General features: G+C 42.5%; 1 protein-coding gene and 2 long non-coding RNA genes across 15 annotated transcripts; 2 read left to right on the top strand and 1 right to left on the bottom strand.

Moving 5' to 3' along the window:
- Positions 1 to 50,344: 50,344 nt before the first annotated feature.
- On the bottom strand, positions 50,345 to 203,127 carry PRKCQ (protein kinase C theta). Of its 13 annotated transcripts, none has more exons than XM_051821575.2 (20): positions 202,988 to 203,127; positions 144,062 to 144,188; positions 136,898 to 137,097; positions 134,306 to 134,366; positions 122,973 to 123,135; positions 121,803 to 121,834; positions 121,621 to 121,706; positions 116,123 to 116,252; positions 112,943 to 113,052; positions 112,048 to 112,089; positions 111,733 to 111,850; positions 110,328 to 110,488; positions 106,265 to 106,438; positions 103,631 to 103,771; positions 82,268 to 82,359; positions 80,208 to 80,270; positions 72,497 to 72,635; positions 63,242 to 63,430; positions 53,738 to 53,866; positions 50,345 to 51,610 (listed from the first exon to the last, which is right to left on the bottom strand). In XM_051821575.2, the coding sequence occupies exons 2-20, from the start codon at positions 144,177 to 144,179 to the stop codon at positions 51,455 to 51,457; spliced, it is 2,304 nt and encodes a 767-aa protein (XP_051677535.1). In that variant the 5' UTR covers positions 144,180 to 144,188; positions 202,988 to 203,127; the 3' UTR covers positions 50,345 to 51,454. The 13 variants fall into 13 exon arrangements, with proteins under 13 accessions (XP_051677535.1, XP_051677537.1, XP_051677536.1 ...); XM_051821577.2 differs by having other exon boundaries at positions 202,833 to 203,021; XM_051821576.2 differs by lacking the exon at positions 202,988 to 203,127 and adding an exon at positions 144,364 to 144,571.
- LOC138845011 (uncharacterized) lies at positions 81,732 to 82,913 on the top strand. Its single transcript, XR_011381582.1, has 2 exons — positions 81,732 to 81,854; positions 82,535 to 82,913. It is a non-coding gene; the product is annotated as an uncharacterized lncRNA (long non-coding RNA).
- LOC103350888 (uncharacterized) lies at positions 114,727 to 128,505 on the top strand. Its single transcript, XR_518732.4, has 3 exons — positions 114,727 to 114,821; positions 124,495 to 124,578; positions 128,370 to 128,505. It is a non-coding gene; the product is annotated as an uncharacterized lncRNA (long non-coding RNA).
- Positions 203,128 to 277,251: the final 74,124 nt, after the last annotated feature.

The raw sequence follows: 277,251 nt of genomic DNA, 5'->3' as shown, positions 1-277,251 counted from the left end.
AGAAAAATGGAATTAAAAATATTTGGGTCTGGTGTTGTGGCACAGCAGGTTAAGCTGCCACTTGTGACACCAGCATCCCATATTGGAGTGCCAATTTAAGTCCCGATTGGTCAGTTGGTCTACTTCCAGTCCAGCTTCCTGATAATGCCCCTGGGGGCAACAGAGCTGGCCCAAGCCGTTGGGCTTCTGGCTCTTGGCTTTGGCCTGGCCCAGACCTGCCTGTTGTGGCCATTTGGAGAATGAACCAGTAGATGGAAGAGACACCTCTCCCCCGCGCATGCACATTCTCTCTCTCGCTCTTCCTTTCAAATAAATAAATACATAAATAGCTGTAAAAAGGACAATATTCATTTTGCATGAATGTGTGAAAACATCTTGTTTAGTTTTTATTATTTGGGGGCCTCTCTAGTATGTTGGATCTTCTTTTCCTGTCTTTTGTATTTTAAATTTTCTGTTGCACTCTTATCATTTTTCTTTGATAGTTTCCTTCTCTGCAGGTTTGTTTATGACATCGGCTGTGATTCACTCTTGCGTACCTTGCAGTTTAGACCACTTCTAAAGTGACTTTCAAGTGTTTTCTAAGTTTTGAGTTTATCTAATTCTGTCGCGTTTTCATGTCTTCTGTGATTTTTCTTAATGTCTTTTCTGTGTTTTGAAATAGTGGGTTATAATTTTCTTGAATTCTGTAGGCATACCTTTTTGGCATATTTTCATTGTAAGGAAGCTGTTCTGCTCCCTTAGTCATAGTCTTTTTCCATTTTCATTTCAATGTGAAATAAGTTGTTCTGAACTTGTATTAGGGGAAGGTGGTTCTAAATACTTTTTCTAGATTTTTGCTCTACAGTTCCTTCTTATGCCATTTTTGTTCAAAGTGTCAGATATGACCTCGTAAATCTGTATTTTTTTCTACTTTTTTCCCATTTCTGACTGACTCTAATAGTGCTTGATACCTTACTTCTAGCATTTCTGCACAATATAAGGCTTTATCCTGGAAATGGGCTTTAGCTGCTTAATTTTGAACATTCATAGGACACAATATGCTGTAGCACTATAAGTCTTTACCATGAATTCATGAACCACCATGAGTCATTTACAAATAGGAATGTGTAAAACCCAATGCAGTTTCAATTGCTATTCTCCAGTTGGCCCTTTGTGCTTTACGTTGAGCATATTGGTTATTTTATCCTCCTGCACTCACTTCCAATGGATACGCTCTTGTGTCCCGTTTTCTCCTACAGAGATGTCAGTGCCAGTTGGGATTGCAGCTCTTGGAGATTTGTCCTCACCTCCTCAAATTTTGGGATTCACAGGATTCTGGATCACTCAGTTTTGTTGTATATGTAGTTCTAGAGTGTTTTGTTCCGCAGATTTAAAAACTTGTTACTGATATGATCTTCTAGCTCAAAACAATCTTTGATTTTCTTCTATAAAAAGAGAGAAAAGTACATTTGCTAAAGGCACTATATATTTTCCAAAGTCCAAGCCCAGAGCTAAAAGCAATTTTAAAAATCCTTTCTAGTAGAGGAACTTTTTTGATGTATGTAACACTAGACACCAGAATCAGCAGCAATACCCTCTTCAAACGCAGGGTCCTTAACATAGTAAGACTGCTGAGGTTGTACAAGGGAATTCCACAGGTAGAACTTGCAGCTGATCCTGATAATTAATTATGTTCCTTGGGACTGATAATTTTATTACAAAGATAAGGGCAGTATTAAGTCGAACAAAATGTTGATATTGTCTAACTTCCTAGCATAGTCTTAACCACTAGACAAAACACCTGTGCCTATCAGCTATATTTTATTATCCAATAAAAATGAGTTACATTTATTACTTCCTTTTCTTCATTAATCCAAGCAAATATTCACATCTAGTTTTGATAATTATGATGTGGTATTTGGGCGCTACAATTATTCTAAGTAGTAGTTCTGACATAGTTTAAAGGCATGCTTTTGAAATAAGTATAGATTTATACTAGTCTGCACTAGTGTTATTGGCTGGATGCTGTGATTGGGGGAGGCCAGTTTATTCTTAATCGACTACTGGGAAAAACAACTGAAGTAGTTGTTCTTTTTTTTTTTTCCATGTTGAATAACTTTCATTTTGTGTTTCTGGAGGTGATTCCGTTGTGATTAGCATTGTGATTAGACTACATTGGATTGCTAGACTAGTCCCATTCAAATTAATGTTTCAGATTAGGGCTTTAATTAATTGCATGTATTGCTTATTTTAGGGTCACATCCCAGGTAGAAAATGTGACCTCTGATCTCTTGTGACGTGTTTGGTTTTGAAATTTCTGAGTTCTCCTGGAATTCCCCTTGTTGCTACAGATACATATAGACCTAAACTGTAAGTTCTCTTTGTATGTAGGTTGCCATTGAAGTTACAACTAAGTATGGATTCTTTGTTTGTTTGTTACAACTTAACTTCGTGAAAGCCAATTTTTATCTACTTCAGTATCCAGTTCTTCGTGTTTTGACAATTTCATGCTGTTGTTTTACCACAATCAAGGTACAGAATAATTTGATTACCCTCAGAAATTACCTTGTGCTCTAACAAACTTTGCTGTGTTTTCCTTCCCTGAAGTTTTGCCTTTTCCATGTAAATGGAATCACATCACATACACATGGCCTTTGGAGTCTTGCTTCTTCCTCTTCACCTAGGCATGTAACACTGATTAATTTCTTCCTTTTTACTACTGCTGAATAATATTCCATAGTATGGATGTATTAAGGTTTGTTTATTTCTTTAGCACCTGAAAGCTATTGGGCTGTTTCTAGTTTTAAAAAATTATAGGTGAAGCCACTGTAAACATTTACACAGAAGGTTTTTCTGTGCATAATTTTTTTCTTGATAAATATGTAGGAATGAGGTTGCCAGGCTGTTTGGTAAGTGTGTGTTATAAGAAGCTGTTTTCCAGAGTCTAAATCTTTTTTCTCCGTGATTAGTGACAGTCTCCTGATTTTGGCAGCAGCGTGGCACCAGGCAGACAGACCCTGTCTCATCTGTTACTCTCTTTTAACAGTAGAAGATACTGGCTACCAAATGTCAGATGTGGTTACTGTGGAAGTCACTCGGTATAATCCACCTTTTTAGGTAAGTGTCTGTCAGTAGGTTAAATCATGCCATGGTCGTAACACATTGGGTTTTTTTCTACCCACTGCAGAGTCATATTCTTTGAGAGATTGATCTATAGGCTTAGCACTATTTTGAATAGTTTGTTTTCAAACTTTTTCTCTTTTTACTGCCTTAAACGTTTTCCTTTTTTCAACCTTAACTCTTTCTCATCTCTCTTGAAGATGAGAATGGAAGCCATCAGCAGCCAGCATACCATATGGGTGCTGATTCGAATCCAGGTTGCCTCACTTCCAATCTAGCTCATGGCTAATGTACCTGGGAAAGTGGCAGAAGATGGCCCAAGTTCTTGGGACCCTGCCACCCATGTAGGAATCTCTGATGAAATTTCTTTTTATTATTTTGGCAGGTAGAGTTATAGACAGTGAGAGAGAGACAGAGAGAAAAGTCTTCGTTCTGCTGGTTACTGCCCAAATGGCCGCTACAGCCGGTGCTGTGCTGATCTGAAGCCAGGAGCCAGGTTTTTATTCCTGGTCTCCCATGCGATTGCAGGGGTCCAAGCACCTGGGCCATACTCCACTGCCTTCCCGAGCCACAGCAGAGAGTTGGACTGGAAGAGGAGCAACTGGGACTAGAACCCGGTGCCCATATGGGATGCCAGTGCCACAGGTGGAGGATTAACCAAGTGAGCCATGGTGCCGGCCCCTAATGAAGTTTGTGATTCCTGCCTTTGGCCTGGCCCAGCCCAGCCTGTTGCAGTCATTTGGGAAGTAAACCAATAGATGAAACATTGATCTCTCTCTCTGTCTCTCCATCTTCCTCTGTAATTCTGCCATTCAAATGAACACATCTTTAAAACAAAACATTATCAATTTAAAGACAAACCTGCTATCACTTGAATTTCTAGTGCCACCTGCATTTGTATTGACAGGGCCAGAACAAGTGATTTTGCTGTGCTTATGCAGCATGCATTCCAGATGTTTCCCACTTTATGAAAAGATAAGCTCTCTAATTTTAAGCTTATTAGTGGCAATTAAATGTACTGTTCGGTGGGGCTGGTACTATGGCATATCAGGTTAAGCATTCACCTGTGGCACCGGCATCCCTTATGGGCACCGGTTCGAATCTAAGCTGCTCTGCATCTGATCCAGCTCTCTGCCATGGCTTGGAAAAGCAGTGGAAGATGGCCAAATTCCATAGGAAGATGGCCCCTAAACCCACATGGGAGACCCAGAAAAAGCTCCTGGCTCCTGGATCCAGATTGGCCCAGTTCTGGCTGTGGAGGACATTTTGGGAGTGAAATCAGTGGATGGAAGACCTCTCTTTCTCTCTCTCCCTTTCTCTGTAACTCTGCCTCTTAAGCAAACAAACAAACCTTTAAAAAATACTGTTTAGTATAGTTACTAACAGTCATAAACTTTTTTTTTTTGGACAGGCAGAGTAGATAGTGAGAGAGAGAGAGAGAGAGAGAGAGAGAAAGGTCTTCCTTTTTGCCATTGGTTCACCTTCCAATGGCCGCCACGGCTGGCACACTGCGGCTGGCGCACCGCGCTGATCCCAAGGCAGGAGCCAGGTGCTTCTCCTGGTCTCCCATGGGGTTCAGGACCCAAGCACTTGGGCCATCCTCCACTGCACTCCCTGGCCACAGCAGAGAGCTGGCCTGGAAGAGGGGCAACCGAGACAGAATCCGGCACCCCGACCGGGACTAGAACCTGGTGTGCCGGCGCCGCAAGGCGGAGGATTAGCCTAGTGAGCTGCGGCGCCGGCTCAAGTCATAAACTTTTTCAAACTAAGTATTTTCTGATTTCATCAAATTCTTTTTTTTTTTTTTTGAAGATTTATTTATTTGAAAGGCATATTTACTGAGAGAGACAGAGGAAGAGAGATTTCCCCAAAAGGGTTCACTCCCCAAATGGCTGCTACCAGCCAGAGCTAGGCTGGTCCACAGCCAGGGGCCAGAAGTTTCTTTCAGGTCTCCCACATGGGTGCAGGGGCTCAAGCACCATCTTCCGCTGTTTTCCCAGTCCATTAGCAGGAAATTGGATCCAAGTGGAGCAGCCAGGACTCAAATCAGTGCCCATAAAGAATGTCCATGCTACAGATGGCAGTTTAACCTGCTATGCCACAGCGAAATTCTAATTCTTTTTTTTCTTTGAAAGATTTATTTATTTGAAAGAGTTACAGAGAGAGGTAGAGACAGATAGACTAATTCTTAATATGAGTTTTTAAGCTGCATCCTGAAGAGTCTTTTATTTTTTTCATTTCAAATGAAAATAAACTTTGTATATGTTATCTGATTAAGCACGAAAAACAAGCTCAGTTCAGTGTTACAAAAATTTTTCAAGCAGTGCATAGAGGTACAAAGAGAACAATTTGGGGCCGGCACCGCGGCTCACTAGGCTAATCCTCCGCCTTGCGGCGCCGGCACACCAGGTTCTAGTCCCAGTCGGGGCGCCGGATTCTGTCCTGGTTGCCCCTCTTACAGGCCAGCTCTCTGCTGTGGCCCGGGAGTGCAGTGGAGGATAGCCCAAGTTCTTGGGCCCTGCACCCCATGGGAGACCAGGAGAAGCACCTGGCATCTGCCATCGCGGTGGCCATTGGAGGGTGAACCAACGGCAAAAGGAAGACCTTTCTCTCTGTCTCTCTCACTATCCACTCTGCCTGTCAAAAAAAAAAAAAAATTGGGAGTAAAAAAACTTAGTATCCCACTTTTAGTGTTTTAAGAGCTATTTTTTTTAATGACAAATCATTTACCATTTTAAGCACTATGTTAATATTATCATTTAGGAGGCCGGCACTGTGGTGTAATATGTTAAGCTTCCTTCTGTAGCGCTGGCACCCTCTGTGTGCACCAGTTCAAGTCCCAGCTGCTCCTCTTCCAATACAGCACTCTGCTAATAAGCCTGGGAAAGCAGTGGAAGATGATGACCCAAGGGGCTTGGGCCCCAACACCTGTGTGGAAGACCCAGCTGAAGCTCTTGGCTCCTGGCTTCACATCAGTCCAGTTCCAGCCATTGCAGCCATCTGGGGAGTTGGGGAGTGAACCAGCAGATGGAAAACCTCACTGTCTCCCGTACTTTCCTTTCAAATAAAAGTAAATCTTAGGGGACTGGTGCTGTGGTGTAGCCAGTAAAGCCGCTGCCTGCTGTGTCGGCATTCTATGTGGCTGCTGGTTTGAGTCCCAGCTGCATCACTTCTATTCCAGCTCTCTGCTGTGGCCTGGGAAAGCAGTAGAAGATTACTCAAGTCCGTGGGCCCCTGCACCCACTTGGGAGACCAGGAAGAAACTCCTAGCTCCTGGCTTTGGATCGGCACAGCTCCAGCCATTGTGGCCATTTGTGGAGTGTACCAGTGAATGGAAGACCTCTCTCTCTCTCTCTCTCTGCCTCTCTCCTTCTCTGTCTGTGTAACTCTTTCAAATAAATAAATGGATAAATCTTTACATGAATAAATAAATCTTAGGATAAAAAGATTTCCCAGTTTTAAAATAATTAATATAATGAATTAATGCTTTCATTTTCCCCTTTTGTTATAGAGAGGGAGAGGCAGAGGCACAGAGAGAAAGAGCCAAGTTTTCCATCAGCTAGTTCACTCCCTAAATGGCCCTAACAGCCAGGGCTAGGCAAGGCTTAAGGCAGGATCCAGGAGTTTCTTCAGGTATCCCCTATGGGTACAGGGGCCCAAACACTCACAGGTACATTAGCAGAGAGCTGTATTGGGGGTGGAGCAGCTGGTACTTGAACCAGCACCCATATGGGATGCCGATGTCACAGGCAGCAGCTTTACCCACTATGCCACAATGCCAGCCCCTAGTTATGATCCTTTTTTATACTGATTTATTTATTTGTGTTTGAGAGGCAGAGGGAGAGAAGTGGGGAGAGGTCTTTCACCTGCTGGTTCACTCCCTAAGAGGCTGAAATGGCCGGTGCTGAGCCAATCCAAATCAGGGGTCAGGAGCTTCTTCCAGGTCTGCGACATGGGTGCAGGAGTCCAAGAACTTGGGTGAACTTAATACTGCTTTCCTAGTTGCATTAGCAGAGAACTGGATGGGAAGAGGAGTGGCCAGAACCCAAATTGGCACCCATATGGGATGCTAGCACTGCAGTCAGTAGCTTTACCCACTACACCATAGTGCTGGCCCCTCTACTTATGATTTTTTAAAAAGGTTTATTTATTTATTTGAAACACAGAGTTACAGAGAGGCAGAGGCATGGAAGGAAAATATCTCAACATAATAAATGCTATATCTGAAAAACCCACAATTAGCATCAAGTTGAACAGGGAAATGTTTAAAGTGTTTCCCCTACGATCTGGAACCATACAAGGATGTGCACTATTACCACTCTTCTTCAATATAGTTTTGGAACATTTAGCTAGAGGAATTAGGCAAAAGAAAGAAACATTGAGACATACAAATAGGAAAGAAGGAAATTATCCTTGTTTGAAGATAACAACATTCTATATATAGAGAAACCTAAACATTTTCTCAAGACTAGAGACCTTTAGAACTGAAAAATGAATTCAGTAAAGCTGCAAGATACAAAACCAACACACCAAAATCAGTAATATTTTCATACACCAATAACAAACTTGCTGAGAAAGAAATTACGGCTATCACAGCTATCAAAAAATACCTTGGAAAAAATACAGCTAAAGAATGTGAAAGACCTCTACAATGAAGATTACAAAACACTGATGAAAGAAATTTAAGAAAATACAAAAAAATGGATTGGAAATATACACAAAAAATTTATGTTCATGGCTTGAAAGAATACATATTTTTAAAGATTTATTTATTTTATTTCAAAGTTAGAGTTACACAGAGAGAGGAAGAGAGGCAGAGAAAGAGAGAGAGAGATATCTTCCATCTGCTGGTTCACTTCCCAGTTGGCTGCAATGGCCGGAGCTGCATTGATCTGAAGCCAGGAGCAAGGAGCTTCTTTCTGGTCTCCCACTTGGGTGCAGGGGCCCAAGGACTTGGGCCATCTTCTACTACTTTCCCAGCCATAGCAGAGAGCTGGATTGGAAGTGGAGCAGCTGGGACTCGAACCAACACCCATATGGGATGTTGGCACAGCAGGCAGTGGCTTTACCTTCTACACCAAAGTGCTGGCCCCTCAAAGCAATTTTTACATTCAACACAATATCCATCAAAAATACCAGTTATATTCTTCACAGAACTAGTAAAAATCATCTTAGAATTCATAAGAAAGCACAAAGACCATGAATAGTCAAAATATATTGAACAGAAAGAACAATACCAGATTTCAAGACATACCACAGAGCTATTATAACCAAAACAGCCTGGCACAGGCATAAAATCAGACTTACAGACCAATTGAACAAAATAGAAATCCCAGAAATGAACCCAAGTATCTATAACTAACTTATCTTTGACAAAATCATTGGAGAAAGGACAGTCTTTTCAATAAATGGTGGTGAAAAAACTATACATTCACATGTAAAAGATTGAAACTTGACCCTCTACCTCTCAAACTATGCAAACATCAACTCAAAATTGATCAAACATCTAAATATAAGACCTGAAGCTATGAAACCACTAAAAGAAATAGAGGAAACACTTTAAGATATTGGTATAAGAAAGATTTTTTCTAGATAACACCCTGGAAGCACCGATACAAAAAAATAAGCAAAAATAGACAAACATGATTATATTCAACTAAGAAACTCTGCACACAAAATAAATAACCAATGGAGAGGAGAAAATATTTGCAAACTATGTATCTGACAAAGGATTAATACCTAGCATACATAAAAAATTCAAAAAACTCAACAACAAAAAACTGAACAACTCAATTAAGAAATGGCAAAGGATCTGGGTAGATGTTTTTCAACAGAAGAAATGCAGATTCCCAGGAAATGTGTGGAACAATGATCAGTATCACTGGCCATCAGGGAAATACAAATCAAGATATCATCGCACTCCAAAAGACACATGGTAAGAAATGCTGGATGAGGTTGAAGTCATGACATAATGGGTTAAGCCATTGCTTGAGAGGCCAGCATCCCATATGGGCACAGTTTGAGTCCTGGCTGCTTTACTTCCAATCCAGCTCCCTGCTAATGTGCCTGGGAGAAGATGGGCATAGCATTTGGGCTCCTGCCACCCACATCAGAGACCCAGATGAAACTCCTGGCTCCTGGCTTCAGTCTGGCCCAGTGCTGGCTGTTGTGGCCATCTTGGGAGAGTGAACATGCAGACTGAAGATCTCTGTCTTTTTCTCTGTCTCTTTCTCTCTCTCTGTAACTCTGACTTTCAAAATAAAGAACTAAATCTTTAAAAAAAAGAAGAAAATTTGGAGAGGATGTGGAGAAAAGGAAAGCTTAATATGCTGTTGATGTGCATACAATTCAGAGCACTCATTCTGAGGAACAGAATGGAGGCTCCTTAAAAAACTTAAAATAAACCCACCACATGTCTAAGTTATTTCACTTCTGGATATATATCCCAAGGACATGAAATCAACATATAACTTCCAAGTTCACAGCAGCTCTCCTCACAATGCCTAAGGTATAGAATCAATCCAAGAGTCTATCAATGGATGAATGGATAAAGAAAATGTGTTATATACACACCGTGGAATATTATCCCTCCTTGAAAAAAGAAATCCTGATATTTGCAGCAAAATGCATAGAGTCAGAGGTCATTATGTTAAATGAAATAAGCCAGACACAGAAAAATACACATACTGCATGTCCTCTCTCATATGTGGAAGTTAAAAAGCTATTGCTGATCTGAATTGACAATAGGGATTTCTAGAGGCTGAGAAGGGTGAGGGGAGGGATGTGGGAGTCTGGATAATGGGCACCAAAATGTAGTTGGAGGGAAGCAATGGTTTCTGCTGTTCCACAGCACAGTGGGGTGACTTCAGTTCTCAAAACTGTATTATATTCTGTGTAAATAACTGGAGGAGAGGAGCTGTAGGCTCCAAACACAAAGATAAGGAAATGGAGAGTAGGATTGCCTGGTCTAATCATTTTATGCTGTGTATATGTGTTGAAATGTTGCACCACACTCCATAAGAGTGTACAACGATTATGAGACAGTCCAAATTTTTTGAAAGTAGAAATATAAATGAATTTGAGTCCTGCTGTTGGAGGCAGTCATGGCTACTCTCTGTCTACCATCCTTGGAGTAGATATAACTTATGGTTCCTTTGGAAACATCTTCACTCTAACTGGTGTTTACTCCAAATCAGTAAGACCAACTGAACTTAATTCAGGAAACAACCTGCATGGAAGAATGTACAGATATTTCTGTCAAACATGGTTATAAAGCCTTCTGGTACTTGAAAAACTGGCTGTCACAATCAATAGAATTCTGTTTTCTTCATTCCATGAGGATTCTTCATAAATTGTGAAATATAAAGAATTTAAAGAAATCTAAGTGTGCATAGATTTAGAAGCCTTTTTTTAAACTTTTATTAAATGAATATAAATTTCCAAAGTACAGCTTATGGATTACAATGGCTTCCCCCCCATAACTTCCCTCCCACCCACAACCCTCCCCTTTCCCGCTCCTTCTCCCCTTCCATTCACATCAAGATTCATTTTCAATTCTCTTTATATACAGAAGATCAGTTTAGCATATATTAAGTAAAGATTTCAACAGTTTGCACCCACACAGAAACATAAAGTGAAAAAATACTGCTTGAGTACTAGTTATAGCATTAAATCACAATGTACAGAACATTAAGGACAGATATCCTACATGAGGAGTAAGTGCACAGTGACTCCTGTTGTTGACTTAACAAATTGACACTCTTGTTTATGGCATCAGTAATCACCCTAGGCTCTTGTCATGAGTTGCCAAGGCTATGGAGGCCTTTTGAGTTCACCGACTCTAATCATATTTAGACAAGGTCGTAGTCAAAGTGGAGGTTCTCTCCTCCCTTCAGAGAAAGGTACCTCCTTCTTTGAAGACCTGTTCTTTCCACTGGGATCTCACTCACGGAGATCTTTCATTTAGTTTTTCTTTCTTTCTTTCTTTTTTTTTTTTTTTTTTTGCCAAAATGTCTTGGCTTTCCATACCTGAAATACTCTCATGGGCTTTTCAGCCAGATCCGCATGCCTTTAGGGCTGATTCTGAGGCCAGAGTGCTGTTTAGGACATTTGCCATTCTATGGGTTTGCTGTGTATCTCACTTCCCATGTTGGATCGTTCTCTCCCTTTTTTATTCTATCAGCTAGTATTTGCAGACACTAGTCTTGTTTCTGTGATCCCTTTGGCTCTTAGTCCTATCATTATGATCAATTGTGAACAGAAATTGATCACTTGGACTAGTGAGATGGCATTGGTACATGCCACCTTGATGGGATTGAATTGGAATCCCCTGGTATGTTTCTAACTCTACCATTTGGGGCAAGTCAGCTTGAGCATGTCCCAAATTGTACATCTCCTCCCTCTCTTATTCCCACTCTTATATTTAACAGCGATCACTTTTCAGTTAAGTTTCAACACTTGAGAATAACTGTGTATTGATTACAGTATTCAACCAAAAGTGTTAAGTAGAACAAACAAAAAAAATAAGAGGTATAACATATTAAGTTGTTCATCAACAGTCAGGGCAAAGGCTGATCAAGTCACTGTTTCTCATAGTGTTCATTTCACTTTAACGGGTTTCCTTTTTGGTGCTCAGTTAGTTGTCACCGATCAGGGAGAACATATGGTATTTGTCCCTTTGGGACTGGCTTATTTCACTCAGCATAATGTTTTCCAAATTCCTAACAGGGATCACTTTTCAGGTAAAATTTAATCACCTAAGAATAATTGTGTGTTAATTACAGAGTTCAACCAATAGTACTAGAACAAAACAAAGAGAAAATACTAAAATGGATAAAGTATTACATTGTACATCAACCGTCAGGACAAGAGCTGATCAAGTCACTGTTTCTCATAGTGTCCATTTCACTTCAACAAGTTTCGCCTTTGGTGCTTAGTTAGTTGTCCCCGATCAGGGAGAACATGATATTTGTCCCTTTGGGACTGGCTTAATTCACTTAGCATGGTTTCCAAATTCCTCCATCTTGTTGCAAATGACCGGGTTTCATTGTTTTTGACTGCTGTATAGAGTACATGTCCCATAATTTCTTTATCCAGTCTACTGTTGATGGGCATTTGGGTTGATTCCAGGTCTTAGCTATTGTGAATTGAGCTGCAATAAACATTAATGTGCAGACAGCTTGTTTGTTTGCCAATTTCATTTCCTTTGGGTAAATTCCAAGGAGTGGGATGGCTGGGTTGAATGGTAGGGTTATCTTCAGGTTTCTGAGGAATCTCCAGACTGACTTCCATAGTGGCTTTACCAGCTTGCATTCCCACCAACAGTGGGTTAGTGTCCCTTTTTCCCCACATCCTCTCCAGCATCTATTGTTGGTACATTTCTGAATGTGAGCGATTCTAACCGGGGTGAGGTGAAACCTCATTGTGGTTTTGATTTGCATTTCCCTGATGGCTAGTGATCCTGAACATTTTTTCATGTGCCTGTTGGCCATTTGGATTTCCTCTTTTGAAAAATGTCTATTGAGGTCCTTGGCCCATCTTTTAAGTGGGTTGTTTGTTTTGGTGTTGTGGAGTGTCTTGATTTTTTTTTGTAGATTCTGGTTATCAACCCTTTATCTGTTGTATAGTTTGCAAATATTTTTTCCCATTCTTTCAGTTCCCTCTTCACTTTCCTGACTGTTTCTTTTGAAGTACAGAAACTGCTCAATTTGATGCAATTCCAAATGTTAATTTTGGCTTTGACTGCCTGTGCTTCTGGGGTATATTCCAAGAAGTTTTTGCTGGTACCTATATCTTGCAGGGTTTTTCCAATGCCTCTAATAATTTGATGGTGTCGGGTCGTAGATTTAAGTCTTTAATCCATGTTGAGTGAATTTTTGTGTAAGGTGATGTGGGGAGCAACTCGGACTAGACTAAGTTACTGGAATTAAGACTTGTTCTATGCATCTGCTCTCCCACAATATGGCGCTGAAAGGGAGTAAACAACTTCTACGCAGCTGCCTCTCGCCAGCTTGACTGATGAGCTGCAGGAGCTGATCTTGCTCCTGATTGGAGGAGAGCAGCGTGCTCAGCGTGTGGGTAGCAGAGTTGGGATTGGTGGAAGAGGACTATAAAGGAGGAGAGAGACAACATTCACCAGGAACATCTGGATAACATCTGAGCAGCCCCTGAGAGAGCCGGCCGGCGGTGTGCCACTCCCCCGCGGAAGTGGGGCAAGTGGCAGGGGGAGCCGCCCCTCCACGGAGGTGGAGGGATCGGCAGCCAACCCGGGAAGGACCAGCAGCAAACCTGGGAAGGGCTGAGCAGACAAAAGAACAGCGCAGGGTCTAGTGTCGTTCCTCCACGAAGAGGGGGAGCGACAGGTGAAAGGTAGGGGTCTTGCTTCATGATTCTGCACGTGGAAATCCAATTTTCCCAGCACCATTTATTGAATAGACTGTTCTTACTCCAGGGATTGGTTTTGGATCCTTGATCAAATATGAGTTGGCTGTAGATGTTTGAATTGATTTCTGGTGTTTCTATTCTGTTCCATTGGTCTACCCATCTGTTTCTGTACCAGTACCATGCTGTTTTGATAACAACCGCCCTGTAGTATGTCCTGAAATCTGGTATTGTGATGCCTCCAGCTTTGTCTGTTGTACAAGATTGCTTTAGCTATTTGAGGTCTCCTGTGTCTCCATATGAATTTTAGCATCATTGTTTCCAGATCTGCGAAGAAGGTCTCTGGTATCTTGATTGGTATTGCATTGAATGTATAAATTGCTTTTGGGAGAATGGACATTTTGATGATATTGATTCTTCCAATACATGAGCATGGAGGATTTGTCCATTTTTTGGTATCCTCTTCTATTTCTTTCGTTAAGGTTTTGTAATTTTCATTGTAGAGATTTTTAAGGTCCTTGGTTAAGTTTATTCCAAGGTATTTGATTGTTTTTGTAGCTATTGTGAATGGCATCAATCTTAAAAGTTCTTCCTCCGCCGTGGCATTGCCTGTGTATACAAAGGCTGTTGATTTTTGTGCATTGATTTTATATCCTGCTACTTTGCCAAACTCTTCTATGAGTTCCAATAGTCTCTTAGTAGAGTTCTTTGGGTCCCCTAAGTAAAGGATCATATCATCTGCAAAGAGGGATAGTTTGAGTTCTTCCTTCCCAATTTGTATCCCTTTAATTTCTTTTTCTTGCCTAATAGCTCTGGCTAGAACTTCCAGAACTATATTGAATAGCAGTGGTGAGAGTGAGTTCTCTCGCCCCCCCCTCAGATTTTCAGTCTCAGTTCGTTAGCTCCACACTTTCACTAGGTGTTAACCTCCTGTTATTTCTCTACACCAGAGTAAGGTTTTTCTGCTTGGCTAATGAGGGGCGCCACTTTACATACGCAAAATGGCGCCTGCCCTTTGCCTTGCTCGGCTTTGTAAGGTGAGTGGAGAGAGAGGCTAATGTCCATGCCGGTTCCCCTTGTTTATTCGATTTTTTTCTCTCCACCAGTCAGCCTGGTGAACTTTCCCCAGTGGGGCTTCGGGCCTTGTTCCCTGTAGGCTCTTTCTGCCTTTCCCCACCAATGTCTCGGGTTACCAAAGTTTTTCTCTCACCTCCCCTTCCAGTGCTGGTGCGCAGACTCTGCGGCTCGGCTCCCGCAGCTCGGCTTCCACTCCGTGGGTGACCTTGCTCTCACTGTAGGTCCTCTTGTCACATCCACTAGATCTGGAAGAGTTTCCTCTGCAATTTTTTCCTGATCCTTTTCCTGAGGCTACCGTAACTCTACTTTTATTAAACTATCTTTCCCGGACTATCGGTGCGTGCCCTCACTATTCCGCCTTCTTGGCTCTAGAATCTTTATTTAAATTAAGTAAGGCAAACACATTTAGTTCCTAGGCAACTCTTGGTGTTATAAATTTCCCAGCTTTGGTGTTGTATTGGTGGAAACATACTTGGTTTCTTTAAGAAATGTCTTATTATAGTAACCATATCAAAGAGTAGATAAAAGGGCAAGTGTTGTTGCACAGTGAGTTACACCAGGCGTGGAGACATCAATATTTACATTTAAGTGCCACTTTGAGTTCTGGCTATTCTGCTTCTGATCCAGTTTCTTGCTAATGCACCTTGGAAGGTAGCAGAAGATGGCCCAAGTACTTGGGCTCCTACCGCCCATATGGGAGACCAAGATGGAGTTCCTGGCTCCTGGTTTTGGCCTGGCCCAAACTTGACTTTTTTTTTAAGGGAATTTTTAAAGTGTTTATTGGTGGGGGAAACCTGATAGACTGAAGGGAGGGGCGAAGAAGGAAAGAGAGATGAGAGAGAGATCAAGAGACAGAGAGAAAGACAGCAAGAGAGGGAGAGAGCAAGAGAGAGATCAAGAAACAGAGAGAGAGAGAGCCACATATTCAGGAACAGGTCCTCTTACAACTTTGCCAGAGGGGGCAGGCAGGGAAGTAGGAGCATCAAATCCCATTAGGCAGGGGGTGGAGCTTACACTGGTGGTTGTGCCATGTGGTCACCTGGCTTCCAGCCATGGCAGTGGGGGATAAAGCCTAGGATGGTGTCGGGGTGTGGATCACGCCATAGATAAGATCGTGCCATTTTATTAACATTCCCCCCTTTTGTTTTTTATAAAGCAAGAGTTGTATGAGATTACATTAACCCCCAAATCCAGGAGGGGTGGAGGGATGATGATCTGTTTTTAGAGCTGCTTCCTGATGACATAGGGTGATGAGTTACTCTCTGCTGGCATGGGGCGATGTCTTAAGCCACTGTCTCCTGGGTAGGGAGCCGAGTATATCCTTGTAGTAGCATTTGGTTGACTGCCTGCTTAGTGAAGGCCTTGGTTCGTTCCATTATCACTTCCTGTAAACACTTAAACAGACATGGTAGTATAAAAGACATGGTGAGAGTAGCAACCAATGATCCTAAGAGTGGCATTAACCAAGTAACGAGAGGATTTCACAGAGGAGAGGAAATGGGAGGGAGGTCTCTGGACCCTTCTGAAGACTGTCTGATGGATGTGATTTAAAGCTGATCCCAACCAAGAAAGGGAGAAAAGACCACTTGTCTCTTGCGGGTAGAGGAATTTGTCTGTGGAGAAAATCCTGAACAATCATACAAAGTTAAGTGGGGGAGAGGACCATCAGTACACACAAGTAGGGAACAAGAATATGTATCCCCAAGTGGAATGGTGCAGTTGTAGGGTACAATCAAGCTCAACTTTAGTAGTCAATGCCCAAGTATTTTCCAAAGCAACTGTTGCAATACACACTTCTATCAGCAGTGAATTGGAGAGGTGAAGTTGGTGCAGCTTCTCTTCTTTGTATAATTCTTGCAATTTTGTCTATCTGGTGGATGTATAATGGTACTTCATGGTGTCTTTCCTTATCACAGTAACAGAAAAGGGTCAAGGGAAGTTTGCCATGAAAGTTTAAAAAAATATATTTTTTTATTTGTAAGGCAGAGCTGTTGTGGGGGGGGATATCTTCCATTCTCTAGTTCACTCCCCATTTGGCTGCAACAGCCTGGGCTGGGCTAGGCCAAGGCCAGGAGCCAGAAGCTTCTTCCTGGTCTTCCTTGTGGGTGCAGAATCTGTCACTTGGGCCATCTTCCACTGCTTTTCCAGGTGCATAAGCTGGGAGTGGGATTGGAAGTGGAGCAGCTGGGACTTGAAACCATGCCTGTATGGGATGCTGGTATCTTAGGCTGTTTCTTATCCTGCTGTGCTTCAATGCTGGCCATGGCTGTGAAGGTTTTAAATTATATAGGATATTTAAGGAAAGGATGACCTCATCTAACATTAGCTGCTCCGAGAGGACTGTGGAAGAATGAACTGAATCCAGATGTGTGCTGCTCCTTGGAACCTCCCAGAACAGAGTTACTGTTGGTGTTGTCCTCCCCTACTGGTTGACTTAGTTATTCCTTTTTCATTTTACACATTCTTCCTGGAATTTCCAATTGAAATTTCATTTTCAGTTATTTATGAAATAATCTTCAAAATCACAATGTTCATAACTGTAATATATTCTCCATGTAGGTTAAATGTGAGTAACCTCTTAGTAGGGTAAATTACAGCTTGGAGGAGGTATTACAGCATAAATGTTGATATACCGCAAAGCCATCATTTTCATGCAAGGAAAAATAACAGTAGAATTAAGGCACCAAACCAAGATGAAGTCTCCTAGTTCATGAAATTACTCCAATAGCAAAATTACAAGTCTTGTAATATAGAAAGGTTCATCAATTATGCTTCTGATGAAATATGTTAAAGGGCTGGCTGATGCCTTGACAACCAAAATTTAAGAGACCTTGTTTAACTTTGGGCTGACCTCCATTAGAAGAAGTCTGGCAAAAGCTCATAAACTGTGTGAGAAAATATTGTGGGGACAGTGTAAGTCAGCTCTTTAATACTTTTTGGTACTCACTGCTGAATGAATGTCTTTATGCACTTGCTGTTCAATCAATAGCCATTACTTATTACTGACAAGAAATATTTTGATTCACTGGATGAAGTGAGATGCTGTTAGCCAGCTGTTCTCAGACCTTTCTTATTTTCTGCTTTGCTCTGATGATCTCTTGGCTGATTTTGAGATGATTTGCAATTTGCTCTTCTTAAGGAGCATTTGTGGGATCATCTCAAGTGTTCCTTCCTTGGCAGCATATGTGCTTTTAAAATGATATAAATCCTGAAATTAAATGAACAAAGCTCCTAAGTTGAAATTGCCAGTGGCAGAGATCATGCTACCATATGTCTGGAATTCTCCTTCATGGTAGCTAAGCAGAGCTGGTGTGAAAATACCTTTCCTTTCAGTGCCTGCTGCCTTTTTGAGAGGAAAACTAGGGAAGAGAGCTAGGCTTTATTTCTAGGTCATCAGCTGCCAAGATCAACCCAAAATAACTTCACAACCCAGGCTTTCAGAAGTGGTGGTGTTTGGAAATGCACAGAGGAAACCTGGTTGTCAAAATGACCCAGGAGCAGTGGTGGCAGTGGGTGTTATTGAAATTTAGTACTTTGGAGGCATGGAGGCAAAGTTTCTTACAATGAACAGGGCAGTTCTAACCAGCCAAGGACAGTCACTTCCACAAAGCCGATTATCCCTATTGAGAAGCATGAGGAATAGACAATTAGCTCAATAGATGATGACAACTAATATTCAATATATGTATGATAGAGTAATATATGACAAAGATACAATTTTAGCTCAGTAGATAAAGGGCAAAATAGCCACTCAATAGCAGTATTGAATCTGTTGTTTATATTTTTAAAAATAGGTAACATTGGATCCCTCCCTCAGATCACATATTAAAGATGTTCCCAACTGATTACATTGCAGCTTCCTAACCCTAGTATAGTGTAAGTGGGTTACAAGTGACTTAAGTTATTGATCTCTCAACAGAGCGCTGGGCACAGCCTGGTATTGTCAGAATCCCTAGTCTGGTTTCTGTTTGCCATAATCATTCATAAGTACAAATATGGATTCTAGATTTTAGTATAAAGATTATAATTGTCTATGTGTTTCATTATTCTTTTTTTAAAAAATATTTATTTATTAATTTGAAAGGTAGACTGACAGAGAGGAAGAGACAGAGAGAAAGATCTTCCATCTGCTGGTTCACTCCCCAAATGGCCACAATAGCCAGGTCTGAGCCAGGTGGAAGCCAGGAGCCAAGAACTCCATCCTGGAGTAATTTTGCTATTGGAGTAATTTCACTCCATGGTTGGTAGGGGCCCAATTACTTGGACCATCTTCTGCTGCCTTCCCAGACATATTAACAAGAACCTGGATTAGAAGTGGAGCAACTGGGACTTGAACTGGCGCTCTGATATGCTTTTTGTTGCAAGCAGTGGTTTAACCCACTGCAGTACAATGTTTGACCCTCAATCACTCTTAAAAGGTTAGGTTGGGGTAGGCACTTAGCCTGGTGGCTAAGATACTGGTTAACACACCCACATCCCATGTTGGAGCTCCTGGGTTCTGTTCCTTGTTCTGTCTCCTGACTCCAGTTGCCTGCTAATGCAGATCCTTGGAGCTCAAATAATTGAGCTCTTTTAACCTTTGTGGGAGATCTAAATTGAGTTCCTGGCTCCTGGCTTCAACCCTAGCTCAGCTCTAGCTGTTGCAGGTATTTGCGTTGTGAACCAGTGAATGGGAGATCTCTCTCACATTCTCCATCTCTGTCTCTGTTTCTTTGCCTTTCAAATTAAACCAAACAACTCTAAAAGGGTTAGACTCAAGTTAAGAAATAGAGGCAAATTAAATATAAATATTGAAACTTCCACACACACATTGGGGGACACTTGAAGAAATATCTAAATAAAGTGTTTTTTAAAATGTTTGAGCAGTTCACTGATGATCAAGCTGGATTAACAAGGACTGAATTTACCCTTCTACCAGAAACAACAAAAACTCAATAACAACAACAACAACAAGAAAATAACTGCTCCCCAGATCCTGGACTTCAAGTCTGAAAGGGATCCAGAGATCCCCAAGAGAGGGGAAGCCGATGAGGTGAGTCCTAAGTTAGGACCACTTTATTACCTGGAGAAAGGTTTGAGATAGTGGTGAATGGAGGCCACGCCTAAGTAGACAAAGTTTCCCTGAATTCAGTAGATGGAACTGTGGGTCCAGGGAACCTAGGCAGATTTTGCAGAACAGCATATCAGAGTGGGGAGGGTAGCATGTGTGAGAACTCCTGAGATCTGCAGAGGGTCTTCCCTAGATCGGCAGAGGTCTGCAGAGGGTCTTACATAGTGGGGGAAAATGACCCTTAGCCTAAAAACTTTTCTGGCCTTGTCTAGCAAAGCTGAGAGTAAGATCTTAAAGGATACATTTTTTTTTTTTTTTTTGACAGGCAGAGTGGACAGTGAGAGAGACAGAGGGAAAGGTCTTCCTTTGCCGTTGGTTCACCCTCCAAGGGCCGCTGCGGCCGGCGCACCGCGCTGATCCGATGGCAGGAGCCAGGAGCCAGGTGCTTTTCCTGGTCTCCCATGGGGTGCAGGGCCCAAGCACCTGGGCCATCCTCCACTGCAGTCCCTGGCCACAGCAGAGAGCTGGCCTGGAAGAGGGGCAACCGGGACAGAATCCGGCGCCCCGACCGGGACTAGAACCCGGTGTGCCGGCGCCGCTAGGCGGAGGATTAGCCTAGTGAGCCGCGGCGCTGGCCCAAGGATAAATTTTTTTAAAGATGTATTTATTTATTTGAAAGTCAGAGTTACACACAGAGAGAAGGGGAGAGAGAGAGAGAAAGAGAGAGAGAGAGAAATCTTCCATCTGCTGGTTCCCTCCCCAATTGTCACCAATGGCCAGAGCTGGGCTGGTCCAAAGCCAGGAGCCAAGAGCTTCTTCTGGGTCTCGCACTCAGGTGCAGGGGCCCAAGGACTTGGGCCATCTTGTACTGCTTTCCCAGCCCATAGCAGAAAGCTGGATCGGAAGTGGAGCAGCTGGGACTCGAACTGGCACCCATATGGGATGGCACGGCAGGCAGCAGCTTTACCTGCTGCACCACAGCACAGGATCAGCTTCTGAGTAACTTTGCCACATCACAGAATAAAGCTCGGAAGCATTTTAGAGATTACAAAAATGTCAAGCCTTCCAAAAAGAAAAATTTGTAATATATGATATTCAATAAAACAATTATCAGGCACACAAAGAAACGGAAATAAGTCCCATAATGACAAGAAAAAATATTGCTAAAGCAAATAGCAAAATAGCTAAAGCAAAATAACAGATAACCCATCTGTGGACAAAGATACTAAATGCATTGTTATGTAACTGTGTTCCATAAAGACGGAAACATAGTGGTAGAAGATATCCAAGAAGAATGAGCCATCAAAGAAGGAGGTACCTTTCTCTGAAGGGAGGAGAGAACTTCCACTTTGATTATGGCCTTGTCTAAATAAGTTCGGAGTTTGTGAACTCAAGAGGCTTCCATAGCCTTGGCAGCTCATGACAAGAGCCTCGGGTGATTACTGACATCATAAATAAGAATGTCAATTATTAAATCAATAACAGGAGTCACTGTGCACTTGCTCCCCATGTAGGATCTCTGTCCTTAATGTGTTGTACTATGGAAATTAATGGTCAAGATAGTCTTCAAACAGTACTTTATACTTTGTGTGTCTGTGTGGGTGCAATCTTTTGAAATCTTTACTTTAGTATATACTAAGTTGATCTTCTTTATAAAGATAATTAAAAATGAATCTTAGTGAAGAATGGGATGTGAGAGGGAGTAGGAGATGGGATGGTTTGTGGGTGGGAGGATGGTTATGTACTTTATTTTCAAAATTTATATTTATTAAATAAAAGTTGTCTTAAAAAAAAAAGAAGCTATCCAAGACAAAACCCTGGCACAAGCATGAAAAAGAAAGGAAAAGCAAGAAAACAAACACACAGCCATGAACTAAGTGATGACTTTAAGTGGAAAAGCACATGTGCTTCAGAGGAAGAAGAGATAGAAAATATATTTAAAGAAATAATGGCCCCAGTTTCTTTTTTTCATTAAAGATGTATTTTATTTACTTGAAAGGCAGAGTTACAGAGAGAGATGGAGAAAGAGAGAGAGAGAGAGAGAGAGAGAGGTCTTCCATCCTCTGGTTCACTCCCCAAATGGCTACAACAGCCAGGGCTGGGCCAGGCCGAAGCCAGGAAGCAAGAGCACCAACCAAGTCTTTCACATGGGTGCAGGGGCCCAAGCGCTTGGACATCCTCTGCTGTTTTCCCAGGTGCATTAGCAGGGAGCTGTATAGGAAATGGAGCAACTGGGACTCGAACCGGCACCCATTTGGGATGCTGGCACTGCAGAGCAGTTTAACCTGTTATGCCACAAAACTGGCCCTAATGGACCCCCAATTTCTAAGTATGGTGGAAACTGCAAACTCACAGATTCAAGCTCCGTGAACCCCAAGAACAAGAAACATGAAGGAAACTGTGTTAAGTCAAATAATATTCAATTTTCTTAAAAATTTTTTTTTTATTTGACAGGTAGAGTTATAGACAGTGAGAGAGAGAGACAGAGAGAAAGGTCTTCCTTCAGTTGGTTCACTCCCCAAATGGCCGCCATGGCCGGCGTGCTGTGCCAATCCGAAGCCAGGAGCCAGGAGCTTCTTCCTGGTCTCCCATGTGGGTGCAGGGGCCCAAGCACTTGGGCCATCCTCCACTGCCTTCCTGGGCCACAGCAGAGAGCTGGACTGGAAGAGGGGCAACTGGGACTTGTACCATTGCCCATATGGGATGCCAGCACCACAGGCGGAGGATTAACCAAGTGAGCCACAGGGGCAGCTCAATTTTCTTAAACTCAGCGGTAAGGAGAAAATCTTATACTCAAGAAAACATGTATATACACACATGTCCTAAAAATGCGTAAGAAACTCTAATGCATCCCTGAGCCCCAGGTTAAGGACTTTCTAATCTAAATAGTCAAATTTCTTTTTAATGAAAGAAGGTGGAAGCCAGGACAAGCTCATGGGTAGACAGAGGCAGCAACTCATTTCCTACAGCAGTTTGGTTACTACTACTCACAGAATTCCCTTCTTCCGAGAATCCTAGGACTGTATGATTTCATGTATTATTCTGGGACTGGTGATGTTATGCATGGGGCTCAGGTGTTGACAATTGTTTCTAATGTTTTCCTTTTTGGAAAAAGGGTTAGGCCAGTTGGCAATTAGGAGTCAGATATTCACTATATTTGTATTCCTTGATGTGGCTAACTAGGCATACAATGAGTATAAAAAAATACAGGTGATTCTTATTTGTACTCCAGTCTGAGATTCGGCCATTTTGGAACTGGCCCTATTAGGATGCATTTTCCTCTCCACACATGGAGCATCAGAAATACAAACCCCATTATTCTTGGAGCAAATACAATTTTAGGACACTAGAGGGCTCCACCTTACCGTATAACAAACTGCTTTTCCAAGGAAACTTTGGAACGTGCCATCGCCAGGGCAACAGCAATTGGGTGTCTGGTCCCTGCAGGGCAGGAAGGGAGGTAGCTGGGGAGGGAGGATGCCTGTGGAGGATTCAAAGTGGGCAGATTCCAGTTGCTGCTGGGTGCATGTCATCTGCAGGTGTTTCAAAATTCTGACCGAAATCTGAGTAGGTTTTGCTGGACTTAGATTTTCCACTTGTTTTTCAGATTTCTATCTTTGGTTAGACAACCAAAGGTTTTTTAAAGCCTGCAGCACTGGAAAACAAAACAACAAAACAGAAAAATATGTGTGATGATAACTACATGTATGTGTATAATTTTGTGTGTAAATTTTTTTCCCTTTTTTCTTATGTATTTCTTACTTTTTTTTTTTTTTTTTAAGATAATGTATTTGAAAGAGTTATAGAGTGGGAGAGAAAGGTCTTCCATCCACTGGTTTACTCCCCAGATGGCTGCAATGGCTGGAGCTAAACCAATCTGAAGTCAGGAGCCAGGAGCTTCTTCGGGTCTCCCACATGGGTGCAGGGCCCAGACACTTGGGTCATCTTTCACTGCTTTCCCAGGCTATAAGCAGAAAGCTAGATTGGAAGTGGAGCAGCCTGGACTCGAACCATCAGCTGTATGGCATGCTGGCACTGCAGGCGGAGGCTTAGCCCACTATACTACAGTGCTGGCCCCTAAAAAAATTTCTTTTAAATTTATTTGAAAGCAAAAGAGGACAAGAGAGAGAGAGAGAGAGAGAGAGAGAGAGAGAAACTAGTTTTCCATCCACTGATTTACTCCCCAAATCACCAATAGCCTGTGTTGGGCCAGGCTGAAGACAGGAGCCTGCAACTCAACCCATGTCTCCCACATGGGTGTCAGGGACACAAGTATTTAAAGCATCACCTGCTGCCTCCCAGGGTGCATTAGCAGGAAGTTGGATCAGAAGTGAAGGATTTGGGACTTGAACCAGCTCCCCCATATGGGATGCAGTCATTCCAAGTGGTGATGTAACACACTGTATCACAATACCCACCTCATTTCAAAATGTTCTGTTTTCTTGGTGAGATGTCCTTCACCTCTCAGGTGGGACTCCCTGGGGCAGGCATTGTTCCCGCCCTCAAAGGGTACGTCCCTGAGACTGACAGCCGAGCTACAGAGCAGCAACTCTGGGGTTGGGGATAATTGGTCCAGTCCCAAATATTGTTGGTCCTGTTCACGAGTACTGCCCCATTAAAGGACAAACTCAGGAGGGAAGTGTCCCTGGCCAGTGACCCAGTGACGACTGGCAGGGCCAGCAGAGTCGTTAGGCAGGAGGTTGTGGTTTCAGCTGAGCTTGGGGAGTGGGTGGCTTTGGGGTTGTTTCTAAGATGTACAGATCCTTTGGGTTGGTAGGAGAGAATGAATGAATGTCCTGGGGCAACAATACATGCCAGGTACTAGGGAAGAATGCCAGTCTGCTGATACTGAAAGCTGTGCGGCGTGCTTTGTAATAATTTAGTTAGTCCCCTCCCTACCTCTTCTCTCTCTCTTGTGCACACCCCAGAGAAACACCTGGGCCTCTTAGGGGTTTCTTAGGATACACAGACAGACAAGGAAGTCACGGTCCGATGGATGTCACTGAGGGAACCAGTTCCCCCAGAGGCTGAAGTCCTTGGCCTGCCTTCTAGTTGGGGGCAGCTCCCTACCCCTTTAGGATGTCTTCATGAGTGAGTCAGGGTGAGTTTGGTGAGTTAGAGGCCCCCCACCCCCACCCCAAGACTGCAAACTTCCCTAGCAGGCTTGGGAACACTCGAGACTTGAGGTTGTAGAGGAACGCTGGTTGCTCACAAGAGGCTGGTTCTCGGCTGGACTTGAGGGGTTCCCATTCAGGTGACAAGGTTCTCTATCTCTGCTTCTAGGATTGGTCCCTACCCCCGCCTTCTGTTAATTCACCAGTTTAGCTGTCTTGTGATCTCTGCCTGATGCCTGCTCTGTCATTCTGCTAGTTTCTGTCTCTGCCTAAAATTCCCCAAGACAGAATCTGGAGCCGCCATTCAGTAATTCTCTCAGCACCTGTTGGGCAAAGCACCACAAAGCCATTTCATGCACGGGCTCTGCACATGGACCGATGATCGCATTGAGTTATTCATGCACAGTCAGATTTACGCATTCACCAACCATTTATGATTGCTGTGCACCTGTCAGGGTGGGCACATGGGTGTTAAAGGGCGTGGTCCCCTACACATAAAAACTCTTTCACAAATGCTGTGATATGAAGAACAGCATCATCTCGGCTTCAACACACATTTGTGTGTAAAAAAAAAAACCAATTCTTAGAGCAAAACAAAGGAAAATAAAAACACTATGTTTTCTTGCCTGCTGTGCCTTAAAACCTGCTCTGTGGGGGCTAATTCTTTCAACTTTTGGATGAAATCTTATGAGAATCATGACTCCTGACTACATTAAAGTGTCCTTCAGGCATTGTAGCGCAGCAGGTTAAGCTGCCGCCTGTGACACTGGCATCCCATGTAAGCACTGGTTCGAGTCATGGCTGCTCCAATTCTGATCCAGTTTCCTGCTAATGTGTCTGGGAAAGCAACAGAAGATGGCCCAAGCGTTTGGGCCCCTGCACCTATGTAGGAGACCCGGAAGAAGCTCTTGGCTCCTGGCTTTGGCCTGGCTCAGGCCCAGCTGTTGCAGTCATTTGGGAGCAAACCAGTAGATGGAAGACTTTTCTCTCTGTGTGTCTCTCTCCCTCTCTCTGTTAACTCTGCCTTTCAAATAAATAAGTGAATCTGAGAAAAATGTCCTTCAGTTTTTCTATGCAGCCTTGTTTCATCAATTTAAATGTTCAGCACATTGGAATAATCCAAAACCTGTTTCAAGTGAATCTCCCCTCATCTGGCTCACGTGCACTGCCTATAGTGGGAAGGAGAAGCAGCCAGTTTGCTCATGTTTCTCAAGCCCCCAATTTGTGGTTTCTGCCTCCATCCCTCCCTCAAGTTGGAAGAGAGGAGGTAAAGAGGGAAGGGGCAGTTGGAGGAGCGTTTGGACTAGATTTGGACTGTTGTGAATGGATTTTTGGCATTTTCTGGGTGTGGTAGGTGATTAAAGTCAATGCTGACTATTACAGGGGTCCTGGATAGTCTGTGGGTCCACTCACATGCTCTGAAGGCTGAGCTCTCCACTTGCAGTGTTTTTGTTTGTTTGCTTGTTTGTTTTTTGATTTAGGCAAAGGCATCTATTCTGCTCTCACTGGTGGTTTACAATTCCTTACTCTGTCCCCAGGCATGGCCTTGCAAGACAGGATCCCAGCTCCCCTGGGGAGTACCCTTTCAATGGGTACTCCATGCATTTTATACATGGCAACATGCCTTTTTTTTGACAGGCAGAGTTAGACAATGGGAGAGAGAGAGACAGAGAGAAAGGTCTTCCTTCTGTTGGTTCGCTCCCCAAATGCTTGCCACGGCCGGTGCGCTGTGCCAATCCAAAGCCAGGAGCCAGGAGCTTCCTCCTGGTCTCCCATGAGGGTGCAGGGCCCAAGCACTTGGGCCATCCTCCACTGCCTTCCTGGGCCACAGCAGAGAGCTGGACTGGAAGAGGAGCAACTGGGACAGAATCCGGCGCCCCGACTGGGACTAGAACCCGGAGTGTTGGCCCTGCAGGCGGAGGATTAGCCAAGTGAATCATGCCACCAGCCAGTGACATGCCTCTTCTGTCTATATGTGCAGCAGTAGTAAAGGATCTGTTAGAAGAACCACTTTTCAGTCCATATCTCCCATAAAGAAGCAATGATCTCTTTTTCTAAGACCTTTGGGCCGCAAATGAAAGTTTCCATTTCCATTGGCAAGCTCAAGTCTAGACAAAAAGTAACAACAGAGAATGGGATGAAGATGGTGGTGAGTGCAACAGCATCCATTAGGCTGTTTCCCTGCCTGGTTGCCCTTAAGTGGAGCAAGTGAGCCGGGTGTCACCTTAAACTGGGGGACTCCATCGGAAACGTCTTAGTCAGTGACAATCATGTCACAAAACCAGTGACCCAGTGCAGCTGGAATCCCATGCTCTGGCACGAAGCAAGATCTGATGTTAAGAATTATAAGTTCAGGGGCCGGCGCTGTGGCGCAGTAGGTTAATCCTCCGCCTGCGGCACCTGAATCCCATATGGGTGCCGGGTTCTAGTCCTGGCTGCTCCTCTTCCAATCCCGCTCTCTGTTATGACCTGGGAAAGCAGCAGAAGATGACCCAAGTCCTTGGGCCCCTGAACCCATGTGGGAGATCAAGAAGAAGCTCCTGGCTCCTGGCTTCGGATCGGTGCAGCTCCGGCTGTTATGGCCATTTGGGGAGTGAACCAGCAGATGGAAAACCTCTCTCTCTCTAACTCTGTCTTTCAAATAAATAAAATAAATCTTTAAAAAAAGAATTATAAGTTAAGGTGTGCACTTGTCAACTTCCTGAAATAAGTCACTATCTCTCTGAGCCTCAGTTTCCTAAAAAACAGGTATATCAGTAGGCAAATTCCGAGGGCTCCTGTAAGAGTAGAAAGAGGTGTGTAAGTACTCTGTGCACTCTAAACTATGATGCAAATATTAACACTGTTATACATCCAACAAATCCTCTACCTAGTTTCTTAAAAAACCAATCATGAATTAGGTATGTTTTGAGTACAGTATGGGAGAAGGTATAGAAAGTTGCATGGGCTATTTCTAAGAGCTACAGTCTTCATTTCTGTTTGTCCTCTAAGGGGACCTCTGGGCAGCAGGAGGACGTGGAGTGCCTGGGCAATGGTATGTGGGGCCTAGAATGAGGGGGAGGAGGGCTGAAGGGAAAAGAGGAGTCCCCAGGTTGGCCCCAGGTCTGCAAATAGTGGAAGCAGTGAGACCTGTGCGTGTGGAAAGTATTGCTCACTGACTTTTGGCGTCTCGGGATTTTGATTCAGAGTAGCAGCAGACAGCACTGGAGCTGGCAGGGATCTTAGATATCATCTTTGCTGACCCCCTTCTTTTGAGGCCCCAGAGGCTGAACTAACATGTTTAAGGTTTCACAGAGAATTCAAAGCAGAAAGGGCTGTCCTTCCTGCAGGCTGTCCACTCCAGGCCCGCGGTTGACTTTCTTCCTCTTTCAAGGAGGTGAACTTGGTAAATCGCCACAGCATTTTCCTTTGAAGCGAAGGGAGGACGGTTTTCCCTCTCTCCATCATGAGAGATCTGTGTTCTTAGTCGTATTTTCAGAAAAAAAGGCCCCCACACCTGGCCAGATGCTTCAGAAGACAGGGAGCTGTCTTTACCCCATCAGATGAGCATTTGGTTTTGGCTCCGGTGGCACACGTTTACTTTATAAAACACAATATAACCTCAATATTATCTTGATGGCTTTGTAGCACACTTTCAGGTGGACAGCTTGCTTTTCTTATTGCCTTAATGTTACATGAATCCACAAGGCCTTTGGCCTCTTATGGTTTTTTATTTTTTGCTGTAGGAATTCAGTTGCACAGGCATTTACTATTGTGCCCAGCCTGGGATGGCTCTTCTTTTTTTTAAAAAAGATTTATTTATTTATTTGAAAGGTAGAAGAATTGGGTGTGGTGGGAGAGAGAGAGAGAGAGAGAGAGAGAGAGAAGGAGGAAGGAGGGAGAGAGAGAGAGAAGAGATCTGTCTTCTGATTCACTCCTGAAATGGTTGCAACAGCAAGCAAAGCCAGGAGCCTGGAACTCCATTCAGGTTTTCCATGTGGGTGGAAGGAGCCCAAATACTTGAGCCATCATATACTGCCTTTCCAGTTGCATTATCAGGAGGCTGGTTTGGAAGTGGAGCAGCTGAGACTCCAAATGGCAATGTGATACGGGATGCTGGTATCACAAATGACAGCTAAACCCATTGAGCAACATGCCAGTCCCTAGTTTACTCTTCTTTCTTTCTTTCTTTCTTTCTTTCTTTCTTTCTTTCTTTCTTTCTTTCTTTCTTTCTTTCTTTCTTTCTTTTAAAGAAGATTTATTTTATTTATTCGAAAGGCAGAGTTACAAAGAGAGAGAGAGTTTCCATCTGCTGGTTCACTCCCCAAATGGCTGCAACAGCCAAAGATGGGCCAGAGCAAAGCCAGGAGCCAAGAGCTTCTTCTGGATCTCCCACATGGGTACAGGAGCCCAAGCGCTTGGGCCATCTTCTGCTGATTTCCCAGGTGCATTAGCAGGGAGCTAGATTGGAAGTGGAACAGCCAGGACTCGAACCTGTGCAGGCAGCTTTACCCACTACACCACAATACTGACTATGACCACAACCTGACTAGGCCACAACGCCCTGCTTGAATCACTTTTCTAGTTTTGATCCCTAAGGCAAAATTGCATACAGTGTCATTTCTCACTTCACCATCCTGGCTGAGGAGGGAGAAGAATCTAAGCCAGGAAGATGCCAATGTTTTCCAGTGTCTTTTTTCCTATTCTACAATGAAACTTCAGCTCAAAAATCTATCCCTAACTAGACTTCCTCATTCCTTCCAGTTTGATGATCTGTTGCTTTGTCTTGGCAAAGTATTTGACCTTTAATTAAGCTTATTTCCTTCTTTGTAACATCATACATGGTTTGAAGTGGAAAGGCCATGTACTAGGCCTTGTTTTAAATGCAGTGTCAAAAGTATTTCCAGGGGCCAGCACCATGGTGTAGTGGGCAAAGCCTCCACCTGCAGTGCTGGCATCCAATACGGGCGCCAGTTTGAGTCCCGGCTGCTCCACGTCCAGTCCAGCTCTCTGCTGTGGCCGGGGAAAGCAGTGGAAGTTGGCCCAAGTGCCTGAACCCCTGCACCCGTATGGGAGACCCAGAGAAAAGTCTTGACTCCTGGCTTCTGATTGGTGCAGCTCCAGCTGTTACAGCCATCTGGAGAGTGAACCAGCAGATGGAAGACCTCTCTCTCTCTCTCTCTCTCTCTCTCTCTACCTCAGTCTCTCTGTAACTCTGACTTTCAAATAAAATAAATAAATCTTTTTAAAAAAGTATTTCTGGTGGTATGATAAGCTCAGGGGGTATAAATGATTCATGGAAAACGTATCTTGTGACCCACAATCCTATCACGTATCGAGTATGTTTCATCCTCTAGACATGAGTGACAGAAAATTGAAATTACATAGGAAAAAGAATTATTGAATAGCAAAATAAAGAGAAATTGGATGGTGGACTTCTAGGGGCAAAACCAACGTCAGCATGAAAGCAATACTTAGGTCACCCTCCTATAATTTTATGAACTGATTCTGGTGAAAATAATTCAAATATACAGATAATATAGTGGTTAAGAGGCTGCCTGGGATACACGCTTCCCATACTGGAGTGCCTATCAGAGCCTTGGCTCTGCTTCTGACTGCAGAAGCATGTTAATGCACACCCTAAGAGGCAGCAGATGGTGGCTCAAGTGGTTGGATCCCTGCAGTCCACATGACTTGGATTTAGTTCCATGCTCCTTGCTTTAGCCTCACAGAGGCATTTGGAAAGAGAAAAAGCAGATGGAAGGTCACTCAGTCTGTTTGTCTTTGTCTCGCTGCTTTTCAAATGAGAAATAGAAATAAATTTATAAAATATGTAGATAATGTAAATCCTCCATGCACATCGTGCCATCCCCAAATCCTTTCTTCCTTAGGGGTAACCGCTGTTATTTGTCTAGAGTCTACCCACCCAGGTTTTTCTTCATTTAGTGGTACATATTCATAGAAAATTATTTTATTTTTTGTGTGTTCATACTGCAGTCTAGATAATTTCTTCTGATCTATCTTCTATTTCACTAATCACTTTTTCCTGTGACTAAGGTATTGTTAAAATCATCCATTGATCTTACTTTGATTTTTTTCCTATAATTTTCATATTTTTTAAAGATTTTTTTTTATTTTACTTGAAAAGCAGAGTCACAGAGAGAGAGGGAGAAAGAGAGAGAGAGAGAGAGAGAGAGAGAGAGAGAGAGAGAGAAATCTTCCATCAGCTGGTTCACTCCTCAGATGGCTGGCCAGGGTGGAACAGATTGAAGCCAGGGGCTTCTTCTGGGTCTCCCACGCAGGTGCAGGGGCCCAAGCACTTGGGCCATCTTCTGCTGCTTTCCCAGGCCATAGCAGAGAGTTGGATAGGAAGTGGAGCAGCTGGGACACAAACTGGCACCCTTATGTGATGCCAGTGTCACAGGCAGAGTCTTAGCCCACTATGCCATAGCGCTGGCCCCGACTTCTGAACTTTCTAGGATGATATTTTACTTCTGGATCATAGCATTAAGATGATCCAGTTTAAATAATTTTACTGGATTAAATAAATTAAATTGACATGAACATTTTTTTCCATGGGTGTGCTCTACTTGTAGATTTTGGAATGAAGATTATTATAGCTTCATAAAATTGAGTTTGGAAGTTTCCCATCTTTCTCCATTCTGGGGTAATTTGTATAACATGTATATGTTTCTTAAATGTTAAACAAAATTTGTACATAAAAACAGTCAGATTTGATTATCTTTGTTAACTAGTAGAGATTTTTCACTACTTTCCCTGTTTTTCTCAAGTTCTTTTTAATATTAGGATTTTTTTTTTGACTTTTAGCGGTGGTAACATCATAGACCATAAAATTTAACATATTAACCATTTTTAAATGTATGGATTAGTGTTAAGTATATTCATATTGTTGTGCAATGATCTCCATGGAGTAAGTCCAGAACTTTTTCATCTAGCAAAACTGATACCCATTCAGCCATAACTCCCATTTCCCTCTTCCCTAATTCCTGTGGGAACCACCATTCTACTTTACGTTTATGAATTTGAGTACACTAAATGCTTCACATAGCTGGACTCATACAATACGTGTCTTTTTGTGACTCGGTTTATTTCACTTAGTATAATGTTCTTAAGGCTCATTCATATTGTAGCATATATTATAATTTCCTTCCTTCCTTTTTTTTTTTTTTTTTTTTTTTTTGACAGGCAGAGTTAGACAGTGGGGGAGAGAGACAGAGAGAAAGGTCTTCCTTTTTGCGCTGGTTCACCCCTCAAATGGCTGCTGCGGCTGGCATGGTGCGCTGATCGGAAGCCAGGAGCTGGGCGCCTCCTCCTGGTCTCCCATGTGGGTGCAGGGCCCAAGCACTTGGGCCATCCTCTACTGCCCTCCCGGGCCACAGCAGAGAGCTGGACTGGAAGAGGAGCAACCGGGATAGAATCTGGCACCCCAACGGGGACTAGAACCCGGGGTGCCGGCGCCGCAGGCAGAGGATTAGCCTAGTGAGCTGTGGCGCCGGCCTATAATTTCCTTCTTTTAAAGAGGCAAAATAATATTTTGTTAAATGTATGTATCATATTTGTTTATTAATTCCTCCATAAATGGACACTTGAGTTGCTTCCACATTTTTGGTTTTGTGAAAAATGCTGCTATGAATATGAGTGAACAAACACCTTCCTAAGACCTTGCTATCATTTTTTTAAAGATGCTGAGAAGTGGAATTGATGTACCGTATGGTAATTCTCTATTTAATTTTTTGAGGAAACACCACATTATTTTCCACAATGACTGCATCGTTTTACATTTTCACCAAGAGTGCACAAGCACTGCCATTTCTCCACCTCCTTGCCAACAATTGTTATTTTCTGTGTTTTTTTTTAATAACTATTTTAATAGATATGAGGTGATGTCTCTGTGTGATTTTGATTTTTGAAGAAATATCTAGTCGGTCTCTGCCCATTAAAAGTATCTCACAGATGTTAATAATGTTATCCTTATTGCTATTCATTTCTAAATACTTATAAATTCCATTTTGATTTCTTCTTTAATTCAAAGGTATTTAAACATCTGCTTTAAACTCTCACATACAATTTTATTGCTCTCCTCCAGATGTTACTTTATAATTGCTGTCAGCAAGTGCAGCCTTGTAACTTAGTATGTGTTGATATTTTTGTTTCTTAGATTTTGAGATTAAGGATGATTCACACCTACTGAAAATTTACCATATTCCATAATTAAGTATTTTCCATATGTTAAATCACTTAATCTTCATTAAACCTTGGGAGGTGTGGTACACTTACCCTTGGAAAGAGTATATTCAATGATCACTGACTAACTAATGATTACTATTAGTTCAATCTTGTTAATCGTTGTTCGAATCTCTGATATCCTTACTTATTTTCTCTACTTTCTTAATTTTTGAGAGGGGCATTTTGATGCTTCTCACTATGGTGGTAGACTTATCTGTTTTCTTGCATTCTTATCAGTCTTGTTTTCTATATGCATGAAAAATCTTTATATTTGCATGTGTGAGCAGGTTTCAAGGAAAATTTGAATTGTGCAAAAAGTAGGCATGGATTTCTATTTTTTGCACCCAAATAAACTTGCTCTAGGTTGTTGTCACATGTATAAACAAGGCACTTTGACACACTAAGCAGGTTGAAAAGAGGCCTTATCACAGCAACAGGAATTCTATGAACATTGAAACAAGAGCAAACAACAAGTTATGCTAAGATTCAGGGGAGGACTGATAAAATCATTGTCCCTTGTGAAAAGTTGTGGGTATAGTACCCCCAAAGAAACCAGCAGTTTACAAATGAATAACTTATTTTATGAATGTTTCAGATGTTGCCTTCGCTGACTGATCATCTCATCAATTTGTGAGTAAAAATTGAATCTTGCTTGTATCATAATTTGAAAGGCCCAGTAATTAACAGTAGAAGCAATAGCCCACACCACAGACATCTCCATTGCCTCACTAACACAGTTCTGACTGAAAAACTCAAGCAGAGTGAACTTTCTTCTTCTTCTTCATCTTTTTTTTGACAGGCAGAGTGGACAGTGATAGAGAGAGACAGAGAGAAAGGTCTTCCTTTTTATCCATTGGTTCACCCCCCTGCCGTGGCCACTGCAGCCGACGCACCATGCTGATCCGAAGCCTGAAGCCAGGAGCCTCTCCTGGTCTCCCATGCGGGTGCAGGGCCCACGGACTTGGGCCATCCTCCACTGCACTCCCGGGCCACAGCAGAGAGCTGGACTGGAAGAGGAGCAACCGGGACATTATCCAGCGCCCCAACCGGGACTAGAACCCGGGGTGCCAGCGTTTCAGGCGGAGGATTAGCCTATTGAGCTGTGGCGCTGGCCTTTTTTTTTTTTTTAAGATTTATTTATTTATTTGAAAGAGTTACACAGAGAGAGGAGAGGCAGAGAGAGAGAGAGAGAGAGAGAGAGAGAGAGGTCTCCCATCCGATGGTCCACTCCCCAGTTGGCTGCAATGGCTGGAGCTGTGCTGATCCGAAGCCAGGAGCCAAGAGCTTCTACCTGGTCTCCCATGTGGCTGCAGGGGCCCGAGGACTTGGCCATCTTCTACTGCTTGCTCAGGCCATAGCAGAGAGCTGGATCGGAAGTGGAGCAGCCGGGTCTTGAACCTGTGCCCATATGGGATGCTGGTGCTTCAGGCCATGGCATTAACCCACTGCACCACAGCGCCAGCCCCCAAACTTTCTTCTTGATAAGTGCCAAAACTATTGTGCCTGGATCAGCTTTCCACAAGCAGAGAGCATTCATTGATGACTGTTCAAGCTCCTGAAGCATTTCTTTGATAAATTGTGACAGGAGATGAGCCACCCCTTTACCAGTATCATCCAGAAGACAAAGCACAAAGTGATGGCTACCAAGAGGTAGAAGCAGTGCCCTCAAAGCAAAACTGGACTGGTTGAGAACAAAGGATATGCAAGCATTTTTTTTTTCCTTTTTGGATGCTCAAGGCTTTTTTCTTACTGACTTTCTAGAGAGCCAGAGAATGATAATGTCAGCTTCTTGGGAGAATGTTTTAAGAAAGTTAGTCAACCTTAGCAAACAAATGCTCCACACTTGCCCAAAGGGTCCTTCTCTCCCCTGACAAAACTCCTGCTCATTCCTCAAATAAGGACGATTTTGCAGGAGCTTCAGTGGGAAATCGCTAGCATCCAGCTTACAGTCTTGGTTTGGCTCCTCTCTCCTGTCTGCTTTTTGTTTCCTATTTTTAAAAAATCTTTAAAGGGCACCCATTTTTCTTCAGTTAATCTAAACAATACTGCATTGACAAGACTAAATCCCTAAGATCCCCAATTTTTCAGGAATTTACCAAATAGTTGGTTTCATTGCTTTCTGTTTCTTTTTTCAGATTTTATTTATTTATTTGAGAGGCAGAGTTACAGACAGTGAGAAGGAGAGACAGAGAGAAAGGTCTTCCATTCTCTGGTTCACTCCCCAAATAGCCGCAATGGCCGAAGCTGGGCTGATCCAAAGGCAGGAGCCAGGAGCTTCTTCTGGGTCTCCCATGCAGGTGTAGGGGCCCAAGTACTTGGGCCATCTTCTACTGGTTTCCCAGGCCATAGCAGAGAGCTGTATTGGAAGTGCAGCAGCCAGGACTCGAACCAGTGCCCATATAGATGGCTGGCACTGCAGGTGGAGGATTAAGCTACTGTGCCACAGTGCCATCCCGAATCGTTGCTTTCAAAAGTACCTTTAACTTGCTGGAACTTGAGAAAGTTTATGCTTATGTCTTACTTTTATTTTTAATTTCATTTTCCATCAACTTTTAAGCATTCTCTCATATTTCGGTTGGAAGTCTTTGTTTCATTTCTATTTTACCTGATACTAATAGTACCATACTTGAGATTTTCCTTTCTTTTTTTCCCTTCCTCTTGACAAAGAACCTCTTCTTGACAAAACTTCCAGCCAGGCCTCTCTCAATTGTTTTTCTGACTAGGCCTTAACTTAGGAATTTCATTTCCATCTTTGCATCATTCTGTTTTGACAAAAATTCTGTTAGGTAGGTTTAGCTGGACTCTGCCTTCCTGGTATCTGATAGTCCTTGATATTGGACCAAATTCCTCATGCGATGTCTGATCATCCTGTTCAGTCACCAGCAGAACTCTTACCCTGATGTCTGCTCAGTGGTATTTCCCCTGCTGATTACCACCCTACTCCTTGGTTATTCATCCCCAGTTGTCCGCATTGTGTTTGGAATTGAACCCACTTCTATATTCTGAGGTCTCTTTTCACCTATTGCCATTCCGGAATAGACTCTGTTTTATCACCTTAACTGATGTCAGGGTCTGGTTTACTCATTCTAGCTCTTCCTTCTTTTCTCCTGTCCTTTCACTTCTTCTTCCTCTACTTTTCTTTCCTTTTACATTTGCCTAGTACATCCTTTCTTAGTTCATTATCAACATTTCTTGTGATTTTGTTTTAGGTCTACTCCTCCTACATGGCATAGGGCCTGGTTGTTTTTTCTCTCCTTTCAATCTGCCTGAGACTCTGTTTTATTAGAAAAGTTTACCTCATTGGCATAAATTGTGATTAGTGCTATGCTTGATTCTATTCTTCCCTTTTATTGTATTTACATTTACTATGCATTTGTAACTGTTTTCTTAGATTTTCTTTCTTCTATTTCCCTTTCTAACTGTTTGGGAGTGAAGTAGACCATTTTTAATATTGTAGCTGTCACCAAATTTACATTAAAAGAAAACTTTTAAATATGATGTATTTTCTAGCTCTTTCTCCAAATTTAGCCAAATAATTATTGTTCCTTATTTCTTTCCAGTTTCCTGGAACATAAATACTTTTACTGTCAACTCTCAGGCTACCTCACTATTCATTCTCATTAAGATCATTTTTTCCCCTACTGATGAATAATGAGAAAATTGCAAAGGCTGCTGCTTTGCCTTCATGAAGGCTAATTGATCCCATGAGTGAACATGTCTTTGGGTTGAAAGAGCCTATTGACATTTCCAGTATCTTACAAATCTCAAGTATTTTGCTATGCTGACTTCTTTAATAAAGTCAGTGGGCCTTTCTCAAGCCAACAAATACTCTTTCCAGATTCCTGAATTTTCCATTTGTTTTTCTTCTACAGATTGTCTCTGTCAGAGTTTGTGAAGAGGATCAAGAATCTCAAATCTCATTCTGGATAATGCTTGCCCCAAGATCTGGGGAAAAAAAGGGGGGGATAGTGGACAGAAATATTGAAGCAAATGGCAAGAAGCAGTTTTTTGATGCTACTTACATTGTATTGATCCAGGCAGGAGGAAATGAGAAGTGGAACTAAGATTATGGAGCTGGATGTAGAGGGAAGAGGACGGAAGGAGACTTCTGTGGGGCAACTGGGAAAGACTTGGGGGGAGGTGAGGGTTATACGCATCCAGGATGACTCCCAGGGTAGATTCAAACCTGGAACTTCATAGGGAGTGGAGGGTGGTGACCTTTCCTGAGATTTGTGTGGTACTCTAGAGTTTATTCAACAGCTTGATATATCTTTAATTTTAAAATTCTTGCCTCTGAGGTATATCTTATGCTCTGTTTTTGCAAATGTGTAAACTATGATGTAAAGAACTTAAATGAGCTATCCTGTGACCCAACAATTCTACTACTGGGTATACATCTCAAAGACATGGAATCTTTTTGTCAAAGAGACACCTGCTCCACCTTGTTTATTGAAGCTCTGTTATTAATAACCAAGAGATGAAATCAACCAAGGTATCCATCAGAAGATGAGTGGATAAAGAAAATGTGATACATACCTATACACACACACACACACACACACACACACACACTGGAATACTATTGACCCTAGCAAGAATGAAATCCTGTCGTTTGCAGCAGAATGAATAGAACTAGAGGACAACATGGTGGAGTAAGTCAGAGAAAGAAAGAAAACTATTACATACTTTCCCTCCTGTGTGGGAGCTAAAAAAAGAAAGAAAAACTTATTCTGAACATTTGGATTTAAAAAATAGAGGAAATTGGGCGTGGTTCATCAACTGTGACAAATGTATTTTATTAATGTGAGATGTTAATAATAGGAGAAGCTGAGTATGATTTATAGATATGGCAAATATACTAATATAAGGTTAACAATAGGGAAAAGTGGGTGTGGGGTATATGGGAACATTGTGTACAACTTCATTCTTTCTTGTTTTGTAAATTTAAAGTTATTCTGAAATAAAAAGTTACAAAGAAAAGATCTAAAATGATCCTTGCAAACATAAAAACTGTATGGTGCTAAATCCATGGTCTGGTGCTAAATCCACTGTTCTGGTGCTAAATCCATGGCCTTTTCAAGATGCTGCAGCCAGCTTGAAACTCTGAGGAAGGGAAAGTCCAAGAAGCATTTGGGGCAAAATAAAAGAACCAATAAGTACTATTCCTAATGATTGGTGCAATCAGAAGAATGTTTTTACAAATGTTTAATATAGAAATTATTTCAAATTTATAAGCATTTCTAAGATAAAAATTGTACAAAGAATACCCAAATATCCACTGCTGGATTTACCTTTCAACATTTTACTTCACACGCTTTATCTTTTGTACTCTTGATATTCTTCCTGAACCACTGAAGAAAATCATGATTCCTTATGCCTGAATACTCCAGTGTCCATTTCCTAAGAATGGGGATAATCTCTTACACATTGGTTTGGTTTTAAACCTCAAAAATGTTTGTTGCTCTAGTATGATATCCAATAGGCCTTTCATACTCCAGCGTTGTCATTGATCCAATCCCTTGCTCTGTGCACTGTGAAATAAACAGCTACTTTCTTCCACCATGCTGATGCCAGATTGGCTTACTACGTGTCAGGCGAGCAAACCCAGGTTTTACAAGTGTCTCTTTGAAGATCTTGGACTGATGAGATTAACTAGTGCAGTTAGTCACCAGCCTCAGGGGTCAGGGCTGCCATTTGCTCCGTGACACAATTTGGTGACATTTCACCTTTTGCAACAATGTCACATCACCTCCACCTCCTGATTTTCTCCACTCTGCAAGGAATTGCTTGTGCTCTTCTGGTCTGTGTATGAGGGAAAGGGAGGCCTGGTATCCTTAGCATTTTCTCAGTGCTTCAGTAAGGACTTATTAAGAAGACTGATTTGTTGAGATAGTGGGCAGAGGAGCTCTGAGAGTGGAATGAGCATAGCATCACTGTTTGTAACTACAGATACTCACTGTCCTGCCCCTGCTTTTATTAATGAGCAGTGCTGGGGAATTAAAGAAGGTGCTGAGAGCGCTCAACAGAGCACGTGTTAAACTTGAAGGCCCTAAGGGTGTTGCCGATGCTACTTTGTGTGCAGAGAAGTTGAGGTGGTAGGTGCAATGGATGGAGGCTGATGGTGAGGCATGAAACCTGTGGCAAAATCACCTCCCCCGTGAGAAGAATGTGTGTCCAGTTCTGTTCCAAGGAGAGAGGGGCAGGACTCATGTGGGTGGGGTGAAATCTGGAGCTCTGTGATTGGAGAGACCCAGTCTCAAACTCTATCGTAGCTAATGCCTGGCTGTGTGACTCAGCTGTGAAACAGGCTAGAGAAGTGGGAACGCAGTTGTAACTCAGGGGGTTATGGTGTGTCTACACTCCAAATGGCTTACAAAGCTTTTAATAATGTTAGTTCTTAACCTACTCCCCTTTCGCAAGTCAAAGTGCTGATCCAGAAAGCTTAGAATCCTTATATTGCTCTAAATTGTTGAGAAAGCAGTGTGCTAGGTCATAAGGACCCAACTGAAGGCGCCGGGAGTGGGCCTCTTTGAGGATTACTTCCCAACAGTGGTTTCAGGGTTGCCACTAGTCTTCTGGAAGCTTCCATGTCCTCAAACACAAACTGATGGATTGGACAGTTACATGTCCTCCAGATCTGAAAATCACCTTTATTAATTTAGGAGGTCATGGCCACCGTCCTTCATCCCTCCTTTCCTGGAAGAAGACAGGAAAGCCTGAGCAGTAAATTGAGCTCAGTGATCGAAGTGAGAAGAGTTCCAGAGCTGAGTGAGGTTAATGCCACACTTTTATGCTATTAAATAAAAATCAGACCATCACTAACCATTTCGTGTGCAGTAAAGACTGTGTGGGAGCTTGAGTGTATGAATATGTCAAGTATGCTTTCTTTACAAAAGCTGCTTTGTGGATCATGAAATAAGCCAACATGGATCCAAAGCGTTCTGAGCATTTCCACACCTGTCTAGAGGAAACGTGTGCAAGATTTACAGTCCCAGAAGATGTAGGTCTCAGGAAAAGGTAGCGTTTACTTGAACAGCAATGATAAGCTTGTGACCCAGAGACCCCAAGTTTATGAGCATGAGATGAGATACTGATCAGTTTTCTTGCATCAGAAAGAGCTACAGTTCTTCTGAAAAGGCCAAGAATGTGGTGTTGGCCCCAAATAAACCTGAGCTCAGATTTGTTCTAAAATTCCTTGTGCCATAGTCTCTGCTTAACCAAATTCTTTTTTTAAATATTTATTTATTTGTTTGAAAGTCAGAGTTAGAGAGTTAGAGAAAGAGAGAGAGAGAGAGAGAGAGAGAGAGAGAGAGGTTTTCCATCTGCTGGTTCACTCCCTGAATGGCCACAATAGTCAGGGCTGGGCCAGGCCAAAGCCGGGAGTCAGGAGCGTCTTTCAGGTCTCCCACGTGGGTGCAGGAACCCAAGCACTTGGGCCATTTTCCACTGTTTTCCCAAGGCATGTTAGCAGGGAGCTGGATTGGAAGTAGAGCAACCCTATCAATTAAATATATATTTATTTACAAAGTACTAGTAACACATAAAAGAAGCAATTCGTTATGTGAATTCAGTTAGAAGAAAGGGAGTATTTGTCTTCAGTACTTTGTATAAAAGTGAAATAAATTGCTACTTATGCTGTTTGGAGAAAAAAAAAAAAAAGGAAGTAGAGCAACCAGGTCTGGAACCAGCGCCCATATCAGATGTTAGCACTTCAGACAGCATCTTTACCTGCTATGCCACAGTGTAGTCCACTAACAAAATTCTGTCAGGCTCCCCTGAATCTTCCTCCCGATGAGGGCTCAAGTTTTGGAGTTTTCTGTATGTCTTGCATGACTCAGTTTTAGTGAGAATCTTGCTATGCTGGACTTCCTTGATATTGGATTAAACTCCTCTTTCTTTCCGCACCACAGGGTGTCTCTCACCTTGGTACTGTTTTATGCAAAAATCTTGGCAGTTTGATTTAGCTAGGAATCTCTGGGACTGCCCCAACACACACTCTTGATATTTTCTCTCAACAGTGTTCCATCTACACACTCCTACCCTGCTCCTTGACTATAAATTCTCACTTTTTCTTGTGTCCAGAACCCAATTTCTCTCTCATACTGCAAGGTTCATTGTAATCCTCCCTCTACCTATTGTGGTAATCCTGAATGAAGTTTGCCTTATCATTTGAACAAGTGTCTGGGTATTTTTTTCTTTAGCAAATGTAACAAATACATTAAGGTGCTGAGTCCTTTGTAGATGGCTCTCTGTGCAGGCAGAATGACACAGATGCAGTCAGATCTTTGTTCTGCAGAGAACATTGAGTGCTTGACTTTCTGTTTACCCTAGTGATGGAAGTAGGGCATCTTCAGGGCACCAGCAAAGGGCAGCTACTGTGGTCTTTCCTTTGGGGGAATAGCACAAAGCTCTTTGTCATAGGTTGCCAGGGTTATGGGGCCTAAGATCACAAGGAGGGGGAGAAACCAAAAGACTGGGGGAGTACAGTTTTTTTGAAATCAAATTCAGGTTCAGCTCCTCTGTCACTCATTTTCTTGATAAGTGCCCATCTACCCATAGTTTCTTTCATCTATTAAAAGGATCTGAGAGTGCAAAGGGTTGGGATATGCAGGTGCTTGTTCATTCAACAGAAACATGTAAAATGAGGATCCACGAAGAACAAGTATAAGGGACCTTTAAAAAGTTAATGCAAAGGAATGGGCGTTGTTATGTAGTGGGTGAAGATGCGACAGGTGATGTTGGCATTCAATGTGGGCTCTGGTTTGAGTCCCTACTGCTCCATTTCTGATCTGGCTCCCTGTTAATGCACCTGGGAAGGCAGCTGAGGATGGTCCAGAGGCTTGTGCCTCTGAACTCACATGGGGCACCCGGAGGAGGTTCCTGGCTGCTGGCTTCAGCCTAGCCCAGCCCTGGCTGTTGTAGGAATTTGGGGAGTGATCCACCAGATGGAGGATATCTCTCTCTCTCTCTCTCTCTCTCTCTCTCTCTCTGTGTTTGTGTAACTGCGCTTTCCAAATAGATAAATCTTTTTTAAAAATATTTATTTATTTATTTGAAAGAGTTACACAGAGAGAAAAGAAGAGGCAGAGAGAGAGAGAGACAGAGAGGTCTTCCATCTGCTGGTTCACTCCCCAAGTGGCCGAATGGCTGGAGCTGTGCCTATCTGAAGCCAGGAGCCAGGAGCCAGGAGCTTCTTCTGGGTCTCCCGTGTGGGTGCAGAGGCACAAGGGCTTGGAAAATCTTCTACAGCTTTCCCAGGCCATAGCAGAGAGCTGGATCAGAAGTAGAGCAGCCAGGACTTGAACTGGTGCCCCTAGGGGATGCCAGCACTGCAGGCAGTGGCTTTACCCATTACACCACAGTGCCAGCCCTCAGATAGATGATTCTTTAAAAAACAATTCATGGTGGCCTGCACTGTGGTATAGCAGGTAAAGTCTCTGTCTGTGGTGCTGGCAACCCATATGGGCGCTGGTTTGAGTTCTGGCTGTTCCATTTCTGATCCAGCTCTCTGCTATGGCCTGTGAAGGCAGTAGAAGATGGTCCAAGTTCTTTGGCCCCTGCACCGGTGTGGGGGACCTGGAAGAAGCTCCTGGCTCCTGGCTTCAGATTGGCTCAGCTCCGGCCATTGTGGCCATTTGGGGAGTGAATCAGTGGATAGAGGGAAGAGTTTCTCTCTCTCTGTGTCTCTTTCTGCCTCTGCTTCTCTGTATACCTGCCTTTCCAATGAAATAAATAAATCTTAAAAAAAAATTCATGGAAAATGCATGCTATGAAAAGAACAATGCATATTTTAAAAGTCTCTTTTTGGTACCAAAATAAACTTATCTTTTAGTTTTTTTCCACAACCGTTGAAATGCCTTCATATAAGGCTAGTATCATATAGCGAGATTATTTGCTTCATCTTCTTTATAGTTCAAAATGTGATGCTTTTGGCAGTTTCACTTTGAGGATTTCACTGTGCTTTGTTGGTGTGATACTATCAATGGCTCCACCTCGTCTATAGAATGACATCTCAGCTCTTTTGAAAGTAGTCACCACAGTGGAAATTTGGCTCCAGGTACTTCTCAGTCTTTTAACTCTGTTATTACATGGGGTTAAGTTGGTGCACTGACATGCTTACTGCTCCCTAAAGGCAAAACCCCATCTGTGCAGTCTTTGCAAGGAAGACAACAGCTAATCAACTAGAACCTAGGTAACCCAGCGCCTCTGCTTTTCCAGAACCGAGGGTGAAGAGCACTCTGGAAGGGAACAGCAGAAATAGCCACAGAGACAGCCATGAATAAATGCTGGAGGAATGTTTCTACCATGGAAGAATAAAAGTACTAGTCTATGGGAGAAAGACAGGTGGATAAAATAGCACGTATCTGACAGTCCCAGTCACCAAACTGTGGCCGTTATATTAAGCAGGATATGTCTTAGATGTTAAAGGGAACAGGAGAAAAATGCAGTTCTTCAGGGAGGATCCTGTACACAAGCTAGGCTCTTAGAGGTCCATAGTAAGCATGCAATACATATTCATTGACTGGCTCTAGGATTACGGAGCGGACAAATATTTGAAGAATAACAGACCTGCTAAACAGGTTTATCATTTTTAGTAGCGTATCTCAGAAAAAAGCAAAGAGTGCACTTTCAAATGCAGTATTAGGATTATTTTCATGACAGTGTATCTTTAGGACAAACTGGACGGACTCTTCCTATCTTCCTTTAATGCAGGCAGGCAGGCAGAATAATTCTTGCATCTTTCCGAATTTTCTCTTAATATTGATAACCAGGAGAAGCTGGTGTTAGAGAAATATGATTGGAAAAAGAAAACAACTTCTTTTAACCCAGAAAACCTATTTGAAAAGGTAGTAGAGAAAGAAAACCAGTTTTGCTGTTGAATAAGCAATAGCTTATTCTTAGCTCAGGCTAAGAGATCACAGGCAGAAAGGAACCACATGCCTCCTGTAGCTGCCTGCATACTTAGCCAGCTAATCACCGGCCTGCAGGGAAGAGGAATGGATGGCAGTATTTGGTGTACATAGCATTCTAACTTTTCAAGGCAATTAGTAGGATCATTTGTGCTGGCTTTATGGAGGGGGAAACCAACTTATCAGATATTTGGGACAAAATGTAGTTTTGCAATTCAGAACAAAGAACCCACCAAATTTATGCTCCCACTTCCCACAGGATATCTCTCGCTCTTTTAAAAAGAGTTATTTATTTATTTGAATGGCATAGTTACTGAGAGTTTGAGGAAGAGACCATCACTTCCCAGATGGTCACAAAGGCCAGAGCTCTGCTGATTCAAAGCCAGGAGCCAGAAGCTTCTTCTGGGTCACCCACGTGGGTGCAGGGCCCAAGGACTTGGGCCACCTTCTACCGCTTTCCCAGGCCTTAGCAGAGAGCTGGATCAGAAGTGGAGCAGCTGGGACTCAAACCAGTGCCCATATGGGATGCTGGCACTGCAGGTGGCAGCCTTACCTGCTACACCACAATGCCAGCCCAAGGATATCTCTTGGTAGCTATTCAAAATATGGTTCCCAGACCCTTGTGAAACTAGCCAGAGGTTAAGCCATAATAATGATTTACATATATTTGGAAAAGAAAAGATTCTGAATGAAAAGGGGATGGTAGGGAAAAATCACTTCCCTTCTTTTCTTCTTTTTCTTTTTTAAAGATTTATTTATTTCCTTGAAAGGCAGTGTTAGAGAGGGAAAGACAGAGGAAGATCCTCCATCCACTACACGTGGTCATCTTCAGCTGTTTTCCCAGGCACATTAGCAAGGAGCTGGATCAGAAGTGGTGCAGCTGGGACTCAAACTGGTGCTCAAACGGGATGCCAGCATCATAGGCTGCAGCTTAACCTTCTACACCACATTGTCAACCCCGCTTCCCTTGTTTTTAATATGGAGCAACAAGGTTGTTATTTTTATGTGTTTGTTCACACATTGTCCAGGATTGGAATGATTCTGGAACAGAGATAGTACAGGTTACAAAAATCTTCTTTTGGCTGGTGGTGGGATGGGGAACTAACAGAAGAAATTGTATCAACAACCTATTGTGAACTTAAAGACCATCTGGTAATCAGAAGATATGCACTTCTTTATCTAATTTTATTTATTTTCATTTTATTTGAGAGGGAGAGTCAGAGACACAGAGACAGAGAGAGAGAGATCTTTCATTCATTGGTTCAATTTCCAAGTACCTGCAACAGCCACAGCTGGGCCAAATTGAAGCCAGAAGCTAGGAATTCAGTTTGGGTCTCTTATGTGGGTGTCTGGGACCCTAGCACTTGAGCCATCATCTGCTGCCTCCCGGTTTCACACTTAGCAGGAAGCTAGAATCTGAAGTGGAGGAGCCAGGACTTGAATTGGCGCTTGCATACAGGATGCAGGCATCCCAAGTGACATCTTAACCACTGCACCAAACGCTCATGCTGGAGATAAGCCTTTTAAACGTAATATCCTCACACTAATGTTGCTCAGCCCTCTTCTGCCCTGCCATGTTACACTATACAGTCAGGGTGGCCAGCTGCAGCACTCTCAGATTATCAAGAATTATTTTGCTTGTTGATTTGACTTATGAGACACACACACACTATATATATATATATATATATATATATATATCTCACACACACACACACATACACACACACTCCTGAAAAAGTTCATGGAAAAGCATATTATGGAAAAAAGGCATGGATTTCAAATGTTTGACAAAAATAAACTTATCTTTAATTCCATATTCTCACAAAACTTCTGCTGTGCTTTCATATATATCTTCCATCAGGTTCATGACCAGCTGGAGAGTATCACAGTAACTCTTCATTAGGCAGCATCCACTAAGTCTCTCCACTCTGCTGGACACTGTCCCTCCAACATCTCTCATACTCACAACAACCTAACATGGTATAAACAACAAGTTCCACGCAATGGTTAGATAAGGTGTTCCCAGGTATGGACAGGGCTCCATGATATGCACTACAGGCTCATGGGACTGGGTATGAACAATGAGCCCCATGAAATGGACAGTAAGATCTATGGTATCGACAAGGGCCGCATGATACAGTAAATGAGCCCTACCATATGAACAAGGGGCTCCATGTAGGGACAATGGACTCCGTAATGAAGACATGAATTGCATTTTACAGGGGATAAAATGTCGTTCAGAAAGGTAAGCAACTTCTTCCTGAGTGTTGAAAAGTATATAAATGGCTGAGCTGTGCTTTAAACTCATGCTTTTTTGGGGTGGGCACTGTGCTACCCTGGGTAACCCACAACCCATGCTGGAATGTCTGGTTCAAGTCCCATCTACATTATTTCTGATCCAGCTTCCTGCTAATGCATCCTGGGAGGCTCAAGCGCCTGGGTCCCTGTCATTCACAGAAGAGACCTGGATGGAGTCCCAGGCTGCTGGCTTTGGCCTGTTCACTCATGTTGACTATAGAAATTCAGGGGGAGTGAACCAGTGGGTGGAAGATATATATATATATATATATATATATATACACACACACACACACACACACACACACACACATATATATATATATCTGTCTTTTTCTTTCCCTCTTCCTCTTCCTGTTGCTCTGGCTTTCAAGTAGATTTTAAAAAAGCATTTTAAAAACCTCATCGTTGTCTAGTTTTCAAACCTACCTTGTTCCCACAAAGTACACAGTCTCACAATCCACCTGCTCTCAGCTTACATGTGGGGTCATCAGTCTCTGCAGCAAGAAGGGCAGCAACAATCTCTCAGGACTGTGTGGCAGCAAGCCTGGTACCAGGAGGACAACTAAAATATTCGTAATTCCGGGACACTTATAACACAGTCATAACTGTGATCTTTGGTTCTACAGAAGAAAACTTATCCTGACATTTGTCAATGGTGGTAAAAAGGACAACTTCAAAGGGACTGTCACAGTGGGAGTTTGCAGTAGGAGAAATAGATTGGGTTCAATCCCAAATGCAACAAAGAAAAGTGGGAATTTAAAATAGATAAATTTCCAGACCTTTTTTTTTTTTTTTAAAAGATTTATTTAGTTACTCTAAATAGGAGTAGATAGAAAGGCCGGCACCACGGCTTACTAAGCTAATCCTCCGCCTTGCGGCGCCGGCACACGGGGTTCTAGTCCCGGTCGGGACGCCAGATTCTGTCCCGGTTGCCCCTCTTCCAGGCCAGCTCTCTGCTGTGGCCAGGGAGTGCAGTGGAGGATGGCCCAAGTGCTTGGGCCCTGCACCCCATGGGAGACCAGGAGAAGCACCTGGCTCCTGCCTTCGGATCTGCGTGGTGCGCCGGCCGCAGTGTGCCGGCTGCGGCGGCCGTTGGAGGGTGAACGAACGGCAAAAGAAGACCTTCCTCTCTGTCTCTCTCTTACTGTCCACTCTGCCTGTCAAAAAAAAAAAAAGGAGTAAATAGAGAGAGGGGGAGAGACAGTAAAAGAGAGAAGAGACAGAAATAGAGACAGAGACAAAGATAGAGATAGAGATAGCGATAGAGATACAGAGATCTTCCATCTGCTGGTTCATTCCCCAAATGGTTGCAATGCCCAGGAACCAGGAGCTGCTTCTAGGCCTCCCACATGAGTGGTACGGGACCAAGCACTTGGGCCATCTTTTGCTGCTTTCCAGGGTATATTAACATGGAGCTAAATCAGAAGCAGAGCAGCCAGGACTTGAACCAGTGCCCATATGTGATGCTGGTGTCACAGTCAGCAGCTTAACCCACTACATCAGAATGCTGGCCCCGAAAAGTGGGAATTTGTAGCCAAGGTGTAGAGTGGAGGGGTTAGTGGATAGAAAATCAGTAAGGCAAGGCATGAGGGGTACTGATGGAGATACTCCTTTTTTTAAAAAAATATTTATTTATTTGAAAGGCAGAGTTACAGAGAGAGAGGGAGAGATAAGAGAAAGAGAGAGACTGTCTACCCACTAGTTCACTTCCCAAATGGCTGCAAAGGTTGGGGCTGTGCCAGGCCAAAGCCAACAGCCTACAACTCCATCTGGGTCTCCTATGTGGGTGGCAGGGATACAAGCACTTGGACCATCTTCTGCTGCTTTCCCAGGAGCATTAGCAGGGAGCTGGATGGGAAGTGGAGCGGCTGGGACTTGAACAAACGCTCTGACATGGGATGCTGCCAACACAGGTGATGTCTTAACCTGCTGTGCCACAAGAGTGGTCTCCTAGTTCATAAGATTAATATCTCTGCCAGGACACACCTCAAATAGGTCTCAGTGGGCGTCTCTCTTGAATGCTTAAAAGCCTTTTTAGGGGAAATCTGTTCTCAGGGGCAGAAGGAATTCTGGGTAAACTGCCTTGAAAGAGTTCCTGCTGTAGGCAGGTCAGGGTAATCAGATATCACTGGAGAAACGGCAGAAGAGGAAGAATTTGATGGGCTATTGAGAATGGAGGCTTCTGGATGCACTAAGCAGGGTCCTGGGAAAAACTGGGCTCTTCAGGGCATGTCCACAGACAGGGCCTACTCAGTCTCAGACAAACCTATCTAAAGATTGGTGAAGGAGAGGAACTTTGTCACTCTAAATACTGACCCGAGTTTATAAGGCACAGCCATGGTGCGGATGTTCACCTCCAGTAAGGACTGGTTGCTGACTTAGCAGTACCATGAGCTTCACCACCCTAGAGAAGGATCTTCAAGGCAGGTGCAGAAAAAGTAGGAGAGAAATGAGACATGGGAGAAAAATGCAAAGGTGATTAAGAGCTGCAGTGGGGAGCTCACGGAGACAAACGTTGTGGGAGGCTGTGTCAGAAGACAAGCCTGACAAGCCTGCAGGAACATGATGCTTTTTGCTGTTTGCATTTGTAGTGCCTACAGGGTGGGAACACATAAACCTCACTGCAGCCCAGCCTGAAAACTCTGCTTGTTTCATTACACAGTGTGTGTAAAGGTCTTGTGGCTGCTGGGGACAAATGGCCATGAAATGGGTGGCATAAACCAGCAGAGATTTATTTCCTCACTGCTCTGGGAGCTCACGCTCTGAAGACAAGGTTGCTGGTAGAGCCATGTTTCCTCTGAAGGCTCCTGAGGGGGATCCTCTTTCACTTCCTCCAACTTCCAGGGCTGCAGGTGTTTCTTGGCTTATGGCCACACATGTCTTAGCTCTGCCTACATCTTCACATGGTCTTCTCTGCTGTGTGTCTATGTTAAATCTACTTTTCTCTTATAGAGACACTTGTCACTGTGTTTTAGGTCTCACTCTTACAACTAGGATGATAAGGATGATATCATCTTAAGGTCTTTAAGGACCCCTTTTTCCAAATAAAGCCACATTTGCATACAAGTGAGTGGGTGCATCTTTTGAAGGGCTACCATTCAACCCTTACACAAAATGGACTAAGACACGCATGTTGAACTACTATAGCAGAATACCAGGGAATGGGTAGTTAATAAAGAAATGTATTTGTCTCATGGTTCTGGAAAGTTAGGGAGTCCAGGATCATGGTGCTGTCATCTGATGAGGGCCTTCATGCCATGTCATCCCATGGTAGAAGGTGGAAGAGGCTAGAAGTAGGTATGTGCATTCGAGATTATTGGCATGGAGTGATCTTTGAAAGGCGGGAGGTGAAAGGAGAATACCGAAGGGTATTGAAGGGCAAAAGGGGACCGGGATTTGGAAAGGATTTGGGGAAGGAGAAGAAAAAGGAGTCAGCAAAGGTGAACTCAAAGGTGGAAGGGAGGAAACAGGAAAACGCTGTGTCAGAGGAGCCGAGGCATGGAGGTCAAAGAGAATGCCCTTCCTGCACAGAGAGCTGGGTGAGAGCATTCCACAGGGGCTGGCAGGAACTTAGCTGTGCAGGAAGTAGTGTTAGCAGACAGGGATATGAAGGCAGAGCTCTATGTGAGTGGAGGAAAAACAGAGGCAACACACATAGACCACTCCTTCAAGAAATCTTGTGGGAAAGACGAAGAGGAATATAATGATAACAATTAAAGGTTGTCTGTATTTCTCTGCCATTTTGGAATTCTTTTTATAATTCTGAATTTTAAAATTATTTATTTATTTATTTGAAAGGCACAGGGACAGACAGAGAAAAATCTTCCATCCATTGTTTTACTCCCCAAATACCCTCAATAGCTGTGGCTGGGCTAGGCTGCAGCCAGGAGTCAGGAACTTAATCTGGGGCTACCATGTGGGTGGCAGGGATACAAAACTTGAGTCATCGTCACCTGCTGCCTCCCAGGGGGAAGCATTAGCAGGAAGCTGGAATCAAAAGCAGAGCCAGGGCTCAAACCCAGGCCTTTGATACAAGATGTGGGCATCCCAGTGTCATCCTAACCACTGTGCAAAATGCTGACTCCTGATTCCAAAATATCAACTCAAAACTAATCACATCTTGATGCTTGACAGGACAGAACCAAGTTCTTGGGACAGGGGGTGACAAGTAGGGAATTAAACTATTAAGAGTCATATATTTCTTTTTTATTCCTTTTTTACACATCCACTTTTGTCATTAAGTCACAATATTTTATCAAAATATACAAACAACACAGATACTTTAAAATGTATACTTAGACTTCTGATTCAATGAGACTGAGTACTACAAATAGCATGCATGGGTCATTCATCTTGAATGATGCCTAAAGGGAGACAAGTCATCAAATCACCAGTAATGGTATGATCAGGGGTTGGGTTTATTTTCTCTCAGAAGAACTGTGCACACTTCATTTCTTTTCTTGTTATAACATGAGGATGGTAAGTGAGTGACTGTACTGGTGCTGAAATTCACTGCGGATGGAAGGATGGAAAGGTTTCATTGGCAGGAGTAACATGATTTTGGATTTGTTGGGCTCTACACCTGGTTTCCATGTTGACAAGGTAACCAGGATAGGTGTTCTCATAAACCTTCCCACTCAGTGACGTGAGTGCTCTCTGTTTTCCATCTTCCCCTTTCCTGTGAATTCCCTGGCTAATCAGAATGAATGGATTTGTAAATCTCAAGTTACAAGCTATGTTTATTGTGAAGAATCCCATAAAAACCTATTCAGGGTTTCCAGTCTCCAGGCATTTCCACTTCCACAGATATGAACAGAATAAAAGGAATTAGTGGTTACTAGTCTGCAGCTGAATGAGATCTATGACCACACCAGGCAATGGGCTGTTTCAGTCTCACAAGGTTTGTTCTCAGCCTGCTCCTTGCTTCATCAAGCATTTCATTGATCAGTAGTTGGTGCCCAAGTGAAGAGTCATCATTTAGAGCACTGCTAAGTTTCCAATCTTTCACAGTGTGGAGAGCCATCTTTCAAGTAAATAACTATGGTTAGTAATGACCTAACTTCACGAGTGACTGTGAAAGATGCCAGGAGCTGAACCAGAGAGCCATGTCGTTAGTGACGTAGAGTTGGTTTCTGCTACACATAAAAAGTCACGTGAGGAGCTGAAAGGGCTTAGCCTTTATTGTTGAGTGTTTCTTTTCTTTTCCAAGTTGGAAAAGGGACCCATGGGGTGTGGCTTGAGCCAGTTCAAAGAGAGAGAGGGCGACTTCCTTTGTGTCTCTGGAGAGACGCGGTTCAGGAGATGAGCCTCTCCATGCCTGGATTGATGAAGGAAAAGTTCCTGAACATGTTCTGGTCCATGCTGTTGATCAATGCTCCATCAGCAAATGACAGCCGGGGTTTCTCATTTAAGAATTCTTTGTCAAAATTGCTGCAGTCATAGGGTGATTTCTAGGTCAAGATTGGAGGAGGGGGGAGTAAGCAAGATAATTAGCCACAAAATGCATCATAATCTCAAGTAGTACCTGTATACAACAAAGTTGGCATTGTAGATAAACTCAGCCAAAGTAATACCGTAGATGATCATTCAGACATGGGGAACATTCAGTCCACAGGCCATATAAGTACCCTTGAAATCATCTGGTCTGGCTCTACCAAGGCAAGTGCAGGTGGGACTCGAAATTCAATAAATGTAGAGCAGGCCAGTTCTTACATTGATCATTTTGTATGGCTCTCGAATGATGTAATAAATATCCAAATGGCCCTTGGCAGAAAATGGGTTCCCCACCCAGATGGCTTTTACTGAACATCTTTATGATTTCAAGTCATCTATTTGTTAATACCATAATTAAGTTCATGTAAAGGGGTTTCATTGAATGTCTTCAAATAGCATCCAATGTTTCCAGTGAGCAGTTATGTGAAACAGGAATGGCAACCCTTGGAAAAGTACTGAGCCCAAATTTGACCTCTGTCCCTTTTTTTGCAGACAAGGTAAAGTGGGTAGGGGTGGGAGCACAGGGAAGGGAGGAAGGACAGGATTTTGCAGATGATATACTTCTGTGCTGTTATCAACATCTTCACCATCATCTATTCCTCTAGCCACATGGACTGGGATGAACTCCTTTCAGACCACTTGGTCCAGTGGTTCTCAGAACAAAAAAAAAGGTTCCTTGTGGTATACAACTCATCATTCTGAGACTGACAACAGCCATTACCAAAAGTCAGTCAGACGTACATATATGGGCCTGAACAAGAGGTAGGCTCCTCCCAACCTCAAAAGAGCCCCTGAGCTGGTGAGGTCAATGACTCTGGCCTCTGGTCTACAAACAAGAGTCTACAGATCACAGCTTGGGGGAAATTCCTTCCCTCTGGCAAAATGAAAATTTTTCTACAGGGAAAGCTTAGATCAAAATTATGACTTCAGCATTGAAAATATCAAGCCAATTGTCATCTGCAGTGGAAGGTGCATTAAACCTCTCTGATAGCTAAAACAGTGTAAAATTTATTTGATCACCAGTGATTAACTCCTGCATTATATGTGGTACTGCTACAGCTAGTAGGAGGCCAGCCTGTTGAAGTCTCAGAACATCCTCAGTGCTTGGGATGGACTTTGACAGTCACTCTCCTTATCCTGAGAGCAAGGGGCATTTGCTGCTACCAGTCACTTGCTCTCAAAACTAACATTTCTAGGGTCAACTTTTGGCTGTGAATCCCACAACCCTGTGCAAAGACACAGCAGAGATGATCCACGTCTACCTGGGTAAGAACTGCCATAATCCCAGCTACCGCCAGGAATGGTTGAAGCTGGAAAACCTATCACTTAGCTTATTAATTTTACAAAAAAATTGTGGTAAAATACATAAAATGTAAAATTTATCATCTCAACCATTTTTCATGTTGTTGTGCACCCTTCACCACTCTCCATCTCCAGAATTTTTTTTTAACTTTAACTTTGTTTTACTTTTGTCTTCACTGTATGACAGTTCATCTTGCATGGGAAGCAGATCATTCTGTTTATGATAAGGTTAGTGACTTTTGCCAGGAGATAGCCACATGGGACTTTAGAGACCTATATTTTTCTAAGCACCAATCTATGTTTTCTCCATTGAATAGTAAAGGGAACCTGAAAATTGCTATTATGGTTATATGAACAAATTGAAAATATTATATAAACTATCAACTTTAATAAATATCTTGTGAAAAAAGATTCCATATTCCCTGACACAACATACAGGGATTATATGGACATTTGGACCATCCAGACCAGGTCATTAAGTATGTATCTATCACATACAACAACTCCACCTCTTATGATAGCCACGCCTCACACTTTACAAACACACATTCCAGCTCAGGCATGTAAACTCACTAATTCTTTCAACATGCAGGTACATTTCAATGGCAGAGATTAAATTGTGCAAACAAGAGTAACACTTTCCCACACATTATTCCTAGAGGTTGGGTCTAGGTGGGGAGAAGGGGCTCCTGATAGGGATTCAAGGCTACTTGGATAGACAGACAGCCTATGAGTGAAGGGAGAATGGCTGGAGCCACAAGTTCCCATGGGTGAGTCCTTACCACTTTAGGTCTGAAAGGTGGGTCAATCTCCTTTCTTTCAAGTTCTTCCCAATTGATCTCCCGAAACAAAGGATGCTGGCGGATGTCTCCTCTTACTCCCAGCCTCTTTTCAGGTTCTCGCACAAAAAGCTAAAAAGAAGTAGAGACAGAGCAGTTTGCTACTCAAAGGATGCATCAGTTAGTATCCATTGATGTTCTATTTCTTAGGTCATTTGCTTTTCCCCTCTTATTTCTCTACTGACCTTTATAATGATAGACTAAAGTCAAAGAAGCCTTTCTGAATATTCTAGAGGCTGGATTTTTGCTACTCTACTCTTTCCCCTCACATGCTGTCTTTTGAGTCAGATCGCCCTGGTTTGAAATCAGCTTTGCCATGTCTTACGTAAGGCACCTCTAGCAAATGACAAAATGCAGAGTCAATTTCCTCACCTGCAAAGTGAGTCTGAGGATTAAATAAAATAGAAGCACACATATTTGTACATACCCACATACATGCAGCAACGATGCACACATACATATGTATATGGACACAAGAACACACATGTGCATACACGTCACACACATACGTATAAAGATGAGTAGGCATATACATGTATGTATACATGCACACACATTTGCACACTGTAACTCCTGGTCTGGTCTATAAAACCGCAAAGCACAGCATACCAATTTATTTGTTGTTTTTTCACAAAAGTCTTAGAATGCCTTCTAGGATTCTAGCATTGTAGGGGTTGGAGTGTAATAAAGATTGGTCCCAGATAGTCGGCTTTGAACTTTACAAGGTATCTGAATATAGAGCATCACTCTTGACCATGGAAAACCGACTAGATGAATAATCTTTAATTCAAAATTCATCTTTTCTAATCTGTGAGCTGATGTATATGTTTTCCTCTTTGCACCTCCCCCTTTTCTATTACTTGCCTCCCAGCTCTGTGAGTAAAAACAAACATGGATACAACAAGAAAAACACTTGGAAACATTTCAAACTTAAATAAGACTTAAGGGCATGAAGGAGCAAGAGAGTCTAAACATCAACTAGGAAAAGTAACGGGTCCCCTGAGTGTCTGGAGCAGTTATCCCTGATTCTTAAATCAGCTAGGTGTTTGTTTGTGAAGTAACCACTAGTTAGAGGGCACTTTAAGGCAGCCACAGATCTTTAAAGCAGAAAACACGGTGAAAAGCTGGACTTTCCAGGAGGCTCTGGCCAGCATTTGCCCTCCATTCCCCTTTAAATTGCAAGACTCTCTTGCTTTTATTCCTTAGAAAAATAATAAGTCCACATGTTCTGAAACATTGCTTCATGTAGGCTTACTGCTTGAAAATCTTCAAAGTCTTCATTCTACCAAACAAGAAAAACCAAACATGCTACTGAGAGGTGAGGATCTCTTTTCCTTTTTTTTTTATAGTAGGAGAGTCTTTGAAGGCCCAGGTGACATGATCTGGGTCGTGGTCCTAACACTCTTTGTCCCCTTTGCCACGTGGTGGCCCCTGAGGACACTGTCAGAGTTGCAAAGCACCTGATTTAGAATGACATGAGACTGTCAGGCAAGAGGTTTACTACACATGTGACACTGGGTAAATTCGTCAAGTCTCGATGTCCCCATGGTGAGCTCTAATGCCTGTTGAGTTCTGATGTTCCTGAACCTCCAAGTGGTGTTCAAGGCTCTCTGAAGTCTGATACCAGCATAGGTACCCTTTGATTCCCAACAGAATCCTCTTTTATCCAGACAGCTTGTGCACCTGCTGTTTCTACCTCTGTCCTTCACTAGTTGCATTTCCATCTTGCAAGGAGATGCTCGACACCTTTGTACTCCCTTTTCCTTCTCCTCAACTCCTGCCCCATTGTTCAGGACTCAGCTCTGATTGCCTCAACTGATGGTGAGCTCTTTTTTTTTTTTTTTTTTTTTTTTTTTTGACAGGCAGAGTTAGTGAGAGAGAGACAGAGAGAAACATCTTCCTTCCGTTGGTTCACCCCCTAAATGGCTGCTACAGCCGGCGCACTGCGCCGATCCGAAGCCAGGAGCCAGGTGCTTCCTCCTGGTCTCCCATGCAAGTGCAGGGCCCAAGCACTTGGGCCATCCTCCACTGCCTTCCTGGGGCACAGCAGAGAGCTGGACTGGAAGAGGAGCAACTGGGACAGAACTGGCACCCCAACTGGGACTAGAACCTGAAGTGCCAGTGCCGCAGGCAGAGGATTAGCCTAGTGAGCCATGGCGTTGGCCTAATGGTGAGCTCTTTTTCCAAGTCATATTTATGGACATGTGATGGGTTAAATCATTCATTCCAATCAATGTTCTTTGAGAGGCAGGCACTGTGCTAGATATCTCAGTTGCTCCATCCTGATTTATTTTTTTATTGCATGTATTCATTAGTTACAATACAAGGTGTTGATATGTGTATATACATTATGGAATGATGAAGTCAAGTTAATTAACAAATCCTTCACCTCACATACTTACCCTTTTTTGCAGTAAGAACACTGAAAAATCTACCCTTTTTGCAAACTTCAAGTGTACGGTACATTGCTATTAACTGTAGTCACCATCCTGCCGAATAATCCTCCAGAACTTATGGCTCCTGTCTTAGCATAACTATGTGCCTTTATCTAAACTTTAAAAATAAGTTGTAAGAGCAAGAACTGTATTGTTATTCCAATTGCCTGTTCGAGAAGCTGAGGCTTGAAGTAGGGGTATAATTTGCCCCTGATCACAAATCCAGCCAATGTAGAGCCTCCGTGATATGCAGTCTCTTTCCCACTTCTGCCTCCTCAGTGCTTCATAGAACTGCTTGCCTCCAGTACAGGAATTAGCAGGCTGTGTATGTTTTCCAAGTCCACCTTGCCAACCAGACTGCAAGCTCTGCAGGACAGATGCAATTTCTGTTCCTTACAGAGTCTAGGATAGTGCTAAGCACATAGTAAATGTTGAATAAGTGGATAAGCTGTTTTTCCACTGGTTTATCTGTAGATCATGAGTCTTCGGTCCTCAGTCCTCATCTGTTAGCATTCTTGTTCCCAGCATAGATAAGGCACTAAGTTCAAAGTAAGCTCTATTTAGTTGTAAACTCAAAAATCAGTAGGCGTCAACAGGTGGAAAAGCAGACTGATTTTTCAGAAGCAGAAGGCATGAATGACTTACCCCATATTTCTTGCCTTGCAAGGATCATAATAAATGATTGACCTACTTATTAAAGACATTTTGATGAAATAAGATCAGAGAGAAGGTGTTAAGTATCTCAAGAATAGACCCCAAACAAACTCATGCTGATATAATGAAATGCTTCAGGGAGTTAAGTTAGCTGGAACTGGGACTGGAACAAGTGCACATGATGCTAAATTTTCCATTAGATTTTTCCAGCAAACATGTGGCACTTGGTACTAAGAGGATCATGATCAAGAGCCTGGTAGGTTTGCCTATGAAATTTAAAAATACGTTTTAAAAAGCAGATGGTTAATGAGAACATACTATAGTCTCCAGCTGCCATGATTTAATATTCTTTCTAATTGTATAAAGGACAGCAAATTATTATCTTTTTTCCTGTTGCAAATCAACCAGTCCACAGTCTTGGGATGACTGATGACCTCAGAGGGTATCCAAGGCCTAGCAACTTGCACACAAGAAATAAGATTCATGAAGAAAGACTGGCTTTCGTGTGTAAAAGCTGTGGTTTACATTTATAGGAAACAGCACACCTGTTTTATAAATGGCCAGGATGTAGTTAGAGTTTGTTTAGATTTACTTGACAGTCTGGGCAAAAAAGCCATTGTGGGCTGCTGGGGTTTTCCCTGGTGGCTGGTGACAGGTTCTATGTGCCCTGCCTCTTTAGTTTCTCTTCAGATGCGTCTTAACAGGGAGTGGCATTTCTGTTCATCAGTTTTCCATCATTTTCAAACAAATGGACAGGACATTCTGGATGGATAAGTGAGGAAGAAAAGGGTGTTTCTTTGTCAACAGCCAAGTGGACAGCAGTGTCCCAGTTGTGATACTTGAGGGAGCACAGCCCCTCTTGATATGCAATTGTTCAGTACACAACATGCATCCATACCCTGCCTGGATGAAATGGGTCAGAGTCTGGTACTTCCGCCGGCACAGAAGCCACTGAACGCTGTTTTCTTCAGCTTTCCATGAAGATCCATGACTAGTAGGTTTTCCAGGCCATAGCAAAGAGCTGGCTTGGAAATGGAACAGCCAAGTCTTGAGCCAGCATCTATATGGGATGCCCTCACTGCAGGTAGTGGCTTTACGTGCTATGCTACAGCGCAGCCCCATGACTTGTAGGTTTCACAACATTATGTAAAATTCCCTATTGGGAGTTTCTGAGAAATGGTATTTTCTTTGATTTTTTGTAGAAAAAGGAGATTAAGGAGGTAGGGACTGTTGGATCAAAGTTAGGAAGCAGATGAGGAGTAAAAAGGAAACTAGAAACCAGTGATCACAGAACTGCATAATGGAAACACTTTTTATCAGTCCAACTGCTGGAATATTCATATATGCAGGAGAAAGGACATAGAATTTTTATTAATTTGCATGGCAAATTAATAAGCTCAAGTTCTCCTATACAGACTTAAGCCTCTTTCACTCACTAGGCTTTTTAATTTCCTTCTTTATCCTTAATTGTGTTGGTTCCTGCCCTATTCAACAAAATTAATTCTCCACTCCCACGACAAACCTTTCTCCTGACACCAAAAGTCTCCAGATGACTTCTGTTTTTCTTTTTTTCTTTGTATTTTCATGACATTTAGCCTTAGATTGAGGTTTGTTTTTAAACATTTTGAAATACTTTTAGATTCCCAGGACACTGAAGAGCTAGCACAGAGATCTCAATCTCCCCCAGGGGTTGCCTCTCACAGATGGCTCAACTACCAGAAAGATGACACTGGTGAAATAAGTGTGTCTGGTTCTAGGACATTTTATCACATGAGTGGATCTGGGCAAGCAACATACAAACAGTTCCATCACCACAAAGATCTCCCTTGTGCCACCACTCAACAGTCACACTCACTCTACTGCCCCATTACCATAGTCCCTGGCAACCACCGATCTGATTTCCATCTCTCCAAAGTTGTCATTATAATAATGTTGTATGTAAATAGACTCATAGAGTATGTGAACTTTGAAGGCTGGCATTTTGCACTCAACATTAACAGCCTTGAGACCCATTCAAGTTTATGTACCAACAGTTCCGTTTTATTGCTGAGTAGGATTTCATGCACATAACTTTCACCTTTCTCCTCCAACTGGAATAATTCTTTCCTCCTACTAAATCTTCTTCTCTTTTGAATGATTATTCCCAACTTCTTTCTATTGAGTTTCTTCTGATGAACCTCGTCTGTTCTCAATCCCGCTTCAATTCTTTTGCCTGAACCTGTGGCAGATCCTGAGGTCAAACTGGATTTGCAAAGCACAATGATAAGGTTGTTTCTATTTTAATTTACAGAATTATTTATTTGTTTGTGTATTTTGGAGACACAGGAAGGGGAGAGAGAGAGAGAATATGAATGTCTTCCATGTGCTGGTTCACTTTCCAAATGACCACCAACAACCAAAGCTAGACCGAGTTGAGGTCAGGAACCAGGAATCCCATCCTGGTGTCCCTTATAGATGGCAGAGGCCCAAGCACTTGGGTTACCATCCACTGGGGAAGGCTGGTTTTTACAGGGAGCATCAACAGGTGTGGGGGCTTGCATTTGTAGTTCCAAGGCTTCCATCCCAAGACCCACCTAAAATAGCTCCTGAGTCAGAAGGTGACCTCTGCCCTCTGACAGTAAAGACCAAGATCTTTCTTCATTTCTTTCTTTTTTTTCCAGTGAGTTTTCCTGACTCAGGCTTCTCAGAGCAGCCCTCATGCTATGGACTCAAAATTCAGATGCTGAAGCCCTATCCCCCAAAAGTGGCTATAGATATGGCTTTGAGGGAGATAATTAGGGTTAAGTGAGGTCAGACAGTGGAATCTTGATCCCACATTATTAGTATCCTCATATGAAATGGACACCATTTCTCTCCCTCACTTGCTCAGTTGCTAGCTCTCACTCTTGCTGTCTCTGCCATGCAAGGACAAAGCAAGAAAAGAGCCACCTACAAGCCAGATGACCCTGCTGAGCTTTGATCTTGGACTTCTAGAGGTCAGAACCATGTACAGAAAAGTCTGCTGTTTAAGCTCCTGTCTGCAATGTTTTGCTATGACAGCTTGAACCAACTTATACCCTTCACACACTGGGTCCTTCATAAAGCCAAGTGTAAAATATGTGTAGCAATTGTAAATAATGCTTGAACTTGCCTTTATGTAAAGGAAAACTATTTACCTTCTAATCCTATTGGCTCATTTTTACTGTTGTCATTATCTTTTATGGGTTAATTTTGAAATTAGCTTTCATTTTATGTATGTTTTGTTTAGTCATTAAAAGTGAATTTAATTGGTCATTCAGGGAGTTTTATAAGTTTATGGTATGTTTGTATTACAGTCAGAAGGCAAAAACTAGATAAAACTGGCTCAGATTGTTAAATACCTAGTTCCATTAGCCTTGGGCTGGGTATCCTATGAGGGCTTTGTCAGCACTTCTCAGATTCAAGATCTTGATTCCTGAAGGAGAACTCTGGAATTGCCTCAAAATTTCTAATACCTTAGACAAATTATCACTTGGATTAGAAAGGTAGAAGTGATAAATTTAATTCTAAATAGTTCTTAAAGAGAAAAAAAGTAGGCCAGCGAAAAAAAGATAGGCCTGGGGGTCAGCGCCATGGCTCACTTGGTTACTCCTCCATCTGCAGTGCCGGCATCCCATATGAGAGCCGGGTTCTAGTCCTGGTTGCTCCTCTTCCAGTCCATCAGTGGAAGATGGCCCAAGTGCTTGGGCCCCTGCACCCGCATGGGAGACCAGGAGGAAGCACCTGGCTCCTGGCTTCGGATTGGCGTAGCTCCAGCTGTAGCAGCCATTTGAGGGGTGAACAGAAGGAAGACCTTTCTCTCTGTCTCTCTCTTCTCTCTCTCACTGTCTAACTCTATATGTCAAATTTTTTTTTGACAGGCAGAGTGGACAGTGAGAGAGACAGAGAGAAAGGTCACCCTCCAGTGGCCGCTGGGGCTGGCACGCTGCGATTGGCACACTGCACTGATCCGAAGCCAGAAGCCAGGTGCTTCTCCTGGTCTCCCATGGGGTGCAGGGCCCAAGCACTTGGGCCATCCTCCACTGCACTCCCGGGCCACAGCAGAGAGTGGCCTGGAAGAGAGGCAACCGGGACAGGATCCGGTGCCCCAACCGGGACTAGAACCCAGGGTGCTGGCACCGCAAAGCGGAGGATTAGCCTATTGAGCCATGGCGCCGGCCTATTTGTCAAATCTAAAAAAAAAAAAACAAACAAACAAACAAAAAAACAAAAACCCTTTAAAAAATATAGGCCTGGTAACATTTTTCTATGTTTTGATTTAAAACACACTGATAGTTTCTATTGTTGAAAGACCTGGTCCTGTTTCCATTTTTAATATAGCAAGAACAAGGCTAAAAGTTATTTCTAAGGGATAACTTTTAAAAACCATCTGACAGGGGCTGGGGCTGTGGCATAGTGGGTAGAGCCACCCCATGCAGTGCTGGCATCCCATATGGGCACCAGTTCACGAACCGGCTGCTCCACTTCTGATCCAGCTCGCTGCTATGGCCTGGGAAAGCAGTAGAGCATGGTCTAAGGCCTTGGGCCCTGCAATCATATGGGAGACCCAGAAGAAGCTCCTGGCTCCCAGCTTTGGATCAGTGCAGCTCCGGCTGTTGTGGCCAGTTGGGGATTGAACCAACAGATGGAGGATTTCCTCTCTCTCTCTCTCTCTCTCTCTCTCTGCCTCTCCTTCTCTCTGTATAGCTCTTTCAAATAAATAAATAAATATTTTTAAAAACTATCTGACATATGAGATCCTAGAAAAAAACATTTCCTCCAAAACACTTGCATTCTTGGTCCCTTTCTTCTAGATTTACTCATCTCTTCATCAGACTAACAGGCCTTTTTGATCCAAATATTTGTCGGGACAGCTCAGAAAAATGCATGTAATAAACAATAAGTTCTTATAAATACTTGGCATGTTGTATTTGTATCATTCATTTTTCATTTTACAACTTGTTACATTCATGCACTCTGGATAGGATTTTGCATCTCTAAAAATGGCAAAATGGGACTCTGCCTAAAGTTCAAATATTTCATGGTGGTTCCTAGGCAGGCATTCTTTTGTTTCTACATGGATTTGCTCTAGGAGTTCATGGTTCACAGATCGTGATTCTTAGAGACTAGTTTCCATTGATAACACCATAATACCTATTTCAAATGGATATTATGCTACCATGATTGGGGGTTGACTCTGCTTGGATGGGCAATTCTGGAGATTGTTGCTAAGATGGTAATAGCTTGCATTCTCAGGGTTTTAGAGGGTGTAGGCTACATCAACATTTCCAGTGGACAACACAGGGGACATGTGAAGAGAGAGAGCTGGTCTGTATACATTTTGAGTACTATCTAAGACAGTCTACTGGACAGGCAACAAACAGTGGGAGAGTGTTACTGAATTAGTTTTGGTATAGTTTCTAGACTAGAGAAGATTGAATAGCCTGTATCCCAAGAGTTTACTCCCCCAAAATGTTCCCAAGAATAAGTATTTCCAAAGAACTTGTTCAAACATCTCATGAAAGTCTCAGTTTGAACCATCTACCAGGTTCAGACTATGAAGCCATCTAGCCATATAGGAAGAGTTCTTTCTCCTCATCCTTCCATCCTTTCTCTGCTTCAGCTTGGTGTGATCTGAAGTAGAAGCTCCAGAGTTGGAGAGGAGTGAATAACGACACAGTCAACCACAATATGACAACGTGAGCTGCTCCCAACCATGAACTCTGACCAGGAGAAAGAGAGAAAAAGGCTTCACTTTAAAAAATTAAGATTGATTCACAGCCCAATCCATGTCTCCCACATTGGTGTCAGTGATCCAAACATTTGAGTCATCATCTGCTACCTTCCAGGGTGGGCATTAGCAGGAAACTGGATTGGAAGTGGAAGAGCCAAGACTTGAATCAGGCACTCCAATATGGGATGCGTGTGCCCCAAGTGGTGATTTAATTACTGTGCCAAATGCCCACCCTGCTATACAAGTTTTCAACCAAGGGTAGGGGAGATGAACCATACTAAATGTTTTCAATTGAGAATGTAGGAAAGAAAAGATTAGAGTTTTAAGCCACAAACTGTGCTTGTTTAATGAACCAACTACATTTCCAAGTGAGAGCATTCAAGAATCATGGAGCTGGTCCCTGAGCATTCCTTTTATAAATTATGCACATGAGAATTTATCTAATATTGATTTTCATATCTATTGTTCATAATATTGGTGCCAGTTAAAACAGAGACAGTGAGCATCCCATGTAAATCCAATCCAAATCAGTTATTTTTGGTCTATATGTATAAGAATCCAGAGACAAGAGGGAATATTGATCAGAAAGTCTAATCTGTTGAAGACCTTCTCTTCTTAATCTCTTACCTTCACTAAAAGGTCCTTAGCTTCCTTCTCAAGCCATCGTGGGTAAAAAGGATTGTCCATACGGATGGAATGGAACAGCTCTTCTTCATCTTGCCCATGGAAAGGTGACTGACCAATCAGCATTTCATACAGAAGAACACCAAAGGACCACCAATCAACAGAATGGTTGTATTTCTGACCTAGCAAGATCTGTGAGAGCAAAAGGCAGAGACATAATTCATAGAAATGAGGTGGATTAGTAAAAAGTATTCCTAAATTTGTCAAGGCCACTCAGTAAACAATCAATAGGGAAAATAATATGCAGTGTTGATAAAGATGACAAGGAAAACTATTTTTTGACAAGCTAGCAACTGGATAGAAATGACTTCACATGCCAAGATTTTTGTGTTTGAGTTTGAGTTTCAATTTCTACTTTCCCCTTGGCTTTAAGTGAAACAATGAAACTGTGCTGCTTTCTTTCATTTTCCCATCTGTGATGTGAGGTTTTTGGTGGTAGATATTGGATCTAACAAAGCTGGTGTGCATCTCGGTACTCCAGGACCTCTGACGTGAACATACAAGCCACGCCCAGCTTTCTTCACTTATGCACTGAGTCTTTGCTGCAATCAAGCATCTGCCCAAGTCTCTCCCTTCAAGCCCAGGTAGAAATGACTACTCAACATAGGAGCAACATCTGTAGTTAATGTGAATGCAGAATCAAACTAAGTGTCTATGTCAGGAAGGAGTTTAGTATAACAGAGTATTCAAATCTAGAATTCACAGATCTGGAAGAGCTATTGTGTAGAGCTCTGTGGTGGGTTCTGGGAAGCACCTGGTTTGGTCTATTGATTTGGGAAGAGGATTTAAAGTCTGGAATTCCACCCAACTTTCTGAAATACATCTATCCTTTCACCAACTCACTGGCACAAAAGGCTTTGCATGTTGCCCTCCCAGCAACTTTCCTGTTTAATGTTGGAAGGTAGAGAGTGCCCTTGGCACTCTGCTCAAAGCTTGTCCTACCTACAATCCACGCTGTCATTATCTCTGAAACAGTACCTAGTAGGATCTCTCAAAGGATGAATGGATAAAGAAAACAGTGCAGTGGGGACGACGTGAAACCCATTTCTCAAGGAGCTATCTGCACTCCCATGCTCATTGCAGAGTTATTCACAATAGTCAGAAACACAGTCAAACTGAGGGTCCATTAAAAGGTGAATGGCTTAAGAAAAGGTGGTGTGGATATATGAGAGGATGTTATTCAGCCTTATAAATAAGAAAATTCTGCCATATGAGGCAACATGGATGAACCAGGGTGACATCATGCTAAATGAAACAAGCCAGGCACAGGATAGCAAATAGCACACGACCTCATTTATACATGGAAACTGCAAAAGTCAAACTTGGAAGCTAAGAGTAGAATGGTGACAGCCAGATATGCAGATGAAGGACTGTGGAAGTACTGAATAAAATGTGGGCTATCCACAAGTGGAATATTGGTCAGTCTTTAGGAAGTCCTGTCACAAGCTACATGGGTGAGGGATCCTGCGAAGTGAACCAAGCAAGTCACAAAACTGATGTAGAGCATAACTTCACATATAATAGGTGTGCCCTAAAGTACTCTGGGTATTTGAATTCTGGAGACAGAAAGTGGAATGGTGGTGGCCAGGGGATGGGAGAGAGGGGGTATTTTTGTTTAATGGTTGTCAAGATTCAGGTTTTTCAAGATGAAAACGTTCTAGTGATCCATTGCACAACTTTGAAATGTACTGAACATTCTGGAACTGCACACTTAAAAATGGTCGAGATGGGAAATTTTCTGTTATGTATTTCTCATTACAGTAAAAATTAAATTCTAGTACATATTTGGAGTACAACAGCAATGTGCTAAATGCAGGAGAGAAAACAGTATTTTCTCAATTCACGACTGCTGCTCTCAAGATGGGTTGGGGGCAAGCTGCTCTATCACCCAAAACAAAATGGAGAAAGGACAACAGTATTTCAGCACAAAAACTGAAGCACTAAAGAATGGAAAAAGCAAGACTAGGGCCCTCTCACAGGTGACCATCCTTTCTGCCTGCAATGTGTCTCGGGTGTAGTTCAGTGCACCATGAACACATGCGCAGAAACACACACAAACATGCACAGGTCATTTTGCTATTGGTGCTACTCATGGAGCAGAATTTTCCCCTTTCTTCTTAAATGGTTCTTTGGCATGAAGGGCAGACTTGTATCACTGATGGCCTTAAGGAAGAAAAATGACATTAGAATTAAAGACATTCCAGAATATTCTAGGGAAGCTATCTGATTTGATGTTGGTGAGATTTTCTGATGGAGCAGAAAGATGTGCACAGCCACTATTCCTGCTTCCCAACCCCAGGACCTATCCCAGGATGAGGGATCAACACAGAGTGTGGCTTAGGGATAACGTCAAGTGTCATCTGATAAATACACACACACACACACATACACCACCACCACCAACAACAATACTAAAAAACAGTTTTGATGGTACATAAAATGTCACACGTTCTACTTTTAGCTTCATCCCTCACTGTGCGGTTTTGAGAAGACCCCTGAACTCACTTCTAAAAAGTGGCACTCTTCTTTGGCCACTTATTACAAGGTTGATTTGTCACATGGAAGTCACTGTGAGTGCCATGATGAGTTATCTTTCTTGAGGATCTTGTTCCCCTTTGTGAAAAGAGACAGCTTGCAAAGATAATTTTATAATCTGCCACCAATTTACGGTAAGAAAATTCTACTCACTTACTTTAATTCAGTATTTAAGTACTACAGTTCACCTTACAATTTAGCAAACCCTGGGTTTTGCCTTAAGAAATAGTCTAGAACAAAATTAACAAGCACAATCTCAGGTAAGTCAAATTTGCCATAAGTGGGGCCAGGATCACATGTAGTTCCCAGAATGTGACACAAGGGGGTGCCAAAGCAACCAGAGATTGCTCTGAGCAACAGAATTTTTAAACAATTTCATTTAGGCAGGACAAAAGTCAAGAAATTTGGAGGACTGGAGGCCATTTTAAAGAAAATTAAGACTTCTAGGCTAGGTGATCTTGGTAAAAACATTTCAGGCTCATGTTAGGGGGAAGAAACAATACTAATTTTCTGCTTAAGGGATGTTGATATGCTTGGGGTCTTCATTTATGTCTTTAATTGATAAGAGACACATGATGTCGGAACTGTTAGCCCCGATGACTGGAACAAGGGAGGTTAAAGACCTTTCTTTTAAAAATATTTATGAAGTTATTTGAAAGGGAGAATGACAAGCAGAGAGAAAGGCATAAAGAGAGAGAGGTCTGTCCCACCCACTGATTTGCTCCCCAAATGGCTGCAGCAGCGAGGTATGGCCAGTCTGAAGCCAGGAGCCTCACGGGACTGTTGAGTAAAGCTGTTCCCAGGCTGCTGTGCTGATGCACTTATTGAGGTAAGTGTGGCTCACGGGCCTGGTAACCACACAGGGCTGATATCGCTCTGGTTTCCAAGCGATTCCTGCTTTCTCTAGAGAGCTGTTTCCAGGGCTTGAAAGCCCATATGGACTCACTGCGTGCATCAGAAAGTAGGAAGCTGCCCTACTTCACGGTTTCCCTAATCATCGCCCAGTTGAATTTGGACTTCTGGGTGTGCATGGGACCCACTTTGCTCCTGAACTGGAAAGACAGAAGGAACACTGGAGCTTCTGCGAGGAGCTTTAGGTCTACAGTTGGTGAGGCCACTGGCTGGCTGTTGGGGGCACAGTGTGCTTTGCCTGCCTTGCTCTTGGTGCTGCTCTAATATGCGTTCATTTCTGTAATTTCAATTCTCCAGAAAGGTGCGATTAGCATCTTCCAGATGAGTCCCAGGGTCTTTGTCCCAGCTGTTTAGCACTCCTATCTTTTTAATTCCTTGCTGATTTGGCTTTTTGCTATCCACAGAGTCCCTTCCCTGAAGGAACATATACTTCAATAGGGAGCTGACAACTGGAGACTCATAAAGGCAACACAATGCAGCATGTACTTACAACTGCAGGGAAGGACGGTGACAATGCCTCGAAGGGACAGAGGAAGGACAGGACACCTGAGTTGTGTTTCGTTTTTGAGGTGGGAGAAGGCAGAGGGTGAATGAGTGAGAGAAAGGAAAACTTCACATGGGCAGAAGGCATGGGAGTGAAGCCTTACAAAGTGGAGAGGATTTTGTTGGGTGCAGAATGGGGAGGTTGCAGAGGACTGCTGTGTAGGGAGCCCAAGAGGTAAGGAATCCAGTACAGGCTTCAAGATGGACATGTGGGGTCACTTATTTAGGAAACAGGTAATGGGGCCTGCTCTGAGCTGTGGCGAGGAGATGAGATATAGGGTATGTAAGTCACAATCTCTGATGGAGAGAAACATGGGTGCAGTGGCAAGGAGACAGTAGAATGTTTCATGATGTCAAGGGTATCTTTAGGGGAAGATGCCTGTGGGTGTGGGGGTGAACACAGGCCAAGGACACAGGCTGTGTGGGATAGACAAGACACAATTTGTCCCAGCTGGGGAAGGTCAGCACTTGTCTATACCTGGACATATTGTTAGGACCTTGACTCAGGATTTTGGCTTGTATTCAATTAATAATGGGGATTTCTGGAAATCTTTAAAGCACTGTGGTGATGGGTTTTGCACAAAAGTATAAATCTAGCAACTTAGTAGGGCAGTGGGCTTCAAGATGGCACACACACCCAGGGGTGAGTCAGATCATCCCATGAGACATGGGAGGAAAACCAGACCTTGTATTTATTTGTATTCTTCTACCAAATATCTGAAATGAGAAAACAATTTAGGTTTTTTGGGTATTTACTCCCCAGAGTGACATGGATGTCATCACTGAGAAAGCTGCACTGAAGGAGGGGTTTGGAGGCAGAATCAGGAGCCTCATCACAGAAGGAGCTTGATGATGACTGGGCTCCTTCATTTACTTGCCACGACTCACAGTGTGTATTACTGTGGTGGGTTCTATTTTAACCAGATTAATTTTCACAGTGAGAAGTCCTTAACATGTTATCTACAGGGCTCGGCGTGGTAAGTTGCTTTCTGTGATGCTGGCATTCCCCCATCAGAATGTCTGGTTGAGTCCTGGCTGCTGCGCTTCTGACCCAGCTTCCTGCTAGTACTCCTAGGAAAGCAGCAGAAGATGGCTCTGGTGCTTAGGACCCTGCCACCCAAGTAGAAGACCCTGATGGAATTCCAGGCTCCTGGCTTTGGCCTGGCCCAGTCTCAGGCTTTGTGGCCATTTGAGGAGTGAAACAACAGATGGAAAAATCTCTTTCTCTGTCATTCTGCCTTTATTTCAAAAAAATAAAATACATATTTTTATCTTTTTTAAAAAGTTATCTATGAAGAGGATTGGATTGAATATAATATTGCAGTAAATAATGCAGACCTAAGCAGAGCATCAGAAAACGGCAGAGTGATGTCTGTCAGCGATAAATAACAAAGTTCAAAGCAATGATGAATTCACTAGTTCATCAGTCAGTGAGAGGCTTGCTACAAACAATACTGAATGTACCAAAACCACTGCTTTGAATGATGAACTCATATCCACTGTGCTCTGCAGTGAGTCTTGCCTAAAGCACAGATTAAGCCCTTTTTTACTGTAGCTTTGTGAGGTCTCTTTACTAGCAATGACAGCCATGAAGACTAAGAATCGAAATCAGTGAATTAGATCTTCCAGAGCCCTAAGTGTTCAATGAAGATTTAAAAAGGGTTTATTCAATCTTATGATTTTAATGAAGCATAAGCATTTGTGCGCTGTTAGTAAACGGAATAAAATTTAGTTATTTACAATTTTTGTTGATCTCATCTACAGTTCAGCCAGATTACGTCCATTTGGGGGCATATTTTATAACATACAGACTCTAGAGTCAGTGACCCAGATATAGACAAACATATGTTGGGAATGCTTATGTAATTGAAGAGGAAGCATGACCAAAATGTTTGAAATACACAGAGAGGATGCACTGGTGATGGAAAGGGGCAGAGAAAGTGATGGAGGGTGTGGCTGGGGCCCACAGCAAGCAGACATATTGATGTTTAACATGAGTAAGGATGTTTGGGGAATAAATCAAAGTGATCCATTTTGAGAGAAAAGAAGGAATGAAGGGAGAGTCTTTATTCAGTCACAAGATTAGGAAAGGTGTGAGAGGCTCAGTTTTAGAAAGCTTGCTCTTGACTGGGTTTGGGGGTAAGAAAGGAGAAAGCTTGGATGACTCATATACTTCTCCATCTCAACAACTGGATAGTTGGCGTGCAATTGGCCAAGAATGCAAAAACATAGGAAGTGAAGTTTAAAAAGAAATAATTTTTTGTTTATTTGAAAAGCAGGAAGAGAGTGAGAGGCAGACAGACAGAGGCCTCCCATCTACTGGTTCACTCCCCAAAAGCCTGCAACAGCTGGTGCTGGTCTAGACTGAAGCCAAGAGCCTGGACTTCAATGAGTCTCCCAGATGGCTGGCAGGGACCCAAGTACTTGAGCCATCCATCATAGAGTGCATTAGAGCAGAGTTGAGATTCAAACCCAGTCACTCCAGGATGTGAGGCAGGCATCCGAGTGCGGTCTTAACTGCTGTGCCAAATGCCTGCCCCAGTAAGTAGGCTTTAGATTTGTTGTATTTGAAAGTTCTGTGGTATTTAGTTGGAGATCTCAAGCAGAAACATGGACATAGAGTTCTGGAGCAAGAAGTATGGGTTCCTCACATTAATTCTGGTGTAAAAACCACCAGCCATAAGTAGAGCAGCTCAGGGAGCAGCTACAGTAAGACAAGAAGAGCAGCAAGTATGGGTTTACCATAAGCATGACTGAATGTGAAAGAGTGATGCTGCAGAGAGAGAAGCAATGGCTGAAGCTAAATTCTGGAAGACGCCGAAAGAAACAGAAGCAGGAAGGAAACTTTGCCTAGGAAAGGAGGTAATTCACAGTCTTTGCAGACAAGAGTGAATCAGAGGAAGGCAGACACACAAGACGTCCAAGGTAGACAGGGAAGAAATCGAGGTAGCAGCAGTGAGGTTGAAAGGATGATAAAGGGAGTCTCTGCTGAGGGTGACAGCGATGTGTACTTAGAATAGTGAATCTATTTAGAATTATTATTAAGCAGAATCTAGTACATGAACTAAATTCCTCCTATGGGACTCCTTCGCTTGTGCCTTAATTAGCTTTGGCCTCACATTGAACTGGAATATTGATATCTGCATTGATATCTGTATTTGTGCTAACCTGAAGGAAGCACAAATTCCTATAATATCGGGAAGTTATTTAATCAATGAGCTGAGCCGGTGCTGTGGCTCACTAGGCTAATCCTCTGCCTGTGGCACCAGCACCTCGGATTCTAGTCCCGGTCAGGGTGCCAGATTCTGTCCCAGTTGCTCCTCTTCCAATCCAGCTCTCTGCTGTGGCCTGGGAGTGCAGTGGAGGATGGCCCAAGTGCTTGGGCCCTGCACCCGCATGGGAGACCAGGAGAAGCACCTGGCTCCTGGCTTCGGATCAGCACTGTGCGCTGGCTGCAGCGTGCTGCCAGAGTGGCCATTTGGGGGTAAACCAATGGAAAAAGAAGACCTTTCTCTCTGTCCCTCTCTCTCTCACTGTCCACTCTGCCTGTCAAAAATAAAAAAAAAAAATCAATGAGCCGAGTTCTGTGAGCTCAACAATTCCTTGGAAGTTAAAAGCTGTAATTTCTTATGGAACAGGGGCCAACCTTGCCTTTAAGATTAAATTAAAATTAAATACCACACAATCACAGGGCAAATCCACAAGTTCCCGGGCTTGGGCTGCCACTTATTTGGCAGTGACAAGGATTTGCTGCCACCATTGTTTTACAACCCAGGAAATCAGAGATCCATCGCTGTCTTTATCAAACAACTCTGCCCCCATTTATGCATTAATTAACTTGTTAATCAACTACAACAGGTCCTTGGAGATGAAAGAAAATAAGATCATGCAAATCTATCCATGTGGAGTGGGCTTTTGCCCTGGCAGTTAAGACACTCATGTCTCGCCTTGCATCGATACCTACTGGGAGGCAGCAGGTCATGACTCAAGTAATTGAGTTTCTGCCACTCATGTGGGAGACCTGGACTGAGTTCCTGGCTCCCAGCTTCAGCCTGGCTCATCCTTGCCTGTTGCAGGTATTTGAGAAGTCAACCAGTGCACAGAAGCTCTGCCTGCTTCCTGACCTCCACCCCCTGACCCTGCTGTGCTTCAAATAAATAAATAAAAAATTTTTAAAATCTAACCTTGTGAGGAAATGGTATAGAACCAGTGTCACCTCCCTGGTTTTATGTAGCACGAGAGCTATGTAAGATGTAACCCCTGGGGAGAACTGGGTAAAAGGTACTTACAGCAGATGCTTCTGTGCTATTTTGCAAAGTCTTGTGAATCTATAATTATTTTGAAATTAAAGAAGGGTTTTTCAGAGTGAATGAGAAATTGTTCCTGACATTAGTGCAAACATCTGGTTGTGCAGGGAAAGCCAGAGGTAAGGAGTAACTAGGAGACTATTATATAAAGAGAAGGAACTATTATATGAAGAGAAGGTAAGAGAGTCTCTAAGCTCCCTGGAGTGGGCAACTGGAGAAGATTCTCTTAAAAGGGAAGAGGTGTGTTTACTTGGACGGATGGATGACTTCTGAGCAAATGCCATTCCTCTGGGTGCTCAGAATATGATAGACATGCCTTGTTATCATTGTTGTTATTTGCTACTATTTTGGCAGAGGTGGGGTGTGAGGCTTGAGTTTTGTATGTTCCTTCATTTAATTCTTATGACAATGTTGTGACACAAGTGTTAGACCCATTTTATAGACAAGCAAGCGGGGTCAAGGAGGCTTTGGCAATCCATCCATGCTCACACAGTGGCAGCCTGGAACCATCATTCAGGTCTTCTGATCCTGCAATGAAACCACTTTGTCCAGGGGGATACCTGTTTTCATCCAGCTCTTCACCAGGGGCTCCTCATTCTGGTTGATCTGAACAGAGTGAATATGGTTGGAGGCTGGGGATGATGGGTCAGAGTCATGACTGAAGGGAAACAGTGAGTGATTTAAGGCTTGGGAGAGATGTCATCATTAGCATGCATAGCATTCTCCCTCAGATAATAATAGCAATCCAGCTGTGTGACTGCATTTGTGAAATACTTAGAAAAGCAAATAGCAGTCCTGCACCAAAATAAGTAAAACCTTCTGACTTTGAAGGGCAGCAAGAGGCAGTGGTGTGTTGAGCTGGGGAGGGAGGTTGCAGGGCCTCGGGGAAGTACACTCTTACCTCTGGAGCTATATAATCAGGAGTCCCACAGAAAGTATTTGTCTTTGCGTCTCCCACCATGTTCTCCTTGCACATTCCAAAGTCCGCTATCTTGATATGTCCATCTTTGTCTAACAGGATATTGTCTAGCTTCAGGTCCCTAGAAAATTAAAAAGGCAAGGCAAAAGCTCACTTCAACAAATACAATGTTGTTCAAGTAAAATTGCCACAGAAGCATGGTCGCTGTTCTCAGCACAGCTCAGAGAGGGGGTCCCTTCCCCCTCCTGCAACCCTGTTCCCCAGGCCACAGCCCTGCTCAGGGCGCTCACTGCTCCTTGCTCCTTTCCTTGGCTCCTTGACTCCTGGCTCCTGCTCAGGACTTTTTCCCACTGCCCTTGCTGAACCAGGTCAGCCTGCTTGAGTCCTTTTAGCTCCACTCTGCACCTGACACATCTTCAGATCCATAGTTCTTATATGGATGACTCAGTAGGTGCTAAGAGATTGCACAGTTGTGCTGCTATCTCTCCAGTGTCGCATCTTTCATTTTAAGAGGAGCCTTCATGAAATACATCTTCTGGATGTGGAGAGACAGCTGACAATGACCCATCATGTTGGGCTGACATCTGGTGCTATCAGCTTCTGTATCCACCCTCTTGATGTCTGTACTACACAGCCTGCACCTGGATCCACTCACACACAGAGGGTATGGACAAGACGGTTCTTCCAGAGTGGCAGGCTCTTGCTTATTCCCTCTTTTTCTGTCTTACCCAAAAGTACTGCTCAATATAAGAAGGACTGAGCACCAATCTGAGACTCTACCCCGATACTTCTGCTGGGGGTAAAGGTGAGGGAGAAAAGCCTAAAAATTATACTACTTTCCATCATTTTCCTGTACATTTCTGTTTTTTTCTTTGTGAATAAATTATACTGCACCTAATTACAAGTCCAATTGAAGTCAATTCTTAACAAAGAATGCCTTTAGGACCACAGTCCATCTGAGAACTGGACACCACCTCAACAAATTCCTCTCTTCTCAGAGAAATACCATCCTCTTAAAATGGCCTATTCTATTCTTAGGTAAATGTAATTGATAGTATTTGTTTGAAAAATAAATAAGCCGGGCTGGCATTGTGGTGCAGAGTTAAACAGCTGCCTGTAACACCCATAATACCAGTTCGAGTCTCAGCTGCCTCACTTCCAATCCAGCTCCCTGTTAATGTGCTTGAGAAAGCAACAGAAGATGAATCAAATAACTTGGGCCCCTTCCAACCACATAGGAGATCCATATTGGAGTTTCAGGCTCGTAGCTTCTTCTTGGCTCAGCTCCAGCCATTAGAGTCATTTGGGGAGCAAAATAGCAGATGAAAGATCTCATTGCGTTTTCATCTCTGTGACTCTGCCTTTCAAATAAATAAAGAAGCTTTTACAGAATGAGCCAAATGATGCCTCTCTGTGATTTTTATATCTTGGTCCAAGGATTCTTTCTTCTATTATTACATGTGGTATTCTGAATATTTGAAAATTGATATCAAATTTTCTCTTATCTTTTTTTCACCAAATTAAGGGACTTTGATCCTCACATGATGTGGTTTTCAGACCCTTCAGTGTTCTGGCTCCTCCCTCCAAATACCCCAGATTTGTCCATTTTCTTCTTGAAATGAGGTGCTCAGAATGGAGCTAGTACCCTCCAGCTAGATCATCTGATTAGTGCAGAGGAAGGGGGCTTTATCAGCTTCTGTATGCACCCTCTTGCCTAACATACTGCTCTAGTTGTTTTAGTGCCTTCATAATGATAACGGTCAACATTGAATTTACTGTAAACTAAATCTTCAAGGAGTCTTTATTAAACATAAGCTGACATTATCCCACTTATTTCTCACCCTGTGACTATGAAATTGACCTTTACAAGACAATTCAGGGGTGGGCATTTGGTACGATGGTTAAAACACCACTTGGGATGTCCGTATACCACATCAAAGTGCCTGGACTGGAAGGCAGCAGGTGATGGCTCAAGTGCTTGCGTCTCTGCCACCCACGCTGGAGACCAGGATTGAATTCAGGTTCCTGGCTTTAGCCTGGCTCAGCTTCTGCTGTTGTGGGCATTTGGGGAGCAAATCAGTGGGTGGAAGATTTCTCTAGCTCTCTCTCTGCCTTTCAGACACAATGTAAAATAAATGCATCAATTAATTTTTAAAAAGGACAATTCAGGCCAGTGCTGTGGCTCAATAGGCTAATCCTCCACCTTGCGGCACCGGCACACCGGGTTCTAGTCCCGGTCAGGGCACCGGATTCTGTCCCAGTTGCCCCTCTTCCAGGCCAGCTCTCTGCTGTGGCCAGGGAGTGCAATGGAGGATGGCCCAAGTGCTTGGGCCCTGCACCCCATGGGAGACCAGGAGAAGCACCTGGCTCCTGCCATTGGATCAGTGCGGTGCGCTGGCTGCGGCGGCCATTGGAGGGTGAACCAACGGCAAAGGAAGACCTTTTTCTCTGTCTCTCTCTCTCTCACTGTCCACTCTGCCTGTCAATAAATAAATAAATAAATAAATAAAAATAAAAAGGACAATTCAGGTTGACATCAATTTCTTTAAAATTTTATCTGACCAATTTTAGTCAATGCAATTTTATACATTTGAGTTTTTCCTACAGCATTCAGCTTTCTTTGCCTTTATGTGATCTGTCCACGATTTTCTAAGCTTGCTGAAATTCTCTTTTTAAAGTCTAGGATATGTGATTGGTGATGGCTGCCACTGTCTTCCTTAGGTAGCTAAGACAACTTGGGAGAAAGTAAGAATAGCCCTGGTTTTGATCCCTTACTGTATCTTTGAGAATTTTCTCGCAGGTTCCCTTCTCAAGCACTCTGTTCCCAAAGGGTCTGGTAAGTAACCTATTCCCTCCACTCCAGCTGACTGGACCACAGGTGGTTAACAAGCCTAAACTGGTTTCTTTTCTTTTCTTTTTCTTTTTCTTTTTTTCTTTTTTTTTTTTTTTTTGACAGGCAGAGTGGACAGTGAGAGAGAGAGAGACGGAGAGAAAGGTCTTCCTTTTTGCCTTTGGTTCACCCTCCAATGGCCGCCACGGCCGGCGCACCGCGCTGATCCGATGGCAGGAGCCAGGTGCTTCTCCTGGTCTCCCATGGGGTGCAGGGCCCAAGGACTTGGGCCATCCTCCATTGCACTCCCTGGCCACAGCAGAGAGCTGGCCTGGAAGAGGGGCAACCGGGACAGAATCCAGCGCCCCGACCGGGACTAGAACCCGGTGTGCCGGTGCTGCAAGGCGGAGGATTAGCCTAGTGAGCCGCGGCGCCAGCCTAAACTGGTTTCTTATAGGATACTGTAATAACAATATAGGGCACTAATCTGTTTTGGTAGGTGCCTGAATTGAGAAGATACCTAGGGCTGCTTGTTCTAGCATGCCCCTGGAGAAAAAGAAGACCAGTTTGTAAAAAAAAATAAAAAAATAAATAAAAATAAAAAAAAAGAAGTGGCTGGGACTAGCACTCCCATAAACCCAAAGAGAAACATGGTAATAGAGAAATTGCCTTAGTTTCTGATCAGTCTGCATTCTTGGTTCCAGATTCTTAATAACGTCTAGCTTTTGTTACACAAATGTTCAAGTGGTTCATGTAACTTCATTGATACTCATATTCTCTGTGTTCATTTGTTAGGGAGAATCATCCAATTATGTACAGAAAGAAGAAGCAACAGCTTGGCCTGAATATTATAAGAGGTTTCATGTCATAAGGCAAGCATCATGGAAAAAGAACTCGCCATATTGCTCAAACATCTGACAAAGCTGCTGCTCCTTACAGTAGACTTGTTGGGAAAAGTATGCATTGATTGAATAATATTTTGGGCAATGCTACACTTACAGTCTTCATGTTTTCAATTATAATATTTTATGCACAAACACATAGATCATATACACACACAATTTGATAGGTTTTGCAAATGTGTATACTGAACTATGAATCCAATCAATCAAATTAAAATAAAGAAGGGTTCCAACAGCTAGGATATGGAATCAATCCAAATGTCCATCAACTGATGACTGGATAAAGAAAATGTTTTATATATATATATATACACACACATATATATACATATATATATATAGAGAGAGAGAGAGAGAGAGAAATACTACTCACAATGAAAAACAGTGAAATCCTGTCTTTGCAACAAAATGCATGCATCTAAAAACTGTTATGCTTAGGCCGGCGCCGCGGCTCACTAGGCTAATCCTCCGCCTTGTGGTGCCGGCAAACCGGGTTCTAGTCCCGGTGGGGGCGCCGGATTCTGTCCCGGTTGCCCCTCTTCCAGGCCAGCTCTCTGCTGTGGCCAGGGAGTGCAGTGGAGGATGGCCCAAGTGCTTGGGCCCTGCACCCCATGGGAGACCAGGAGAAGCACCTGGCTCCTGGCTTCAGATCAGCGCGGTGCGCTGGCCACAGTGTGCGGCCGTGGCGGCCATTGGATGGTGAACCAACGGCAAAGGAAGACCTTTCTCTGTCTCTCTCACTGTCCACTCTGCCTGTCAAAAAACAAACAAACAAACAAACAAAACAAAAAAAAACCACCTGTTATGCTTAGTGAAATAAGCCAGTCCCCAAAGGACAAATATTATATAGTTTTCTCTGATATGTGGTAGTTAATACAGAATACAAAAAATAGGAATGAAACAGACATCTTGTGATTTGATTGTTGCTTTCAGCCCTTGTTTATACTCCTGCAGAACCGTAGTGTTTCTACTTTTTGCTTATTGAATATGATAGTTAGTGGTACATTAAGCCTGTGACTACAGAGTGGATTTAAATTTTGTCTTTGAAAAATTTAAAGAAAAAAGAAGGGAAGGAAGGAAGGAGGTTGGGGGAGGGAGAGAGGGAGAGAAAGAGGAGAATGCTTCTCAGGACTGTGCTTATGAAATCTGTTCTCTTTATATTAATAATCTTTATATTAATTTATATTTTAATTTATATTAATAATATTTATATTAATAATTTGTTCTCTTTATATTAATAAAAATTAAAAAATAAACTATGGCCAAAAAGATGGTTCCAGGTTCTTCCCAAACAATTACCCACAGTGCCCATCTTAGAAGTAATTACTATTCTGATTTTTATCACAGCTTTGCCAGCTCTTAAAGTTTATATACATGGAATCATACTATTGGTACTCCTGAAATATTCATATTCTTCTAAACTTCTCATCCCTGTTTTGGCTCCCTTCCTTGTTCAGTTGGAAGCATCATGAGGGTGGGGCTCTGTTTGCTATTTGTTGGATTATGACTGTTTTGAAAAAAATATAACATGCCCAGAGTATCCAGGAAGTCTTTGTTGAATGAATTCATCACCAACTGGTGATTATCAGTTGCAGTTAATACATGAGTAACTGTCCCCTTTTTGTGTATTCTCCATCTTCCATGAGAGTAAGTTAGCTAGAGCTTGGTGATCTCTCTTACCAACACATTACCGGCACCTTCTGTCTGACTGGGAGGCCTGGAGTATACCTCACAGCTGTGTCAGTTCTGTTCTGTCAGCCTAATCATATGCTGTCGAATTTCCATTATCATGACTAAGGATGTGCAATACATCTAAGTCGTTTCATCAGAGAATGCTAGCCATCCTTTCCCTGATCATTCACTGGATCTAAATATACAATTTCATTGTAACTTACGAATTGTATTCCAGCGAGCCCAACTAGGGTGCTGTTTAACTCCTTATACCAAAGTTTCAAGTTCCTTATATAATCCACATGCTCTGCCATATTGATATGATTTTGAATTTCTGCCATAATGAACATATGTGTATCATTAACAGACATGTACATATGTTTCTAGAAATTTGGTGGCAGATTGGTTTGGGGGTCGTTTCTAGGGAGCCAGATACCTAGCTGTGAAGCTATACATGGTTCCTGAGAATAATGAACATAATATCTAATATTTGCATTGGATTCTCTTGCTTACAGATGCATTTTATCATTTGATTCATACAAAAGCCCTGAAGAATTTTACCCAGGAATAGAATTAGTCTGAAGTTACTAATTCTATTCAGATTTTTATTTCTGATGGAAAACAAAAGCTCTTAGAGGTAATATGATTTATTTCAGTCCATACAGCCCGCCAGTGGGTGAAGAGGCAAACTGAGTCCTTGTCCTTTCTGGCATCCCTTTATACCAAGCTCACCTGGACTTTTTCATCACACTGGTCTTGCTAAGATAAATGAGGATATGTTTTAAGTGAGTCTAAAAATAAATGTTCTCTGGGTCTCAGGCTAGGAATAATAAACTTCATTTCAAATGTTCAATCTGCCTTCTAAAGTGAGCCAGGTGTGTTTAGGGTTGTAAGATAAAGAGTCCTCGAAGCTTTGAGAGGTCTAAGTTGGGACAGGAAAAGTCCAGAAGCCGCCATGCATACTCCATGAAGGCGGGGATGAAAGGCAGGAGAAGACCTGTCGGGTTCCTAGGAGACACCTGGAGATGCCACAGAACCTAAAGGCCAGTGAGGCACGTCTGGCTGCTCCCCCCTGACATACCCTCTTCAGGACATCAGGACATGCAGGAGAATTTCTGAGTCCGAGGCCCCTGGTTTGTCTCTGCAAGCATTTTTCTGCTCAAAGAACAGCCCACCAGTGGATCAAGTATAGCAGAGAATTAAGGAGAAGGCTTTCATTTGGATATGTGGTCAATATAAGCAAAGATTTCCATTCAGAAGGGGCGAGGAGGAGTCAATGTGGCTTCCAAACCCCAGTGCGTGGTTAAGTAGCTCGGCCATGCCACTCCCCTCCTGCCTCTGGTTACTCATCATAAAGTGGGGATGCTGGTGCTTACCTTGCTTTTCTCTGTGACATTTTTTCTGTGACATTGAACGAGATGGTTCATATGGAAGCATTTGGAAGTTGCTTCACGTATATAGTTTGGGAGCACTTTTATTATCAACTAAATAATCTTCAGGTCCTTTTCCGTTGCTCCATTATATTCTAGGGTGGTTCTAGAGTTTGCATATTTTCTAGCTCATTTAATCCAAACCAGGCTTATTGCATCTTAGAGAATGCCTCTTTTATTAAGGATCCACAAGCAGATGGGAATGATGGCTGTTTCCTGCTTCTTTTTTATTTTTTTAAAAGATTTTATTTTTATTTGAGAGGTAGAGTTACAGACAGTGAGAGGAAGAGACAGAGAGAAAGGTCTTTCTCCCATTGGTGCACTCTCCAAATGGCTGCAATGGCTGGAACTGTGCCAATCTGAAGCCAGAAGCCAGGTGCCTCTTCTCAGTCTCCCATGTGGACGCAGGGGCCCAAGGACTTGGGCCATCTTCCATTGCTCTCCCAGGACATAGCAGAGAGCCAGATGGGAAGAGGAGCAGCAGGGACTAGAACCAGCGCCCATTTGGGATGCTGGCACCACAGGCGGAGGATTAACCTACTGTGCCAGGGTGCTGGTCCCTGTTTCCTGCTTCTTTACAACTCAGGGCCCCAATTCTTGTGAATTTTGCCCAGGAACAGCCTTCCCACCAAAGCTGGACCCATCTGTTTGATATTCCTCCACTGCCCCCCTTATTCCTACTTCCGTGCCTTTTCTGGAGTTAAGTCTATCAGCCAAACCCTTCCCTCTTAAAAAAAAAATCCGCCTTCTGATAGGAATTGTTTTGCTGCCACACTCCATCAGTTCTGAACAATGATCGAATTAACTGGGCCAGGAAAAGCCAGGATTTTGGCATTTGCTTCCCAAGAGCAGAGTGTTACCTGTAGACAATTCCTTTGGAGTGAAGGAACTGAAGACCGAGAATGATTTCAGCAGCATAAAACCTGAGGGAAAGAGAGCCAAGGTTCAACGGAAATGCATTAACGGAACAAAGCAAAAGCCCCAGACCTGTTCTGGTATTTTCTATACCTGCGGTGCTTGCCTAGGCGGTACACACACCTAATTGTGTTTAACCATAACAAGGAAGCTGTTATGCATCCTACACATAAGAAATTAGAGGCTGAGAGCATGAAACAGGGCTGGCCTATTATCCAGTCCCGCCTCTACCTAGTGCTTATTCTGACATTTTGCACTATTGTCATTTTTTTGCTTATCAAACACATACAAACATTAAATGTTTTAGTATACTACAATAAGAGAATAATTTCCCTCTTTTAAACTCTGCTTGGAGCTCAGAGAGACCTGTATGCAAACCGTTCCAAACAGACCTGGCTGCTTATTTTCATACTGACAGTGTTTAGCCCAGGCAAGAAACAGAGCACAAGAGGTGGAAAAAGGGATGTCAGAAAACGGAATATGATAAGTTTCATCTTCAGTGAAGACAGCCTTAAAGGAAATGAGTTTATACCATCACTGCTGCGATTAAGGTCTTCAAAAAGTTCATGGAAAATATGTGGTATCTGTTCATTTCCTTTTTCCATAAACTTTTTGAAGTATCCTCGGTTAGGGGAGAGTTTCCTGAAAGTGAGGTTTGTTGGGTCACATGGAAGGATTCCTCCCTGGAATGTATGTAGGACACAGTGGATAGCAAGTGTCTGAGGCGGCTTATGTGTCACAGAGCTGGGGAGGACCGTGACTCAGGTGAATCTGTTTTAGCACGAAAATCTCCCCTGTGATCGCAGAAATCCACGAAAGGTATCTCCGGGTGCTTTTCTGAGGGCTCCTGCAGGACCTGAGATCCATGGGGCTCAACCCAGCAGACTGATGAAACAGCCATTTCAGTAGGGCAGTTGCAGGAGCTGGTGCACTAAGTCCATCTTTCAACCCAGTTCAATAGGAATCACCCAAGAGAAGCTCACAGGTTCTCATCCTTTTAAAATGAGCTCCGCGAAATTGCTTCCTTTCCACTGAATGTCATAGTGGTGTTGCTATTGCAGTGTTTTGCTTGTTTTGTTAATATGGGGTTCACTGAACTTTTTAATAAAAGTTTTTTTTTATTTATTTGAGAGAGAGAAGGGGAGGGAAGAAAGGAGGGAGAGAGAGAGGGAGAGAGGAAGAGAGAGAGAGAGGGAGAGAGAGAGAGAGAGATCCTACCCACTGGTTCACTCCTCCAATGCCTGCAGCAGTCAGGGCTAAGCAGAGAGCTGAGAACTCTATCCGGGTCTCCCACATGTGTGGTAGGGACCCGAGTACTTGAGTCATCACTGCTGCCTCCCAGAGTCTGCATTAGCAAGACGCAGAGCCAGGGCTGGAAGGCAGGCGCTCTGACAGGGAATGTCAGTGTCCCAGCTGTCCCCTCTCACAGTGGTTTCATTGTTCCCCCATGGAGGAAGAGTGCAGGCAGGGGGAGCAGGAGCTGCTGCGGGCCCCAGCAGCTGCAGTGCCATCAGGCACTTGCAGCCTCCAGCATCTCGCTGCGGTCTGTGGTGCTTGATGCGAAAGAAGGTGAAGATGGATTCTCAAAAAGAGTAAGTGCCTTTCTGTTTCCTAATTCGCCTGCCCCCGGAGCCAGATGCTTTGTGGTTCCACTCGGAGCACTCCGCAAAGGGCCTCAGCTAAAAGCTCTTTCCCAGGAGGCCACCTTCAAGATTTGCGTTCTATTTGAATGCTTTCCTTTTGGAGAAACATTTGCTTCTGCACTCACTTATTTAGAAGCCTGAGGAACTGAGGTGGTCCCTTAAGAAACTAAGTAGCTGGCTTCAAGGCACAGAGGAATGAAGCAAAAATGACACACATTTCAGTTTTATAAGTTGGGAAGTGATTATCTTAGTCCCAAGGGTTTACCTTGTCCTAGGACTTAGGGACTACGGCAAATAGCACTGGATACACAGGAACTGACAAGAACAATGGAAAAATCCCAAACCCTTCAGAGGGCTCTTACGTTGCTCTGCAGAGATCAAACTTGTGGCAACTTTGGATGTGGTACATTAAATCTCCTCCATTGAGATACTCCATCACGAAGAAGAGATTTTCCTAGGGGAAAAACAAAAAGAATTCCAATTTAGCTTTTTAAAAACACACACACACACACAACACACAAGGATTACTCTTAAATGGATTAGATAATATCCTAAAAATGAATTGTAGCTTGACTGAAAAATAAATGACTGGCAAAATGATTTAGCTGATCTACGTGTTTTAAACCCAGGAAGCCTGGGAAGTCGGCATGGGATGCTGTATAACAATCGCTAGAAGTCAGGACTGGCACTGTGGCATAGCAGGTAAAGCTGCTACCTATAGTGCTGGCATCCCACATGGGCGCTGGTTTGAGTCCCAGCTGCTTCACTACTGATCCAGCTCTCTGCTGTGGCCTGGGAAAGCAGTGGAAGATGGCCCAAGTCCTTGGGCCCCTGCACCTGCATTGAAGACCCAGAAGAAGCTCCTGTCTCCTGGCTTTGGATCGGCACAGCTCTGGCCGTTGTGGCCATCTGGAGAGTGAATCAGTGGATGGAAGACCTCTCTCTCTCTCTTTCTGCCTCTTCTCTCTCTGTGTAACTCTTTCAAATAAATAAATAAATCTTTTAAAAAATGCTAGAGGTTGTGTGCTCTGATCTAGCAGATGGGGCACAGCAGCAGTGAGAATCCCCCTCCATGGACAGCACTGGGCTCTTAGCAGGTACTAATCATGTGCTATGGAAATTGATGATGTGTAGGATGGTGGAGAGAGTATGTTTGAAAATCCGGGTCTTTGACTCCAGGAGCAGATCTTGAAAACATGCATTCACACAACCCTTACTAAGTAGTCACTGAGCAAATTCCGTGGCACTAGCACTGTGGGGCAGTGAGTGTGGGGACTGCAAGGGAGTGAGCCGAGGTGCTCATTTTTGCCTTATCCACCAGAGATGAGTGAGACACAGCTCTGGCTTTGGCAAGCTGTCAATCCATTTTACCCTTCTTTCTGGTGCAGACTCGACATGCTACAGGGGCAAGTCACAGCTAACGAGTGTGTAGCAAGCTCCCACGGGAGGTCACCAGGCACGCCTGTTGCTAGTCCTGGAGCCCTCACTGGCAGCAGTGAGTGGACAGCAGGCTGGGGGTGATCTTCAGGCTATAGTCAGAACATCAGAGGCAGTCCTGATACCAAACAGCCTGAGCTCCTCCACCTAAGTGGGACGATATGTCTTCGATAAATGTATTCCTCTTACGAATCACAGAAGGAGTAATGCTTCAGGTGTGCAGGCATTGGCATGCCTATACTTACATTCGCACCTGAAATATCACCTGGTGATTTTTTTAACAGAATTAACCTTCAAATTATGATGTGAGACTCAGGCTGTGGGACATACAAGGTAGTGCTAGAAAGTGTCTAGGCTGAAGGTAATACTCATTGCCAGGTCTCCACAGACTAGGGAAAACCAAGCATTGTGGCAATTCTTTCAATAATGCAGGTAAAGATATAGTGTCCACCTGATTTTTCCAAAGTTGGGCTCCGTATATCTTTAACCGAAGCCCACCTTTTGTCTCTTTTGGACACCTAAGTTTTAGGGTGACATCAACCAACATTAACCATTAGTATTTCAGATTCAATTTGAGAGTAAATATTTGTCCCAATGGTGTGCACCTGCTTGAAAATGAAAATTGACTTATCTTTTCTCTGGCTGTTATTCTCCTAAGTACCATAGGGGAGTTTCCAATCTTTATCTGTTTACTCAAAAACCAGCCTGGACTTGTACAAGCTGTGATGCAGACTATGATGTAGCTATGATGCAATATGTAGAAGAACAGAAAGTATAAGAAAGTACAGTCAGGTCATTTAGAACAGTGCCCAGGTGAATGATTTTTGTGTTAGTACTGGGACACTTAGGAGGTGCTCTAAAGGTTGACATTTCAGAACAAGCCTTAGGGGAAGAGGACTGGAGGCAAATTCTCCACCCTACAATTCTACATAACCTCCTCATTTGTTTTCAAGTCTGGGTTAGTCTCTGTTCCTAGGGGTCAACATTGGGGAGTTAAATCTGTGTGGGTTAGAAGAGCTTCTGGCTGGCGCCAGCTCAATAGGCTAATCCTCTGCCTGTGGCGCTGGCACCCCAAGTTCTGGTCCCAGTCGGGGCGCCAGATTCTGTCCCAGTTGCTCCTCTTCCAGTCCAGCTCTCTGCTGTGACCCGGGAGGGCAGTGGAGGATGGCCCAAGTACTTGGGCCCTGCACCCGCCTGGGAGACCAGGAGGAAGCACCTGGCTCCTGGCTTTGGATCGGTGTGGTGCGCCAGCCGTAGAGGCCATTGTGGGGTGAACCAACAGAAAAGGAAGACCTTTCTCTCTGTCTCTCTCTCTCTCACTGTCCACTCTGCCTGTCAGATTAAAAAAAAAGAAGAAGAGCTTCTATGAAATCGCGAGCCACAGTGCCTGCCACCATGGAATGAGGATGAGACCACACTGTCATAGTGATTAGTAATTAAACAGTAAGGAGACTACAGCATGTTGGAGGCCACATTGAACACTAATAGAAGACCTGATTGCTCCACAATAAATGTTTCCAGAGTGGGTTCCAGTTTTCAGGGGCACTGAAAATGTCACCTGATTGGTTGTCTTTTGCCTTTTCTGATGGCATCTAGAATCAGTTTATTCCTTTGATTTGGGTGAATTCCAGGGAAGTCTGGGTTTCTTGAAGAGAGAAGGGGCAGAAGTCCTGCTTGGGTGGGCAGGATGGGAGACTTGTTACTTTTCCAGGGACTGTGGTTCTACGTGGAAGACTTGGGAGGACACTTATCAGGGTCTTTCTGGGCCCCATGAGGTGGCTCTGTGATGACATGAGCATAAATGTGTACATGCACATCACACAGCTCCAAGACCAGGGTTTTGAAGGTCATGGCTGAGGGATAGACAAGTATTTTAACAGTTGAATCCAAAGTCCCAGTCATAAAAATTACAAAAGAAACGTGGTAGGCCTAAACTTTCTTCAGCAGCTGGGGAAGGTGCGCTCAGAGTGGTGAAGGTGTTTTGCAGCTGTACTGATCCCTCTTCCCCACAAAACCCTATCAAAAAGTAATGTATACCATACTGGAAGAACTCCAGACTGGAGTCTCCAAATCCAGAAGAATCAGACTTAAGGTCATTGTGAAGAGCAGACTTCTTACTCACACCTGAGTTCATATCCTGCCCTTCTGTCACTTTACAGAAGATATTGCTCTTTCTCTCCCTCCCTCCCTCCCTCCTTCCATCCCCCCCTCCTCCTCTTTCTGTAACTCTGCCTTTCAAAAAATAAATAAATAAATAAAAGAATAAGGGGCATAGCAGGTTAAGCCTCTGTGATGCTGGCATCCCGTATGGGCACTAGTTCAAGACCCGGCTGCTCTACTTCCAATCCAGCTCTCTGCTAATGCACCTGGGGAAGCAGTGGAGGATAGCCCAAATGCTTGGACCCCTACACCCATGTAGGAAACAAAGAAGAAGCTGCTGGCTCTTGACTTCAGCCTGGCCCAGCCCTGTCCGTTGCAGCCATTTGAGGAGTGAACCAGGAGATGGAAGATTCTTCCTTTTTCCTCTCCCTCTTTCTGTAACTCTGCCTTTCAAATAATTTAAAAAAAATCTTTAAAAAATAAAAGAGAAGCTACTTGGCCTCTCCTGAGATTAATTTTGTTTGTTAAGTGGTATTATAATTTTTTTATCTTTCGGGGTGTTGCTGTGAGTTTTAAATAACCTATAGAAAGCTTGCTTGTAGTTGGTACTCAGTATGCACCTGAGAACTGGTAGCCATTATCATTATAGGAAATAGACTAAAATAAAGTGAACACAGCAGCTACAACAGCAGAAGCAGCAGAAAATACTTCCCAGAGAAAGAAAATAGCTCTGAAATGATGAGGAACACAGAGAATTAGTTTTCCTTCTATGTTGTCGTTTCCATTCTAATCACCAGCTGTGAGAAGATGCAAGCAGGCTAGCAAGAGAGAAGGCGGGCTTGTGTCCAGCTTAATTTTGCAAAACGACATGCTGTTCTAGTCCTCACTTCCTTATGCCGGGTAATACATTAACTGATGCAAATGATTCTTCTGGCGGGTGAGAACTGACATGGAGATGGTGATGGGCGACGGGATGCTTTGTGGACAACTCTGAGCGTGCATGGCATTTGCCGAGTGGAAATTCTAGTCTCTGTGCTAGGCTAGTCATTAACCAGGTGTGTAATGCTGAAAACCACACCATCTTAGCATTTCAGTTCCATCCTCTGAAAAACAGGGAGCCCTGGACCTGTCTTTCTAGCCTAAAGATCCCCCTAGCTTTCAACATATATTTTATGTTTTTTTTTCCTTTATCTCAGGGAAAAGATGAACTAAATATAGTATGACTTTAGGCACATTACAGCAAGACCCATGAGGTGTCCCCCACGTAATAAAGTAAATATTAGCAAGAGGATGCTATGTTGGCAAAATTCTTGACATCTCCGACCAGAAATAGTGCACATTTGAAGTACAATTAAAGGATAGTGATTTATCTTGCCCTTTCTTCAAAGGAGGTAGGAACTATGGCTGGGCTCACGGCTCACCATAACCACCCTCTCAGAAGGTCACCAAAAAAAGGTCAGAGGGTTTCCTCCTGTTGAGGAAGTCCCCTGGCTGTGCCCACAGAGCTTGGCCATTGGTTGGGGGCAAACACCTCTGTGTCCCAAGGGTCTCGGTCTACTTTGCCATTTAAATTATTGCCACCACAGGCCAAGGGTTGAAAAGCAGAATGTGGCTTAGTGCCTTTTTGGGGTGGACCACAAGGGCAGCAGGGTAACTTTTTCACTGGTCTTTGTAACTTTGGCTTCTGAAGTGTACGTCCCATTCTCTAAGAAAGAATCCAGCAGAGCTGTCTGAGAAGGGACTGAAAGAAATCAAAGCATCTGATCTCTGGGGTCCTTGCTGTATTCCAAGAGCTCATGGTTTTTTTTTTTTTTTTTTTTTTTTTTTTTTTTGCCTATTTTGGTGGCAAAACCACAGCATTTTGTCACATGGCTTGTTGGATAAGTGCATTTGATAATAGAGAGGCTGCCTCGCTCTACCAGGCGCCTGTAGGAGGAAGCACACTAAGTTTCTCGGAACCTCTGTGGATGGTGTGAAGGGAAACTGACTTGTTTGTAAAGTGAGCGATCCTGTAGGGCTTCCTGCTAACACCCCTCACAGTCTTCAGAGCGAGCTCTCTGATCACGCTTCCATCCTCCCCTGCTTCTTACTGATGAAACAATAAAACACAGGGCTTGTTCTGTCCCATCAATGAAGTAACTTTTAGCCAGGGTTTGATAGTACAATTGTATCAGGCTTGCTGGAAGCAGGGATTCATTGAATGAACACTCACATGCCTTGGCTAGTGAGACAGTGACCCACCATACAATAATGTTTACTTATTTATCAACCTTCGAGTTTCCAGATACACTCGTGGCTGGCATGATGCTCTGTATGTGAAACCAACAAAAGGAGTGTCTTTGCTTATAAAAACGAGAGTACCACGGTTGTTTATTGCTTTGCCGTGGTTGTCAGACCAATGAAGACAATAATCAAGGTTGATATTCTGTAAGTAGATGGGTACCCCAAACTCTGACTCTTTTGTGTTTGTTTTCCCCCCAGAACCTTTAAAAATGTATTTATTATGGTCTTAAAAGATCCTTTAATATATATTCAGTGTTAAACATTCAACAAGGCTAGTATTTCTAAACAGGCAGTTCTGTGTATTGGGGTGCAAAGTATTTTTCAGAGACCCTAAGAAGATCTTTCATCATCTGACTGATGGAACAGTGGATTGTGTTTTCCTGTGTGCTTATGGAAAGATACAATATCACTTTGGGAGATTCTAAGCTCCATTTTCCTTTGTATTCATTTCCTTTTGTTAACTTTATAAAATGTCACTGTCAAAGTTACTTAATCTGGTAAAAGTGAGAACAGGAGGTAAAAACTATATAGAAAAATAAAATTGTGGGGCTGGCACTGTGGCGTAGCTGGTAAACCCTGCAAGTTAGCATCCTATATGGCCACCGGTTCAAGTCCTGGCTACTTCACTTCCAAGCCAGCTCCCTGCTAACGCACCCGGAAAAACAGCAGAAGATGGCCCAAATACTTGGGCCCCTGTACCCTTGTGGGAGGCCGGATGAAGCTCCTGGCTCCTGGTTCCTGGCCCAGCCCTGGGTGTTGCAGCCATTTGGGGAGTGAACCACTGGATGGAAGATTCTCTCTCTCTTTCTCTCTCCTCTCTCTCCTATCTCTCTCTTTCTCTCTCTGTAACTCTGCTTTTCAAATAATAAATAAATCTTTTTTAAAAGAATAAAATTATTTAAATAGTTTGCTGACCCATGAACTACAAAAATCAATTTTCAAATGACAGGTGCAACATATTGATTTTAGCAGTTTTTAGGGTCAGATTCTTTGAGTTAACCTGGTCGAATTTTTTTTTTTTTATTTTTTGACAGGCAGAGTGGACAGTGAGAGAGAGAGACAGAGAGAAAGGTCTTCCTTTGCCATTGGTTCACCCTCCAATGGCCGCCGTGGCCGGCGCGCTGCGGCTGGCACACCGCGCTGATCCGATGGCAGGAGCCAGGTGCTTCTCCTGGTCTTCCATGGGGTGCAGGACCCAAGCACCTGGGCCATCCTCCACTGCACTCCTGGGCCACAGCAGAGAGCTGGCCTGGAAGAGGCACAACTGGGACAGAATCCGGTGCCCTGACCGGGACTAGAACCCGGTGTGCCGGCGCCGCAAAGCGGAGGATTAGCCTAGTGAGCCGCAGCGCTGGCCTAACCTGGTCGAATTTTATCCCAGACTTTGTCTTTGAATCTCTGTCTCATGGCTGCCATCCTTTTTGTTTAGGCCACCAGCATTCTGACTGCTCATTCACATCAGGAATTGAGCTGGGGACTCCCTTCAGAGTGTGGGCTTCCATAGCAGAGGTTTAAGTTCTCCTGTCTGCTGACGAAGGAGAAAAGATGCACAAATCCTCCTACAGGGCTGGAGCTGAGGACTACAAACTGTGAGAGGCACCTTTTTTTTTTTTTGACATTTATAGTCTTGTGGTATGAGGAAAGGCAGTTTCTGTGTCTCGAAGAAGACCACAAAGCTGGGAGCAGGGCTGCCGCAGCACCTGCTTGGTGGGAACCGGGTGTCCCTGGTGGGGGTTGAACTTGCATTCTCAGGGGAACACACTGTTGGGCACATGGAGGACAGCCAGGGCAGCTCATCTGGATGGCTCCCTGGTGTACTTACATGTGGGACGTCAGTGTGCTCACTTCAACTCTCAGTTTCTTAAGCATGCTTGAAATTTGCAAGCTCTGGGACCTGCACTGTGCCACGGTGGGTAAAGCCGCCACCTGCAGCACCAGCATCCCTTATGGGTGCCAGTTCAATTCCCAGTTGTTCCACTTCTGACCCAGCTCCCTGCTAATGTGCCTGGGAAAGCAACGGAGGATTATGGCCTAGGTACTTGGGCTTCTGCACCCACATAGGAGACCAAGAGGAAGCTCCTGGCTCCTGGCTCCTGGCTCCTGGCTTTGGCCTGGCCTAGCTGTTGCTGTTGTGAATATCTGGGGAGTGAATCAGTGAATGGAGGAACTCTCTTTCTCTTTCTCTCTCCTTCTCTCTGCTTCTCCCCCCTCTCTGAAACTCTTTCAAATAATAAATAAATCTTCAAAAAAAAAAAAAAAAAGAAAAAAAGAAAAGAAAACTGAGGAGCTCTGAAACAATTCTGAATTTGGAGTTCTTTTTTCCCCTTTATGTTGAACTATAAATTAAGGCATCCTAGAAAAACGAGTTTATCTCCTTTTCATAAATATATACCATAAAAATCCAACAGATAATAATTTCTGCACTATATTTAGATATCACTATGTAAATATAAATGTAGTATGTGTGTGTGTGTGTGTGTGTGTGTGTGTGAGTGTGAGAGAGAGAGAGAGAGAGAGAGAGAGAGAGAGGAGTTCTACAGACTAGCAAATTTATTTATTGGGGTTTATATATATACATATTTATTTCAAAAAAGATTTATTTATTTATTTGAAAGGTAGAATTTACACAGTGGGAGAGAGAGAGAGAGAGAGAGAGAGAGATATCTTTCATCCTCTGGTTCATTTCCCAAATGGCTGCAACGGCCAGAGCTGGGGCAGGCCAAAGCCAGGAGCCAAGAGCTTCCTCTGGTTCTCCCACTGGGTGTGGGGGCCCAAGGACTTGGGCCATCTTCCACTGCTTTTCCAGGTACATTAGCAGAGAGCTGGATTGGAAGTTGAGCAGCCGGGTCTTGAGCAGGTGCTCACAGGGGATGCTAGTGTTGCAGATGGTGGCTTTATCTACTATGTTACAACACCGGCCCCCATCTATTCATATTTTTACTGTAAAATCTAGTGAAATTCACTAACTTCAATGGATTCATTAGTACATATCGGAAACAATGCACTTGGATTTCTAGAGTTCTGTACTTTGCGATGGAGACTCAGACTCAGTTGGTATTTACTAGCCTAAATTATTTTCTTTCACAACCAAAAGTACTTCATTTCATAAATTTCAAGGTTTGCCTTGCTGTGGTTAGGTCTCTATGGAGAGGCACTTTAGCAAAATCTTGGCTCCTCTACTTAACAACCATTAGGCTGTGATGGATTGTTTGTCTCCTTAGGGTAACCTCATTTTCCTTATCTGTAAAAATGGGGATAATGTAGCATCCACTTCATAGGGCTGTTGTGAACATAAACTGAGCTAAAATATGCAATGCACAATGTAAGTGTCAGAGGTTGTTATATTGATTACTATAGTTGGCATAAGCAGTACACACATCCACATTGAGGAATACACATTCACCAGCCATGCAAAAGGAATAGTTTGTTTTAACATGAAGGGCATGTTTTAAGGAATAAGGGTTTGATGTAACAATGTAACTCTGAAGGTTTTAAAATCACTAAATTATCATCCCCATGAAGTTGAAAACAGAATAAAAGATAAAAGGAAATACTCAAAAATCCTACCTTTCTGTATCTTTGAATACTATGACTACAATTAACCCTTTTTTAGATGATGTCTGTGTATTTTATCATTTTTAGAGTATACAAGTACTCGACATTATTACTGTTATAACTAGAGAAAATTTTAATGAATTTAATTTCTCAAAACTTACAAGCAAGTGTTTTATTTCCTTTCTGAGGTTCTTTGTCAGCTATCATTATATGGGATAGAGGCTCAGTATTTGCTAAGCAGAGTGCTATTCTTGTTCAGATTTAGGCTACTACTGGAGAGCAAATTCCCAAAAGTGCAAGGATGAGTTAGAGCCATCCATTTTAGCCAATATGCAAATATCAGAGAGGGTGCAGAATGAGGCTTTGACTCAATGATGGGTTCAAATAAGTATTGAGGTGGAATTCAGACTCAATGTTGCAAGTAGAGTAAGAGGTGATCCTGGGGCCAACGCTGTGGTACAGTAGGTTAAGTCTCTGCCTGTGGTACTGGCATCCCATATTTATTTGAAAGGCAGAGTTACAGAGAGGCGGAGGCAGAGAAAGAGAAAGAGGTCTTCCGTCTACTGGTTCTCTCCCCAGATGGTTGCAATCGCAGGAGCTACGCCAATGCAAAGCCAGGAGCCAGGAGCTTCTTCTGGGTCTCCCACATGGGTCAGGGGCCCCTTGGGCCCTCTTCTACTGCTTCCCCAGGCCATAGCAGAGAACCGGATTGGAAGTTGAGCTGCTGGGACTCAAACTGGTGCCCATATGGGAAGTGCACTGCAGGCGGTGGCTTTATTCTCTATGTCACAGCGCCAGCCCCATGGGAGAATTCTTTAGACTGGGAGATAAAGGATATTTTGTGATGATTCTAGAATGAGTGAAGGGGGAATTGTAAAATTAGGCTCAAAAGTTACTTAATACATCTTTCTTCTATCCTGTTTTCTCCTCACACTGATGACATTTTTCAAAGAGAATGAGAAGAAAGATCATGGAAAATTATTCGGTAATATATACCTCAATACAGCTAATCACATATTGAGTAAACAAGAAAACAGCCCCCAAATGTGAATAGAATAATTGAGAACTTGAGCATGAAAGAAATTAGCTAATGATTTTTATCAAGTCAATAACAAATAACTTTCAAAATGCACGGAGAACTTTGCAAGGATCAAATGAAGTCAGTAATATAGATCACTTCTCCAGAAAAACAAGGTAGGAAGAGAAGAAAAAAAAAATAGAATTCTTGGGAAAGAAAGAAGTAAAGAAAAGAACAGTTGGGGCCAGCACTGTGGTGTATTGGGTAAAGCCACCTGCAGTGCCGGCATCCCATATGAGTGCTGGTTCTTGTCTCTACTTCTCTTCTTCCGATCCAGCTCTCTGCTATGGCCTGGGAAAGCAGTAGAAGGTGGCCCGAGTGCTTGGGCCCCTGCAACGGCGTGGGAGATCCTGAAGAAGCTCCTGGCTCCTGGCTTCAGATATGCTCAGCTCTGGTCATTTTGGCCACTTGGGGAGTGAACCATCAGATGGAAGACTTCTCTGTCTCTCCCTCTCACTTTCTATAACTTTACCTCTCAAATAAATAAATAAAATCTTTTAAAAAAGAGAAAAAAGTGTAAGTTGGATCGGGGGTGTTGATGTCTTGAAATCTCAGCTTTACCAATTGCATTGATTGATAGTTACAAAGAGCACTTGGTTGTGATTAGCGAGGTTTATCTTCTTTGGATCTTGATTTCCATACCTGCAACATGAGCACGACCTGACGACCTGTAGAACCCGTTTGCACACTACAAGTCTTTATCTGGGGTGTCTTTCATCATTAGAAAAGCAAATGCACACAGCGCATCAAATTAGTTATCATGATCAACCAAGATGCACCTCAACTAGTGAAGGAAGAAACCAACTGTGGGACATCTGTGCCGTGCAACAGTAGTGAGTAATCAAAAGAAACGAATTCTGTGCCAAGAGAAGACTTCCACACACGTTTCTAAGTGAAAGAAGCCTGTATGAAAAGGCTGCAGATCGTACAGCCTCCGTTTGGTCTGGTTCTTCCTTTTTGTCTCAAGCAGTTCCCCAAAACTGTCATCCCATAAGCCCTGGGTTCATAACAAGCTTCCATCTTTTGACCCTCGTTTTCTGGAGGATTTTATATTATCACAGAACCTGCCTGCCTGTTCATCACTCTTTACCCATTCCTTGATCATGTAACATATTCCATGCTTCCTAAACAAGGGCTGGGACAGAACAGAAACTCTACATGGGTTTCCCACATGGGTGGCAGGGGCTCAACTAAGTGTCCATTGGCAGGAAGCTGCAATCAGAAGCACAGTGAGGATGCCAACCAAGGCACTCCTATGTGGGAATCGGGCATCCCACAAGCCAAATACCCACCCCAATGCTCTCCCTTTGATTGTCCACTTCTTCATCACTCTACATGAACACCTGCCTCCTTCTTGAAATTCTTTCCTCCCCTGGCATCTAATAACCCTAACTCCCCTGGTCCTCCCCTTACTTCCCCAGGGGTGTCCTCTTTGTCACCTCTCCCCTCTTGTTCTTCTTACTTCTTAAGAGCAGGGCTTCTCTTTGCTCTGGCACTTTAACCTTTCAATAGGGCCACTCCAACTCTCAGAATATCCCCAGGGTTCAACATTAAAGAACCCTACAATTACCACCTCCTGGGGGGCATGTACTATGATCACCTCAAAACGCAACACAATCTTTGCTTAATAAGAACTGTGCCTCTAAGTGCCACATTTTAAGAAGAAATAATGGCTGGGACAACATGTGTTAAACAGCCCACCCCATTGGTATTTATGATGTCTCTTCTTCAAGCCTCATACGGGAGAAGAGGACATTGAAGAGACACTCATCTTAATGGGAGAGACAAGGAAAGCATGATTTGGGGATCAAGGTAGAGATCAAGAAGCTTCATGTGGTCTCCCAGGTGCTGGGGACAGTACTGGGACTTAAAGCCACAAGGGGCGGGCAAAGGGCCCATCGAGGACAGATTTCTTTTGCTCTGCAATTTGGTTCAGGACCTGAGATTCCGGCAGAGATGTTACAATCAGCCAATGTAATTTACTGTAAGAACTCTAAATTATTTTTCTTCCCACTACCCTCCCCTGAACATTATCTAGAATTCCATGGGAAAATGAAAAAAAAAGAAAAAGAAAAAGAAAAAGAAAAATGCCTCTCAACATCCCAGTGGGTATTAGGGTATTATTCCACTGGATAAAAAGAAAAAGTGCATATGAAAGAAGTCACAGAAAAGACCCAACACATGCAGGAACAAAGCCAATCATCTCCCTGAGTCAGGTAAAGAGCCTGAGTGAATGAATGGTAATGGTAGCCAAGCGTGATTTGGTGCATGTGAAAGCGGTTGATGGATGGAAGAGGAGGTGGATCTTGAGTGAGCTCTCAAAGCATGGGGAGTAGATTCAGAATCGGGAGGCACTTTCCTACAAAACTGGGAAGGAGATACCAAATGTGTGCCTGTCTTTTTGGGAAGCACATGGCACCACTTTTGCAGGCTTTGTGGGTGTAGCTGACAAAGGAATAGACTAACAACACAGGCCTATGAGCCTTGAAGAGACACGAGTCACAGAATGGTGAGAAAATATCTGTGGCTTTAAAAAGCAGGTGTGGAAAGAAGGATGGGGCATTTCAGATGGTATTGGGCATTTTTTTCTTATAGGCTAAGAATTCTCGAGTATTTTTTTCATGCATATCATTATCTCCTGTGTTTTTAGATGGGAAAACCTTCATCCAAACTTTGAGTGCAATGCTAAATTATATCTACAGAAAATCTATGAATTTTTGTAAATTTGCAGTAAGTTTAACATTGACCAAATGGGTTTTGTTGCACAAAAGGGGTGTTGGCAAGCACCTCTAAGAGATCTGCAGTTTCTGAAATGACAATGGCATCAGAAAACTCTCAAGGCACCTACACATGGGGGAGGCATGAAGTCAAGTCTTAGTGCAGGGACAAGTCTTTTTGAGGACATGGCTTACATGTTTTTTCTTTTCCTTGCTAAAATTGTGACAGTTACCAGGGCACCTAATTCAATGCAAGAGGGGAGGATTATAGACTAAAGAGTTTTTAAGAGTTTTAGTTGAGGCAGATTCTGAACAAACTCCTTGAAATTAAACACCTTCTGTCAATCATAAATGGAGTTTGCACTTCAAACCCTGGAAATACCAGAATGACACAGTTTTTAAAAACTGCCATTTTTATCTCAAATAATGATCATAGTAAGTCTTGCAGTTAGTACGGTGCTTTCTCCATAAGAGACTTCTCTGCCAAGTGCAATCTTCCTCACATTGTCCTTTTGGAGGCACAGAGGGAGAAGCAATGTGGCAAGGAACCATTAGGTGGGGCCGGAGCCGGAAGTCAAGCTTTGTGTGCCCTATCAATAGGAAGTGAAACTCTGTTTTCTTTTTCATGAAAGAGAAATTTCAAGGTAATACTGACGCAGCATGTTCAGCTGGCTCCTGCTGGGAGTGTGGAGGTGGAAGGCCATGGTTCAAGTCTATGAAGTTCTGGCTCCAGGCATTGTGCTGGGGAGATGCCACACCCACACCTGCAAAGCCACAGCCGCCTTCACTCAGATTCAACCCAGGAAGACTCAGAGAAGTTCTCTTAGGATCTGAAGCTCCCTGAAGCTATGGAGTTGTTACATTTTTGTGTTTAATAATTTACTTAAGAGGCTGAAAGACAGGTGAGGTTAGAAATGGGAAACTCAATGCAGGTTTCCCACCTAGGTGGCTGCAACCCATTTATATATTGGAGCCATCACTTGCTGCCTCCTAGGGTGCACATCAGTGGGACACTGCAGTCAGGAGCCAGAGCTGGGAATCAAACCCAGGCACTCAAGGACATGGACATGTCCAGCATGTGTCCACCATGGACATAACCAGCATCTTAACTACTAGGCTTAGCGTCTGTTTCTGTAACACTTAAATTAGTTTTAGGCTTGAATATAGATAGACCTTTAAGAATTCAAAAGACACAAATGAAGGCAGACACAAATGTGAATAATTCACTTATAACAATTATTTCCTTAAAAAAAAAAAACCACAAAACAAAAACCCAGTGGGGCCAGCCTTGTGGCACAGTGGGTTAAGCTACTTCTTGGGACATCTGATTACCATATTGGAGTGCTGGTTTTAGGTCCAGCTACTCAGCTTCAGATACAGCTTTCTGCTATTGCACTAGAGAGATCACAGATTATGGCTCAAGTAGTTGGGGTCTTGCCATCACTGGGAGACCTGGATGGAGTTTCTGATCCTGGCTTTGACCTAGCCCAGCCCAGGTTGTTGGGAGAATATGGAGATTGAACCCTTGGATGGAAGATCTCTCTGTTTCTCCCTCTCTCTCTGTCACTCTGCCTTTTAAATAAATAAGTCACTCTTAAAGTAAATAAACAGCACTCTGAAGGTATTAGATGCATGATTTCCAAATAAAGTTTGGCAATAAACCACCTTAATTTGTCCATAGTTTTATCAGAGATATATTAGACAAACTTTGGATACTTGAAGTATTGATCTTTCTTTTAATCTAGCATAATTAAAAAGAGGAGAAAATTCTGTTTATCAGTTTTTTTTTCTTCCTTGTAGGTGGACATTTAGCTTTTTACAGATGTGACATATCACTAAGGTACTTACACATATTAAGTATAGGGGATTAATATTTGGACAGAGACATAAGATTGAACATTGTCCCCAGTAACCTGCTGAACAACCCTAGTGAAATTCATCTTTCTAAACAGCCTTAGTTTTCTCATGGGCAAAGCAGGAATACTAATATGGACATTGTTGTGGCTGTCAGAATTAATTGAGATAATATATTCAAAGTTCCTAGTAAATGATCTGGCACAAAATAAGCTCTCAATAAAAGTATAGCTTTAGCCTGTTTTCTTCATTTTAAAGTATACGTTGGAAAGGAGATGGTTGGGTGCTTATCTTTCTTTCTTTGTAATAAATTCATTCGGGGGCTGGCGCTGTAGCAAAGTGGGTAAAGCCACTGTCTGCAGTGCCAGCATCCCATATGGGCATCAGTTTGAGTCCCAGCAGCTCCACTTCCAATCTGGCTCTCTGCTATGGCATAGGAAAGCAGTAGAAGATGGCCCAAGTCTTTGGGCCCCTGACCCATGTGGGAGACCCAGAAGAAGCTCCTGGCTTTGCATTGGTGTAGCTCCTGCTATTGCGACCATCTGGGGAGAGAACCAGTAGACGGAAGACCTCTTTCTCTTTCTCTGCCTCCGCCTCTCTGTAACTCTGCCTTTCAAATAAATAAATAAATAAATAAAATCTTCAAAAAAAATTCATTCAAATCCAGTCATTTGCAACAAAATGGAGGAATCTGGAAAACATCATGTTGAGTGAAATAAGCCAGTCTCAAAGGGACAAATATCATATGTTCTCCCTGATCGGTGACAACTAACTGAGCACCTAAAAGGAAACCTGTTGAAGTGAAATGGACACTATGGGAAACAATGACTTGATCAGCCCTTGTCCTGACTATCAAGAAACAACTTATTATTTTATTCCTTTTAGTTTTTTTTTTTTTTGTTCTACTTAATACCATTGGTTGAACTCTATAATTAACATATAATTATTCTTAGGAGTTTAAATTTAACTGAAAAGTGATCTTTGCTAAATATAAGAGTGGGAATAATAGAGGGAGGAGATGTACAGTTTGGCACATGCTCATTTGAATGTACCCCTAATGGCAGAGTTAGAAACGTGCCAGGGGATTCCAATTCAATCCCATCAAGGTGGCATGTACCAATGACATCTCACTAGTCAAAGTGATCAGTTTCAGTTCATAATTGATCATAATGATGGGATTAAGAGTCAAAGGGATCGCATAAACAAGACTAGTGTCTGCTAATGCTAACTGATAGAATTAAAAAGGAGAGAACGATGCAACATGGGAAGCGGGATACACAGCAGACTCATAGAATGGCAGATGTCCTAAACAGCACTCTGGCCTCAGAATAAGCCCTTAATACATTCGGATCTGGCTAAAAAGCCCATGAGAGTTTCTCAGGCATGGAAAGCCAAGACAATGTTGCAAAAAAACAAACAAACAAACAAAAAAAAAACAAAAAAACAAACACCTAAATGAAAGATCTCTGTGAGATCCCAATGGAAAGAACAGGCCATCAGGGAAGGAGGTACCTTTCTCTGAAGGGAGGAGAGAATTTCCACTTTGACTATGGGCTTGTCTAAATAAGATTGGAGTTGGTGAACTCAAGAGGCTTCCATAGCCTTGGCAGGTCATGACAAGAGCCTCGGGTGATTACTGACGTCATAAATAAGAGTGTCAATTGTTAAATCAACAACAGGAGCCACTGTGCACTTACTCCCCATGTAGGATCTCTGTCCTTAATGTGTTGTACTATGTGAATTAATGGTAAAACTACTACTAAAACAGTACTCAATATTTTGTGTGTCTGTGTGGGTTCAGTTTGTTGAAATCTTTACTTAATATATACTAAATTGATCTTCTGTATATAAAGATAATTGAAAATGATTGTGATGAAAAATGGGATGGGAGAGGGAGTGGGAGATGGGATGGTTGCAGGTGGGAGGGAGGTTATGGGGGGAAAAAGCCACTATAATCCAAAAGTTGAACTTTGGAAATTTATATTTATTAAATAAAAGTTAAAAAAGCCATTCAGGATGGCCGTGTGTGCAGCTGAAATATTCCATTTTCCAGTTTTCCTTCAGCCATACTGGGATCAAAGTGATGAAGCAGAAGGCTCCCGTGCGCTCTAGAGAAGAATGCTCTGATGGGGAAGAGGTAGCGAGCGTGGCCTCGTTCCATCCTTCCCTTCTTTTCTGTGTCTCTCCCTTCTTTTATTGATTGGGATGTGGCTGGGAAGCCTGGGCCCCAGCAGCCATTTTGGACTGAGAAGTACCCTTGATGGAAGCCAGTGCTGTGGATGATGCAAGGGGGACACACAGGATGCTGGCTCTCACATGACACTAGGAAGCTGTCGCACCTGTTCTGGTGACACACATCTCATTCTTTTCCGTGAGAGAAAGAAACACGTGCATCTTATTTAAATCATTGCTATTTTCTATCTCTGTTATGGGAAGCGAATGCAATTTCCAACAGATACACACGTTGGTTCACATTTAGAAAACTATGAAATTAGGAGTTGGCTTTTAATATATAGTTTCAAAAGTTATTTTGTTTTGTTTATCAACAAAACTAATAATGTATCTAATTAGTTAATAATATCTTAAAATGGAGAGAACAGAATGTTATTTTTCCAAGTCAGATAGATCTTTTTTTTTCCTTCTATATAGTAGTTAGAATTAACTAGCAAAATTTTGTGGTTTAATCTATATACAGTTTTAGAGTCTTGTTTCTTTTGAGGAAAAACCCAGAATTTACAAATAGTCGATTCTAAAGAAAAACCTTTTGAATTAATTTAACAGTGACCCTTCTGAGTAATTTGTGAAGTGAGGTTTCAAAGTCTTATGGTTAGTTTTTCTAATGATTTTTAGTTTACATCTGAGTGAATATAGCTAAAAGATCCATAACAACTGTTCCTGAAAACATTTTTATTTTGAATCTTTCCTATTTTTTTTTTTTTTACTTTTTACCATATAAATAATGGAAAAATAAGTATTGGATGTATACACTTAAAACCCAGTAGTGTGCAAAGTGGCTGGCACACACTGAAGCAGACACTGAGAGAGGACCATGAAATTTCAAGTCCTGTGGGCTTCCATGTGAGACAGAAAACAGAAATGTTGAGAAATAAATGTGAGTAAAACGGAAGGAGTACAAAGACATTCCTTTCCCCCATTATGCTGATCTGCAAGAGATTCGGAGGCCAACAGCTTGTCTGTACTTGAACTTGATACAAAGTCGTCTTGATCCACCAGCCAGAATATAATTTCAGAAATTCTTTCCTTCTGACCCTGGTTCAGGTTCCGAGCACATGGGTTGTTTTGCACACCTGTGTTCCCAGCACTGTTCACACCTCATGATTCCTCTGCAAGATGACCCTCGCTCTGTCTCCTGGGACAGGGAGAGGGGAGGAAACACAGCAGGTGCTCAGTTTCAGAGTCCAAGTCCACAGCTTGTTCACTCATTGTGGCTTCCTAAACGGTTTCCTCACATTTTCACCCTTCATCTATGAACTCTGAAAACCTTTAATAATTTAATCCACACACTTCTGATAAATAGCAAGTGAATAGCCACTGTCCAAAGCTCCTGAGGAATCTGATATTCAACAAGTGGGCTCTTGGGAGGCATAAAACAAATGACTGATTTTCTCCAAAAAATAAATAAATAAATAACAATTCCCTAGAAAAGTAGCTGGCTGATTTATCTTAGTGTGCAGAGGTGATTGTGCCCTCAAGCTCTTCCCATAATGTCCCCAGAGGAAATCATCACTTCTATATTATTGCCTTTTACAGTCCCTTGCGATGATGTTTAATAAGCTACTTTGTGTGAAAATGCCAGGCCTGAATAACAAAGCAAGACATCTCAGAAACAACTCACGGTCCTTGGGAACATGGACTGCAAACTCCCTCTATCCCCTGCATCTCCCAAAGGACTCGATTCCTTGAAATCGAAATGTGAAGCCAGTCGTATTTACGTTTGGCGTGCATGTTCTCTGCTGTGTTTCTTTACTCCTGGCACAGATGCTGCTGATGCGCTTCCTTCTCGCATTCTGATACAGCATCACACCTGCGTGGAAGCCGAGAGAGCATCTCCCGAAAGAGGGGAAGAAACGAACAGACTAAAGTGCTGATGGATAAGCCAGAGAAGGGAATGGCACAACGAAGACAATGTACTTTAAAAAAAGACATAAACACATTGCATCGGAAAAGTGCCAAGTTAAGCTAGACAGCATCGTGCCCCTAGAGCCCTGGTTTGGAGTTTGCTATAAACTTCATAATATTTCAAGAAGGAAAGTGAGTTCACAAGCATGTCCCAGGGCACAGAGAAAATCTACACTTTGCCGTTAGAACTTTACACCATCCCAGGCTGGTATGGTGGGAAGAAGTTGCTATAGAAAATATCACTATCAGAAATTCCAAACTCCCTGATACTGCAAGAAATGGGTCTACTTTCTCTTAAACAGCCTGTCGTTAGCCCTTCATTCCTCCATGCCTTCTACCACCTCCAATGCCCAATATCCTTTCTGCCTATTCACATTCCAGTTTCTAATTTTTCTCAGCTCAGGTCTTCTGCGTCTACATCCTAACTGAACATTATTCACACTGTTCTCAAGTTTGAGAACTATTTTATCTATGTCTGTATCCTCCACTACATAGCCAATATCATATACGCTCAGTAGGTATTTTGTCATAGATCGCTTTCTTTTTGTTTTAGCTATGTGTATTTGTTCATTTATTCAACAGCCACATCAAAAACAACCAATAAGTTAAGAAATGGGCAACAGATCTCAATAGTTTTCAAAAGAAGAAAAACAAATGGCCAACAAATATATGAGAAAATGCTCAACACCACTAGCCATCAGAGAAATGCAAATCAAAACCACAATGAGATATTACCTCACCACTGTCAGAATGGCTGTTATCAAAAAAAAAAAAAAAAAAAAAAAAAAAGAGAGAGAGAACAAAACAAAACCCAACTAAATGGAAAAAAAAGAAAAGGAAAGGAAACCCAAAACCAAACAACAAAAACAGAAACAGCAACTCCTTGCAAGGATGTGGAGAAAGGGGAACTCTTTTACACTGCTGGTAAGAAGGTAAATTAGTGCAGACACTGGAAAGCAATGTGGGGATTTCTCAAAAAAACTGGAATCAGACTTTCCATATGATGTAGCAATTCCACTACTGGGTGTACACCTAAGAGACATGAACACATTGCATCAAAGAGATACCTGCACCACCAAGTTCATAGCAGCACTGTTCACAATAGCCAAAATTTGGAATCAACAAAAGTGTCCATCATCAGAAGGCAAACTGTTGAAATCTTTACTTAATGTATGCTAAACTCATCTTCTGTATATAAAGAGAAACGAAAATGAATCTTGATATGAATGGAAGGGGAGAGGGAGTGGGAAAGGGGAGCGTTGCGGGTGGGAGGGACGTTATGGGGGGGAAGCCATTGTAATCCATATTCTGTACTTTGGAAATTTATGTTCATTAAATAAAAGTTTAAAAAAAACAGAAAATATATATCCCCCAGGCACATCAGCAAATACACAACACACACACACACACACACAGACACACTCATACCTACCTACAATGGAATATAATTCAGCAATGAATTTGGATGCAAATGGTAGAATTTCATTTGTATCCAAAAAAGAAAGAAATAACTGTGTATCAGTTTTGCCACAAATACAGTGTTTTGCCAAAATGCACTTTGAAGCTTTTCAGGCAAATTTGTAGGAGTTACATACTGCTGTATATTGATGGTCTGCAACTATATATATTGGTGTAGTTGACATCTTTACATTTGATTGCTGTTTACGACCCATGGTTCCTGCAGAACTATGGCCATTTTGCGTTTTGCTTGTTGAACTTTTTATTTAGTGGAGAATTAAGCCTTTGACTATAAGATAAATCAAAAATATGCTATTTCAAAAATAAAAAAGGAAACAAAAAATGTAATGTATATGAGTGAAATTGACATTTTGAGATTTGATTATTGTTTATAGCTTTTGTGTATACTCCTGAAGATTGGTAGTTTTCCTACGTACAGCTTGCTGAATTCTTACTTAGTGGAGGGTTAAGCTTGATATTATAAAAGAAACTGAAAATACGTCATTGTTAAAATTAAAAGAAAAAGAAGAAAGAAAGGACAAAGGAGGGTGGGAGTGAGTGAGTGACGGTAGGGTGGGAAGTATCATTCTGCTCTTAAAACTGTATAACAATTTTTTTTCTCTTTATGTAAATAAAACTGTAAATTTAGAAAAAGAAATATGCCAAATAAAAAATGTGTGTTAAAATCTACGAGGAGCTGCAGAAGTGGTGATGGAAATCCAATGGTCATCCACTTTTTCTGGTTGATTCTTACATTCCTCCAAAATTCTTCCTGTGGACAGAGACACCCCAGAGTTCCCTACAACCCTTATTAAGATTACCATGACTTGAAATAAAAGCAAGTGATAAACCTCACTGCTCATGCTCTTTGCACCTTGGTCACCTGGTCCCACAAGAGTCTGCTTGTTATCCAAGACTATGTGTAATGGGATGGGGTAAAGACGGGTAGAAAAATAAGGATAGCCGGATGGGCACTTGGCACAGTATTTAGTCACTGCTTGGGAAGACCGCACGCCAAATCAGAGTGCCTGCTTGGAATCTCAGCTCCTTTGCTTCCGATCCTTTGATTCCAACAGCCGGTGACGGTTCAAATTCCTGGGTACCTGCCATCCCTGATGGGGATCCAGACTGGGTTCTGGGATCCCGGCTTCTGCCTGGCCCAGCAGTAGCTGTTGAGGGCAGTTGGCGAATGAACCAGCAGATGGGAAATCTCTCTGTCTGTCTGTCTCTTTGTGTCTCTCTGCCTTTAAAGTAAAATAAAAATAAGTAAAAATTAATAGAAAAATTAGGGGCCTGTCCTGTGATGTAGTAGGTTAAACCTTTGCCTGTGGCACTAGTATCCCATGTGGGTACCAATTTGTGTCCCAGCTGCTCCACTTCCAATCCAGCTCTCTGCTGAGGACCTAGGAAAGCAGTGGAGGATGGCCCAAGTGCTTGGGCCCCATGTGGGATATCTGGAGGAAGCTCTTGGCTCCTGGTTATAGATGGGCTCAGCTCCAGCTGTGTGGCCACTTGGAGAGTGAACCAGCAGATGGAAGACCTCTCTCTCTCTCTCTCTATTTTTCCCTCTCTCTCTGTAACTCTGCCTTTTAAATAAATAAATAAATAAATATCTAAAAAATTTAAGAAGTTAAAGTAAAGGTAAACTGGGAGAGAAAAAAATCATAATGCTCATGTATAAAGATTGATCAATGAGGGTGTTCATTTCAATGTTATTCAAATCAGAGTAAAAAGAAAGTTCTAATTAGATAAAGCAAGTTGTAGAAGAATGTACACAGATGGGAAGAAATGAATATATGCGTGTTAAAAATGCAAGTCACAGAACAGTAGGTATTTACAGTGGGTTGCTATTTTTATTTAAAAAAATATCTACTGGCAGGGGTGGGACTTTAGCAAGATAAACTTCCAAGTTTTAATGGTGAATATATCCAACTGGTGCAAATAGAGAAGATATTTTCCCAGAATTTCTAAGCATTTCTTAAGGTTTATGCAATCCCGAGTAACTTCTGAGTCAGCGGAAAAAGGAGGGGAGGGAGCATTAACACATTAAAACATTTTTTTAATTGAAAAGGAGATTAGAACAAAGTCCCTTCCAGAATAGTGGAGCCTTCTGATAAAATTAGTGCTGTGGTTTGAAGGTGACTTAGCCTCTGAATTTGTGCAAGACCTTAAAATTTTGTTTCTCATTTACTTTATGAGAGACAGAGAGAGAGAGACAGAGAGAGAGAGAGAGACAGAAAGAGAGAGAGAGAGAGAAAGAGAGAGCTCATTCACTGGTTCACTCCCCAAATGTCCACAACAGCTGGTGATAGGCCAGGCCAAAGCAGTAGCTCTCATGAGGGAGACAGGGGTTCAATGAATTGAGACATCTCCTGCTACCTCCAGGGTGTGCATTAGCAGGAAGCTGGAATTGGGACTGGGGCCAGAACTGAAACTCATGAATTCTGATAAGGGATGCTGGCATCCCAAGCACCATTTTTTGTATGTTTTTAAAGATTTGTCTATTTGTGAAAGTCAGAGCTGAGAGAGCAAGCGAGAGTATCTTCCACCTGCTGGCTCATTTCCCTAGTGGCTGCAGTATCCAGGGTAAGCCAGGCTGAAGCCAGGAGCCAGCAGCTTTATCTGGGTCTCCCTCATGGGTGACAGGGACCCAGACTTGGGCCATCCTCTGCTGCTTTTATCCAGGCCTTCATTAGGGACCTGGATCAAAAGTGGAGCAGTATTGTAGGTGGAAGCTTTATATGTTATGCCACAATGCCAGTCCTCCCATCCCCCAAACACTGTCTTAACCATTGCACCTAAAACCTGCCCTTCATGCATAACTTTAAACCCCAAAGTCATAAGACACTGGAACTAAGAGAATGGGACCTCAGTACAATCGTGGCATTTAGAGTTGGAGGCTAGCGGATGTTCTTAGATCCCTAGAGACAGCCGGTGAGAAGGAAGCTCCCAGGAGAAGGTAGTTACAAAATCCCACATTGGGGTGCAGCCCTCTGCTCCCTGGCTCTTCATGTGATCCTTCCTCTACAAGTGATGTGTCATGGCCATGTGACACCCTCACTAGATGCCAAACCAATGGGGACACCCAATCTTGAACTTGATCTTCCCAAACTGAGGACTAAATAAACATTTTCTTCTTATAAGTTAGCTCCTGAATGTGTTTTGTCACAGTAAGGGAAAGCTGACGATCAGAGTAAAAGAGGAGCCCAAAGCTGAATGGCCATGGTGACACACCCACCCTTCACTGCCATGTCTCACTCAGCAGCTTGCTCACTGATGAAGCCCACTCTGCAGGCTGGCTTTTCCCACCAGCCTTAAGGCCAGTAACAGTGTGCGTACATTTGGATCCATTCTTCAGCATTTATCTCTTCAAAATACATAGAATGAACTAGTGTTAGCTATTTTGTTCTGAATTCAATGACTATTGAGAAGCCTGGTTATCAGGCTAAGTTAAGCGAATTCTAACAAAACAAAACAAAAACACAAAACCAAGCAAACAGCAAACCCATTGGGAAGTAAAAATGTTTCCCAACCAATGACATTAAAATATTCTAAGCTACATTTCCATAGTGTTGAGAAAAGATGAAGTTTGTTTGGATGGGTGGATGAAAGATGATCAGAAAGTTGAGAAGATAAATATGCAAACAGCTTGTGGTTCCAATTAAAAATATCACTGGAAGCACCGTACTCTGGACAGATTAGGGTGGGGGAGCAGGGCCACCGAGGAGAAGCCATACCTTGGTCTGGAATGTGCAAAACATGTGTGTCAGAAACGGATGCTCCCAAGCCAAGGAGAGGACTCGCTTCTCCACCATCGTACACTCAACATCATCATCCATCAGGACCACATCTTTCTTTAGAGCTTTTATTGCAAAAAACTGATTGGTTTTCTTGAACTCTGCGAGGAAGACCTAGAAGGAGAGGCAAGAAGCACATTCATTTTAGAATTTTAATTCTCACCCATTAAAGAAGAGACCAGTTCTTGAGAGAAATCTGTTTTGAGTGAGAAAAGATGTTTTTTCTCTGATTCCTCTCCTTCTTGGGTAGGATATGACTCAAAGTGGTGCCATTCACTAGTTTAGGATGTTACCTAAAAGTTTAATGCGTCTTTGTGCAGTTCCCAGGATTACTCAGAGTTATACAGTTTGGATAGGTTATTTCCAGTACCTGAAAAATTCTGTTTTAAAAGGTATGTTTTCAGGGCTGGAGTAGGTGAATAATGAAAATTCAGAGAGACTAAGTGCATACAGAAGGAAGAAGGGGTGAATAGTGGAGGGAGAACTTAGTTGTACTTGAGACATGACTGCAAAGACACACAAAACCTAGCTATAAGTTTTACAAAGTTTTTCAAGGCAATAAATAAGACTCCAGGGATATAGTTCTCCTTATGTACTTAAAAAGTCAGTATCAGTGGCCGGTGCTGTGGTTTAGTAGGCTAAGCCTCTGCCTCCAGCACTGGTATCCCATGGGGGTGCTCCTCTTCCCATCCAGTTCCCTGCTAATGGCCTGGGAAAGCAGTGGAGGATAGCCCGGGTGCTTGGGCCCCTGCATCCACTTGCTCAAATAGATAGAGCTCTTCAATGGAAGACGAACTCCAAAGTTTACTTTCACCACTTGATTTTCCGAGTCTTCTATCAAAGGACACCAGATGGCGTAGGATGCGGTTTCAATAACTTTAGCTTTTGCAAAGGATGCAGCAGCCGGCCAAGGGCAGCTTGAAGGACACACCATTTGGATACAAAAGCTTCAGCTCTGGTGTTATTTCACAGGCTAGTTGTGAAAATGTGGGGAAGCTATGAATCACGGAAGAACCTGTAAAATGGATCACTAGTACTGTGTCTGCTCTGCTGATGTACAGGACTACGGCCACAATCAAAGCAAACACCACATGAGGAAGTGATTTGCAAATCACAAAATGCTATTTAAGGGATAGTTGTGCTGAACATTTGTTTCTATGGATGACTTTTAGGGACTGCTCAAGTCAGCAATGATCTAAAGTACTGGCAACATGAGGGCCTACGTTTAAAACAGTGCTGTGCTAAAAGCATGGAGAGGTTGGAGTTGAGATGAGAATTCAAATGAATGATGTTCACATATCCAGAAAACGTGAAATTTATTCTCCTGGGCTTAACTGGTAGGTTGAGAAGAGCAACACAGAGGCTACCATTTTGGTGGGGAAGCATACTTCCTGTAAAGGACTAAAAGACAGAGGACCAGCAAGTTTTGGAGTGTTCTCAGTATCCTAGGAAGGAACTACAGCTGTCCCATTTTGCTTTAGTGCAAATCCCCATGCTCTCAGTGTGCAGGCACCCAAGGTCCCGCTGGAAAGAGGCATTCTGCTTTGGACACACAGCAGGGGATACTTGAATCTCCGAGATGTCCCTTGGGATATTTACTAAGGCTTGTAGGTTTAACTTAATGCCCTTCTTATTAATCTGTTTAAATGTGGGAATCCACATGGGAACAAAAAAAAATAAAGAAAAACATTTCATTAACAATTAAAAGTATTCTTTTGCTGATTGCTTCTTTCTGTAAAATACCCTAAAACCTGCCATCATCTAAGAAGCTGAAAAGGCAATTTCTATCTATATAATGGGCTTTCAATTTTTGGTAATAAGTTATAATTGCACATTAATTGATGCTAAATTACAATGAAGACTGGCTGTTAGATTTCCTATTACATCTAGATTAATACCAAATGAGCCTACTGTGGCTCATATTGATGTGGAAATGAACTAAAAGGATTCATGGGTATCAGCCAGTTTGCAGGACAGAACAGAATTTTGTCCAAAGTGAATGCATTAATGTTTAAACCCAAGCCCCAAATTGGAGCACAGTGTTATTCAGCTGTGATGGATGCTCAGTTGCCTATTTGTTTATTATTCAATAAACTGGGTAAATTTTCCTGCCAAAATCTGATAAGCAGTTGTTAAGCATAATGGTGGCTTCAGATGTACAAATGCGTGGAGTCTTGGTTAGAAATTCCCTGGGAATTGTACCCAAGAACATCCAACAACCAGGAACCCCATTAATACATAATATATCCTTTTTTTTTTTTTTACTTTTTTTTTTTTTTTTTGACAGGCAGAGTGGACAGTGAGAGAGAGAGAGAGAGAGAGAGAGAGGTCTTCCTTTGCCATTGGTTCACCCTCCAATGGCCGCCACGGCTGGTGCGCTGCGGCCGGCATACCACGCTGATCCGATGGCAGGAGCCAGGTGCTTCTCCTGGTCTCCCATGGGGTGCAGGGCCCAAGTTCTTGGGCCATCCTCCACTGCACTCCCTGGCCACAGCAGAGAGCTGGCCTGGAAGAGGGGCAACGGGACAGAATCCGGCGCCCTGACCAGGACTAGAACCCGGTGTGCCAGCGCCGCAAGATGGAGGATTAGCCTAGTGAGCCGCGGTGCTGGCCCAAACATAATGTATCCTTAATACTCAAACTAACCCAAAGCCTTTCTTCCATATCATCCTTCCTTACAATCACTCACTTGAAAATGTTGTGCCACCTGTGATGTTTTGCTACAATTTCTTAAAGTACATCATTTTCCTTCTACTCACCTTCTCCCTTTTCCTTCAAATTCCTTCCCTTGGCTTCCTCTTCATCCTCTTTGCATGACAGGAAGAATTTAGAGAAAGGTATTTCTTCATGGAGCTTCTTCAAGCTATAGCCTTATTAGATGGTATCCAACCCTGTCTCTCTCACCATTCAAATGTTGAAGTCCTAACACTCAGAATATCACCCCATTTTAAGATAGGACCTTTACAGAGGTGAGTATGTTTAGAGGAGGTCATTAGGATGGACCATACTCCAATGTGAATGGCTTCCTTACAAAAAACTGTAATTTGGAACAGACACACAAGGAAGGATGCCCATGGCAAGGACATAGGGAGAAAATGGCTGCCTACAAGCCATGAGAGGGAGTCTTGGAAGAAACAAGCCTTCTAAAACACTGATCTTGGATTTACAGTCTCCAAGTCCATGAGAAATAAAATTCCTACTGTTTAAGCAACCCAGTGTGCAGTATTTTGTTGTAGCATCTGATAAACTAACAGAAGCCTGAAAATAATTGATAGAAAAAAAATCACATACAAAGAAAAACAAAACTCAAGTTTAGAGAAAGAAGTAAATGGAAAACAAACAAACAAGAAATCTGTGTGAAACAGGAAATGGCAAAGGTACCTTCCCATTTCTCTGGTGCCCAAAGACACGGAGCTCATAGCTGTGGGGGAATATACTCCCAGAGTGAATGACTTTGGGGACAAAGATTCCCAGGGAGCAGAGGCTGTTCTTACCCTGCTGTCCTCTGTCTAACAGAGTCCTCTTCACACAATACATCCACACCCCACACACAGTTTGATCCCACAAGTTTAGTTCCATCAACCAGCATTGCTCTTCAATTCCCGGAACCTGGTCCGTACAATTCTTTCTCTCTCTCTCTCTCTCTCCCTTTTTTTTTTTTTTTTTTGACAGATAGAGTTAGACAGTGAGAGAGAGAGACAGAGAGAAAGGTCTTCCTTCCATTGGTTCACTCCCTAAATGGCCGCTATGGCTGGAACTATGCCGATCTGAAGCCAGGAGCCAGGTGCTTCTCCCTGGTCTCCCATGTGGGTGCAGGCGCCCAAGCACTTGGGCCATCTTCCACTGTCTTCCCAGGCCACAGCAGAGAGCTGGACTGGAAGAGGAGCAACCGGGACTAGAACCCTGCTCCCATATGGGATGCCGGCACCTCAGGCAGAGGATTAACCAAGTGAGCCACGGCACCGGCCCCAGATCCATACAGTTCTTTAACACAGTAGCATACCTTGCCAAAACTTCCTTTTCCCAACATTTTGTGCAAGATAAAATCCTCAATTTTCAGTTTCATATGTAGAGATGGTCTTTCTATGTTCACTTCTGGTTCTGGACGGTGGCATATTTTATCCGTCTCATCCAATGGAGACTCCCAGGAGATTCCTTGAGGCTCTGAAAATGGTAAGCCAATGATTCAAAGTGAGCATGGAGTAATGGAGAGTCAATGACATGACTCACAGCACCCCCATTCTTTTCTACTTCCCATTCCGGGGCTCCTTCTGTAATAATGGGGTGGGGGCAGGAGGCTCCTGAAATTCAGGCAGCTTTAACACCTCCCCATCTGTCTGTGGGGTAATGATCTCCTTCTTATGAACCTGGAATTTGGGGCTTATACTGTGTCCACTTATTACCTAATAGACTCAGAAATAAGTCATCTTAAAAGACATATTCCAATCAGCAAAACACTATGCTTGCAAACTAGATGAACTTCTTTAATAATGTTAACTCATGAACAAACAGAGATTTTAACCAAATTTTTGGAGGAAAAATGATTCTCAGTGTTTGTGTGGCTCCCGACCATAGGAGTATCAATCTTTGTGAGTCACAATGTGAGGGAAGTAGAGGTGAAATCCATCAGACTGTTAAATATCTCACTGCCTCATTCATCACGGTCTTCATTGCTGATCATTGTGGAGACCTGGTCTACTTCACTGCCAGGAGACCCTTCCTAAATCCATCTCAGAACTTAAAAAAAGAATGAAATTGAGTTAGTCCTTGTGCTTAAGGAAGTATACAAAAACATTTTTTTAAAATTCCTTCCTCTCCATCCTTATTTTTCATCCTTATGTCTATATTTCATATTGTCTCTTAAATAAATATTTTATAATGTAAACTCAAACTAATCAGCTACTAAAATCATGTGGTCATGGCTTGCCATGCACTACCTTCAAACGGTAGGCTGGATAACCTTCCATAATGTCATATATGTTAAGGGCTCTGGGCTTGGCAATACTTCTCTTCTTCTACCATTAAGCTTTGTAGAAAAGCCTCAACAGTGCAATATAAGAACATCAAAGAAGATATTTCCATTATTGACATTTATTTTGTGAAATCATTTAACACAGGCAGAAAGTTGCATTCTAGAATTCTAAGGATCTAACTGCAGTCATTTCCTCCAGACCTATCCCATTTTCCTCTCTGACCTCCTACCTGCTTACCAAGGATCCCAGTAAGGAGTATTTTGTCTTCACCTCTCAGAAGTAGGAACCTCCTAGTGGTTAGGTCTATTATCTTTAAATAGAAAAGCATCACCTTTCAGACCAGTAAGCCAATGACTTTGAAATCCAGAGGACTCAGGATAAGGTTAATCAAGGTTAGTTACTGACATTGATTTGACCATGCACCACAATGGCTACCTCTTTTCCCTGGTGTTGGTAAGTGTGGCGGCCGTGTTTCACTTCTGGTGGAGCATGGGAGACCAATTTCAACTGGACCTTCTCTGAAGATGTGTTCTGAATCTCTTAAGGAGCGAGCCTAGATTACAGATACAGAGTCAGTCCATCCACCTACCACCGTCCATGTGACAGCTCAGTCTGCTGTCCCTAGGAACAAAAGCTATTTAAGATTCCAAAATGCACAGGTTGACCAAAGCTCATCTTTCCCTCAACATTCTTTGAGGATCCCTAATCCTGTGAGAGGATTTACTGTACCAGTAGAGCACGCTCACTTACTTTTCTGGGGTTAGCTGAATTCTCCCATGCTATCCATGGAATCTATCACAAATAAGAATAAAAAGTCAAGGGATGCAAAAATCATTTACACAGGCAATGCTAAGTCTTAACGAGGGCTTATTCTTGGATATCGGAATTTCAAATCATTGCCAAGGAACAAGTGACAAAGCAAAAGTTGCCTTGGACTTGTTGACAAAGCAAAAGTTGCCTTGGACTTGTTGTTCTGAGGCAACTATCAGGATAATCTCTATCAAATAAATGTTTTCTCCTGGATTATTATGTAGTCCTATTATTCAAGTATGAAGCTGGCAATGAATTCTGAATAATTTTAATGAATTTATAGTCAGTTCTCTGTGTCTTTAGGTACCACATTCATGAATTCAACCAACATCAGATGGAAAATATTCAGAAAAAAAATTGTATCTGTACTGAACTTTTTTCTGTTGTTCTATAAACAATGCAATATAACAACTCTGTCCATGGCATTTATATTGTCTTAAGTATTATAACTAATTTATAAAGATTTAAAGATTGTATGCAATATTCCATCATTTTATCTAAGGCACCTGAGCATCTGTCCCTTTTGTTATCTAGAGGGGGCTGGAACCAGTTTTCCTGCTGATCTAGGGATGACTGTTTTCTTTCTGTCCCTGTTCATTCCAGGAAGAATTTAAAATCTTATAAAGATGCAACACGAATTGTATTGACTAAATAAAAGTATATATCAAAGGGAAGGGTATGAGCATGGCAATGGATGAAAGTGTCAAGACAAATGCTCAGAAACACATTCCACATGGTCCCATTGGCTTGCTGTAGGTCAAAGAGCAAAAGGATTTGAGCGGCCCTTGTTAAACAGCTAACATGGCAGGAGCTCATCAAGTCAATGCTTCCCTACCTGTTGGGTGCTTTCGATCATCGCCAAAGCTTCAGCCATTAGCTTCTGGTTTATACCACAGAGGTTGGCCACTTTTGTCTGGCATCGGTGATGGACATTCATGCCACATGCTAAAAGGAAGAAACAGGGCTGGTGAGCAGTAGAGACAGAATGAGTTGGCATTATTTTTATTTTGCAAAAAGGAAAAGGAAGACGAGTGGGAGATACTGGAGCAAGGATCCTGGGGAGGAAAGCATGTGCTGTGGCAGCTTGTACTGGCAGTCAACAATGCATGACCTTGAACAAGTCACTTTCTCTCCATGGACCCCAGATGAGGGGTCTTGTTGCAAAGAATTCAGGATGTCTATGGGCTTCTGGTTCTAAGACTCTACCATTCTTGGCACGTCTATTTATTCATGAATCCTGAAAAGAGCACCATAAATAAATAACCTCTACTTTTGTGACCCAAGGATCCTTCTTGGATTGGGGATATGTGTGTGCCTTTGAGATAACTATTACATCACATCATTAGTGTGAATTAGAAAATTCAAACTTTGTGTATGAAATATCATCATTACATCAAAGAATCTAACAAAAATTTTCACACTCCAGTTGATAAAACTCTAATCTCAAGTACTGCTTGTATATTTGAATATTAGATAAACAGCAGTTGGCATAATGCAATTGGGTGGTGGGACTTATGAAATGGTATAGTTTTAATTGTATTGGCTTATTAGCAATCTTTTTATATGAGGATCTTAGCACAGTGATTGGCACTTGGCTGAGTAATCAACAAATACAACTTCTCATTCATCTTCATTATTTGTTACATGGACATATGTGTTAAAATATTTAGGTGAAATTTGACAGCCCTCACCTTTAGTTTAAACTAGACTACTCTTTTTTAGATAGTTCATCATAAAACAGAATAAAGCAGCATGTTCTATGCAAATAGCTCTAAACTATTATTAGTCTCAGTACATATACATAGATACAGCTACAAAGTTCTATTTGAAGCAACATCTTGCATGTGTATTTAAAAACTTTAATATGGTAAGAATGTTTTCTATGGTACTACTCTGAATTCTGCACTATCAGCATTACATGGACCTTATTTATGTAGGTTTTAACTTCAGCAGTCCCAGTTCCACTTTCTTACTCATTGCTGCAAAGCAAAGTAAGTCAGTTATCCAGCATTTAACATGATTGTAATTTTATTTTGTTCCTTAAAACTGTAGCCAAATCTAGGCTTGTTTCTGAAGCACATGGTCCTGAAGAAAGGCCACCATCCCCACTTTCACTACATTAGTTTTTGTTACTAACCTATCAGATGGCAACTTGATCTCTGTGAATGCAAATAGTCCCTTTTGGTGGCTATTTTCATGGGAATTAGTGTAGAGACAGAGGGAAGACAGGGTAAAGGCTAACGGAGACCCTATTTAAGAAGATGGCCTACAAAGCACAGAAGAGTAAAGCCAAGAAGAGGGAGAGAGAATCAGAGAACCAGGACAATCAATAGATTAGGATGTGGGCAGGTGGAAGGGGACAGAGTTGAGAAAACAGGGAGATTTAGGAGCTATAAGAAGAAAGAATGGAAAATGAAATGGGGAAGGAAAGGCAGGGGAGGGAAAGGAGAGGTGGCAACAGAAAAGAGGGAGGGGAACTATGAGAAATGAAGGTGGTAGGAGGGAAGCAGGGAAAGAGAATGGAATGGGAAGGGAAGAATGTTAGAAAAAGGAACACAACCAAGCAGGTCATGTGAGCATGAAATAATGCCTAGGAATCTTCAGGGAAGTTCTGAGCTTTATAGTCAACTGGTCAGGACCAGCCTGGCCTCAGCAGGCGAACCCTTGAGCTCCAAGGACATCCAAATGTGATACCATCACAGGATTACTAACCAGTGAGAATCTGAATATTCATGTTTCTGTTTATGCAATCAGAATACTGGGGCTTTTTTTGTTTGCCTATGAACCTTTTATATAATACTCTTCCTATTCATGTATTCTTTAACAGGTGTATAGAGGAAGCTGTATAATACTTTGGGACCATAACAGGATTCTCAAGGCTAATTCTGACGACCTATTATTTTTGCCTTAGGCAGTGATTTTAAAACACAACTCTTTCTAAGAGGTTACCCCAGGCTCCTCTAGGCACATGAACCTCATAGGGATAAGGAAAGGGAGACTGTGGAAGATGATCTTGCACCTTCTGTCAGCCAACTGTATGCTTAAAGGAGAAGACATACACTCATACTAGCTGATGGCATAAATTAAAACGAGATTGTCAAGAAAAAATAAACTAGCTTATATGCTTAACAGTTCATCATCATCAAAAATTGTGCTGCAGCAGGAAGCCTTCCTACCGAGTCTCTATTATCAGGGACCAGCTCCCACTCTCAACTTGCCCCCTACCAAGGTAGAGCATTTATCAGTTCTTCTCGGAATTTTTTTGCCTCCCTACTTCATGATCCTGGCATAACAACATCTCACTTTCTAAAGGTTATCGCCTTAGCAACTTGGAGTTTTAGAGCAAGAAAACCTTTTGTCTCCTTTTTTCAAGATGGGTTTGAGTAAGTCCATCAGTAAAGACTAGCTTAGGTACTACTCTAAGAGCTGCCTTTGAGGAAAGACCAGACAAGGAGAAATGGTAGTGGGTGCTAGACTTGGCTTTTTCCTGGCCACTTGGAGTTCACAAGAGTGGTTAACTGAAACTTAACTCACAGAGTCTCTGTCTGGGTCCTTACAACAGTCAAATGGACGTGTAAGCTTGTTCCTTGATGGAATGGCAGAATACAGCTGACTGGGGCAAAATAGAAGGGTAGGGACCTCACACAGCTACACCTGCCAGAATTAGAAAAGGGGCAGCCCAGAGCTTACGGTGGAAACAGTAATTCAGACCAGAGAGAAGTGGGGGCTTGATCCGTCAGAGGAGAAATGCTGTCTTCATTTTTCTCAAAGGCTATGATACAACAGAAGCTTGTGGGGTACAACAGAGCCTTGACTTCGAACCAGAACTATTGACCACTCATCAGGGATGCAAAGATGAGGCTGTTGCAGGTAGAAGCAGTAGTATGTTGTCCAGGAAGATGCATTCATGGCCACGGTGGGGCCAGGTTGCCTCTTATTTCTCCCTCCTATTCTCTGCAAAGCTTTTCAGAACCCCCCTTGGAGGCTCGCCCTGGGTCCACCTTGCTCTACTCACCATCACACTTGAGTCCTTGCCTCGCCAGCCCCCACAGCAGAGTCCCACAGTGCTCACAGAACGTTGGGCTCTTGTAATTGTAGACTTTAAATCTGTGTGGCATGTCAATTTTGAATCTCTCCTTGTGGAACTGAAAGACAGACAGAAGATGTGACCCTAGTGTGTCTCCGGGTCTTGGTCTTGGAGATCCTTGCAGATCCTTTAGCATAATTAACAGTGGCCACAATGAAAACATGGGCATTGTGTGCATTTTAATCATCTTTTTAAAATTGTTAAGCCTTATAGACACGTCTGAAAAAAGCAGGGAGCCCAAAACCCATCCCTGGAAGGGACAAGCCTGCACTTGTCCCTCCAGCACCCTGGAGACAGCTCAAGTCTGAGGTATCAGCACAGGCAGGCTAATATTTCAGGGAGATGGGACTGGAGGAGTAGGGTTATTTATTTAAATGGAAGTGAAACACTGCTGTCATTTAAATAAATGAAGCTTCCCTTCCTGTCTTAGTATAAATATTTTATTTTCTCTTTCTGCCCAGAACTAGTGATTTAACCTTTGAGATTCGGAATGCCTCTCCTTGTAGGAAACATTGTTATTGGATTTGCTAGTATGACAGCCTGAGGTGGGAAGCATTTTTACACCTGTTACCCATGAATTGAACTGATGCCATAGAGGCAGTCACAGTTCCTGCCAGATGCAGTGGACAAATATGTCACATGTATCACTTTGGCACATGTGTTATCTCGTGGAATCCTCAAAATAACCTATTTGAAGTCACCTCTGTTCCTTTCCTCCTTTGATAGATGACGAGAGTAGGCACAGAAAGGGCAAGAAACTCATCCACTGAGTCAGGAGATCTATGAGCTTACAGTCAGAATCAGAGTCCATCCATCTTCTTCTGGCTAAAAAATAAAAGTGATGACTCAAAAGGAGAGGTGAGATGGGAGAAGGATACTAGTGTTACTTTATGAGGGGTCTTCAAAAAGTTCACTGAAAATGCTAACTATGAAAAAAAAACATGTATGGATTTCAAATTTGTTTTGCACCAAAATAAGTATTTTTAAATTTCATTTTCCATAATCTTTTCGAAGTATTCTCATATTCTATAATTTTTTAAAAAGCAGTTTTCAATATTTAAATTCTCTCAATCAAACTTACCAAGTGAACAACAGCAGAAAAATTGGGAAATTTAATTTTTGGAAAGATATCAGTTTTCTAGTACACTAAAAAGACTTCATTGGAGCAAAGAATTTTATCTAGCAGTTTAGATGCCCATGTGCCATAACAAGAGTTGCTGGGTTTAATTCCCAACTTCAGCTTTTCAGCGATGCAGATTCTAGGAGGTAGTGGTTATAGTTCAAATAGTTGAATTCCTGCCACTCACATGGGAAACCTGGATTGGGTCTCCAGCTCCTAGCTTTGGCCTCCTCCCAGCTCCAGCCATCGTGGACATTTGGGGAGTGAACCAGCAAATGGGAGCTCTCTGTCTCTCTTTCAGCCCAGCAAAAAAAAATATTTTAAAAAGAAAATAATTTATTTATTACAGCTTATACCTCTGCAGAAATTTCTAGTGACACAATTTGTTTGGGAATGTACAAAGCCAAGAAGTCTTGTTCACTCTCACAGTAACAGATCTAATGCTCCTGTGTGTATATTGCACAGTTTTGGCTCTCTGGAATGGCTGTGTAGAACTGTTTAATTGTTGCTCAGCACCTATTGTAGCCATTTGCAACCAAGAACAAATAATTTCCAGAATGCTTCATCTTCCATAGTGTAAATGTGAACCATTAATAGGCCAAGGATCAGAAAAGGGTGATGATTACAAATTCTGAACATAGGTCCAAATGGCTGGAGCCACGGTTCATGAAGACTGCAGATCTATTCTTTCCAATGTAAAAGCCAGTTAGCTAGATGGGGTTAGAAAACATTTGAAAGGTGGTGAGTTGTACTGTGTTTGTAAAATACAAACTGGATTTTTAAGACCTTGTTCTACAAATAGTAAATGTCTCATTTCTTTTCTATTGATTACATGTTGAAATGAGAATATCTGGATAGATTGACTTAAATAAAATAGATGACTGAAATTGACTTCACATGTTTCTTTTTCTTTGTTTAATGTGTTTACTTGAAAGTTTAAAATGATACATATGACTCCCATTCTATTTATATTGGGTAATATACCATTAGGTTTGGGGCACAAAAAGACCCCAATGAGCAGAGAACATGATATTACTCACACAGCTATTCATTCATTTAACTCATTCATTTAACTAACTAGTTCTGAATACTTTACCTTATGCCAAGGACTTTGTTAACCATGAGGTTATCAGCAATAGTGACAATGAATGATTTTTCCAGAAAAACTGAAGACATCAAGTAGAGGGAGAAGGAGGTCTAGAGATAATTAATTACTTGATTTAAACAAACACAAACATGGTCTGAGAGATTCAGTCTGAATTTTCATACCAGCTCAACCACTTACAGGTGATTTGAGTATGGAAAAGCAATTTTAAGCTCTTGGACCCACACCCCCTTCTGGATCTAAATTTTGGAAGAAATTCTTCTTTGGAAAAAAATTCAATCCATTTGCCTTCTCTGTGTTACAGAAAACCACATACCTGGACAGGTTAACTCCATCAAAACCAAGTAGATTTGAGCTTTGCTCCTACTGCTTTTCAGAAATCACTCAGCTTTCCCACCTCTAAGATAATAGTGCCATAAGCTTTCCTTCTTCCTTCTGCTAACCTTCAGACTCCATTGAGGATACAAGGATCAAAGGGGTGCTCCCTTGTCTGCCCACCACCAAATCTACAAACCTACCCTGACCAGTGGTCACCCTGTCAAAACTGATGAAGCACCCCTCTGCCCATCAGAGACCCTTCTTCATGTAAGATCAAGACCTGTCCCATTCTTGTCAACAGACTTCTCTCTCCCCAGCCTCAACCATCTCTGTTACCATGAGGGGACTCACCTCCTTCCAACTATTCTAATGATCAATATATGTTTCATAGTTAATCTCCTTAACAATATTAATGAATTGGTAGCTTACACATCACCACCTTCCACTCACCATTAGTGCAAGCCACCAGTCTAAAATCTCCAGTTCCCCTGAAATCTCTTTGATAAGGGGCTCTAAAGATTTCTGTGTGACCCTCCTCTTTCTCAACAATACATTTGCATAGAACACAACAGACGCCATCTCTTTCTGGCTTCTGTAACTTCCATACATACTGAGTGTAGGGGGAGCTCACTCTGAACCTGTGTTCTCAATTTTGATCTCTATCCCTTCTCTTCTACCTAACACCAGATTCCTTTATAGTCAGTTTTAAGCTTTCATCTCATTCTATTTCCTCACTAAGTAGTCTCTGGCAGCTTTTAAACTTCACCTATTTGATAATCACTCTCAAAATTATAGAGCTATTCCACTGAATTTCAAGCTTATATAAAACTATTGATTTGATACTTCCACTTGGATGTCCATGGGCATCTCAGATTGAGACTCTCGAAAATGGAAAATCAATGTTTTCTTTTCAGTCTTACTCATATAGTGATTTTTTTGCTCTCTACTTCAGTGATCAACCTTAAGTAGAACTTTTGGGATGAAGCCACACAGTAAGAACAATCTTTATATTCCTCTCTTTGATCCTCCATGTCCAATCCTTTGGCAAAGCTAGTGATTTCTAACATAATCACCTTAAAGTCTGCTCACTTTGCTCCATTTTTGCTGTCACCACATTGTTACAAACTACCAAGTGCCCACCGCCCACCTTCAATCTCCTCTGATTTTCCTTTTTCTTTAAAAAAGTTATTTATTTGAAAGGCAACATTAAAGAGAGAGAGGGGAGAGATCAAGAGAAAGAGAGCAAGAGGGAGATGGAGGGAGAGAGGAAAGCAGGGAGGGAGAGAGAAAGAGAGAGGAGAGAGAGATATATCTTCCATTTGCTGGTTCATTCCCCCATTGCAGTTATGCAATGGCCAGAGTTGGGCCAGGCCCAAACCAGAAGCCTGGAACTGTATCTGGGTGTCCCACATTGTTATCAGGGTCCCAAACACTTGGCCCATCTTCTGCTGCTTTCCCAGTTGTATTAGCAGGGAGCTGGATCAGAAGTGCAGCAATCGGGACTCAAATAGATGCTCATATGGGATGCTGGCATCTCAGGCTTTTTGACTTAACCTGCTGTGCCCCAATGCCAGCTCCTCTGGTTTTACATTCCCTTAACAGACTATCTTCCCCTACAGCATCATAGAGTGTGGGCTTTCTACTAAAGTCAAATAAAGTTTAATCACTTTTCCAGGAGCCAAAGAAGTCTTGTGTTGGTCCCAGTTCTGCCATGATGCCTATCTGGTGTCCAATCTCCTCTCTCTCTCTCAGGTCCTTGCAGCTCTAGCCATACTGGTCTCATTTCAAATCCCAGAACATGCTGAGCTCTACCCCATTTCAGACTCCTCTGGTCTGTCTGCAGCATTCCTCCTGCTGCTTATCTAACTGCCCCTTCACCTTTCAGTTCTATATTTCAATCTCCCGTAAGCAGATTCTCAGACCTCCATCTGACTAGGCCACTGGGTTAGTCTCCATCCTTCCACTTTGTTTACAATCCTCATACACTTAACAAATCAAAACTATACACTGTTTATTATCTGTTTCTCCACTTTTTCAGGAAAGCTCTTAAGGGCAAGACCATGTCTGTTTTGGGCCATGCTGTACCTGTCTAGGATTGTCCATGCATGAGATACTCAATAAGTATCTGTCAAACACAGAAGAAAATGATGGGAGAAGGAAGTCAAACTCTATCATAATAATAAGCTGCCCAACTTTCTAGCTCAGGTTCCCTTCTCCATGAGCTAAAATCTAACTTGTTTTCAGATTGTACCTCAAAGTTCATTCTGAAATAAATATTTGCTTCTCCTTAGAAGAATTATACTTCTGTTACCCTATCTTTCTAATCTTGTACAAGCTTATAACTCTGCATTAGATAATCATTTGCCTTTATTTATTCTTAAAATCTTTTAAATTTATATAAGAGGAAAAACTTATGTATTTCATAAGCACAATGATACTTCTCACCCTCCATTCCCTCACCACCTGGCTCCCACCCCTCCCTACCTCTTACTTATTTTTCTTTTAATTTTCACAGTGACATACTTTCAATTTAGTTTATAAGCACAAGCTTAACCCTTATTTACTCTTCAACTGTCACTTCCAGCTTGTTATGCATTTCTCATGCAATTAATTGAAACTGCTTTCTGACTACTTGCTATTATGGTTTTCTGAAAAAAAAATAGTCATTAAAATTCTTACTGTGCTTTTCTTATTCATCTCTGGTTTTGGTGATTTGGTAATTATCATTATTGGAGAGGAAATGAGTTTTAGGGAGATTGATGGCCATTAATAAGCGTAAGGAGTCAAATTCAGGCATTATTGAAAAGAATTAGGCTGCAAAATGTAATGTCAGGATAAAATCTTTGCATGTTAGACAAAGAAAGGAGTCTAAATAATACTTACCATAGTTTCTCTGCTATTGATAGCTGATCCTGTGCATTTGGCTATAACTTTATCGATACACTTCTTGTGAATTGCTGCATTACATTCTGGAAAGAAATCATTGCAACTTAAGATTTTCAGGAGTTAAGGAGCAACTAAATTCAAAGAATGAAGAGCACACAGCAGAAGTTCTTCTTACTTACGTCGGCACTGGTAGCCCTGTTTGTTCAGACCCCTGCAATAAAGTACATGACTCATTTATTGCAATATTCACATCAACATCAGCAGCAAAAGCATTTCAGAGGTGACTGAAATTGCATAACTTCCTAAGCTCACAGAGAACCAGCAGCCCCGGCAAATCATTTGCAAGGAGCATTAAATTAACATTCTGTTTTTATTTCAAAGTGCTTTGTTAAAAGTCTGATAAATAAGCAAGGACCTGTTTTTGTTTTTTTGCATTTTCCTAACAAATGCTGTGGAGATTAAAATGCATGACGAGAAAATCATCCCAGGTTCCTAGTAGCAAATGTCAATGTGTTCCACTTAAAACTTCATTGTCTCACTTAGATGAACAAACTCACTAGAGTGAACAAAGACAACAATAGCACACATTCTTTCCTGTTTCTGAGTGCCTCAGAATATTTGCAACCAACAACATTTCAAGCTTACGCACAATTCCAGAGTAACAGTTGTTATTAAAAAGGAAAGAGGTTCAATCAATTAGATGAAAACAGGCTGATGAAAGGCCATCAAAAGTCTGTTTGACTTTTGGTTACCCTCATTAAGCGGGAGCTGTGTAGTCACAGATTCTGCAATACTCAAATAGAAGAGCATCCTTTAATCCTCCAGGATGCTGAGAACCAGAAATGGGAGTCATTTCAAGTCTCCCCTCTCTCATATCCTTTGCTATGTGGTTGCTGAGGCTTAACCTAGTCTCCAAGGCTGTAAAGACACCCAAGAGCCTCATAGGCACTTAAGGCATTAGTTTCAATGGAAAGTGCTGCCTGTTGCAAACAGTAGCAGCAGCACGGCTGGGTTGTTGAGGTGATGGGAGTTTGGGCTATAAAACCGAACTGTGCCTGTAATAAAGATAAAGATACCTCTCTCTTCTGCATCTCCCTTTTGATCACCAGCAAACTTCTGTTCAGTCAGACACTAAGGTCCTTTGGGCCTTTTGCCTGAAAGCACCTTGCTCTACAAGAGCCGCACTATGAAACTCTTTGATTGAATCACACCCTTTCAACCTTCTCAACTTCAGGCGAGGCCAATGACAGCTCTCTAGTGCCCTCCCCCATGGTGGAACACACCAGGCTTGGTGGTTTAAGAGGATGCAATAAAATGGAAAACCCAAGCTTGAAGTAAAATTACTCTACCAGACAAACTCGTGGCAGACAGAGCAAAATGTGGGTTGAGGGAAGAAGGTGGCAGTGAACTCGTGGCACTTGACATGATGGACTTTAGCCTGCTTGATGGCTCCTCGGCGGTGATGCAAAGCAAAGAAGCCTTCAGTCTCAAATTCACTTATGTCCTTTGTATCTAAGGGAATAGAATCGGGGACAAGATGAAGTTCTTTAATAAGATAGTCACAGCTAGGAGAGGAGGGTGGTGGTTGGCTAAGGAACAGAAGTGGATCAGCACTGGGTACCCAGACCAATCCAATTCCAGACAATTATTAAGGTAAGTACAGTATGGTAGTCCCCTGTTGTACTTGGGGTAAAGGTTCCAAGAGCCTCAGCTGAAAACTGAAACCACAGATAATTTCAAACCTATCTTTATCTGGTTTATTTATTTCCTATGCTTCCTGCAGCATTATCACATATGAGGCAACAATTTTGAAATCTATACATAGCTTTTTCATACAATGCACTTTCCACAAACTTTTTAAAGATGCCCTTATAGGAATGGATTTCAAAAATTTCTGCACTACAATAAGCTTATCTTTTAGTTCTGTTTTCCATAAATTGTATGATTTGCTTTTTCAGTATCAGAGTTAATCTGTTCTTTCCCATTTTATGCTCTAGTACTTCCTTTGCATTATTACTTTTGTAGTTTGGGGTCATTAAGTAAAATAAGGGCTACTTGAATGCAAGCAATGTGATACTTCAATGGTAGATCTGATAATCAAGTTGGCTACTAAGCAACTAATGGGTGGGTAGGGTATACAGAGTAGATATGCTGGACAAAGGGAGAATCTGTGTCCTGGGAGGGACAGAGTGGGATGACATGGGATTTCATCATGCTACTCAGAACAGTGCATAACTTAAAATGTATGAATAATTTCTGGAATTTTTCATCTAATATTTTTCACCATGATTGACTGTGAGAAACTGCAACCACAGACAGTAGAATCATGGCTAACAAAGAACTTTTATACTAATGCTTCTTTCCTTAATTCTATGATACAGAAATATCATAGGATATATTTTAGAGAATTTAAACAGTGAAGGTGAATTGCTGGCTTAGTCTCTCACTCTTCTTTAGTGGACTAAGCCACCCCCTTTCAGTTTTTAAAATCAGGTGTCAGAACTTTCAAATTATTTATCAACCTCTCTTCTGCACTGTAAATGATGAGTAAGCCAGAAAAGGCAGGAAGTGGCAACTGGCTTTCTGTCTGTGATTCTAGAGAACAATGTGGTTACTGACAGCAACTTGACAGTGGTGTTTCCGAAGTGCTCAGATGCTCTACATTTGGTTGTTTTTAAACAGACTACTGAAGACTGAAGGGAGTTGGCTAGTCTTGTGTGTGAGGCCAAAACACCTTTGAGAAGCTGTGTACATTCTGGTTTTTGATGTCATAGTGATCAGATACCCCACAGACTGTAGTGATCAATGTGGAAAGAGGCAGAAAATTGATAGACCACTAACAATGCATTGCAAATTTTGTTTAATATATAGACATCCTCTGGTGCATTACCCAGTAACCTACATCAAACCAGCAAATTCACATCTATTCAATGCCACCAGGATTCACAGATACAGGTAAAGTTGTTTGGGGTAGTAACTATCCACAGTATCCTATGCTTAGATGGCCTCTTCCCAAAAAACTGAAAGACTGTAAGTTAGCAATTTTTTAAAGATTTATTTATTTATTTGAAAGGCAGTTACAGAGAGAGAGAAAGAGAGAGGTCTTTCATCCACTAGTTCACTGCCCAAATGACTGCAACGGCTGGAGCTGGGCCAATCCGAAGTCAGGAACCAGGAGCTTCATCTAGGTCTCCCACAAGGATGCAGGGGCCCAAACACTTGGGCCATCCTCTGCTGCTTTCCCAGACGCATTAGCAGGGAGCTGGATCAGAAGTGGAGCAGCCAGGACTTGAACCGGTGCCCATATGGGATGCCGGCACTGAAGACAGCAGCTTAACCTGCTGCACCACAACGTCAGCCTCAAGTTAGTTAATTTCTGAGAATACTTTTGATTCCCTGACTGAAGCCCAGGACTCCCCAAACCACAAAATGATAAGGTAATCATGGGTAACCAGATACAGAATAACATGGTAAATAAGAAAACAAAAAGAACAATGAAAATAACAATCACCAAAATAGTGATAATGAATTTAATGACTGTAACCCCTAGAATCATAATTGTATAAATTAAAAATTCTATGAATTACTTTTTCTATTACTTTTATTTTTTAAGTACCAAAAAATGACGTTTATGCCCATCAACCAAAGACTGGATAAAGAAATTATGGGATATGTATACTGTGGAATACTATGTAGTAGTAAAAAAAAAAAAAGGAAATCTAGTCATTTGCAACAAAACGGATCAATTTGGAAAAGTTGTTACTTAGTGAAATAAGCCAGTCCCAAAGGTACAAATATTATATGTTCTCCCTGATCTGTGAGAACTAATAGTGCACCTAAAAGGAAAGCTGTAGAAGTGAAATTGACACTTTGAGAAATAACACTTTGAGGAACAGTTTTTAATTTTTTATTTATTTTTTCTTTTCTCTTCTTCATACTATATGTTGAAGTCTTAAGTTAGAGTTAATCATATGCATAAAAAGTCAATTTAAAATAGATTTCAGTAGAAAATAAGAGGGTGAATAAGAAAGGGAGGAGGAAGTTTGTAAAGCTGTATAGTTCTGCATACAGTCCTACAGACTTACTTCTAAGAGTACAGTTTAAAAACTTGTCACAGGTCTCCAATCTCATTAAAATTGGTGGTAAAAATGTCATCTTAAATGTTAAAGTGATCGTATTAAGTGTTAAAGTGAACATATAGATAGGATTAAGTGTTAAAGAGATCATATAAATAGTATCAAATGCCTGGTAATAATAATAGACAGAATTAAAAAGGAGGGTATGTCCAACATGGGAAGCAGTCTACACAGGAGATTTTCATAGAATGACAATCACTTTAAGTAATACTCTTAAGGCATTCAGATGTGGCTGAAAAGCCCATGAGAGCAGTTCAGGCATTAAAAGCCAAGATACTGTGGCAAAAAATATCCTACATGAAGAATCTCTGTGAGTGAAACCCCAGTGGAAAGAAGGGGACATCTAAGAAGGATGTACTTTTCTCGGGAGGGAGGAGAGGAACTTCCACTTTGCTCATGGCTTTGTCTAAACAGTGACAGAGCTTGCAGTCTCAAAAGGCTTCCATAACCTTGGCAGCTCATGTCAAGAGCCTCGGGAGGTCACTGACATCATAAATAAGAGTGTTAATTGTTAAATTAACAACAGAAGTCACTGTGCACTTACTTCCCATGTAGGACCTCTGTCCTTAATGAGTTGAATTATGAGAATTAACTGCAAAACTTGTTCTCAAACAGTACTTTATACATTGTGTGTGTGTGTGTGTGTGTGTGTGCAAACTGTTGAAACCTTGTCTTCTGTATATAAAGTTAATTAAAAGTGAATCTTAGTGAAGAATGGAATGGGAGAGGGAGTAGGAGGTGAGACAGGAGTGGAGGTGGGAGGGTGGGTATGGGGGGAAGAAGCACTATATTCCTAAAGCTGTATCTATGAAATTTGCATTCATTAAGTAAAAAGGTTTAAAAAAAAACCCTCCATTTTACAGACAGAAAAAAAAAAACATAACTAGCAAATAAATCTACTGACAAATAAAAGGAACAAAATTTATGTCAACAAAAAAAGGAAGTTTAATCACGAATAAAAGGCCCATCATATTTCACAAGTATAAAGAATTAACAATATTTAAACCAAATTACTTCCATTCTAGCTAAGCAACACAGAGGCCTGACATATATTTGAGGCAAATGCTCCTGCCAGGATATGTTATTTTCCCTTCCCTAATAGTGCTGAGACCAGAAACACACTCAGTAGACAGCAGAGGGGTTTTTCAAGTAGATATCTCTTCCAGGGGAGTCTAGCCACCTAATATTTTAAGGTTAGCTTATTTGGGTCTTTTTACTTGGAATGAGGCTGGAGATAAATTAGGCGTGGTGAATGAAGAGCCAAATTCAGGGTCATTGAGTTAATCACCTTCTTCTACTGCTGTTTCAAGAGTAGGGATCAATTTACAACATGTGAATGGCAGAGTAACATTTGACTCACTTCTATTTTGGTCCAAATGTAATGAAATGAAAGAAGTTTAAAAATACTTTTAGGGGTCGTCACTGTGGAGCAGAAGGTTAAGACTCCACATGCGATGTTGGCATCTCCTATGAGTGCTGGTTCAAGTCCTGGCTGCTCCACTTCCAATCTAGTTCCCCGCTAATGTGCTTGGGAAAGTAGCAGTAGATACCCCAACTCTTTGGGCCCCTGCATCCATATGGGAGAGCTAGAAGAAGCTCCTGGCTTCTGGTCTTGGCCTGGCCCAGCCCTGGGTGTTGCAGCCATTTGGGGAGTGAACCAGCAAATGGAAGATTTTCTCTCTCTCTCTCTCTCTCTTCCTTCTCTCTATATATCTCTGCCTTTCAAATAAATAAATCTTTAAAAATACTTTTAAGTTCAGGGAATGGAATTATTCTGTGAATCCTAACTGACTTGTTGTGATAGGTAGATAGAGATAGACAGATATAGATAAATGATAGACATATAATAGATAGATGGTAGATAATAGTCTATGCACTGGACTACTGAAATTTTAAAAATATCAGAAAGTACTCTTTCCTAAGATTTTATCACTGACCATTCCAACCATTATAAGACAGTAAATGTATATAAATATAGAATTTTGAAAATTCTTTTGGCATTGATGGTGTTTGTTTCTAAAGTAATTTGCTCTCTTTCTTACTGTTTTGAATAAGTTCACTGGTTTTTATATTTGCTCATTTCTTTTATACTGATGGCTCCTAATTTTTATTTAGCCTAATCTATCACTTGTTTGCAGTCCATCAAACCACAAATGTTTTCTCAGCAGCTCTGGCTAAATTGATGTGCTGAGTGTTAGGAAGAAATATGAGATGCCATTCCTAACCCTTGAGCAGCTAACAGTCAAGTCAGAGAGACTGTAAGAGGCAGTTTACAACAGTACAAAAAACACTCTGAGCTATACTAACACATATTTTGTAAGAGGTATAAAAAGAAATTACAAAAGAAACCAAAGGGAAGCAGTTCAACACTTAAGAGGGAAACTTGCATGCTATCCCATGAGGCAAGCCCGAAGAATGGGGCTTTTGGCTTTGGGTGATGTAGTAGTGTCAACTAGATTGAAGGCTAAGAGATGGGCAAGTTGTTTTGAGGATACATAATCTTGGGAAATTTATTACTCAAAATACAAAGCAGATTCTTAAGATTTAAGAATTGAGGGAGTGGTGAACAGTTTATAAAATCTATTTTTTTTCCTCCGGCGGATATCTCAGAGAAATAGAGAAAAGAAGAATTCATGGAGGCAACATGGTAAAAAGGAGACCTCTCTTTCAAAACTTAGGAAGATGCCTTAATTCAGCATGTGTTGGCGAAAAGGAGGAGATCATAAAGAGAAGGAGCCGTTGGAGATGTCAGAGAGGAAGTGTGTTGATGGAGAAAGGCTGCTGAGGAGGCAGGCTTGAGACCCAAAAAGAGAAAGATGTCTCTGAGGCAGAGAAACAAGAAGAGAGTGTGTGAGGCAGCAGTTGTGTCCCAGAGCGCAGAGACAAAAATGGAGTCTCTACCAACTATACTGGGCCAATGTCAACCTCTGACAGTGAGAGAAGGATACCTTCAGAAACCAAAGAGGATGAGAATTTTTTTTTTTTTTTTTTTTTTGCAGCAGCCATTGTGTGAAAATCTAAAGGAAACAAAAGATATTTCTAAATGGTCAGTTGACCCCAACTGGACAGCTCCACATTCATCAAGAACTTCCTATGCGTCCAGCCAGTAACCTGGCATGGGAGTTAAAGAGATAGAAAAGATGTGGTTCATCCACAACTGTCCTGCAAGGAGTTGGAAAGGCAACCAGCATACCAAATATCAGAACACAAATATTCACAGGATGCTCTGGAACCTTGAAGAACTACACCAGCTAAGGCAGGTAGAAGCAAATGGAGGCGAGAGACAGGAAAACTGGACAAGTTGGATATGGGCAGGGATGATTTCTGAGCTGAGTTCTGAATGATAAGCAATGCATACTAATGTGTGGGAGAAAGCTCAGACATTCTCTGGAGGTGCAAGAGAACAGGGAAGGACGCAGAGGTAAGGACACTCAGGATGAAGCTGCGGGGGTCCTGCAGGTGTCGATTATTGCAGGGGTGGACAGTGCAAAGCAGATTTGTGGCCCTGTCCAGAAGATGCGCAAGTATCGGATAAGTCTGAACATTTTCCTGTAGATAAATTATAAACACTGAGAGGCTGTAATGGGGTAGGGGAAGAGGGTGGAGTGGAGGCATGGCCTGGTCAGATTGGCCTTTGCCACAGTGTATTCTAGCGGCACAGAATGAATGGAATATGGCAAAAAGTTAATTATGTAAGCAGACACTAAAAAAATGATTAGATAACATGGATAGAAACTCTTGACTGATGTGAGAGGTGAAGAGAAGCTATAAAAATTGCTCCCAGGTTTTGTGGAGGGAGTTATAATTAACTAAGATAGTGAGTACACTAGAAAAGGTTACTGGTGAAAATTATGAGAAATATTGGGCACTTAATTTGGACACTTTCAAATTTATAATTTACTTCTGACAGAATTTTGTTTAAGATTTATTTATGTGAAAGGCAGAGTTACAGAGAGGCAGAGGCAGAGAGACAGAGGTCTTCCATCTGATGGTTCACTCTCCTAATGGTTGCAATGGCTGGAGGGAGCTGGGTCAATCTAATACCAGGAGCCAAGAGCTTCTTCTGGGTCTCCCATGTGGGTGCAGGGACAGAAGCACCTGGGTCATCTTTTACTGCTTTCCCAGGTCAAAGCGAAGAGCTGGATTGGAAATGGAGCAGCCAGGACTAGAACCAGTGCTCATATGGGATGCTGGCATGGCTGGCGGTGTTTTACCCGCTACACCACAGTGCTGGCCACTATTTGAACAGAATTTATAGTACTGACATGAAATCTGATTGGAGAGGTCTACCAAGAGGTCAATATATGTCTGAAACAGGAACATCAACTAGTAGTCTCAATTGTAACGGACTCAGCTAAATGCTTTATTTCTAGGAAAGCCACGAAGAGTGAGAGAACAGAATGCAACATTTGGAGATTAGAGTATCTGTGGTGGAAGAAGAAACAGATGACAGTTGGACATTGGCAGGGGCTTAGCACTGGGGCCAAGCCAGACAGGGGGTTAGTAGCAAGAATGGGCTAGTACAGGAGGTGAAAGATAACTAAGTTAGGGTGAAGTCTGGTCCTTCTTGCGTGAGAGGAAGGGCTCTGAGGGAACAAGGTTGAGGCTGGGTCTTTGGGGATGGAGAATTCCAAGCTTGGACTTGTGGGTGAGGCCTGGTTACTGAATGAATAGAAAGTCCAAGAAGAAACAGGCAGTAGGGGTGTCAGAGGTGATGGTGAATTCTGAAGATGCAAGAGAGATGGGAGGAGAAGAAAGAAAGGAAAGGTGATTCCAGCACATCAATCAGTAAAGAGGGCATTGTTAGAAAGAAAAAACAGAGTGATCTGTGGGCAGACAGCAGAACCCTTTACTTCCATGTGGGTTTCCTCTGAGGAGAGTTTTGGGAGACACAATGTTATCTTCAATGCTGCCCAAGTTGAATATTTAATCCTCATTTACCTGCCTTCTCTTCCCATATCCACCATCTCCACCTCACCTGTCATAATTTCCCAATCTACCTATTTTAACAGATAATTTCAATATATTTTCTGGTCATTCAGCTTTCATTTTTAAAGAAGTATAAAGCACCCTTAACAATGTACTCATAATATGTACACCATTCCCTTCCATGAATTCTTCTGTGAAATCTTGCTGTTATTGTCTTTTAGATTCTTTCATTCATTTACTTCCTATAACTATACCCTCAGGCCAGATTCTCACCACTTCTCCACAGCATGAGAAGTTTTATAAGCCAATAACATTAAATTGCTTGAATGAGAGTATACTCTTCCCATTAGTTCAAGCCATGCACCGAGTGTACACGTTCCTCTTGCTTGGTCTCTACACCCTCTGGCATCCATCCCCCGGACTCTTTGTAGCAGAGCCCACTGGAATACCCCTGTTCTTCTCCTCACACTCCCCACTCTCGTGGCTTTACTCAAGCCTCTTAGGTGATCCCTCTTTGTAAATCTCAATTCTGCCTTTCAATGCTCTACCATGGAATATTCTAGAATGAAGGCAACTCACAGTGATCCCCTGGTTAATCAATATTAACGTGGTTTAGGATATAATTCTTATTTAATTGTTTAATATGTATATGTACTGCCTCTCCAATCTGGGCTTGCATTCCCTGAGTTTAAGAACTCATGTCTCGCTTTTCTAAATCCTGCAGAAGACTGTTTTCTTCCCTCCCCTTCTCCCTTTTCCCTCCCTCCCTTTCTTCCTTTCTTTTTTGGTTGAAAAGCAGAGAGAGAGAGAGAGAGAGAGAGAGAGAGAGAGAGGGAGAGAGACCCTATCTGCTAGTTCACTCCTGAAATGCTCGCAACAACTCTAGTTGGGCCAGGCCAAAGCATTCACTTGAGTCTCCTAAGTTTGTGCCAGGGACCCAAGTACTTGCACCAACACTTAGAGCTTCCTAACATACACACTAACAGGAAGCTGGGATTGGGAAGGGAACCGAGATTTGAACCAAGGCGCTCTGATATGGAATATGGACATACCAAGTAGTGTCTCAACTACTATCGCAAATACCCCCACAGAAGACTATTTTTTTAACAGAAGAGACATTCTTAAAATTGAATGAAATCCTATACCTTTCTTCTTGTCATTAATAAGGAATTTTCTAGCTGGGTTATGCCATAATATTGGCTGCTAAAAGTAAAATTTTTTTAGATTTAATGATTTAGAGACGTTGTCTCAATTTGGATCTAATTACAAAAAATATTAAACACTATATTTTATTCTCTAGAAAAGGGCATGTGCTTATTGTTTGTGAAATATTGTTTTTGTCCCCACCTGAATTTGCTCTCCCATTCTAATAGAAAAGGTCCATAGTAATAGGACCACGATCTATGAAATTGATTTTCAAAGTGGGGACCCATAAATCATTTACTAAAATTGCTTGCACTTCGAGGATGGAGGACTTTTTAAATCTTACATTGGGCCACATTGTGAACTATTGGGAAGAGTATACTTTTTCTTACTCAAGGAATTAAACATCATTGGTGTTATCAATTAAGACCTCACTGACACTTTGCATACACATTTGGTTATTCAGATGCTCTACAGTTACTCTATCTCATTGAGCCAACTCAGAAATAGTATAATTGTATGTACTGTGTATCTATAGCCTCCAAGAGAAAAAAAAAAAAGCTCAGAGCATATATTTCCCTCCTTGAGGCTTTTTTTTATTTTCAAAAAAAAACATTACTATGGAAAATTTGAAATATACACAAGAGCTGAGCAAATACTAAAATCAATTTCCACGTACCAATCAACCAGCTTCAACAATGGTGAATTCAAAGCCACTCCCAATATATGACCGTTCATATCCCCACCTATACCAATGGATTACTTTTAAAGCAAATCCATAGTCTCATTACATTATCTATAAATTTTACCTTGTGTATTTATAAAACTTTAAGACTCCTGTTTAAAATTGTAACCAGAACATCACTATCAGTCATAAAAAATGAATAACTATCTCTTAATATCTGATGACTGCTCAAGTTTTCCCTGATTGTTTCGTCATACTGCTTTCTCTGCTGTATTTGAATTTGAACATATAAGGAATATGTGCTAAATGACAGCCCAGAGAGCACTATAAATCTTTATACTGAAACACATTTCTTGTTAGTACAGCTTGAGCATCCCTACTCTGAAATGTTCCAAAATACAACATTTTTTCTAAGTGAGAACATGCTGCATGTGGAGATTTGCAGTCCATGAAACTTTGTTTCATGCACAAAAGTATTTAAAATATTGTATAAAATTACCTTCATGTTATGGATATAAAGTATATGTAAAACATAAATAAATTTTGCGTTTCAATAATCCCAAGAAATCTCATTATGTATCTTCAGATAGTCTAAAATCCCAAATCTAAAATCTTAAAGTCTTCTGGTGCCAAAGATTTGGCATACAGGATAATCAATCATAGTAAAACTAACTTGGGAAACAATGAACTCAGTCTACCATTAGTTAACTTCACATGTCCTTTCTGGGGTTTAGGATTTTATGAGCAGTAGCATTTGATTCATCTGAACAGCACGGATAGGCTATCACAAGCACCAGAAACTGTAACTTCAATTTCTGAGACCAAAGTCTGTGTGTGAAATGGAACCAAAACTGTTTAGCAATGCATTTTTCACCCCTCCGTTAACTGCTTGATTTTAAGCATTAGCATTTTCCCACTGGTTTTATGGAAAATATAAGTTTTTAAATTTATTTCATACTATGTGATAGTATGCTAGCTTGTTATAGCATATCATATATTCATAGAAATGCATACATACAATCAAACCTTTTGAATTTATATTATATTACAAAATTAAAATAAAGAAGACAATAAAAGCACCGAATGAATTCATGCAATTTAAGAACTAGTGGTTGTGGGGAGCAACTCGGACTAGACTAAGTTACTGGAATTAAGACTTATTCTATGCATCTGCTCTCCCACAATATGGCTCTGGGAGAGGAGTAAACAGCTTCTACACAGCTGCCTCTCACCAACTTGACAAGCTGCAGGAGCTGCTCCTGATTGGAGGAGAGCAGCGTGCTTGGCGTGTGGGTAGCAGAGTTGGGATTGGTGGAAGAGGACTATAAAGGAGGAGAGAGACACCATGCACCAGGAACACCTGAGGAACGTCTGAGCAGCCCCCGGGAGAGCTGGCGGCCGGCAGTGTGCTGCTCCCCCCACGGAAGTGGGGAAAGTGGCAGGGGGGCCCACCCCTCCACGGACGTGGAGGGACGGCAGCCAACCCGGGAAGGACCAGCAGCAAACCCGGGGAGGGCCGAGCAGGCAAAAGAATAGTGCAGGGTCCTGTGTCGTTCCTCCGCGAAGAGGGGGAGCAACAGTGGTCTTCATATTTTATGTTTCTATATTGGGCCCAGATACTGTATTTTCAATTCATGCTTGAGAACCACTAGGCATGTAAAGAAAATTCCATAAGTTTCCCTTTTCTCCTAATTCTTTTCTATGACAATTGCAATAGGAACATAAGTTGCACTTGAAGAGAAGGCCATTCCCTCCTCACTCCCATACAGGAAGAAGAAATGTTACTTACCACTCATTTCCAGGAAGTATCTTGCATTCATTAGCATCCGGCCTTGAGGTTTCAGTTCCAGCTGGTTAAGCGAAGGAAAGAAATATCAGGATGAGAAACTGACCAACAGAGTTCAATAACATGAACACTGTCTACTTTCATAGCAGCAGAATATTTAACCCAAAGAAAAGAGATTTCCAATATAGAAACAATGGTTGTCCCTTTGCACAACACTTCTTATCATCAGACTACTTCAGAATTCCTGAAGACAGCCTTTCTTCTGTTAAAACTCTTCAGCTGTTCATTACTGCAACACGAAGATCAAAATTTTCATAGCGAAGAAACAAAATTCTGTAGCATATTGTTTGGTTTTCTTGCCCGTGAGGCTGCTTATCTGAAGGGTGGTAATAAAGGCATATACTGATTTTAGTCATGATAAAGAATCACAGACCCTAGTACCAACTCCCTGGGGGAAAGTAGGTCTGTTGGAAGGAAAGATAAATCCTGCTTCTAGGGTGCCCACAGACCTTTCCCTTCCCTTCCAGGAGCGATGCACACATTCCAGGTTAATCCGGGTGTCCAATGGGAGCGGTCTTTTTCTTTCACAAGGAAGAAGTGATTTCTTGGGGACGTGCTAGATGAGCTATTACAGGAAGTTTTAAGTAGATTGGTGTGGGAAGGGATAATATATGTATTTCAGCATCATTATGTAGAAGGGACCAGAATAAAGTACCATGTTAAGGGAAGATGCATAAGGAGAAAAAAAGGACAAATTCAGGGCAATTTGAGGATTTTCTAATACTGGGCCAATAATAGACTAAAAAAGGAGAAAGAAGACAAATCTGAGTCATTCGCAATAAGCAGTGTCCTCCTGCTGAACCCAGGACTGATTGGCAAAATAATTTCCTGGTTGTATGATCTTGTATAAGTCACAAAGCCTTTAAAGGTCCGTGGAAATCTGACACAATAGCAATACCCTTGTCACAGCATCACTATTCCCAGAATTTCGTGACAAAGTAAGTTTTTACTACTTGGCCAACTATAAATTTTCATATGAGCTTAAATAGATTCATGCAGAGGGAAGTGCATTCAACATCCAGTATGCACATCACTTCTCTCAGACTCATGGAATAAGTCAGATAGGTGGAGGCAAAAATGGAAGCAGAGGAGCTATGAGCAAGGTGTCCATTCTCAAATGAAGTGGTGATATTGGTACCAGGTGACTTCAATGTCATCACAATGCAGGAATTAGTGGTGATGGTAGAAATTAAACCCTGGAAAAGGAAACCCATATGAAGCAATATTCCAGCCTGTTTTAGTGGAGTGAACATGAGATAATCATGCAAGCAGTTGCAACCTTGGGCAAGCAGAAGTTAAGTGTCGGGGCTGGCGCTGTGGCTCACTTGGTTAATCCTCTGCCCGTGGGGCCATCATTCCATACAGACGCCGGGTTCTAGTCTCTTCCAGTCCAGCTCTCTGCTGTGGCCCGGGAACGCAGGGGAGGATGGCCCAAGTGCTTGGGCCCCTGCACCCGCACCGGAGACCAGGAAGAAGCACCTGGCCCTGGCTTCAGATCGGTGCAGTGCCAGCCATGGCGGCCATTTGGGGAGTGAACCAATGAAAGAAAGACCTTTCCCTCTATCTCTCTCTCTCTCACTGTCTATAACTCTACCTATCAAATAAATAAATTAAAAAAAAAGAAGTTACATCTCAAGGTGCTGGTTAGAAATAGGATGGTGTCTATGGAGATGCAATACAAATCTGAGAAAAAAGACTTGAATAGAGAAACTAATTTTAAGAAACAGATTCCAATGGAAGAAAGGGGAAAAAACCCACCTGTTGTCTCCATATCAGTGTCAATTAAAATTCAGAGAGAGAGAGAAGAGAGAATCTTATGTCTTCTGGTGCCTGGTTTACTCCTCAGATTTTCACAATAGTTGTGGATGGGCCAAGCCAATGCCAGGAGACAGAAGCTCTCTCCAGGTCTCTGGCTGGCAAGGATTCAAGCCATCATCTGTGGCCTCTCAGGATGCATTACCAGGAAGCTGATTATGAGTGAAGCAGCCAGGACTTTAACCAGGCATGATAATATAGAATGTAGGTGTCGAAGTGGCAGCCTAACCTGCCATGCTGCAGTGTCCACCCTGTTAGAATTTTTTATACTTTCCTATTTTAGTTGTTCCTTTGCATGTCTAAACATTTGTTAATCAAGCAGCTATAATTTTTATTCACCTGAATTGAGGTGTTTCTTAGTACAAAGTAAGATAAATTAATTCATTATGGCTGACAAAATATAGATGCTGACAAAGTATGGAGTGAAAAGATCAGACTTGAAGTAGGTCTTTGTTTTAGCCTCTCACATTTGGTATCTTGATAAATAGACAACTGGGTTCCTAAATTAAGAGGGATTTGCAATACTTGCAAGCGTACTTTGAGAAAATCAATAGCACTTTTTCATAGCCTTAGAGACCTTTTTCTCCTTTCATAGAAATTAAATCTGTTCTATAGTCCCTAATGAGCAATCACTGCCACCCACTAGGAAGTGCTAGGGCGCTAGTCATCAGCTATTATCCCTAAATGGCTTGACATGAAGCTTGCAGCTCAGACATTTACCCATATTTCAGTCCTCCCGTTGTTCTTTCTGCATCTCTCGGCCAGCGAGTAGAGCTCTATGGTGGTTTCCGATATGAGGTCTACATTCTTGCCCTTCACGATGATCTGCATCACTCTTCCTTTGTTGATGTGGGCATCAAAAGTGCTGTCCCAGGGTGGGTACATGGTTGGCTTTTTCTGGATATACATTTGCCCATTCTCTAGGAACAGAAAGACATACTCTCATTATTTCTGCCATCTCTGGAAAGTATTTCAGTTCAACTTAATAGTGGCAGCCATTCCCCCTGCTCTCTAGGATGAATAATTCTGTGGAGGAGACAAAAATATCATATAAACAGAGATGATATTGACAGAATGAGGCAGTTCCAAGGTATCCATGCAAGGTAATGCATTGCATCTTAAAGGTTCAAGTGCATAATTTAGGCAACAACCCTCTGAAAATGCCTTGTACTAGAAAATGTTCTTTTATTATTCAACATTTACTTGCTTAGCTTGGTGTAAGAACACTTAAGCAAATAAATTTTTTGAAAAAACTTTTATGCCTTTGGGATCCTGTTTTTCAATCTATAAAGAATTGGGTCATGTGATCAAGTTAACTAGCACCAGGCAAAAAATAGTCAATATAAAACTACTATGTATTCATCTGAAAGACACAATACTATATTTTAAGCTTATAAGGAATGGTTCTTAAAAGGCTTTTTCAAATTTTTCCATTTGATATAAATACAAAAAGAGACAATAACTTTAAAAGTATTATTTCTTTCTCTAATTCTTGAATGAAGATATAGTTGATGTACACCATGCACTTTAGGGAAAAGCTGAACAATACTCAGAGAGAGGGTTATTTTTAATTTTTATTTATTTATTTATTTGAAAGTCAGAGTTACACAGAGAGAGGAGAGGCAGAGAAAGAGAGAGGTCTTCCATCCAATGTTCACTCCCCAATTGGCCACAAAAGCCAGAGCTGTGCTGATCCAACGCCAGGAGCCAGGAGCTTCCCCCGGGTCCCCCACACAGGTGCAGCGGCCCAAGGACTTGGGCCACCCTCTACTGCTTTCCCAGGCCATAGCAGAGAGCTGGATTAGAAGTGGAGCAGCCGGGACCAGAACCGGTGCCCATATAGGATGCCGGCACTTCAGGCCAAGGCATTAACTCACTGTGCTACAGCGCCGGCCCCACCAAGGCTTTTTTTTTAATAGTCACAAAACACATATAACACAGAAATTCAAATCACTTTGCTTCATGATTGAATTAAAGAACTTGAAAATACCCAGTCCTAGCTTTCTGATGTTACTGGCCCACTTTTTTTCTCTGGGACTTACTGATTGAGCTAAATTATACACTTGTTTTTAAAATATTTTAAAAACTGAAACAGTCATTTTTGCTGTAGCTTCATCCTGTGAGGCTAGATGGAGGTGACTGAACACTAATGGAATATTTTCAATATTTGAGCAATTAATTTTTACCTAAGATAATTAATTAATAGACTTGGATTTTCAAAATACTGTGAAGTCCAACACTAATTATTTCAGTGTTGATTAAAGGAATAAATAAACAAATGTTTGCACAAATCAGAAAATAAAAACCTAGGGGCCAGCACTGTCGCATAATGGGTTAAGCCACTGCCTGTGATGCCGGCATCCCATATGATTGCCGGCTCAAGTCCCAGCCGCTCCATCTCCAATCCAGCACCCCGCTAATGCACCAAGGAAAGCAGCAGCAGAAGACCCAAGTCCCCTGGCCTCCGACCCACATGGGAGACCCAGATGAAGCTCCTGGCCCCTGGCTTTGGCCTGGCCCAGCCCCGGCTATTGTGGCCATCTGGGGAGCGAACCAGCCAATGAAAGATCTAACTCTCCCCCTCTTTCTCTCCCTCCCCAACTCTGCCTTCAAATGAATAAAACAAATATTTTTAAAAAAGAAAGAACAGGTAATCAAAAAGAAAATAATGTAAAAAAAACCTATAGAAAAATCATAAAAAAACCTGACTACCTACTTAAAGTGTCACTGCATAGACCTTGGTTATAACCTTCTAGACACTGCACATTTGGCAGTTTTGCAGAAGGCAGCCATACCACTTAGTCCTGCAATCTGACTTGTCATTGCTAATATAAAAATGTTAAAGGTTTTAGAGTCTACCAAAATAAGGATGTCCTGTACAATGCTTAACCAACCCCAGACTGTGAGATCTATATATATATATATATAAAATTTACATGTAAAGATTTTTTTAAACATCTAAATCACACACACACAAACAAAAAACAGAAAATACATTTAGTCACCTGTCTTCAAAAGCAATAGAGGGCCGGCGCCACGGCTCACTAGGCTAATCCTCTGCCTTGCAGTGCTGGCACACTGGGTTCTAGTCCCGGTCGGGGCGCCAGATTCTGTCCTGTTGCCCCTCTTCCAGGCCAGCTCTCTGCTGTGGCCAGGGAGTGCAGTGGAGGATGGCCCAAGTACTTGGGCCTTGCACCCCATGGGAGACCAGGAGAAGTACCTGGCTCCTGCCATCGGATCAGCGCAGTGCGCCGGCCGCAAGGCGCCAGCTGCAGCAGCCATTGGAGGGTGAACCAACGGCAAAAGGAAGACCTTTCTCTCTGTCTCTCTCTCTCACTGTCCACCCTGCCTGTCAAAAAAAAAAAAAAAAAAAAGACATAGAGAGCCGGCGCCGTGGCTCAATAGGCTAATCCTCCACCTTGCGGTGCCGGCACACTGGGTTCTAGTCCCGGTCGGGCGCCAGATTCTGTCCCGGTTGCCCCTCTTCCAGGCCAGCTCTCTGCTATGGCCCGGGAGTGTTTTTTTTTTTTTTTTCTTTAAGATTTATTTATTTATTTGAGAGAATCAGAGGAGAGAGAGATCTTCCATCCACTGATTCCCTCCCCGAAAATGTCTGCAACGGTCAGGGTTGGGTCAGGCTGAAGCCACAAGCCAGGAGTTTCTTCCAGGTCTCCCATGTGGGCTCAGAAACCCAAGGACTTAGATCATCCTCTGCTGCCCTCCCAGGTGCATTAGCAGGGAACTGGTCAGAAGTGGGGTAGCTGGCACCCACATGGGATGCTGGCACCAAAGACAGCAGCCTAACCCGCTCTGCCACAGTGACGGGTTGAGAGGGTAGACTTTTTTTTTTTAAAGCCATTTATTTATTTGAAAGTCAAAGTTAACAGAGAGAGAAGGAGAGGAAGAGAGAGAGAGGTCTTCCATCTGCTGGTTCACTCCCCAATTGGCCACAATGGCCGGAGATGCGCTGATCCGAAGCCAGGAGCCAGGAGCCAGGAGCTTCCTCTAGGTCTTCCTACACTTGTGCTTGCGCCATCTCCCACTGCTTTCCCAGGCCACGGCAAAGAGCTGAATTGGAAGTGGAGCAGCTGGGACTCGAACCGGCGCCCATATGGGATGCTGGTTCTGCAGGCGGTGGCTTTACCTGCTATGCCATAGTGCCAGCCTCTGAGATGGTGGTCTTGACCTATGGAGCTGGTGAAGCAGATAGAACTGGTGAAGAGAGACGGGCATCCTGCACATGGTTAGGAACAAGAACCAGGACAGGATGAGGGGATTAAGAGAAACCAGCCCAGAAGTCACCAGGCGACAGGGCAATACTTCACTAATGAGAGTGAATGGTTCTGTGATAGCTTCAATCCACATTGGATTCTCTCTGGTATTTATTATTTAATCATATTTGAAGCAGAAAACTGCAGCTGTATTTCAGTGTTTCTTTCTTGTGATAATAAGCACTTTAACTGGCAAATTTAGCCAAAGAGGAAAATCCACTTGAAGCAGGAATATAAAGCGGCTCTAACTCCTGCTGGCCCCTTCTCCTCTATGCACAATGCTAAAACAAAACAGGCATTTGGCATTTGTTCAATTACTACTTATTTTTGGACTACACATGGAGATGACTCAGCTGAAACTCAGAACTTCAGGTGAACTGGGTTAGTAGAGGTATGAACTATGATACAGTCAAGGGTGGCATAGGAAGGGGAAGATTTTGATGGCTTGATTAAGAAAACTTAACTAGAAATTGGGCTTTTCGGGACCCAATGGCAGTATTCAAGATCACACCAACATCTTCCCTCAACAGATGTAAAGCTTCCTTTCAAATAATTCCTCTTCTCTGTTCTCACTCCCCACATCAGCAGAAGGGGAAAAATTCCTGCAGCAAAGGATTTTTCACATTTTCATTCATGAGGTTTGAAATTGCCTGAAAAGAGGACCAGAACCCAGGATCCTATCTACTTCCAGGCATAAAGGCTCCCAGACTGATACTGCTGCTGCCTGCTTGCCCCTGCTCTGCGGAATTGTCATGGAAAATGCAGCTGCACACCCCGAGGGTTGAAACGTGCTTAAATTCTATAGAAGTCATACTTGAACGAGAGTGTCCCCAGCGATTTCTCTGCTGAACCCAACCACAACCAAAACCAAAACATCCACACTGCCCCCAACTCCACTGCCTAATCTTTTAGAAAAATAGCTTCCTCCTTTTCTGACAAGGTCTGTGGATGCACATGACTGATGAGACCAAGTTCAAAGGCAAGGTTAAAAGAAGAAGAAGGGAAAAAGGGCTCTCAGGAGGCAAATGTCAGTGAGACCTGAGGTTATAAAGAGGGCTGGATCTAGGAGACCCATTAAGTCAAAAGCGGCTTTGAAACACTCAGACATTTTCCACTTCAAAGATGCCTGTGACATTTGAAAGGTTGTAGGTTGGGAGCAACTGGCATCCTCACTTTTTAACTAAACAGGAAAAGAACTCTAGGAAGAAGGGAAATCAAGATGATTCAGATGGTGTCTCTGGCTTTGATGTACTCAGAGTGTCTGCAAGGATGGAGGCAGTCATGAGGCAAAATGTCTTTGCTGGAAGGAGGGAAGCCAACATGCTGGGATTTGGAAGCCCAGAATTCTGAGCAGTAAGCATCCAGCCAGAGGTTGAGCACCTGACTCAGTTTCCCCTTGCATCTGCAAATGCAACCCCCTTAGAAGCCTTTTCTGGTATATGCTGCATAAAATTACACACATATTTCCAACCCCAATCCTCCTGTTTATTCTTTTTCCAACCTTGATTTTCTTCACTGCCCTTATCATTACTACTTACTGTAGTTTCATTTATTGCTACCACCCCTACCCCACAAGCTTGTTTGCTTATTTTCCTCTGGGCTCGAGCCCCAGCACTCTCACAGCAGGCTCCCTATCAACATTTCTGGTGCATATAAGTTGTGATAGTCCCTAGAGTTACTGCAAACCTGCATCAGTGGCAATCATATGTCTTGAGGAAGTGTCTGCTAAGGTAAGAAAGACGGAGGGAAACAGGAAAAGGTTATGGGGCTGGGGAGGTCTTGGGATATAAATTTTCTCCTCTCTCTCTTGGGAAGTCCATAGAATCCCTTTTTAAAAATTGATTATTATTTTAAAGAGGCAGAGACAGCGAGAGAGAGAGAATTAGAATACAAGTGAGAGGACACACGCAGGCAGATAGAGATCTCCCACCTAACTGGTTCATTCTGCAAATGCCTGCACCAGCCATGGCTAGGCCAGGCAGAAGCCAGGAGCCAGGATCTCAATCCAGGTCTCCCACATGGGTGGCAGGAACTCAACTAGTTGAGCCATCATGTCTACCTCCCAGAGTGTACATTAGCAAGAAGCCGGAATTAGAAGTCGAGCTGGAACTGGAACCCAGGCACTCCAACATGGGATGCAGGCATCCAAAGAGGCACCTTAATCACTAGGCCAAACACCTGCACACCTGCCTCATGAGGGCCTTAAAATGCGGAGGCAGCGATCAAGGCGAGTGGAAGCAATGGAGAGATGCTCTGCGGAATAGGACTGCTCTAACAGAATCTTATAAATCCATGGGTGGCTGACTCACCTTGTCCCCTCACCATGAACTACCTAAAATATTTACGGTTGACAAAACATGATTATTCTGTCATTCTCACAGACATGTAAGTAGAAAAAAAGTTTTCTGAATTTTTTTATTCTAATGGTTAAGTATAGAGTCTGTAATTTTCTTTTTTTAAAAGATTTATTTATTCATTTATTTGAAGGTCAGAGTTACACACAGAGAGGAGAGGCAGAGAGAGAGAGAGAGGGAGGAAGGGAGAGAGAGAAGAGAGAGAGAGGGAGGGAGAGAGAGGTCTTCCATCCGCTGATTCACTCCCCAATTGACTGCAACGGCCAGAGCTGAGCCAATCCAAAGCCAGGAGCCAGGACCCTCTTCCAGGTCTCCCATGCGGGTGCAGGGGCCCAAGGACCTGAGCCATCCTCTACTGATTTCCCAGGCCATAGCAGAGAGCTGGATTAGAAGTGGAGCAGCCGGGACCTGAACCGGCACCTATATGGGATGCCAGCACTGCAGGTGGCGGCTTTACCTGCTACACCGGAGTGCTGGCCCCTGTGTAATTTTCATATATGCTTAACTAAAGTTGCAGCCTGGAGTCATCAGAGCGGATCTTATGATCGTGTGATCTTAATCTGCCTACAAACATTTAAAGCAACCAGGCTTGTCAGCATGGGTCCCATGTTCTACTTGATTACTCGTATATTTATTTAAAAGGCAGAGTGATAGAGAGGGAGAGACATGGAGAGAGACACAGAGAGAGAAAGACTGATCTTCCATCCATTAGTTCACTCCCCAAATAGATGTAATAGCCAAGTCTGGGTCAGGCTGAAGCTAGGAGTAAGGAAGCCCTTCCTGGTCTCCCACATGGATGGCAGGGACCCAAGTACTTGGGCCATGCACTGCTGTCTTGCCATGCATATTAGGGAGTTGGATCCAAAGTGGAGGAGCGGGGACTCAAGTCAGCACTCACATGGGATGTTGGTGTCACAAGTGAGGCTCAACCCACTACACCATAATGCTGCCCCCAACCATGTTCTAGTTTCCCTCATTAAGTTTCTTTTCAATTAAATCCTCATGCAATTTCCTCAATTCACCTTTCTCCTTTCCTTTGTTCATGTGGGAAAAATGGTAGCAGGAAAGAAACCAAACAGGGGGTCACCAGATTCTAGTTCCAAGTCATCACTAAGCATGTACCCTCAAGGCTTCCTGGGGCTTCAGGGTCCTCAACTGTTGAACCATGTGACCTTGAAGGTTCTAGAAGGCCTTGATTCACACATAGTTTATAGCAAGATCCTCCTCCTCCCTCTCCCCAAAGCCCCACTCAATCTTACCTGATTCAACATATTCTTTGACAAGCACAGCACAGTAAGGGTTAATGGCCTCACTCTGACAAGACTGGCAGGACCCACAGTCAAAGTTGGACAAACCAATCCGAAGAAATGGTGACATAGTTGCTCCCTGGAAAATGACAAAAGACAAATACTGTTTAGGGGCTAGGAGATGTATTATTTTTGCTGCCCCATCTCCATGAAACCAGTGTTTTATCGCCAACAGCCAGAGCCTCAAATAGGTCAGCTATCCATCTGAGCAAATGCTTTTAGTTCCTCTTCTGCAAAAACATTGCTGAACTCACCCCGAACCACACACTGACTTGCCGAGGGAAGAGGCTTTCTGGAACTATGGACTCAGCCTCATCAATGAGAATAAAGTAAAGACTTAATGCCACTCAGTCTAATGGGGTTGGTTTAATAGGTGCACATTTTATTTATTTTTTCTGTTATTCAAGGAGGTGCCCAAGAAATAAGGCACAGTAATCAGAAAATGAGTTTATAAACAGAGAGTCTATTTTAGTCACACTAGTTAAATATGACACCACACAGTTCTTACACGGTCTATTTTTGTGTGTAATGGAATTGGCTCTAGGCATTGAACAGCTGACCCTTACTTGAGATATTTTCAAAAAGGATTGCTTTCTTCTCAGTCACCCCTCCCACACACACCCGACACACACACACTAAGCCTTTGAATGTTATGAGCCACTTAAAAACTCCTAAATCATTGAGCACCATAAAATAGTGCTTTACAGTTTAAGGATAAACAAAATACATCATAAATGCAAAAAAAAAAAAAACTAATAGTCATGTCTTCTTTGAGATTTAGATGAAAATGATCAATAGTGTTGCCTACAGATCCCAGGATTCTAGTCTGATACTTCATCTGCCATTGCATCTTTTTTTGTTCTGGCCACTCATCTTATTAAAACAGTTTTTTTTAACCTACTTTTCCATGAGCTCTCATTAATCTGAAACTATCATCTTGTACTCAGTGAAGTTATTTTCTTTCTTACTCTTCTTGAACCGTTTTATCTCCATGAATTTCCTCCAGCTTTCTGAAGTTAGTCAAAGAGAATACAAAGTATTGGCAGTCATCTCTGCCTTTGAATTAAGGAAGAAAATTATTTGGGATGATAGGAAACCAGAAGTGAGAGTCAGTAACACAGGCGGAAATCTTGAGCCTATAGTTGCCAATCCAGAAAAGCAGTTCTCTGAAAGGCTGGTGATCTTTGGGCATTTTTGAGCCTAGAAAGACAAACAAGGGGCTCTCAAGAGGCACTGTTCAAATCACGGATATTAAAAAAGTCCATGGGTCTGGCAGTGTGGTGCAGTGAGCTAAGCTGTTGCCGGTAATGCGGCATCCCTTATCACAGCAGATAAGCAGATAATGGCTGCTCCATTTCTGATCCAGCTCTTGCCAATGCATGTGGGAAGGCAGGAGAGGACGGCCCACACACCTGGGCCCTTGCCACCCCTGTGGGAGACTCACATAGAGCTCCAGGCTCCTGGCTTCAGTCTGGACTAGCCCTCCCTGGCTATTAGGGCTCTTTGAAGAGTCAACCAGCAGATGGAAAATACCTATGTCTCTCTTTCTCAATCATTCTGCCTTTCGAATAAATATTTTTTCCAAAAAAAAAAAAAAAAAAAAAAGGAAAGAAAGAAAGCCCTAATTTCCTGAACAGTTTGCAAAGTTTACCTTGCGATGAACTAAAGCAGCTATCAACGTCCTGATTTGTTGGGTGTCCTTAGCCTCAGGAACACAGTCTGCATGTATCACACTGTTGAATTAGCAGCAAGATGACTTACAGATTTGTGTTTAAGGCTCCCTTCCCCCTCTGCAATTAGAATTCTTGGGTCAGAGCTGGGCTAACAGGTGAAAGTCCTCTAGAGAGAACTTCTTTGAGAGGCTGTTTTTTTCCCCAGGGGCACGTGGGCCTTCTAGATCAATCTCAGGAAAACTCATTGTGTTCTGGGCTCAGTCGCGATTCCCTTAATAGAAGTAAGAGTAAGTAATGGATTCAGATTTCAGGCCGGAGCGATTGTTGATTTGCCAGCACTCTGACCTTTTGTCACTCGTGCTCTGCTATTTCCAGGTTGAAGTCCTAACTAGGCAGAAAGCGGCAGCAGCTCAACACACATTCAGGAAACTGTGTCCCAGGAAGAGATGGAGACCGCTAGCGCTACCAGGGTTTCTGTTACAGTTTGGAGGAACTAAGCAGAATCCTCTCTCCCCGTTGGTGATTTCTTATTTAACAAGCGATGCGGACTCATTTGCCATTTCACCAGATTCACCTGCATACTCATTCATAAACATTTTGATAACTAACCCGATGCATGCATCCATTTGATAACCAAACTGATGTTCCTTTCTCTAAAGGTCTGATCACCATGATGTGATCTGAAATGCAGAAGACAGAAATGACATTTGTATGGATATAAATACATGCACACATGTGTATCAAGGGTGAAGAAGATGTGCACTAAGCACACAAGGATGGAAATAACATATAGAATTCTTGAAGGCTGCCTTTTAGTGCTCAGAGGTGACAGCAGGGAGAAGGGGGTATTTCCCTGGCTGTTAAAATAGAAAAGGAATTTCCTTGTGTACCAAATGCCTGAGAACTAAGCTTGTGACTCTGTCTTCCATGGACTGCAAATGTCAGTCAGTCTCATCATTACTCTCTGTGCCTGGTAGTCTTGCACTCTGCAAGAAGAAACAAGTTCACAAGAAGACTGACTGGCTACCTGTTCCTGATAGCAGGGGCCAGGTCCCTCCAGAGACCTGCCATCTGAGGAATCAAATCACATCTCTCACTCTTCCCTGGACATCTACAAGGGGACCCTTATGGACTCCCTTTGAAATCTGCCCCTTCTTTTATTTCACCAGGTTAGTGAGTGGCTCCCAGTCTAGCCCTCTGCTTCAGCTTTATCCTTGCCCTCACATCTGCCCTGCCATCAACTTGTTTTAGCTCTTGTCCCTCCTTCATTTCTGCCTTAGCTCAATTCTGCCTCACTCTATCTGTGCCCAATCCCAGGCATCTCTCATGTCCAGTTGCATCTCCACCTGCAGCCTGAAAGATCTCTCTTAGGATCTTGCAGAATTGCTGCTGTTTATCCAACTTGCCATGCTGCTTCAGGGCTGCAGACTTTTAGTCAAACTGCACTCTCTCCCAGGAACGCTTTCCTATTTCACTCCATCCTTTCACCTCATCCATCTTTCAAGCTTTCTCTCAGCCTCCATCTCCCACTTGAAGCCTTTCTTCCCTCCTCCTCCATTGCCTTCCCCCTAACACATATGGAGTGGGAGTGGGAGGGTTTACTCAGCCCTCCAGGCTCTCACAGCTCCCCAGGTACACAGCCAGGCAGCACCTGTCACAATTTGTTTGCCTTGGCATTTGTAAAGTCAGAGTGGAATGTGGTACTGCTCTCAGTGTGTGTCTCTCACTTTCAGCCCTCACAGGTGGGGGACTTAGAAGAACCCCATCAGCATGTCCTTTGCTTAATACTCGAGATGCCTCATAAATTCAGAAGAGGAACTTGACTTGACTCCAACTATAGAAGTTGTTCTGGTCTCATCTGCAATATATGTAGCAAGAATATGTTTGTTTGATGGTGAATACATGGAGTGTCTTACTGCCTTAGTCCCCAGGAAAGACAAAGGATTTCCTCTATTACCACATTCCTTTGGTCACTCAGCTTCTGGGTCGGAGGGAGAGACAGAATACTGGTGCCCACACTGCCAAACTTCCCTTGAATGCTTTATTAGATTTATTGGTTCCTGCTGTCTTCCCTAACAAGTCAATAGATTCCAAGAGCAGCAATCATGTCTTAATCATCTATATGCCTCCAGAGCTAATTGCCCACTCTGATAAGTGGTAAATGTTCAATGCATTTTTCTAAGGGAGCTAATTTTCAAACCCAACCTTTTACATGCCCTCTTCTTCTGATGCATTTGTTTTATCTGCAAGGGTATGCCATGGCCAAATTAAGTGGCAGACAGTTATAGAGGAAGTTGACAACAAAGGAGACATCCCAGCACCTATTACAGTCAGAAGATTGATGACCTCACAAGTTCAACTGCTGAAGTGATTTAACCTTGCTAAGCCTGCTTTCTCATTTGGAAAATGCTGTTAATACTGCTATTTGTCTCAAAGGGCTATGAGGATTTAAAGAGGCAAATACACACAAGGTGCTTAAAATGGGGCTGACACATGTACACTCTTGATAAATGTTAGTTATTATTATTATTACAACTCTGATAGGTTTCCTGATGGATGTTCTTGACATTATTGGTATATACTGAAAAAAGGCAAGAAGAGAGTAGAAATAGTTTTTTTTTTTTCAGGAGCATATCTTGGCTGAATTATGTGGCCCTCCTCTGTATTCTGCTACTGCACTGAGCTCCCATAAGATCCTACAAATATCTGTTGTTCAATGCACCTTACTTTCTCATAGAGCCGACTCGAAGCTAGCACCTAAGATGATGGATATCAGGTTGTCCATCTAAATCTTCCAGGCTTTTGCTATTTGAATTGCAGAATACCATCTATAGGTACTGTGAACTTACAAAGGATCTTTCCTCTTATGAATTCAATGCTCTCACCTTTATGTGTTATCTCATTTGTGTTTAGCATATGTGACACTAGTCTATTATCAACTACAGGTGCTAAGTAGTGTGCTTTAGGTCACATACTATCATGCACTGAATTGAGAATGCTGATCTCCTCACTCACTGGGCACTGTTCACCTATTTACCTAGGCTGATGAACCCTCCACAATTATTCAACTTGGTGGGGACAAATCCCATAGATAGGTGTTGTATACTCTTATCAGCTGAAAAAAAAAATACATAGAATTCTCTTCCTCTGCAGCAAATGAAATAAGAACTAATATGCTCTTTGATTTAAAAATATTTCTGTATTGCTATAATGTAGTTGGAGAGGTTTCAGTGATAGGGGAGCGGTTCACAGAAATCAAACAACAGTATCAGCCCTTCTATCAAAACCTCTGACATGTAGAGGAGAGAATGCAGATTAATCAGTAGTAAACTTGGGAATGAGAACAAAATCAGTCAGTGGCTTCCAGCTGCCTCTGCTCAGCCAAATTTGATCACCAGCAGCTCATAAAATCTTTAGCAAACTAAACTACACTTAACATATAAGCATTTGTATTTCCTTATGACATAAAAAGGCTTCTTAGGTTAAAGTGACTACTGTAACTTCTAATAAAAAATAACTTTCCTTGTGATGTATACAGGAGAAAGTTGATAACTAATGAGAACTCACATAATTGGGTAGTGTTTTACCTACTGCTTGGACTTCCACAGGTTAGAATAATAATAAAAAGAGGTTAGACCGGCACCTTGGCTCAATAGGCTAATCCTCCGCCTGCGGTGCCGGAACCCCGGGTTCTAGTCCCGGTCGGGGCGCCGGATTCTGTCCCTTCTGTCCCGGTTGCTCCTCTTCCAGTCCAGCTCTCTGCTGAGGCCTGGGACGGCAGTGGAGGGTGCCCCAAGTCCTTGGGCCCTGCACCTGTATGGGAGACCAGGAGAAGCACCTGGCTCCTGGCTTCAGATCAGCACGGTGCGCCAGCTGCAGCGGCCAATGAGGGGTGAACCAACGGTAAAGGAATACCTTTCTCTCTGTCTCTCTCTCACTGTCCACTCTGCCTGTCTAGAAAAAATTAAAATTAAAATTAAAAAAGAGGTTAAATAATAGTCTCAAAAGTGAATTACAGTAATAAGAACTGAATATAATATCTTAAAATAGCCTTTTACAATTCACAAGGACATAAGAAACACAAGCCTAACATTCAACCACTCATTAAAACTAGCAATAAAGTGGGATTTGTTGTAGAGTTGATTCTGTCTTCCTGACCTGCAAACATTAATGACTCCCTCCACTCATAGACAACAGTGTGAAAGTTGAACTTGAAATATCTAGAAAGTAAAGCACATGGAAAACATGAGTAATATTCTGGCACTATTTGAATGATTGTCCTACTAATGCATAACCAATCAAATTGCGCTGATCCTCAAGAAAACCATCCTAGTCTCCATTGAGTCAATTTGTAATTTTTGAATTGTTATTTTAAAACCTCCAGGTATGAGTTTCACCTTGGCCTTCCACACAACATGAATTCTTGGTCAGACTCCCAGTTTATCTGGTTTTCTTGCAGCTTGCTGAATTTCTTCTTTATTCAATGCTCTATCCATCTCCATTTATGCACAATTACCATATTTCAAAATCTTTTCCATATTCAAGAACCCATTTAGATATTGCTTCATTCAGAAATTTTTTTCTTTGGAAGATTCACTTATTAATTTGAGAGGTAGAGTTACAGACAGAGAAAGAGAGAGACGGAGAGCTCTTCCACCTGCTGGTTCAATCCCCAAATGGCTGCAATGGCTGGAGCTGGGTTGACCCAAAGCCAGGAGCCAGGAATTTCTTCCAAGTCTCCTAAGTGGGTATAGGGGTCCAAGAGCCTGGGCCATCTTCCACTGCTTTCCCAGACCATTAGCAGAGAGCTGGATCAGAAGAGGAGAAGCTGGGTCTCAAACAGGTTCCCATATGAGATGCCAGCGCCACAGGCAGAGGCTTAGCTTAGTATGCCACAGCGCTGATCCCATTCAGAAATTCTTTTCTGCTCCATAACCCAATTTAAATGACTCCCTGCACTCTTTCCCATAATAAAAATAAAAAGGATATAATTGGTTACTTCTTTATAAGACTTTATATATTTAGCCAAACAGGAATCTGTGTATTTAGGCTCCTATTTTGGGTTCTATGGAGATAGCAGGTCTATCTTACACATCTTTGCTCCTGTTTCAGTTATCATGTGCAGTGTAATAAGTGACTCCAGAATTTAATCACCATCCATTATCATCAATGCTGTGCTAATTTGAGCTGTGCTCACCTGGACGGCTCATCTCTGACTCATGGTGTCAACTGAGTTCACACATATTTAAGGCCTCTGCAGGCACAGCCAAGCTAAAGGTCATCTCTTATAAGAGTTCTGATCCTGACCTTAGATATTAACTTTTTTCCCCCTCCACCTTATGATAATTATCACTGTTACTGATGTGAAGAACAAGGAAGAGGTAATGCAGCAGGTAATGCTGCTTCCTGAAATTGCTTCCATCTGGATGCCGGTTTGAGACCTGGCTACTCCACTTCTGATCCAGCTCTCTGCTGTGGCCTGGGAAAACAGTAGGAGATGGCCCAAGTCCTTGGGCCTCTGCACCCATGTGGGAGACCGGAAAAAGCTCCTGGCTCCTGGCTTCAGGTAGGCCCAGCTCCAGCTGTTTTGGCCATTTGGAGAATGAACCAGTGGATAGAAGACTCTCCTGCATCTCTGCTCTGTAACTGTCTTTCAGAGTTACCTAAATAAATAAGCTTTTTTAAAAAAGAAGGAAGATGAAAAGTGGGTGAGTGGGTGTAGGAGGGGTTATTTTTGTGACTGCTAGAGTTTTTAAGTCTGTGCAAAGGGCTTCGGACAACTGGTGATAGAACCTTGATTTCCAGCCTTGATTACTAAGTGTCTCCACCCAAACTAATCAATAATGTATTGTTAGAAAATGTCTTTGAAGTTTAGGTCGGGCAGGAAGTGAAAGCCCAGAGACTTCCCTCTAGCCTATCTGTTTGCTCTGCCCATTCTTGCTTATGAAGGGCTTCTCACGACTACAGGCATGGGCTTTCCCAGCAGCCTTCAGGTATCCTCTCTTCTGAATCACCTTAAACCTTAACCAATGTGATGTTTCTCTTTATTAGTATCTCTGATCTAAAGAACTATCTTTCTACCCCAGGGGTCACATAAACAGAGTTGAAAGTTTCTCGGAAGAATGTGAGTTCTCTTTTGGACTTGCGATCACCACTGCCCATGTGAGTAATGCTAACAGTGCATCATCAGGACATGTGACCTCACCGCCATACTTTCGCCAGTCATGACTTTAGAGGTGGCCAATTGACATGAATGAGGATTTCTGTGACAAAAGTCTATGACAAAGTCAACTGTATCTTGTGACTTGGGAGGGACTCATCCGCCTTGCACTCATTTTCTAATGATAGGGTAATCATGGAGTAGGTGCAAAGATACCGCTTTGCCTCAAAAGCAAATGAATTGTCCCAAAATGTGTTCTGCCAAGGTATCTTCTCTGTAGCTCTACCCTCATGCCAATCCAGAAACTCTAAGTGAGACCCTGTGTGATGCTAATCTTCCTGATGCATTAGTGTAACGTTTCTTCCTGCCAGTTAGGTGCTCACTGAGCAAAATTACATCATCTGCATCAGGTAGGCCAACTCCAGGCCCTTTGGTCAAGACATCTTGATTGATAGGAGAAGCTGAAATCTCTGGGCATGGGGCCCCATCATTGGATAAAATTTCTGTATACCAAAAGGCATGGGGAGACAAGGATGAGCTAACACACAGAGGAGCTCACAGAGCTGAGAATGGCACAGAAGCATCTTCATTATCTATCCAAGGTATAGTCTTAGACAAATTAAATGAATTAATCCATGGAAAGTGTTTATCACAGGGCTTGGTAGAAAAGGTAGCTATTATGATCACACAGGACTTTTCCAAAATGTCTTTAGACTATCTCTCTAATGAAAATATAGATGGTAGCTTGCTCTGTGATTTGACATGGCCCTAACACATCTAAACTACAGGCCAAGTGGTTTTTTGTTTTTGTTTTTGTTTTTTTGGCCATGACTTAATAAGCATTTGCTAACCCTGCACACTGTGGTGTGTAGCACTGGTTCAGGATTCATGGATATGACAGGCTCCTGTTCTAAGTAACCATGGGCACTCAGAGTGGAGTAGCCCTTTCCAGCCTAATGGGGATCAGGGCAGGAAGCTTTGAGAGCTTGGGGCTCTTCTTTCCTGTTTTTTTACTCAATTAATACAGTAACGTTCCTAGTGAACATGGACTTTGTATTGGAGACAGAACAAGAATTCACAAAGTGAATCATCACTCCTGTGTATACCAGTAGCAAGAACACTCCTGTCTTCACGGTGCTAGTTTAACACCACACCCCACTTCCGTCAGAGGGTGTTTGACACTTTTCAAAGAAAATGTAGTATTTGGTAGTATCGCCACAGCACAAGGAAATAGCACTCTTCTGTCCCTAGAGGAACTCACAGTTTTGCATGACTAATACAGAAGCCCCCATGCGTCAGCTCTGATAGGCAGCAGTGGGCTGGGTCACTGCCATCAGACAAAGGTACAGGGTGAAGCTGGGAAGCAGGCAGACTGGAAAGAAAGAGTAGAGCTGGTGTCAATCAGGCCAGATGTGTGAGTTTAGGTGTCTGTGAATTGCCTGTTTCTTGCTGTTGCACACAGAAATGTCTCTGACTCACAAATGAGTAGGTTGCAAAAGCTTTTTTGCAGTTGTTTGGAGTTCAGAATCCATGGGGACCCTAACAGTCGGTAATAGTTACTTCCTTAGACCAGCCCATTCACTAACCATTACTCTATTTTTTTTTTTTTTGACAGGCAGAGTGGACAGTGAGAGAGAGAGAGAGAGACAGAGAGAAAGGTCTTCCTTTGCCGTTCATTCACCCCACAATGGCCGCTGCGGCCGGCATGCTGCGGCCGGCACACCATGCTGGTCCGAAGCCAGGAGCCAGGTGCTTCTCCTGGTCTCCCATGCAGGTGCAGGGCCCAAGGACTTGGGTCATCCTCCACCACACTCCTGGGCCACAGCAGAGAGCTGGACTGGAAGAGGAGCAACCGGGACAGAATCCGGCGCCCTGACTGGGACTAGAATCTGGTGTGCCAGCGCCACAGGCAGGATTAGCCTATTGAGCTGCGGTGCTGGCCACCATTACTCTACTAATTCAGAAGGAAGCCAAAATTAATCTATAACACTGACCATCTACTGTTACTGTTTTAGCTTATGGAGTTCTCTACTTGCTTTTTTTTGTGTGACATTTCACATTGACTGTGGGCTATGCAGTCTTTTGGGGGACCTGATTTTGGAATCTGGAAAGCGTGAATTCATTTTGTTGGCTGAGAAACAAGTTTCTGTCTCCCTGGCCACTGCAGCTGCAGTGAGCACCACCTCCCTGCAGGAGGGATCCCCTAGCTCAGTAGTTCTCAGTGTGTAGTCCTGGGGGACCAGCAACATCAGCATCACCAGGGAATTCTTTACAGATTTCAAATCCTCCATCCCCACCCAGTCCTGCTGAATGAGAAATGTGGAGATGGCGCTTAGCAATCTAAGCTTCAATAAGGCCACTAAGTGACTCAGATATGCACTTATGTCGGAGAACAACTCCATGAGGACAGACTGAGTCTGTGTTTGTTTGCTCAGCATCTAGCACAGTTCTTGACACTTAGGTAGTTCCTTATCAGGGTGTGGTTCTCAACTAGGGCAAGATCAGCCTCATGGGACAGGGGGCCAAGTCTGAAGACATTTTGGGTATCACAAATAGGGGAAGGATGCTACTAACACCCAATGTGTTGAGGCCAGAGATTCTGCTAGGCAATCTATAATGAGCAGGTCCAGCTACCAATCATGCTGAGGTCAAGAAAGCCTATTCTATGTGGGGGAGGGGCAACAGTATCTCCCCCATCTAATCCTCCCAATATCTCATCTCTCCTTCAGTTTAGTGAATTCTACCCCTCTCCTCCCATCCCCCCTGCAAGAAGGGAAGATGGTGGATTGGTGAATCTGGCTTTCTCTCTTTCCAAAATATCCCTGTCCAATTTCAGGAACACAAGTAGCACAGGAATAGGCTACAGAGGTGCTCACAATAAGTGTCTTTGGACTAGATAAATAGTCAAATCAATTGTAATAATGCAATAAATAAATCAGTGGGTCTGTTCTTCTATTGTTTATTTTTTTCTTTCCATTTTGAACATGGAAAGGGTCCTTAATGGTCAAGGGCTCTCACATAACAGATGAGGGATTGAGAATTGAGGCCCAGAGAAATCACAGCAAGTGATCAAAGCTACCTAGCTAATTCATCGCAGGAGTGGTATCAGGAGCCAGGTTGCTGGCGCCTCAGTCATTTATCTGTCCACTTTGCTCTTATTTTGCTGTTCTTGATATCACTCTGAGAAATTGGATATGAAATAATCATTGCATTTGCTCCTGCATAGAGTGTTAGTACTATTTATACAGAAAGACTGCTTAAACTCTCAGAGGTCAGACACTTGGTCCACTCAGACTCAATGTGTGTGACCTGTGCCAAATTTACAAATTTCAAACAGTGTAGCCATCCCATCTCAGATGTGGTGGTCAAGCATTTGGTTAGAAAATGAACATAGCTAACTTTTATTCATATTCCAAAGGGGCCTCTTCTACATTTACCAGGTACAGAGAATGTGAATGAGATGAAAAACTTAGTTCTGTTGGAGAAAAAAATGATTGGAAAAGAAGTACTTAGTGATGGAGTATATCTCTTGCAGGCATCAAGCTTCTGTTTCACTGTGTGGATTTTTAGTAAGACATTAAAACTATTTCATGGTCAGAGACATTGTCTGAAATGCACTTCAGCCTATTCTTACAAATCCACATTCTCCTATGAGACCATTGCAGCATTTTATAAATTCAATTACATTATCCCCATAGTAGAAGGTAGGTAGAGTGATTAACTATCTTCATTTTAACAAGGAATCCATTAGGTTAGTCTCAAACAACAACTGACATGCATGGAGGACTTTGTAATTTACAAATGGCTTTTCAAAGATGAAAGTAATCAAGAGATTTCTAGTGCTGATAGAACTGTAGTTTTTTAAAAATTTATTTTCATTTTATTTGACGTGTGTGTGTGTGTTTGTGTGTGTGTGAAAGAAAGATAGAGAGAGAGAGAGATCTTCGATCCACTGGTTTACTCTCAATTGGCTGCAATGGATAGGGCTTGGACAGGCACAAGTAAGGAGCCTAGAACTCCACACTAGTCTCCCACATAGGTGGTAAGGTCCCAAGTACTTGAGTCATCAGAGCTGTCCCCAGGGAACACATTAGCTGGAAGCTTTATTTGCAGTGGAGATGGAACTGGAACCCAGACACTTCTAAAAATGGGACTTGGGCATCCTAAATGGCAGCTTAACTTCTACACTAAATATCTAACCCAATAATGAAAAATTCCTAAAAAAGTTACTCCTTCACACAGTTTGAGAAGCACTCTTCTATGGTAGCCAGTATTAGCTACATCATACTTGCTAAATTACAACCTATTCTATTCTAACTTTTAAAATCTTTTTATACTTCCTCCTTTAACATTAAGTGCTATGGTTTTAGGAGCATTGTCTAGTTTTTGTCTTGTTTTGCTCTGTTTAATAGATTTTATGTTTTAGAGCAGGTGCAGGTTCATGGCAAAATGAGCAGAAGATATAGAGAGTTCACACAACCCCCTGACACCACACATGCATAGCTTCCCCTGTTAGCAACTTTCCCCCTCCAAGGTGACCCATTTACTGTAGTCAGGAACCTAGGGTGATGCATCATTATTACCCAGACTCCATGTTTACATCAGGGTTCTGTCTTGATGTTGGACACTCAATGGGTATAACTACTTGAATTTGATACCATAGACAAACTCTACAAAGAAAATCACTTCTATACAATTTTATATAAAAACTGACACTTGTCAAACTGTAACAAACCAAAAGATATAATTGTAAAATTAGTGGCAAGATGCTTGGCAAATATGTGAAAAATTCCTAAACATCAGTAAAAAAGGATAAAAACCTTAATAAAAGAAAAATGATAAGAACGGTTAATAAAACTTACAAAGCCTAATTTCAGTAGAAATAAGACACATAAATTAGTCAAGTGCCTAACCTCATCTGTGCAATTCTAAAAATATTATTCTATGATGCAAACTAATTTTGTAGCAAAATTTTATGTGAGGCTATTTATTGTCTATTTGTTCCACCAAGCAGAGTTTTAATGTACTCTCTACCTCCCACCTATAGCTTATTGGGAATATTTTGTATTATGTAGTAAATAACTTTATTACTTTCATAAAATATGAACTCTCAAATCAGATCTGGTGATAAGATACCTGTAAGTTTTTATAAGAGGAAATACATACTAAATGACTGACATATTGAGGAAAGCATCTAAAAATATATAAACAAAGATACCCACTGCAACATTGTTTAATAACAAACTGGAAACAGCCCTCAATGTCCAAAAATAAGATACTACAGTATATAACTGCAAGGGAATATTTTACATCAAGCAAATTATGATTTATTAAAATAAAGATTGTTACATAGTTTGCTAAGTTAGAGACATACTAGCCATGTTATTTATAACAGGAACCTACATTAAAATGCATCAATTTACAAGAGCAATTTTTAAAAATCTTAAACTCTAACTTATTTGAAAGGCGGAGACAGAAACACAGGCATTCAGATAGTGGTCTCCCACCCCTGACTCACTCCCCAAATGTCCATAAGAACGTGGGCTGGCCTAGGCCAAAGCCAGGAGCCAGGAACTCAACCTGAGTCTCCCAAGTGGGTATCAGGGACCTTGAGCCATTATCTGTAGCCTTCTAGTCTCTACATTACCAAGAACCTGGGGCTGGAAGCAGAGGGAGGACTCAACCCCAGACACTGTGATACTGGATTCCAGGGTCTCCAGCAGTGCCTTACCTGCTAAACCAAATGTTCCCTCTCCTGGGCAAATATTAGTGGGAGAAAGCTGGACCAAAATTTATCTCTGGGTAGACTGGATTTTAAGTGACTTTTAAGTGGTTATTTTTGAAGTTTACAGTTCTAATATTTAAAATGATTCTGTATAAAAAAAGAGAGACAAATGCTTCTTACATATTTCCTCATTTTTCAGTCCTAACAGTTTTGTGAAGTAGGATGTATTCTTCCCATTATAAAGACAAATGCAATGGATGCCTATAGCAGTTAAGACTTCAAGGTGGCCCAAGTCCTTGGATTCCAAATCCAGCCCATTTTCACTGGGCCCAAGTATCACCTGGCACCCACTCAGTTTCCCAAATTAGCAAGTCACTGTTCTGCTTCATGCCGATTTGTCAGGAGTTTTGGCCTGGAAAGTTCTGTAGGACATCATGAGTCCAGGACTCCTCCAAATCCTCATTGTGGGAATCTCCCAATCTGAGAAACAGCTGTGATCCCCAACGTCACAAATAAGTAACATGCTCAGATCTGTGAGTGTATTGTTCCCATAGAAATGTCACTCATAAAATTGAATTACCAGTGTACATTTTTGAAGAACTAAGTGGGGTACAAGGAAACCACTGACAATTGATTTACAAAAGATGACTGGGAAATGCTGCTACCTAACCTCCGGTTTGAGGTTTTTGGAAAAGCACCCTAGGGCAGCTGTGGCGGTAGATCATATTCCCACTTCCTTCCTACTTAGCAGTGGGGTCAGGCCCTACTCCCAGCTGTGGGTCACCCACAAGTTCTCCCATGGCCCAGAGGCACTGGGGAGGAGGTCGCTGGGGAAGGAGGCAAGGTTTAGGAAGAAGCTGAGCTGTGCATGCAAATGAACCTAAGGCTAGCTCGTGCCTCAAGACTTCCCTTCTCTTTCCTACTTGAGTTTCAGACTGTAGAGGTGAAATGGGAGAGGGTGAAGTTCAGCCACAGAATGACATAGGTAGGGGTGGAAATGAAGACCAGGGCATGGGCGAGTGATTGCACAAGGCCAGCCAGGTAAGTGAGAAAACGGGTAGGAAGAAATGGGACATGCGCAACAGGTGTCACCCACAAAGGGCATTTGAAGGTCCTGGCAGCCTATGGCACAAACCTTCCACCTGCACTAAGACTGAGTAATCCCCAGACACCATTCCCTACAGCTTCCTCACAGGTGCAGGTGGCCAGTGAGGCACAGCCTCCAGGTTGGGCCCAGACACTTGCCACTGGCTGGAGTGTGGAAGAGGCGGTATGGATTCACCATGGTCAAGACTTTGGCAACAACCTTGACTGCCTGAGCCTGAATTTACCTGGGAGGGAAGTCAACTACATGTTTCAGTTTCACTGGGGTCCTGTGACATCAGCTAAACAAATTTAAAAAATACCACACCCCATTAGACTTCAGTAAGAAGCACACAAGATTGGATGTGAAGGAGTGTTCTGGATAATAAAGAATTATCCAAATACCAAGATACAATGTTATTATTATGCTATAAATAATTCTCTCCTTCCTCTGGCTCCTCCCCTTCCTCTCCCTCCAGCCAGTTCCCCCTGTCATTCTCTGGAGCAGGAATAGTGGTGATCAAACTCAGCTCAGCATCAGGCTTCAGTTCCTGTTCCAGCCCTGCAAAGGCACAACACAAACTGAAACCATCTTCTGGAGCACAAATGTTTTCTGGGGTTAAAATTTTGCAATTCTGATTTGTTTTCCTAAGGAAGAACCTTGGAAAGAACACAAGAGGAAACATCAACTCCACCTGCGTCAAACAAAGCTACAGCATCTTGAAAATAGCCTCGCCCACCCCAGCCCCCAGTTTTCCCACCAGGGGGACTTCCTGGACAGAGCGACGGGGCAGGTGGGACCGGTGTTACAGAGCAGGTTAACGTGCCCATTGAGGAGCTGATATCCCATGTGAGAGTGCTGCTGGGAAAGTCAGTCTGACTCCTGATTGCTTCCCTTCCTGGTTGATTCAGTTTCCTGCTAATGTACCTGGAAAGGCATGGAGGAAGGTCCAAGTGCTTGGGCCCCTGCCACCCATTCCTGAGACATGGATGGAATTCCTGGTTCTTGGCTTTGGCCAGGCTCAACCCTGGCTGTTGTGGACATATGGGGGAGCAAACCGGTGGATGGAAGATCTTTCTCTTTTTGTCTTTGTTTCTGTCTGTCTCTCTGTGTGTGTATCACTTTGTCTTTTAAATAAGTAAATAAAGAAATAAACAACTAAATCTTAAGAAACACGATAAGACAGGTGGCAGGAGAACACTGGTAGTGTAGGGGTGTGGCTGGTAGGAGGCAGAGATGGGCAACTGATTCGGCTCTACACCGTGAGTTTTGTCGAATGCATGAAAGGAACCTTGGTAATTTTTTCTTATTCCCATTTTTACTTACTTTAGGAAATAAAATTGCATGTTGTTTTAAGAGAATTGAAGCCAATAAGCACCTTTTCTTAATCTTGCTTTACTTTTTAGGGCAATAAATGAGAATGAGACTAACAAAATCTAGTATTTACTCCAACTGCTTTCCTATATGTTCTCCCCGCTATGATGTCACAATCTTGTGACGTATCCAGGTCGATAGTCTCGTTCTTATTTTACAGAGAGGAAGCAGGCTCAGAGGGGGTGAGGACATCCGTCCAGTGTCACACAGCTAGTAGCTGCCCAGTGGGGACAGAACAGAAGTGCCACTGAAGCTCATCTGAGGACATTGCTGTAAATGTTCTCTTCCTTCCTCAGGGTCTGCTCTGAAAGCACACACAGTGATTTGATCTCCTGTATGCTAAGTGCTGTTCTGTCAGTAATTATTTTAAATGACACCTGACTGAGTTACGCTGAGTCCTTTGTCAAGAAACCATTGGGTTCCTATTGCATTCTCCGCGGTTGGTCCTTAGTGCAGACACATGATGATGACAAAGTTTTATTCATCTCAGGCTTCTCGGTGGCTCTGAAAGGACAGTTGCACCTCAGTTGCTCTTTACAATGAGCCACATCTCTTTTCTTTTGATAACGCATTTCTAGCAGGATAACCGCTGCTTTTCCTGGCTCCTCTTCCACTATGCTACCCTTCCCCTGGTGCTTCCTTTTGGGAATTAGACAGGAGAAAAAGGCAAGTGACATAAATAGCTTCTGGCCTTCAGGCAATGCAGGAAGAAAAAGAGGAGTCTAGGGCACCTGCTCTCTGCACGAAGAACTCACTCATGGCATCCTGGAGCTGTGACCATGGGACTGAGGCTGCTACCAGCTCCCTGGAGATCTGCTCTCAGTCTTGGCTGGAATGCCCCCTCCCCCCCGCCTTGCTGCTTAGGCTCTGCTGCAGGAGGAGCTGCCCTACGCTGGAGGCCCACTGTGCTACTTGGCAGTCACCCACCCATGGGGGCTGCCGTGACTGAAGCCTGGGGTGGCTAAGTTAACGGCATGCAAGTCTCTGGCCAATCAGTCATCTCCTCGCTAGTCCTCTTTGGTGAGCAAAGGAAGCCAGGCCAGTTTCAGAGTGGAGGCTTCCAACCAGGAATGACCTCTTACCAGAGAGATGGGAAACCTTTGGTGGAAGCTGTTCCATTGGAAAATGGTAAACCAAAATCTGAGTTTCAAATCTACTATAGGCATGACTAGCTTTGAAGGGCATGGGGACTGGTTCGTTATGACCAGGATATCTCCCCCTGCCCCTCTCTGCCTCCAGAACACCCAAGTCAGCCTGATAACAAATGCGACACTGCTTGCTTTGCTGTGATGTCACGTTGCTGTCACTCCAGTGACACAGATCCAACAGAGCAGTGCTCTTGCCAGTGGAAAGTTGAGAGATGAATGAAGATTAAAACTCCTAGTTCAGACAGTAGGCTATCCATTTTTACCTGTTTGTAAACTAGATAGAAAAGAAGCCCTTTGGCTTTATTTGTAATACATGAAAAAGACATGGCTTGTTATGAAGTGATGGTTCTCTAGTGTGAAGAAAGAAATATTGCGTGGCTCACTAGGATAATCCTAGTCACTGTCGGGGTGCCAGATTCTGTCCCGGTTGCTCCTCTTCCAGTCCAGCTCTCTGCTGTGGCCCACGAAGGCAGTGGAGGATGGCCCAAGTGCTTGGGCCCTGCACCCGCATGGGAGACCAGGGGGAAGCACCTGGCTCCAGGCTTCAGATTGGCACAGCACGCCGGCTGTGGCAGCCATTAAGGGGGTGAACCAATGGTGTCGCTCCCCCTCTTCGTGGAGGAACGACACTAAACCCTGCCTAGGCTTCATATCCGAGTCACGGCACCATTATGTCGCTCCCCCTCTTCGTGGAGGAACGACACAGGACCCTGCGCTGTTCTTTTGTCTGCTCGGCCCTCCCCGGGTTTGCTGCTGGTTCTTCCCAGGTTGGCTACCGTCCCTTCCACCTCTGTGGAAGGGCGGTTCCCCCTAGCCACTTTCCCCACTTCCGCGGGGGAGCGGTACACCACCGGCCGGCTCTCTCGGGGGCTGCTCAGGTGTTCCTTCAGATAGATGTTCCTGGTGCATGTTGTCTCTCTCCTCCTTTATAGCCCTCTTTCACCAATCCGTGCTCTGCTACCCACACGCCGAGTACGCTGCTCTCCTCCAATCAGGAGCAGGTCCTGCTGTTTATTGGTTGAACTGGAGGCAGCTGTGTAGAAGCTGTTTCCTCCTCTCCCAGCGCCATATTGTGGGAGAGCAGATGCATAGAATAAGTCTTAATTCCAGTAACTTAGTCTAGTCCGAGTTGCTCCCAGTTGCTCCCCACAAATGGAAGACCTTTCTCTCTGTCTCTCTCACTGTCTATAAAAAAAATAAATAAAAAAAGAAAGAAATATCAGTGAACTTAATTGTTATGGTTCTGTTGATCCTGACATTCCTGTCTCTCCCTGGTCTCCCAAGTCCCACGGTGGTTACCTGACACCACGGATAATGCAAAACTCTATATATCAGGACAGTTGATCTGATAACCAAGATGGCTACTAACTGATGGGGGGGGGGGAGCTGGCATATCGTAGAGCATGGATACACTGGACAAGGGGTAAGCCATATCCTGGGCAGGGTGTCCTAGGATACATTTGGCCTTAGTCGAATGGTACATAATTGAAAACTTGTGAATTGTTTGGCCCTTCAGATAATTCTTCAGTGCAGGACTCTATATCACAAATTGCATGCAAATCTTTTCCTGAAAATACTGTAAATCTTCACATTTACAAAAAAATCCCTCAAAATTGTGCATTTAGCTACTGGTTCCCTTTTGTAAAACAAATAGTTCTAATTAGTTAAAGGGTCTCTCCTGTACTGATGTTTGCCTGCTCGTATTTTTTTAAAAAAGATTTTATTTATTTGAGAGGTAGAGTTACAGACAGTGAGAGGGAGAGACAGAGAGAGAGGTCTTCCATCTGCTGGTTCACTCCCCAAATGGCCACAATGGCCGGAGCTGAGCTGATCTGAAGCCAGGAGCCAGGAGCTATTTCCGGGTCTTCAAGGTGAGTGCAGGTGGGCCATCTTCTACTGCTTTCCCAGACCATAGCAGAGAGCTGGATTGGACTAGAGTAGCCAGGACTAGAACCGGCTCCCATATGGGATGCCAGTGCTGCAGGTGGAGGATTAACCTACTGTGCCACAGTGCTGGCCCCCTGCTCATATTTGTGGGGAGCAACTCGGATTAGACTGTTACTCGAATTAAGACTTATTTTATGCATCTGCTCTCCCACAATATGGCGCTGGGAGAGGAGGAAACAGCTTCTACACAGCTGCCTCCAGTTCAACCAATAAACAGCAGGACCTGCTCCTGATTGGAGGAGAGCAGCGTACTCGGCGTGTGGGTAGCAGAGTTGGGATTGGTGGAAGAGGACTATAAAGGAGGAGAGAGACAACATGCACCAGGAACATCTATCTGAAGGAACACCTGAGCAGCCCCCGAGAGAGCCGGCCGGTAGTGTACCGCTCCCCCGCGGAAGTGGGGAAAGTGGCAGGGGGAACCGCCCTTCCACAGAGGTGGAAGGGATGGTAGCCAACCCGGGAAGAACCAGCAGCAAACCCGGGGAGGGAGGGCCGAGCAGACAAAAGAACAGCGCAGGGTCCTGTGTCGTTCCTCCACGAAGACGGGGAGCGACAATATTGATTCTGGTTCTGTCCCAGGGTTACTCACACTACGCTGAGTAAGTGTGAGGCCTCTTATGGAGAGACCTTCAGCCAGTCAAGGACAGCTGGTAGGTTCTTCTGTCTGTTCCTCCTTTAGTTATCTTTTCTTTGTCAGAGTTTCTTTTTCCTCTCCTCTCCTCTCTCTCTCTCTCTCTCTCTCTCTCTCTCTCTCTCTCTCTCTTCTCTCTTTCTCTCTCTCTCTCTCTCTCTCTCTTTCTTTCTCTCTTTCTCTCTTTCTTTCTATTTTGACAGGCAGAGTTAGACAGTGAGAGAGAGACAGAGAGAAAGGTCTTCCTTCCATTGGTTCACCCCCTAAATGGCCGCTACGGCCAGCACACTGAGCCGATCCGAAGCCTGCAGCCAGGTGCTTCCCCCTGGTCTCCCATGCAGGTGCAGGGCCCAAGCATGTGGGCCATCCTCCACTGCCTTCTCGGGCCACAGCAGAGAGCTGGACTGGAAGAGGAGCAACCAGGACAGAATCTGGCGCCCCAACCTGGACTAGAACCCGAGTGCTGGTGCCGCAGGCGGAGGATTAGCCAAGTGAGCCACGGTGCCGGCTCCAGAGTTTCTTTTTTTATAGAAAACTTTCAATAAGTATAAATTTCGAAAGTAGAACTTTTGGATTATAGTGGTTCTTCCCCCCATAACCACCCTCCCACCCGCAAGCCATCCCATCTCCTACTCCCTCTCCCATACCATTCTAGATGGATCACCTTGATCATCTTTGCACAATATGTTTTTGTAGTTATTTTTATTGCAAACTAACACATACTTAATAACTTTTCATTGTAGTAAATTACACACAAAGTAGCTTACAATCTAGTCATTCTTGTGCATACAGTTCAGTGATATTAGTACATTTATAATTTTGTGCAACCATCACCACCATCCACCTTTGGAACTTTTGCATCATTCAAAACACAAACTGTCCCTGTTGGAAAATAACTCTCTCCAGTCCCTGGCAATCACTATTCTAACTTTCTGTCTCTATGCATTTGACTATTGGAACTTTCTGTAAGTGGAATCATCCAGTTTATCGTGTCGCCATTATTTCATTTCACATAATGTTCTTAATGCTAATCCATGTTAAAGCATGTAGCAGTACTCTATTCCCCTTTACGGTTGATAATATCCCAATGCATAGATATGCCACATTTTATTTGTCTGTTGATGTTTGGTTTGGCTACTGTGAAAAAAATGCTGCTATGAACATCGGTATACAAGTATCTGAGTTCTTGTTTTCAGTTTTTTCAATTATGTCTCAGAGTACAATTACTTAATCACATGGTAATTCTATGTTTAACTGTTTGAGGAAATATACTATTTTCCACAGTGACTGTCCTATTTACATTTCCACTGGTGACTCACACAAATGGAAATTATGTGAGTTTGGAATGAACGTAAGTTCTCTTTGTGTCTCTCTTTTAAGCAACTATACAGAGATTCTTCTGCTAGCATACAAATTTATTCCGCCGTTGAGTAAGGATTTGAAAATTGCTAGTTTGCATTCTGTTTCTCAAATATTCTTCTTATACTGGCACTGCTTGTTAAAATGACACCCCCAGCCTTCTTTCTTTCCATATGAAATAACATCTACTCTCTACCTGTTCTTAAAAATATTCATATTCAAATTTCAAAGGGTTTTTTTTTCTACTCTTTGGATAGAATGTGATTTTTAGATGAACCTGTTAAAATGCTAAGCCCAAAGCAATTCTGCACTATGAAGTTTAAGGTTAAAGAGAGCTGCTGCACGTTTTCCAATGCATTCCTTAACTCTGTCACAAGCAGGAACCCCGGGCTGCAGAAACAGACCAGTGTTTGCATTAAGAAAAATGAGGCCAGGCTGGCGCCGCGGCTCACTAGGCTAATCCTCCACCTTGTAGCGCCGGCACACCGGGTTCTAGTCCCGGTCGGGGTGCCGGATTCTGTCCCGGTTGTCCCTCTTCCAGGCCAGCTCTCTGCTGTGGCCAGGGAGTACAGTGAAGGATGGCCCAAGTACTTGGGCCCTGCACCCATGGGAGACCAGGAAAAGCACCTGGCTCCTGCCATCAGATCAGCGCGGTGCGCTGGCAGCAGCGCACCGGCCGTGGCGGCCATTGGAGGGTGAACCAATGGCAAAAGGATGACCTTTTTCTCTGTCTCTCTCTCTCACTGTCCACTCTGCCTGTCAAAAAAAAAGAAAAAAAAATGAGGCCAATGCAAAGCTCATTGAGTAACTAGATAAACACGGGAAATCACGGTACCTCCATGAGTCTCAGCTTTTTTGCCTATAAAAAGAGGGAGTGGATGAATCTCTCCCATCTGTTTTAGTCCCAGCACCCTTAGGTACGTGATGACTTGTCAGGTTTGGTAGTTTGATCTTATGCAGAGGCCAATGCATTTGTAGAGACTTACCTGACATCTGGATAAACATCCTTGCATTCTGATACTACAAGAACAACCTATGAATGCTCTGTTCCATAATAACATTCATCTCGCAAATCTTCACTGAACATGGGTTATAGGTAAGCACTTATGGGAAGTCCTTCATCCTTACAATACTTGCATTTTAGTGGAAGCAAAAAAACATGCTTGCAGTGGCACTAATAAAAACCACAGACATAAGCTGTAAGATAGCACCTATGGTTTTAGAGTTAACTGTCCTCCCTCTGAAACAGGCAGAATTTGAGCATAATTTCAGTGGACAGACCACCAGGGTGCCTTGCCACACATTTCGCCATGTTAGGGTACAGCATAAAGGGGTACATATGAGGATGTTAAGAGGTCAGCTTAACATTGAGGTTGATGTCACCAGGTCACTTGTCTGCTTTGTGCTTCAAATTCATTATTGGAGAAGATCGGAGGTAATTCTGGCTGCCTATATCCAAGGGGTTGCCTAGGAATAAGCTGAGGAAATGCATCATCCATGAGACGTAAGACAAGGTCAAGTCCAGATCTCACTCTGGACTCTGTTCCTGCTTAACAAATAAGACATAATAAAAAGAAAGTGAAATATTTCGTCTTCTGCTTGGGTTCAGAAGGCCCCAAAGCTGGGGGAAACCCCATTCCTTCCGCAGGGCTCTCAGCACAGTCACGGGCTGGTCGCTACTCTGGAGGGTGCTCAGCCTACAGTGTCTGGCAGGGGGTGGGGCTCCTCTCTCTGTGCTTTGAAGTCAGGCTCGCTGGCCAGCAGTTCCTGTATTTCTGTGTGCGCAGTAATTGAGGAGCACACATCCTCCCCTGTTTACTTTCAACAAGAAAGGAAGAAAGGGTCACATAGGTGGAGCCTGGGTGTCTGAAAATACTCAACCCTGGCAGCTCAGCACACGCTTCCTGTCATTTTTCTGCTGAGCCCAGTCTGGTCTCTATCTCCAAACGATGGGAAAACACATGAAACAAAACACAATGCAATGGACCTCAGTGGTGGTGGGAAAAAGATGAGAGGGAGAAGTCGGAAGCATGCTTGTCATGACAGAATTCATCATGTTCATTCTCAGAAGAGTTCAGACATCGTTCTAAAGACAACATCAACTCCTGTGACTCTTGTCTATTAGACAGAAACTAACCACTGCTTTGTGGTTGCATAAGAAAAGCAAGCACACACCTCCAGGCACTCAATACTGTCCGTGATGATCAAATCAACTCTCTTCCTAACAGAGCAGATGTGCTGATGAGGCCCCGTGAGCCCCGTGGAGCTATTCTTGAGCTGATCTTGAGGGGCTGAGTTCTGCTGCTGGAAGGAGCAGGGACCGGAGGGAAGCTGGGAATCTTGGCTCCACTAATGTCTACCAAGGTCCCACTGCCCATTCCCAAAGGGAGTTCTACCTGGTTGAGATGACAGTGGCCTCCCTTTACTTATGCAAGTGCAGGCAGCAGTCAGGATGGAAGAGAAGAGGGTGCCAAGCCTCTCCACGCTAAGAGGGGTGCACTTTCCTCTTGGTAGCTCACAGCTGCAAAGCAGGTCACCACTGCCATTTCCTCCTCAGGTTAAGTCAACTGCTCCTACCTCTTATCTTGTTACAATCAAATTCCCATCTTTGGGGGAGCTCGTGGGAGAAGGGTTTGGGGAAAAAAGTTTGAAAAATCAGAAGATTATAAGGAAGTAAGTTTTTCATTTTCCATGAAGATTTCACCCGTGTGGAAGTTAAACATGGTTTGTCACCAGTCACCCTTTTGAGAGTCATTCCTGCCACCTGATATCCACCCTGGGCAATCTGTGGATGGTTTTATGCTTCTGCCAAAATCAACATCAATTCAGATTCATCAGATAGATGTACCTCTTCAGTCACGATGTCACTGAAGAACGAATGTACTGATTCTAATAACACAATTGCCACAGACTATGCTACTGACAACGAGGAGCAGGAGTATGATCAACCCCACAGTGATCACTTATGATCAGTTATGGATTAGGCCAAGGACAGTAATAAAGGAAGGCAGCTGGAAACTGGGTCTTCACTTGTTGGCATCATTCATTCAGCCTGCTCTCAGTATCTGAATCGATTCGATGACTATTTAAGCTTCTCTTTCATCACAGCTACTGGAGATCCAACCCCACAATGTATTCCATCAACTGTGTTTTCCTGAGTGACAGGAGACTGCTAATATTCTCCTTATGTTATTGATCACAGAGGAGTGAGTAGTGAGGGAATGAGAAACACATATCATTTTTATAATGCTGACACTCTTAGAACGAATCTCTGATGTGCAAAAACAAGGAGATTCCCCAGTTCAATTAAACATAATCAGAATTACCCAGCAGGCACTAATGGGTGACATCAGCACCTATAAAAATGGTAAACATGTGCTTCTGATCCTCATGAACTTTGCAATTAGAAAGGGAAGAAAGGGAATGAGATTGGTATATATTATGGCTCAAAGAACTGTGCTGGGTGCATCCATTATTTTTCATGAATTCAATAAATTCTCACAGCGGCCTTTGCAAAATGGACTACTCACCCCATTTCATAAAGAAGCTAACTGGGGCTTTAAAATGTTAAAACCAAATATTACTCAGGCCTCAAAGAGAAAGGAATTCTGACACATGCTACACATGGATGAACTCTGAAGCCAGTAAGTGAAATAAGCCAGTCACAAAAGAACCGTTACTGTATGATTTCACTTAAATGAGATATATAGGGTAGTGAGATACACAGAGACAGGAACTAGAAGGGAAGAATGGGGAATTACGGGTGCAGAGTTTCTGTTTGGGGTAACAAAATGTTCTGGAATGGTTGCACCACAATGTGCATGTTCTTAGGCCACCAAAAATGAGACTAAAATGGTCAATTTTATGTTGTATATAAAGTACTTTTTCACAACACATAAAAAAGGTTAGAGGAAATTCTCCAAGGACTTACAGCTAGCAAGTGGAATAGTGAAGGACCGAGCTCAGAGATGTCTGATATCAAATCCCAGCAGGAATCACATGTGATATTGTCCAAGCCTAGATACTGATTATTTTTGGTCATCTGCTTCTGTGTATCAATCAGTATCAATTTTTGAGCATTAATCAATAGTGAACCTCTCAAAAGCAAAAGCACAGTAAAAATGAGGTGACAGCTAAGAACAGAGGAGGAGAGGAAGGACTGACCACACCCCAGACTCCATCAAGGCTTGGGGTACAGGTGCCCCTTTGGATAAAGCAATGTGAGAATGCTGAGGAGAGGGGATTTTTCCTGGTGGGAGGAATGTGAGTAAAGCACAGGAGACTGGCACAGGTGTAAGTTCAACAAAAGTCACGTTCATTCTCAATGCTCTCTGCTACATCTTAAAGATCACACTGATCCATCCGCTCAATTCATTCATCTACTCACCAGTCTTAGTGTGTGCCAGCTATATGCAAAGCTCTGAAACAGATATGGGCAAATAACAATGTGATTATGGCCTCTGACTTCCAGTGGCTTAAATTCTCATAGGGATGATCAAATAGCTCTGAAAAATTAAGTGATGGACAAGTCACACACAAGAATTCCCAAGGCAGAAGGAATTCAAGTGGCCTCGGCTGGTTCCTGACTGCACCTTGGAGAAAGCAGTTATGTGGTTAGGCGTCCTACAGTGGGATTCACCAGAGTTCCTTTGGGTAGGATTTAGGCGGGTGCAGCGGAAGCAGAGAGCATTCAAAAAGAGCAGAATGTTTAATATGAGTCAATGTCAAGGACTGGACCTCACCACGGCTTCCGAGCAAGATATTCAATTAGCTCATACACAGTTAACTCACTTTTATGATAACTAGAGTCGCAGGAAGAAACCTGAAAGGCTGTGACTTGTGCAAAATCTCATAGTTATTACTTTTTAATTATTGTGCTAAAAATAAAAACTCCACAATGTTCACCATCTTAACCATTTTAAGCCAAAAGTTCAATAGTGTTGCATGTATTTACAGTGTTGTACCTCCATCTCTAGAAATTTTTCCTCTTGGAAAACTGAAACTCCGTACCCATTTAATAATAACACCCTGTTCTCTCCTTCCCCAGGTCCTGGTGCCCACCATTCTACTTTCTGTCCCTATGAATTTGACCACTTTAGGTGCTTCACATAGGTGGAATAAAGCAGTATCTATCCTTTTTCAACTGTCTTATCTCACTTAGCATAATGTCCTCAAAGAACATCCATGTTGTAGCATGTGAGGGGATTTCCTTCCTTTTTAGGGCCAACTAATATTCCATTGCATGTATGTACCATATGTTGTTTCAACCATTCATCTGCTAATAGATATCTGGGCTGTTCCCACCTTGTGGCTATTGTGAACCATGCTGCCAATACATGGGCATGCAAATAACTCTTTGAATACTACTTTCAATTCTTTGGGGGTATACACCCAGAAATAGAATTGATGGATCATATGGTCATCTTTTCTTTTAATTTTTTTGAGAAATTGCCCCATTGTTTTGCATAGAAGCTGTACTATTTTATATTCCCAAAGTGGTGCACAAAGGTTCCCATTTTTCCATAGCCTCACCAACACTTGTTATTTTCTGTGTTTTGATATTAGCAATCCCAGGCTTATGAAGCAATATCTTGTTGTGGTTATAACTCAGATTTTCATAACATTAGTGATGTTCTGCTGGCTTACTCCCCAAATGGCCACGATGACCAGTACTGGGCCAGGCTAAAGCCAAGAGATAGTAGCTTCAACCAGGTCTCCCACATAGGTGGCAGAGGCCCAAACACCTGAGCCATCCTCCTTTGCTTTTCTCAGGTTATTAGTGGGGAGCAGGATCAGTTGTGAAGCAGCTGGGTAAGCCACAACCCCGGCCCCAGTGAGAATTTTTAAAGAGATATATTACTAGATTTTAACAATGGCCTTTACATTTTAGTATACTTTTAGACCTATGGAAGAATTACGAAGCTAGTACGGAGTTTCCATCCATCCTGAATTCAGTTTCTTGTGTTAGCTTCTTGCATGGGTTCAGTACATTTGTTACAATTAATGTTACAATTAAAGAACCTGATATATTTTTATTAACTACAGTCTGCAGGTTATTCAGAGCTCCTTAGCTGTTTACCTGATGTCATAATTTTAAACCTATTGAGAGTGTTTAAGGAAATTGTTGTTAATTTGTAAAGCAAAGACATTTTTGCATAATTCTTTGTTATACATGTGTTCAAAACTCTTTCAAAAGGGAAGTTTTCACTGTAAGTACAGTAAAATGTTTATTATGAGAACAAGAACTTTAGGTAGCAACATATTCCCCTGTATTTGAATTTCAGTGTATAATACCCTATTAAAATTTATTTCAATAGATTAAAAAATAATTAGAGTTGTTGAGCATCTTTTCATATGCTTGCTGGCCATTTGTGCATCTTTGAAGAAATGTCCATTCAAGTCCTTTGCTCATATTTAAATTGAGTGCTTTTTGTCATTGTTGTTGAGTTCCATGTAGTTACTAGTCTTTAAATTGTATTATAAAATGTTTCAAGCATACAAAAATATAAAAAATAGCAAACACCCTTACAACTACAATCAAACATAAAAAAAGAAACATAATCAATATATTTGAAGTCTCCAATATCCTCTCACTTGGTGTATTCCCTTCCACATACCTACCACTCACATTGAGAGTCACTATCCAGCATTTGGAGTTTATTATTTCCATCATTTTTAAAAAGATGATTATCTTTAATAATCCCACTTGTAATCTCGCCATGCAGTGATCACTTTTTTTTTAAGATTTTATTTATTTATTTGAGAGGTAGAGTTACAAACAGTGAGAGGAAGAGACAGAGAAGGTGGTCTTCCATGCACTGGTTCACTCACCCAGGAGCTTCTTCCGTGTGTCCCATGCAGGTGCAGGGGTCCAAGGGCTTGGGCCCCCTTCTACTGCTTTCCAGGCCATAGCAGAGAGCTGGATCAGAAGAGGAGCAGCTGGGACTAGAACCAGCATCCAAATGGAATCTCAGTGCTGCAGGTGGAGGATTAACCTACTGTGCCACAGTGCCAGTTCCACCATCATTTTTAATACATATGATATATATATATGTATGTATTCTAAAGCATATATTCTACATTGAACATGATTAATTGAATTTACAACTCAGTATAAATCACTGTTTATATTCTTCTGCAATTCTGTTTATTCTGTGTGCGTGATTAATTCTTGTTGACACATACAGTCTCTGTTTATTCATCTTTATTGCTTTAAAGCAGCAGTTCTTAAATGTTTTGATCTTAATATTTATTTAACACTCTTAAAATTACTCAAAAGCTTTGGTTAATATGGGTTATGTATGTCCAAAATGGCCGTATCAAGAAAGAAAATGAGAGTTGGCATTTAGTATAGTAGCAAAGACACTCACATCCCACATCAGAGTGCCTAGATTCCAGCCCAGCCTCTGCTTTCAATTCTAGCTTTTTGCCAGTGTATACCACTGGAGGCAGCAGATGAAGGCTCAAGTAGTTGGGTTTTGGAAGTCAACTAGGGGATGGGAGATTTCTTTCTCTCTATTTCTGTCTCTGTTTCTACCTCTGTCTCTATCTCTCTCTCTCTCTTTCTGCCTTTTAAATAATTAAAAAGTTTTTTTTCAAAAAAATTTAAAACAACTACTGCTTAATGAAAACTAACAAAGGGGTGGGCTTTTGGCACAGCTTTGAAGACACTGCTGTGGGATGCCTACATCTCATATCAGAGTGCCTGGGTTCGATTCCCAGCTCTTCTCTCTATTCCAGCTTCCTACTAATGCACACCCTGGGGAGGCAGCAGGTAATGGCTCAAGTACTTTAGTCCCTGCCACCCATGCAGGAAACATGGATTGAGTTTCTGACTCCTGGCTTCAGCCTGACCCAACCCTGGCTATTGCATTTTGGAGTGAACCAGTAGATGAAATCTCTCTTCCTTCCTTCCTTCCTTCCTTCCTTCCTTCCTTCCTTCCTTCCTTCCTTCCTTCTTTTCTTCCTTTCTCTCTCTATCTCTCCCCCCACATTTTTCAAATAAATTAATTTTGAAAAAATTAAAATAGGGCTGATATTGTGGTGCAGTGGGTTAAGCTGCTGCTTGAGATACTGCATCTCATATCAGAGTGCCTGAGTTGGAGTCCCATGTTCATTTCTGATCCAGTTCCCTGCTAATGTACATCTTGGGAGGCAGCAAATAATGACTTAAGCAGTTGGGTCTCTGATACCCTTGTAGAAGGTTCAGATAGAATTCCTGGCTTCAGCCTGCCCCAGTCCCAAATGTTGGTCATATTTGGAGAGTGAACCAGCAAATGGAAGATCTCTCTCTCTCTCTCTACTATCTCTTTGTCTCTGTTGCTCTGCCTTTCAAATAAATAAAAAATAAATACACTTAAAAATAAAAAAAGTTATATGTAATATCACATAAACAATGCATTTTATGATAAACAACCAATTTATAAATTAAAAGAGAATTGAGAAAAAGGACACTGTTTGGCATTTCTGCAAATCTCTTTCTCATCCGATTTAGTAGAAGACAGCTGATTGCTCATATCAGTGTTCGTGTTCAGGGTCTTGCTATCAAAACGGGCAGCTTCTGGAAAATTCTGCTGTAAAGAATGAGAGTGAAAAGGAAAAGGAGACCTTAGGAGTTCAATGACATTAGCTTCAACATTAAAACTCCCTGAAAAGTTCCAGAGTGTCTTCAAGGGTTTCCTGGACCACACTTTATGAGCAGCTCTGGTTCCACAGCAGGCCAGCAGAACTTGCACCCTACAATCTGTCTGTTCTTCTATTGAGGTCCAATTTGGTAGAAGTAAGGTTTGCCTTTACAAACCATGCTGCTAGGAACATTCTTGTAGATAGTTCTATTGACACTTGTCTAGAGTTTCTCTTTTTAAAAAAGATCTTATTTCTTTATTTGAAAGGCTGAGCTACAGAGAGGGAGAGACATAGAGAAAGGTCTTGCATCCACTGGTTCACTCTCCAAATGGTCTCAATGGCCGGAGCTGGGCCAATATGAAGCCAGGAGCCAGGAGCTTTTTCTGGGTCTCCCACATAGGTGCAGGGGCCCAAGCACTTGGGCCATCTTTTTTTTTTTTTTTTTTTTTTTTTGACAGGTAGAGTTATAGACAGTGAGAGAGAGACAGAGAGAAAGGTCTTCCTTCCGTTGGTTCACTCCCCTAATGGCTGCCACAGTCGGCGCTGCGCTGATCCTAAGCCAGGAGCCAGGTGCTTCCTCCCAGTTTCCCATGCGGATGCAGGGGCCCAAGCATCTGGGCCATCTTCCACTGCCTTCCCGGGCCACAGCAGAGAGCTGGACTGGGAGAGGAGCAACCGGAACTAGTACCCGATGCCCCAAGCGGGACTAGAATGCGGGGTGCCTGATCCACAGGCAGAGGATTAGCCAAGTGAGCCACGGCGCCGGCCCCTGGACCATCTTCTACTGCTTTCCCAGGCCATCAGCAGAGAGCTGAATCAGAAGAGGAGCAGCTGGGACATGAACCTGTGCCCACATGGGATGCCGGCAGTGCAGGAGGAAGTTTATCCCAGTATGCCATAGCCCTGGTCCCACGTCTGAGAGATTCAAAGTACTGACAGTTTCTATAGAATGTGTTCAAAGTAGTAGGATGACAGGGTTGTGGTGTGCTCAGCTGTAAGGAGTTACTTCCCAAATTGATCTCTAAAATTTAAATCCTGTCCATGTATCACTAAGTAGTTTCTGTGCAACTAAAGCTTCAATCAAGATTATTCCTTGGTGGCAGGACCCAAAATGTGACTTTAATATTAAAAATTCAAATATAACTAACAGCAAGGGGTTGTATTTGGTATGGAGAAAGGTCTCCAGAATGCAAAGGCAATGGAAACAGCAAAAAGCGAAGAGTCACAGGGACAATTTCCTGCAGAGTCCATTCAAGTAGTTCTAGGGAAGATAGTCAAATTCAGTTATTTGCTGAATTTAGCTAAGTGACCTTAGGCAAGTTACTTAACCTCTCTGGGTCCAATTTCCTCACCTGTAAAATAGTACAACAGTGTTCATGATTCTCTGCATTAAAACATACTATCTTCAGCAAGAATGTTCAGTGTTGTGGCCCAGTGTTTAAGCTACCACGTGCAACACCAGCATCCTATATCGCAGTGTTGTTTGGAATGCTGGCTGCTCTACTTCCTCTCCAGGTTCCTGCTAATGCAGCTGGGAAGGCAGTGAATGATAACCCAAGTTTTTGGGCTCCTGTCACTCATGTGGGAGATCAGGACCAAGTTCCTGGCTTCATTCTAGGCCAACCCTAGCTTTTGTGGCCATTTGGAGAATGAACCAGCAGATGGAAGATCAATTTCTCTCCCCCTCTCTCTCCATTGCTCTGCTTTAAAGTAAGTAAATAAATAATTTAAAAAAAAAAAAAAGAAAACTGTAGCCTCCTCAGATTATAGGGCTTATATAAACCAACTGGTTGGCATTAAACTGTGCATAGATTACTAAAGGAATTGCAATAGCGAAGAGAGAGAGAACTCTGTAGCAATAGTTTTAGCAAAGAGAATGGGAGTCAGAGCCAGGAATTAAAGAGTACCTGGGATTGGATTAGGGGTTGTAACACTGGAGGGATGAGACCTGCTGGCATGTCACAGAAAATGGAAATGAAGTTGTGTTAGGATGTTGATTCTAATATCAGTCATTTCTTCCAACAAGTCTCTCATTAGATTTTACTTTCCCTGGGAAGAAAACAAATACCAAGATAGGCATTTGGCACAGTGATTGTTGCTGCCTGGGACATCTGCCTCTCATATTAGAATGCCTGGTTCGAGTCCTGGCTCCTCTGCTTCTGATTCAGCTTCCTGCTCATGTGCACCCTGGGAGGCAGCAGGTGATGAGGAAAGTATCTGGATCTGTGCCATTCACATGACAGACCTGGAATGAGTTCTGGGCTCTTGGTATGGCCTGGCCCAGCCCTGGCTGCTGCTGGCATTTGGGGAGTGAACCAGTGGATGAGGGATCTCTCTCTCTCTCTCACTCGCTGAATTTCAAATAAAAAGAAAATAAATTACAAAAAATTTTTCCATTACAGATCCTAAGGCTATAGTGAATCACTGGAATCTCCTCTTGAGGAGTAGACATCTTTTCATGTCATCTGTAACTCAGGTGAAGTAGAGTGCCTATTTGTTCGCATGTCTTAGTCACCTTTCTAAATAATGCAGATACATAATCAACTTTTAGGAACATTTATTTCAGACAACACATACTCAGATGAATAAAGCAATCCTCTGAAACAAACTGTTCAGCAGAAAACAAGTTACATACCAAACTCAAATTTGGCACTATCATTTGGATGGAGAAAAAGACATTCATTGCTGTGTATGTAGATGATAAATAAAGTAAAAGTAGAATTTGAGGGTGGCACAGACTACAGCTAATTTATATCACTTTAAAGGTAATACATTATACAAATTGTATGAGATTACAGTAATTTTTATAAGTAGATACCATATGGTAGATTTAACAATAGGATATAGTTTAATATTTACCTCTTCCTCTATAGAAAATTATCATAAGCATGATTTCTCTCTCGTTATTCTTTCCTTTTTCTTACTTTATGAATCAGATTTTTAAAGCAACAAATAATATGAGTCACTTACAGCAGGAAAATTCATACAGACAGAAAATAGAATGAGATGACTGAGGGAGAAGAAAAATGGGAAATTGTTGCTTAATGGGTACAGAGCTTCTGTTTTAGGTGATGAAACATTTCTGGAAATAGTGCTGATGGTTGCACAACATCATGACTCTAATTAATACTATGAAATTGTAAATTTACAATGGTTAAAATAGTATTTTTTGTTATTTATATCACAATACAAACAAGCAACACATAATACATGCATATACTTTATTACTGAATTTGTCTGTAATCTTTATTTTCTAAAAAACGATCACTTCCCGGTCTGCTTCCTCTCCCATTTCCTGAACAGGATGTTCCACACTTGCTCTCCTTCAGTCTCCAAAACCCTAACTCTGCCTCTCCACAGTAGGAAAATGAACTTCTCCATTTTAAAGAGAAAAAGGAAGACACAAGACATAAATTTGCTAATCTTCCTTCCCTCTGGTTCAACCTAATCTCCACCTATTCTTGAGTCTGCTACCCCTGCCAACATCTCTGGAACTATTTTTTTAATTAAAAAAAAATTTAAAGGCAGAAAGACATAGGAAGAGAGAGACATAGAAGGAAGGAGAGAAGGAAGGAGGGAGAGAGGGAGGGAAAAGAGAGAGAGAGAGAGAGAGAGAGAGAGAATGAGAAAGAGAGAGAGAGATCCCTGATCCATTGGTTCATTCCTCAAACGCCTGCAACTGAGCTGAGTTAGCAAGGAAGCCAGGAGCCCAGGACTCAGTCCTGATCTTCCATGTGGGTGACAGAGACCCAAGTACTTGAGCCATCACCTGCTGCCTCCCAGAGTGTGCATTAGCAGGAAGCCGGAATCAGGAGCAGAGCCAGGACTCATATGCAGGCACTCTAAATGAGATGCAAGTGTCCCAAATGGTTTCTCAGCTGTTATGACAAAAGCCTACCCCTTGAAACTATTCTTTTCTTTTACCCTTTGTTACTCTTGTGATTTCAGCCTCTCTTCTACTCCCTGTACAAGCATACTCATGTTTTTCCATCTTCTAACAACTTCCAACCTTGCTCCTGCATATGTAATCTTACCTCTTTTCTTTCCACAAGCTTCCTGAGCTATTTTTTTTTTCTTCCTAACCATTCATTCCTCCTCTACCCTCAGTCATTTGGCTTCTACTGCCCTATCCTGCTCTCTCAAAAGGCACTAATGACTTGAAAATTCCCAGACCCACTGGCTCATTTTGGTGTTCTTCCTTGATCTTACCTATAACACAGTTGGCTCCCTCTTTCTCTGTTGCTACCCTTCCATCTTTTTGGTTACCCTTCAGTTTACTCCAATGGCTCTTCTTTCTCTGGAAATACTATGGAATACATCCAGGTTTTGACTTTATTCCTTACTTTTCTGCTAACTTTCCTGGCCAATCTCATCCATTTTGATGGTTTCAGTGATCCTCTGCTAAGTGACAATCTTGAGAGGGACATTTTTAACGTGAACTCTAGGCTCGCTGCCTTCAGTCTCACATTTTCAATTGTGTATCAGACTTCTACTAGTGGCATTCCTCCAGCCACTCAAACACAGCCAGAACAAACTGGAATACCACCTTTTTCTCAGTGCCTGCACCTCTTCTCTCTCTCCTGTCTTGATCAATGGAATCACGGTCCACTGAGTCTCCAAAGCTAGACATAGTAAAATCAACTGTGGGTCCTCCTTTGCCCTCATCTATGCAAAAAGTCTTATGGATTTTATTTGGTTATTTCTCTTGTGTTCAATTACTACTTTTCAGTCTTCTACCTTGAGAACCTCAGGTATTTTCTGTAGATTACTGCTACTTAGTGAATAGATTCCTAATTCACACCCAGCCATTTGCGTTTTCCTGTTGCCTGAAACTTTTCCACATTAATCATATGAGCTCGCTCTCTTAAAAACATACTTCCGTGTTCATAAATGAAACAAATCCCCTTTTCTTACAGCACAAAGTAAAGGCTCATGAGCCAGATGATGTCTTCGTTATGCACACACTTCAAGACTTTGAGAGGATTCAACTATGGTAAAGACATATTCTTAAACAAGCACTTAAAAATGTTTTGGTTTCTTAAAATGTGTCCCAAATAGCCTTGAATTTGTTCAAAGCTTAAGAACCTTAAGCAAAACATGCTCCCTCACACAACTTTAAAAATGAAAACAGACAAGACATGCAGCACTAATTTTTTTTTAAAGCTTAGTAAACACATGGAAGAGGTAGATGCAGAAACCCACAACTGTTTTAATTTGCAAAACCACAGCTTTAACTCAACTAAAGTAAAGATGACTTAGATAAAATACAACCAGAAACTAAGATAAAAGATATGGTGTAAATAATTGAAGCTGATGGTTTAGCAAGCAAACATCTTGGGTATAATACAAAGATCTGAAAAATCACTTCAGGCCAGGCAACTGGCAAGTTGACTCCACAGAGCCCCTAGGAACATCAGGTTTTGAGGGGAGTCACCGCTTGCTGGGATACTGTCATCTATAGGAATCTGTCCCCAGGAAGAGTACTAAGATTTCAAAATTGATGTCAAGGGCTCTAATTCTGTATTTTATTCTTTTTAATCTCTGTGTATAAAGATTTGGGGAAAATTCTGAGAGACCATTTTTGTCCTTAAGGTATAAAAAAGAGAGTGATGAGAAACTCTATTTAGAAATGCCATAGGAGGCCAGCGCCGTGGCTCACTAGGCTAATCCTCCGCCTTGCGGCGCCGGCACACCGGGTTCTAGTCCCGGTCGGGGCGCCAGATTCTGTCCCGGTTGCCCCTCTTCCAGGCCAGCTCTCTGCTATGGCCCAGGAGTGCAGTGGAGGATGGCCCAAGTGCTTGGGCCCTGTACCCGCATGGGAGACCAGGAGAAGCACCTGGCTCCTGGCTTCAGAACAGCACGATGCGCCAGCTGCAGGGTGCTGGCTGTGGCGGCCATTGGAGGGTGAACCAATGGCAAAAGGAAGACCTTTCTCTCTTTCTCTCTGTCTCTCTCTCTCTCACTGTCCACTCTGCCTGTAAAAAAAAAAAAAAAAAAAAAAAAAAAAAAAAAAAAAAAAAAAAGAAATGCCATAGGATTCCTTTTTCCAGGGAAACATTTAGGGGAGCTGCCAAGTGCATGACTGAGCAGAGTCAGAGTTGTCTCCCCAGAGATGACATAGGTACAAGTTCAAAGCAGCACAGGAAGTAGGAGCTTTTAGAACTGAGCTGCTACGGGTGGGTATTGATTAGGCAGTCCCTGAGGCTCTTTCTACTCATTTGCCTAACTGCTAAAAGTTCAGCAAGAGGCAACAAAAAGTTAAGGATAAAAATAAAAGTTATAGAGTCTCACTATGAGTAAGAATCCTGGCCGTCAGATTGCGTATAGATATGGTCACTAAGGAACTGATGTCTATTGGCCACCTGTTAAGTGCCAGGTATGCGTAACAAAGGAACATGATGATAAAAAAAAAAAAAAGATCATAGACCCTCAAAGAGAGGCAAAGAAGACATTAGCGCTCGGTTATTGGGTCCAGCACAGGAAGAGCAAAATACCTTTCCGGTATCACCCAAGGACTCCTTGGCACCCTCTCCGCCTGTGTAAGTCATGATTTTGTGGCAATGAGTGCCTATTAGATACTTTTCCTTCCCACACTCTTGATAAAAAAGAAAGTACTTAGTAATCTAAAACCAGTGCAGGTCCCAGAAACTCTCTGTAGTTCTTCATCCTCTTGGTTTTGGCTCTCTAGTCCTTATCACTGCCTAACATCATCTTATTTGTGTGCAATGTTTGCATTGTTATTGTCTTCCTCCTCCTAAACAAAGTAGGCTCTGTGACAGCAGCATCTAATTACTCCCTCTTTTATTTTTTTTTTTTTTTTTGTTTCTCCCCTGGATTCCCAATACTTACAACAATGCCTGACATGTGAGGTGCTTGTTCCTTAAGCATTTGTTGACTGAACAAAACCCAACTTTCTCTTTCTTTCTGAAAATTTCTAGTTTCTCTTTGTTACTGATTAAGCCACTCGTATGTGTGAAGAAATCCTCAGTAGTCCTTAAACTTAATTTATTTGAAAGGCAGAATGATAGAGACAGACAGACAGACACAGAAAGATGTTCCATCAGCTGGTTTACTCCCTTGACACCCACATTAGGCAAGGTTGAGCCAGGAGCAAGTCAGGAACCAGGAACTGGAACTGGGTCTTCTACATGGGTGGCAGGGACACAGGTACTTGAGCCGTTACCTTCTGCCTCCCATGGTGCACATCAGCAGATGCTAAATCTGAAGCGAGGTGGGGACTTGCATCCATGCCCTCTAACATGGGATGCAGGCATCAAAACTTACATCTAAACAGCTGCACCAAACCCTTGACCCAGGATGTGCACTTTTAAAAGGATCTGTGCCCCTTCCAATTCTAGGTGGATGAAACCCAGAAGCGCAGGGAGAACTTTCTGGCACATTCTGAGATGGGGCAGGAAGTGCACTTCAAAGGCAGTTGACCCTTATGTGTTGGGAAGTCTACGCCAAGAAAAAGACTTCTTCTGCAATATTCTTTTTTTAAACAGTTTCTTCCCTCCTTCTATGACAGAACTTACAATCCTCTACACACACTTGAGGTGGGGGGACTGCACATGGTACAATAGTGAGGGTAAAATGGAAGCCATGGAAAAAGTATGGCTGCTGTGTTTCTGCCCCCAAGACAGCACGTCATGGATGTTCTATATCTTGGTGGTTATTCTCATTGTCTGTTCATTCATTTTCAGGGCTAATGTTTACATTTAATTAATGATTGAGCCTCTGAAAATTATCAAGTTGCTGAAATATGAGGAATTCAACATATGTCTGATTTTACTTTGGAAACTAAAAATAAAGTACAGATCCCTTGAGATTTAACAAGTTATTGTTAATTATTGACAAAAAGCAATGTTTTCTTGAATAAGGATATATTTTTGGAATATATATTGTGCATCAGAAACCTGTCAAATAATAATCAACCACAGGTATAAATAACACCAGCTAAAAGGAAAGTTTTAAAAAGTTACAGCAGGAATATGCTAAAAGTAATTTAAGTTGGTGTTGGTGTTGTGGAGTACCAGGTTAATCCACTGTCCGCAACACCAGCATCCCATATGGGTGCCTGTTGGTGTCCCAACTGCTGTTTCCCAACCAGCTCCCTGCTAATGGTCTGCAAAAGCAGCAGAAGATGGCCCAAGTGCTTGGGCCCCTGCGCCCATGTGGAAGACCTAGAAGAAGCTCTTGACTCTTGGCTCTTGGCTTTGGCCTGGCCCAGCCTGGCCACTGCAGCCATTTGGGGAATGAACCAGCAGATGAAATATCCCTCTCTGTCTCTCCTTCTCTCTCTAAGTCTGCCTCTCAAGTAACTAAATCTTTTTTAAAGTAATTTAAGTATGGTTCACAGTATAGAAAATATATTATTTTTCTAATCTTAAAATAACCTCATTAAGTTTATTCAAATTTATTAATTAAGAATATTAATCTGGCCAGCGCCATGGCTCACTAGGCTAATCCTCCGCCTTGCGGCGCCGGCACACCGGGTTCTAGTCCCGGTCGGGGCGCCAGATTCTGTCCCGGTTGCCCCTCTTCCAGGCCAGCTCTCTGCTGTGGCCAGGGAGTGCAGTGGAGGATGGCCCAAGTGCTTGGGCCCTGCACCCCATGGGAGACCAGGAGAAGCACCTGGCTCCTGCCATCGGATCAGCGCAGTGTGCCAGCCACAGTGCGCCGGCCGCGGCGGCCATTGGAGTGTGAACCAACGGCAAAGGAAGACCTTTCTCTCTGTCTCTCTCTCTCACTGTCCACTCTGCCTGTCAAAAAAAAAAAAAAAAAAGAATATTAATCTGGCTGCATTTTCCCACTCATTTTTAATTAAACTTTCCTCTTATCATCTCTTAAAAACTACATGGTGTTTGTGTGTATTTGTGTTGATATGATACATTTTTAATCTGCTTATTGTATGAATTAAAAGAGCTGGTGAAAGAAAAAGAAAGAAAAGAGGAAAGTTGAAAGAGGAAGTAGTGACAGTTTGAGAATTGAGATTTTAGAAGTTCAAGGGATGGATTAAGATTGTAGAATAGAGGGACTGGCACTGTTGGATAGCTGGTAGAGCCACCACCTGCAGTGCTGGCATCCCATATGGGCGCCAGTTCGAATCCTAGCTGTTCCACTTCCAATCTAGGTCTCTGCTATGGCTTAGGAAAACAGTAGAAGGTGGTCCAAGACCTTGAGCCCCTGAACCCATGTGGAAGACCTGGAGGAAGCTTCTGGCTCCTGGCTTCGGATAGGCCCAGTTCTGGCCGTTGCAGCCATTTGGGGATTGAACCAGCAGGGGGGAGATTCCCTCTCTCTCTCTCTCTCTCTCTCCCTCTGTAACTCCACCTTTCAAAAAAAAAATGGCTAATTCTCTGCCTACGGCAGTGGCACCCCGGGTTCTAGTCCCGGTTGGGGGGTCGATTCTGTCCCGGTTGCTCCTCTTCCAGTCCAGCTCTCTGCTGTGGCCTGGGAAGGCAGTGGAGGATGGCCCAAGTCCTTGGGCCCTGCACCCACATGGGAGACCAGGAGGAAGCACCTGGCTCCTGGCTTCGGATCAGCGCAGCACATTGGCCATGGTGGCCATTTTGGGGGTGAACAAACGGAAGGAAGACCTTTCTCTCTGTCTCTCTCTCTCTCCCTAACTCTGCCTGTAAAAAAAGTAGAAAAGAAAAAAAGATTGTAGACTAGATTTTACAGGTTTTCCTAAGATACAGATATTTTTATTCATAGTAATGTAGGCTTGAAACACAGCTGGTAGAAAAGAAATAGAGAGAGCAGAGAATCTGGTATCTGGTTATACTGGAAAGGAAACACGCAGGGCAGGAAAGGAGTTGGGACTGAGGTGGATGGTCAGAGCCAAGGGAGAAAGGGGACCACAGAACACCCTCATCCCTTTGGCCCTGTTCTTCCAATTCTACATCCACAAAACTCTATAAACCACCTGGGGGTGATGGAACCCACAGAAGCCCACTGCAGCAATCTCTACTCTTCCGCTCATGTTTTCCCTTGTGGGACAAGCTTTTCCTAAGTCTCTTTAAATACCCAGAGGGATTTCCAGGTGATTCAATACAGAGACCATCCCTCCAGCACCCAGTGGGGAATACACTAGACAAATCCGGAAAACTAGCTTCGATCTAAAGCAGAGCTCCCAGCTCAAGGACAGGGTCAAATCAGAGTGAACAGTTTTCTCTGATATGAAAACGAGCAATATATTTGGCAGTGAAACAAGGAAATATGTGCCCAAACAGCAGTGAAGAGACAAAGAGGGAAGGAAGTTTCAAAGCTCATTTCTCAGAATTAATACCAGTGCCAGGTAGTGTTTCTAAAAAGGAATCAGGAGATAGAGTGCATTGTCCAAATCAGGCTTGGCAAAGTAGACTATAGATCATAAAGCGTGTATCAAACTGCCTGCATGCAAATTCTCTCTCTGTCTCTGAGTGGCTCCATGATGGTAAACTAGATATTTAGCTTCAGTTTCTTTCTTTCTTTCTTTCTTTCTTCCTTCCTTCCTTCCTTCCTTCCTTCCTTCCTTCCTTCCTTCCTTCCTTCTTTTTTTTTTGACAAGCAGAGTGGACAGTGAGAGAAAGAGACAGAGAGAAAGGTCTTCCTTTGCCATTGGTTCACCCTCCAATGGCCGTCGCAGCCGGCGCACTGCGCTGATCCGATGGCAGGAGCCAGGTACTTATCCTGGTCTCCCATGGGGTGCAGGGCCCAAGCACTTGGGCCGTCCTCCACTGCACTCCCTGGCCACAGCAGAGAGCTGGCCTAGAAGAGGGGCAACTGGGACAGAATCCCGGCGCCCCGACCGGGACTAGAACCCCGTGTGCCAGCGCCGCAAGGTGGAGGATTAGCCTAGTGAGCCGCGGCACCAGCCTAGCTTCAGTTTCTTTATCTGTACACTGAGCATGAGCAAAGGACCTCTCTCCAAGGTTCTTACAAGGATTAAGCAGGCTCATGGATATAAAGGGATAAGAACAGTATGGCATTCAGAAAATACATATTAACTACAATTATTATATATTCAGAGTCCAAAGAACAACAATTATACTTTCTTCTCCCAATATTCAGTGGAAAAATATTTTCCCACAGTTACTTCCTTTAAAGTTAGTTTCTTAAAAGAAACTACAGGGTCTTTCCAGGTGAGTGCTTCTTGTTTGAGTCTTAGCTGCCACCTTGCCTCCATTCAATCAAAAGAAACCAAGGACAACTCAGATTTCAGAGGTGGAGTCCCACAGGTCTCCCTATAAGCGACTTGACTTTGCCCAGCATCCCTCGTCCTTTCCTGGGGCGGGGAAGTCACCGCTCAGCACTGCCTGGCATCTGCAGGTGTGAGGCTCTGCTTGGTGTGGATGCTGGCTGCCCTGCCTTTTGATTGCAGGTCAGTATTGCCTTACGGAGCATGCTCCTGCCACAACCTATGGCCTGGCTCTGCGGTTAGGCCAACCTATCTTTTTTTTTTTTTTAATATTTTATTTATTTATTTGAGAGGTAGAGTTACAGACAGTGAGAGGGAGAGACAGAGAGAAAGTCTTCCTTCCGTTGGTTCACTCCCCAAATGGCCACAACGATCAGAGCTGCGCCGTTCCAAAGCCAGGAGCCAGGAGCTTCTTCCTGGTCTCCCACGCGTGTGCAGGCGCCCAATGACTTGGGCCATCTTCTACTGCTCTCCCAGGCCACAGGAGAGAGCTGGATCAGAAGAGGAGCAGCCGGGACTAGAACTGGCGCCCATATGGGATGCCAGCGCAGCAGTGCCGGCCCCAGGCCAACCTATCTTCTCGTTGCTTCTTCTCTCGTGACTTCTAGCCTTGACACAAGCCACATTTCTTTTACATTGAATCAGAGTTTCTGTTGTGCTTTCTCTTGACTTGCGTTCACCTAGAGTGTTCTGATTCTCCACTCTCACAGAGGCAGGCCCGGCTTTGAGTCCATCCACAGCTCTGGCTCTCTTCACTGCGCCCACTTTCTTCCTGTTTGGAGTTTTCTGGTCTTCCCCCACCCCCCCAGGCACTCTGTCACTCTGTCATTTGCCTATGCTAAACGGACGCTTAATAAATATTCACCCAGATGTTGTTACAGGGGAACTCTGCTACAGGCAAGGGCCAGGCTTCCCCTCCAGGAGCCCAGAGAGGGAGTGCTGTTGCTGCTGAGACAGCTGCGTGGCAGGACGTCACAGCACAGAGAGTAGAGGCACCTTGCTGCAGACTGCAGAAGCCTTCACAGAGGAGGGGGCATCTCCAGAGTTAGAGAAGTGACCATTCAAATGGGGAGAAATGTACTCTGAGCCGGCGCCGCGGCTCACTAGGCTAATCCTCCGCCTTGCGGCACCAGCACACCAGGTTCTAGTCCTGGTTGGGGCGCCGGGTTCTGTCCCGGTTGCCCCTCTTCCAGGCCAGCTCTCTGCTGTGGCCCGGGAGTGCAGTGGAGGATGGCCCAAGTGTTTGGGCCCTGCACCCCATGGGAGACCAGGAGAAGCACCTGGCTCCTGTCTTTGGATCAGCGCAGTGCACCGGCTGCAGCGCACCAGCCGCGGCGGCCATTGGAGTGTGAACCAACGGCAAAGGAAGACCTTTCTCTCTGTCTCTCTCTCTCTCACTGTCCACTCTGCCTGTCAAAAAAAAAAAAAAAAAAAAAAAAAAGAAATATACTCTGGGCCTGCAATTTGACAGCAGAGCTGTGCCAATGCAAGGGATCTTGGGGGATCTACAGGGTACTCAAGGACCAAGGCCTTGAGTGATAGGATCTGGCAGGCAAGAGACAGCCAGGGAATGATCCTGAAAGTCTAGCAAAGGGTCTGGATTCCACTTTGTGGGTGGTACAGAGCAACCAGTTTTAAAGTGGACAGCAGTGATCCAATCCTTGTCTGAGTAAGACTTTTATTATATCAGCTGCATAGAGAGTGAGAACAGAGGCCTACTCTTAGAAAATAAGTGAGTCCACCTTTAGGTTTATGCTTCCTATCAATAAGGCTGTTCCCAAAGATGACTGCAACAGCTTGGCTCACCACACCCACGCTTTGGCAATGCTACTCTGCCATGACCACAAGGGTTACAGTCTGCTGCTCCTCCCCTGGGACCTATCTTGATCAGTACATCTCAGCAGAAGTGATGCTGGCTAACTTCCCTGTTTGGGCCTTGAGAGACTTGAGTTTTTTGATTTGTGAGCTTGTATGCCTCGCTCTTAAGATGGAATCCCTACAAAATGAAGCCACATGGAGAGTAGAGAGGGCAGGAAAGTCCCAACCTTTGAGCCAAACCTGCCAACAGGTCATCTGCGTTAAATGATCCCAGCTCAGATCTGGCTGTTGCCTCTTAATAAACCTGGGTGGGTGGGTAGAGCAGAAGCACCAAGCAGGGACCAGCTGGTGTCTATGACCCATAGAACCGTGAGCAAATACAGTAGTGTTGCACTAAGCCACTGGGTTTGGGGGCTGTTTGTTTCCCAGGGATTGAGATCCAAGGTAATTCTCTGTGTCAAATAAGTGTACATAGAATCCTTAACACCATGCATCCCTGACAACTTAAGGGCACTAGCATCGATGCACAGTCAGTATATATCAGCCGTACTTCATCCTTAATTTCTTGCTACCAAATCCCCCTTCGAGCCAATGTCACACTTAACTGATTAGGGCTTAAGCTTTTAAAAAGGGGCCCTTAGAAAATGTAATCCTCGGATTCTATCCTGCAAAAGGCTAAGGAAATGAGATGCCTGGATTAAAATTCCCTGGAGTTCAGTCAGAATTTTCCTAGGCATAGTCTTAAAACAAGCATCCAAACAGATGTGTGTTTTCCTTTTGGAACCTGCAGAATATTTGATGATTCTTTACTAACTTGCCTTCTTAGCTCTAGGGCTGGGTGTCTTGAGATAGAATAGAACTTGAATAGAGAGTGCATCTTTAGGTCTAAAGATTTAGGTGTAAAGCTTTGGGATTTTTTTTTTTTTCATAAAAATACACCTACAGGGGCCAGCGCTGTGGAATAGTAGGCGAAGCCTCTGCCTATGGTGCTGGCATCTCATATGGGGGCTGGTTTGTGTACCGGCTGCTCCTCTTCCCAACCAGCTCTCTGCTAATGGCCTGGGAAGGCAGCTGGAGATGGTCCAAGTGTTGAGCCCCTGCACCCACATGGTAGACATGGAAGAAGCTCCTGGCTCCTGGCTTTGGATTGGCCTAGCTCTGGCCATTGCAGCCATTTCAGGAGTTAACCAGCAGCTGGAAGACCCCTCTGTCTCTCCCTCTCTCTCTCTGTACATCTGCCTCTCAAATAAATAAATCTTTAAATATTACACCTACAATATTTTTTTGGAATTGAAGGGTTCTAGGAAAAATTGATTTTATGTATGTCAATAAATATATATTCTATCTACTCTTAATACTACCAGTCTGTTCTCTGAAGACAAGCGGTTGGCTTTTGGCCTTTCATTTCTACTGCAATAATAAAATTCAAGTGTGATGCTGTGTGTTATCATTTCTTCTGCTCCAATTAGGAGAAACTGTTAATAGAGAAGTTTATTTCATTAATTTCTAAAAAAAGGTGCTAACTTATGCTTGGCAATATTAGCCTATTTGGTCAAGCAAGTTGATTTATTTTAACAAATAATAAAGTAGCTTTTCTTCCTATTCAGATACTTAACTTTCCTGAAGAACTTTTAATCACAGGTACACTCTAAATATTAGCAAATCTCAATGTCAGGGAATTAGGAAAGAATCTCAGTAGTGAAATCTCTCTCTCTCTCTCTCTCTCTCTCTCAGTGGAGGGAACAATTTTAAAGGTTACTGTGCCATGCCCTTGGCAAATATAAAGCAGCTTCTGCCATAGAATCTGGAATTAGGCAAGTTACTTCTCACTGATTTACTGTCAGCAACACTAAAATCTTTTTTTAAAACAAAATTATCTAATAGTGGCTCCATTATATCTAAGGGACAAAGTAAAGTTTTTCCTATAAAGGGTTTTTTATGGCTACTAGTATCTCTCTTGGGGCTGGCGCTGGACGTAGTGGGTAAAGCTCCTGTCTGCAGTGCTGGCATCCCCTATGGATGCTAGTTCAAGTACCAGCTACTCCACTTCTCACTCAGTTCTCTGCAATAGCCTGGAAAAGCAGTAGAAGATTGCCCAAGTGCTTGGACCCCTGCACCTGCATGGGGGACCTGGAAGAAGCTTCTGGCTCCTGGCTTCGCATTGATTCAGCTCTGGCCATTGCAGCCATTTGGGGAGTGAACCAGTGGATGGAAGATCTCTCTCTCCCTGCCTCTGCCTTTCAAATAAATAAACATTTTAAAAAGAATATTACCCCTCAGGACAGACTATGTCCCAAATAAAATATATCTCAATTTTTTAATGACTCACACAGAAGAACTGAAAGTGTTCTTTTTTTAAAAAAAAGATTTTGCCGGCGCCGTGGCTCACTAGGCTAATCCTCCACCTTGCGGTGCCGGCACACTGGGTTCTAGTCCCAGTCGGGGCGCCGGATTCTGTCCCGGTTGCCCCTCTTCCAGGCCAGCTCTCTGTTGTGGCTAGGGAGTGCAGTGGAGGATGACCCAAGTGCTTGGGCCCCTGCACCCCATGGGAGACCAGGAGAAGTACCTGGCTCCTGTCATCGGATCAGCGCGGTGCGCCGGCCGCAGTGCGCTGGCCGCGGCGGCCATTGGAGGGTGAACCAACAGCAAAGGAAGACCTTTCTCTCTGTCTCTCTCAATGTCCACTCTGCCTGTCAAAAAATAAATAAATAAATAAATAAATAAATATATTTTATTTATTTATTTGAGAGACAGAGTTATAGACAGAGAGATGGAGGGACACACAGAGAGAGGTCTTCCATCTGATGGTTCACCCCGCAAGTGGCCACAATGGCCAGAGCTGGACTGATCTGAAGCCAAAAGCCAGGAGACTCCTCCAGGTTTCCCATGTGGGTGCAGGGGCCCAAGGACTTGAGCCATCTTCTACTGCTTTCCCAGGCCATAGCAGAGAGCTGGATCTGAAGAGAGGCAGCCAAGTCTTGTACTGTGCCCATATGGGATGCCAGCACCACAGATGTAGGCCCAGCCTACTACACCACAGCACTGGCCCTTTGAAAGAGCTCTTGTTCTTAGAAGCAAGAAGGTGCTATCTGTCTATGATTCATCATTACCTTATCTTCCAGAAGCGAATTCCACTCAGGAAATCAAGTTGTCCTTTATGGTAAAATTTCTTTTTTTTCTTAAAGATTTATTTATTTGAAAGTCAAAGTTACATAGAGAGAAGGAGAGGCAGAGAGAGACAGAGGGGTCTTCCATCTGCTTGTTCACTCCCCAATTGGCCACAATGGCTGGAGCTGCATCTATCGGAAGCCAGGAGCCAGGAGCTTCCTCCAGATCTTCCCATGAAGCTGCAGGGACCCAAGGATTTGGGCCATCTTCTACTGCTTTCCCAGGCCATAGCAGAGAGCTGGATCAGAAGTAGAGCAGCCAGGTCTCGAACCGGCGCCCATATGGGAAGCTGGCACTGCAGGCAGTGGCTTTAGCCGCTACGCCACAGTGCTGTCCCCCTAGTAAAATTTCTTGTATTGCCCTCATCATCAACTCAGTAGAAGAAACAGTATTTTGTTGTGGTGGTGGCACTAAAATTTTAATTTCCAAGATCAAAGTTAATTGCAGTGAGTGGCTTCTGGGTTTGGGTGACTGACTGGACTTTGTTTAAATGGTGAAGGATTAACATGTACCACTAATGGTTACTTTCTCTAATTTTCACAAGCTGTTCACCAATGTTAAAATGGGATGGATCAAATATAGCTAGGGTCCTTAAAGTTTATCCACTTCTCTACTATACCCATTGCCCAGGTGAAATCCTGGTCTGACTGAAAAACATGGACACCAAAAAGACCCCTACAAAATATCAGGGTCAGGAGGACTACTAGAGACCCCTAATGCCAACTTTCTCATTTTCTGGTCAATATGACAAAACTGGAACCACAGCACCCATGGGCTTCCATGGGCTTGGCACATTTTTCAGTTAAATCCCCTAAAACTCACTGTAAGAAAATGAAAAAAAAAAAAAAAACAAAATTCAGAGGGCTTAGGGATCTCAACATTAATGATTAGGCCCTGAAATTGTGATGTTCATGCTTAGAAACCTTCATGTTGATGACTGGAAGAAAATTAAATGCATTTCTTGGCTGTGGAGGCTTCATGACCTTCCTGAACTCAACTAACAGTCTGAGCTTTGTGCCAAGAGTTACAGAGAAGAGACGAGCTAGAAGACACGGTATGTGCAGCTTACTTAGGAGATAGTGATTGAATTAAAACATCATGATTGAGCTCCAGAAATGAACTGGGGAGAATCTCAAGTCCCCAGAGCCATGGAGGGCAGCAGAGAGATAGTAAAGATGTTATGGATGACATGGAAAATATGCAACAGAAAAGGACATTTTTGAAGAAACTGCCCACTGTAACATGAGTAAGTTTGTTGAGTTTGAGAAAGGGTCTTCGTCAACAGGACACAGGGACTGTGAGAGGAGCTTGGCATTTCAGGGGCCATAATATTTTGCTATTTCTGCAAAGAAAGAGGATACTTTGGGTGCAGATGCCATGGGGAGCCGGAAGAAGATGCTGAGTCTTACTCGGTAAGAAGTGTGACCCTCCCTCTGCAGGCAAAAATGAGCTAACGCCTTGGCTTGTCCCTACATGATTCTGTGCCAACACCTCCTGGGAGAGAAACGTCACAGTTGAGTCACAGTGCATTTTCCCTCTGAAAATGGCACTTCTGAAATCCCACAGAAGTTCCTAGGCCTTCTGTGGCACAAGCCAGAAACCTCAGTGCTGGTTTTAGCATTGTTTTAGCTGTGGCTTACTCACTGTTAAGAACCCATATTAGTTTATGATTGCTGGTATTTATTTTTAATCTTTTAAAAAATATTTGTTCTTTTTTGTTGGTTTTTACACTTTATTGCTATACTACCTTAGATGAGTGCCCTAAATAGTTCCTAAATATTCTTTACCTTAAAAAAAATTTTTTTTTTTGTGGAGCCTGCTTTGTGGCGCAGTGGTTTAAGCTGCCACTTGCAATGCTGGTATCCTATTATCAGTGAGCCCTGGCAGCTGGGTTTCCAATTCAGCTCCCTGATGATGCATCTGGGATGGCAAGGAAGATGGCCCAGGTACTTGGGTCCCTGCTGCCTATGCAGGAGACTTGATGGAATTCCTGGCTCCTTGCTTCCACTTGGGCTAGCCCTGGCCATTGTGGCCATCTGGGGAGTGAACCAATGGATGGAAGATCTGTCTCTGTTTCTCTCTGCCTTTCAAATAAACAAATAAATAATAAAAAATCTTTCAATAATGCATTGCATGTGTCATCTCTTTCACTTATTTTGTCTTGGGTAGGTGTCTATCACTCGAGTTCTTGAATTGAGCCTTTTTACATTTCCTACTTTTAAGTAGTTCAATGAATTTAAAAGAGAATTATGATTTTGTTCTGAAGGATATTACAATCTTTTTTTTAACTTTTATTTAGTAAATATAAATTTCAGAAGTATTACTTTTGGATTATAGCAGTTTTTCCCCCCATAACCACCCTCCCACCCACAAGCCATCCCATCTCCTACTCCCTCTACCATTTAATTTAAACATGTGACCTTTTTTAAAAACATTTATTTTTATTTGAAAGGCAAAGAGACAGGGACAGAGATCTTTCATCCACTAGTTCACTCCTCAAATGGCCACAATAGACAGTTCTCGGCCAGGACAAGAGAAGAGGCCAGGAACTCCTTGTGGGTCTCCCATATGAGTGGCAAAGACTCCACTGCATTAGCCATCACCTGCTGCCTCCCAGATGACATATTAGTAGGAAGTCGAGTCAGACTGGAACCCAGGTACTCTGATAAGGGATGCTGGAGTCCCAAGTAGCATCTTAACTGCTGTGCCAAATGCCTACCCACCATTTTACCTTTTTTGTCCTCTAATATTTTGTCTTCTTTAAAGTAACTTTTGAGTTCTCAGCATATCTACATTTTACATTTACCTGTTGCTTCACCCTTTTGCTTGTAGGACACAAGTAATTTAGAATATTTTTATGCTACCTTTTGTTTCCTGATCATTCTGAACTCATTTTTTCTTTTGTTATTGGCATTATAATGACCTGCAAAGTGAGATGCCATGGGACGGCAGAGGAAGAAAATCAAACCTTAAGCAAGGGAAGCTGGAGTCTCCTTCTATGGCAAGTTACTTTTCAGAATTTTTGACTATTTCCCAACACCTTCAGCCCTGATTTGTAGCAGAACTTATCCAGATAATTGCAGAGGCTCACAGGCCAAAGCTCCAGGGAGGATAATGATTCTGTTGTGTAGAGATCTAAATCACTGGCTTAGGAGTTTTTCTTCTAACATTCAGCACACATCGCCTTAGCCAATCCAAGTTTTAAAAGTTATGGCTCATTTATTAATTCCACTAATATTTACTGAGCATCTCCTATGTGTCCAATACAGTACTAAGTGCTGGGGATGTGATAAAGAATAATACAGAATGTAGATTTAGTCCTTATGGAGTGCATGGTCTACTGGGGAAGCTTGAAAACAAACAAATAATGGCAATCAGCTGATATTATTGACTCATTACTATAGACTAAACACCATGCTCAGCACTTTCCAGAGAGGACCTCATGGGTATTTTGAGAACATGTGGAAGGAAAACAAATCCCGATTTTGAGGATCAGGAAAAGTCTTCCAGAGGAAAAGGTGTCTAAGAAAAGAGAGAGGGCCGGCGCCGCGGCTCACTAGGCTAATCCTCCGCTTGCAGCACTGGCACCCCAGGTTCTAGTCCCGGTCGGGGCGCCGGATTCTGTCCTGGTTGCTCCTCTTCCAGTCCAGCTCTCTGCTGTGGCCCAGGAGTGCAGTGGAGGATGGCCCAGGTCCTTGGGCCCTGCACCTGCATGGGAGACCAGGAGGAAGCACCTGGCTCCTGGCTTTGGATCGGCGCAGTGCGCTGGCCGTAGCGGCCATTTAGGGGGTGAGCCAACAGAAGGAAGACCTTTCTCTCTGTCTCTCTCCCTCCCTAACTCTGCTTGTAAAAAAAAAAAAAAAAAAAAAAAAAAAAAAAAGAAGAAGAAGAAGAAGAAGAACAGAGAGAGGAATTAGCCAGAGAAAGAAACGGTCAGAGGTTGGACAGAATGGCCCACAAGGCAAGGGACCCATGGAGCCACTGTGGAACCTAGAGTGGCCCAGGCCGGAAAGGAAAGGATCAGAACCTCTTTGTCCACATTACAAAGTCTGGGCTTCACTTCAAGAGCACTGGGTAGTCCCTGGAGAATGTACACTATAGGAGCAATATGCTCAGTTGTGGGTTCTGGAGTGACCCTTCTGGGGGTAGCATTGCCACCCACTGTCACTGAGATGAGGGGGGAGGTTGTGGGACGGATCTAGAAGAGGAAGGACATCCTAAACATAGAGTAGAGACAGTGGGGTGGAAAAGGAAGGGGCGATCATGCAGGTATTTGGGGGTGAGCTAGTAGAACTTGGTCTGCAGTGAGCCATGCAGTTGGAAGAGAAGGAGCCAAGCAAGAACACCCATATTTCAGGTTCTGTCACAGGTGATGTCAGTGTCAGGAACAGAAAGGCATTGGCGTGGAGAACTAGTGGAGAAAGCAATATGGAAGATGTTGCATTTGGTCTGGGGCATGTGGTATTAGATGTGCCATAAACCATCTGGAGCAGAGTACCAGCAGGGATCTGGGTCCTGGTTAACAAGAAGAGAGTTGGTAAGGTCAAACAGTGCTCACTTAGGCAGCACATATACTAAAATTGGTAAGGTCAAGCAGAGATAAGTTTGCCCATGGGGTGAGAAAATTGAGGAGCATCAACTTCCCATGCTTATGGAAAGAGAGGAGTAACTTGTAAAGGAGAGGAGAGAAAAGAAAATTGGAAGGGGGTTCATGGGAACCACAGGGAGACAATACTCCAAAGATGCAGGTGTGCTAACAGCAAGGATGCCACAGGAAACCAAGAAAGACAGGAGTAGAATGGAGCAAAAAGTAGCAATAATGAGGATGAGCATGATGGGTTTCAAAGGACAGCTCAGGGAAAGCCAAGTATCCGTTGGTCAAGTCAGGTGAGGTGAAGGCACGGAGGCAGCAGGTATGGAGAACAACTGGAGGAATTTGGTAGTAAAGAGAAGGGAGAGGCAAGGAAGTAGCTGGAGGAAGGAGCAGAAGGTTGGTCCTTTTGTTTTTTTCACAGAAGGAATGGCTTTAAGCAAATTTGATGCAGTGAGCATGGGGCCAGTAATGAGGGACAGAAAGAAAATACAGATGAGAGAAGAGATACTCAAGTGAATGAGAGTCCTAAGAATGAGGGAGAACTGGTTTCAGGCACCAATTGAGGTTGAACATTAGGCAGCAGTGAGGCATTCTGTTATGGTGGTTGTTGTAAAAGAAGGGAAGGATGAGAAGTTGACTGGCATGAAGTTAGATGTGTAGCCCTGTGAACACAGGATGGGTGTCATGCTGATCTAGAAAACATCCATTTTCTTAGTGAAGCAGCAGGCAAGGCAGCCTGCTGGGACTGGGGACTAGAGGCCAGTGGCAGGAGAGGATCTGGAATAACCGCTGTGCAAAGCAAGAGAGTGGACGAAGCAAAAGTCTGAGAGCTGGTGAAATGGGAGTGCTGAGCTGATGCTGGAAATCACAGAGTTGTGGAAGGTGATTTGTAGAGTTGCTTAACTTTTTCCAGTAGGACTCATCAGCCTATGTATAGACACTGGAAGAAGGAGGCAGCTGGACTCAGCAGTGAGTCCAGATTTAGAAAGGAAAGCACAGTGCACTTGGCACCACCAGGCTCACCCTTCCCAGCAGCATGGCTCAGAGAGGAGAAGGGTGGCTGGGTTTTACCTTTGTCTATTTCACGTTGAAAGATCTCTGGTAAGGATGATAGACATTACTTCTTCCTAACTGATGGGTGGTTCTTTATGAAGCTGATGGGGCATATCTCAAAGTTATAGTCTTCCTAATAAATAAGAAATATGTTTGTAACACTCCTGAGAAACTGTCTTCTCTAAACAGCCAACAGGTAACATTGGGAATACAACCCATGGAGGCATAAAAAGTACATTAAATGAGGAGCACAGAGACCTGTGTTCAAGGCTAGTCATTTGTTGTGTGACTCTTGGTCAGGTTTCTCAGCCTGTGCAAACATCAGTATCTCCTCTGTAAACTGTAAGCCATCTATCCATCAATTACTGGTAATTGAGTCCCCATACACAAGCATGAGACTCTGTGTGTGCTCCTTTTCATTTTCAATCTTCCTTCCAGCCCCAACCGTACATGATCCTGTGACTTAATGAAATGGTATAGAGAACTAAATGCTTAATTTACCTCCATAATTTTCAAGCTTTGCCATAAGCAATGGATTTATTATGTTCCAAACTACACGATGCCAAATTTAATAAAATAATTACTCTTCCTACATGAAATGTGTCCTAGTATTTCCTCTCCTATTTCATTTCCAAGACATGCTTGTGACCACCTAATAACTTCATGTCACAGTTTACTAATGGATTGTGTCTTGCAGATGGAGAAACGCTGCAAGAGGCCTATTTTCAAAGAGCTGAGGCCTACAAATGAACAGAGTGGAAGACATTGCAGCCTAGGGCCCTGACACTGATGAACACACATCCAAGATGAACTCCTACGAAAACTGCAAGAAAGACAATGTGTCTACTTTCTTTCATGAAGGACACTGCTTCTTGCTCCCTGGAACTCTGAAGCATTCTTTTACTTGACTCTAAGCTCACAGTCCTTGATTTGCATTGGAAACTCACCCATATCTTGGCAGTAGGTCACTTTCTAAGCACTTGGTTTATCATTCTCTGAGTGTGAACGGCTCAGAGGGCTGAGGATGGGAAAGCAGATAAGACAGCCAAGGGTCTGCTCTTTTCACTTGTAACAGAAGAATGTCAGTCTAGGCTAATGCCACACGCACACACACACGCACACACACATATTTTATAGTCAACTCACCAAAATGGTCTGGGGAGTGGCACTGACACAGTCACCTCACACAAAAAAGGCACACAGTGAGCCAATAGGATGGCTTATTTACCCTCCCCTTGCTCCCCCCAGACTGTAGGATTATAAAACAATAATCAGATCTTTAGAGAAAGATGCATATACAGTTCAGTTCTATCTAATGCTTACAACCGGCTGGCATCATGCTTTACAAAGCTTATTTTACTTAACACCTACATCAGCTCTATAGGTACCTTATTATGCTTGTTTCACTGATAAGGAAACTGAAGAAATTCAAAAAGTTCAGCAGTTTTCTCAAGGGGACAAAGCTTATAAAGGGTGAAGTCTGGATTTGAATCCATGCCCATCTGCCTTCTAAGCTCTTGCTTAATGATTACACACTGGGGGAGAAAGATAGAGTTGACTGGACCAAGATGGAGAGAGGCTGGCAAGAGAAGGGGATGATAAAGTTGGGGGCTAAGCAATATTTACTATGCATCTGACCACACAGAGGTCGCACACTTAGTGCTGCAGGATACACAGGTAAGAAAGCCACTGGGTTATACAACATCCCACTTTCACTACACTCATGATCCTTCACTACCTCTAGATTGAAACACGGAATTCCCACAATATAAAATTTCCTTCTGTTGAAATACACTAACTCCTGGGAAGAACAGTGCTTTCAATTTAAACAGCAAGGTTGAAATGGGAGCAAGGGAACGAGGTATCATATTGAAGGGAATGGCAATGAACAGTGTTAAGACTTTATCTCCATCTTTGGGACAGGTGCTAAGTGCGTCAGTTTGTGCTGACCAAACCCTCCTATGTAGGCATTATTCTCCCTATTTCACAGATAGCACACTGAGGCTATGCAGCTGGTGACTGGCAGAGTCACAGCGAAACTCAGACTTGTTGACTCCTGAGCATTTTCTTTTAATTTTTGCTCAGTGAGTAAATGTAGAGAGAAGGAGGTACTGGGGGCGGGGGGCTCCTGGACACCCATTTCCTCCTGTGAGTGAGGTGCCCACAGCCTCTGCCCCTACTGGATTAGCACTGGGTCCACACTTTCCCATTCCCATTATTATTTCACCAGGAGCTTGCCTGCAACTCCATGTGACAGGCAGGCCAGCCCTCCCTCCCCAGGATAAAGGTGGCACTTTCAGCCCACGTCCCAACACAAAGCTGAAATTCCAACTTCAGGTTCTGATTTCAAGTACCCAAGTCTGTGCTCTGATTAAAAACCGTTCAACTTGTCCAAGTCTAATTCACCTTCAAAAACCACACGCTTGGGGCCAGTGCTGTGGTGTAGTGGGTAAAGCCATCACCCATATGGGCGCCGGTTCGAATCCCAGCTGCTCCACTCCCTGTCAAGCTCTCTGATATGGCCTGGGAAAGCAGTAGAAGATGGCCCAAGTGCTTGGGCCCCTGCACCCGCGTGGAAGACCTGGAAGAAGCTCCTGGCTCCTGGCTTCGGATGGGCACAGTTACAGATTTTGCAGCCAATTGGAGAGTGAACCAGTGGATGGAAGACCTCTCTCTCTCTCTCTCTCCCTCTCTCTTTCTCTGCTTCTCTTTCTCTCTCTGTGTAATTCTGACTTTCAAATAAATAAATAAATAAATCTTTAAAAAAAATATGCTTGGAGGCTTTTCCAGGAAGGTTCCTTGGTCAGTTCTCCGAGAACTCAGCTTATGTGAGAATCCAGGCTGGCCTCATAAGAGCGTTCAGAAACCTCAGTTTCCTCTCTGGCTAAACCCACTCGCTTCATCTAATGCCAACACACTGTGGTGCCACTGAGTGGAAGGAGGTTGATGGGAAACAGATACCAGACACATGCTACACATGAAAAATACCACCTACGTGGTAGGCCGTTGTCACACTGGCTAAATCACTTCTTGGGATGCTCAGAAGCCATCTGGGAGTTCCTGGTTTAAGTCCTGGCTACTCCACTTTGAATCTAGCTTCCTGTGAATGCACGAGGAGTGGCAGCAGCTGAAGACTCCAGGACTTAGGTCTCTGCCAGTCACACAGAAGACCTAGAATGATTTCTGGGCTCCTGACTTTGCCCTTGCTCAGTCCTGACTATTACAGGCATTTGAGGGAGCAAACCAGCACACGGGAAGAGCTCTCTGTTCTTTTCTCTCTGGCATTTAAATAAAATAAAAAAAAAAAAAAACCCACATGCCTGTGTAATTTAGATTCCTTGTACTGAGATTTTCACCATGAAAAAATAGTTAAGGCATTCCCCTCCCCCCAAAAAAAAATTAAACATAGAAATACCATATGATTCACCAATTCCACTTCTGGATATACCCAAAAGAACTGAAAGGAGAATCTTGAACACCAATCTTCATAGCAGTGCTATTTACAAGAGTTAGGAGGTGGGGTAACCCCACCTAACCATTGACGAGGAGTGGATAAGCAAAATGTCATTTCTATACACAAAAGAATTATTATTAACTCAGCCTTCAAACAGAAGGAAATTCTGACACATGCCGTGATATGCTTAAAACTCGAGGGCAATAGGCTAAACTAAATAAACCAGTTACAAAAGGCCAGATACTGTATGATTCCTCTTCTGGGAGGTCTCTTGAGTAACTGGATGTACAACGACATAAAGCAGAATGCAGGCTGCCAAGGGCAGAGGGCAAGGGAACCAGGAGCTGTCTCATGGGTAAGCAGTTTCAGTTTTGCAAGATGAACAGAGTCTTGGAGATAGATAATGGCGATGTTGGCCCCACAATGTGAAAGCACTGAATGCCGCAGAGCCGCACACTTAAAAATGATAAATTCTGTTATGTGTATTTTACTACAGTAATGAAACAAGTGAATTGGTGGGAAGGCCAGCACTGTGGTTTACAGCAAGTTGCTTAATGGCCAAAAAAAAACCTAAATGTACCACTTAGCAGTGATAAGCTCTGGACAAGTGACTTAACTGCCTGAGGCTCAGATTCTCCACCTGAAAATTGAGAATGACAATGAAAATGTTCAATTTCTAAAGGCTTCATGAAAATTAAATGAGGTAGTCATGTTTGTCAAATATAGAGAAAATTCTGATTATAATATTTAGCCCATAAATTATATACAACAATGACCAAAACCTCATGTTTCATTCCTTTGGTTAGTTTTGATTATCATCATTAATACTGTTAGCTTAACTCAAAAGTTCACATCAACCCACAGCAAGCTGTAGAAGGAAGCACTGCTAAAGCAAGGAGCTTTAAATACGTGCTCACTTAATCTCAAAGCAGAAATCCATGACTGTGGACTTGGGTGAGCTATTCCACTTTTCTGAAACTTCTGATTCCTATATCACTCCCCGCCCCCAAGAATATGCTTAGATGGCAGAGCAGTGAGAATTTGTGAATGCTCAGCACGTTAAAATAATGAAAAATGTTTTTCCATCATTACAAGGAAGCACCTTTTAGTTCACCTTTGTGGCTCAACACCATGGTTCTCTATGAGTTTCTAGTGATTTCCTCATTAAGATTATGTGTGGAAAGGCTAAGGTGCATGCATACTGCTTAGAAATGAGATGATTATGCTTTAAAATAATGGAAAGAAACAAAAATGGTAAGTTGGTGTATCACCACAAGACCAGTTTCTTTACTTTTAATTACAGATTTGATTTTGGGCTGTATGTGTGCATGTAGGAGTGGTGTATGTATCGGGGGGGCATATGTATCTATGCAATCACACATGATGCATACATGTATATACATCAAGTTTATGCATATATGTATATACGTGTATGCATCTCGTTTATGTATATACATGTATGTATCACATGTGATGCAAATAACATGATCTTTGTTGCTAGGACATATAACAATGTATCATTTTAAATGATGTTGGGGACATTGCTTTCAAAAAGAAATAAAAAAAAGAACCCATCAAAAGGAAATCACCAGAAATGAAACATACCTTCGTTAACAAACCACCACCTTAGATAAATGTAACAACAACATTTTCAGGGAAACGACATAATCAATAACTCTAAATACATTAAAAGTAGGAAGTCCTAATGCTAATTCCTATTTTTGAAGGTAAGTATATATTAGCATGAAATATTGCCTTATTTGTGGGGGTTTGCTCCCGAACCCCTGAAGTTACAGATTTGCACCAGAAGCTCACATTCTTGAAGGAAAATCTTGCACCCAATCCACAGAGAATATCAAAAAAGCATCTAATTCATCACACTGAAAAAGGTAGTATTTTTCACAGAAGAAACAATGTATGAGAATGACCAGAAACCTTTACAAAAATGACTGGAGATCAACGGGCTATTACAGGGAACCTCCAAGCCCATGTTAAGCAGAATGTCAGTGTGGAAAGGCAACTTTAAGATGAGAAGCAGAGCCGGCTGTGAGTAAGTGAACAATGTCCCTGGAACAGCTGAAAGAGAAGTGAGACAGCAACAGAACTCAGCTTTCCAGTTGTTGCACTGCGCAGGCTATGCATAGACTCAATGAGAAAGTTTCCAGGATAGGAGGTGGCACTGGAAGGCGACCAGTGCCCCAAAAGCTGCTTGCCAGCCTGAGCCACCATAGCACGGTGGCAGAAATGGACATGGCAAAGCAGATGACAACACACAAGTCTTCCTGGAAGCTGACAATTTAAAAGTGGAGAAGACAGTCACAGGGCCCTGAAACAAAGACTACTGATGCCAAAAGGTTACTCTTGAAATCGGAAGTAAAAGTTGATGACAGAAAAGAAAACAAACAATCAAAAAAACGAATCTAGAGCAGATGGCTAACTTGGAGGCGGTTTGCAGCTGAGACTTGGCAGGTTTTAGATCTTCTTATTGCTGTTTGAATATATGTATCATTCAATCAGCAGAAGAAAGGCACTCACAAGAGCTCTCCGTAGACACCTGCATCAAACAATGGCTCTGATCTCTGTGAGGTTTTAAACAGCTGTGCATAAACTTCAGAAGTAATTTGCAACCAAATTAGTAAATGTCACCCTTCTTCCCACTAGACACAGCATTTTTAAGCGATTAAGCCTCCGCAGTAAAGCTTGCCATTTTGTGAGAGTTAGCAGAGATGGGGGGTGGGGTGGGTGGGAAATGGAGATGGTGAATCACAAGGTTGGGGCGCGGGGTGCGGTGTGGGACCCAGAACCCGCTGAATTGGGCTTGTCTCTCAAACGCAACCCAGGAGTGGAGCCACAAGACTTCTGGATTCTTTCACTGGAGCTTCCTGAAGTCAGACGCCCGGTTGTAGGAGGCTCATAAAATCCCATAGGCATGATCTGTGCTCTCACTTGCACCTTGCAGGCCCAGTGGCACGGAGCATTCACTCCCCCAACCCCCTTTGAACTGAGCAATAGCTGGAAGGGAGTCTCATTCTTGTCTCCACTGCACGCAACCGCCCCCCCCCCCTTCCTCATCAGCTTACGCTGTTAGTGAATGATCTTTTTATTAGCCCCAGGGCCAGCCAGCACAATGGCAGGACAGCCCAGAGGACAACACAGCTCTGTGCGTTCCCCCTACAGATTCCTGCCCAGGAGAAGTCCCCTGGCACTAAACAGTCCCTCTCACACTGACAGCTGTGGTTCTCCAGAATGGAAGAGAACCAAGACATTTTACTTAAGACATTACACAAGTTGGGAACAGGTGGCTTCAAGACCAGAAAACAATCTCACCCCAGGCCACGAGAGCAGAGCACCAGGCTTATTAGTTTTTAAAATCTACCGAAGACTGGGCACCCCATACCCAGGCTTCCTGAATACAAACTTGGTCTTTTCAGGACAGTGTAAGCCGTCCCAGGGGATTCACAGAAAACCAGGTATTACACTCCTCGGGCAGGTTGTCACTTACGGAAAACACCTCTCAAGAGTGTAAAAACCTGTCAACTTCTTCCCCTTTCCCCTTGTCCCCCTAGTCCAGGGGAGAGAGGAAAAGGCAGAAGGAGACGCCTCTTGGAGCCGACGGTCTCCAGCGGACCAAGCTCGCCAGCATCCTGCGCGACCCGCACACGCGCAGCCAGGCGGAAAACTGCCCCGAAGTTTGCTTTCGCTCGGGTTCTTTTCGATTTCGTTCTCACCCCTGCTTTCCGCAGCAGCCGCCAGCCCTTCCTGGAACAGCTCCCAAGGAGACCCGGGTGGCCCTTCTCGCCCCGGGTCCTGGCGCCTCGCAGCTAGCTCCCTCTCCCCTCCGGCGGTGCAGGGTGCGGGGCGCGGGAGGTTGGGGGGGTCCTACCTGGTCGCGCGGCCGCGGTGGGTCCGAGTGCGGCGCCGCTGCTGCTCCGGTGGCGCGGGGATTGGCGCGGGCCGGGCGCTCGGTGGATGCGCCCCGCGGGCGGCGCCGGCCAGGGGGCGCTCGTCACCCTCCGCGGGCCACCCGAGGGGGGACCCGGGATCCCCGGCTCTGGGACCCGAGTTCAGCCGCGCGCTGACTGTGCTCGCCGAGCGCCTTCCGACCTCCCCTTAGTCCTGTTGCCACCTTCCATGCTCACTCTCACTCCTTACTGGCTACTTGTCGCTCCTCTGCGACCTGGCCCAGGAGGCTGCGGTAGACGAAGCTGGGACCACCCCCCGCGGGTGGTGATGCTGCAGACAGCGCTGAGCAGGGGCTGTTTAGCATGAGCCACATTCTGAGTACCAGGAAAAGGGGAGACAGACCGCATGTCATCTGTCTCAGCAACCCGAAAACTGCAGTGCACACTGCAGTGGAAAGGGTTAATTAAGGTCACTGACTAGAAAGCACTGTTAGCTGGTTCCATGTTGTTTTTACCGAGAGACCTGCCACCAGGGTTCTTTCACAAATCACCTGCTCGGGGGAGGTTTGGGCACAATTCTCTCCTAGGGACATAGATTTCTAGGTTGTGTCTTACCTATGGTTGTGATTTTTCTGCATCAGCACATTGCCATTTTATATACAGTTGCCAAAGTTGAACTGCACTAGACTTGAAACAGCAATGCTAGGTCGTTATGGTTGTAGATACTAATCACGATGATCACGATGAGCGTACTTGGGCTGGTTTTTCCTATGCTTCACAGAACTGGTTTTTCATTCAGATTAGGAAATTATTTGTGTGGTTACCAACACTGTTATAGAGCAGTTTTCTTTCACTGACGGCACTAAATGAGTAAAATGTCCTCGGTTAGACTTTTGGTGCTGTCATATACTAAGACCAGAATCGTCTGTGAAATAAAACAGCAATCCTTTTTCCTCTTTATTTTATTTTATTTTTTTTTTTTTGTTGAGAAAGATTAAGAAGGTAGAAAAAAGAGCCAACTCTTAATGACTGCAGAGTAGGGGTAGTTCCAAACTTCTGATTTCCACCTGAAAGCCTGAGATGCCAGCTCATCAGGCAATTTAATGCCCTCACTCCTCATATTAACCTAGCAAAGCCAGCGCGCATGTGTGCGCGCGCACACACACACGTACACACACACAGCCCTTGTAAAGAAAGAAGATAACTGCACTGGACTTAGCCTTAGCCTGTCCTCTCACTCATGAGTGTTTGAAAGCACTGGATTCAGCCTCAAGACTGGATTATATACTACAGAAGCTGCCAGCTCTTGGACTAGTCTAGTCTGAAGGTGGATTGGCCACCAGACCTCAAAGAGCTGGCTCACCATGACCTCCCCAGAGCTTGGCGCAATATGTGTTCATTGTATGTTTCCTATTGACATGTGGTGGGAAAGAAGCTTGCATCTGTGTCTGAGAACAAGATTCGCAGAGCAGGGGCAATGATCCCCGCCACAGCAGGTCTCTGCAAAAGAGAAGCTTCCCCAGCTCAAAACGCCTTCTCCTTGTCTCTGTCCAGCCTTCCTTCCATGGGGCCTCTTAATGTTGAAAAGAACAAGTGACAAGCTGGCAATGGTCATGGTGCTAAGGGGATCTTATTGGCAATTTGACACAGAGGTTAAATACATGTAGGGGTGGAAGAGAAGTTCATGTGTCCTGTGAATTTAATCTGTATTCCATGACTTTAACAAAGTTTGTGATGATGGCGATGACCACGTGCTGAATCGCTAGACCCCAGACACAGGAATGGGCACTTTTATTATTTTTTAATCTTTCTTTTCTCTATATTTTTGTATACAAATTTCATGTATTTCATATATATAGATTTAGAAACATAGTGATACTTCCAACCCTACCCTCCATCTCACCCTTCTTCCTCCTCCCTCTCCTATTCCCACTCTCAAGTTTTACAAAGATATATTTTCACTGTACTTTATAGTCATAAGATTAACCCTACATATGTAAAGAGTTTAACAAATATAATGAAGAAAAATACACTGTTCCTCAACAGTAGAGACAAGAGAAGTAAATGACCATTGAATCTCAAAATGTCAGTTTCACTTCTATACATCATATTTTAGGTACTCTATTAGGTACCACAAATCAGGGAAAACATATGGTGTCTGTCTTTAGGAATGAGCATTTTTAAAATAAGGATTTACTTTATTTATTTGAAAGGCAGATTACATAGTATGTTGAGGGAGGGAGGGAGAGAAGGAAAGAGGGAGATCTTCCATCTCAAATGGCCACAATGACCAGGGTCAGCCTAGGCAAAAGTCAGGAGCCTGGGACTCCAACCTCATATCCCATATGAGTGACAGGGGCCCAAGTATTTGGGCCATCTTCTGCTGCTTTCCCAAGTGCATAAGCAGGGAGTTGGATTGGAAACGGAGCATCCAGGACTTAAATTGGTGCCCATATGGGATGCCGGCATCATTGCAGGCAGTGGCTTAACCCACTATGCCAGAATGCTGGCCCCAGTGATCAGCACTTTTGATGCATTACTTATTTAATCTCCATAATGATCTTATAAGATAGGTATTCTAATCATCATCATTTCTATTTCTGTGGGGAGCAATTCGGACTAGACTGAGTTACTGGAATTAAGACTTGTTCTATGCATCTGCTCTCCCACAATATGGCGCTGGGAGAGAAGAAAACAGCTTTTACACAGCTGCCTCCAGTTCAACCAATAAACTGTAGGACTTGCTCCTGATTGGAGGAGAGCAGCGTACTCGGCATGTGGGCAGCCGAGTTGGGATTGGCGGAGGAGGACTATAAAGGAGGAGAGAGATGGCATGCACCAGAAACATCTAAGGGGAACATCTAGCTGAAGGAACACCTGTGCAGCCCCCGAGAGAGCCGGCCGGCGGTGTGCCGCTCCCCTGCGGAAGTGGGGAATGTGGCCAGGGGGAACTGCCCTTCCACGGAGGTGGAAGGGACAGTAGCCAACCCGGGAAGAACCAGCAGCAAACCCGGGAAGGGCCGAGCAGACGAAAGAACAGCGCAGGGTCCTGTGTCGTTCCTCCACGAAGAGGGGGAGCGACATATTTCAACTGAAGAGAGTAACGAGGTTTATAAGAATAATATAGCTTGCCCAAGGTCCGATAGTTAGCAAAGTACCACATCCTGGATTCAAACTTTGACCAGTCTGAAGCCATTTTCCCAAGTGTGGCTAAGTAGCACATCCGTTCTTACAGCCATGGCCTTGGTTTCCTGCTTCTCTATCTTTAGGACAACTGGTTTCTGGAGACCCAAGCTTCTCTAATGTCTGTAACCATATAGTCCTACAGTTGGAAATTTATTACTCCGAAAATAGGCTCTTTTAAAACAATATTCATAGGTCTAGAAAAAGGTGTGGGGGGAGGATGTTTTGTCTTAAAAGTTCATCTGCAAAAACTACAAAAAAAATCAAAATCTGGTTTGACATATAGTCTATACCTCAACGGATATAGAGTAGTGGGCCTTTTCAAACCCAGAATCCCCAGGTACCGCCTTCTCGTCTCCCTGGCCAAGATTTCTGGTTTTGATCAGACACCGTCTTTATAAATAGGGTTGCAGTTCAAAGATCCTCCACACCTGTGCTTCCTGGAAGAGGAAATGGCATTTCCTGGCAGGGACCAGGTGTGGGTGGTGAGGTTCCACTCATTAGGTTAAACACACCCAGCTTTCAGTGGTGTACTTCTTTTCCTTCTTCCGTGTCTGCCCTGAAGTTTCCCGGAATCAACCAGAGTGAGGAGTGTGGGGCAGGTGCTTCATTCAGCGGGGGAAGACACGATTCCTGCTTTGGATCTAAGAGCTGAGGAAGGAGGAGATCCCTGGGAGCTCTCACAATCCATCTTCCTTCACTCTGAAAGTGGGAGCCCCGTGATGTGCTTTCTTTTGGACTTGATAGGAGAGCATGCTCTATCTCCCATGGAGACCACCTGGGTTGATGGTCTATAAAGACTTTAGCACCGACATTCAAAGGAAGATGCTCTTATTTTGAGCCTCTGTTTGGAGAAGCGTGGTGTTTGAGGGGCAAGCAGGATATGAAAAACACGGAGGATTTGAGTGCAATGTTATTTGACAAGGACATTCTTGTTTCTGCAGAAAATCAACGCTTGGAAGCAACCAGCTCAGATGGTTTTAGGAGGAGTTTGGTCACCCTGCTGTCTACTTTCCCAGAGGCCTGGCGAAGATGGCGTTTAAAGTGGGCCACCTGAAACCTCAGAAGAATCAGCTTGATATTTGAGGACAACGATCAGCCCTAACCCAAGACTCAAGTCATTTGTGAAATCGAGTGTAAATTTATTTGGAGAATGTCAAAATCCTTTTGAGAGCTATGGGTCAAAGGGACAGAGGAGCAAACAAACAAAAAAGGTATTTACAATTCACAGCTCAGACACAGGAAGATGTGTTGTTTTTCCCCTTCTTTCATCCAACTTTACAGTTCAAGTGAGAAAAGGGATTATTAGAACTTGTTGTTGCCAGAAGAGAGCTCTAAACCCTGAAGCAAAAACCAGCCCTCCTCTTGGGGAGTAAATATACTTTGATTACTGCTGATGGTGAGATTGGTATCAGTTCTTCCAAACCATGCGGGGAAACCGTGAAAGATGAACTCAAACCTTACCTTGAGGTAAAAAAGGAAGAAGTCACGGTGTATTTTTCAAAGTTTCATTATTGGATGTATTTACTGGATGTATTTAACAATGTTTTATTACTTTTAAAATCATAGAGTGGGGGTTGTAGGAAAACAGGTGATGCATAAAACTAATCCTAGTTAATATTTCCTGAATGTTTGTTACCTGGGTCAGCACATGATGTTAAACAGCTTATTCCAATTATTTCATTTGGTTCTCCCAATGAACCATGTAAGGTGGGTTATAGTCTCTTCATTTTACATGTGAGAAATTGTGCCTTAGAGGTTAAACAAATGGTTTCTGAATCTCATCTAGCCAGTGAGTTGTGGGGTCTGGTTTGATTGAACCCCAAATCCATGGTTTTTGTCATCATACAGCAATAAGGCAAGAGCTGTGAGTGTTGTCTGGCTTTTGCAACAGGGAAGTGATTATCTGTGTGTATAAGTGTCCCAATTAATAACATATTGTGGGGAGAAAGAAATCCACACCTGTGTAGGTTAATGTGTAAATGATAATGTATCACAATGCCTCCTCTGTAATAAAAAAAAATAAAACAAAATGTAATACTTAATGGTGTGAAACCTTTAGAGTAGATGATTTTTTTTGTTCTTTTTGTCACTTTTTTAAAAGGTAGAGAAGTTACAAAAAGACAGGTTTGCTGCCTGGGTTTAGTTGTGGCTTTGGAAATCCCATTGACATTTATTTAAATCACCATCGCAATAAAGAGACTATAATTGCAATAGAGAGTCAGACAGTGGATGATTACATTTTCAATGTTGTTTTTTTCAACTTTTATTTAATAAATGTAAATTTCCAAAGTACAACTTTTGAATTACAGCGGCTTTTTCCCCCATAACCTCCCTCCCACCCGCACCCATCCCATCTCCCACTCCCTCTCTGATCCCATTCTCCATCAAGATTCATTTTCAATTATCTTTATATAGAGAAGATCAACTTAATATATACTAAGTAAAGATTTCAACAGACTGCATCCACACAGACACACAAAATATAGAATACTGTTTGAGTAGTAATTTTACCGTTAATTCGCATATTCAACACATTAAGGATGGAGGTCCTACATGGGGAGCAGGTGTACAGTGACTCCCGTTGTTGATTTAACAATTGACACTCTTATTTATGATGTCAGTAATCACCTGAGGCTCTTGTAATGAGCTGCCAAGGCTATAGAAGCCTCTTGAGTTCACCAACTCAGATCTTACATAGATACAAGTTGAAACAGTAAACATCTCCTGTGTTTCTAGGTTCTTAAAGTAGAATCAGCATGAAAGCAAATAGTCCACTATTTCTAAAGAGCCACAGATATGGATGGTAGGGTTTGCAGAGCCCAGGGACATTGGTGCAATGAGTATGGCCCAAATGGTTATAAAATTTCATCTGAAATTAAAAAGATATCAGTTATAGAATCTGCAGAGACCACTTTTTAGCGATTCTCAAAAGCCAACAGCAATGGAAGCCTGAAAGATCATGCATATTGATAAGAAATCCTCCCAAGGAAGAATAAATCTGAGAATTAGTCTGTGAACCTAGGAGAAGCCAAGATGAAACCCTTTACCATATGAACTTGATGAACGTGGTTCTGTAATTTGACATAGAGCAATGGCCCCGGGATCTGAAAATTTCTTGATGAAGGCACATCAGTTTAGCGTAAGTCAGTTTATCTCTCGAACTTTTTTTTTTTTTTTTGACAGGCAGAGTTAGACAGTGAGAGAGAGAGAGAGAGAGAGAGACAAAGGTCTTCCTTCCGTTGGTTCACTCCCCAAATGGCCACCATGGCCAGTGCACTGCACCGATCCAAAGCCAGGAGCCAGGTGCTCCTCCTGGTCTCCCATGTGGGTGCAGGGCCCAAGCACTTGGGCCATCCTCCACTGCCTTCCCAGGCCACAGCAGAGAGCTGGACTGGAAGAGGAGCAACCAGGACAGAATCTGGTGCCCCAACTGGGACTAGAACCAGAGGTGCTGGCGCCGCAGGCAGAGGATTAGCCAAGTGAGCTGCAGCACCGACCAGGCCAATATCTTCTTTTTTGAAAAGTCAAATGCCACACAAGACCTCACTCCACCCTTCTCCTTGGATCTACACCCCTCAGACACACACTGCCCTCTGTATGGTTTAATTTGGCTCCCCCACACAGAAATTGGAAATATCACTTTTAATTTTACAAAAAAAAATGTTGGTCCACATAAGATATTCCATCAGCTCTCTCTTCTATCTTTTTTTTCCTTTCCTTTTTTTTTTTTTTTTTTTTTTTTGACAGGCAGAGTGGACAGTGAGAGAGAGAGAGACAGAGAGAAAGGTCTTCCTTTGCCGTTGGTTCACCCTCCAATGGCCGCCGCGGCCGGCGCACTGCGCTGATCCGATGGCAGGAGCCAGGTACTTCTCCTGGTCTCCCATGGGGTGCAGGGCCCAAGCACATGGGCCATCCTCCACTGCACTCCCGGGCCATAGCAGAGAGCTGGCCTGGAAGAGGGGCAACCAGGACAGAATTCGGCGCCCTGACCGGGACTAGAACCTGGTGTGCTGGCGCCGCAAGGCGGAGGATTAGCCTAGTGAGCCGCGGCGCTGGCCGAACCACTCACTTTAAAGGGACATTTTGGTAGAATAGCAGTATAAAGATTTGCTTCCCTCAGTGGCTACCACAGTGGCCTAATGAAGCTAAGTTGAAGTACTAGACTATTGTGCAAGTCAGTTAGATGGGTTTTGGTTTATGAGCACAGTTTATCCCCTATTTGAAGCCTTTCATGCTCCAAATATTTGTTTTGGACCCCAAATGGCAAAACTCAGGGATGGCTGTTTTTTTGTTTTTTTTGTTTTTTTTTTTTTTTTTTCATTTATTTTGGCTCATATGTTATATACAGATCCAAGCACATATTTTCTTGTTTTCATCCTTCTTTCTATCCTTTTTTTTGTGTGTGTGCTGTTTGTCACCAGACAGAGGCAACAAAGGAAAGAGGGAAAACTGTACGGATTCAGAGTATCATTCAGGGAGCAGATGTATTATTTCTATTCTATTTTGCTCATTAAAATAATAGAGGGAGGCTGGCATTGTGGCAGAACAGATTATGCTGTCGCCAGGAATGCCAGCATCCCATATGAGCAATGGATGATTCAAGTCCCAGCTGCTCCACTTCTGATCCATCTTCCTGCTAATGCACCTGGGAAAGCAGCAGAAGATGGCCTCAGTACCTGGGCCCCTGCTACACATGTGGGAGACCAAGATGGAGTTCCAGGCTCCTGACTTTACCTTGGCCCAGCAAGGGCCATTACAACCATTTGGGGAGAGAACCATTAGATAGAAGATTTCTCTCTTTCTGACTGTCTTTTCCCTCTTTAACCCTGCCTTTCAAATAAATAAAATAAATTGTTAAAAAAATACACGTACCTCAATTTTCCAGTGCTCAAAACATACTGTGATGATTAAAATACATACACTATTTAAGCAATAGTATTACTAATTATAACATGTAATATTGAAGCAATAATATCAATAGCTTATAGTTGTGCATTTATGCAACAATAAAAATAGTGAAAAACTCAGCAGGTATCACAGACAGTGGGTTAAGCTGTTTTTTGGAATGCCTATGTCTCATATCAGCATGTCAGTTTTTGTTCCAGCTACTCTACTTCTGATCCAACTTCCTGCTAATGCACTTGGGAAGTAGTGGATGACAGTCCAAGTATTTGGGTCACTGCCACCCACATGGAAAACTCGGATGAAGTTCTTGGCTCCTGGCTTAAGTGGCCATTTGGAGGAATGAACCAGTGCATGGAATCTCTCTCTCTCTCTCTCTCTCTCTCTCTGCTTTTCAAATAAATAGATAACTCTATAAAAATATTAAACAAATAATCTATTTGTATTTCATAAGAGGATTTGATGTAGATATGATGCTTGATGATCCAAGATATGTTGTATCAGAAAACAGAAGACATATTTCTTTCACTAAATAGATTACAAATGTCATGTAGTATTTCACAAACTATGTTTTCCAAGTGTTCATTTTGAAGTTGATTAAAAGGGAAGAGTTTTCTGTTACACCCTTGCAATTTCATAGGGATAATCAAATAGATAAAATCTCTAGAGTTTTTTGATTCCTATAAGCCTCAAAAACGAGAATGATGTAACTTGAATTAATAACTGAACTTTATATGTCATTTGTATCACAACATTATATATATATTATCTTCTTTAGCACTTATAGCAATGTCATAATATAATTGTTGATCACTTTGCAGATGAGACATTGAGGCTCAGAGAGGGTAAGAAACTAATCCAAGATCACAAAGCAAGTAAGTGGCAGACCCAGGGTCAGATCCTGAGTAGACTTCATCTGGAACCTATGCTGGACTGTGTCTATACCAACTACAGAGGAATGTTTATTATTTTCCTATGAAAAAGTTAAAGATTCATGTACATACATACAACCAGAAATTAGAGAAAAGTAAAAAAAGAAACAAATTAGTTATAATTCCACAACCCAAAGACAGTTAATATTTTGGCATATTTCCTTATATTCTTTTGTCTATGCATAATTTGGGAATTTCTCTATTTAAAAGAAATAGCTGTGCTGGTTGCTTGATCATAACATAATGAATATTCATCATAGAAGCTGTGAAAAATACAACATATATATAAACAGAATGTTGAATCACTGATAATCTCAATGTAACATGAACAAGCTCAGCTATCGTAAGAATGAAGCTAAAATAGTCTGCAACATACAGTTGATGGCTTGGTCCGCAACACCACGATTTAAATTGTTTGTTTTTTGCCTGATTTGTTGATGTTTTATTTTTCAGGAAGTTAACAATTACGGTTTTCAGGCAGGTGTTCGGAATGCTGCTTCACTTTCTACCAAATGACAAAAAAAAAAAAAAAAGACTCCCACACAAAACAACCCTCAAAGAATGAATAATGACATTGTTTAAATTTGCCCTTGTAACTCCAAAGAATGACTTAAACTTTTTTTTTTCCTTCAATTGCAATTTGTTTCAAGCAGTTTCCACAGAACATTGAAAGAAAGCCCACCAGCTCCTGGTTTACTAATTGGATCATTTGCCTTTAACTAGAAAGGGCTTTGGGTCAAGGTTAAAGCAGCGGCTACCAACCTGCAAGATTCAATAAACAAGCTTGGGTGTTACATAAATTGGGGAGGGTGGCAGAAATGTGGATTAAATTTTAATCACACTAAGAAAGTTCCTCTCCAAGCATAAAACAAGACGGTTGTTCCTCAAGGCTTTTGGATCATGGGACTGACCTGCCACGGGAACTCACAAAGACTTAAAAACATAAGAAGTTGAAAGGGCTTCTGGGTAAAAGTCAGCAAGGTGAACTATATCTCAGCTACTGCAACTTCAATGCCAAGCCTGCACCTTTCCTAGGAATACAGTAAAAACTTTAGCTAAATAACAAAACCAAACTGAAAATCTTAAAAAAAAAAAAAAAAAAACTCTTGCAGTTAAGGTCTTTTGCACTTTCCATGGAATGCCAAGCACTAAAAAGAATCTTTCACCAAACTCTCATACTTGTATTTGTTTCCCTAAACTTCTACCTTTACTTTCTCTTTTCCTTGAAATTTCTTTTGCTACAATGGAGACCTCATCCATGCTCTTAAACTTAAGATCTTCCTTTTATTTCTTAGCTATGAAAAAAATTCCAAAAATTCCATGCTCTGCTTTCTAACTCCCTGGACATAATGAGTCCATTATGTACATTATGGGGAGGATGTGAAGAAAGTGGAATTCTCATGCAAATTAGTATAACTTTGGACAACTGTTTGGCAAGATCTACTGAAGCCAAACATGTGCCTATTCAGTGACCCAGGAATGTCATGAGTACACGAGGTTCAGAGACAGGCACTCGTGCACAGAAAGACACACACAGAATGTTTACTGCAGCGCTGCTCATCACTAGCCCGGACTGGAAGCAACCCAAGTATCTGTCAACTGCAGAGTGCATAATAAAATTGTGGTGCTTCAATCAGTTGAAACCAGACAGCAATGGACATGAACGAACTACTGCCGCACATCACAGCATGACCAAATCTTACTAACATGATGTTGAATGAATAAGACCATGTCCAGAGGAATACATGGCAGTGATTTCATTTATGAAGTTCAGAATCAAGGTTAATTTCTGCTGTCAGGATAATAGTTATGACATTTAGGATGATGGGTGGTAGAATGTCTGGGAAGGGGCATTAGGAGGTGCGTGGTGATTATTTTTACATGATGTGGAAGATGGCTGTCCAGGAATGTCCATTTTTTTAAAAATTCATCTAGGTGTCTTTGTGTGATTTCTGTACTGTTTGCTGTGTTACTACCACTAAAAAGATTATTTGACAAGGAATCTAATACTATTGCATTTATAATGCTACTTCTGTATAGTCACAAATAGGGATGGTAACCCAGGAAGCAAGGAATTTATCTGGAGATCAGTGAGTGGAGATGAGATGGCAAACGTGTTAGTTCTTCCTGCCACCTTTGCTATTCAACGTGCCAACAAGTGAAGCTAATGACAAATGACCCCATACAAGTTGTTGGTATTTTCTGAATGTTTTTATTTCATGAGTGAAGAAGGTAGACAAAAGTGGGGTCTCTAGTCCTTTCTGATCCTCACCGCTTTGATTCTAGTAACTTCCATAAAAAAATAAAGGAAAAAAGATTCATCCAGGAAAGTTTAATTTGAGGTAATTGAATATCAAGTTTTAAATGATGGGGGTTCTATAGATGGCTAATAAATGTTTGTAAGGAGGGTTGGGTGATAGGAGTCTGTCAGCCTATCTTCTGAATTGTTCAATTGTTCTTAGTTGTACTTTTTAGTTAAGGAGTTGAAAGTACAGAAGATTAAGCCTTTGCTTTGTTGTTAATGACTTTTTTTAACACATCTGCCTTTGGTCACCAGACATCATTTTGATCTGTGAGTTAGTCTCCCCAGTGCCTAGAACAATACTGGCTAACTTGCAAAACAAACCCTCTGTATGGATCACACAAGCCTCTTGCACGGTTTTTCATCCTAGCTGATTATCCAAACAGAATTGAATTTCTAAAACTGCCAAATCCAAGTTCAGGGGTGGGACAGCAATCTGCCAGGGAGCAACCATACCAACAGCGAGCTGTGCTCAGAGCAGAGAGGGCCCCATGTGAGACAGTGACGTGGACGGAGGGATGCTCACGTGGCAGGCTGGGATGGGTTGCAAGCTCCTGACTGATCTCTTCATCCGGCTGTACCTTCAGCCTTCTCACTTGCATGTACCTCTGAAGGTTAAGTTTTATTGTGTTATAAAAGTCAGCTATTGGTGTGTATCATGATCCTAGGAATATTTCTGATGTTGCTGAAACAGTCAGATATATGTAAGAAATTTTCAAGCCACACTGCTAAAAGACAATAAATGTGAACTTGTTTGGTTTCTGACTTTCAGCCAGAAAAAAAAAAAATAGCCATCATTACCTTTTTCATCACCTTCAACAGCAACAAATCCTTATCACAAATGTCCCTATTGACACTTAAAGTGCCTGTTCACATAGTAGGTGCCCACCCCACTCTTCAACATTCCTCTACATCCACTTACCTGTCTTATGCGGACAATTGTTTTAAACAAAACATATAGAATTTCTTAGGTAAAACACTGTATCACAGGCCCCCCTCCTCCACCAGACACACATACGTCTTGAGGTCTTGAGGTCTTGTTTTAAGGACAGACGCAATGTGGTACGGTACACAACTTAAGGACATCAGAATCCAGAAGCCAAGATTTGTGATTGCTGTCATGTTGGTCTCTACCACTGGAAGTCTGTGCAGACCTGGGGAGTCCCATCACCTGCCTAGGCCTCAGTTCCTTCAGCCGTAAAACAAGTGATGGACAGGGTACTGTTCTTGCCAGTTGAAAAAAAATCTATAACAATCTATAATCTAAATCTGACACATCTTGGCTCCTTTTTTTTTCCCACCCTGGATAACAAAACATGATTTGTATTCAGCTGGGATGATTGTCTAAAAGTTACATCTTCAACTTTTACTATAACTTACTGCCATAAAAGAAATAGGAAGCCATTTCAATTTCCAGTGGCAGGTGCCTCGTATTTTAAAGTCTTCCATTTCATTCTTCACTTTAATGTTTTCACTAAAACACATGTGGTTTTCAAACACAGGAAAGAAAACATGGTAACCTGTGGTTACAATTTCCACTAGAAAATAGAAAAAGTGTAGCTCAGACTGGGTGTTTATGGGGAGTTCCTTTCTGTTTTAAATATGAAACCTAGTGTGAGAAGTTTGCTCTTGAGAACTCTGTTCATTGTCGCAGTTTGCAAAAGCTGTTGGAAAATGGGGCCCATAGCATTGATTGTCACAATTAGAACACAGGTGGGGTTCAACAACTGTGAAGACTTTAGTGTCATGGATATTTTCATTTCTCTAGTCTGTCTTCAAGTAACCACTCTTTTCTCTTTTAATTCAAATTCTGGGAAGTCTGGGGAAAATATCTTATTGGGTGACATTTTCCACTTCAAATCAGCTCTATGTATGTATCCCTTATCAGATCCCATGTTGAAGCAAATTGGCCTGGTCAAAATAACTCTTCCTCTGTGGTATTTCACCTCCATAATTATTGTCAGTAATGGACTCTAGTTTCCACTGTAACCAGTTGAGTTTTCCTCATATCTGAAATTCGTTAACTCCTTAGTGACCACTGAAAGAACACCAACTAAGTGTATGATGTAAGTACATGTCTGAATTCTACAGTTGATCAGAAGGGAATGCAAATGAGCAGCAAAAAGTCCTTTGAATTTTCAAAAACGTACCTGTCAAAAACTACTGGAGACATGTAGAATATTTTCTATGAATTCTACTTTCATAAGACTCTTATTTTCACTTAGGAAATACTCTGGATAGTTGCAGAGTGTTCAGGGGGGAACACTCTTATGTCTTACGTGTTGGTTCACGAAGGCAGAGCTATAAAATAGAAAAAATGTGTCAGCGGAGTATTAAATAAATTGTAGTTTGCTGTTTTTCATCCAGTGCCTTTTTGATGACAGCACTATAAGATTTTAGTAAGTGGGATGGGCATCTGGTGTAGCGATTTAGACAATGGTTGGGATGCCTGCATTTCATATTGAAGTACTTGGGTTCACACTCTGGCTCTGCTCCCAATTCCAGCACTGTGGAAGGCAGCAGGTGATGGCTCAATTAGTTGGATCTCTGTCACTCATGTGAAAGACCTGGATTGAGTTCCAGTGTCACAGATTTGGCCTGGCCCAGCCCTGGCTGTTGCAGGCATTCAGGAAGCAAATAAGTGGATGGGAGATAACTCTCTCTCTCTTTCTCTCTCTCTCTCTCTCTCTCTCTCTCTGTCTTTCAAAGAAATAAAATAGATAAAAATTTAAAAAAGGATATAGTGAGTAAAGCTGCTTAGTGTGTCAAGAGGAACAGATACACATGACCTTCATGTTGAGTTCAGTTTCAGAAGGAACAACAGCAGGGGAGGTAGAACAAGAAAGCCGGAGTGAGCTGTTCTGTGTCTCTCAAGCTCTTATCTGTCAGCTAGCAAGATCTTATCAGTGTGGACATGTTTATACACAAGCGCAGATGTGTACGGTAAAACATGTATTTGTATCACTACAGGATGTCACCGGGGAGAACTGACTAGTGCCCCTCCTGCTCTTGTTTGGCTGTAATCTAACCTCAGTACAGCCACCAGCATGAGCCTGTTAAAGTCTAAGTGAGATGGACCCCTCTCTGCCCCAGTCAGCTAGTGCTGCATCTCCCCCCAGGACCTGTGCCAGCCCCCAACTGCCAGGTCAGGCTATGATTCATCTTCTGTACTCAGGTCCAGCCGTGTGGCCTCCTCACTACTCCCCAGTGTGCCCTGCAAACTCCAGTTCAGGATTTGCACAAGACCTCCTTCATTCTTGGCACGGACAATCTCAGCCACCACACACCCTGTCTTCGCCCACATATACACCCCAGTCCTTGTATGCTCCCCTTATCTATCTTCCTGTCTCTTCCAAGTTGGTTTCATCTTTCTGGAAAACAAAATTCATGCAAGCATGAACTTTTTCTTTATGATTTACTGCTACATTCCTGACAACTAACAGCACCTAGTGTATATGAGAGGGTCCTCAAAAACTTCATGAAAAATAAATATTATGAGAAAACTATGCATAGATTTCAATATTTTTGGCCTGAAATGGAGTCAATTTTTCATTAACTTAAAAAAATGAACGAATTCATTTATTTAGTTGGGAAACAGAGAGAGAGAGAAAGGGAGAGAGAAAACACTTCCATCCACTAATTTATGCCCCCAAAGCCTGCAACAGCTGGGGCTGGGCCGTGACTGAAGCTGGGAGCTGGAAACTCAACCCAGTTCTCCATTGCAGACAGCAGAGATCCCATTGTTTCAGGATCGCCACAGCTTCCCAGGGTCTGCATTAGAAGTTAGCTGGAATCAGGAGCTAGAGGCAGGACTAAGTCATACAAGACACAATCCTAACCTACATGTTAACCAGTAGGTGACATGTCTACCCCTTCATGGACTTGAAATACTTTGGTTGTAGGCAAACAGATTTATTAAATTGATGAATGAATTACATGCAACTAATGAGCATATATTTACATACAAACAAAATACATACATTTACATAATTATGCAAAAGAATTGAGTAGCTGGGGATTTAGTCAGTTTTTCCCATACCAAGAAGTGTTTAATAAATTTACAAACAAAAACAAAGAGCAAATGCTTTACTTTAAAAGGCATATCTTGGGGCAGCAAATCACTTGAGATATCCACATCCCATATCAGAGCACCTGGATTTGATTCTCTGCTCTGCTAAGCATTCCTGATTCTTCCTTGTTAGGTTTAAGGACTTCTCAGGTCGGAACAATGCTCGGAGGCAACCAGCCAAGGCAGGAAAAGTATTTTGGAGAGACCTCATAGTGGGGTCTGAAAATAAGGTTTTTCCTGGGTAGTTGGTGGGGATCCCCTTTTAATCTACTTATTGGAAGGGTCATGTGGATGTGTGTGGTGCCACATCAACCAGGACAAGATGGGCAGTGCACCTGTAGAAAGATCAGTTGGTAAAGTCACTTATTTACAATGCACTGTCTTAGCAGCTTGGAAAGTTCCCATGAGAAGGACTTGGTTGGAAAGGCTGGTGCAGGAGCAGCTGAATACTGGCACTTAAAATTCCACTAGTTCCTAGATTTTCTAGCTCCGTCCAGTTTCATCAGGTTCTGGATAAACTGCCTGAGCTTCAGTGTGCTAAAAAGTCCTAACAAATTCAGTATTGTTAATATGTATAGACCCAGGAAAAAGCTTTTGATGTTACATAGAAAAGGATCCTGGGGGAAGGGAACCCAGGATAAAGATACCAACAGTCTCCATGGCTGCTTCCTGCTGAGAGGGGGCAGAGTCAGCGAAGGGCTTGCTTTCTTTTCCCAGTGCTGGGAATGAGATCTGGCCAGTTGCTGGTCCTGGATGCCCCTTGGGAAGAAGATAACGTCGTCGGCATGGGTTTGAGTGAGATTTTGGACCATTAAATGAACAAATGGTTTTGGCAGCTGAAGGATGTGTGGCCTTAGAGTACAAGAAGCAAAACTGTTCTGAGGCCAGTGAGAAAGAGTACAAGCCAACGTAGCCAAAGAGCCAAACACCTGTTGTTGAATTTTGGCTGTCGTATCTGTCAGCTTCTTAGCAGCATCCTGGATGACACGGGGTTGACTGACAGAACTAGCACTCTTCCTCTAAGAATGAACACAGACAACTGTCAGCCCCCTTTTCTGCTAACAGCTCCAAACCCCATTGATTGTGTAAGGTTACTGCTGCCAAGGAGTGGACTCAGCCTTGAATCTTAAACAGGTAGTCAGATATTTCATCGAACCTGTCTTGCATATCTTTAGAAGAAGTTTGGGAGTAGGAGAGAGATGTGCTCACCCCAGTGGCAACCCCTAAGCTGGGTAGCAAGGGTGTTAGGATGACAGCTCTCTTATGGTGAGTGGCTGTTGTTAGGGAGCCAGTGGAGACTGGTTATTAGGAGCCAAGGAACCCCATTAACACTGGGAGACAAAAAGAGTGAAAGTTCCAGCCTATTTAGTGGGGAGGCAGATGGCTTATCCCCTAAATATTGGATGACAGAGCAAGAACAATCATGTTCAGCAGCCATATCTTTTTTCATTTTGAAATCCCTGCATTTAAAAATCAAACCTGTAATTAATGTAAAATACTAAACTTCTTGATTGGAAGAGTGGGCCAACATTTGTGCAAGTTCTTTTTAACCTACTTACTATTTTAAAAACTCAGATTCTCTTCTCTCCCTTTATCTTCAGCTTCATGTATTCAATAAGCAAATGCGAGCACATGTTATGAGAATGACGTGGGGTCCAAGCTCAGAGAACTCATGCCCCAGTGAAGGAGTGACAGTGGTGTTTCTCAACTCAGTTGACACAACAGCATACAAAAGACCCAGTGGTTTGAACAACTGAAATCGATTTTATCAGTTTTCTGAAGGGTAGACATCCAAGATCAAGGTGTTAGCAATGTTGAATTCCTCTGAGGGCCTCTCATTGGCTCATAGATGGTCATCTTCCCTCTGTGTCCTCATACCATCACAGGTCTGTGCCCTAATCTCTACTTATAAGAACAACACACCACACACATTGCATTAGGATCTACCTATTGATCTAAATTAACTTTAATACTCTTTTTTTTTTTTTTTTGACAGGCAGAGTGGACAGTGAGAGAGAGAGAGACAGAGAGAAAGGTCTTCCTTTGCCATTGGTTCACCCTCCAATGGCCGCTGTGGCTGGCGCACTGCAGCCGGCGCACCGCGCTGATCCAATGGCAGGAGCCAGGTGCTTCTCCTGGTCTCCCATGGGGTGCAGGGACCAAGCACTTGGGCCATCCTCCACTGCACTCCCTGGCCACAGCAGAGAGATGGCCTGGAAGAGGGACAACCGACCGGGACTAGAACCCGGTGTACTGGCACCGCAGGCGGAGGATTAGCCTAGTGAGCCACGGCGCCGGCTAATATTCTCTTTCAAAACTCCAGCTCCAGATACAATTACATTCTGAGGTCCTGGGCAATTGTATGCAGGAAAGAGATCCAATTCAGCCCATAACAAAAAGTAAATGACTGATGGTTCTGTTATGAGACTCTGGGAGGCGAGGTGGCTGTTGAGAAAGCTGACAGAGAAAGATAATGTTGCAAATAAGATCTGGAAGAATGAGTAGGCTTTCTCAAAGGGAAGAACAAGGCACAAGTCGTTCTAGGAAGATGGAACAGCAGGGGCAATTATAAGAAGCTGTGAAGGTTCACAACATATTTTGAAAATGATCTTCTTTCTGAGTGGAGTAGCAAATGGGTGGTAGGAGACCTGGATGCCTGAGCAGCAGCATTGGTTGGCATTATGTTTGGAGGAGAAAAGTTGGCATTATGTTTGGAGAAGAAAAGTGCAACCTCAGTGGGATAGTCTGAATAATTTGATTGCTTCAAACCCCATAGCCCACCCTGTACAAAGGCATTCTACATGGAGTCGTTTACTCTGCTTACTTGGTTGTTAAATTACCGCCTGTTCCTGTTGTTGAGTTTGCAGAGAAATTCACAGATGTTGCTGATATTCAGCCATGTTGGTTTTGAACAGTGACTGGTTTTCCCTCTTACGGAGAAAATACTTGCTTGCACAGCTTCCTTTGAAGGAAACACTGTAAAGTCAAAATATTTTCTGTTGGATGCCTCAAGCTAGAGATTGAAATCACATTTGGCCACGTACCCTTGCCTCCTTTCCTAACTGATGTAGACACGTCAGCTAGGGGTAAATGTGGTAGATTTTCTTCCATCTTCAGAGAAAAAACTATGCTTGAAACTAAGGCTATTATGTCTCTGGTGTTTCTGGTGTGCTTTTTCACTGTTATTTTTCTATAGAACAAAAGACATGACATCTGATAATGTCAAATAAGTATTTTCCCAGCTTACAAAAAACTTTTTATTCAATAGAAAAATCACTACAATAATATCAAAGAAAATGGGCCCATTAATAAGTAGTAGGAATCCTGCTAATTTCTAGAATTTTTATCAATTTTGTTATATATGCCTGAGAAAATCTAATTTAGTATTAAAATGTCTTTTTCAATAATTAGTTGTGGAAAATTTATAGGTTTGTGAATTTATAATTTTTTTCTCGGTACCATGATTTTGGAGTTGATGAGGTAGCAGAGTTAAAAAAATCATTACTAAAAACATAAATCACTGAATCTTGAAAAACTAAATCCCAAAAATAATGGAAAAATCAAGATATAAGATAGTATTTTTCAAGATTGCTCGACAGAATTTTTCAGTGATTGAGAAAGTATAAATCAGGTATCTAAATTGATTTGAGTAAAATCATACAAAACAAATAACTTGCAATTTGCCATTAAAAAGATATTTATTTATTTGAAAGTCAGAATTAGAGAGAGAGAGAGAAAGAGAGAGAGAGAGAGAGAGATCTTCTATCTGCTGGTTCACTCCCCAAATGGCTGCAATGGCCAAGACTGAGCCAAGCTGAATCCAGGAGCCCAGAGCTTCATCCGAGTCTCCCATGTGGGTTCCGGGACCATCCTCTGCAACCTTCCTAGGCACATTAGCAGAGAGCTAGATTAGAAGCAGAGCAACCAGGACCAGAACAGGTATCCATATGGAATATCCATGCCACGGACAGAGGCTTAACCTGCTACGCTACAATGCCGACCCCACCATTTTCTTTTTGAGTTGGAGGAGAAGCAATAAAACTAAATCCATACTGTTTGCACAGGCTATCTCTCAGTGACACAAAATTCAAGATTTGGGTTAAATGCAAACATTTAACAGAGATGTTTAAATTGCAACTAAAATTATTTCTACAGGGGGAAATATGGTTGTGCCCATCACAACTGCTGAAATTATAAATAGGAAATTGGCTAATGCCCTATCACACAGTAGTTACCTTTTTTGTGATTTGAGCAATGAAACTTCTTAATTTTAAGATTCTATTTAATTGGTTACTTATTAGAGGAATATTTTAGGCATGAATCTTACGATGGGCTGTGGGTGGATATTATTTCTTCTATTTTATAGAAAAGGAAATAGAGGACCAGAAATTATACACAGTTTGCCAAAATCTCATAACTAGTAAATAGCAGAGTATGGATTTGGATAGAACTTTGACTTGAAACTTGTGCTTCTGCTGGTCTTCCCCTTGCACAAAATCAGTGATCAAAGAATTTTTATTGAGCAAATAATTTTTTGTAGAATTAAAGATATAAAATAAAAAGGAATGTGTATGAGATAGTTGTCTGAATCCCTGCCCTATGCATATTTTAAAGCCTCTTTCTATTCCATCCTTGCCTGCCTTATTATTTTAACATTTTAATGTGTTGATATATTGGGTGGTCAAACGCTTAATGCTCTGTAAACACGTTAGCAGCATCTTCCAAGTCTTAGAATTTAGAGGTAAATATTTCTTATAAAATTATCAGTGATTGGGGTGGGTGTTTGACAGAGTGATTGAGATGCGGCTCAGGGTACCCCAATACCAGCTTCCTGCTAAGGCACACCTTGGGAGGCAATGGTGATGCTTTAAGTGTTAGGTACCTGCCATCCATGTGGGAGACTCAACTTGAATTTCCATCTCCTGGAAATTTTACCTGGCTTCAGCTGTTGCAGACACTTGTAGGAGGGAATAAGCTAATGAGAGCACTCTCTCTCTCTCTCTCTGTCTCTCTCTCTGTCTGTCTCTCTGTCTCTCTCTCTCTCTCTCTCTGTCTCTCTCTCTCTTTCTCATCACTTTACCTTTCAAATAATTTTTTTTTTAAAAATTGCACGTTGATACATTGTCAGGAACTGCCTATATACCACATTTTCTTTATCCTGTTTGGGTTCCCGTGGGAGTCAGCACTCATTCCGGGAAAGCACAGAAGCCTTGTTCTCTTTGCAGAATCAAGTAAGGATGCTTGGCCAAGGCAGGTGCTCTGGCCAGGGGAATGAGTGCTACTCACCACCCAGGCTGCTGGTGCCTCAGGAGTCCCATGCTCCATTTTCAGGCAGGCACTGAATTGTAACTACCTGGGAATGTGGCGCATCTGCATGAGTTTGAATCATTTGTGAGAATCAATCAAATATTTGTTTACCTCATCAGGTACAATTTATATCAACTGTCCTTATTCTTAGGGACATTTTTCTCCAGTTAACACACACCACAAGCATACATACTGATTCTTGATGATTCAGAGAAATGTTCCACTTGGTAAATAATATTTGGAAGAAATATAAAAGAGAAGCAGATGAAGAACAAAAGTGATGATTTAAAATAATATTTGTCCCCAAAGAAATAGTTGAGATGTATCATTGTAGTTTAAATGATTGGCGATGAATTGTTTCACGAAGCATTTTCCTCTGGAACTCCGTATTCAATAACAAGCATAAGAATACCTGCCAGTACATTACAAATTCATCAATAGCACAGTACTGAGGAATGAGGTCTTCCACTGGAGGCAAAGTGACACGTTCAGACACACAGGCTGATCTTTCAACTCTGCAAAATATCTCACGTCAATCACTGGGTGTTAGAGACTCAGAGGAATCATGTTGTCTGTGTCCAAATCTGCAAAATTGAAATGTTGGATACTTCCCCTTTATTGAATTCTCTATATTTAATTTCTACAAATGCCCAAGTTTGTTTCTAGAATACACGTGGCTTCCACATCAACTAATTGGAAAGCTGGGTGTTGGGGAAGGGTGATTTATTTTTTAAACCATGGTTTATGCAGATAGCTTCTGTTTTAAGATATACGAACTTCCAATATATATCTACATAAATGAGATCAAGCTAGGTTGTTTCTTTTCCTTTTTAAATGTTGGTGAGAAGAAAACCTTGTGAACATCCAGGGGAAGCAAATGGTTTTGGTTGCAGGAGTGTGAGTGGTGTGGAAAGGGCTTATGGAGTTGTTACTACTGCAAGGATTCAATGATAGCCTTTGCTTTGAAAAGTTTTGGCCTAATTTGATGATTTGAAGCATAGAAAAGCAGTACAGAGCTTAAAAAATGCTTGTGAAAAAAGGCACAGAGAAAATAATGACAATCCCAGCCACTGGAGAATCTGAGGTCAAAGATCTTACATGAAGCAAAAGGCTCCATATGTTCAATTTGTCAGAAGTACGCTCATTCCCAAACTCACTCACATATGTGCATCCCAGTTGAAACGTTTTATTACTTTGCTTAATATGAAATGATTATTTTTCATGAGTTCTCTTAGGAAATCATTGCACAGTTCTAAAAGTTCAAGGTAGACACACATGAAAAATTTCTTAATTTGCAAATATTAATTAATTTTCCATGACTAAGAATTATCATGTGAGGATTGACAGAAATTTTATAAACCCAACATTTTTTCATGCAGCTGGGATCAGTGAGTTTTGGGTAGCTGAGACAAACACAATATGCATATGCAAACTCATACAGCTTGAACAATCTCTTAATTGTTGTTATTTAAATGAGGCATAAATAATTAGCATCCAATAGAATGCTAGCTTTCACTTAATTGTATAGATTCCAATTCCAAAATAAAAACAATGCATATGCGATTCCCTTTTGTCAAATTCAGAATAAGCTGAGAGGTTTTCCAGTGAGAGGCTATCAGAGGGAATTCCTCTCCGGTAGGAATCATTTCTCTCTGACTAGCGCTTCTCCCATATATCTTGAATGTCATCTGGAAATTGCTTTTTTCCTCATTCTAGAGCACTTTAAAAAAATAGGATAAAAGCAACTGCAAAAGGAAATGGAAAACACAAAAAGATAACAATGGAACACCATTTAGGGCTCAAACTTTTGATTCAAACGGTGTCTACACTGAAGTTTAATTGCCTCCCTATGTTAAAAGACAACCCAGGGTAGGCAGTTGAGATGTTGGGACATCTGCACCCCATATCAGGTTTCCTGGGCTCAAATCTCCCCTCTGAGGTTGATTTGGCAAATTGCTGACGTGCACCCTGGGAGGCAGCAGATGATGGCTCAACTGTTTGGGTCCCTGCCACCCATGGGAGAGACCAGATAGAGTTTCAGGTTCCTAGCTTCAGCATGGTCCAGCCCCAGCTGCTGTGGGCATTTAGAAAGTGAACCATTATTGGCCGGCGCCACGGCTCACTAGGCTAATCCTCCACCTAGCGGCGCCGGCACACCGGGTTCTAGTCCCCGTCGGGGTACCGGATTCTTTCCCGGTTACCCCTCTTCCAGGCCAGCTCTCTGCTGTGGCCAGGGAGTGCAGTGGAGGATGGCCTAAGTACTTGGGCCCTGCACCCCATGGGAGACCAGGAGAAGCACCTGGCTCCTGCCTTCGGATCAGCACAGTGCGCCAGCCGTGGTGGCCATTGGAGGGTGAACCAACAGCAAAAGGAAGACCTTTCTCTCTGTCTCTCTCTCTCACTATCCACTCTGCCTGTAAAAAAAAAAAAAAAAAAAAAAGTGAACCATTAGATAAGGGAGATTCTCTCTCTCTCTCTCTCTCTCTCTCTCTCTCTCTCTCTCCCCCCATTTTCAATAAAGAAATAATTTAAAATAAAGACAACTGGCTCTGCATTCCCCTCAGTTCTCTGATTCCCAGTTCATTTACCAAGAAGAGATTCTTGGCGTGTCTTGAGCTCACCAATGCAGCTGCTTGGCCCTGATTACTCAGGCTGCATGGTTTTCCAGATGGTTTCTTGATGGCGTTTCCCCTAGGAATCCTCCAAGGAAGGCAGCCAACACTGGAGAGTTTCCTTCCCTAGCCTTGCTGGAGCAGGGGCTGGAACGCTGGCAACAATTTCTGTCTCTTTAACGTCTTTGCAGCTAGAGCTTGAGCTATGATTTCGGTTCTGATGAGTGGATCCATTTTGCTTGGGATGGGGCACTTGAGGTGGGCAGTGTTCAAATAGATGCCAGTAGAGACAGTGGGTTCTGGAATCAACGGGTATGGAGGTAGCTTTTGTAAGCAGCTTCCTGATGGCAGAAGGTGGCAGAAGCAGTAGCTCTCTAGGCTGCCAGGTACTGCAGTGTGATTTGGAAGTTTTTGCTTCTGCAGCCTTCCTAATGGTTCTGGAAAGTGTTTAATAGCCTGTGATAAGAATCTTTACTTCTTTAAAACTGCTAGAATGAAGTCTGTCCTCTGAAACTGAACTTTTACTCCAATAATAATTGGTGTGACTCTTCTCAGGAAAATGAAGAATCCAGAGATAAAATCTTATCTAGTTCAATTTGAAAGCAACCTGGATGCCCTACCTTCAGAATACGGGTTACCTGTTTTGGACTGTGCCCAGGAAGCTTAATGGAAAAAAAAAAAAAAAAAAAAGAAAGAAAGAAAGATAAGCCGAGGCTTAAATTCTCTTTTAAGGAAACAATCAGAGGACCAAGGTTGTTCTGTGGATGCCCTAAAAAGTCTCTAAGCCTGGTAGCCACAGGTGTAATGCAACTAAAAATCAGATGTGACCTGCTATTCTCCTGGTTCATCAAATTATGCCTTAGATATGGGACTCCAGTATCAGCGCTCTCTCTCTCGCTCGCTCTCGCTCTCACTCTCTCTCTCTGAAATAAGACAAATTGGGCAAAGAGTGGAGAGGAAGAGGAATGTTTAGGAAGATTCAGACCATATGATGCTTCCTCACCAGTGGAGTCCCTCCTCTTTTGTGGCTTAATGTAAAGCTCTGTCTTGGGTGACTACTAACAGAGACGATGGTTCTCCTCGTAGCACTATCCTCTCATTGCCCCCAGGCCTCCAATTTCTCTATTCCTGCTATGTCTGGAGTCAGGTCCCAGCAAAGGCTCAGTAGGTAAACATAAAGTCTTCCTGGAAGGGGAAGGCTTAGAAATTCAGTGAATGGGGACTGAGGCTGTGGCTTAGCAGGTAAAGCCGCTACTGGAAGTGCCGGCATTCCAGATGGGCACCAGTTCGAGTCCCGGCTGCTCCACTTCCAGTCCAGCTCTCTGCTACGGCCTGGGAAAGCAGTAGATGACCCAAGTCCTTGGTCCCCTGCACCCACTTGTGAGGCCTGGAAGAAGCTCCTGGCTCCTGGCTTCGGATAGGTGCAGCTCCAGCCTTTGTGGCCAGTTGGGGAATGAATGTGAACCAGCAGATGAAAGACATCTCTCTCTCTCTCTCTCTCTCTCTCTCTCTCTCCCCTTCTCCTTCTCTCTCTGTGTAACTCTGACTTTCAAATAAATAAATAAATCTTAAAAAAAGAAATTCAATGAATGGCAAGATTTCACTCATCAATATGAGCAGAAACCGGTGAAGTTTATATGGAAGTAGATTCTAAAGGTCATATACCAGGGACAAAGGAACATAGTTTTAGATTTGGTTAAACTTAGTAAAATATGGGCAGTGGGTTAGGCAGTTGGGCTAGTGGTGAAGTTGTCAGTTGAGACACCCCGTCCCATATTGGAGTGCCTGGATTTGAATGCCTCCAGTGTCTGTCTCCAATTTCTTGCAGACTTTGGGAGGCAGCAGTGATGGCTCAAGTACATGGGTTCTTGCCCTCCATGTGGGAGATCTGGATTGAGTTCCTAGCTCCTGGCTTCAGCCTGTCCTATCCCTAGCTGCTGTGAGTATCTGGGAAGTGAATCAGTAGATGGAAGCCCCCTCTCTTTATCTCTCAATTTAGAAAAAAAAAAAAGGCATTTACCAGAGATCCTTAATTCAGTGTGCTTTCTGGAATAACAGAATGGTTCTAAATATTTTTTTAGGCAGTTGATTGAAACTTGGATACAAGAGGGAGGTAGCAGTTCATACCAAAGGTCTTTGAGATGCCAGAAATGCCTTGGCTTAAGACAGAAGAAGGAATCAAAAGATTTAAGGAGATCAAAATGCCAGAGTGGATTTATCAAGTCCAACCTGCTCATTCACCCTCGTAAGGATTAGGTTCCTAGTGCTACTGTATCAAATTACCATGCAGTGGCTTAATCAACACAAATTTGTGTTGTAGTTCTGGAGGTCAGAAGTCCTAAAATCAAATGTTGACTTAATTTCCTCTAGATCTTTCCCTGGCTTTTTCCAACTTATAGATGTCACCAGCAATCTTTGACTAGTGCCAATTCCTCATCTTCAAAGCCAGCATCACAGTGTCTTAAATCTCTCTCTCTTTCTCGCGTATTTGCTCCTATTGCCACATCTCCCTCCTTATGCTGACTTTGCTCCAGTTTTAAGAACGCTCGTGACTGCACTGAGCCCACCCAAGTAAGCCAAGCTCAAGTCTTCATCTCAAGGTCATTAACTTAATTACACTCGCAAAGTTGCTTTTGCCATGGAAACACTGGTTCCAGGGATTAGGATGAGGACAATTCTAGGGGCAATTACTGTGTCTGCCACACCTTCTACTTGTGTCCCCTGAGAAAGGCCAGATGGCTCATTTCCTTCATCATTGAGAACTCTGTTAATGAGGGGAAGGTGAGAGTCTTCATAAGGTGCTGGGCCACCGTAGGCTGGGGCTGAAGGTAGGAATGTTGTGGCCGAGGATTCCTTAGGGATCCCAGTGGGAGGATGGAGGCCAGAGACCGCTCTTCAGGACCAGCGTCAAGATGGGCATGGCTGCCGGGAGTTTTTGAGGAATGAAAAAACCTTCCTGGGCGAGAGCCTGTCTACAGAGATGAGAGGAAGGCATGCACCTATGGCCTTAAGGAGGAAGAACTGGCCTTGGTTGCTAGAAGACAGGGAGGCAAGCCATACCCAACTTCCACAACTGTTCAGGAGGGAAGGCTTGAAAATAAACAACAGTTGAAATCAACAATCAAAATAAAACAATAATGGCGCAGAGAGGTTTTTTGTTTGTTTCTTTGGTTGGTTTTTTTTTTTCTTTATAAGGCAGTGTCCACACTATTGGTGCTCTGAAATATGAACTGTGCGCATGTGTGTGTGTGTGGTGGTGGGGGGTGATTAGGGTGCGTGAGGGGTGGGATGCAGGTTCAAAGGCCTCATGGTGACTTGGCTGGTTTCAGAGAGGTAGTCAGTAGCAGTCACAGAAAATGGCAAAAACCCTCTATAGATTTAAAGGAATAGATACTTAGGAGATTTTGATTACACAAAAGAATGAGAAAATCTTATTGCCAGAAAAATGTTCCTACCTCTAATTACAGTTGATTGCTTTTTATGTGTCAAGTTTGTGCTAAGTACGCTCATACATAATGTAATTGGATCATTACTTTCCTATTTTTGTAGGGAAGAGGTAAGTGAGGAGAGTTAAGAAAGTCAAGTCATTTGCCCCATTGTCCTCAACTGGGAAGTAGGAGCAGAGGCCACCCTGGATCCACTGGGCAGAGTTTGATGATGTCACCACACTCCACAAGGGAACTGTGTCTTCCGAGACCAGCATGGCTGATGCAAACCAAAGTACACTCTCTGTGGACACTGAAACTTGAAACATGAGATGACTTTCCAAAGCTTTCTAGAACTGGGATAACAATCTAGGCTTCTAGCTTCCAGCTTCACATTCTTTGGTGGCAATATAGTCTATGAGCATAGAATCACTGAAGAAGTGCACAAAGCCCAGGAAATGAGATCAGCTTAGTTCCATGTAATAAAAAAGGCTACAGATGATACCCCCGATACAAGTTTACCCAAGAAGAGAAAAGACTAAGAGCTTTGTGTATAATGTGCTCCTTCTTTGCTTCCTTGCAGTCTCACGTAACACGCAGGACACAGCTCCGATCAGCCCCTGTCACATTTAATATGCACCCACTGGCTTCGATAGTCACCAAGAGAGAGCCACTCAACACCATGACTAAAGCAGATATAAATATCCACTCACAAGCATAATTTTAAGAAGGCATGTGCAAATCAAAGATGAATGTGTGCAACCTAACTTGTATGATATTTAAGACATGTAAAATGGCTCTACATAGTTTTAAGAATATATACATGGCCGGCACCATGGCTCAATAGGCTAATCCTCTGCCTGCGGTGTCGGCACACCGGGTTCTAGTCCCAGTCGGGGCGTTGGATTCTGTCCCAGTTGCCCCTCTTCCAGGCCAGCTCTCTGCAGTGGCCCGGGAGTGCAGTGGAGGATGGCCCAAGTGCTTGGGCCCTGCACCCCATGGGAGACCAGGAGAAGCAACTGGCTCCTGGCTCCAGATTGGTGCACTGCCTGGCTTTGGATCAGCAATGCGCCGGCCACGGTGGCCATTGGAGGGTGAATCAACGGCAAAAGGAAAACCTTTTTCTCTGTCTCTCTCTCTCACTGTCCACTCAGCCTGTAAAAAAAAAAAAAAAAAAAAAAGAATATATACATATGTAGTTTAATTGTAAAGAAAAGAATAGACATGCTAATCCTCAAATTGAGGAAAGTGGCCCTCTAGAATGCAAGTTGGGAGCAGAAAGTGGAAATACAGAGATGAAAGGATATGAATTCATGGCTGCAAATCCAAGTAAGAGTCTAACTCTTCACAGGAAGTTCTGTTCAATGCTTCAAGAGCCATTTTCTGCATTGGAACCAGCAAGGGTAGAGAGAGGCATGGAAAACCTTGGCCTTGGCCCAGCTATGTCTACATAAACTGGAAGCTTGCCCTGACAGATTTTTTTCTCTCTGTTGTGCAAGGCAGGGCCAAGTGATGTCACTGGGACATGCAGATGTCTTTGTCCTCTTTGACTAATGCCGAGAAAAATGGTCCTTGCAACCAAGAGATGCTCCTTCCTCAAGCCCAGCTTCTGCAGGCTGCCATATGCATACCTGCAGCCACAGGTCCAGACTCCTAGAAACTCAAGAAATGCTTTTCTTTAAAGAAATGATGTCCTGCTGCTTTCACCTTCAAAAGAGAATGCTGAATTATCTCCAGGATATTAGAAAAGCTGATTTGCTTCTCAGTTCTTTTGCCAAGGGACACATACACAAAGCAAATTACTTAATTCCTCCTGCCCTTTAAAATTCTTTTATATATTCATTTGTTTATGGAGCAAATATTTATTGAGCATCTCCGCAGGGACCACAGAAACAGATTAATGGCACATGTTCATTGAAAGCATGAACAGGCAACAGAGGAGACAAATAGGGCAAGAGACAGTAGCAGTACAATGGCACTGGGCAGGCATAATCATAAGAGGAGAAGGAGGTGGGAGACCAAGATGGGAACTCACAAAATGAGAAAATGACTGTTTGGAGAAAGTTTCAGAAAAAAGGTCATATGTGATAAATCTTAAAGAATGTAAACCGGATGGAAAAGGGCATAAGAGATTTTGGACGCAGTAGCAGGTGGAAACTAAAAGGGCAGGGGCTGCTGTTGTGGTGCAGCTGATTAAGCTGTTGCTTGCAACACCAACATCCCATATCAGTTTAAGTGCTGGCTGCTCCACTTGTGATCCAGCTTCCTGCTGGAAGGCAGTGGATAACGACTCAAGTACTTGGGTCCCTGCTACCCTTGTGGGAGACCAGGATGGAATTCCTGGCTCCTTGCTTCAGCCTGACCCAGCTCTGTATGTTTTAACCATTTGAGAAGTGAATCAATAGTTGGAAGACATATTTCTGTTACTCTTCCTTTCAAATAAGCTAACAAATAAACCTTTAAAAAAAGAAAGTCTAAAGGCTACAAGGGACCATGATACATTCATGGAACTGTTGGAGACAGGTGTCTTGTGTTGTGGTAGTGAGTATATGGAATTCTAAACAAGACCACACTTGTCCTCAATTTCCTGAGGATAGCATGCATACAGCAACAAAATCTCACATATATTATCGATTACATAGTAGGTGTGGCAGGCGTTGTGTTTGGAAGTCTATACACATCACCACATTTAATCTGTATAAGACTCCATTGTACAGCCAAGGAAGTAATCGAGACAAGATCTGAGCTTGATTTGCCTGCCTGTTAGTCTTGGCCCTTGACGCTGTTGCTACATGGGATTAGAAAACCTAGCCTCACCATAGCACAGTTGCAATGACCATTTTTCTTGGTACAGTGATCATGATTAAGTTATAATGAGCATCATGACACCTGGAAAACTAGGAAATGTTTTATAGACAGAAGTCTTGTTTTTGCAATACAAACCTTTGAAAAGTACATAAAAATCAGTGATAACACACTTCTAGGGGCCGGTGCTGTGGCGCATCAGGTTAACGCCCTGGCCTGAAGCGCCGGCATCCTATATGGGCGCAGGTTCGAATCCTGGCAGCTCCACTTCACATCTAGCTCTCTGCTATGGCCTGGAAAAGCAATAGAAGATGGCACAAGTCCTTGGGCCCCTGCACCCACATGGGAGACCCAGAAGAAGCTCCTGGCTCCCGGCTTCGGATCAGCAGAGCTCCGGCCGTTGCTGCCAATTGGGGAGTGAACCTTCAGATGGAAGACACCTCTCTCTCTCTCTCTCTCTCTCTTTCTCTCTGCCTCTCCCTCTCTCTATGTAACTCTGACTGTCAAATAAATAAATAAATCTTAAAACACACACACACACACACACACACACTTCTGTTTCTAGCTGGTGTGAGGCCAGGGATCTGAGGTGGTAGAGAAAGGAGAGAGTTTACACTTAAGGAATACACTTTTTAATATCCTCAAAGCAAATGCTGCCACCAACCTCATGTACTGATGTGCCAGGTCATCTTTATAGGATCAATGTGTCTGTGAGGCTTATCCTGGGGGAATTCAAGCTACAGTGAATTCCCATTTGTACTTATTACATAGCAGAAATTTTACAAGTCATCAGGAGTAGAGTTGGGAACTGAGAAACTGGGAAAGATAATTGGACACAGTGTCTTCTAAATTCACACCCATAAAAGAGGGTTTTAAAATGAAACTGAGGTTTGGGAGGAATGTATATGTAGAAGTTCTTTTAGCATAATATGATCCAGAATTTATACTATAAGAAAGACTGATATCATTGTTTACAGGTTCTGTGCAAAATAAAAGGCAGGATCTTTTGATCAGAAATCATTATGAGTTTGAAGATAGCAACATCAGGTCAAATATGTGGCCCTTCTGAGCATGGGACCCTCTGCAACTGTGTCGGTTGTATGCCCTAGACAGTGGCTTGTACTTTATAGACAATCCACTAAAGTGAATAATAATCATGCAGTGAAAATAGGTTGTCTGGAGCACTTGAAAATGCAGTGGAAAACACAAAGAAAAAGGGCACACTCCAAATGAATTTGGGAGATTCTGGTTTTTTTTATTATTATTATCATTCCTCTCTTTCATTTTTAAGTCCTAGACTTCTGCTTCTCACTACTAAGTAAATGATTTAATCATCTCTATTAATCTACTCCAATGACACATAGCTTTTATTGGAATTTCTTCCTAATTCTGAAACTACTACTGTTTGGTTTTCAGGGGAAATCAACTAGTGGTGTATCCTGTGCTTGGCTTTCAAAATGTTCATAATAAGACTACTTCATCTATTTTCCAATGGTTTCAAATATCTTTTTTGTTTTATGCCACATAATTGTGGTCCTGTTTCTTGATATTTTCACACTTTTAAGTTAAAGGTGTTTTTTATATAGTCTTGGTCTTGGGGCACCATGGTTATCATCTCCAGACTAGATTTCTCATACCTTCACCTCACTTACTGACCTAACACTTACTTAACACACAATGGATCACTTTTGTGGGTGAATGTGGTAACTCTGCAAACATAGTGAGTTGGTTCATATTTATTTCAGCATTATTAAATGTCAGGAGCTGTACCAAGTGTTATATGTGAAGTGATATACAAAGAAAGTATAGAGAGCTTACGTTCCATTAGTAAAAACAGATATAAAACAAAGTCATATGAATAAACATATAGTGAGAGTATATGATAAGCTCAATGATAGAAAAGGACAAGATGCATGAATAAAGGGCTTGTTTCTTTGATTTCATGGTTAAGGAAGTCTACTCTGTAGAAGGGACTACTTATCAGAGACATTAAAGATAAGCTGGAAGTAGTCGGGCAAAGAACCAGTACAGAGGTAGAATAAGGAATGCGTGAGCCAAAATGTGATGATGCTGTGGCAAAGAATCATTTGGCAGATTTGAGGATCTGAAGTAACAGTAGACTGGGAAAAGTGCTGTGAATTTAGGATTGAGGTTAGAGAGGCAGGTAGAGTCCAGAACTCATAGATAGAAACAACTGAACTTAAGGGTGCTGAATGATGGACTGTGCCAGTTACTAAACTATTGCTACTCATCCTTTAAGATACCCTTCCACTCCCATTTTTAAAAATTCTTTTATAGAGACTATACAAAACCACAACCAGGTCTTATCCACCAGGATGACAATAATTTAAAAAGATAAAAATACCAAGTATTGGTAGGGATACAGAGAAATGGGAATATTAATCCATTGCCGATGGGAATGTAAAATGGTGCAGCCACTTTTGAAAACAGTCTGGCAGTTCCTCATAGGGAGAAGCAGAGATGTGGCATAAAACTCAGCATTTCCATTTCTAGGTATAAACTCAGGATAGCAAAAACACTTCTGCAGAAAAACCAGTACGTGGATGTTCATTGCAGCACTTTTCATTCTAAGTAAACAGTGGAAATAATTGAAATGCCTTCCAGCTGATGGATGAATAAATAAAATGTGATAAATCTATACAATGGAGTATTATTTGAGAATAAAAATGAGTGACATGTCGATATATCCTGGAAGAACTTTGAAAACTACTATGTGAAAGAAGCTAGTCATAGAAGAACACGCATTACATAATTCCATTCATATGTTCAGAATAGATACATATATGGAGACAGAAAGTAGATTTATGATTGCTTAGGGCTGGAAGGAGGAGTAGGATGATTAGGGAGGGATGGCTAATGGGTATAGGGTTTCTTTCTAGGGTGATAAAAATGTTCTAAAACATTATGGTGATGACTGCACACCTCTAAATATCCTAAGAAACACAGATTGTGAGTTTTAATTGAATTATATATCAATAAGACTACTCTAGCAACAATGAATTTTTGTAGCAACAAACAAGTAAAAATGGGGTGTGAAATACACAAAATTTTGCTAAGATGGTATAAAATGAAGATAGAAAATATTTAACATTTTTGGTAACATGGAAGACAGTGATCACTTTCACAAGTGCAGGTTCAATGAAGAAGCAGGAAATCAGACTGAAGTGAATTGAAGAGTGAAGAACTGAAAATGGCTTGTGGGTAGAGCTAAATCAAGTGGTCCTGCTATGGAAAGGGTCAAAGAAATGGGTTAATATCCAGAAGGGTCTATACAATATTTTATTTTTTATTATGTTTATTTTTTATTATGTTGTTGAGATGAGAGATACTAGAGTATGTTTCCACATTGATAGAAACAAAATGGTTGAGAGAGAGAGAGATTGATGGTGCCTGAGAGAGTATAGACTGTAAGATCACTGTCTTTAAAAGAGGAGTGGGTTATATACCACAAGTGAAGAGATCGCATTGATAAAAAGGATACCTCTCTTAAAAAAGATTTATTTACTTATTTATTTGAAAGGCTGAGTTATAGAGAGAAAAGGAGAGACAGAGGGAGAGAGATCTTCTACCCACTGGTTCACTCCCCAGATGGCTGCAATGGCCAGAGTTAGGCGAGGCTGAACCTAGGAGCCAGGAATTTCATCCGGGTTTCCCATGTGGTTGGCAAAGGCCCAAGCACTTAGACCCCTTTGCAGGCTATTAGCAGGCAGCTGGATAGGCTGTGGAGCTGCCAGGACATGAACCGGTGGCAGATGTTCGCATTTTGCATATTCCACCTTGTTAGTGCTGCCAGCGGCCCAGGAGCCCTGTAGGAATTCTGTCAGAGATCCTTTTGTCTCCTTGAGTGTCTGTGAAGAGCGGTGCTGTGTTCATTCCCATGTGCAGCTTTCTATGCACAATGGGGAAGGTGTTCTGTATCTGCTGAGCACCACACTGCATGCAGGGAGGATGATTCCGGGTTGAAGTAGTCACTCTCTGTCTCTAGGAGTTACTTCATAGGACCAAAGCTTCCACGTCTTCACAGACACAGTCGAGGAATCCAGTTGTACTCAGTGCCTTAAAGTTAGAGGGATATTTGCATTCTAAAAAAGAGAATGTTCTGTGTTTTCATTCAACTGCCCCTTCTTGTCCTTTTGCTGTTGCCAACTTTGCAAAGCCAGAGAACTTTACTGTGACATGTTCAGACTTTTTGGAAATTTTGTTCCATTGGTGTACTCTGTGTAATCACTCATCGACATTTATGTTTTCTGACATGTCTGAGGGTCCACGTGGTGATTTTCGAACATGAGACGTAAGAAACAAGAGGAAAATTCTGGGTCTAGACCCACAGACAATTCTGATAAAGTGGTAGGGTGATTTGAAGAATTGCAATCTTCTGAGTCATATTTCATTGTATTAGGGCAGTCAAAGGCCCACAGGCAATCTCTGGGTTCGTATTTACGAAGACGGAAACTGCTTATCAATGGATTTTATGGGTCATCTGAGGTCTCTGCATTCTGCATCCTCTGTTGCAAACAACTGACTCCAGCAAAATAGAAAAAAATGCTTTACCTTCAATCTGGTGAGTGAAGGTGCTATTTCTTTGAAAGACCTGTTGGGATCAAAACTGTGTTGGGGCTGGCACTGTGGCGCGGTGGGCTAACACCCTGACCTGAAGCTCTGGCATCCCATATGGGTGCCGGTTCGAGTCCCAGCTACTCCACTTCTGATTCAGCTCTCTGTTGTGGCCTGGGAAAGCAGTGGAAGATGCCCCAAGTCCTTGGGCCCCTGTACCGACATGGCTCCTGGCTTTGGATCAGTGCAGCTCCGCCCATTGCGGCGAATTGAGGAGTGACGCATCCAATGGAAGACCTCTCTCTCTCTCCTTGCCTCCCCTCTCTATGTGTAACTCTGACTTTCAAATAAATAAATAAATCTTTTTTAAAAAAAACTGTGAAAACCATTTATTAAAAAGAGTCATTTTCAGATAAATGATTCAGGAAACAATGTATTTATCAGCAGCACAAAGCACTGCCCCTAAAAGGAGCAGTCACTCACCCTTGGTGAGAACCTAATAACCCTCAATATGTAAAATTTTATGGAGTTAAATGTGAAGTCCGTGACAAAGCACTTGATGCTGAAAATGTTTTACATACTAAACTGAGAAAAGCCACTTCCTTATCCAATTCGATACCATCTAGGTAGTTTGTTAGGTTTGTAAACAATGAAGAAACTCAGTTTCAAAACCTGCTCAAAGTGAACAAAGACCAAGATATATTTTGTATTTTGTCTCCACCTCTTGAAATAAAACATCTTTTTGAGGAATTGTGTTGGCATCGGTACTGGTAATACCTCATTCAAGACTGCCTTCCTAAAAGGCTTCATCTCTCTTATAGAGCACGAAAATCATGGGGTGGGCATTTGATGACTAAGTAGGATTCTGCTTGGGTTGTCTGCCTCCGATGTCAGAGTGCCTGGGTTTGAGTCTCGGCTTCTCTCCCAATTCTTTTTTATTATTTTTATTATTATTATTATTTATTTATTTTACAGGTAGAGTTATAGACAGTGAGAGAGAGAGAGATACAGAGAGAAACGTCTTCCTTCCATTGATTCACCCCTCAAGTGGCCACCACGGCCGGCGCTGTGCCGATCCGAAGCCAGGAGCCAGGTGCTTCCTCCTGGTCTCCCACGCAGGTGCAGGGGCCCAAGCACTTGGGCCATCCTCCACTGCCCTCCCGGGCCACAGCAGAGAGCTGGACTGGTAGAGGAGCAACTGGAACTAGAACCCTGCGCTCATATGAGATGCCGTTGCCACAGGCAGAGGATTAACCAGGTGAGCCATGGCACTGGTCCCTTCTCTCCCAATTCTAGCTTCCTGCTGATGCATACCCTGGGGGACAGCAGACGATGGGTGATGGCTCAAGTACTTTGGTACCTGTCTTCCATGGAGGAGATCCAGATTGAATTCCTAGCTTCTCCTAATCTTGGCAGTTGCAGGCCATTTAGCGAGTGAACCAGCAAATGGGAGAGCTCCCTGTGTCTCTCAGTGTCTCTCTGTATCTCTACCTTTCAAATGAAATAATTGGAAGTTTTTAGAAAGAGGAAATCCTGACTTTTTCATAACACACTGATTTGTTCACAAAGAGGTGCTGGGGTCAATAAACTCTTGAAGAGGAGATAAAAATGTTGGATGATGCTGAAAACCTGATTAGTTTTTTTAAACCAAACTCAGTTCAACTCCGAGGTTTTATTACACTTAATCTTAGCCCAAAGGCCGAGAGGTGATTACACTTTATTAAAAATTGTGTGCAAACGAGAACAGAGAGACATAATCTTCCCCAAACAGAAATGCTGCTGGTGGGTTGGAGAGTACTGTCATGGAGAGAAAAGAACAGGTTTTTCTGAGTCCTTTAAGGTGAGGAATATCGTGCCCATACCACAAGAAATGGCAGATGATACAAACATGTGGAATCAGTCTTTGCAAAGCCCTGGAGAAAGTGTTCTCACTGCAAATGTCAAGATTTTTTGTTTAGTTCAAGGAAATCTTTTTTGGAAAAGTCATATTACAAAAGAAAACCTCGAGATGCTTCCATTGCTGCTTGGACCTGAGGCTTCCAGTGAGTCTCTGGTCTCACTGGAAGAAGACTGCAAGGACTGCAGAATAAAGCTGCGCTGCACGCTTCCCTCTGTCGACACACAGGAGCATGAATGAGCATACAAGGGAGCCTTTCTCTGCATTTCGGCTCTGCCCAAGAACCCACTCTGCAGAGAATAGGAAGAACTCTCCCTGTGATGAGATCACGCCCTCTAGCTGGGCTTCGTGGATCTTTCTGGACGGCAGTCCTGGGTTCCTGACGGATAAGAAGGCTGTCTTCCCAGCCACAGTGAGGCAACAAACTTGCTGCAGATGAAATTTCTCACCCATATGAGTGGGTTTTCATTTCACAACCATCAAAAACAAAGATAATAATCTTCACATTTTAGTTGAAAATGATCTCCATGAGTGCTTAACTCAAACTCAACTCAGAATCAAAATTTTGGACAGAGCCAAACAAGCACAAGCTTCATATATAGCTTTATCAAAGAGATGTAGAAATCAATATATATCATTTTGTCTCTGTTAGGCCCGTATTCAAGCCTGATTATATTATTGAGTAAGAAACTATTGTTTTCAAGTGTAATATAAAATCATATACTAAGCTATATTTATAATTCATGTTACTTCAGTTTATGATCTTAGAAGTGTTTGCTATTTGTTGTTGGTAAATTTATTTTATTCTATAACTGATGTTAATTACAGAAAATGTATAATCTTTCTTTGAATTAACCTATTGGGCCAAATCTAGAAAAGTTAAATTTTGTTTTGGCTCAAGCCAATTATTTAATAGAAAGCTATAACATTTGCTTTATGAGTTTTTAAATTTTTGAAAAGGAAATGAAGATCTTACTTTTTGAAGGGTAAACTAGGCTTAACTATCTGTTTTTTCCCTTACTCCAGGAACAATTGGTTAAAAACTCGTTGTTAGTTTTAAACAATGGAAACTCGAAGTTCCCACTTAAATATACTGTACATCACTTATATTCTATATCTTTAAATCATTCAAAGAGTTCCTCCAGATTAAAGATTGAAGAAACTTTTTTTGGGAGTTTCCATTTGCCATCTTAGAAAGTCACCTTCCAGGGATGTTATCATAAAAGATTTGGGTCCTTTTACCTTTGATCAATATCAGACTTTTTTAAAAAAGTATTTTTATTTGTTCAAAAGGCAGATAGAGAAAGCGTGTGTGTGTGTGTGTGTGAGAGAGAGAGAGAGAGAGAGAGAGAGAGAGAATCTCTACCATCTGTCAGTTCACACCTCAGGTGGCTGAAATAGTCAAAACAGGATCAGGACAAAGTTAGGATCCAGGAATTCAATACAGATATCTCATGTGAGTTATAGGGTCCATCACCTGCTATCTCCTAAGGTATGCATTAGCAAGAAACTTGAATAAGGAATGGAGCTGGCACTCAAACCCAAGCACTCTGATATAGGGTGTGGGCAACTGGTGATTAACCAGGCAGTCAAACTCCTGCTCCTATATAAGACTTTTACAAATTAGCATGAGAAATGTTAATAATGCACTTTTCTTTGAGAAACTAGAGATCCATAAATTAATACATCCCATAAAATGGACTTCTAGTGGTGTTCATGGTATGTGAAGGCCTAAAATATTTTGCAGACATTACTCAGACATACAGGAGCAAAGTATGTTCCTAAACAGGTCTGTGTCTATACATGGGTTAGAGGTTTTCTTGTTGCCTGATGACTAATGTAAGGGTAATGGAATCCTCCTTCTGCAAGGTTGTACGTGCCTCAATTAGTCATGCAAAGTCTGGACAAATCTAAAAGGTTGGAGGGCTGAGACTCCACTGATCTTACAGAATCTTCTCTATCTGCTTGCTAATAAATGCTCGAAATCAAAATGTCTACATGAGAGGTCTTCAAAATGTTTGTGGAAAATACATTTTATGAGAAAACAATGCATGGATTTGAAAGTTTTTTGCAACAAAAATAAACTTATCTTTTAATTCATTTTCCCAATAACTTTTTGCAGTACCCTCAAATTTGATTTGTGATTTCATTTTATTATTATAAACAGGTGGCTGATTTGTGAGGAAATTGCCAACATTTATCCACTTCAAACTTTTCATACTACTGTTAAGTATCAAAAATAATCAAGACTTTTGCATGGCCAAGTCCAAGTTGACTTGGTTCCAGGAGTGCAATAGCTGGGTTCATCAATGGATGGTATTCAGGAAGGTAAATGGGAGCTAGCAAAAAGGAACAAGAGATTTGAAGTCTTAGTAATAGGAGTGGTTGCACTATTGATCTATAGGATATAGACTGAATTAGGAAGGAGATGAAGCCATGAAGGCAGTTAAAGGCTGCAAAAATGTTGTGAAATCAAATGATTGATAAAGCAGAAGAATTGTTGCCAAGGTCTCTTTAATGCTTTACTTCTTCCCATCTAAAAAGCAATTTTAGTAGTGTGCCTTCAATTTAAAACTCAGAACATCCTAGATAAAAGATTGAAGTCTTGATTAAAATTTTTATTATTCATGATGGTAACTTATGTTTTTATTTGCAGATATAGATTTTCTGAAGAGGAATTTTAATCTAAGGCCAAATTTTTTTATGTTTATGGTTTCTTTTCTTCCATGCTTAAATGGTAGCTACTACATGGATACACAATATTTGGCAATACTTTTCACAAAACAACATTTGAAATAGATTTTTTGATATAAAAATTAATCTTATAAAGTACTCCATGGAATGAATTTTGGGTTAACCACTATTTTATTTTACAGTGAAAGTGGAAATCCACATAACTTATTGTCTGTCATTTACCACTGTGTTTGTCAACATTATCTTGCTATTCCAGGAAACTCCTGCTCAAGGAAAGAAAACTTGCAAATAACTTTGTTGCTTATTTCAGCATCTTCTTGAAAGCTCTCCACTATGAAACATAAAACAATTTATAGGCTAAGACTTATAGAATACCCCCAATCCTGGTTGAAGTAATTTCTATAGAACTGCCCAAAACTTAATCCATTTGCCTGATATATAGAAAGCCAATTATGGATACTAGAGTGGTGGAAGAAAGTAAAATTTATTTTTGCAATGTGGAGATCAAAGAGTTAGGCATCTATCACTCAATTTTCAAACTCTCTGAGGGATTAAAATAAGTGAATCTTAAAGATTAAATTTGGGGTTGAGAGGTGTGCAGTTCTGAAAATGTGGTGGTGTGAGCTCAGGTCCCCTTGTAGTCTATGGGTGGATTGGTTATGACTTTGTTTGATCAGGACTTGAAGTTCTTGGAAAAACATGCCAAGACAGTCTAGCATTAGGATGTTTGCCACAGAGATAATAATTGGATTCCAAATTTTACAAACTGGAGTCCTGTAGGGCAGTCTGACAATTGTACCACACTCTTAATTTAGTGAGTTCTTCTTCAGTAAGGAGTTGACTTGTAACCAGTAGAGTGAAGACAGAGAAACTGTAGACTAAAGGAGAAAACTGGGGATTAAAAAGTCTACATCAGAGGCATTAGAAAGGGATAACATTCAAGTATATTTGAATCCCTTGCCTGGAAATCCTTATGTTGGTTTACCCATTAATCCTAAATGATTACGTCTTTATCTTTACCCAGTACTAATCAAGTCCTCACATTGAACACCTGACCTTAGATCAGACTTCAAAATCTGACGAATATCCCAAGTCCTTCCTCTGGAATGCTACTATTAGACAACAAATATGGGAGGTTCTTCTTTGATACTGATCTCCTGTATTAGGTCCCAACAGACCAGACCAAACCAAACTAGGGTCATGCTAAATACCACATAAGAAAGCAGATCAATCTCCAATCAGATTAGTTTCTTTCTGAAAGCAGAATATCACATTCTACCTGAGTCAGAGTTCTAAGAAAGTCCCCTGTGCTTTACCCCTTACAAAAGAACAGTAACCTGATATTCAGCAAAAGCTGTTTTTCCATTGTTATGTCCTTTTCCCCACCATATTCTAGGTGGAGCTCTCTCCTTATGGAATAGAGGTTGCCCTGGTTCATGAATTGTGAATGAAAGCCAATTAAGTCTATAAATAATTTTTTTTGTAATTTTGTCTTTTGATATGACTAATACTATAGTAAGAATAAGTATAAACTTATTTACATTAATGTTCATCTTATTTCTATACTAGATCATCATTATTCTCTTTTAAACCACATGCTAGCATTTACCAAGTGTTAGTGAGTGTTAGGGCTGGGTACTTTGTCAGCACTGAGTTCTCAAGACATTGTAGGAAAGAAACTTATTTCCACTTTACAGAATGGAAAAATGAGGCTCAAGGCCGGCGCCGTGGCTCACTAGGCTAATCCTCCGCCTTGGTGGCGCCGGCACACTGGGTTCTAGTCCCGGTCGGGGTGCCTGATTCTGTCCCGCTTGCCCCTCTTCCAGGCCAGCTCTCTGCTGTGGCCAGGGAGTGCAGTGGAGGATGGCCCAAGTGCTTGGGCCCTGCACCCCATGGGAGACCAGGAGAAGTACCTGGCTCCTGCCATCGGATCAGCGCGATGCCCGGGCTGCAGCACGCCAGCCGCGGCAGCCATTGGAGGGTGAACCAACGGCAAAAGGAAGACCTTTCTCTCTGTCTCTCTCTCTCACTGTCCACTCTGCCTGTAAAAAAAAAAAAAAAAAAGAAAGAAAGAAAGAAAGAAAGAAGAAAAATGAGGCTCAAGAAGAGATTTTTTTTTTTTTTTTTGAGTTTATGCAACTGGGAAGAAAAGGGGCCAGGATCTGAATTCCGGTAACTTATCCTTTTAGTCTACCTTTAAAAAAATTATTTATTTTATTTATTTGAAACGGTGGGGGTAGGGAGAGAGACAGAAGTATCTCATCTTCTGATTCACTTCCCAAACAATTCCAACAGTTGGAGTTGAGCCAGGCCAAAGCCAGGAGCCAAGAACTCATTCTGGGTCTCCCAAATGGTGGTAGGGACCTGACTACTTGAGCCATCACTACTGACTCTAAGTGTGTATGTTAGCAGGAAGCTGGATTTGGTAGTGGAGCTGGGACTTGAACCTGGGCACTCTGATATGAGATGTAGGTATCCCAAGCAGAGTCTTAACCACTGGACAAAATACTTGCCCCCAGAACCCATCCTTTGAACAACCAAGGTAACTTCCTGCCCATCCTTTTAGGCATGAATAGTTCTCAACTCTGAGTGGGGTGTTTCATAGACTTCTACCTGTTCTACTCTATACCCAGAGAAGACCTAATATAATATCGTCTGTCCTAACCCAGTCCAAAGGTCTATATTCTAAAGATGAAATGAGTCCAATACTGTACCAGAATTAATTCTCAAAGGAAATCTTGAGTCACCAATTCTCCTTTAGAGCATGTAATCACTAAGAGGAGAAGAGAGATACTAGCATTTAAAATAATCCAGTCTATCAATAAGAAATTAACTTGCTTTGATTTAAAGCAATTTACAATGGGATTTGTATACCTCATTTCTACTATTTCACCAAGGTCTTGACTCATTGCTGCAGGTTGTATAATTAGTCACATTAATCTAACAAATGATGGCAAAATGCTTGGTAATGATGTCTAACTGGGGCATTTCCAAGGAACCTTTGTTGTTTAATTAGGAGATAATGGATGAGAGGATAGAGAACACAGGGTTATAAAAGGCACTTACATGTCAATGTGCTTATGTCTAGTTCAATACAATGGCTTTTTAAGCCAACTATTCAAATAAATTGACATCATTATGGAACATGAATTTAAAAGGGGTCATTATTCACTAACCAATTTTATTTTAACATATACTTAGGAGCAACCAATTACTGCTGGGGATAATAAAAGGTGTCCAGATGAAGAAACAAACTGATTCCAAAGAATGAATGTCTGTGATCCCTCCTAAGGCCATCTTTTCATATGGCGCCCTAGGCTCTGAGTTTATCTCCTATTATGAATGAAACTTTAGATCATTTAATTGCGGGGCAATTCAATGGTTATCATTTCAAGCTGCAGTTCCCTGCAAAACAAATGAAAAGCTTGTGTTTGTACGGTGTTTTTTCCTCCAACGGATCATATTAACATTAACATTTTGACTTAGATGCTTTTAGTTGCAAGTAACAGAAAAGCACTCTTAAATATAAAGGAAAATTTAGTGCATAAAGGATGAGCAGACTTGATCAAAGCCCTGGTTCTAGTCCCAAATGTTCTGTTTTGCCTTCCTCTACCAACTTCATATTCAGGCTGATTTCTCTCATTGCAGGAAGAGAGATGGTTATAAAATATGCTTCCTGAAAAGAGAATGGTTCACCTTCTATACCACCTATAGAAGTAGTGAACTTCTTAAGAAGTGGTCCCTGGCTACGAATCTATGTGCTTGGGGAAAGGGAAAGGCTGTGTGTTCAGGGTAGCTGAACCAAGAGGGATGGAACTATTCTGATTGATTTATAAATCACCATCCTCTCCTTAAACCCTTTTCCCCCTACACACACATAGGCTGAGAATGGGGTCAGACACACTCAAATTGTATGCACATCATGCATAGAGGAAGGGTACTGTGAAGCCATGAAGATAACTTCAGTGACTATGATGGTCTACAGAATACCCTAGTCACCATGTTTGGAGAAGTCATATTTGCTGGTTGTACGGGGAAATGGGATTCTGGAGGTGCTGAGTCAATCTTATCATTGACAAAGAATTTAGAGCAAACTGAGGCTTCTCTGAATTCTCTTCTTGCCTGGCCTTTGATTGTGGCCTAGGAGAACTGCAGATCTTCAGCCCACGTGATTTTGTCCACCAACCTGTACACTAGAAGACTTGAATAAACACTAGCATTGTTTTCCACTCAAGACCATGCCCCTAGGAAGACAACTCTGGCTCCCTTAAGTTCTTGTCTGGAAATGCTCAAGGTTGTCAAAAAAAAAAAAAAAAAAAAAAGCATTGCCTCATCTAGTCAAAGTGTGAAGACGAGGGCCTTGGGGAGGTAGAAGTCTACCTTTGATGAATGTCTGTTGATAAACCCATGTAGCCTAATCACATTGTCCAAACTTATTTCCCACTTTATGTGAATTTCCATATTCCCTGGCTCCACTTGTAACCAAGATGAATTCGTCATCCTTTGTCTTTTCATATATACTAATTAACAAAAACTAACTGCTAATCTTGTGACGAATCAGAATGTTTGTTCATCAGATGCTCTCCTATAACTGGCTGAAAGGGCTTACCTCAGATGAAGTAGGAATTTACTACAATAAGGTCAAACGGCCAACCCTCATATCAAAGAAATACTAAACTAATTGGGATCAAGATGACTGTCAGATCCCACCCTGGAAGTCTGCTTGACTATTGGTCAGCTGTACCCATTGTCACCTCCCCCAACTTCCCTCTTTATTTGGAAAGGTCTTCTGCTAACTTGCAAACTGGGCAAAGCACTTTTGAGACTGTGTATGACATCGGATTAAAAATAATACTTAGTGCTTTGTAGTATATGTGTGTGTGTGTGTGTAAATATCTTCAAAGTGTGTACACACACAAATACACACACACATACATATATATATATATATAAATGTGAACATCTTGAAAAGGTAGCAGGCTGTGGATCAGACATGTCAATCAAATTTGTTGTTTTTATAAGTGTTGATTTTGTCATTGTGAATAAATGTATATATATATATATGTGTATAAGGTAGATGATTTTCTAATTTAAAATTTACTCATAAGGCTTGCATATCATTTATTTCTGATTGATAGGTTTACTTTAAGATGGCTAAATAACGTATGATAAGTCTTTTGAGATCTGTCTCTTTTGCTGGAGAAGTGGAAATATGAAATTTCTTTCATTCAAATGGCTTTGGGGAGTTGTAATAGTCAAGAAACTTAAGAATTCCTAAACAGAGAACTTATAAAATAATTGCATCAATTCAATGATTAATTCCTCCCATCAAGGATCTTCAGCCAAAGGCCACCAAAAACACCTCCATAGTTAAGGAAGTTGGACTTGCTGTTTAGTGGAGTGAGGGATAACTATGGAGAGCTTATGGGGTGGCCTTGGTAACAAAGTAGTTGAAAGAACTAATTGTAAGACTGGAGTTTTGACTGGATGAGTGGACAAGGGTGGAGTCATTCTAGAACAATGATGTCTATGATCTCAACAAATCTTACCTGTGTCAGTAGGGGTAGAGGCACTAAAATGAGGCTAACTCTGTAATTGGTAAAGAAGCAGTAATCACTATTTTGGCAAAACAACAACAACAAAACAGTTATTTGGTATTTGTAAGTGGTATGATGACCTGTGTTTGGGCTAACATCCTACTATGATGTGGGTTGCCGCATATTTACACTGGTCTCAGGTTAGCTGTTTTGAGGTTGGTACATTGTGAGAACATTTGAGTCTAACAGGAGAACAGCATGGCCAAGCTGCAAGTTGCAGGCCAGCTTCTGAAAGCCAGGGGCTGCTCCTTTCTCCTTTCTTGATTCATTCCACAGCGTTAAGGGCCCACGCTGCACTGCAACATTATCACATGTCACAAATGGTTCCTGTCTTTAAGGAGTCTACCATTTAGTAGGGAAATAGCTAAGACATAGACAAATGGTATTTCTTCAGTCTGCAAGGATGGACTGAGTGACTCTATGGGACGGGCTTTGTTTTGGACCTGGGGTATGCTAATGAAAACACAGCTAGCAATCCTCCATCCTCATGGGGCTCTCCTGCTAGCGAAAAAAGAGACAAGCAAACAGAATAAAGAATATGTTATCCATTGTGCTTGGAGGTAATTAATTACGAAAGAAAGAAAAAGCAGGCAGAGTTAGAGGAATGTGACATGTCAGAGGGAGAGGTGGATTACAGGATGAAACTGGGTGGCAAGAAGCTTATGCTATGATAGAAACACTTGGAATCATTAGATGAGGGAAATACGTGATTATTCAGGCATAGTTTGGAGATATTTTATCCACTTTTCTTTGACAATCCTTGAAGGGAAAATAAAATCTAGATTGTTTATTTTATATTAGAAGTCAAGTTTAGATATATTGAGCCAATGTGTTTTTTTTATAAAAATAGGGAAATAAAAAAAAAATACCGGATTTCAGCAACACCTATTGAGACTATGATACTGCTTTTTGTATTGCAGAAAAGGAGGAAGAGACACATTTGGCCCATATTTGTTTGTTTACTATAACTTTAGTTGACTGTTGTTCAGCCGAAGATACCAGGCTATGAAGTGAATATGAACATTTTCTTGTCACCAGACTTGTCCAGCTTCAGTGCTCTGAGCTTACTTCCTTCTCATGGATTCTCCTTTCTGTACCTGGAACCACTTCTGTAACAGTGGAGAGCTGTTTCCTCTCCATTCACTTACTATGTGTCTGCTGGCTCTGTCTAGCCAAAATGAACCCTTCTCTTATCAAGGCTTTTCTGGTGTAAAGAATGAGCCTAATTTTATGTTTGTCTTAAGTAGGAGTAGGTGGGTTGTGGGAGAGAAGTTTGTGGAGCTCAATTCACAACCAAAATGTGTAACAAAGGAAAGGGGTAACTGGAGAGGCCAGGGGAGACCCTATTTTGTCAGCTGACCTGTCATCAGCTTAATTCATTTCTCCTGATTCCCCAGGTCAGTTGTCAAGGAGCTTTCTTGAAGATAACGAATACTTGCCTTCTTTCTGTTGGTTGGTGCTCTACTATTGAGAGTCTAGACTCTACCTTGAGAGTCTAGATGTGGAGAAATAGTGACATGGGAGTCTAGTGTTTGTCTTCCAAGTTTTAGTGCTCTTCCCTTAAGAGTTAGAGAATCTCAGTGCAGGAAGGGACCTTAATAGACTTCTGGCCTTTCCTTCCTGTCAACACTGAAAGTGAAACTAGACGTCGAATTTTATATTGAAATGCCCCCAAAGGAAGGAAAGGGATTCATTCCACTCAAGGTGGAAAGGTGGGGCTTTTGCCATTTCTCTCTCTCCCTCTCTGGTTTCCACATATTAATTATGATTATTTCTCTTGAGGCAGTGAATAAAATGTATCAACTCTTCTGAGGCAGCAGTTGTTTAGATAATTCATGATTCTCGATATATTTCTTTATTTTTTAATCTTTGATTTTTTTCTCTTCCAGGATAAGCATAATCAGTTCTTGCTTTTATCTTTTTTTTTTTTTTTTTTTTTTTTTGACAGGCAGAGTGGCTAGTGAGAGAGAGAGACAGAGAGAAAGGTCTTCCTTTTGCCGTTGGTTCACCCTCCAATGGCCGCCACGGCTGGCGCGCTGTGGCCGGCGTACCGCGCTGATCCCATGGCAGGAGCCAGGTACTTCTCCTGGTCTCCCATGGGGTGCAGGGCCCAAGCACTTGGGCCATCCTCCACTGCACTCCCTGGCCACAGCAGAGAGCTGGCCTGGAAGAGGGGCAACCGGGACAGAATCCGGCGCCCCGACCGGGACTAGAACCCGGTGTGCCGGCGCCGCTAGGTGGAGGATTAGCCTAGTGAGCCACGGTGCCATCTGCTTTTATCTTCTTTTTAAAAAGAAACATTTATCTAGTTTTTTAACTTGAAAGGCAGACACACACACTCACACACACATACAAAGAGAGAGAAAGAAAGAGATATGAAGAGTTATAGTGAGATCTTCCATCCACTGGTTTACTCCCCAGAAGCCTGCAATAGCCAGAACTGGACCAGGCCAAGTCAGGGACTCTCCAGGTCTCCCATGTGGGTGGCAGGGACCCAATAATGAGTTACTCAGCAATGAATCATTATAGGGTGTACATTAGCAGAAAGCTGTATCTGAAGCAGAGCAGCCAGTACTCAAACCAGGTACTATGATATGATGTAGGCACCCTAAGTCGCAACTTAATCACTGTGCCAAATGCCCAGTCCTTTGCTTTTATCTCCTTAGAGCTATCAGCATTGTCTGATTTCATGCTGTGCTCCTATACTAGACTGTCACATGCTTGGCAGTTAATGAAGAATAGAAGGTTATTGGCTCATGGTTCTGGAGGGTTAGAAGGTCATTCTCAAAGTTCTGGCATCTGGTGGGGATCTGGTGAGAGGGTGGGAGACTGAGACAGCAGGTGGAGTTGGGCAAAACTTATCCTTTCATTTATCTTTTTAAAAGATTTATTTATTTATTTGAAAGGCAGAGTTAGGGAGAGAGAAAGAGAGAGAGGGGGGGGAGAGAGAGAGAGAGAGAGAGAGAGAGAAAGCCCCTCCATCCACTGGTTCACTCCCCAGATGGTTGCAATGGCTAGGGCTGAGCCCATCTGAAGCCAGGAGCCAGGAGCTTCTTCTGAGTCTTCCACATGGGTGCAGGGTGCCAAGGACTTGGACCATCTTTTACTGATTTCCCAGGCCATAGCAGAGAGCTGGGTTGGAAGTGAAGCAGCCGGGACTTGAACCAGTGCCCATATGGGATATCAGCGCTTCAGGCAGCAGTTTTACCTGCTATACCTCAATGCCAGCCCTTACCCTTTTATTTTTAAAATGTATTTTTAAATGACAATTATACATATTTATGGAGTACAGTGTAATAGCTAGGAACATTTGTACAATTGACATTTTCATCTCCTTAAAATTTATAATTTCTTTATGTTTGGGACCTAAAAATTCTTTTCTTGTAGTTTTTTATAATATACATAACACATGCTATAAACTGCAGTCATCCTACTGTGCTATGGACCACTATAACTAGTTCCTATTATCTAGCCATGCTTGGGGCTTCCTATCCGATCTCTCTTTTCCTATTCCCTCTAGTTCCCTCAAACTCTAGTAATTACTGTTCTATGATCTTCTTGCATGAGATCAACTCTTTTGGCTTCCAAGTATGAGGGAGAATATGTGGTATTTGTCTTTCTCTGCTTGACTTACTTTGCTTAACACACTATGCTACAGTTTCGTTCATTTTGCTACAAACTACAGGATTTCATTCTTCTGTTATGACTGACTAGTATCCAATGTGTTTTCTTTACTCATTTATCTGTTGATAGACACCTTGGTTGATTTCACATCTTGGCTATATAAATAGTGCTGCCAGAAACATGAGAGAGCAAGAATCTCTTTGAAATGCTGATTTTATTTCCTTTGGCTACATACCTAGAAGTGGGGTTAGATGGATCACGTCCTAGTTCTTTTTGTTTTTTTGAAGAACCTCCATATTTTTTTCCATATTGGATGTATTAATTTACATTTTGCAAGTCAAAATCACCATGGGTGGCCAGCACTGTGGCACAGAGAATAAAAGCCACTGCCTGCAGTGCCTGCATCCCTTATGGGTGCTGGTTCAAGTCTTGGCTGCTCCACTTCTGATCCAGCTGTCTGCTATGGCCTGAGAAAGCAGTAGAAGATAGCCCAAGAGCTTGGGTCCCTACACCCGGGTGGAGGGGGCAGGGAGCGGAAGACCTTGAAGAAAGTCTTGGCTCCTGGCTTCAGATCGGCTCAGCTCTGGCTGTTGTGGCCATCTGGGAAGTGAACCAGCAGATGAAAGACCTCTCTCTCTCTCTGTCTCTGCCTGTCTGTAACTCTGCCTTTCAAATCAAGAAATAAATCTTTAAAAAAATCCACAATGATATATCATCCTAACCCAGTCATAATGGCTGTTACAAAAAAATTACTAAATGTTTGTGAGAACTCACCCTTTTAAATGGCACCGAGACATTTTCCTGTTGCTTGTTAAAAATTGAATCATGTAAGTACAGCAAGAAAGCCAGGACAGAGTTATAATCAGATAATAAAGGATATTCCATACTGCATTTTACTCTACTTCTACCAAAGAGCTGAAATTTTATGTTCAGAATAAAAAAAAAAATTATTGATCTGTCCTCATTAGCTTGGCTGTCCCTGAGATGGGTGAAGTTTTGATTTTCTTTATCTTTGGATGTAATAAATGGCAGTTCCTTGAAGGTTAATGAACTGTTCATGAGTTTTCTACTTCTCTCTATCCACACCAGGACCAAGAGTAGATTTATAACTTCACATTTGGTCCTGAAAACAGATTGCCTTCCTACTGCCATTCACCAAATCTTGACTTTAATCACATTGTATGTCAAAGAGAATAGTGAAATTGGCAGAAATGTTAATTGTTACTTTCATAGACCTTGTCAAAAATAAAGTGGATTCATTTGTTTTTAATTATCATTTGAAATCATAAAGCAATAGTAAGTCTTACACTCATGCTTTTATTATAGAGCAATGGGATATTTGAACTGAATACCATCCCTGGGCTGGATCTTTGTGTACCAGAAGCACCGGTGAAGTCAACCATATTAGACTAGGATGTGGCACAGTGAATTAAGTCACAGCCTTTGGAGCCGGCATCCCATGTGAGTGCTTCTTGAAGTTCCGGCTGCTGCACTTCCTAACCAGCTCCTTGGGGGAGCAGTAGATGATGGCCAAAGGACCTGGGCCCCTGCCACCCATGGGAGACCTGGATGAAATTCCTGGCCCCTGGCTTCAGCCTGGGCCAGCCTTGACTATTGCAGTTCATTTGAGGAATCTCTCTTTCTCTCTTGTCTCTCCCTGTATCTCTGCCTTTCAAATAAATAAGTAATCTTTTAAAAAAAAAAAGACGTACTAATATGACAGTATTGAAAGTGGTATTACCAGCTCAGCTCAAGTTGCAATTTCTTTCCTTTTTTTATTAAAGATTTATTTATTTATTTGAAAGTCAAAGTTATACAGAGAAGGAGAGGCAGAGAGAGGTCTTCCATCGCTGGTTCACTTCCCAGTTGGCTGCAACAGATAGAGCTGAGCCGATCTGAAGCCAGAAGCCAGGAGCTTCTTCTGTGTCTCCTACGTGAGTGCAGGGGCCCAAGCACTTGGGCTATTTTCTACTGCTTTCCCAGGCCATAACAGAGAGCTGGATCAGAAGTGGAGCATCTGGGACTCAAACCAGGGCCCTTATGGGATGCTGGCACTGCAGGAGGTGGCTTTACCCTCTATACCACAGAGCAGGCCCTTGCAATTTCTTTTCTTTTTCAAAATATTTATATGGAGACACACCAAAGAACACACACACACACAACACTACACGTGGCTTTCTGGTGTGTAACCAAAAGGAAACGAAAAGCTTTGCTCACTGGTGGTAACTTCCAGTAATTGTTTTTAAATGTCTCAAGTCAAGAGAACTGGGGAATACCTGTATTGCCCTGGTCATCCCTTTAGCAGCTATCTTGCTGGAATTTGATCTCGGGAATTCTCAAATTGATTGCAATTTCCAAGGTGCGGAATGTGAAGCTCCATGAAGGCTTTGCAGGAAGTATGTGACTTGGGTAGCACTAAAGGACTCACTAGCACATTCTTGACTTGACTTCCATTTTTGCACCTTTTCCTAAAAATCAATCAATCAATCAATCAATCAATAGACATCAAGAATGCTTTTGGGTTAACTTTTCATACTCTTCTCCTTGGCCATCTCGCCTTTTCGATTACCCATCTCTCACTTTTTAAAACATGGATCTTACACCCATGTGATCTTAATAGAATGCATTCTCCACGGAGCAAAAATCTCTATGCTTTCAACCAACTGTTACATTGAAAATACTGATGTCTGGAGTCATCCCTTAATCGAGGCAGTATTAATCCAGGTGGGTGAAGTGAGTCAATAAAATGAAGGTCGAGTTGCAGGATATGATAAACCCAGATATATCATAACAAATGGGTCTGTTGCAGTGATATGCAAAAATATTACTTTTGTTTTTTATCTCCTGATCATTGTCAAAGAATTCCTCACTTCTGGGGGACAGTACAGGAAGAATGATGCAGAAGCTCTGGTAAATTTGAAGCAGAGGACAACCACAAAAACTACTGCAGGCAGTAGTACCTTAGTTCATTCAGGGGGCAAACTGGCAGATCTCTATGCCTCCCTCCTCCATCCCACTCATGCATCCGGCTATCTTAAATTAGAATTCTGGGGTGCCGGCACTGTGGTGTAATGGGCTAAGCCTCTGCCTGTGTCTCTGGCATTCCATTTGGCTCTAGTACTGGCTGATCCACTACTTATCCAGATCTCTGCTATGACCTGGGAAAGCAATGGTATATAGCCTAACTGCTTGGGCCCCTGCACCTGTGTAGGGGACCCGGAATAAGCTCCTGGCTTCTGGCTTTAGATCGGCTCAGATCTGGCTGTCCTAGCCATTTGGGAAGTGAACCAGTAGTTGTAAGACCTCTCTCTCTGTCTCACCCACTCTCACTGTCTGTAACTCTACCTCTCACATAAATAGAATCTTTAAAAAATATATTAGAATTGCAAACTGTGTTAAAAGACCACATGGGTACCACCTCTGCAAGTTTACCATTCTCAATGATGAGTAGATGCTGTGTAAAAAAAGTCTAGTCAGGGGCTGGTGGTGTGACACAGCAGCAAAAGCCACTACCTGAGAAGCTGGCACACCACACTGGAGTGCTGGTTTGAGTCCCGGCTGCCCTACTTGCCACCCAGCTCCCTGATAATGAATCTGGGAAGGCAGCAGAAGATGGCCTCAGTGCTTGGTGCCTCCCATCCACATGGGAGACCAGGATGGAATTCTTGACTCCTGACTTCCGCCTGGTCCAATGCTAGATGCTGCAGCCATTTGAGGGTGAACTTGCAGATGGAAGACCTATCTCTTTCTCTTTTTCTCTCTCTCAGTCACTTTGGCCTTCAAATAAATACATAAATAAATCTTAAACTTTATCATCTCTGTTCTCATGTTTTCAGGACTTTGAGGAAGAGAAAAGAAGCAGATTCATATCTATTTTCTCCTTTAAATAAAATTTATTGTTTAAGTGAAATACATTAGTTTCTATGCTGCTTAACAAAGATGATAGCTTCAAAGTGTCCATGATTCAGAAATCTGGGTACAGCTCAATTGCATTTTCTGCCCTGGTTTCACCAGGCTAACATGAAATTGTCGGCCAGGGCTGTTGCCTTTACCTTAGGTTCAGGGTTCTCTTCCAAGCTCACTGGTTGTTGGAAAGTTCGTTTCCTTACGGGTGGATGAGTCTGAGTGAAATCTCTTTTTCCTGCTAACTGCTACCAGGACCACTTTCGCTCTTCTCTTTCCAGCGGAGGCTGTCGGCAGCTGGGGTCCCAAGCCGTGGGTGCTGGTGCCCTCCACATAGATCCACTGTGTCACTCTAATTACGGAGGAGTTTCCTCTGCCATTTTTTCCCTAATTCTTCCTTGAAACTATACTATCTTCACTTTTATTAATCTGTCTTCTCCCGGACAGTCAGTAAGCTCCCTCCCTATTCCTCCATCTTCCCACCCGAGGCTCTTGTCATGAGCTGCCAAGGCTATGGAAGCCTCTTGAGTTCACAAACACCGAACTTACTTAGACAAGGCCATTACCAATGTGGAAGTTCTCTCCTCCCTTCAGAGAAAGGTACCTACATGAAAGAAGGAGGTACCTTTCTCTGAAGGGAGGAGAGAACTTTCACTTTGATTATGGCCTTGTCTAAATAAGGTAGGAGTTTGTGGACTCAAAAGTCTTCCATAGCCTTGGCAGCTCATGACAAGAGCCTCGGGGGATTACTGACATCAAAAATAAGAATGTTAATTAGGCCGGCGCCGCGGCTCACTAGGCTAATCCTCTGCCTGCGGTGCCGGCACACCGGGTTCTAGTCCCGGTCGGGGCGCCGGATTCTGTCCCAGTTGCTCCTCTTCCAGTCCAGCTCTCTGCTGTGGCCAGGGAGTGCAGTGGAGGATGGCCCAGGTCCTTGGGCCCTGCACCCACATGGGACACCAGAAGGAAGCACCTGGCTCCTGGCTTTGGATCGGTGCAGCGTGCCGGCCGCAACGCGCCGGCCATAGTGGCCACTTGGGGGGTGAACCAACGCAAAAAGGAGGACCTTTCTCTCTGTCTCTCTCTCTCTCACTGTCTAACTCTGCCTGTCAAAAAAAATTAAAAAAATTTAAAAAAGAATGTTAATTGTTAAATCAGGAGTCACTGTGAGTCACTGTGCACTTGTTTCCCATGTAGGACCTCTGTTCTTAATGTGTTATACTATGAGAACCTTTTTTTTTTTTTTTTTTTTTTTTGACAGGCAGAGTGGACAGTGAGAGAGAGAGACAGAGAGAAAGGTCTTCCTTTGCCGTTCGTTCACCCTCCAATGGCCGGCGCACAGCACTGATCCGATGGCAGGAGCCAGGTACTTATCCTGGTCTCCCACGGGGTGCAGGGCCCAAGGACTTGGGCCATCGTCCACTGCACTCCCTGGCCACAGCAGAGAGCTGGCCTGGAAGAGGAGCAACTGGGACAGAATCCGGCGCCCCGACCGGGACTAGAACCCGGTGTGCTGGTGCCGCAAGGTGGAGGATTAGCCTAGTGAGCCGCGGCGCCGGCCTATACTATGAGAATTAATGGTAAAACTAGTCTTCAAACAGTACTTTATATTTTGTGTTTCTGTGTGAGTGCAAACTGTTAAAAACTTTACTTAGTATAGAGTTGATCTGTATATAAAGATAATTAAAAATGCATCTTAATGAAGAATGGGATGGGAGAGGGAGTAGGAGATGGGATGGAAGTGGGTGTGGGAAGGCGGGTATGTGGTGAAGAACCTCTATATTCCAAAAGTTGTACATATGAAATTTATATTTATTAAATAAATTCTTTCTAAAAAATAAAAAATACATTTATGCTGATAATCTGCTTGAATTAGTTTTTATGTGCAGTATGAGATATGCATCATGGTAAGTTTTGTGATATTCAATTGTTTCATTATGAAGAGTCTTATATTTTCCCTTTGAATTGCTGTGGTATATCAGTTGAAAATCTATTTTCTGTGCAAGTTTAGGTCTGTTACTGGACACTTTATTCCATGGGTTTATTTTTCTATATTTATGCCAATACCACACTGTCTTGTCTGTGTAGCTTTATATAAAGTGTTAAGATAGATAACTTCTTCAAGTTTATTATTAATTTTCAAGGTAGTTATGACTATAATGAAACCTTTCAATTTTCATACACATTCTAGAATCTGTCAATTTCTACAAAAATGCCGCAATTTTGGTAGGGATTATGTGAAATCTATAAATAAGTTTGGGGGAAATTGACATCTTAACAATGTATGTCTTGCAATCTATGAACATAGTGTATTCCTCCATTGAGACTTTCTTTAATTTATTTAGGAATGTTTTTAGGAATGCTACAAACTTTTCAGTGTACTACTACACAGTTCTTATACATATTTTGGTAAATTTACTCCTACATTTTTCATGTATCGACACTATTATGAGAATAATTATTCTTAAAATTTCATTTCCAAGGGTCGGCACTGTGGCATAGTGGGTAAATCTGCCACCTGCAGTGCTGGAATCCCATATGAGCCCTGGTTCCAGACTTGGCTGCTCCACTTCTGATCCAGCTCCCTGTTGATGGCCTGGGAAAGCAGTGGAAGATGGCCCAAGTCCTTGGGCCCCTGCATCTGCGTGGAAGACCCAAAAGAAGCTCCTGGCTTCTGGCTTCGGACCAGTGCAGCTCCTTGAGGCCACCTGGGGAGTGAACCAGCAGATGGAAGACCTCTCTCTCTGCTTCTGCCTCTCTGTAATTCTGCCTTTCAAATAAAATAAATAAATCTTTTTTAAAAAAACTTTCATTTCCAATGATATAAAGAAATACAAGTAACTTTTGTTCATTATCCTTGTGTTCCATAATCTTGCTAATCTTTCCAGTGGTTGCTTTTAATATTCCTTGGAATTTTCAGATAAAACAGCAGTTTTGTTTATAAATAAAAGTGATGTTATTCCTGCCAACTTTTATGCCTTTATATTTTTTTACTGTCTTTATTGAATTGGCTAGCAATACCAGTATTTTATTGAATAGAAGTAGTGGGAATTGATATCTTTGATTTTTTCTGATCTTAAAAAGGCAATGTTCGATATTTCACTACCAACTATGATGTTAGCTGTAAGATTTTTGCAGAAATAGTTTTTCTTGAGAAAGTGACCTTCAATTCTTAGGTTGTATAGGGTTTATAGCGCATACTAGGCTGTAGTAAAAAACTTTATTTTTACATCCTTTAGATGAACATGTATTTTTTCCTCTCTACTCTTTAAAGGCATATTTTTAGACAGTATAGAGTTGTTTTGATTTTTTTAGTCCAGTCAGTCTTTGTCCTTTAATTGCTGCACAAAATATATTCTTTTTACATTTACATACTGATGTAGTCATCACTATGATACATTTATCTACTCTTTTACTATTTGCTTTCTATTTTTTTCCACCTTAAAAAAAACATTGTTCCTCTTTTATATTTTTAGGAAATTGCAGATGTTTTTATATCTTCCACTTTCATTTTCTGCTTGCCTTAAACAAGTTTTGCATTGTATGTTTAGTTGCTCTAGGGATTATAGCACATATCCTCAACTGATCATATTCCGTTTGCTAGGTATGCTCTATCATCTCATGTGGATTGTAAGAAACCTTCACCAGTATAGTTTCATTTACACTTTGTACTAGTGTTGTCTTCTATACTACATCTACTTACATTAAAAATCCCATGTTACATGATTACTACTTTCCTTTAAATGATCACATGTCTTTTTGAAAAAGTTGTTTGTAATTACCCACATCTTTCACACCTCTTGTACCCTCATTTCCTTCTGTAGACATGTGATTACCAGCTCCCTTCAACCTGAAAAACTTCATTTCACATTCTTCATGGTTCAGGTCTGCTGACAACAAATGTCTCAGATTCCTTTTGTCGGAAAATGTCTATTTTCCCTTGTGTTGAAAAACACTATTTCCAGATAGAATAATGATTAACATTCTATCAACTTCTGCCCTCTATTGCTTCCTATTAAAAGTTGTAGATAATTCTCTCTTTTTTTAAAGATTCATTTGTTCATTTGAAAGGCAGAGTTACAGAGAGGCAGAGGCAAAGAGGGAGAGAGAGAGAGAGAGAGAGAGAGAGGTCTTTCATCCGCTGGTTCACTCCCAAAATGGCCACAAAGGCCGGAGCTGTGCTGATCCGAAGCCAGGAGCCAGGAACTTCCTTCGGGTCTCCCAAGCAGTTGCAGGGACCCAAGCACTTGGGCCATCCTCCCCTGCTTTCCCAGGCCATAGCAGAGCTGGGTTGGAAATGGAACAGCCAGGCCTTGAAACGGTGCCCACATGGGATGCTGGCACTGCAGGCAGTGGCCTCACCTGCCACCCCACAGCACCGGCCCCCCAAATTGTAGATAATTCTTATCCCTTCCTGTAATATGTCATTTCTGTTTTGAAAATATTCTCTTTGTGTTTGATTTTTAGAAATTTGCCTATAATATGCTTAGACACCAATTTGTTTCAATTTTATACTACTAGAGATCCTTTGTCTATTGGACCTTAAAAATTATTTTTTAACTTAATTTGCAGCAGCACAGAAACTAATGTTTAGACAACTTCAGAAATATTTTAAGATGTGTGTAGAGGAAAACATTTTAGAAGTAAATCTGTGAACAGAATGATACTATGCTAAGATGTTCCAAGGAAGATTAGCAAAAAAATATATAGTCTATCTGATACAAAGTATTTTTTACAAGTTAAAAATGTACTGATGTAAAAGGGTAAGACAATGACTTTTTAAAAGTAAAATTTTCTAATTTTTAAAAGAGTGGGAAGAGAGAGAGAGAGAGAGAGAGAGAGAGAGATCTCACCTGCTAGTTGGGCCAGGCCAAACAAGGAGCCCAGAACTCAGTCCAGTTTTCTCACATGAGTGGCAGCTACCCAATTACTTGAGCGTCACCTAGTGCCTCCCACCTCCCAGTGTGCACATAAGGAAGAAACTGGAACTGGGAGTGTAGCCAAGACTCCAACCCAGGCATTCTGATGTGAGACCTGGTATCGAAAATGGCATCATAATTGATATGCAAAAACTCACCTCAAAAATAAAATTCCTTTCTTGAAATGAATTATATATATTTTTTCTTTGGGGAGCTATTGTTTGTATGTATTTCATTCAATAGATTGAAATGATACAGATTATTCTCTCTTATTTTCCCTCTCTCTCCACCCTCTTTGTTCTGTTCTCTTCTCTTCTTTATTGACAGATCAACCCAGCATTTTTAATAACCACACATACTAATTTTGAAACTAGAATAAAAATGCAATCCAGAAGGCAGAGCAATTAAATAAAGCTTGGGAATTAAATCTAATATATTATGTCTCATCTCCAAATTAAGTGTCATAAAATATATAATTTATTGAAGCTGTCTTTTGGTTATTGTAAAGAAACTCAAAGAACAGAAAAATAAAGCTGACTAGAAGTCAGAAGAGTTATTCTTTCAAACTCAATCTAACAGAAAAAAAGGCAGAAAAAATGATTATTGATATTAAAAAGAGAAAAGTTCATTACACTTCTAAAAATTATCCATATTTAACTGGGTTCTTATTTATAAGTGATTCTAGGGGCTGGCCCTCTGGTGTAGTGGATAGAGCCACCAACTGCAGTAAAGGCACCCCATACGGGTATCAGTTCATCTCCACTTGTAATCCTGCTCTCTGCTATGGCCTAGGAAAGTAGTAGAGGATGACCTAAGCGCTTGGGGCCCTGCACCCTCATGGGAGACCTGGAAGAAGCTCCTGGCTCCTGGCTTCTGTTTGACACAGATTGGGCCATTGTATATTGTAGCTATCTGGGGTGTGAACCAGTAGGTGGAAGATTCTCTCTCTCTCTCTCTCTCTCTCTCTCTCTCTCTCTCTCTTCTGTCTGCTTCTCTGTAACTCTGCCTTTCCAATAAATAAAATAAATATTTTTTAAAAATAAGTGATTCTAAGAAAATTAGATGTTATTTAATTTTTCTTTTCTCTATTATATATAATATATTTTAGGTTAATTCTTATCTCTGAAACTTGGCAGTTAGGCAATGACTTAAAAAATAAAGAATGGTTTTTAATAAGGATGAAATCAGTTTGACTTTTGCTATATGTTGTACCCTTATTTAACATATTGTCTTTTTGAGTACTTTTTAGACTCAAGAGTTTAATTCATAGCAAAAGCAGAGAGCCTGATCTGCACCTATTGTTCCATTTTGAGCTTTATGATCAAGAATTCTTTCTTGGCATGCAGTCGAACTTTGTCTACCTTTGTTTTTTACTGTCTTTCCTTCTTCACGCTCCAAATCACCAGTGCACTGATCTTCACAGCCTCTCTAAATCTCTGTGCAGGTCCTTTCTCCATCTGTTGCCCACAGACTCATTGCTCATCCTGCCCCTGCTCTGCCCTGGATCACAGCAAGTAGACAACTCCATAAGATGTGTTTCCCAGGAACCTAAATCAATTGGCTTTCCAATGGGTTCAGCTAACTAATGAGGGATTAGAGGGTTGGATCAGAAGACAGTCCTTCTCCACAGTCTTGGGCAGCAGGTCTGATAGCAAAAGCTGCATGTCCTTGTGACTCCAGCTCCCACCAGACACAGCTTCCATTAGCTAGAGCTGGTGTCAGGCTGCAGGTAGCATTGTTCTTTTTGCCCCCAGCCTACAGGCAGCAGTGGTTTCCTGCTATTGCTAAACCCTGGGTTATCTACTGCTTCCGTGTGGCTTCTCAGCTCCCTCACCACCCACATAACCATTTCCCTGCCATTAATTCTCTTTGTTGTCAATACTTAGCAGTTTTTGATTTTCCTGATGTAATGCTAACAGACACAAACCTTTACAATCTGCCTTGTTCTCTAAAATAGTGTAAAATTGTCTATGATCACAATTTTAAAAATATTTGTTTATTATTTAGGCAGAATGACACAGAGAGGAAGTGGGAGACACAAAGACAGGGGTCTTCCATCTGCTGGCTCACTCCCCAAATGGCCACAGTGGCCAAGAGCTCTGTCTAGTCTCCCATGTGGCTGACTGGGTCTCAGTACATGGGTCATCTTCTGCTACCTCCCCAGGTGCATTATCAGGGGGCTGGATTGGAATCAGAGCAGTTGAAGCTTGAAAGAATGGTCCAATACCAGATGCTGGCAACACAGTGGCTTAACCCACTGTGTCACAACCCTGGCCCCTATGCCCATAGTTTTTAATGGTAGGCCAGTGGCCATTTTTTAAAAAGCAAAGTTTTCTTTCAGTTTTTATATAAAGTGCCATGGAGCTCCCTAGATCTTAAGTATAACAAGAGCTATTTACTAGTAACTTACTGAATGAATTATTAAGGGTTACTAACATTTATTATGCCTGTAGCAAAATGTGCTGATGAAAAATATTTCTAAGTATTGTGGTTATTAATTCATAGTGGTCTGTCTACATGCCTTGACTTATCATTACAGTGAGTTAAAACACTGGAGAGTGTCTCCCTGACTGGTTTGTGAACTTCAACTCCTACATATATTACAATTACTTCTGAACACGTGGAATGCAATCTGATGACAGTGTGTGGGAAAGCAGTGTGACAAGGAGCAGACTAACTACAGAAAGCATTTTTCCAAAGTCCCAAACGGATTGGCTATTTGATTATTGCTTTTCACCTCTGACAAACCTACGGAATCTGAACACAAACGCTGGACCTGCTGTTTAAAGCATCCAAATCCACTTAAGATGCTTGTGGTGCAACACGAGAGGCCCCAGTGATTTTCTTGAAGCTATCATCTCCTGAGGTTTGATACAAAAACACTTAGTCATTCTGAGGGTGAGACTGTTTCTGTCTGATGGACTGGAACAGGGGAACGTTTTACTCATATCAATTAATAAAAAAGTTCTGGAAAGATCTTATATTTCCAGAAAATAGTCAACCTAGTAGCACCACTGGTCCTCTTTGTACTTGTTTTGAACCACTTGTAACCCAGATTTAGCCTGGGTGAGAAATAAGGCTCATAAAACCGTATTTTTGAGTAGGAATCCATCTTTTGAATTCCCATAAGCTCTGGCTGAGAGCTGTCGGGGTTCTTTCTTGAGGCTTAGTGTGGAAGAGATTGCCAGGTGCTGTTCAATGGCCTTTCATCATTTTTTTAAAGACTTATTTATTTATTTGAAAGGCAGCATTACAGAGAAGCAGAGGCAGAGAGAGAGAGAGGTCTTCCATCTGTTGGTTCAGTCCCCAGTTGGCTGCAAAGGCCAGAGCTGCGCCAATCTGAAGCCAGGAGCCAGGAGATTCTTCTGGGTCTCCCACGTGGGTACAGGGGCCTAAGGACTTGGGCCATCTTCTATTGCTTTCCCAGGCCATTGCAGAGAGCTGGATTGGAGTGGAGCAGCTGGGACCCGAACCGGTGGCCGTATGGGATGCCGGCATTGAAGGCCGTGGCTTTACCTGCTACGCCACAGCACCACCCCCTATCCCATCTTTCTTGGTGCTGGGATGTTATGTTGTCACATGACTCCCAGAATAATCTGTATTTGCCAATATTTCTTTCAGCCATAGCCAGGGGGTTAAGCTCTTTCTTGAACGGTAAAGGTAGAAGTGATGCATGGAAATTCTGGGTTTATAAGGGGAAGGTCATGCTTCCTATCCACTTTCTCCTCTCCTATTCCCTCGGGCGGGAAAGCAGCTTGGCTAGAGGCTGTGGCAGGTGAGAGCTAGGGTGATAGAGCCAATGGAGGTGGCAGTGGCAGGTGGGATTTGGTAGGGATTTGGGAGCCTTTGTGAAGCAGAGCCACTGCATCAGCCAAGATGTTGCAACAAAGAGAAATAAATATCTATGTTGTGGTCTGTTTGGGAAGCTACAATGAAGAGTTATGGACTGAGTGGGTTATAAACAACAGACATTTATTTGTCATGGTTCTGGGGATTACAGTTCCAGGATCAATGCGTTGGATGAATCTGAGTGGTGAGGGCTACTGTCTGTGTCCTCACATTGTAGAACTGTAGTCTCTTCAACCCCCTTATAGGGCACTAATCCCACTAAGAGGGCTCCACCTTCACGACCTGACCACCCACGTCCTAATACCCTCACATCACTGACCAGGGTTCAACAGAGCCATTTGGCGAGAACACAATCACTCAGACCAAGGCAGTCTACCATGTGTTGTCAGCATTAGTGGGCCACTCTTACAGACGACCTCACTCAAGCCCTCACCTGTGCTCTGTTCTCTCCATTACCACTCACCACTTGCTCCAACACTTTCTAAGCTAGAGAAGCTGCCAGCACCATTGAGGCACCTTTGTGTCCAAGAGGCCTACGGATTGCTGTGAGAGAAATTCCTATCGGAGTCGAAGTTGCCAGTGCCAGCTGCCCCTCATACCTTCCTGAAGCTTCTTCTGTAACAAATGCATCAGCTTGTCTGGATCACTTGTCAAGCCCTAAGCCTACAGGCTGTATCAGTAACCTGACCTGTCTCTCCCACTAAGTTATCTATGCCACCATCTGAAAGTGAATGTATGTAGTATAAGCCTATGGCAAGTCAAGCAAACAACGGATTATTGCTGAGAAAGTATTATCTTGAGATTTCTGTCAGATTCTAGTGGTAGAAAGATACCAATGGCAAGAATAGACTTTGAGGATCTTATTTAGGAGATAATAAATCAATGTCAAGTTCGGTGGTATTATGGAGCTCCTCTGGGCCCCAAATCTCCCAATTTGTAGACATGGAAACGTGGAAACTCAGAGGAGCTATGACTTATCCAAGCCAAACATCCCGTGAATGTAAAATTGTTTATCTCTTAAAGCAGTATTCTTTCCATCATAACACATTGCCTCGCTGTCTCAGAGCCCTGCTTCTCAAACGTTCCTGTGCATACGAATTCCTGCAACCTGTTGAAATGCAGATTCTTTGGGCACATTTGGCCTAGCCAGCAAGATACCTGTGACCCCTCATTTTGCATGCCTCTGGCTCCTGACTCCAGCTTCTTGCTAACGTGCATCCTTGCAGGCAGCACTTGCTGTCTCAAGCACTTGTGCTCCCGCTACCTATGTGGGAGACCTGGTTTGAAATCCTGATTCCTGGTTTCAGCTTGACCCAGCCTGATCTGTGGCATGCATTTGGGTAATGAACCAGAGAATGGGAGCTCAGATCTGTCTGGCTCTGGCTCTGTACCTCTCAAATAAAGGAATGAACTTCCTTGTAAAACGTGGATTCTGTTTTGGTAGTTGTGGGATGAGGAGTGGGACTTTAGGTTTCTAACTAGCCTCTGAGAGATGTTGATGATGCTACTCTTTATTGTTTGTTTTTAAACATTGATTTATTTACTTGAAAGTTACCCAGCGAGAGAAGGAGAGGCAGCGATAAAGAGAAAGAGAGAGATAGAGAGGTCTTCCATCCACTGGTTCACTCCCCAGATGGCCAAAGCCAGGAGCCAGGAGCTTCCTCCAGGTCTCCCATGCGGATACAGGGGCCCAAGGACCTGGGCCATCTTCTACTGTTTTTCCAGGCCATAACAGAGAGCTGGATCAGAAGTGGAGCAGCCGGGACTCGAACCGGTGCCCATATGGGATGCTGGCACTGCAGGCGGCCAATTTACCTGCTACACCATAGCGCTGGCCCTGTTTTTATTGTTTGTATCACATTTTACGTAGCAAAGATTCAGAGAAAGAAGAATTAAAATGCTCAAAGAAATATTGAAAATAGTATATCTTTTTTAAAAAAAATTTGTTTATTAAGTTTGAAAGAGTTAGAGAGAAAGAAAAAGAGAGAGAGAGAGAGAGAGAGAGAATCTTCTGTCTGCTGGTTCACTCCACAGATAGCTGCAATGGTCAGGGATGGGTTCCTTATGTGGATGCAGGGATATTAACACTTGAGCCATCTTCCACTGCTTTCCCAGGGCATTAGCAGGGAGCCAGATTAGAAGTGGAGCAGCTGTGCCATGAACTGGTTCCCATAAGAAATGCTGGGGTCGAAGGTGGAGGCTTTATTCACAAACCCTAAATGCCAGCCTCATCACATATCTTGGAAGACTTTCTAGTGGTCTTCTTAACTCTAATAGGCTGGGGCAGGGATCATGGAGGAGGTGCCCACTGGCCAGAGTGTGAGGAGGGTCTGCTCATAGGAACAACAGTGTGCAGTGTCTGTCACTCCAGATGACTCCATGGCAGCCTCCTCCACACAGTGAGACTGCCATCCTTAAACCCAACCCTCCTCTACCCAGAGAAAATCCCACCCTGGAATCACACAAAGAATGCATTTGAACCACACAACAGAGAAACCTGAAGGAAAGCCCAAGTGTGGGTCCCCAGAGAGCCCAAGCAGCTAATAAGCTTGTCAGGGACTGAGCTGTCCCAGTTGACGGGATGTATCCCCACCACTAACAAGCAGCCCACTGGGAACAGAGAGAAGAAGAGTTTAGAGGTAGATTTAGACTCTAGCAATTAGCTTGTACACAGGAGACCATGGATATGCCCACTGAGTCTGCTTGGACTACAAGAACAAAATACTCTACGGTGGATGGCTTAGACAACACATACTCATTTTCTCACATATCTGGAAGCTGAAAGTCCAATATTCAAGTTCTTTTAGGGTTTGGTTTCTAGTGAGGGGTCTCCTCCTGGTTTGCAGATGGCTTCCATCTTACAATATCTTCATAATGTAGGGACAAAGAGCAATGTCTATTGTCTTTTCTTTTTTTAAGTTTTAAGTGTCTTATTCATTGAAAGAAGTACATCAGAAAGTAAGGACTTTAATTAGGGGAGAAGGAAGTCTAGAAACTAAATTGTGTCTATACCAGGCAGAGAGCAGGCCAGGAGCCACAAGGAGCAAGCATGCAGCCAGGAGAGCAGAGACAGAGCAGAGGCCAAAAGGCCACTTGCCTGAAGGTGTGGGGCAACAAGGGTTGGAACCACCATGCCCTGTGCCTTTTATTTATTCCCTAAGGGGAGTGGTTACATAGTCTGAGTGGCAGATGGGCGTCCAGGTAGGGGCATGAGTGCACATAGGGGGTGTGGTGTGAAGTTGTGGTCTCCAGTGCACAAATCTAATCAATTTGATCCTATCTGCCTGCCTGTATCACTCTCCCCTCAGAGATTCCAGGCCTTAATCTTAAGGGATATAAAGGGTATAGAATTATCATATCTTCTATAGCAACTTCCTGCTTATGAGGGGCATAAACCCTGCCTGTCCTGGGTCTGGAAGTCATTGCCTATCTCATCTAACAAATATGTTTTCTGAGCTGGAGTACTCAGTCACCACCAGTGGCTGTGTTCCCTGCATGATCAGTTATTCTCAGAAATTGTTGAGTTCTGAAACATATGTTTGCCAGTTAGCATAAGCAAAACTGGAACAAAACCAATTGCAAGTGGAGTGCCCCATAAGATGGAAAGAACATATCTTACAGCATAGAGATTTATAATAGAAGAATTCATTGAGTAGTTCTCTTGTCAATAACAGCTCCCAGAGAAAATCAAAAGAGGCAGGCCCAGTATGTCTCTCTTCAGGTGCAGTAGTCTTGATGTGACGAAGCAAAAGCTTTACCTCTCTTTCTGCATTTTGAAAAAGTATTAAAGCTCTTTAATTGGCTTATAGGAATTTAAGAGGTAGAAGTTTAATCCTAATTTTACTGAGGTAGTCGTGCTCAGTACCACCTGGTAAGGTCCCTTTCATTTAAGCTGCAACTGATCTGAATAGGAACTTTCTATGAATAGTTCGCTCAGGAATCCCTAATTTTTGAGCTTCTGTTGAAAGCCCGTGAATTCTTTGGAACACCTTTTGTAGCTCCCCTGTCCAGCACGGTATGTCTGTGTCAGGGTCTGTTAAAGCTTTATACAAAAGCTTGAATCCAAATCCTGGAGTCCATATCCCATAGAATCCTGCCATCAGGGATTTCCAGTGTTGGAGTTTCTGTTAAAAGCTCCTTACTTCTTTAGAACAACTCTTATATCTTCCCTGTCCAGCACATTGTGTCTGTTTCACGGCCTTTTAAAGCTTTATACAAAAGCTCAGAATCAAATCTTGGACTCCACATTCCACAGAATCCTGCTTTTCCCAGAAATGTCCTTAGCTGCTTTCTAGTCTGTGGTGACCCTACACATATAATAGCTTTCTTTCTCTTGACTGGAAAAGCATGCTTTCTGGGGGCTAGAATATATACCAGGTAATCTACCTCCTCTTTGGAAGTCTGAGCCTTAGTTGGGGAAACTTTGTGTCCTCACTTAGCTAGGACAGTATTTTTACCCAAGTCCAAATGGTATTTTTATCTGAGTCCTCCTTAGGGGGTTGCAGATGAGAATATCATCCACATATTATAAGATTGTGCCATTCTTTAGTTGTACTTCCCTGAGTTCCTCTGCAAGTGCATTACCAAATAGGTAAAGGATGTCCCAGAACCCTTGGGTAAGGACAGCCATGCATATTGCTGAGTTATACCTGAAACTGGATCAGTCCATTCAAAGGCAAATAAAACTAAGATTCTGAACTTAACAGGATGCAGAAGAAAGTGTCCTGTAGGTCTAAAAGTGTATACCATGAGGTCTCTTCCGGTATTTGTGTCACATAGATGAATTGGAACAACTGCCTCATTAATTGTTCCGAGGTCTTGAACAATCCTATATTATTCATTTGGTTTTAAAACTGGCAAGATGGGAGTATTACAAGGAGACTGACAATGGACCAAGAGTCCATGTTTGAGAAATTGATCAATTAAAGGTTGGAGTCCTTGTCTAGCTTCTGGCTTTATTGGATACTGGCATTGATGAAGAAATGCAGTTTTATCCTTTAAGAAAACCTTGATGGGCATAGCATGTGTAGCCTGCCCAGGAACTCCCTATCCCAAACTTGGGGATCCAATCTTTCCTTTATTTCAGCAGGGATATTATCTAAACTAGGACCTATCTCAGTATTTGCCAATATAATGAATGACTTAAGATGAAGGGGAAGTTAGCTTAGGGAAGCACCCAAGGATGATAATAATTCCCTTCCAAGTAAAGGAGCTGGGCACTCTGACATAACTAAAACTGGTGAGTAACAAGAACATCTTCTATCTGACACACTAAGGTCAAGATACATCTTTGGGAATGAGGTTTCCTATTCACTCCCACAACAGTATAAGTCTTAAGGGAAAGTGGTCCAGCATGGGAAGTGAGCACAGAGTAAGTGGCTCCTGTGTCAATTAAAAAATTAACACACTTACCTGCAACCTCAATGGTCACCCGGGGCTCTTGGTGAGTGATGTTAATCTCCTTAGGGGCTTTCAAGGTCGCCAGGCCCCATCACTGTTCAGAGGAGGCCACAAGTGGAGCAGGAGACCTCTCGTCCCTGTGGAGGGGAGGACAGGCCCTCCTCCATTGGCCATTCCTTTTGCACTGGGGGCCTGAGTTGGAGGGGAGCCTGGGAAAAGGATACTCCTTCCTCCAGTGTCCTAGCTGTTCACATCCATAGCACCTTCCTTCCTGCTGTGGCAGGATTTCCCTGGGCTGACTCTGAGGCTGCAACAAGCTAGAATCAGCATCGCTATCTGACGAGCCTGAAATCCAGCTGCTTCTCATGCGGGGGCACCTTCTCCTCTGACTCATCCCTGCTGTTAAGCACTTGAAATGCAATTTCTACCAACTGGTGTAGAGGGGTTTGAGGTCCCATGGACTGTTTTTGAAACTTTTTTCTAATATCCAGTGCTGATTACATAATGAAAAGAGTACCAAGGTAAACTTATCCTACTGGAGTTTCAGGGTCTAAGTTGATCTATTTCCTTATTGCTTAAACCAATCCTCCCTGGAACATAGCTGGATTTTAATCCAGACCTTGTGTTACATCTTTGATCTTTTCATAGTTTACACGTTTTATAATACATTTCCTCATCTTCTCCAGCAAGCAGGAGACCATATGATCTCGTAAGTGTAAACCCGACTCCCCCTTTTGGTAATTCCATTCGGGCACAGTATTTGGGACTGCTAAGGCCCCCACAGAGAAATTGTCAGGATACTGACATGCTTTTGAGCTTCTATCCAAATACGATGCTTTTCTTCAGCAGTACAACACGTAGATAAAGTAAGATGTGTATCATCATTCCAGCTAAGGTTATGAGCTAAGGTTAGGGCCTGAAACTACTCTGTGAATCTAGTAGGATCTTTTGAAAATCTCTGCATCTTTTGTTTAGAGTGTTACATCAGATAGGGTGAAAGGGACATGTATTCTAGTAGTCCCTGTCCCACTGACCACTTCTCTCAGGGGCAGAGTGTCCCACCCATCTGTGGATAGGAGGCTCCACTCCTAGTAACCCCGGCTGGGCTACCCCTGGTGGGGAAGTGTAAGAAGGTTTAAAAGGAGGAGGCCTTGTCTAAACAAGATAAGAATCGGAGAACTCAGAGGGCTTCCATAGCCTTGGAAACTCACGGCCGGAGCATAGGGAGATTACTGATGCCATAGACAGGAGTGTCAATTGGTAAAGTCAACAACAGGAGTCACTGTGCACTTACTCCTCATGTAGGATCTCTGTCCTTGATGTGCTGTGTATTGAGATTTAATGCTATAACGAGTACTCAAACAATATATTTCACTTTGTGTTTCTATGGGGGTGCAAACTGTTGAAATCTTTACTTAATGCATACTAAACTGATCCTATGGAAAAAAAAAAAAAGAAAGAAAGAAATTATCAGCTCCCAATTTGACTCTCACTGGGATTAAACATGACAATAGGTCTGATCTGATTTCATCATCATTTAAAAAAAAATCATCTATTATTTCTCACTTTATGTTTCTGGGTGAGAGCAAACTGTTGAAATCCTTACTTAATGTATACTAAGCTGATCTTCTGTATATTAAGATAATCGAAAATGAATCTTGATGTGAATGGAAGGGGAGAGGGAGTGGGAAAGGGGAGGGTAGTGGGTGGGAGGGACGGTATGTGGGGGAAGCCATTGTAATCCATAAATCGTACTTTGGAAATTTATATTCATCAAATAAAAGTTAAAAAAAAAAAAAAAGGAGGAGGCCTTGGGGCGGTAGGTATAAAGCCAGGCTTGGAAGGCACAGAAGGGGATCCAACACTCTTCTGGTTTGACTCTGGTGCCACAGTGGGTCGAGATTGGAACAACTGTGGACCAGTCAGTAATGGGTCATCAATTACATCTGCCAGCTGCTTGTTTTCCTTTTGGATAGCAGAGGCAGGGTATAGCTCGACCCTCCTTCTACAATTGATTGAACCAATAATATAATGCCATAAAAGCCTATACATAAGCAACTTCTGACCATTTTTGCTGCTTTCTACAATACAAATCAAGTTCTGGAGTGACATTAAAACTAAAAGTCCCATTTATTGGCCATGTTCCATCATTTCTCAACCTATGGGTAGGCCATACAATATTGCAGAGTAACCGTCCTTTCCTTAGTAATACTGTCTAGCACAAGGGCCTCCCAATTATTAATATAGATCCTAAGGGAGTCTCCACAGGAGCAGATGGAGAGCTACGCATACGTGAATCACCTTGTCACCTGGGGAGACAAAAGGTGGAAAGGGCTAAGCTTGGGCCCAGTTATATATCTGAACATGTGCATAACAAGTAATCTGACATCCCAGAGTTACTACACCTACTATAGAGTTTAATATATAGGACATCCATTCTACTGGATTATTATTATTATTATTTGTAGTATTGGCCTCACCCTTACAATTTCATCTAACCTTAATTATTTCTTTACTTTAAAAACAGTGACATTGTGGGTTAGATCTTCAACGTCTGAGTTTTGGAGGGATACATTTCATTTCATGGCAGCTACATCCGTCAGGAGGGCAACCTGAGATATTGATCACACTAAACAGAGAGCACTCGTAATGAAGCTTAACAAACTCGTCTGAAGCTGTCTGAGGACTGTGTTCCTTCTAGAGATAACTGGAAGTACAAACATTGAACTGGTACGTGCGAAGTGACCAGTGTTTGGAAACATATTTCCTGTGAAACTCAGTGTGTGCCTGTGACTTATATTTTCTTCTCCCTGTCTACTTTATTCTTAAAAGCCTTCCTAGTTTTTTCTTAGCTTGTCTGGACAGAAGAGCAATCTCCATACCTGCTTTTTTGAGAACAGGATTATGTATTTCTTTGCTGATGAGTCCTTGGACAGATTGTATCACGTCTCACAATAACCTTGAGGACCACTGAAAACATTGCTTTCATTCGTCCTTGAAGAGTCAGGAGACGGGAAGGTGTGGAGGCGCCAAGCTCTTCTTATTGGCTACCTGGGTAGCAGTGAGTGACAGTGATACAGAATCTGACACCAAGGCAGCTGGCGCCTGCTTCCCATGAAGCATCAGAACCGTGATGTCTGCCCTTGGTGTTTTAAGACTACGTCATTGGTATGAGAAATCGATGCTCATGTTGCAAAGGAACCCAGCTGCGAGGTTCCTTTAACAAGCTAGAAGGAAAAAATGCTCACTGTTCATGGCCACCTCCCCCGATTGCTCTGTTGAAATCTTCCTCTCCAAAGTGGTGGTGTTAGGAGGTGGAGCCTTTAGGAGGTGTCACAGGTCATTTTTGTTGTTGCTGTAAAAAAAAAAAAAAAATTGTCTGAGGCTGGGTAACTTAGAAAAGAGATTTGCTAGCTCATGGTTTTGGAGGTAGCAGTTCTGATGAGAGCTCAGGAAAGAGGCCTCACCGGCAGGGCATGAGTGAGAGGGGAGAGATCATGTAGCAAGACAGGAAGTCAGAGATGCAGGTGTCAGCCTTGCTCTTCCGTAACAGTGCATCTTCTCAGGAGCTAACTCCTCCTGCTAGACCAAAAATAGCTCCTTCCAGGGCAGTCCCTCCTGACCTAGCCACCACCTTGTAGGTGACCATTTCAACAAAGTTCCCACCACCTTAACACTGCCACACTGTGGACCAGATTTGCAGTGCATGGGCCCCAAGGGGACACAGTCAAACCATAGCAGGAAGCCATGGGGGTACAGCCCTTATGAATGGGATCCATGCCCTTAGGACAGAGTCCTGAGGGAGACAGAGGCCTCCTTTGCCCTTTCCGCAGCATGGCATTGAAGCTGCCAGCATCTCGGTCTTAGATTTCTTATTCCCCAAAACCGTGAGAAATAAATGTCTATTGTCCAGGAGCTCCTTATTCTATGACATTTTGCTACAGAAGCCTGAACAGTCTAAGATGGTTCATGAATGGATAACAGATTGCAGTAGTATTTATAAAAATAATTTTGTTTTTCTGGGATTTTTTCATAAAATAATTGATTATTTGATTTTTATGATATTTCACTAGTAGTAGTAAGACATGCATGCATATGTCTAAGAATGTTTTACAGTTACTGAATTTACTTCTCATATCAACCCTTTAAGGTAAGGCATTATTATACCTGTATCTTTATGTTTATATCTACAGTAATAATGCCAGCACTTTATTTTCTTGTGTTTTTAAAGCATTTTGTATTTTAAAAAAATTTTTCAATTATTGGCTGGTTTTTAACAGATTTGATACAGTTCACAGATACAATTCTAAGACTATAATGATATTCCTTTCCTCCCTCCCACCCTCTTTCCCTCTCCCTTTCTTCCTTTTATAGTTTTTGAAATAACATATTTAAAATTTATATCACAGTAAAAAGGCTTAATACTTCACCAAATAGGAAGTTTAACAAGTAAAAATCAAGAACACTCTAGTTTAGTGGAAATATAGACAATGGCTATAAACAACTGAATGGGAAAATGCCCATTTCACTCAGATACTTTAAATTTTAAAGCAATCACAGATCATTAAAACTATAGTAGTATAACATTCTTAATCATTGGTTTGACAAAGGTATAAAACAAAGACTTACAAAATTGTATTTGTAGCAATACTGATACACATAGGTATTCATTTCTTTCTTTTTTTTTTTTTTTTTTTTTTTTTTTTTTTTTTTTTTTTTTTGACAGGCAGAGTGGACAGTGAGAGAGAAAGACAGAGAGAAAGGTCTTCCTTCGCCGTTGGTTCACCCTCCAATGGCCGCCACGGCCGGCGCACTGCACTGATCTAATGGCAGGAGCCAGGTACTTATCCTGGTCTCCCATGGGGTGCAGGGCCCAAGGACTTGGGCCATCCTCCACTGCACTCCCTGGCCACAGCAGAGAGCTGGCCTGGAAGAGGGGCAACCAGGACAGAATCCGGCGCCCCGACCAGGACTAGAACCCGGTGTGCTGGCGCCGTAAGGCAGAGGATTAGCCTAGTGAGCCGCGGCGCCGGCCCCTCATTTCTTTTTCTTTTTTATTTTTGATCCTTTTTCTCTTTTAAAAAATTTAGCTTCCACACATAAGAGAGAACATGTGGTATTTGTCTTTCTGGGTCTGGCTTATTTCACTCAACTTGATGTCCTCCAGTTGTATCATTTTGATGCCAATGTTAGAATTTCATTCTTTTTTATAGGTGAATACTATTCCATGACGTATATATGCCACATTTTCTTTTTCCATTCATCTCATAGTGAACACCTTGGTTGGTTACAAATTTGGCTATTGTGAACAGTGCTGCGGTAACCATGGTGGTGAGGTTTCCCTTTGATACAACACTTTATTTGGCAGAATATACCAAAGCTTATAAACATTTGTTTCTTTGTGATTGTGCTGCAGCCACTTTCTCAGAGAACCAAGTATAATATAACCACCTGACCTATGACAATGGGCCAATCTATTCCACCTGAGGCAGAGTCCCTGGTAAATATCCGACCTAATGTCACTGTATCAGCCTTCTTGGATACCCTTCTTCCCTGCTCTATTTCCTGCCTAGATCTATGTACTCTCCACCAGTAGCACCATCTATGTCCCAGTCATTGAAGTTAGTCTGACTATGATCAATGGAAATTTTTGAGCCCCTAACTCAAAGATTCAGCTTGCAATACTTAGTTATAAACTGTTTTTCCCTCCTTGGGTTCTAGAAATCAGGCCTGGTTGTTTGTGAATAAGCCCCATGTTGTATGCCTTTCAGTCTCTGGGTCTCTAATGCTCTCCAGACCTGAGCCAAGCCCGGGTACTTATGATGGTCAAGTTTTATGTGTCACCTTGGTCAGGCCAGAAGGTACTCGGCTGGTAAAACATTGATTCTAGGTGTTTCTGTGCCGGTCTTTCCAAAAAAGATTGCATTTAAATCAGTAGGTTGACACTAATGTGGGCAGGTATTATCGGATCCACTGAGAGCCTGGATAGAGAAAAAAGGCAGAGGAAGGGCAAATTCGTTCTATCAGTTTGAGCAGGGACATTCATGATGCTTCTGTTTCTCGGGCCTTTAGGCTCAGACTGAATTACACCAACTTGCTTTTCAGGACCTCCAGCTTGGCTTACAGAAGGCAGATAGTGGGACTTCCTGGCCTCATAATTGCATATGACTATATTCATAATAAATCTCCAAATATATCCATATATTTTCTGTGTATAAAGTCTTCAAAATCATGCAAAATGCGTATGATGAAGAAAATTCTGCATGGACTTCAAAAGCTTTTGCACCAAGGTAACTTTCATTTTATTTTAACTTTCATTTTATTTGAATGAGGGAGAGAAAGAGAAAGGGAGAGAGATGTTCCATGTACTGGTTCAGTCTCCAAACAGCTGCAGTAGTCAGGGCTGTGCAAGGATGAAGCCAGGAGCATAGAAATACATCCTGGCCTCCCCCATAGATGGCAGGGACTCAAGTACTTGAGCCATCATCCGCTGCATCCCACGGAGCACATTAGCAGGAAAACGGATCAGAAGTCAGACCAGGAGTAGCTGGGGCTCAAACCAGACACTTGGGGATGGAATGTAGGCATCCCAGTGATGTAACCACTTGCCAGTACTTGTCTTTAATTCAATTTTACACAAACTTTTTGAAGTATTCGTGGTGTGTATGTGTGCATTTGTGTCTTCTATTGGTTCTGCCTCTCTGGAGGATGCTAATATAGTACTTCATTTGGTAAAGAATAGTGCTCTGCTGTGTGTCCGCCAATTCTCGTGACTAGAGACTGTTCCTGAATCCTGGTCTCTGTTCCCTGTTGTCCAATTGACCCAACAATGACTCTGCGAAGCGTAGTTCTGAATGAATCCCTGCAGTGGCCTCCTGTGAGGTAAACAGGGAGCTTCAACTGATCTCCACATGTTGACTGTTTGCCGGTCCAGGCAGCCTCCTGCTTTCTGGCTGCTGCACCATCACTCATCCTTCCAGCCTTCTGCTGGAGTCTCACAAGCAACCTCCCTGAGACCTTTCTTTCACACTGAGTGGGAGGACTTAGGGGTAGTCTCAGCTCTCTTGGTATTTCCAGATTGATGGTCTGGTGTGTTACAAGTCACTTCAGACTGTTAATGAGATTATTGATATTTGCACATGTTCAGCTTTTATTTTTATTCCAAAGATTAGAATGAATTTATGATCATTCATATATCAACATTCCTATGCTGGTAGCTTGAGATATTTCTCTGAAAAGAGGCAAGGGTGGGGTGTTATTACTGTCACTCGGGGTAAATACACATAAATCAGGGCATATCCACTATGTGAAGATCATCTGTCACATGAATGCCCATGGAAAACCGGTAGGAAGCCATAATCCGGAACACAGAAAGCAGATGAAATTTAACCGCTGCAGCTTATTAAGGGAAACCAGGAAAATAGCTGATTATAAATATTTTTAGGAAAAAAATTCATCAATTTATCTCTGTAATCTATCTCTCCCAGTTAATCCTTGCAAGTAATTTCTAAAATATTTAAAGTAACTGGGTAAACATTATTATTTATTAAATATATGGACAGGGTAATCAATTCTTTAAAACAAAGTGATCTCCCAAGATAGTTGGCTGGTTGGCTGTTCTCATTTATTATTGTCCAAAATATGTTTCTAATCAGAGGTGCTCAATAACAGAGATTATTTTTCCTTACATATACACAACTATGCATAATTAGAATTGACCTACACAATCAGTGATCTTGCGAACATTTTGTAATTCCTGTGAAATACTTTACTTTTTTTATTTTTTGACAGGCAGAGTGGACAGTGAGAGAGAGAGACAGAGAGAAAGGTCTTCCTTTTGCTGTTGGTTCACCCTCCAATGGCCACCGTGGCCGGCGTGCTGCGTCCAGTGCATCGCGCTGATCTGAAGCCAGGAGCCAGGCGCTTCTGGTCTCCCATGCGGGTGCAAGGCCCAAGCACTTGGGCCATCCTCCACTGCACTCCCTGGCCACAGCAGAGAGCTGGCCTGGAAGAGGGGGCAACCGGGACAGAATCCGGCGCCCCGACCGGGAGAACCCGGTGTGCCAGCGCCGCAAGGCGGAGGATTAGCCTAGTGAGCTGCAGCGCCGGCCGTGAAATACTTTAAAAACATTCGCTTTAAGTGGTTGAATGCTATTCCACTGCCAGGTGAAGACATTCATTAATCCCATGCCTACCTTGTCCTTGAATACTTCTGTTATTCTTGGTCTTCATGCCACAGTTAACAAA

Source organism: Oryctolagus cuniculus, chromosome 13 (genome assembly GCF_964237555.1).
Source record: "Oryctolagus cuniculus chromosome 13, mOryCun1.1, whole genome shotgun sequence".
NCBI classification, from domain to species: Eukaryota; Metazoa; Chordata; class Mammalia; order Lagomorpha; family Leporidae; genus Oryctolagus; species Oryctolagus cuniculus.
The sequence above is the reverse complement of the archived record's forward strand: the minus strand, read 5'-3'. Positions and strand labels throughout refer to the sequence as shown.

Coding starts and splice junctions, on each gene's coding strand:
- PRKCQ (XM_051821575.2), bottom strand. CDS start 144,179: ATGTCACCATTTCTTCGGATTGGTTTGTCCAACTTTGACTGTGGGTCC. Junction 123,136..134,305: donor ATACTTCCTGGAAATGAGTG/GTAAGTAACATT, acceptor CTATTCCCTTAG/ATACAAAGGACATAAGTGAA. Junction 111,851..112,047: donor ATTCAGCTAACCCCAGAAAA/GTAAGTGAGCGT, acceptor TCTGTAATCTAG/GCTCGCTCCTTAAGAGATTC.